At 41.0% G+C, this 262,112-nt stretch overlaps 1 protein-coding gene across 3 annotated transcripts; it reads right to left on the reverse strand.

Annotated features, from left to right (window-relative positions):
- Positions 1–55,217: 55,217 nt before the first annotated feature.
- MYO1B (myosin IB) lies at positions 55,218–205,565 on the reverse strand (the record flags this gene model as incomplete). Of its 3 annotated transcripts, XM_079710739.1 has the most annotated exons (30): positions 55,218–55,486; positions 60,413–60,540; positions 62,249–62,401; positions 63,058–63,190; positions 66,289–66,395; positions 68,265–68,399; positions 70,027–70,101; positions 73,292–73,378; positions 75,189–75,275; positions 75,543–75,629; positions 76,898–76,966; positions 80,352–80,501; positions 81,338–81,431; positions 83,085–83,285; positions 85,951–86,177; positions 87,387–87,587; positions 90,920–90,982; positions 93,071–93,175; positions 102,464–102,529; positions 103,186–103,272; positions 108,729–108,847; positions 109,121–109,268; positions 110,705–110,808; positions 112,281–112,379; positions 124,590–124,653; positions 129,952–129,998; positions 133,951–134,055; positions 150,352–150,446; positions 185,863–185,978; positions 205,431–205,565. In XM_079710739.1, 30 exons carry the CDS (start codon positions 205,563–205,565, stop codon positions 55,363–55,365), a joined length of 3,411 nt encoding a protein of 1,136 aa, XP_079566865.1. In that variant the 3' UTR covers positions 55,218–55,362. The 3 variants fall into 3 exon arrangements, with proteins under 3 accessions (XP_079566865.1, XP_079566866.1, XP_079566867.1); XM_079710740.1 differs by lacking the exon at positions 75,189–75,275; XM_079710741.1 differs by lacking the exons at positions 73,292–73,378; positions 75,189–75,275.
- Between the last annotated feature and the right edge of the window lie 56,547 nt (positions 205,566–262,112).

Consider the following 262,112-nt stretch of genomic DNA (forward strand, 5'->3'; position numbering starts at 1 on the left):
TCCCTGGGGCTCCAGCTTGCAGATTGCAGATGATAGAACTTCTTAGCCTGCATAATTGCATTAGCCAATTCTTCATAATAAACAATTATATGTATTTTGTATATAATATAAATACATATAACATTAATATAAAGATATATACATATCTTATTGGTTTTGTGTCTCTGAGGAACCCTAATACAGTAATTTAGTTGAGAAAGAATAGTGTTTTCAACAAATTGTGGTGGACTATTGGACATTTATATGAAAAAAAAACAAACTTTGACCCATATTTTGCACTATATACAAAAATGAATCTAAACCTAAATGTTAAATCTAAAACTATAAATTTCTTAGAAGAAGATATAAGAGAAAATTTTTGTGACTTTGAGTTAGCCAAAACATTTTTATATACCACACTAAAAGCATGATCCATAAAAGAAAAAAATTTGATAAATTGGAATTAATCAAAATTTAAAACTTCTGCTCTTTGAGAGACACAATTAAGGAAGTTAACAGACACAAACCACTGACTGGGAGAAATATTTGTAAAACATGTTTGATGAAGTACTTATAAATTTATAAAGAAACTTAAAAATGCAATATTAAGAAAACAAACTATCCAATTTTAAAAAGTGGGCAGAAGATTTGAACGGACACTTCACCAAAAAAGATATACGGGTGGCACACAAGGACATGAAAAGATGTGCAACATTATTAGTCATTAGGCAAATTAAAACTGCAATGAGATATCACTATACACTTATTAGAATTGCTGGAAGGAAACAATACCAAGTGCTGATGAAGATGCAGAACCACTGGACATTTATTCATTGCTGGTGGGAATGCAATATGACATACAGCCACTTTTGAAAGCTGTCAGTTTCTTATAAAGTTAAACATATACTTACCCCATGATTCACTTATCTCGTTTCCCAAGAGAAATGAAGACTTATAGTCACATGAAAACCTGTAAGCATATGTTTAGAGTGGTTTTACTAATAAACACCAAAAATGGGAAACAACTCAAACATCTTTCAACTGACAAATTGATTTTAAAAAAATGTACACCCATACAATGGAGTACTACTCACCAGTAAGGATGAACAAACCAATGATTCATGGAAAAAATGTGAATAAATCTCAAATGCATTATGCTAAGTAAATAAAGCTATATACAGTGTGACTCCTTTTTGACTCCTTTTTTATGACATTCTTGAAAAGGCAAAGATATAGACAGAAAACAGATCAGTGGTGGCCGAGGGCTGGTGGTAAGGTGAGGGGTGACTAGAAGGAGCACAAGGGAATTTTGGGGGGGTAATGAAGATGTTCTATATCTTGATTATGGTGGTGGTCCTACAACTGTAGCATTTGTCTGAAGTCATAAAACTGCTGTACACTAAACAGGGTGAATTTTATATATTATATAAATTATACCTCCATATACTCGACTTTTAAAAGAATGAGAAAGGGGGTGGGGAGGAGAGAAGGAGAGAGAAAAGAAGATACAGGCAATCCAGGGCATTGAGGAGGTTAGAAATTCACCATGATAAAATGGCTAAGGGATTTTAAGAGAGTTATATCTAAATTTCATTTCTATCCTCAGCTACTTTTACTTAAAAAAATAAACCTTTTACCACCAACAGCATAGTGGGAAGTTCAGGAACAGAATGATGTAGGCAAATGTGTTTGCAGCCTTGCTCGGCTGAGACCAACAGCATGAATCACAGCAGCATGATATCAAGGGGGGACAACAGAGTCCACGAGGACCAGGATTCAGGTAAATGGAGGTCTAAGTGGGAGCTGCAGCCAGAGCATAACACAGAAGTGGGCTGGTTTGGACTGACCCTGGAGCAGAAATGAAACAAGCTTCCCTTTTCTCCAGAGGCACCAAAGAAGATAATCCTTGAATGGACACAGGCAGACACTTGGGTTATAATTCAAAAAACAATCCAGACTCAAATTTTTTCTTCTACTACATATCATCAAGTTGTATTGAATTAATCTTTTACAGCAGAAGTATAAACACAGCCCTACATGAAGAATTTGCTTGGTTTTCTGCTTTGTGAATTATCACCACTATAATAGATATATTAAATATTTGTCCCACTTAAAGCTATATAAAAACATCAAAATTGGGCTTCCCTGGTGGCGCAGTGGTTGAGAGTCCACCTGCCGATGCAGGGGACATGGGTTCGTGCCCCGGTCCGGGAGGATCCCACATGCCGCGGAGCGGCTGAGCCCGTGAGCCATGGCCGCTGAGCCTGCGCGTCCGGAGTCTGTGCTCCGCAACGGGAGAGGCCACAACCGTGAGAGGCCCACACACCGCAAAAAAAAAAAAAAAAAATCAAAATCCATCTTTGCATTGCTAACAATATGATGTCAAGACTCAGTTCATTTTACGAAGGATGAATAGCATCTTTTAATTTTATTTTTTTAAATGATGCAGGGTTCAACTTGGACAAGACTTCAGTGCTGCTCCTTAGAAATACTCTTTCTACAAATTAGTTAGGTTCAGGATTTTATTTGATTTAGGTCAGCTATTCACAAACAAATATCCTAAGGAAAAGTAATTCTCCTCTGTAAGCTTTACAAAAGAGAAAGGAAGAGGAAGAAATGCAGTCAAATCAGTTGGGAAAATGTGGCACAGCATTTCCCCTTAGTATTCACAATGCACATTGGTCCTAAAGAATCTTCCAGGAAGCAAGCTTGTTTAACTGTGCTCCACCGGGTGTGTTTTGCCCAGTGTCCAGCACAGCTCCTGAGACAAGGAGGCACTTTGTCTCTTTTTTTGAATGAAGCCAGTACTTCCCATGCTTTAACCAGAAGCATGGTTATAACATCTTTCTTTTATAACATCTGTTCAACAACCTGCGTATCAGTGTTTTCAGGAACTTCTGAGTTAGCTATTTTTAAAAATCAATGAAGAAATTTAAAAGGAAAATTTGCATTGCTCAATAAAGGAGAACAGAGGAAAAATTTTTATTAAAAAATCACTTGATGCCCTACTGTCAGATATAGTCATGTCCTTCCTTTGCTGTTTCGAGTTTAGCTAAAATGTGGTGAGTTCAGCAGTTTTCTAATTTGGGGGCTTTTTTTCTTAGGCCTCAGGAAGTTCATTCAAATGATATTCTGACTTTTTACCACTATCATGTCATGTTTTTAAATGACAGGGTGAAAAACAATAATGTGAGAAGCTACAAATTATGTATTTTGTAGGGGTTGGAAAAGTTCAGTTAATCATAATCCTTTTAAGATTGATTTTCACAACTTATCTCGTCCCAGAAGGGTCGGGAAATAGGAATTGTCAAAATAGATTAAGAAAGCCAGGCTTCAGCTCTGTAGATCCATTAGACAACCAAAAATCTCATAATACAGCTCAGTTCTTTGCGGGGAGGAGAGGAGTGGGAGAGGTTGGAAGGTTGCTAAGGCTTAGGAAAGGCTTTTGCCTGATGGAAGCAGTGTCCCCATGGGAGGCCCACTAGGATGTGTGGCTTTCAGCTTCCTCTATCGTCCTCGACAGTCCTTTGCTGACAGAGTCAGGGACCTTCTTTCTTCACCTGAGGAGTCTTACAGGGAGGTGCTGACAACATATACTTGCCTGCACACAGTAAGAGCACTTCCTGCTTCCTCCTTTGCCACCTGGGTTTCCGTGGTGGATTACCAAATGCAGGGAGAGGCAGGAGCCCTGGATGCCCCAGGCTTATCTTTCCTGGAGATCCAGCATGAATCAATCAGGGCACAGTCAGAGGGGCAGAGTCCCTCTGTGTGTTACAGGATAAAGGACTTCTTACAGGAATTAGACCTTACACAAGTGTGGGAGTTTCTCTCTCTATAACTTGAGAAGATGGAGGAGATAATCCCTAAGGAACTTTCTAGTTCTAAAATTCTACATCTATGGAAACTTTATATCTGGAGAGGTGAGTCTGCCATTTCATGCAGAGGATGGAAATCTGCCAGAGAAAACCTCCAACTTATGGAAAAGAAAAAGCAGTAGTCATCACTTCTCATTAGCAGCACCAGGTTCCGCTACCTCAGTTGGATGCTGGTTAGTCACCTCCAGGAATAACCTCCACTCCCAGCTCCACGCTGCTGCCCAGGCTCAGGCTGAAGTCTGTGATTATGAGTCACAAACTCTTAGATCCAGGAATCGGAAGGAGACCACGAAAGGCAATTTGCCTTCCATAACTGGTTTCCTAAGAACTGGTTTCTTCCCAAAAGGAAAAAATAGTATTTGTGGCTTATGAAATATCATGTCCTATTTCCTCCTAGACACATAGCTCCAGATATGAATTTTAATCTCCAATTGGAAAAACCGAGATTTTGGTTTTACTTATCATTGTCGGTTGTTGGATCCAGAGCTGCTTCATGGGACATTAGATCACAGCAAATGCAGTGCTTAACTGAACACAATCATTGACACAATCTGCTCCTATCTGGGAAGTCTGATGAGCCTACTTGTTCTTTTGGCATTTTCGCTTTACTTAATTTTAGGGCATGGGTTCAAAGCATGGCTTTGTGATAGCAGTGTCCTTCTAAGGCCATCCTGCCCACCCTTCTCCCCACAGGTATGCTCTCCTGAGCTCCTTGCTGGGCTTCTACTAGGTATCTAATAAATACTCACTGTCAGTCCTCTTCCTGCTGCTACCTTATGAGAAATAAGAAGGAGGTAGTGCCAGTCCTACTTTTAGAGTACCACATGCAGGGCAGCCTTCACTGCCTAATTTCAAAGTTTGAGAGGAAACAGGAAATGCAATTTGTGGACTATAAAAAGAGTCTTGGAGAGGATCAAAGGTTGGATAGAAATGGAAACCCAAGTGTCTTCTGCAGAGCTAGCACACTGGTCCCCAGGGACTGGCAGGGAGTGGCTGCGTGGACAGTGTTACTGCCAGAATTTGGCCAAGGGAGATAAAGGGCAAGGCTGAGGGTGGGAGTGTGATCCTGGGAATCCAAAATGAGTACATGAGAGGATAGAAGCACAGAATACAAGGGAAGAGGCCGAGGAGAAGCGAGGAAGACCACAAAGAAGCAGTGCAGAATTTAAAGATCAAGCAAGATCATACATGATTGGTGATCTTGCTCAAAACCCAAGACCTGCTATTTCTTCTAAGACCTCCCATGGGAAGGGGAGAGGAGCGGGAAAGTTTTCACAGAAGATCCATTTCCCTTCCCACTTCCAGGGGAGGTGACATCTGTGCTGGTCTTAAAGACTGGGTTGGAATGAGTTAGTGATACTGCACAGACTAGGAACCCAGACAGCTGGGCTCCAGCCCGGCCCTACTGCATGCTAGTTGTGTCATCTTAGCCTTAGCTGTGCCTCAGTTTTCTCATCTGTAAAGTTCATTCATTCAACAAGTCTCTGTTGAGCCCTACAGTGTACTAGGCAGCATTCTGGTGAATAAAACAGACAGAAATCCTTGCTCCCTACAGCTTACCTTTGAATGGATGAGAATAATGATAGTAATAATAATAATACCCAAGTCAAGGGGTTGTCATGAAAGATTAAGGAGCAAACACATATCAAGCACACAAAACAGTGACAGCATATGTAACAGATGCTCAACAATGTTATTATTATTTTAATTGTTAGGTGGGCAGGATGTGGTGAATATGGAAACAGCTAGAAGTTAATTATGGCCACCTTGGTGGGTACCAGGGGTAGAGATAAAGTTGGAGAGTTGATTTAGGACTCCAGCTCCCTGAGCCCTCAGCACTTCCTACACATCTTCAGAGGCAGCAGTGTTCAGGCTCTAGAGTTCGAATCTCAGCTCAGGTGTTCACTAACTTGCTTACTATGTGACCTTGGATAAGTAACTGGAGTTCTCTGTTCCTCTGTTTCCTCACTTTAAATTGCAATAATGAGATCTATTTCACAAAGTCGTGGAGGATTAACGAGCCCTAATACTTGTTAGCTCTTAAAACCTTGTGATCGCAACTCAGGGAGCATCTAATAAATCTAAGCTGTAATTAGTCATTCTCATTATTATTATTTCTGTCATCTTCCTCAACTCTCTAGTTTACCCATAGGTGCTACAGTCATGTTTTGTTCTTCTCATTGTTTTTCTTTCCTTCTATCTCCAACATAACTTGCCAGGAAGATCTTCCTTTTCCTTTCGTTGGGTCTCTGGGATGCTTCCTTTTTCTCCTAGAGTTTCTTTTCTAGTCTAGGCCCTCACTGCTTTGTTCCAACAACAGAGCAGCAGTTTTCTAGTTGGCTTCTTTTTCTGAAGCTGTCCTTTATCCCAGTCCGTTTTCCACAGAGCTGCCAGAAAAACCTTAAAGAGCATCGTCTACGTGTTTGAGAATCTATATTGTCTGTTGTACATGTTAGCCTTATCCTGGCATTCAGAATAATTTCATAAGCCCTGCCACCTCAACCATCACCACTACTATCTTACACCTCCCCTACCCCTCCAGGATGGCTAGCTCAGGTGCAAGGTAGAAAAAGGTACCCTGTCCTCAAGATATTTGACTGCCACCTGCAGCGAAATGCTTGTTATAAGCCAGGGTCTCATCAGGAAACAGATGGTACATTGGAACTGGATAATTTAGGTACAGTTAATAAAAGGACTATTTACAAAGCTTTGGGTAGGATTTAGGGAAACAAATAATGGAGAATGTAGTACCCCAGGGCTTGCAACAGTCAGGAGCTATTATCACTAGGCCTGGAGGGCAGGGTGTGGTTATCACAACCCAGAGAAAGGTAGCTGTATGGAAAGGGCTGTTTGACAAGAATTGTGACCTTCAGTATAGGGATGTGGGCAACCTATGTTGACCCGGCAAAGAGAATCAGGGGAAGACATACTCCCACCCCACATTCCTCTTACCCTCTGATTTTCTCTGAATCCAACCAGAAGCCATTGAGATAGCTCATACAGGTCAATTTCTTGGACACAGAGCAAGGTGAAGAAGTGCAAAGAGTGGAACGGGAGGAACAGATGGGAGATGCTCAGCAGAATTATAATAACAAACATAAATCTATGATGACCGTACAGTTGCACAGTAAATACTCTGCACAGCCAAATGCAGCAGTCCTGACACCACACTATGACCAGAACTACCTCCACCTCCAACCACACTCCCACCCCTTATCCTTCCCCACCAAGGCAGAGGCTTGGCCCGAGGGAGCCTCTGTACAAATTAGAAGAAGGTACCCCTTCCCCAAGACATTTGACTTTTATTTGATGGAAAGGTTTTGGAACATACTGAGCTGGTTAGAATAAGATGTCGTACAGTCATCTGTCAGAAAGTGTTTATTATTATAAAGATACAAGTCTGCAATGCGAATGAGGTCTATGACTTCGGGATGGCAGCTCGAGGAGGCCCACAGACCCACTCCCCAGAGAAACAAGCAAAACTGGTGAAAACCACATTTAAAGTCTCGGAAATTGTCCTGAGGGAATAAGGCAAATGAAGAAACGTTTTTTTCAAGAAAATCTACCAAAGTCAGAGAGATCCTGTGGCATTTGAACCACAACCCATTTCCTCCCTTCCCCCTGCTTCCTCTGCAGCTCAGCGGCATGGAAATTCCACTCTAGGCAGGGGTAGCCACAAAACTGGGGCTTCCTTCCCCCCTTGGCTCCCTATCAAGAGTTAATATACCTCATCAGGGGAGGGCGCAACCAGCATTCCTTACCCCTACAACTCTGAGTTAAAGAGGCTAAAGTCCTTGTGAGTGTGGCTGAGAGGTTGGGGATCTCTTCTGCAACTCAGCTACCACTCATAAGAGGGGGCTCTGCCCCAGGCATGGAACAAGAATCCTGGAATGTGATCACTTTCACCTCAACTCACTGATAGGGTATAGGTTCTACCCTAGACAAGACAGGCTGAGAAGACGAGAGACTCTTGCCCTACGGAGCACCCAGAATAGTGGCTTAGAGATTTTGTCCAGGGGGAGACAAAGTCCACAAGAAAAGGGAGCTCCAACGCTCTTCCTAAAGAGATTGACTTATTTATTTATTTATTTATTTAATTTATTTATCTTTGGCTGTGTTGGGTCTTCGTTGCTGTGCGTGGGCTTTTCTCTAGTTGCGGTGAGCGGGGGCTACTGTTCGCCACGGTGCGGTGGCTTCTCTTGTTGTGGAGCATGGGCTCTAGGCGTGCAGGCTTCAGTAGTTGTGGCACACGAGCTCAGTAGTTGTGGCTCGCAGGCTGTAGAGCACAGGCTCAGTAGTTGTGGCACACGGGCTTAGTTGCTCCACGGCCTGTGGGATCTTCCCGGACCAGGGCTCGAACCCGTGTCCCCTGGATTGGCAGGCGGATTCTTAACCACTGCACCACCAGGGAAGTCCCAAAATTGACTTTGTTTAAAACAAAGTGTGAAATGGAGCAGAACCCTGTGGGGCCCTCCTGGGTACAAGTCCCTTCTGTGTCCCCCATTTCTTGTTTGCAGGAAATAGGCTTCATTCATCCCGCTAAAATCATTGTCATTCCAGGGTGGTGCTGTACACACCCAAGTTTCCACCCTCTGAGAAGCAACACTCCCAGAGGGTGAGACAGCGAGGGAAACAGCCTTCACTAAAATAGTCTAACCTAGTCACTAAATAAATAAGCAAGCAAACAACACAAACTCCAGAGACAAGGGAGGGAAATTGGAATCCAGAGTTGCTACAATATGTTAACTAAAATACACAATTTTCAACAAAAATATTACAAGACAGGCATAGAAAGAGGAAAGTGGGACCCATACATAGGGGGGAAAAAAAGAGCAGGTAACAAGAACTGCCTTGACAGGGCCCAGATGTTGGATTTAACAGACAAAGACTTCAAAGCAATCATTACAAAGATGTTCAAAGAACTAAAGGAAACCATACCTTAACAAGAAAAGGAAGATATGATGATAATGTCTCATCAAGTAGAAAATATTAATAAAGGGATAGAAATTATTTTTCTTAAAAAAGAACTAAATGGAAATTCTCAAGTTGAAAATATAATAACTGAAATGAAAAATTCACTAGAGGGCTCAACAGTAAATGGGAACTAGCAGAATAATGAATCAGCAAACCTGAAGATAGATGGATAGAGACTGTTCAATCTGAAGAAGAGAAAAAATGCAAAAAAATTGACAGAGCCTTAGAGAAATGTGACACACCTTTAAGTACAGCAACATATGCATAACTGGAGTATCAGGAAGAGAGGAGAGAAAAAGGAGCAGAAGAAATAATGGCTGAAACCTTCCCACTGTGAATGACACCACTTTAGATGTGATGCTTTTTGTGTGACACACAACTTGTGCAGCTGTACACGGCAGTCTGAATTTACCACCACAGTCATCACTACCATCACATCGCTTCATCCCTTTTTCTTCTTCAAAAGAGCAATTCTGCTCTAGTCAGATCAGTCTAAGCTGTTATCTGAACTTGTCTTAAGTCATTCTAGCACATGTCTTTTCCCTTGACATCTCTTATTCTTGGCTTACCCTTCTGGTTTCTTTTTATTAGTTATGAACCCATCATTTCTCCTAAGTTCGCAAGCCCATGTATTTTTTATCTAATTATATATATTGCTGACATGCTTTTTGTTTGTTTTTCTAATATTTCATTTAGATATCTGACAAATATTTATTGAATGCCTATTATGTTTCAGGCATCTTACTTAGCACTAGCAAACGATAAGACAAAGACCTTGCCTTCATTAGCCTACACACAAGTAAGCAAATAAATAGCATAATTTTAGATAGCAATAGGTGCTATGTGAATCTAAAGCAGGGTGACAGAGTTTACCTGAGGGAGGAGAGCTGTTTTAGATAGTGTCCAGAGAGGGCCTGGCTGATATTGAAGACAGGGAGCCAGCCAGGTAAGAGCAAGGAGTGAGAGAGTGGCATGGACATATATACATTACCAAATGTAAAATAGCTAGCTAGTGGGAAGCAGCCACATAGCACAGGGAGATCAACTTGGTGTTTTGTGACCACCTAGAGGGGTGGGATAGGGAGGGTGGGAGGGAGACACAAGAGGGAGGGGATATGGGGATATATGTATACATATAGCTGATTCACTTTGTTATACAGCAGAAACTAACACAACATTGTAAAGCAATTATACTCCAATAAAGATGTTTAAAAAAAAAAAAAGGTAGGGGAAACAGCAGGGGTGAAAGCCTTGAGGCATTCATGGTGGGTCTAGAGAAGAGCAAAAAGGACAGAGTGATAGGAGTCCAGTAAACCAGTAGGAAAAGAGTAGGAGGTGGGCTTGGAGGAGAGGGGGAGGGAGCTCCGTTGTGTAGGGCCATATTGGTGTGCCCGGTCTCTCCTTGGATGTCTGTCTGGGAACACTTCTTGAAACACCCAAGTCCTCCCTCATCCTCTACCCAGGCCCAATCTGTCCAGTGAAAGAAGGGCAAGTTTTATATGCAGGCCTCAGAGTCCCTGTTCTTGAAACTGAGAACTGTTACAGTCAAGAGTGAGGGCCAGATCGACTGGGGAACAGGAGGCAGGGAGCCGAGGGTTAGAGATCAGTGATGGTCACTGACAGTGGTAGGGCCCCAGCAAGTTGACAGACAGATGTATTGGAATATTACTTACTGTACACTTAATCTATGTCAAAGCCTTTATATACACAGTGCCATTTAAACTTGACCACAACCCTGTGACACAGGCATTATTATCCTATTTTACACAGAAGGAAACTGAGACACAAAAAGGTTAAGTAAGTTGTCCACTGTCACCCTGTTGGTGGTAAAGCTAGGATTTTAATCTACATCTGTTTGGTCCCAAAGCCCAGACTTTTAACTAACCACTACACCACCCCATAGAAGCTCAAAGATTTAACATAGAAGCTCAAAGATTTAACATAGAAGCTCAAAGATTTAACAGGAGGCCCACCAGAAAAACAGGAGGAAAAGAAGTTTTAAAACTTATGTTTTAAAAACATAAGTAAATATTACTGCTTATGGCCAATCTGTTCTTCTTATTTCACATAAGTAGGCAATCGAATGAGAATTGACTTGAGAGTACAGAGATGAAATCCTAGAGTTTTTAGTGTAAAACCAGCAGCAAGCCTTTTGTTTTCCTCTTACAAAAACGTTGTGTGTTTTTTTGTTTGTTTAATTTAGAAAACACAGAGAAGAAAATAGAAAAAATCAAAAATCACCTAGAGAATACTCATTCAGCTTAAGTGCTGACATACCTGTCTAGAATCTTCTGGGTCCTCATTGTAAATTCTTAGGAGAATCTGATTGGTTCAGCTTGGATCATACATGTTCCTCAATCCAGTCACCTGTAGCCAGGAGGGTTAGGATTATACAGTGATATTGGAGTTTCAGAGACCCACCCCTTTTGATTTTTAGAGAAGGAGATCATCAAGGACCCCAGAGGCTATGAAATCTGGTTGTGGAAGGCTCTCTCTGAAGGCAGTGTGGGCCGGGGGCAGGGTTGGGGTGCAGCAGGACCAGAGACAGAGAGATGAATTGGGGGCTGTTGCAGTGATCTAGGTGAGAAAAAAAGGGCTCCTGAACTAAGTAGTGGCTATGGGATGGAGAGCTGAAGAAGGAACTCAGAGAAAATTAGGAGGGAGAACCAATTGCTTTTGGTGACTGATCTGATATGGAAGATGAGAGTGGGTTTAGGTAAGAGGATAAGAACATTCGTTAACAAGATCATGATTTTGAGGTGCCTGTGGAATATCTAAGCAGATGTGTCGCATAGGCAGCTGTGAGCAGTCAGAGCTTAGGAGAGTGATCTGGGTTGCAGTGAGGTGGCGGTTCCAGCGGGGGGTGAGGATAAGATAATCAGGGAGAATGTGTAGAGTGAGAAGAAGGCTGAGGCCAGAACCCAGAGAAGGCTGCTAATGGATACGGGACAGGTCAATTAGGAGGCTGAGAAGGAGTGGCAGAAGGGTGGGAGTACCAGCATGGAGAGCTGTCATGGAAATCAGCAGAGAGTTTGTCAGGAAAGCTGACAGGAAATGCTGCAGGCAGATCCAACGACACAGAGCCTAGAGAGAGCCTGTTCAACCCGGCAGCGAGGTGGATTCAGTGTAGGGAGGGGTAGAGGGTGAAGTCAGGCTGCAGGGATGATCACATGGTGAGAACAGAGACGACGTGTGAGGCCTTTCAGGAAGCTTGGCCATTAAGGGAAGAAGAGAGGGTAAGGGCAGAAGCCAGAGTAAAAGAATATGGACAGATGACAGTGTGTGTGTGTGTGTGCGTGTGTGTGTGTGTGTGTGTGTGTGTGTGTGTAAGACAAAGAGAGAGGAAGAGGGAAAGGGAGAGAAGAATGTGGCTAAGTGCATTTAGGAAGTTTAATAAAGAGTAAGATGCAGGAGACAGAAGGGACCCTGAGGACAAGAGAAAAAGATGTAACAGTGCCTTAGACACAGAAGAGTGAGGGGTGAGTCTGGGTAGCGGGCAGTGTGTAGATAGAGAAGAGATCTCTTCCTGGTGGCCTCCTTTTTCTCAGTAACCAGACAGAACAGGTCATCTGCTGAGAAGGTGGGAGGAGGTGGGATAGGGCTTGAGGAGCATGAATTTTTTTTTTTTTTTTTTTTGCGGTACGCGGGCCTCTCACTGTTGTGGCCTCTCCTGTTGCGGAGCACAGGCTCCGGACGTGCAGGCTCAGCGGCCATGGCTCACGGGCCCAGCCGCTCCGCGGCATGTGGGATCCTCCCGGACCGGGGCACGAACCCATGTCCCCTGCATTGGCAGGCGGACTCTCAACCACTGCGCCACCAGGGAAGCCCGAACATGAACTTTTTGCCGCGTGAATTGGAAATATAATACAGACATTTCCCGCTGATATCAGAATCCATGATGCTGTGGTGACCTTAGTCTGAGCAGTGGGGACTTCTCTGTAAAACTCGGCAGCAGGGGCTGAAGAGAAAGAATGCTCATGGTTAGGCTGATCTGGTTTGGGGTTTTGGCTGAAAGTGGGGGACAGAATGGCAAAAGGGAAGGGCTGGTGGACATAGAGAAGGTGGAGTAGGAAGTGGGCAAGGAGGAGTGGCCAGGGCCAAGGTGTGACAGCAGCAGCACTGCACGATGTGATGGAAAATGAAATGAAAATCCACCCAGGTGGGATTGTATGGCCACTGCTGACCAATTCTTGAGTCTTTTGTGCTTTAATGTTGTCACTCTGTGTTAGGCTTAGACAGTCTGGCCCTTAGTCAAGGGCTTTCCTACCCACAGTGGTAATAACAAACTAATAATAAGCATGTCTGAGCCCTTCGGAACATTTGTGCTAGTGGCTTCTCATGTTTTACGTCATCTAATTCCCATGACAATTTTGTCCTTATGTCTGGTAGTACCCTCATTTACAGAGGACATTTGGATTCAGGGTCTAATCAACTCCAACAACCTGTGAGCTTGGTTGATTTTTAAAAATAACCCCTTCCCCCAAATCAAATCCAAATGGGTTGTTAGCTTTATCTATTGAACATTCTACCAGAGTTCCTGACAGCCTCATATATATCCAGATAACCCAAAGTAGATCAAGAAATATCAAAGAATACTTATTTTAATTTCCATAAACTGTAAGAATTGGAAGAGAAGTGGTCCTTAAGCCCATGGGGAAAGGGCAGGGGAAGCAGGGGAAGGGGGAGGATGATGGGGAGTACCCTGAACGTGCTGAGAATCCCCCAGAACTGCAGATTCTTAACTGAGGTGTATCTGGCAGGAAGCCCCAAAACACCTAAATCTTGAGCCCTTTGATCAGTGGTTTTACTGAAAACTGTTTCTCCCTCGGCCTGCCCGACACGTGCACTGAGAAATCTTATTAAAGGCCTTTCAAAAAAGCTCCATGTCGTGGAGCATCTGCTTCTGGTGTGCGGGAGATTATACATGCGTGATCTCTGCCAGAGGGACCCAGCCAGCTCTAGGCTCCGTCAGGGAGACAGGACTTCAAAAGAGACGCGCTCAATTAAGGAAACAGCCTTTCCTGGTCTTGGCTCTGAATCTCATTTCCAGCACAGGCTCATCTGGTTAATGATAAGAAGCCCAGGATAAGAGCCTGCTTGTCGCCTCAATGGCTTCCTTCCTGAGGGAGGAGAAGAAAAGGAGAGAAAACGATTAGCACAGCATCGGGCTCCTGATTTAGCTTTCTTTCTGAAAAAAAAAAAAATTTACAAAGAGCCCTTTACCATCTGAGGCTGTTTGGATTTCTCTTGTCGCACTGCCCCATTCAGGTTGTGCCTTATTTTTTATGGTTGACCCTGTGCATTGTGGGGTATTGTGTCCTTTTTCTATGGAAGGCACTTAATGCATTAAATCTGAAAAGAATCAATGGTAACCAGACATCCATTAGAGAGGACTATTTACATGCAGTCACTCCTGCAGTTTTTGAAAAGCACAGAATTAAAAGAAAAAATTGCTGGAAAATACAATCATTAGAGTCCTTTGTCCCTCTTGGATCCTCCTCGTCATACCCCTCCACCTGCTATGGGGGGAGGGGAAGGCACCGAGTCACTTCCACGGGATTGAATTTGGGAGGGTGGGCGTGGCTTCTGGGGTGAAAAGGACAGTGAGGACCAATGAAGACTGCGAGACTCCTGTTTCTTACCGTTTTCCATTCTGCTGCTGCTGGATCTGAGGGTCTTTTCCTCCGGCGCTCATAGAAACTCTCTTGAACAATCTGATTCAGAACAACATGTAAAATTCTTTACAAAAAAAAGCGAGATGGCCTGATTTGAAATTTCAGATTCAACCTTGTGCTTGTACTTTAAATCAATAGAGTCCCGGGCCAGAGAGGTACCGACAGGGAGCTTTGAGAATTTTACATCTCCAGCTCCATTAGAGGATTTGCACCTTTGAGTCCTTCATTTAAAGGACTATGTAATTATTTTGTTTTGTTGTAACAATCTACACATTGAAGACCTCATTTTTGCTTTTCTTGTGCTTTGTGATCTTCACAGGGCTAGCACAGTTGTTAGCCGGGCACATCTTAACTCATTAATGGAGAAGGCTGGTAGCAAACACCAGATTTATGTCTTTTCCAGGTCACATTCATTATGGATGCAGAAATGGGATCTTTGCCTGATTTAGAGAAAGTACCCAGACGAGAGGAAATGCAGAATCAACACACTCATCTGTTAAAAGATAAACTGAGGCATATAAACAATTTTAAGAGTTTGAGCAAAAATCAGTTCAAATCAGGTAGCATCCAATTTAGCAGAAAGAAAGGAGCTCCAAGGAACTGTACAAAAGGAGAGACTGTTAGAGCCAGAAGGGAGCAGGAACAAGGAAGTTATACTAGGCAAAAAAGTAGTTGGTTATTGCAAGGTCACGTTCCTTTAGGGGATGGCAGGGGTCTATCAGGCAGATGACCTCACTAGTGCTGATTAGGTGATTCCTGATTGACTGGCTTAAGATTCCATTTCTGGGAAAGCTGACACTGTAATTAAGACTCAGTTTGGGCTTGTTGTCTTGGTTTTTTTTTTAACAGATCTCAAATCACTCTTTAAAGTAGAAAGGCTTAGGGGTTATAAAATTAATAAAAGTTCAAAAATCTTTTGTTAAGTTGTGTTGACAGCCTAAAGCAAAATGAAAATCAATTCAGCAAATATTTATTGACTATGCTAGGTGCTTCTGGGAGTCAACGATAAATTTAACGTGAATGAACGTCAAGTCCAACATTTAGGTTCAATCAATTACATAAACTCACAATACATGGTACATGGATGAATCAATTAGGAGTTTCATGTGAAAAAGGCCTTGAACCTCTGATATGAATGGAAATAGATGGTGAAGCCTTGGGCTGCTCCAATTGAGGTACAACACCTTTTTTTTTTTTAATTGAAGTATAGTTGGTGTATAATATTATACGTTACAGGTGTATAATACAGTGATTCACAATTTTTAAAGGTTATACTCCATTTACACTTATTATAAAATATTGGCTCTATTCCCCGTGTTGTGAGTTACAATACCTTTTACAATAGGTCAAAGTGGGCGTTGCCTCAGAGCCTCCTCTCTGGTGGGACCATGTCTGGAATATTACATTTATTCTGGGCATTACATACACTACACTACATTTTAAAGTAAACATTGATAGAGCAGAATCCACGCAAAGGGAGGCACACGTGTGGTTTTCCAGCTTGGAAAACATATCATCTGAGGAGCAGTTGACAGAATGGAGACTGTTGAACCTTGAGAAGATCCAATTTAGGAAAGAACTAGAATCACAGAACTGAGAATGACCTCATCTACATCTTTTACGCTAATCGCTGTCTCTTACAGATGCAAAAACAGGCCCAGAAAAGGGAACGCCTTACTCATCTCCATCTATATAGTCTTGCCTAAACCTGGCAGTTTTATTCCTGTATCATCAGGTTACCTAATCCCAGTACTCACTATATAGCTCAGTTTATGCGTCCGGTCATTTGGTTGATTCCAGTTGTCAGAAGGATGGACCTTCCCTGCCCTCAAAGTAGTAGAAAGAAGAGGAGACCAGGAGTCTAATTCCTCTTCCATCCTTTGCCTCGCAAATTCCTACTCATCCTTCAAGACAGGTCAGATGTCACCACTTGGCTGAGTCCCCAAGGTCCTCCACTGAAAATTTGTTACTCTCTCCTCTTAGGTGCCATGGCTCTCTGTGAATATCTCACTGTAGCATCTTTCACATTGAATTGTAATTATGTACTGCAATTATGTGTATGTTCATCTTTCCACTAGATTCTGAGCATCTGGTCTACCATGATTCAAAGACTCAGCCTGGCTGACACTGTTGCCCAGCACCACATGTGACCTCTCCCTTTGACCAGGACTTCCCCACAGCGCGACTGCCTCACGGTAGTCGGGCTCCAAGAGCAAGTGTTCCAGTGAACAAGGCAGAAGCTGCATAACCTTTTATGACCTTGCTTCAGAAGTCACTTGGTGTGATTCCCACCATGCTTGCCAAGATTCAAGGGGAAGGGCACAGACCCTACCTCTCTGTGAGAGAAATGTCAAAGAATTTGCAGTCATGTTTTAAAACTACCACAGGTTGACAGAAAATAAACTAATAAATACATAAAATACTAGATAATATGTCTAGTGGTGATAAATGTTACAAAGAAGAATAAAATTTTAAAGGGGGGATAGAAAGTACACTGACTTGAGGAATTGGGGGTAAAGCTCTAGATAGGATGGTCAGAGAAGGCCTCACTGATAAGATGGCATTTGAGCAAATACTTTTCCCTACTTAATCTTTAATCCATATGTTCAACTATGTTTCCATTCCTTCTGAGTGTTTAGGCCTTATTATTGATTTCACAGCACTCAAAGTTGTTCCAACCATGGACTTTTAAACTTTTATTTTTATGGCATTGTCTGTCAGAGTCTGCAATGTGGATTCCCTCTGCCTATTGCTCAGGAGATATCACATATAAGCAATCCTTGTTTGCATGACACTGTGTAAATGGAAACCCCTGCATTTCAAAACTGTCCTTGGGACTTCCCTGGCAGTCCAGTGGTTAAGACTCTGCACTTTCATTGCAGGGGGCGCAGGTTCGTTCCCTGGTTGGAGAACTAAGATCCTGCATGCCTCGCGGTGTGGCCAAAAAAAAAAAAGGAAGAAGAAACTGTGTCCTTGCTAAGAGGTGAGAAGTGTCAGTTACTACAGAACCAGGAAAGGGAGCACACAGTCCCTTCCTATTTGCATGAGTTTCAGTTAACATGGTGCTGTGCAAAGCAAAGACTGCCTGTATTCTCTCATTTAAAAGAAAACCCACATTATTATTTCAAGCCCCTCCTCAGTACTTAAATACCTCTCCTTTGCATGCACTGCTTGGCATGTTTGATCCAGGACACTTAAATGTTTGGGATGTTGAATGAGTGTTTTCTAGTAGAGAAAAGTTCACAGAGGTGGAAGAATAGTCAAACACAACCTCGTGGGATAACACACAATTATCCCTCGTGGGATAACCAGAACTGAGGTAGCTGGTAGATATTGTGTGAGTGTCTGCATTTTGTGTGTTCCTGTGGGCTCACCTGCGTGCCCCTTTCTGCATTCACCTAGTGTTTCTCACAAACAAAATGGCACATAAGCAAAGGCAAAATTAGTGTTACGCTCAAATTACACCCTAAGGCATTGATCATGTTAGAACAAATTCACAATTTCAAAATAAGTGTTATAGCAGAACTGACTATATTGTATTGAGCTTGAGATGCCTGTTGTCAGGCAAGTGGAGCTGTTGAACAGGCATTTATCTAGAATTCAAGGAAGAGACCACAGCAGGATATATACATCAAGGAACCATGAGTTTATACATATATCTAAATCCACAAGATCATCTAGGGATTGAGTATAGATGGAGAAGGGAGTCAGACTGAGGTATTCCAACATTTAGGGGTTAGAGAGATGAGGAGCAACTAGCAAGAGAGCCGAAGAAAGAGCAGCCTGGGACGTAGGAGCAAAACTAACGATTGTTCTAGAAACAAAGGGAAGAATGTATTCCAAGGAGAAGAGAACGATCAGCTTTATTCAGTTCTGCTGACAAATCAAACAAGATGACGACTGGAAGTTAATCACTGATGGAATGGTAGGAGCCAAAGCTTCACTGCAGAGGGTTCAGGAGAGAAAGGCAGGAGAGAAATTGGAAACCGTAAGTATAGGTACCTCCACCAAGAGTTGTGCTCCATCAAGGAGAGCAGAGAATTTGTCCATAACTAGTATGAGATATGAGGTCAAAAGAGATTTTAGAGATTTTTTTCCCCCAAAGATGGGAGGAATGGCAGTCTTGTATACTGATAGAAATGGGGAGGGGAAAAGGAAAAATTACTGATGCCCTGGGGGAAGAAATAATTAAAGGAGAGAAGACATTCTGTATATGAGAGGGGATGGATGGGATTCAGTGCCCAAGTGGAGGGGTTGGCGGCAGATGGGGTGTGGACAGTTGACCTGTGGTAACAAGAGGGAAGGCAGAGAACATGGTACACATATAGGTAGGTATGTACATGAGGTGGTGGGAGTTCTTGTCATAGCTTCTTTTTCCTCAGTGAAATAAGAAGCAAGATTAGGGTTCATGAGATGATTAAGTAATAATCATATAAAGTGTTTGGAACAGTGCCCAGCACATCATCATAATGAACTCATTGGTAGCCATTTGGTATCATCATCATCATCATCTCACACGCTTTACTCATAAGAAACTTTAAGCAATCTTAAAAAGAGGGAAGAGGGATTTAATATTGAACATTTAATGTAGCCTCCTTACAAGAATTTTCCATTACCATTGCCCACCACAAGACCTTGCTTTTAACTAGATCAGAGTTTGTCTACCAATTTAGTCACATACTCTAGGCTGCTGTGACAATTATACAGGCAACTCTGGGAGTGTCATTCACTCCCAAATGTGACCCAAATTGAGCTATCATAGAACCCTATGTCTCTGGTAACAGTAGTCCATTGCATGGTAGGCACATGACCCAGTCAGATTCTTTCCCTATATTGCCATATAGAGTTGAAAGAGAAAGAGAGAATTTTCTTTCTCTTGGGTTGCCTAAACTGGGAGATGCTCCATACTGTTGTCCAGTTGATGCTTTCAACTGATTGCTGGTGTATCTCCATTCCTTCTTTAGAACACACTGAATGATGCACTTTGAATACTCACTCACTGCTTCTAGGGGACGCTCGTGTTTTCTCATTTCTGCTCCTATTGGTTGAGTTATATACTTACCGAGAGTTGGTTGCATTTGTTCCAAACCTATTTATAACACCTGTTCTTGACTATAAATGTATAATGTAATGTATACTGTATAAATCAATGATATCTATGTGTGTAAAGAGAGCTGTGCCTATGAAAACAAAGTCAAAGTCTTTGGAAAGACTTGATAAAAGCAAAGCACTACACAGAATAAAGTTGCTATCAATTTAAGTGTAGGCAAGAAAACTTTAAAAGATTGAAAGAATCATAAAAATTGAGATTTAAAAGCATCTTTAAGTTCTCCCTCCACAATAAAGAAAGCAAAAATAGAAATGATAAATAATACACAACAGAATGGCTTATGCAAGAAAGGCCACTTAGAACTGTAATCAGAGAGAACTTGGCCCTTCATCAAAAAAATTGATGAATAAATGCTCCTTAAAATGTTTTAGGTTAAAATAGAATGTTTAAGATAAATGAGTATCATTCTTTAAATTTTATACTGTAATCAAATTTTAAAAATTTACCTACCAACTCCCAGACCTGATCCCATAAGATAAGAATAATTCTATAGAAGCTTTTGAAAACTCTATGTTCCAAATTTACTAGGAGGCAAAATATAGACAGTGGAGGGTTCCATTAAATAAGTGGCAGGCACTGAATGGGGAAGGGGGGCTTGGGTCAAGGTCTGATCAGGAGTCCAGCTTAAACTGGTTTTGGGGGTGTTCCTTGATGCCCCCACAGATCTAAATGGAAAAGAAAACAGTTTATGGGAATTTAACTAGAGCAGGAGGATAGTATTTCCAGGCACGTATGGGGGGTGATGAGAGAGGCAATCAGTCTAGAGGCAGGGTTCACAAGTCATGCAAGCAAAGAGCAGGAGTGGAGGTGAGCACTGACCCTAAGGGAGAGGCTTTGGGCTGTCTGTACCACTTTATGCTGCTAACAGGGCCTGGTAATCCTGGGCCTCAAACTGCTATCCAGAGCCAGAAGGATGTCAAAGAGCCTCAAGGTGAATCTCAACCCAATTTGAAAAAGAGCTAGAGATGCTGAGATTAATTCACATTATGAAAGATTTTGACATTAATTTTTAGTGTGTAGGCTAGTCTTATTGAACAAAGTTATTTGAAGTAGGAAGGCAAAATACTTTCTATTTTGAAAAGATTATTCCAGGCATTACTCATGACTGAGATTTTTTTGTTCTTAAAGACAAGGTCATATATCCTCAATGCCAGCAGGCCTAGGAAAGAATTTTAATTCCTCTTCAAATCTCATATCAAAAGAGCAAACCTCACGCACCCACCCTGCACTTAATCAATTTCCACAGATAAATCAAATACAGTCACAGGCTTTAAGTCTTCATCACTTTTACTGAAAAGCCAAAGGCCCCTTTATGTATTTTGAGAACCATACTGTAGAGCTGGATTGATTACTGATACAACAGAAAGTCTAACTTGAATTTTTTGCTATATTCAAGATTAATTCTCCAGAGTTTTATGAGGCTTTCTCAGAAGACAAGACGAAGACATCTTGCTGTGCATCAGAATTAAACAGTGACTGTACGATCTGAATTTCTTTTACTTCAAACAACTCATCAATCACATATGTTTCATTTGCTTGGACAGATGGTAACCTGCTGAGTCTCCTATGTTATCAATGCCTGTTTAGTACCCTGGCTAAAATTTATTTTAAAGCTCTGTAAAGTCAATTTCTCCATCTACAGAAGAAAGTATTCATAATAAATATGTGGAAAGATCTGGAGATGTAACAGACTAAGTCCCCCCAATGTATTTGGATTCAATTCTCAGTGGAAATCTGGCCACATAGGTCTGAGGTCAAGTGACAAATTCAATCCAAGGAAGCTTCGTAATGATCTTAAAATGGCAATTGAATGTTTTTGGAGCAGTCAAGTTGTAATCTTTCATTTGTTCATTGGTCTTCTTCCTTCACATTAAACATATCTGAAGGTTTTATGTGGAAAATGTAAAGATGAGATAGGACATGGTTATATGGAAACTTAAATGTTATTAACAGGTGCTCAATAACATAAAAACCAAGTAGCAACAAGATAGTCCATTTCTAATTGCTAGTGAAGTGGTGTTGGACAATGCATGTTGTGAATTAAAAGGAGGAAGAAATCCTCATGAGTTAATGTGCAGGATGACATCCAGAACAAGCTAAGACTTGAGCAGGGTCCTGAAGGATACACTGGAAACAAGGAAATGAAATGCACAGGATGAACTAGGGAAAGGGGCGGATGAGGCACGGGCATGGAAATGACCGTGCTCGTTTAGCAGGATGGACTAGTCTACCTGCGGTAGCTGCCAAAATATTTTTGTTGAGTTTAATTGATGGCACATTGGAGGAGAGTTTTCAGTGCTGGCCTACAGGTAAAGGAAAGCCTTTGAAGTCTCTTGAGCAGGGGCCTGGAAGGATAAAATTACAAAAGAAATTCCTGCTGTGGTTTAGGTATAATAAAACAAGGGCCTGGATTGGGTGCAAGGGCCACAGTGATTGGTTCAGGAAAGTGAAAATTTGTATCAAATTTATCCATTTAAAGTGAATCCTAACATTTTTGTGTGACGTCTGGAAGACAAATAGGCCTCTGTTGTAATATAGTTCTGGACAATGAGATGTAAGTTGAAGTTTTGGAGAGGGGCTTCCAGGAAAACTCTTTCAAAGGTCAGATTCAATAAACATGCACTATTTTGCCTTTTTTTGCTTTTCCTTAATTCCTGAAAAGTGGAAGTGCTGACTAGAGCCACGAAAAAAAAAAGGGCAAGAGGGGAATTCCCTGGCAGTCCAGCGGTTAGGACTCTGTGCTTCCACTGCATGGGGCATGGGTTCTATCCCTGGTTGGGGACTAAGATCCCACATGCCTCGCGGTCGGCCAGAAAAAAAAATTTAAAAAGGCAAGAGCCGGGGCTTCCCTGGTGGCGCAGTGGTTGAGAGTCCACCTGCCGATGCAGGGGACACGGGTTCGTGCCCCGGTGCAGGAAGATCCCACATGCCGCGGAGCAGCTGGGCCCGTGAGCCATGGCCACCGAGCCTGTGCGTCCGGAGCCTGTGCTCCGCAACGGGAGAGGCCACAACAGTGAGAGGCCCGCGTACCGCAAAAAAACAAAACAAACAAACAAAAAAAACGAAAAAAAACCCATAGGCAGGCTCAGCCTATCCTTTTTCACTGGTAATTTAATACCTAGCTCGCTTTACCATGCTATGATGTAAAAGATCCAACAGAGTCTGGCCTCCGTTTTACCATGGTTCCATCCTTTATAGCAGTTTATTTTCCATTAAAAAGAATAGTAATTGTGGGTGGATAATTTTCTCCACCTGTATTCTTTCCTTTTTCCTTCCTTCTATTCAAGGAGGTCAGGAAGTCAGTCCTGTTCTCATGGTCTCTGGGTAGGTTTGTCACAGGGATGGATCAGAAGTAGTTTAGAGAAAGATCTGGCTTTGTCTTACAAAAACCTTCTCTCCTGTTTCTCTCCCCAGACTCGAAGAAGATCTCTTGGCCTGCTTGTGGAGAGGAAGAGGAGAAAGTGAGAGAGAGAAAACAAATGAGAATGAGAGATGGAGACAGGTGAGTTCTGAGAGAGAAAGCCACAAGTAGAGGGCATAAGTGTTGCTCTCTCCAGAAGCTCTGAGGGGAAATGACTGCATGGTGCATCTGGGGAAGGGACCACAGGCTTCTGAGCAAGCATCCCCATGCTCCAAAGATGTAATGGAAACAGTAGAGAGCCACCAGCCCTGCAGGCGATGTACAGATAAGAACGATGGATATCACAGTGGCAACGTGTGTGGACAACCAGAAGTTGCCTCCCTGCTCTCCCACCTCCCCACCTGAGGTCTTGGAAATTCAGAGTATCCAAGAACTCTGGCACCTACCCAGATGGGATGGGGGAGAAGCCCAGGAAAGACAGACGACAAAGGTTGTCAGGACTACTGCACATGCATGTGTTGGTGGCCAACACAAAAGTACCTGGCTGAGGGGTGGGGGTACAGGCTGGGTGAAGCCTATGTGTTTCCTGTGCCCCAAGCTCTGTACCTACAGGAAGAGGCTTTTTGTGACTTGCTCACCTAAGGTGTGTTTTGTGATTCTACTACCTGGAAGAGGTGCGTTTTGGAAACTGAGTGTTAGTGGAGCCCTGAAAGCTGACTTCCACCAACACAGAGTCAGAAATGAATTAATTCTAGAGAGTTCTATTCTTCCACACCTGAACTGTGGATGGGATCCATAGCCACTACATGTGTGCCAGGCCTACCTGATGGATGGCTGAGCAAATCAAATGAGGTAATATACGTGAAGAAAGTGTTTGAAAACCAGTGACATGCACACATGCTTGAGGCATTATTATCAGCAGCTTTGTGCTTTGGGGCCAGAACACTTCTTTGTGTGTATGATCCATATAAAACATTAAATGTCTCTTGGATGCACTTTACTTGGCAGTGAGAAGGGCTAAGCCTACAAAACTGCATGTTCACTTTACTCATGTCATTGCATTTGGCTTGTGAAATGGTCGTTCTAGGTCCTTAGATCATTTGTTTGTTTAGCAAAGGCAATACATGTTCTGTGTACTATTAAAAAAATTGCTGATTGTGACACTAAAATTAAAACTATAAAGGACCATGAAACTCAATTAAATTGTTCTCAAAGGACTCTGAAAAGCAAACTTTCACAGTGCCAAAATAATTTCTTCTGTTGGAATATCAGACCAGGTTTAAAATGAAAACATTGTGTGAACATAAAATTAAATTGTTTTGACCTATATTGTCACAGTAAGAGTTGAACCTAGGGACTCTGTTTTGGAAACTGATTCCAATAAGACTTCTATTTTGGCTTCGTAAAGGCCTTCCTCTCTTTCCTATTCCTGTCTCATTTTATTTTTTAAGCTATAACTAAAATTACTTAGTAAAAAAATGTTTTGAGACATATGAATTCATTTACAAAGTAGTTCTGCTGTAAAATATCTTTTTGGCATCCATTTCAATGAGCTCACTCTCCCCATTATTCTTATGTTTAAAAATGATAGAAACTGGTAGGAGGAAAAACTTGGGGGGTGGGGGAATGGCTGGAGCCCTCAGGACTGCCTGTGATAGGAAGTCCCAAAGGAACAACCCACGGTTACAGGAAGTGAGGGGCCTCTCTTCCCAGAGTCTTCTGCAGCTGTGTCCACTGAGAAGGCCACATTCCTACACCGACCTCCACTCAATTACTCTGACCAACAAAGCCCCAGACTTTGTCCTCAAAGTGGTGAGAGTATGTCCTGATTTTAAAAGTAGCTTTGACTCCTCACCTCTCCTAGGCCAGCCCCTGCTGGGGCTCCACCCCCCGGAAGTGCCTCGGGGCCTCCTCTTCTCCTGGGACTATTCCCAGGCACAAGGTACAAGAGCTGGGTGAAACCAAACAGCCTTGAAAGGAAGAATAGCAGACTGACAGTCTGTTGGATTTTACACATCCTCCATTTTCTCTTAGTAAAAGTGTAATATCTCAGGGGATTCCAACCAGATCTGAAGAAAATTTGTATTCATAATAAAAAAGTAGTAACTGGCTAGAGGAAACAGAAGTTACAACCTTCAGAGGAGGAATGTGATTTCAAGCCTTTTCAGTAGTTGAAATACCTTTAAGCAAAAAGAAATATGCTAAGTTGAGAGAGCAGAATTTTTTTCAGTGGTGGGAATGGGATGCTCTTAAAACTCTTGCCTTTGTTTCCTATTAGGGTCTTTGGGGAAGCCATAAGAACTCATCATTTAAAGGCACATTAGTTCTTCTAGGTCGCTGGGTGTCGTTCAGTAAATTACTGGCCCAAAACATTTTAAGGTGCCTTTGGGACCTGAAAGAATATGTGCTTTTCTCAAAGAAGGACTAGATCACTGATGGTTGGCCTGCCTGCCCTTCTTCCCAGGAAAATCAGTACCAATCCATCTTAAACTCATGTTTAATTCTAGGAGGTTGCTATATATCAATGCCAGGAACCAGCTTCTGCTGAATTGCAACTCTGTGCTTTGTATAAAGGCTTGATACACTGATTCTTCACCCTGAAATGTTCCCAACATTAGGCTAGTGTTTCTCAATGCTTTTTCCATTATTGTTCTCATAAGGGTCCTTTTAAAACATTATTATTAAGTGCTACCCCTCTTCTTGGAAAATTAAATATTAAGTAACTAAGGAATAAGATTTTGCCAGGTAGGGTTGAGCCATTGTAACATGTAATTTACTGTCCTTGTTGAGAATATATGCATTAGACCAGGGCTTCTCAGCTTTGGCACTATTGACACATAAGGCGAGATAATTCTTTGTTGTGGAGGCTCACCACACAGAGTAGAATGTTTATAGTAGGATGTTTAGAGCATCTCTGGCTCCACCCACTAGATGCCAGTGGTACCCCACTCCCCTGCCCCAGTGTGACCACTAAAAATATCTCCAGACATTGCCCAATGTCCCCCGGGGGACAAAATTGTCCCCATTTGAGAACCACTGCTTTAGACATATAAACAAGTAGGAGGTATGTCAACGTGTAGCAAAAGTCAGAACAACATTTTTGACAAAATGCAGGAAAGACAACTTTTAAAGAAAGAACTCAAGGAAATCTAGGAACTAGAAGGTCTAATGCAGAAGACAATAGTGAGAAAACTGAAGTGCAAAAGGCAATGCTATGTGGGGGCATGGGAAAGGGAATGGTTGGGAAATCAGACCTATTTATTATTTGTCCTGGAGGGCGGCTCACTGATCTCACTCTCCTCACCCGTTCTGCCCCCTCTGCCCTCGGGCTCCCAACACATTGAGGGCCTGATGGCAGCCTGTATGCTTATCTTTTATTTATAACTCTGTGGATCAGTTTTTTGATGTTTTAAATCATTAGTTCTGCTTCTTTTTGTGAAGTCTAGGGGAAGAGTTGGCAGGGCTTGTCCTGGATTGGGTTGAGTTGCTAGGCAACCAGGCATTGGTTTATAGCTAGAGTTACCAAAGTGAACAAGAATTTTGACTTCCTTGGGGCTTCCCTGGTGGCGCAGTGGTTGCGAGTCTGCCTGCTAATGCGGGGGACACGGGTTCATGCCCTGGTCCGGGAGGATCCCACGTGCCACGGAGCAGCTGGGCCCATGGGCCATGGCCGCTGGGCCTGCACATCCAGAGTCTGTGCTCCACAACAGGAGAGGCCACAGTAGTGAGAGGCCCGCATACCCCAAAAAAAAAAAAAAAAAAAAAGAATCTGCCTGCCAATGCAGGGGACACGGGTTCGAGTTCTGGTCCAGGAAGATCCCACATGCCGCGGAGCAACTACGCCCATGAGCCACAACTACTGAGCCTGTGCTCTAGAGCCTGCGAGCCACAACTACTGAGCCCACGTACCACAACTACCAAAACCTGCATACCTAGAGCCCGTGCTCCACAACAAGAGAAGCCACCACAATGAGAAGCCCGTGCACCGCAACGAAGAGTAGCCCCCGCTGCCTGCAACCAGAGAAAAGCCAGCACACAGCAACGAAGACCCAACGCAGCCAAAAATTAAATAAATAAATTTATGGAAAAAAAAGAATCTTGACTTCCTTGACAAACCCCTTTTCATAATCAGTAGCACTCATCCTCTACTAATTGATTCTAAACGAGTTAAGAGATGATCTAGACCAGTAATTTGCCTATGGCCCCACCCTTGCTTCAATCCATACAATTGTGCTTCAGTCTGTTTGGAGTGTATTCATAAGATCTTATTTGAAAAAAGAATTCTTCCACTTAAAAACACTGATCATTTAGAGGTGGTGAGTGACATCCTAGAACTTCATTTTACACAGAGTGCTGAGAAAAGAGCTAAAGGTATCAGAACAAACACAAATTAAATACTGTACCTCTGCCTTATTATATCTGATTCCAAGGAATTCTGAGGATCTGAGGGACACCCCTTGAAAACCAGCAATTGATATAGTTTTGTTGTTAAGGAACCCCTATAGTGATGACAGGTCCAACCAAGGATGGGCAACAATGGCTTAACATGACCTGGAATAGCCCTATTTAGATTGGTATGATTAGATTTCATCTCTACCTGTGAGAATTGGAGAAGACTGAGAAGGCTTAGGGAAGTACAGTAGAAATGTGTAAGAAATCGTACACCTGAAATTAATATAATATTGTAAATCAACTATACTTCAATTAAAAATAAATGAATAAAGTAACTACTGATAAAGCAAAAAGAAAAAGAAAAAGAAGTATGTAAGAAATAAGAACCAGAAGGAAAGGATTAAAGAATGTTCATTTTCTTGAAAGGGAGAGGCCAAGAGATGATTTAGTGCAGAAAAAGGAGAAGGTAGTTTCTAGATATCATGAATCTTAGAGTTATTTAATCTTTACAATAAGCTAGAGTGTGATGCTACCATTTGCCCTGTAACATTCATTCTTTCCTTTTGCCATGGTAATAACATTTTCAAGTGGGCTGATAGCCTCCAAAATAAACACTACAGTATATGCCACAGAAGCTGGAACAGGAGCAACCACCTTGGGACTTCAGGTCAACTTGGTAATGTAGGCTGCTATGGACAGAGCCAGAAGATGAAATGAGTCCCTAACAGCATGGCATGCCATACCCACTCTGGACCAACCTCCAGATTTATATATGAGAGATAAATAAACTTCTATCTTGTTTGATCCTTGGTTATTTCAGATTTTTCTGTCACTCAAACTTATCCAATCTCAACTAATAAACCAAGGTAAAGGCCATTAACCTCCTTTCCAGATGAGGAAATTGAGGCTCAGAGGTGTTAAGTAGCCCAAAGTGCGAAGTGCCCTTTGTCCAATGCCAAAGCCTATGTGCTTTGTATTATACTGCAGCTAAACTACCATATAAAGTTAGACAGGTCTAGGTAGAATGAATCTTATTACTGCTGCTCTTCATATCTGGGACAGAAAGAATATAGGTTTATCTTACAGTAAGTGTTTGGTAGACCTATTGTATTGCCTGATCCCTAATTAGGAGAAGTCAGACTTCATCATTGAATTTGTATCTACGGTTTAAGTACAGACCTGCCTGACAAAGGGGACGATCCGAATTTATTCAGTCTTCTGTGAACAAATGTCTAACGAGCATCTCTTAACGGCCAGGCACTGTTCTGACACTGAGGAGATGGCAATGAACAAAGAGACAAAAGCTCTTGCCTTCATGGAGCTCATTTTTTCTAGTAGAAGTAGAAAATAAACAAAAGAGTAAAATGATAATATTTTAGATGGCAGTAAGTATTATAAAGAAAACTATATTAAGGAAAGGAATAAGAAATGGGGAGGGGGAGGAGGGGAGGTTGCCTTTTTAATAGAATGGTCAGGGAAGGCCTCACTGAGAAGGCGACATTTGAGCCAGACCTGAAGTAAGTGAAGGAGTGAGCAAGGTGGATGCCTGAAGGAAGAGCATTTTAGGCAGGGGGAACAGCCAGAACTAATGCCCTGAGATAGGAGTACATCTACTGTGTGTTAGCACAGCAAGGAGGCAAGTATTCCTGGAGCAGAACATGAGATGTAGTTAGAGAGAGAATGAGAGGCCAGGTGGCAGAGGGCCTTGGAACTCATTGCAAAGAATTTGGCTTTTACTCTAAATGAGGTGAGAAATAGAGGGTTCTGACCAGAAAAGTGAAACGATATGACTTTAATGCTAAAAGGATACTTTAGACTGCTGGGTAGAAAACTGAAAGGGCAAGAGTGGGAGCAAGGAGACCCATTAGGTGGCCACTGCTGCACTCTAGGTAAGAAATGATGGTGGGTTCTGGTTCCGAGAATGGTAGAGTAACATGTATCAATTAAACCTCTCACAAATAACAGTTATACACTCTGAACAAAATGTTTTTTAAGAATTTTAAGGCACTGTCAAGTGATCAGAAGCAGGTAAAAACTGGAGAGGATTCAACCCTTGAAAGAAAGGAATCATGTTAAGTGAGATTGTGGGTTTTCAATGGATAGCAGGCTCCAGTCCATGTAACATGGGGCAGCTAGAACTCACTCAGAAAGCAGTCTTACCAGTTTGAAGAGACAGAAGGAATTTAGAGGCTGTAAGAGCAGCTGGACATTGAGCAAAGAAGTCTCAGAAAAAAAGATTCCACAGAGTGGGGACCCCAAAATTCTGCATGTAAATTCCATTCAACTCCTTGGTGGACCCCTGAACTGCAAACACCTGGGGTAACAAAAGTTCAGAAGAAAACAATAGAAAGAAGACTATAAGAACTGACCAGAAATTTTAACTGCTGCTCACAGAAGGGGAGGCAGAGTTTGGAGTTTAAGTTCAGCCAAGTAAATTGTTTGCTAGAACAACTGGATAACAAAATCCAAGACTCTCTACAATATACCATCCACAATGCCCAGTTTGACATCCAAATTACTAGACATGTGAAGAAAGAGAAAAATGTGACTCATGGTCAAGAGAAAAAGCAATCAATAGAAGCTAACCCCAAGATGACCAGATAGTGGAATTAACAAGCAAGACCTTTAAAGCAAGTATTATAAATGTGTTCAGTGACTTAAAGGAAAAGGTAGCCATAATTATTGATGAATCTCAACAGAAAAAATGGAAACTATGAAAAAGGTTAAAGTTCTAGAACTGAAAAGTATAATACCACAAATGAAAAATTCACTAGATGGGCTTAACAATAGACTGGAAATAGCAGAAGGAGGAGTCTGTGACCTTCAAGATAGATCAATAGAAATGATCTAATCCACAGAATAGAAAGAAAAAATAGTTTTTAAAAAATGAATAGAGGGCTTCCCTGGTGGCGCAGTGGTTGTGAGTCTGCCTGCCGATGCAGGGGACACGGGTTCGTGCCCTGGTCCGGGAGGATCCCACATGCCGCGGAGCAGCTGAGCCCGTGAGCCATGGCCGCTGAGCCTGCGCGTCTGGAGCCTGTGCTCCACGACAGGAGAGGCCACAGCAGTGAGAGGCCCGCGTACCGCAAAAAAAAAAAAAAAAAAAAAAATAGAATAGAGTTAAGTGACCTGTGGAACAATATCAAGTAATGTATTATCTGTGTACTTGGAGTTCCAGCAGGGGAACAGAGAGAATATAGAATAGCAGACCTGCACTACTAAAATGAAAGGAGAACTGTTTTCAAAATGAAGACAAAGGACACCAGATGGAAATACAGATTTACAGGAACAAATGAAGAACACCAAAATGGCAAAAATTAAAGATCACATTTTTCCTCTCTTTATTTTAAAGATTGCTCACTTTTTAAAGCAAAGAATATAATATTATATTATTGTATTATGAGATTTATAACATATGTAGATATAAAATACAGAAGAAGGATAATCCAATTGAATATCAAAATATATAATAAAAGTAATAGAATATAATGCATTCAATAAAATATATCCCTGAGTTCATACTGATATAAACAAATACATAATACATAAATAAATGGGAGATGGAAAATCTCTTTTTTTACAGAATAATGACAACTAATAAATTTAGAAAGAATGTTGGAATTTGAAAAGTATCAGTGGAAACTAAAACTAATGGTTGAAAATTTGATGAGGAATAGCATCTTTACATAGTCTTAAAGTTAATTATAAGTTAACACTGAAAAACCAGGTAGATACCACTTTAATCAAGTGACCAAAGTTCAGAATAAAATATATGTATGTTTATTTGTGTGTGTGTATCTGTTTGTGTGTGTTACGTTTGTGTGTTTGAGAGAAGGAAGAAAAGAGAGATGAGTGAATGACAAAGAAATTGAAGAAAAATGTAAAACATTGGAAAATCTGGATAATGGGCATATGGGAGCTCTTTATACTATTTTGGCAACTTTTTTACATGTTGGAAATTGTATTGAAATAAAAGGAAATCATGGCAGCTTGAACCAGATTGGTAGTGGTGCATGTCATAAGAAACAGATTTCTGTTTGAAAGTAGAGTTGGAAGGATTTGATGATGGGTTGGCTGTAGGGTGTGAAAGACAGAGTTACAAAGGATGACCCCAAGATTTGGGACTAAGGCAAGTGGAAGGAAGAAGTAGACATTTACTGAGATAGGAAAAATGTGGGTAGAGAAAGTCTGGGGAGGTGGAAATCAGGAATTTGGTCGGGCACATAATAAGTTTGAGATGCCTATTAGTCAGCCAAGTGGAGCTGTCCAGTAGGGTATTAGAATATATATCCGGAGTTCACGGGAGGGGTCTGGGCTGCAGATGTACATTTGGGAGTCATCAGTTTACTTAAAGCCACAAGAGGATGGAGGAAATTAACATATCAATAGAAGGCAGAATTCTGGGATACTCCTGATGAAGACCTTCCTGCTTTAATCTATAAACAGCATATAAGTCTACAGTCTAGATTTAACTATTTGCATACTCATGGTACAATTTAATATGTTCTTCTGTCTAATTTATTCATTGAAATTTTATAAAACATTTATTGAGTATCTTCAGTATGTAAGGCACTGTCTTGATGTGCCTATAGCATAAGCATCAACATGTCTAAAAGATTCCACCTAATAATAGGACTTAGTAGACAGCATAAGTAAACAATCCAGAGTCATGTATCTTGTCACGCTGCCTAACTGATTCATAGAAATTTATTGCCCTGATAAATTACAAACATGTTTTAGGTAATATCAAGCATGCTTTTGCAAGAGAAAACACATAACTCTATTTTCTCACCACTTCTGAGAGAGCAAGGGACAAAGCTTATCACTGTTTTGTTTACTTATTTTTTAAAAATAAACCTGTTCATGAAAGATTACAGTAAATTGGATGAAACTTAACCCAAACTCCTCTAGAAGTAAGTTTGCTATGTCAAACCAACCCATGACCTCTGTGAGACATTGCCTTCCCAAACTAACAGTTGTGGAAAAATTCACTCAATTTTTTGGTGGTTTTATCTTCTTTCTTTTTCTTCATATCCTCTTTAATTTTACTGTAAAATAAAACACTAATATAGAAAACTACATGAATTAAATGTATGGCTTACTGAATTACTATAAGGCAAATGTCTCCAAGGTCCTGAAATAGAACTTCACCAGTCACACCAGAAGCCCTTCAATGTGTCCCAACCCAACCACAAACCCTCCCTTCCCCATAAGTAACCACTATCCTGACTTAGTCTTCTGTTCTCTGTATTTCCTGCAAACTAGAAGATGAATCCAGAGACAAGGTCAGACTCTGGTTCATCCCCTTGACAAATCTGTAGGTGGTATTATGAAGACTTTGGAGGCACATAACATCTGATTGTCATTCATTTTGTGTTTTTAGAAACTGCTGACACTTAATACCTACCACAAATTGTGATATTCTAGTTCTATAAAATTTTTTAATTTATTCATTAGAATACTTTCATAAAGAAACACTCCCCCTCATCCATTATTTGGTTGAACTGTGATACAGTTCATATAGGAAAGGAGGGATAAATATTTGGTTATTCAGCTCTACTTGCCAGTTTTCAAGATAATTATTTGATTTTCTATCATCTGCCAAAATAATAATTACTTTCCATATTTTTGTGAAATCATGGATTTAAAGATATTTGATGAATTTCAATCCATTGCAATTATCATTATTAACTCAAAGTTTTCCATCTTTGGCTAGCGAGAGCCTCCTCAGGTTGACTCCAGGGTCCTTTAGACACAACCGGAGCAGTGTTTGATAGCTTCTTTGCCATCTGGTGTGATGGTTCCAGGGTCATCTTGTTCATTTCCTGCCTTATACCTAGAATCAGACACTTCTCTAAAGAGACCTGGTCCCTTGTAATGACAAATGGTATTGTAAGACCACAATCTGGGTGCTAGAGATGCTCATTGCTATTGTGTAGCTTATTGTTTCTAGGTCTTTTCAGTGGCCATATCCAGGGATAAATTTAGATCAAGTACCTCATGGGTTTATATTGATAGTTCCAATTCAGTTATGAAATTACAGAGTTTTTACTTAACCTCTTCTCTACTACTTTAGTATCTCTTTTCTTCCATATCAAGAATCCTGGTTCTCAAGGAACCAGAGATGACAGAATTGTTCTCAGGGACAAAGGAGATGATAGACTTGAATATCTCATTATTATTTATTTGTTTTATATTATACACCTAATAGTCTCAGGATAGCAATTATAAGATGAACATCAATATGATTACTGAAAATATTCCCTCCTCCATTTTTAAACAGTTGTACAATATCTACACTATCAGATGATATAGTTCGAAGCATTCTCTCTGACTATTCAGTTGTCTTAGTTCTAGGGGACCTCTGTACTTAATGTTCACCAACTGTCCTTAGGTCAGTCAATATCTGTCTAGTTATTTTGTTGTCTGAAGCTCATTTTCTAGAAGATTTCACAGGAAGGAATCATGGGAGCAATATTTTCTGAGATCTGTGCCCATTACACTTGAAAGCTATGCTGGATTAAAAAAAAAAGAAATCTTTGATTCACACTTGTTTCCTTGAAGATCTTAGATTTGTTACTTCATGTTTTTCTCATATAGAGCATTAGCATCAAAAAGTATAATAATCTAATTTTCTTTTCCTTATAAATCACGTACTCTTTTTTTCTGGATACTCAAGTGGTATCTTCTTTTTCTTTAGAGTTGAGTGACTTTGCTAGAATATGTCTTGGTGCTGATCATCATGGGTCAGTATTCTCAGGGTAGATGGTATGTTCTTTAAATATTTAAGTTTCAAATCTTTAATTTCAGAAAGGTTCTCATAATATCCATATGTTCTATTTTCTTTGCCTGTCTTCAGTGTTTGTTGTGTTCTCTCAAATCCTTTTATGTCTGTCTCCATTTCCTTTTTCTCTTTTATTTTTAAGCATTTTTTATGTAAAAATTTTTTCATTTTGAAATTTTAGACTGTCAATAAAAATATGTAAAAATAGTACAAAGAATTCCTGTCTACTGTTCACCTAGTTTCCCTAAATGTTAACATCTTACATATCCAAAGCATGAGGATCAAAATCAGGAAATTAACACCAATATAACTCTATTATCTATCTACAGACCTTACTTAAATTTCTTCAGTTGTTTCACCCATGTCTTTTTTCTCATTCGCAATTCAGTCCAGCATTACACATTGACCTTAGATGTCTGTCTCTTTAGTCTCCTTTAACTTTGAACAGTTCTTCCATCTCTCCTTATCTTTCATATTTTTGAAGAGTATTGGTCAGTTATTCTGTAGACTGTCCCCCAATGAGGGCTTATCTGATGTTTCCTCACAATTAAACTTAGGTCAGGGTTTCTCAATTTTGGCACCATGGCCACTTTGGGCCTGATAATTCTTTGTTGTAGGAGGCTCTCCTCTGCATTGCTTTTATTGTATATTTAACAGCACCCTCAGCCTTGACCCACTTCATGCCAGTAGCACTCCTGACAATCAAAAATGTCTCCAGACATTTTTAAAGTCCCTTAAGTGTGAGAGGGAATCAATTCTAGCTGAGAACCAACTAATGTAGGCTATGTATTTTTAGCAAGGATACCACACAGCAACGTGTCCTTCTTATGGCATCATACCAGGGGGGCACAATTTGTTCCATTACTGGTAATGTTAATTTTTGATCATTTCATTAAGGTGGTTCTGCCAGAACTCTCCACTCTAAATTTAATATTTTTTCCCTTTATAATAATATGTGTCATGTAAGGCCGTACAACTATAGTGTCTCTCATCATACTTTAACCTACTGATTTTGGCACTCATTGATGATTTTTGCCTGAAGCAATTATTACTGTAATTTTTGTCAACATTTCCTTCTTCATTGATTACTTATACTTCTATTTTAAGAAAGAGCTTTCCCTTTTGCTCCGTTTACTTCTTCATTCAATTATTTATATCAGTATGGACTCGCATTCTTTTTTTATTATGTAAGTTTCAGGTGTACAGCATTATAGTTCAACATATGTATACGCTACAGAGTGATCACCACCACAACTATAGTTGCCATCCACCACCATACAATTGACCCCCTTTACCCATTTCACCCACCCTCCTACTCCCTTCCCCTCTGATAATCACTAATCTGTTCTCTGTAGCTAAGAATTTATTTTGTTTGCTCATTTTTTGTTTTATTTTTAGATTCCACATATGAGTGAAATCGTATGGTATTTGTCTTTCTCCATCTGACTTATTCCACTTAACATAATACCCTCAAGGTCCATCCATGTTATCATGAATGGCAGGATTTCATTATTTTTTATGGGTAAGTAGTATTCCACTTATCCATTCATCCACTGATGGACAAGGACTCATATATTCCTATTTTATAGGTTATAATCCATTACTATCATTATTCATTTTGTTGCTCAAATTGTCCCAGATATGGTCATTGGGAGTGCCTTGAAGTTGGCTTTTAAAAAAACTTTGCTAATTTTATTGATGTATAAAAAGCAATCTGGGGACTTCCCTGGTGGTCCAATGGTTAAGAATCCATCTTGCAATGCAGGGGATGCCAGTTCGATCCCTGGTAGGGGAACTAAGATCCCACATGCCGCGGGGCAACTAAGCCCACATGCCACAACTACAGAGCCCATGCACTGTGGAGCCTGCATGCTGCAACTACAGAGCCCACGTGCTCTGAAGCCCACGTGCCACAACTAGAGAGAAGCCTGCACGCCACAAGGAAAGATCCCGCGTGCCGCAACTAAGACCCAATGCAGCCAAAAAATAATTAATTAAATATTTTTTAAAAAAGCAATCTAAGTAAAAAAATAAGATAATTTTTCAATCTCCTTCATCATATTGCTGACCCCAAGTCTCTCCCATTTGGGCATTCCAGAGGTGTCCTGCTTCCAGGCTATGAAATTTGGATTTTATTCAGTAGGTGATAATGATGCATCATTTGAAAGAAAGAAAAAAAAAAGCCAGGAGGCAGCTGATCAGGACTGCAAATAAGAAAACATGGTTCTGATACAGCCTGAAGTTTGGAGGCTGGAGGCAGGTAAGGCAACAACACTCTAGCAGGACCAGTGAAGACAAGGAGGGCGGGTTATTTTAAGAGAATGGAGGTGCTACTGCTCTGGTGCAAGGAAGAAAGATCTGTGATATCACGTAATACACAGAGGAAATGTGCATGGAGGGCTGACTATATGCCAGGTGCTCTGCTGAGCATCATCTCACCCTCTCTTCCTAAGAAACCTGTGAGGTCAGTACTATCAGCATCCTCACCAAGCATGGCCGCCTCTGATGTTTGGCCTGGCACCCTGGACTTTAGAGCAGCAGATTCAAATAATCTCTAATGGACCTTGAGCCCTGCATCACTCCCCAAAGACCCAAAATTCCACAAGTGTCTGAGTCAGTGTGAAGGTCCCATGACCCAGGGAGGAAAAATATCTGCTGCTTTTAACTTCTGTGGTGGGCTCTGCCTCACTGCCATTCTTGTATTCCCTTCTAAATAGAAAAGGTATTAGAGGCTGGGCAGCCAAAACAATGGGTGTATAATCCAAAATTATAGATAATGATGAAAGGAATATCTTAATGCTTCAGTTATAGAATGCTTGGAATTGTTATGGCTTATAGTGTATATATTTATATAATCCCTTCCAAAGGTTTGTACCAATTTCCACTTAGTCTTTGACACTGTGGATTGGTTGATCCAATAGTAAATTTCAATCTCTTCCTTTCTTGCTATTTTCTACTATAGAGGCTGGAAAAACAAAGCACCTGGTTTTCCTGCCACCTTTGCGCTAGTAGTGACTTTGTGATACAATGTGATACAATAGAAGATTACAGGGGAGGATTCTGAAAGTTTTGTTTTTTTAACATCATCCCAGTTTTTTCTTTCTTTTTTTTCTTTCCTTTCTTCCTTCCTCCCTCCCTTCCCCCTCCCTCCCTCCCTCCCTCCCTCCTTCCCTTCCTCCCTCCCTCCCTTCCTTGGATGCAGATGTGGTGTCTGGAGATGCAGCATCCATTTTCCAAAAATGTGGCAGTAAGCCTGAGGGAAATGCCAAGAAAATCAGAGACACTGCCATGACATCAACAGGCTGCTGAACCAAAGTCAGCACCTATTTGTCTCCAGATATCTTCTTCTGTGACAAAATAAACCCTTCTTGGTTTAATTCACTATACAGAGGAACAGAACTAATAAGATGTGTCTATATATAGAAAGAGATTTATTTTAAGGAATTGGTTCACATGATTTATAGGGTTGGCAAGTCCAAAACTGCAGGGTGGGCCAGTGACTGAAGACCCAAGGAAAAGTTGATGCTGCAGTTCAAGTCCAAAGGCCATTTGCTGATAGATGCTTGGGGGAGGTCAGTCTTTGTTCTATTAAAGCCTTCAACTGATTGGATGAAGCCCACCCACATTATGAAGGGCAATCTGCTTTACTCAAAGTCCACCTGTTTAAATGTTAACCTCATCCAAAAACACCCTCACAGAAACATCCAGAATAATATTTGACCAAATGTCCAAGTACTATGGCCCAGCCAAGTTGACACATAAAATTAACCATCACAGTCACTGTAATTCAGTTTGTGTTACTTGCAGCCAAAAGCATTTCTGATACATAGTGCTATTTGAAATCTATGGATTGGCCAAAAAGTCCGTTCGTGTTTTCCCATAAGATATAACGAAAACCCAGACAAACTTTTTGGCAAACCCAGTATGAAACTACTTAGATAGTCCAAACATTTCTCATTCTAGTTCACCTCAGGCATACCACACAAAGTATTTCCCTACTCTGTCTTTATGTATTCTTCATCTCCTACATTCTCAACCAAGATCTATGCACCCATTGTACATGAAAGGCCCTAGGAAACACTGGTAAATATCTACATATTTTTAGATAGATAATTATTTTTTTCAAAATTTATTCAAATGTTTGTTATGGTATAGACCTGTGACCTTTAATACGGTAGCCACTAGCTACATGTGGTAACTGAGTATTTGAAATGTGGGTGGTTTGAATTGAGCTGTGTGGTAAGTATAAAATATACATTGAATTTTGAAAATTTAATCCAATAAAAAGATATGAAATATCTCAATAACTTTTTTACATTGATTGCATGTTGAAACAATAAGATTTTTGGATATATGGGGTCAAATAAAATATACTAAATACATCATTAAAATTAATTTTATTTGATTGTTTTTACTTTTTTTGTGTGTGTGTGGTACGCAGGCCTCTCACTGTCGTGGCTTCTCCCATTGCGGAGCACAGGCTCTGGACGCGCAGGCTCAGCGGCCATGGCTCACGGGCCCAGCCGCTCCGCGGCATGTGGGATCCTCCCACACCGGGGCACGAACCCGTGTCCCCTGCATCGGCAGGCAGACTCTCAACCACTGCGCCACCAGGGAAGCCCCGGTTTTTACTTTTTTAATGTGACTACTAGAAAATTTTAAATTACATATGTGAACTGCATCTGTGGCTCACATTATATTTCTAATGGGCAGGGCTGGTATATGCATAGAATTTTCTGAAAAATTTACTGTCCTTTTGTAATTTATCAATATTGCATGTACATTTTACTTGGATTTAAAATTTTTATTCAACTATATAAGTTGACTTATTTGTTTTATTATTTTTAAAAAAGGCTAGCTGAAACAGTTCAGAAAAACAAAAATTATAATGAAAAAATCCTATCTGTAATGAAAGGGTTATAAGAGCAGAGAATCAGCACTTTGTGTCCAAAAAGTTTAGTAATTTTCCCAGCTCACTGAATTGTGGGAACTCAGCTTTTCCAGGGAATAAATATGTTATTTTTAACATTTTTATTATACAATTTGTCACAGGCTGTCTCATGAGAGTATCAACAATCAGTTTCAAACAGAATCCAACCACAAATACTTCTCCACATGTGACTTGGAACATCTGTCCTGCTCAAGTACCGTCCATATCAGGAGAGAGCTGGTCTGCCTTTGATTCTTACTCTCCTAAAATCCTTTGTCCTACTTCCCACACTGGACATGAGATAGGGTGAAAGCATCTTCTCAAGAGCCAGCCTTAAGCAAATCCTTCGCTTCCCCTCACTGAAGACTGCAGACCCTTTCTGATGGAGGCAAGTGCTGCACTCCAGAGATATCACTGACTCAGTGATTTATGTGGCATTTTCCCTAATGAATCAAGATGAAAGCTTTGATCTAGAAAAAAATCCACCCAGCGCCTCTTAGCTGAGGAGTTCATCATAGCTGCCCTGAGCAGAATGCTTTAAGCAGGAGGTGCACATTCTTAGGAGACTACACCCTCAGGTAATGAAGAAAAGGCTCATGACTGGAAAAATGAAAAAAGAAAATGTGCTCATTCAGTTAGGGGTGCTGAAGCCAAAAGAGGGTGATCTAGTGGGATGCGGAGAATTATGTAAAGGGAACCCAGGAGTCTTACCTCCCCTTTAAACAATATCAGTCTTTTTGAAGTTAGACACTCAGTATTAAAAACTCACTGATGTTGTTGGCTATCTAAATAAGTTCCATGGTGAGTGCTTTCCTAAAAGAAAAAAATCTTTGGTGAAGCAAAACTATCCCCAAATTATGGTTTCCAAGTACAGATCTCTATACCAGTTTTTCTTTAAATGAGGGCACACGTAGAAAATTCTAGTTCATAGGAGAGGTAGAGTCTTCGGGATAGCACGTATTTACAAGTAAATGCTTGTTTGACACTTCAGCTCACCCCTATGCAATAGGTAGACACACTACACCTCTCACTACTCTATGATGCACATGAGAAAATACACACTTAGTTGTTCTCAGCAATGATAACAAGACTCACAAGAAAGCATTTGCCTCAGCAGGAAACAGATTTCATTTTTAAGAAGATTATTATCAAAGTAGCTGAAAATATTTAAGCAGACTTGATATGAATAAAAATTTTACTGTAAGATGAAATATATTAGAATGAATATATGCCATTCCTTTTTTAATGTTACTAATATTAAATATTAGTATGCTTGTTCCTTTTTGCCATGCTCATAATTGTATGAAATAAATGACAGAGAAGACAGAAAGAGATTCAACTTGGTTAGACTCAAATTAAAGTCACTGCTACAATCACTTTTAAATTCAGTCTTTTAACTGCAATGACAATGTTACATGTAGCATATGTGTATATTTTGTACATAGGGCACAATTGTTATTTCCAGACTTTTACAGGGAGTATTATATACTTTTTATGTCATTACATAGTCATCATAGTATTCATCTTTGTATTTAATGGATGAATGAATAAATGAATGAAAGGGAAGCAATAATGCAAGAAAATAAAAGAAATTCTGCAAAATCAATATCGTATTTTCAGGCTTCCCTGGTGGCGCAGTGGTTGAGAGTCTGCCTGCTGATGCAGGGGACATGGGTTCCTGCCCCGGTCCAGGAAGGTCCCACATGCTGCAGAGCGGTTAGGCACGTGAGCCATGGCTGCTAAGCCTGTGCGTCCAGAGCCTGTGCTCCACAACAGGAGAGGCCACAACAGTGAGAGGCCTGCGTACCGCAAAAAAAAAAAAAAAAAAAAAAAAAAAAAAAAAATATATATATATATATAGTATTTTCATTGGGAGGATGTTCGCACAATATGCCTTTTAATTTTAATGTCTAATGAGAATTCATGCAACTTGTGGAAAAGGTTTACCACCTTATCTAGTTGGTGAATGGTCTTCCACATCAACAGTGCAACAGCCTCTCTTGTTTGATTTTTCCCTTTGGAAGAAGAAAAGTTTGAGTGACGGATAGATAGACCACAATCGGGGAAGGAGAACAAGCACTAACACCTACATTGCAGGGCCATGATCAAGTTCTTCCTCTTAATAATGATGATGTTGGAGCAATGAGTAGATAAAATATTTAAAACTATTTTTAAAAAGCCAGGTTATTAACACTGTAATGCTTCCTCCAACATTTCATTGGGTTTTGCCCATGCTGAAATCCCCTCTAACCACACAGATAGGCTGTATTCCAAGAGTTAATTAAGTTCATTGTTAGACACATGAATATCTTTTCCTTTAAAAGTTGTTCTAAAAGATAGTTGGGATCCTATGCTCATATCCAAAGCTTATTCATATTATAATGTGGCTGGAACATTATGTTTGCAATGACATATAGTTGAAAATAATACTATATAATATTAGTCATCAGAGAGAAAAATAACGAGGTAAAATAAAAAATATTCTCACTGGAAAGCAGCACTTAAGGAAAAGTTTTAACTAGAAAAAGATAAGGAGATAGAATCTTATGTTTACTTTCAAGGATTTTAGAGCTTGATCATACTGGTTTTTTTTATAATGTCTACTTTCAGTTGCTTTTTCTTTTATTTAAATGAGGATAATTTGATGCATTTATTAATTGAACGTAAGCTCCAGGAGTCTAGGGACTTGTCAATTTTATTTGTCATTATATCCCAGTACCTAGGATAGTATCTGATATATAGTAGGTGCTCAATAAATACTGCATTCATTCATTCAATAATTCAGCAAATATTTATTGAATGTCTGCCTTGTGCCTGCCACTATACAGAAGCTGGGAATATAATGAAAGAAGTGAGAAAAACCAAAGTCACCACCTTCATGGAGCTATTCTCCTGCAGGGGAGAGAGAAATTCCCAAAAGAATCTCACTAATGAATGTAAACCTTCAAAGTTAGCCAAGTGCTCTAAAGGAAAATATTACTTTGCCATGAGTAGCACACATTTTTTGGTTCAAAAATGCCACAAAGATAAAGACGAAATATAATTCTCCTGAGAAAACTGAGAGGCTAAAGGGCAAGAAGGAAGGAGAATATAAAGAGTATGTGTAAGCAGAAAAGGACAAACTTTCCAGAGATGCAGTGAACCAAGCTGAGAGAACAGAAAGACAGAGATGAAGCACAGCACCCTAGGAGAAGGCAGGGTAGCAGGAAGGAAGTGTGGGGAGGCGATGTCCTCCGCGGGCAAGAAGCGACACTGTCCAGAGCAGGTCGATGGGAGTGGAGTCGTGGGGAGATGAGGGAGCTAACATGCTGCGTCATTCAAACACAAAAGATGTTTCGTCCTTAGAAAGTTCCTACGTTGTCTTTCTGAAAAGTTAATTTTATGATTTAGATAAATAACTTGATTTAATGAGATTATCTTTATAACTGAGCTCCGGCAGACTATTGGCAGAAGTGTTAAGGGTATAATAGACACTTTATTAGTTGGTAAGCCATCTAACTCGAATGGCCTCTACACACAGCCATGTTTCCTCCCACTTATCATCCAGCCCAAACCTCCATTCTTAGCCCTGGTGGCTGTGCCTTGCCTGCTGCTCTGTTCACACTGCCTGGCCACATCCCCGTCTCCATGACGTCATCATCAGTCCTCCTATCTCTCTCACCCTTTTCCCCCATCAGTCTGTCAGAATGGCCTAGAGCCAACACACTAGTCCACTCTGCAGAGAGAGATGGAGCATCTTCCTGATGGCATGAAGGGAAGGAGTTAACAGTGGTGTTTAGGGGTCTGGCGTCTGGGACTTTGCATGGTGGAGTGTGGTAGATACAGAGCACGGAATTCTATTTTGTTAGTTTGCTTTTTCAAAATTTTAACCCAAGCGTTATGGTCGTTGAGGGACAGGACATATTGTTTTCAAGGGAGGCAGAAAGATGCAGGATTATGTTGCAAAATAGTTACAAAAATATCTCCAGTACTTCCTGATGAGATGCATCACAGATAAGGAAATCTGCCTATTTGCAAGATGAGGTTAAAGTTCAAAGAAGCAAGTGCATAATGAGGTATTTTTCCTTTTTCTTTTTTTTCTTTTTTTTTTTTTTTGATGTCGACACATATGCACATGTGCACGCACACACACCACCTTCAGAGCGGAGGATTCTGAACACCTTCTGTTTTGGAGAAAAATTTAGCCACAAGAGAGACTGAATTATATGGTTTCAAAGAATAACATATGTTTGATTATTTTAAATATCCATCTGTCAGTCACAAGCACATGGAAATCTTATGACTGTTAGGTCAAGAGAGGCCCCTTATCTAAAATTTAAATGCAAATAAGGCTCCCCATGTTGAATAAGTGACCAGAAAGAGAAGGAGGAAGAGTCTATATGTTAGCTTCTTAGCATATAATCCCCAAGGTTTTCAAGGGGAAAAGTAGTAAGCTATTCCCTACAAAACTTAAATGAAGCATAAATTAAACTATGCAGATATAATTATTTCTCTTTACAGTCCAAAGCACCAGCTGTGTAGATTCAACAGCCACTTGGTGCTCAGGCAGCAGTTTGCCAGGCTGTCTCTACTCTATTAGCTGCCACTCACACCAAGTGCTGAAGGACATGCTTAAGATGCTGAAACCACCACCCTACTCCGCACTTCAGTAGTTGAAAAAGTACTTTCAAAACTGTAGCCATTTTTGCTTGTAACATACCTGATCATATTATTCTAATTTTCTTCAGTAACAGAATTATTCTATTTGGGGGCCTAGAAAATAAGAGAGGCAACAGAAAAAGTAATAGCTTACTTTTTGTTTTTTTTAAAGAAACATGTGCTATACAGAATATACCCATGAACAACAAAATCTATCCCCAGTGGAATAATACAAATATGTCTTTCTTAGGCATATTCTGAAAAGTTTAGCATTTTTGTAAATTCTGTCTCTCATCATTTTACTTTTTACATTTCTTTCTGATAACTTGTTTTTGATTTTTCTCTGACTGGAAGTGGCTTCCAACATATCAGCTCCTCAGAAGTGGAGAAGTGCCAGGCTGCCACACTGAAGCAGCGTATGTAGCTCTGGGGCTGTGTCTTTGGAGGGCTGCTGACTACCCTGCGTGCAGGGCTCCTAGGGCCGGGATAAGTACCATATGCAGGTGAAGAAAAGGAGGGTGTCAAACCTCTACTTTTTAAGGGAGGACCTGATGCTGCTGTCATTTTGAAAAGAGTAGACTTCTCCAGATCTGCTTCAGAGGAGAACCAAGGTGGAGATCACAGTCACAGACTTTATACAGGTGTTCTCTAATCATATCTTCATCTGGAACACAATTTACTGTGGGCCATTTTAATCTTCATCAATTTAATATCAATTTATCAAAAGCACTGATCTTGAGTTACTAATTTGTTAAGAGAAACTTGTGAGCAATCCTCTCCAGATACCTTCAGGGCCACACTCCAATGCCAATAATTTGGGCTCCTGCTTTGCACTTGTCCTGAGGAGGTTTCGAGATGGAGGGATTTGAGAGATTGAGATAAGCAAGGAGAATAACAGGGCGAAGTGAGCATTAGTGAAAGGTTTGTCCTTAAAAAAAATAAACATGAGCCCAGTGTGTGCTACAGAAGCCCTGGGCTGTGTGTGTTTGTAAACCAGGATTAAGAACCAATGGAGCGGGACTTCCCTGGTGGCACAGTGGTTAAGAATCCGCCTGCCAATGCAGGGAACACGGGTTTGATCCCTGGTCCGGGAAGATCCCACATGCCGTGGAGCAACTAAGGCTGTGCGCCACAACTACTGAGTCTGTGCTCTAGAGCTCATGTGCCACAACTACTGAGCTCATGTGCCACAACTACTGAGCCCATGTGCCACAACTACTGAAGCTGGTGTGCCTAGAGCCTGTGCTCCTCAACAAGAGAAGCCACTGCACCACAACGAAGAGTAGCCCCTGCTCGCTGCAACTAGACAAAACCCACGAGCAGCAACAAAGACCCAATGCCACCAAAAACAAAACAAACAAAAACAAAACAAACAAATGGAGCTGACCGACTGTAGAAGGAGCTTCCAATCTGCTCTAAAAGGCTCTTCCTAAAATATGTCAGGGCCCCCAAAGTCTAAGCAGTGCAAATCTGTACGAACACCCATCATTACTTTGTTTATCTGAGGTTGCAGGCATTGGCTTACTGCAGCCTCATGGAATTCAATCTGTTTCCCTGATCCTTCCTATTAAATAAATGGTGTGTTGCAAGCAGCCACATTGTTCTAAAAAAAAAAAAAAATGAAGTGCCGAGTCTCATACACACTTAATATTATTACTTTACACATGGTCACTATCAAATAAACTTAAAGTAACAATTTCCCCTAAGAGATAAAATACCTAACTGCTCTATGTCTTCTCAGACAGCTGAGGGTATCTGTTCTCTCCTCTTTCCTTTGGGGAAATCAGAAGAGTCTACTATCGACTTGTCTGAAAGAGCCCTGAACCCAGGAAAGGATCATTTGAGTTAACGTCTGACTCTGCCTGGCGTGAAGCACTCTTCCTTGGACAGCTCTATCAGCTCTTCTACAAAAAGCTAAGTCTAGTAGGATTCAAGTAAATTTCATGGACTTGGGAAGATGCAAATATATTTCTGAAATGGGTGTCCCTGCTGCAGGATAGTTGATATTTATATTAAATATAAGATTTGTTTTTGGAATATACACCATCTTAATTTGCTTAGAGATAGCTTCTCTAATACCAGAAAGAATGAATGAAGACCAGGGGAAGACTTATTTAATTATTCATATAAATGTTACTTTCCAGGATCGCAAGAGAGAAAATTTCTTTCTGAAATATTTGCCTGGGAATTTAGAACAATCCATCTGCTTGTGCCACTTCCTGCCAGTGGGATGGTCTCACAAAGTTATGATACAAAATTATTGGTGGTGGGGAGAGTGGACAGAGGTGGGAGTTGAAATTTTTTTTTTTTTTTTAAATTTTTGTGGTACACGGGCCTCTCACTGTTGTGGCTTCTCCCATTGCGGAGCACAGGCTCCGGACGCACAGGCTCAGCGGCCATGGCTCAAGGGCCCAGCCGCTCCGCGGCATCTGGGATCTTCCCAGACCGGGGCACGAACCCATGTCCCATGCATCGGTAGGTGGACTCTCAACCACTGCGCCACCAGAGAAGCCCGGGAGTTGAATTATTATAAATAAATATCTTTGGGGAAAGCAGGTTTGAACATTCAATTGTATAAATTGAATGAACAAGGACAAGTGAAATCTTCATGTTTAGGGGAACTGGAACACTAGGGCAGGGTGGAGGTGGAGGGACAGAGGGTTAGAAATGGAGAAGTTGTGCTTCCATCTGCTCTATCTACTGAACAATTACCATGTGCTGGGCACTGCCAGTTTGGGCTTCCACACTGGGGTTCCACCTTTCCTGCATGTTTTTTATATTGTGGCATCTCCTAATAATACCCAGCACTATAAATTCATAAATGAAAATTCAGGAGTTTGATCATCCTTTTCTAATCCAACTAAGGGAGGCTGTGGTGGGGAGTAGAAAAACCAGGAGACATGAACTGCAATCTAGTTCTGCCAGAGACCATAAAAACTTGGACCAATCACTGAATCTCTCTGGGCCCTGAGTTTTCTTATCTGTGACGTAAAGGAATTGGAAGATACAGATTGGCAATTCTCAAACTATGGAGTATTTGCAAGGGGTCCATGATTCCACATGAAGTTCTGTTGATTGTGCTGATGACTGCAAACGTACGTAGTTCCTTTTTGCAAATGTGCCGAGATGTTCTATGATTAAGCAAATGCAAATTTACTTAAGTAATCAACTTAGAAAAATTATGTACCTACCCAATCAGAAGATGCTAAAAGCATGACCACCATCACGCAGGCAGTCATGAATAAATTAAGAAGGGGTCTTCATACTAGAAAACATTGGGATCCACCCAACTAGATGACAGACGTTCTTGATATTGTTTCATGGCTATTCTTGAAACCCCAATGTGTAAAGGAGAGATTCTCTTTTTAGATAAGAGTTGAAAGTGCTTTTCCTTCACTAACACTTTTTTTTTTTTTTTCTGTACGTGGGCCTCTCACTGTTGTGGCCTCCCCCATTGCGGAGCACAGGCTCCAGACACGCAGGCTCAGCGGCCATGGCTCACGGGCCCAGCCGCTCCGTGGCATGTGGGATCTTCCTGGACCGGGGCACGAACCCGTGTCCCCTGCATCGGCAGGCGGACTCTCAACCACTGCACCACCAGGGAAGCCCTTCACTAACACTTTTAATCCTCAGCATCCACATTCTAAATCAAGGTGGCAACCTGTGAGACACTCTCAATGTACCTTCATTTGAACAGCAGTGTCAGGTTTCTACCAAGGAATCAGCTGGCATTTTTGTCTAGTGATACACATTTGGCAAGACTTGTTGAGGTGAAGTCTAAGATAAAGCAAAATGGCCCATTCAGGGATCTGATTTTGGTTTCAAGACATTTTATTAGCTTCATGAAAAGAACAAGTGGTAATGCAATTATTGAAAAATAAGTGACTCGATCACATCAAAATAGGACTCAACGTCAAAACTGGAAGAATTTAAATTTTTACACTCAACATAAAGCAGTTCCCATTATAGAATGTACCATGTCTCAGCAGAAAATATAATTGACCCTTGAACAATGCGGGGGTTAGGGGAACCAATCCTCTGCACAGTCGAAAATCCATGTATAATTTATAGTTGGCTCTCCACATACTTGGTTCCTCTGTACCTGTGGTTCAGCACCCAGGGATTCAACCAACTGTGGATCGTGTAGTACTACAGTATTTGCTGTTGAAAAAAAATCTACGTGTAAGTGGACCTGCGAAGTTCAAACCCATGTTGTTCAAGGGTCAATGGTATAATGAAATCCTGAAGTGGTTGCCCCAAAGTATTCAAAGATGGGTTTGTTTGGGAGGTAAGTGGCAACCATGTGACTAACGATGACTTCTAAGCAATCCAGAATGAGTAGAGCAGACCTGTACCAATTTTCCTAATTAGCTACAAGTGCCCATCAGAAATGGCATCCTTAGACAGGGATATGAATGGTGTCTGCATCTGTACATATCAAACCACACTTGTGAAATAAATTGTTTCAAACAGACTTTGTGTGTCTGGTGTGGGCAGTTCAAGACACCACATGACATCTTCATCTGTGGGGTTTCTTTTCTAGTGGAAGGAACGAACTGGGGGGTGGATTTCCTTCCCTTTTTATAATGTTTCAGCGACAGCTCCCAATTGCTTTTCCTTTAATGTTACCAGATCTCTTTTTTTTTTTTTTTTTTCAGATCCAAGTCCAGCTTGTGTAAGGAAGTAAAGAAAGCTGTTACCAAACAGCCTCCGAGATGATCAGAAAGACTAGGTTCCAACTACTGACATTTCCTGAATCTCTACCTTAATTTATGCCGAGTGAGTCCATAATACCCAGACACAAGAACTTTTTCCCCATTTATATTCAAAGCTATAGTAAAGTGACCATGTTTTCCAACAAAAAAGACATCTATGAACATCTTTCTTTTTATTTTTGTTTATAGTCACCCAAATTCTACAAAACAATGATAGAAATAAGTTGTCTCCCCTCCAGAGTAAATGTTATGCCTGGGCAGCATTAAACTTGTCAAGCCCTTTTTGAACTTGAATCTCAAAAATGCCAGCAGGGACATCTGAATAGAAACTTACTGATTTTCCCCCATCAAAAAGTATTCAGTAGTTTCAATTGAATAAAATGGTGCAGAGTCCTATCTAATAGATCCAGTTCTATCTTCCGTGAGCTTTATTCTAAAAGCGGTTTTCAAACTTCAGGAAATTCATTTCAGGTCATTTTTAGGGGCTATAACAAGGAGAATGAGTCATTATGATTACTCTGCTTAAATATAACACTATCCCCTTTCAGAAGATAGAATATATTCTAAGAGACAATAGAATGGCAATATTACCATATACATTATATTACTGAATAAACAATGAAGATGACCTTGTAGCTGAAGGACTACTTTCAGGTTTCTAAATGGAAGAACGTTTTATTTTCTTCTATGCAGTGCCTCAACAACTCCAACCCTCTCCCTTCTGTGTATGAGCTGAGACCCATACAAACTTCTTCCTTATTTGACTTACAGATATGCGTACCTTTCTGGGAAATTATTATTGTTGCATATAAAATCAATATTAAACATGTTTTTGTTTGCCTACAATTTGCCCCTCGTGGGGGAAAAAAAAAGGATCCATATGCCTTTACTGCTCCACTCTGTCAATTAAAATCTCGACCTCAGGAAAGCTGAGTTTGCAGTGATCATTTTAGAGAAGGCAATTCTGAATTTAACTGGCTCAGAACTGCACACAAGAGAATGGATTGGGTGATTACTAGGAAATGATTTAGAAAAATCATTTTTTTCTAATTAAGAAAAGTGTGGGAGTACCAGAGAAGCCAAAGATGCGGACTCCACCTGCAGCACCGCCTGGACTCATCTACAAACTATTATCACTGCACAATGTAAGCTGTTGTAAAAGACTGAAAAAATATTGTAGAAGATTGTTAAAGAACTAGAAAAACCCTCAGAGGTCTCTCATTATCTACCATCAAAGACCTTAATCGAAGAGGGAAACACCTAGAAACAAAACAAAATACTCACATGCACTTACATGATAATTTTATGAAGACTTTATGGAAAATTGTAAATGGGGATGATTAGTAATATGGATAGGAACCAATGAGTTAATGGAAAACCAAAATATCACATAAAATTAGAAGTTGTTAATTTACTTCAAGGAAACCTTGAATATTTTCCCCATATGATCCCATTAGGAACTCCCATGCCCAACCCCTGTGGCTAGTGAAGGGCTAATTTTAGAAGTCCAAAGTTTTAGAACTCTATCACTACTCAAAATACCTGAAAATGTGTATTTATTAGTTTTAATGCTTTTCCCCCTCCTATCACAAGAACGTAGGACCTCTAAGAGTTATGAATTTCCCTTCTAAGTGACTATGCCAACATGTCACAAAGCTATAATAACTGACACAGTTTACTATTGACACAAAGATACATAATCAATGTAATAGAACAGAGAATAAACAGTTCAGTGGGGCAAGGATGACCTTTTCAATGAAAGGTGCCGGGTCCACTGGGTATCCATATGGAAAAAAAATGAATCTTGACTCCCTAGCTCACACCATTCAAAGACAAAAACAAACAAAAATTCCAGTGAACTAAAGAGCTAAATGTGAATGGCAAAACAATAAAGTTTCTAAAAGAAATCATAGGCAAATCTATTCATAACCTTGGGTAAACAAATATTTTGTAAACTGGAAACTAAAAAGTACCTACCATAAAGGAAAGAATCGGCAAACTGGACTACACTAAAATGGAATGTCTATTCATCAAAAGACACTGGTAAGAGAGTAGAAAGGAAACCAGACTGTGAGAAGATGCTGACCACACACACATCCAATAAAGGTCTCATATCCAAAACACATGTGCAAATCAAAAAGACAGACAACCCCAACAGAAAAAATGGCAAAATACTTGAATAGGCACTTCACAAGAGATGATAAGCAAATGGCCAATATTGAAAAGGTACTTGAGCTCATTAGTCACCAGGAAAATGCAAATTAAAGAGCCATCAGAAGGATCAAAATGAAAACGACTGACAATACCAGGTGTGGCAACTGCGACCCCATACACTGCTGGGGCGAGTGTAAACTGGTACAGATTCTTTGGAAGTCAGTTGGATGGAATCTACTAAAGCTGAACATATCTTACCCTATGATCCAGCAGCTCTATCCCTAGGTGTATATCCAGCAGAAATGTGTACAGATATTCACCAAATGATGTGCACAAGAATGTTTGCAGAAGCACTATGCACAATAGCCCATCAACAGCAACGTGTATTACAAAAGTGCCATCTACCTACATGATGAAGTATTATGCAGCCAGGAGAACAAACTTTGGCTACATGCAATAATATGAATCAATTTCACAATTACAGATCTTCCTCAACTTACGATGGGGTTACATTCCTGATAAACCCATTGTAAGTTGAACATATCACAAGTAGAAATGCATTTAATACACCTAATCTATGGAACATCATAGGGTAGCTTGGACTACCTTAAACATGCTCAGAACACTTACATTAGCCTACAGTTGGGCAACATCACCTAACACAAAGCTTGTTTTATAATAAATGTTGAATATCTCATGTGATTTATTGAATGCTATACTGCAAGTGAAAACCAGGTTATATGGGTACAAAATGGTTTTAAGTGTATCAGCTGTTTCCCCTCGTGATCACAGAGCTGACTGGGAGCTGCCGCTGCAGCCACTGGCCACCGTCACGAGAGTATCATATTGCTAGTCCAGGAAAGGATCAAAATCTAAAATTTGAAGTAGTTTGAATGAAAGAGGCCAGAAGGAGGAGTATATACTGGATGATTCTATTTATAGGAAGTAAAAAAACTGGGCAAAATTAATATATAGTACTAGAAAACAAGAGAAAAGTTACTTTTATAAGGAATTATGTCTGGGATGGAGAAGGGGGCTCCTGGGTGCTATCTTTGGGGTGCTTCTTTTTTCGGTGCTAGTTACAAGGATGTGTTCACTCTGTAAAAATTCTTTGATAGGTCCATTTCTGGTTTGTGTACATTTCTGATGTGTATGTCGTTAAACAAAAATATTTTAAAAGAGAATATGCCAGATCCATTATTTGGTGAGAGAAAGAAAGAAAGGAAAAGAAAAAAGAAAAAAGGAAGTTGGGATGAGTATAAGTGAAATGACCTAAGAGAGTACTCTTAAAAGCCCTCATCACAAAAATTAACTATGAGAGGTGATGGATGTTAATTAAACTTACTGTGATAATCATTTCACAATAATACACTCATAGCAAATCATTACATTGTACACCTAAAACTAAATGTCAATTATGTCTCAAAACTGGATTAAAAAAAAACATTAAAAAACTAAGTGAAATGATAAGGTAAGTTGGCTGATCTACTGATATTTCTTTCTCTCAGTACTGCCAGGTCTTTTGGTGAACATGGAATTAAATTCTGTTCCCAGCTTCCTCCTTAAACGCTGAGAAGCTGAGACTATTTTCCTTACAAACTTAGATTTTTGTTGAATTTTATGTAACTGAGCAGAGGGATCTGGCCACCATGCCAGCAAAAAAAAAGTTAATGAGGAAGAGATTGTGGCTTACGCTGTACTGTGATTAACTCCAGATTTTGAAAATGATCTTCAAACCAAAGAGAACGAAGCAAATGATTCCAAGATTTGGAAGAAAACAACTGAAAACTTAATTTTCTACTGAGTGGCTATTGGAATAGAAGCTGATGAGACCAGAAAGCAAGTGCCAGCTGGTCAAGACCGCAGCTTCCTAGGGTTTAGCTGAGCAAACCCTGAGAATGAAAGCACACAGAACGGGAATTGTTAAAATGATATCCAAAGAAAGAGCACCTCAGCTCCTCAACGTTAAATGTTCAAACGGACAATGAAAACTCACAGCTGCTTTTCTTACCAGGAGGAAAGAAAAGCAGAACTACTGCCCTTTGTTCCACTGCACTTTTTTGTGAATCTGAGTACTGCAGTATTAATGGAAAAACAATGCCCAGCTTAAAAACAAAGGCTCTTACTACAACGCCTTTTGGCAAAAGCCTAATATAATAGACCATTACGGAATTTACCAGCAACATACACCATTTTAAAAAGTGCTTCTTATTTGAATATCTTAGGGCCTAAATTACCTTACCTAGTACATGAAAAATAGCATATAAAAACAAACAAACAAAAAAGCTGTTGTCTATTATATTTAGCCTCAAAGAATTTTAAACCATGCTGTAATTATCATAATTACACTCAGTTACATGAACTTGAGAGTTCTCACTTAGCATATTATTGAAATGACATGATAATAAAACTGTTTATTCTCTTAGATTTCAGCCAAATCTTCAATACTAAGGATGTCCCCGATTCTCAGAACCCTTGGCCCTGGTGCTTTGCCATTACAGACATATCTGTAAACCCTGGGGTATGAGCAAAGGTACTCAAACTACAGTGGAAGGTCTTACATCTAAGTACTGGGTCCAAGTTATTATTCCAAGAGTGTGAAATACAAAACTGTAGCCAGTCTTTAAGACAGTAACTTTCCCATGTTCGTTTCTTGCCTTGTGGTAGATGGATGTCAAAGTCAAGGGTAACGGCATCAACAGCACTGCAGACTTTAATTCTCCACTGCAGGACAGTGACAGAAATTCAAAGATACAGAAGTACTGGATGCTCACCCGCTGTAGTAGGCAACATTACAGCTTATCAGTAACCTCTAGTCAGGCACGGGGGTGGGTGGGCAGCACAGGCAGGTCTGGCCAACAATGCCGTGCCCCTGTGAACTTCCATTCAGGAAACAACCCAATGATGATCAGTAGGGGACTGGATAAATACATTATAGTGCACCCATACAACGGCAGACTATACGTACAAAGAATGAAGAGCGAAAAAGGCAAAGTAAAGGACAATATCTACAATAGCTTTTGTCTACTAAAGCAGGAGGAAGATAAGAATCTCTATTTTTATTTCTTCTTGTAAGCATATGCATAAAGTAAAACCAATTAAAAACAATGGTTAACTTTGCAGGGAGGCACAGGAACTGAGCAGATGGGTGACGGATGGGATGGAGAATTTGTATTGTATATCTTTTTACATTTATTTGTAGGTTGAACAACGTGAATGTATTACATATTTTTAAAAAACATTTTAATAAAACACCTCTCAATTCCAAATTTCTACTCACCTATTTCAGTAATCATCAATCTACCACTTTATATACATGTTGGAAAAGACTGAAAGGAAGTAATTATATCCTCTACCTGAGCCAAGAAACACAAAGGCTTCTGAGAATTTCTTTATGGGAGCAACTTTTTAGAGTACAAAAGTTAAAAGAAAATCCCCAGAAAATACTTTCAATGAATGTTTCTGGTTTATAAAAGGTAAGTGAAATTCAATTACACAGAGAACACATACCGTTTGGATTGTAAAGCCTTTCTGTGCGACAGTACATTGACATACAACGTAAGAAAATAGCTTGAAATACAAAAATACAGTTGTGATCCAGGAAATGGCACCAAATTAGAACAGTTTTATTATGTAACATACCAATGTATATACATTATCCTCCCAAATGAGAAACGATTTGATTCCGAAGTTTAAAATATAGTTTCCAAAATGAATCCTTATTGTGAATTTGGGGAGGGAAATCCTGCAAATTAACACACACCATTTTGATCCTTGACTAAAATATGTACCCTGTACTAATCATCTTTCTCATACAAAATGTATATTATAAATAAAACTTTCAAAAAAGATCTCGGATGTTTATTGCACATCATATAGAATGCTTGCCACCATCTGAAAGGCTTTCAGCCTTTCACTGTAATTTGGGTGAAAACAACACTCTGCAGATATTAGCATATCTAGGATCATATATGATGTTTACCAGAAACAGGAAAATATAACCGTACTGGACTGCTTCTGTCACTTTTTCTAAAATAAGAATGACTCTTTTCTACCGTTAAAAGCAATTACAAGAGATCCGAACACTTTAAAAGTCCTGTTCAAATGTCAGTTTTCTCTTTTCAAATAGAAACCACACATAGAGGCAATTTACCGAGTCATATATCAGTATATCTACTTCCTAGGACCAGCCCTTCTTGAAGTATATATTGTTAAAGATCATACTACAGGGTTCCTAACAAATGCTGTCCATCATCAACAGTTACTGTTTTGGTCTCAACACTTTCAAACTCTCTTAGCCCTGGGAAAGCCAGCACAAACCAGCCAGAATGCAATGGCCTTAAAAGAAAAAAAAAGGTTCCTAATAAGTTTTCGTATCACCTAGTACAGTGCCTAGCACAGGGTAGGCATTCAATAAATAGTTGATCCATGGATGTGTTAAGACCGTTTCCTACACTTAGATGTATTAATGATTTATGAGTAATATGTTGCTTTAGGGCACAAAGATCTAACATGATGACTAAACAAGGAACACGCACGACATGGCATAGATATTGTTAGTTTCTACAATCCTGTCCCAGGATAGAAGGTGTACTTTGAGGGTTAAAACTATTCCAATAGTAAAAACTGATTAGTCAAATAGTTTTATTTTGCCAAGGGGCTCTACCAGTATTAACCTTTGGCAATTCCCAAACATACAATGAACCCAAACAAAACCAAACCAAATTGCACTGTTACAGAGAAACGAGTCCATGGAAGCAGAGGGGAGGCGCCAGTTAAGGGACAGCAACTTCAAGAAGACGGTTGTTTTTTCGCTTGCATGTTGGGACACTCCCGTTTTTCTGGTTGCCCTGAATAAACTTCACACATACTTTGTCTTGTCTGAACTGCACCAGGAACCTAGGAGAAAAGAATAAGACAAACTGAAGAAAAGTACCCACTAAACAGCTGATGATTACAGTAATACCCGCTTTTGTTTTTTAATGGATATTTACCTTGACAAGTATTCCCCCTTCCATCAGCCCTTCTAGCCACAGGATCACACCAACAGGTATTACATTGCATTTGGCTTCCAGTGGCCATAATTTAGCCCTAAGTAAACGCAAGTTCATTAGCTCATCATATTCCTATACCATAAGAAGGGCTATGAATAGTTATTTACATGTTTCAGATGGAAAGATGAACGTGCTATTTTCCATGTTTCTCCATTTCTGCATAGCAAAAATATTAAATTATCAACAAATTGAGAAAATGCAATACAGAATTTCAGAAAAGGGGCCTAGGGCTTCCCTGGTGGTGCAGTGGTTGGGAATCCACCTGCCAATGCAGGGGACACGGGTTCGAGCCCTGGTCCGGGAAGATCCCACACGCCGCGGAGCAACTAAGCCCGTGCGCCACAACTACTGAGCCTGCGCTCTAGAGCCCGTGCTCCACAACAAGAGAAGCCACCGCGATGAGAAGACCGCGCACCGCAACGAAGAGTAGACCCCACTCTCCACAGCTAGAGAAAGCCCGCACACAGCAACGAAGACCCAGTGCAGCCAAAAATAAATAAATGTAATAAATAAATTTAAAAAAAGAAAAGAAAAGGGGTCTAGAGACACTCCAGACTATGGTTTCCAAATGTTGGATATTTACATATATCCTACACATCTTTTTTCATATCTACACACTAAACAAATGTTACAAAATAGCTGTGACCTACTGAATAAAAATGATGAAATCAAGAGTCTGCCAGTTATATTTTTAATATCCACACATACATAAAAACCTATCAGTGTACACCTAAAGCCACCTCTTATGCCACCAGTGGTATATGTGGTACACTGTGGGAAACCATATACTCTAGGTCAAATCTTTTCCTTTCATGGATCACCAGCAGTCAAGTGCCTGCCCACAAGATTATCTGTCACTCCTTCCTACAACAGACATATGACTGGCTTCCCCCTGGGCTGGGTGCTGTGAGGGACAGACATCCAGATGTATAAATTGAGGTCTCTGCCCTCCAGGACGGCATCACCAAGGAGGCATGAGGGCAGCATGGCTGGACCAGAACCCAGCCCTTCCCAGCTCAAGGGCTGTGCTCTTTTCTCTCCACCATCAGAATCAGTGTAATGTTACCATGCTTTCGGTTATGTTTCTCAGGGAACTGTTTTCTGAGTTACTGGCATACAATTAAGTGAGTCACTCTAAAAACCATGTGATGGGTCACATGCTCACTGGCACCCACGACAACAGCTCTGCTCTGTACATGTTAGTCTCTGTTTCAAGGTCTAAAGAGGCCACATTTTGCAAACATTAGCTACTGGAGTGAAACGTGACACATAAGTTTGTACTCATCGGTGGTACTTCTGAGCTTTCAAATGGGCTGTTTCTTTTCAACTTGAAAGCACTAAAAAAGCAGCTCTAGTTCCAAATTCGCCTGAGATCTCTCTCCAGCATGTATACTTATATCTATGTGCCTCAAAGGAAAAACAAAATCTTTCAAGTTTAACATAAATAATCAAATATTTTTACATTTTAATTTTTAAGGACCACTTGTAGTAATAAATGTACGGGGAGTTCTTTTCCCAGTAACTTTAGCATACACTGGCTGTCTCTGTGTTTGCAATTCATGACCGTGATTCACTCTAGAAATAACAGTAACTAAACCTTACTGAGTATTTATCACGGACCACACTGTTCTTACTAAGTTACACATATTAACTCAACTTTAAAACAATCCTATGAGGTAAGTACCATTCTTTATCTCTATTTCATAGAAGAGAAAACTGAAGCCTGGCCCACAGTAAGGACAGAGAATCAGAGAATCCTCCTACAGCAAATAATCATGTCAGATGCACGATTTCACAGCACCAATAAAGAACTTCACAGTAAAAGGAACATAGATTAGTTGTTTGGATTTGAAATATTCAGAAAAACAACTGTATAACTTAAATAATATATGTGTATGTGTGTATTACATGTATGTGTGTATACATGTATGCATATACACATGTATATTTAAAATACTGAATAGAAAAATTCACTTTAGTTTCTATTACTATAGATTCATTTTTAGAAATACTATAGATCTTATTTAAGGTTACCCTTAAAATGCAATCTATTTACAGATTGAATAGTTTGGGAGTTTAAGGACTGGGGATTATAAGGCAGTTGAGTCTCTCACTGAATTCAATTCTCCCTTCTACATGTGCAGGTTAAAACTGCTCTAAGGAAGTAACAGGCCTTTGACTTCCCTCCTGTAAACTGACATATAGGGATTGTGGAGACTGGGTTTGTTAGAATAACTACTTCTACTTCTGAAAAGGATCTACTGAGGAAGGTCCTGGTCACCGCACAGTATGCTGTTTACAACACTGGTCTGTATAGTCTGCAAAAATACGTCATGGGCACCCCTCCCCATGACTCTGTAAAATTTTGTTTAAAATGCTCTCCAAAAAGGAGTATAATCCCTGCTTGAGAGCTCCCAGAGGTTATGAATCAGAGGCTACATGGGAGCCTTGCTCTGCCACGTGGCTTCCTGCACTGCCCAGGAAGGGACCACGGTGCTAGGCAAGCTTCCATCAACTATTTTATTTTTATGAGACCAACCAATAATTAGGAATAGGGGAAGGAAAGGTGTTCCGGACTGGTTTATAATGCTACTAAACGTTTGTTTTCTTCACGTGGCCACACAGAATCTTCGTGTTTATTAAAAGCCTACACAGCTAGAACATCACACTCCTCTTCTGTGACAAGCAGGGTCCCTGCCGCCCTGAAGCAAACTATCCCCATCAGTGTTCCGAGATCATGTGCCTCGAACAGAAATTGTGAGAGCCACTGGAGGGGTCCTGTGGTTGATACAGCACATGGCACCCCCAGAGCCCCTCAGGAGAGTCACAATGTGCAACAGGACTGCAGAGGCTCTGGGAGGTGCTATAGTGAAAAAGGACTGCACATTCCTTCACAGCACATCACTACTAGCATCCTGCAAAGGCAGTGTTCTCAGAATGCCAGCTTGGGAAGTGCTTAAAAGTAGCAATCCTTTGTGGGCTGGATGTTGGCGCGATTTTCTCTGCAAAGATGGCCTTATTAATGTAGCAGACCAAATGCAAGGCTGCTTCATCCATATATCAAGGAGCTTCTCCATCTGAACACACAGAATCTTTCCACGATGAGTGGGAATGACCAGTCCAACCAAAACAAGAAGTATAGTTTCCTGAGTTATGAAAAATTTAAACTAAAGAGAGTTTAAAGATCTAACAGCCCTCACAGCTTAAAACCTTAATTGACTGGAACCCAACAAGCCCTTATCTTTTTTCCTAATTTCCTTGTTTTATGAGAAAGGACCCAATCATAAGGAAAGTTATTTTGTGTAAATTGCATTTTCCAATAAAGGCCAATATCCCCACAGCCCCGCGCCCCCATCTAAACACCATTCTTAGAACAATGAACCTAAGGTTCTGTCAATCCTAACACATCAAGGAGAGTTGGTTTGGTTTACAAGGGGACAGGAATGGGTATGAATTTATTTTAGAGAGACTTTTATAAAGACTTGAGATAGAATAATAGGCTGGCAAAATCGTCATTAGTAAATAAAATCATTTCCTGAGCGATATGGTGATGCAAATTTTTACTCTGCGGTCAAGGAAGTAGATACACAGATAGTAAACAATCTATTAAAAAGTAATCAAGTAAGTGTCAATCCACATAGTAACTAAAATTCATGTCAATGATCTCATACTGACAGATTGAATAAATGGAGGGATGCTCCAATCTGCATACAAATCACATGTCTCCATAATCAGAGCCCTAATGTGAAGCAAAAAAAGCAAATTTCAAATTCATAGCCGTCTTGACACTAGTGGACCGCTGTCAACATGGAACACTTACTCTATAACTCTTGTTTATATGTGAGAAAAGGTATCTCAAGTACCTAACAACATCCCCAACCGGCACTCCTGACTTCCCCTCCCCACACCTCAGCCACCCCCAAACCCCTCTTTCTTCAGTGTCAGCTACTGCAGTAAATGGTACCATGTAGGCTCAGGCCCCGAACCTAACACCCAGTCTGTTAATAAGTTCTCTTTTTCCTTCAAATCACACTCAGAACCCGACTACTTCTCACTACTTCCTACTCACACCCTAGCCTAAGCCTCAACGTCCTTACCCTCAACAGCTCACAGAGGCTCCCAACTGTTTTCTCTGCTTTCACTCTTGCCTCGCTAACAGTCATTCCCCATGCTGCAGCCAGAGAGTTCTTCAAAAACCATAAATGGGATCACGTCACATTCCTGCCCATAACCCACAGTGACTTTTCATCAGCAGCAAAATCTCAATTCCTGACCTCAGCTACCAGGCTCTATACAGCCGGGTCCCTCTGCCTCTTGCTCCAGGGTCTTTCCCCCCCATTTTAACTCTGCCACCACGTCCACTCCTGCTTCAGGGCCTTTGTACCTGCTGCCTCCCCTGGAAGGCATCTCCCTAGATTCCAGTTTCGATTCAAATGTCACCGCATCAAAGAGGCCTCCCTGATCTCCATATCAAAATTAACACCATCTGACCTTTAACCTGCCTTTTTTTCTCCACAAGCACTTGACACTAACCCAAGTCACACCTCCTATGTATTATTTCGTCTGTGCATACTTGTCTCCTCCACTAGGATGTCAGGTATGTGAAAGTGGGGACTTGGTCAGTGTCACTCGCTGCCCAGCCATCATCTAGAACACATGCCGGACACATACTCGGTACTTAATAAGTAGTAGTTGTAAAAATGAATGAGACCAGATCGCTCAGCTAAAAAAGTAAAGTGAAAAGGCATATTCACACAATTCATGAACATACTCATCAGAAATTTCAATATTGAGCTTCTGTTTGGTTTGGCTCAGAGTCGTCCGATAGAGCTTGGTGGCCATTTCAATCAGGTGATCACTGCTGAAGAGAAAGTCTCCTTTACTAGCTGCTTCCGAGCCCTGAAAGGACACACCAAGAGTCAGGTTATCATAATTAAAGACAGCTCAGGAGGTACATGTTTACAGGTTTGGCTGAAAACACATTTATAGTCTCTTTAAAACATCAGCTCCGGGCTTCCCTGGTAGCGCAGTGGTTGGGAATCCGCCTGCCAATGCAGGGGACGCGGGTTTGTGCCCCAGTCTGGGAAGATCCCACGTGCCGCGGAGCGGCTGGGCCCGTGAGCCATGGCCGCTGAGCCTGCGCGTCCGGAGCCTGTGCTCCGCAACGGGAGAGGCCACAGCAGTGAGAGGCCCGCGTACCGCAAAAAAAAAACAAACAACAACACATCAGCTCCTGAAGTCCATCCTCCCAAATAAACAATAAGGACAAACACAGTATTTCTTCCAAGTTGCTCCAAGCACTTTAGTAAGGTTACCTAACCCCTTGCCACCCCAAGTTGGTCGATGGACCAGAAGCACCATCCGCATCACCTGGGAGCTTGTTAGAAAAGCAGACGCTCAGGCCTGACCGCAGGCCCACTGCAAATGATTCCACAAGAAGACCCCTGGGTGATCTGTTTGCTCACTCAGGTTCGAGAAGCACTGACCTAACCTATAACTCATTCTGAAAGGGCTGTTCTAAAAGCTCCTCCATGATTTGGTTAAAAAAATAAGAACAACAACAACAACAAAAAAGACTTCCAACAAATACCCTCAGGCAGTGGCTTTCAACCTTAGCTGCACAAGGGACCCACCTGGGGAGCTTTCAAAATACAGGATGCTTTTGCCCCATTCCAAGAAACTCTGATTCGGTTGGACTGGGGAAATGGCCTGGGGACCAGCATATTTTAATATATAATTGAGGCTTGGAATCACTGATTTAATATGCTCCTTTAGGCTAAAATCCATAGTGGGGAAAACAGGTTGAACTAAGCTTATGGGATTTTCTTATGTTTAGAATCAGCTAGATAGGTTACTATCTATTAGCTAGGTATATGTACCTATAGATGATTAATATTTCCTGACATCTGTTTATTCAGTGACTATTTGTTATGTGACAGGCACTATGCTAAAAGCACGTTACATAGTTTCTTTTCACCCTTACAACAACACTATGAAGTAGGTACTAATATTGTCCCTATTTTAAGAAAAGGAAAATTAGGTAGGCATATTAAAGTTAAATGACTTGGCCAAGGTCACTGTAAAGTTAGTGACACCAATACCAGAGCCTACACTCTTAACCACTCAGTTCAAGCCAGTAGGTCTTAGTTAAGCTGACATTAAAAAATCTTTAGGTCAAAATTACTAGGCAGTTGTTTTATTACAGTTGCATCCTTTAATTAAAAACCACCAAATTAATGATGAACAAGAAGACATTTACTAATTTAATAGAAGAAACAACAGAAGGAAGTATAATTTTGAATATCTTGATATTTCTAGGAATTAGTCTCAAAATAAGGCACATCATGGTGGGTGTAAACAAAAAGCTACTCAGTGAAAAGAGAACTCAAGTGAACGAGTCAAAAAGAGTCATTAATCTTATTCAGTTACTAAAAAACCAAGCCTGAGATTTTACATGAGTGAATATAGACCAAATTTGCAGGTCGGTAAGAAGAATATATAAACTTCAAGTAATAGGATTATTCACATGTGGAAAATTTTAGATCAATGTCTGAGAGATTGGACCAATGCAGAAATCTTTCAGTCAAATCAATAGTTAAAGCTTTACCTCTTTGAGGTGGACGGCAAAGAAGCCATCATTTTGTGAGCTCATCGATACTTTGGTTACATCCACCAGGGGAACCTCTGACTTGATCTGTCCAGACTTTTGATCAGCAAGAAGGAGATTATTATTTGTTAAGAGGAAAATCCGGGATGTACTCTACAAGAAACCAAAACAAAAAAGGATGTAAAACCAATGATCAAAAATACCCCAAAAGAGTTCATGAGTTTAAAGCATTGTTATTTGTAGAAATGTAGAAAATATTATTCTAGTATTTTTCAGCATGCACACCTACGTAAACGAGAACACACTAAAGAACATAGACAATCTATTTTAACTCACAAAAATTTCAGAGAACAAGCAAATTTCCACCTAAGCTTAAAGGTAAGAGAAAACAGCTCCATTCACAGTAACTCTGTAGAGTATATGAAATGCAAATTTTTTTGAAGTATAGTTGATTTACAATGTTCTGTCAGTTTCAGCACACAGCAAAGTGATTCAGTTATACATACACACACACACACACATATATATATATTTTTAGATTCTTTTCTGTTATAGATTATTACAAGATACTGAATATAGTTCCCTGCACTATACAGTAGGACCTTATTGTTTATCTATTTTATATTTAGTAGTGTGTATCTGTTAACCCCAAATTCCTAATTTACCCCTCCCCACTCCTTTACCTTTTGGTAACAATAAATTTGTTTTCTATCTCTGTGAGTCTATTTCCGAAATGCAAATTTTAACATTCAGAAAACTGTCCCAACTGATAAACACTTCTTACAGGTCTTCAGGGTTAGCGTTTTTACCTTCCCATTAGCACGGTTAATTTTGTTCACCACTTCAGCAATGATAATCTTTTCTTCAATGGCATCTTTGAGTTTCTTATACTTGGGATTCTTGTTGATTTCCAGGTAAGGCCCTTGGAATGGCTGCCCAACACTAAAGGAAAAAAGTTCCTCACGTAAGAAATGGTTTCACATGGAAGTACTACTAACTAGAAAAAGGTAACAGGTCAGTTGATTTTGAAATTCAAATTTCGAATATATATATTTTTTTCTTTTCTTTTTTTAACATCTTTATTGGAGTATAATTGCTTTACAATGTTGTGTTAGTTTCTGCTGTATAACAAAGTGAATCAGCTATACACATATACGTATATCCCCATATCCCCTCCCTCTTGTGTCTCCCTCCCACCCTCCCTATCCCACCCCTCTAGGTGGTCACAGAGCACCGAGCTGATCTCCCCATGCGATGCAGCTGCTTCCCACTAGCTATCTATTTTACATTTGGTGGTGTGTATATGTCAATGTTACTCTCTCACTTCGTCCCAGTTTACCCTGCCCCCTCCCCATGTCCTCAAGACCGTTTTCTACGTCTCTGTCTTTATCCCTGCCCTGCCCCTAGGTTCATCAGAACCAATGTTTTTTTTATTTGGATTCCATATGTGTTAGCATACGGTATTTTTCTCTTTCTGACTTACTTCCCTCTGTATGACAGACTCTAGGTCCATCCACCTCACTACAAATAACTCAATTTCGTTCCTTTTTATGGCTGAGTAATATTCCATTGTATATATGTGCCACATCTTCTTTATCCATTCATCTGTCAATGGACACTTAGGTTGCTTCCATGTCTTGGCTATTGTAAACAGTGCTGCAATGAACATTGTGGTACATGACTCTTTTTGAATTATAGTTTTCTCAGGGTATATGCCCAGTAGTGGGATTGCTGGGTCATATGGTAGTTCTATTTTTAGTTTTTTAAGGGATCTCCATACTGTTCTCCAGAGTGGCTGTGTCCATTTACATCCCCACCAACAGTGCAAGAGGGTTCCCTTTTCTCCACACCCTCTCCAGCATCAACATTAGAGAAATGCAAATCAAAACTACAATGAGGAATCACCTCAAATATATTTTTGATGTGATCATGGCATTTGGTTGGTAAGACTTTGATAAAAATCTTATCACATGGAACAACCAAGAAAGAAATCACTCACAAGTAGGACAGCCAAGACCCGTGTGCATGGCCTCACAGGAAGGAATAGGTCATTCCTTTTCATCTGTTATTATAAGGTTAACAGCTGCCTACACAGGATTCATTAATATCTTTAAACAATACGTAGCAATGGTAAAAAGAGCACAAATCATTAGCATCACCTGCTCCAGAGAAAATTTTCATTTTCTCACAGAGAGTAAGGAAATCAGTAGGCCTTCTGGGGAAGAACAGATGCAGGGCAACCACTTGAGAAGAAAACGGCAGAGCACTTAATATTACCATGTAACTCTGGCTCTACGTAGGCCATATATGAAAGAAAAATCGGGCCTTTCCTCTTAGGATATGCCCCTAACTGGACAGAGGTGGCCAAGGTAAACATCCAGAATCAGAGCAGTTTTCTTCCAAACTACTTCTTGCAAGAGGCATGATCATGCACACGGCACCAAGGTGGCTTTCCCTAAAGACCTGTGGGGTGACCGGGAGGCTTCTTCAAAGACATCAAGGAAAAACCACGGCTTCATTTCGAGCTATAAAGTTCTGGCAATTTGCAAATACAACTGTAAATGCTTGTGTTGTGTGTGGAGGATCAGGGAGGAAAATCCACGTAGGTGGTCAGTGTTTCACGGCTCCCAGGACAGAAGAGGCTGGCACCCCTAAGGACGGCCGCTTCACACGGCGGTGGGAGGGTAAACGATTCGACCTCTCAGTGCTAGAGGGTGAGCATGCTACCATCCCCGAAAACTAATAAAACTACCCAAGAGGACTTGGCTTGATATTAACAGTTTTTGGTTGTTGTTCACATTCAAACACCTTTTTAATAATACAAAGTGCTAACAGTCTTTGAATTTGTTTCTTCAAAAGTGCATTTTTTTCTCCTTCCAGTTTCTAAAGAGTCATCCATAGGGAATGTTAATTAAGGTCACTGTATAATGTAAAGACATATAAAGAAAAAGTTGAATGAATTAAGTTGGTGGAGAAAGAATACAGACAATCTAACTGTTTGAATACGCTTTACAGAGCAGGTACTTTGAACAGTGTTGGATTTAGATGCTGTGTTTGATTGAGGAGAGTGTACACCCCCTCAAGCAGCCAAGTCAGCTGACCAAGGAAGCTGTGTCATTTAAAATATCTAAAGCAAATGAGTTTGGCAACTTATGTTCATTTAATCCTTTAAGAAGAAGAGCTTTCAAATATGTGTAGACGTAGAGAATACACACACACCACACGCAGTACGTGTGAATATACTTAGCATATAATGAATTTTTATTTCTAAGACATTCTTTGGGAAAAGCTAAAAGTTGTTACAGATTTGGCTTGAAACTGTACAATCTACTTTTTTAGAAACATCAGATGTAAAGGGGATAGGAATTCTAGGGGGAAAACGATGAGCTTGGGAGATGTAAGAATATTCTGATAAGCAGTTTTTACCAAGAACTTCACTTGGCAAACTTGCAGTTGGTGTTCCTTCTTTTACTGAGTACTTGGTATCTACAATAAAGGAACTGAACTTGCTGCAGAGGCCAGTGAACTCACAGCCAATAAGTTAGCCGACCAAAGGCCACCACAGGCCAGTGCCTAGGCAACACTCAGAAAGTGACAGACTGGCTCATTCTTCATTTATCTTACAAATGAGATTCTGACCCAGCTTGTTAAAGCAGGAAGATTGGAATGGTGATTACAGTGGACTGCCATAAGAAACCAGCTAGTGTCCAAAAACTACAGAAAACGAATGGGAATTTACAATGTAAATTTATCTTAACAGCCTAGACAATTTTTATTTTAAATGACAACTTCTAATTATTTAGGAAGTGTTCAGGTAATGCCAATAGAGTTAAACCAACAAATGTGATCTCATTTCTCAAAGTATACTATGGAAGCCCTTGCTCAAATGCGTTACATTCATATCCAGCTGATCATAAAATAATTCATGAAATTAAAAATCTGTGTATTACTAAAATCAAAACCCACTAGAAAATGCCTATGAATATATTTGAGAAACTTTTAAAATATTGACTTTTATGGGTAAAGCAAAGCCATAATACCTAGATGGGTATAAAGCCTTCTTGTCTTTGAAGAGTTCACTGGCTTCTAGTTTCTCTTCATAAATAAGTTTCTGTTGGTCTGTGAATTGGTCCCTGTATTTTTTACACTGTGAGATATGAAAAGAAGAAAAAAAAAAGGACATCACTTATATAAATAAATCATTACTCATCCTTAAATATGCTAAGTCAATTTACCAGCAGTAAGTATAATCGTAAATGTGTATGAAATATTCATTCAAAAGGCCAAGAGAATTTTTCCTTCCTCAGCTTTAAAAGGTTGGTCTTGGAAAATGTCATAAAAACTACTGTTTGTATGGCAGAACTTGCGATGCTATTTCAAAACATCTGGCCCGGGCCCCCCAGGAGTACCGTTTCCTCCCACTATGATGTCAGCCCTTGGACATCCACAGTCCTGAGCTATCATACTCTTTCAGAGGCTCACAGTAAGGAAAACATGGTACATCACAACCCAGTGCACATATTTATAGACACACATATAGACAACTTACACAAAAGCTTCACCAAACAATACTTATCCTTTCTACGATGTCGTATGTTCCGTTATTTTCTATTGTACTGTATTTCATTTTAAAATGCTGGTAGTAATCAACTAAACTGATTTCATGACCCACAAGTATGCTATCACCTATAGTTTGAAAAGCACTGTTCCGAATCCTCCATTACCATTTTATAACGTGGACATGGGACCTGAGAAATCTTCCCTTCACCCGATTCTGAGATTGCACTGAAAGGAGACGGGGGTGGTGGGAGGGGCAGGACCAGGTTCTTTAGATGAACTCTCTAAGAAATTGAGTTCAGGGGTGGTTGAGGACCACCCACATAATCATATAAAGGAACGTTAGCATTGCTGCCCACCCGTAGAATAAACTCATCCCTCTCATTCTCCACCCCCAGTTCAACGGAGGTAAAGGCAAGGCTCAGGGGCAGGGGAAATGACAGGCAGAGTGGATGCCCAGCATTAGAGGCTCCCCATCATTACTTCTGAAAATAGTTTCCATATCAGACTCAAAGGGGGAGATGAACATTGAAGACACTGGCGAATCTTGCCAAACTGACTCACTAAGTTAGGGAACAGAACTCAGAATCCAGTTCTATACGCTGTGCTGGTATCACTGCTCAGGGATAATGTCTCTCTATACATAATTGATTCAGTTAAGAAGAAGCCCATAGTACTGGGCAGGAAAGTTTCCCAGAAGACGTATCCATCAATCGTTCACTTACTAAAATACAAGGCCTTCAACCTAATGATTTCATTCTATCTGAATGACATATATTTAGCATTCCATATATCAACTAAGTTATTGAAATGAAGCCAACCTCTGTACAAGTACCTCATGTATTCCACACAGAGCACCACCTAAATTACATGTTATGCTCTCATATAAAATTAAGTGAGCCAAAATATAAGGCCAAATCAAGTAGATTTTCAGCTTCCCTTTCACTCAGGTAGGGAAATTTTAATCTCTTTAATGTCCTTTGAGTGACTTTAGAGCTTCTTCCCCCCTCAGTCCATTAAAATGTGTGTGTTCTCATGTGTGTCTACGTATGTCTTCGTAGAAAGTAAACTCATACAATTTTCGAGACTTTACTACTCACAAGAAGACGTTCAAATTTTATTACTTCTACCTCCAGCAAATATTTCTTCAACTAAAGATGAAAACAAAAGTGAAAACAAAAAACTCAACTACTTGAAAGCAACTGGAATCTGGACGGGAAAGACAATGCAGGCTTGCTCTTCCCTTCCCAACCACGGATGAGACAGGATGCCACAGGAGCACCTGGGGCTCTAGGAATTCTCACAGAAAGCCAAGCACGCTGCCAGCTTCAAAAACACCAACTTCCTCAACTAATTCTCCTTGAGGCTAGAGGAAAATTCTGCTTTTATGTAACACTCCTCAAACACTCAACATATATGATAAGAAGTCTCTGAAAAAACATAGCAAGACAATTTTTACCCTCCACAAGTGGAAAATCCTTTTTAGCTCCTTGTGAGTAGAATCCAAGAATAGGTAAGGTCTTGATGGCCAATTCTTATCTATCGGAGATAAGGAAGGCACCTTATTTTTCATTTCCAAGAAGTATTTTTGCACCTGTGTTGGGTTTGAGAGAAAATACCAGATGAGTAAAATACACCAGAAGAAAACACTGTTTGACATAAACCAGACTCAAAGAAACCAGTCTTTAGTGGAATTTACCAAGTTTTAGTCCATAAGACTTTGTAACTCTTCTGGAAAGTTTCTATTCCCCTCTTCACATTGGTTGGAGAAATCTAAGCTCCACCAAATGGTTAAGAGAAAAGAAGAATACTAATGCGCATACTAATTTTAATATTAACATTAATACTAATACCAGTCAACATTAGCGAGCTGCAGTGTTTGACAGGTAGCCACTAGGCCCAGGTGGCTATTTATACTTAAATTTTAAGTAATTAAAAAAATTAAAAATCCAGTTCGTCAGTCACATTAGTTACATTTCAAGTGCTCACTAGCCACGCGTGGCTAGTGGCTACTCTACTGAACAGCAAAGATACACAACATTTTTGTCACTGCAGAAAGTTCTACTGGACATCACTGCTCTAGAGCAGCGGTCCCCAACCTTCTTGGCACCAGGGACTGGTTTTGTGGAAGACTGTTTTTCCACGGAGGAGGGGGATGATTCAGGCAGTAATGCAAGCCATGGGGGGCGGCAGATGAAGCTTTGCTCGCTTGCCTGATGCTCACCTCCTGCTGTGCAGCTCGGTTCCTAACAGGCCTCAGACCAGTACCAGTCGGCGGCCTGGGTGTTGGGGACCCCTGCTCTAGAGCACTTAACATGGGCCAGGCACTGTGGGAGCTTTATAGTGTTACTTCACCTTAATCCTTACCATACCTCTACGAGTTTAATGCTATTATTATCCCCATTTTACAGATGACAAAATGAGGCTCACAAATCTGTGAGTGGTGGAGCCAGCTGTCTCCAGAGTTTGCACTCTTCACCACTACATCTACTCCTTGGAAAGATGGAAGGGAACTTTAGAATCCATCCCGGGAGAGGGGCATAGCCTTGCTCTCCCTCACCCCTCCACCCACTAGCTTGTTTGCCAACCTTACTTTGCAGCGGCTCATGGCAGTTTAGCAGGGCAAGCTCTTGGCATTCCCCTCAAATTCCTAGGCTGAAACCCTAACCCCCAAAGGGATAGTGTTAGGAGGTGGGGCCTTGGGGAGGTAATGAGGTTGAGAGGAGGTCATAAGGGCAGAGCTTCCTAGATGGGATTAGTGCCCTTAGAAGAAGAGACAGGAAAAGAGTTAGCTTCTCCTTCTCTTTCTCATGTGTGGAGACCAGGAAGAGGCCCTCACCAGAACCAGTCCATGCTGGCACCCTGATCTTGGGCTGTCCAGCCTCCAGTACTGTGAGAAATAAATGTTTATTGTTTAAGGCACACAGTCTATGGCATTTTTGTTATAGCAGCCTGAACTAAGACACCTGGCTTTCTTGGGTTCACTTTCCCCGAAGTATGTTCTCTCTGTCAAAGAAGAAGAATATTTGATTAATCACGTACAGGCCTCTTTCTGACACAATTCTACTTGAATTTTAGAACCGATGATAAAAAAGGTCACAAACTCTCAGTGGCACAGTTATGATTTAATTGTTACCAAATAAGTCACATATTACTGAGTTGGTGCTATTAACTAGTTAATGCAATAATGCTAATTAGCCATATGTAAAGTATAAACTTACAATTCTCTGAAGTGTAAATTCATAAATTTTCTTTCCAGCATTGGCTCTGAAGAATTTCCTGTACTCCCTGCGGACCTTTAAAAAGAAGCAGCAGAATACAGAGGTTAATACACGGCCAGCAGATGCCCATAAAGGTGATACACCACTATTAAAATCGAACATAGATGGAACAAGTAAATGTATGAGTGTCTTTCTGGATACAGTAAAATACTTGAAGCATACTGAGACAGTGGGTTTTAAATTGGAGAAAAAGAAATTCAGAGATGCAAGATAATACCAGAGTGTTTTGATGTTTTTAATCCTCTTAACTAGTTTTTAAAGAGCCTGACAATCTGATGAGAAACGCTTTATAGGCATAGCTGCAAACCCATGACAAATCAAAATACATTCCAGAAAAAAATTATATAAGGTAATTTTCACTTCAAATTGTTCTTAGAAGGCAAAAAAATGCCTGAAGAAACATATGGCAGTTTCCAAAAGCCTTGCATATGAAGACAGGACTTTAGTACTGCATACTGAGAAGTGAATGTGACTAAAAATAAAATTTAAAAGGAAGATACTGAATGATCATTATCTCCCATTTAGGTGCATTACTTTTTCTCTTACCTCTATTCCCATCAAACTGTCTACTAAAACTAATCACAGCACTTAAGACATCATATTACAGTTTTAGTTTACCATTTCTTCCTTGCTATATTGTCGTATTTACCTTGTATACTAGTGTCTAACAAATAAAATAACAGGTGTTTGCTAAATGAATGAATGATAGCTAAATTTGGAAACTGAGGGGGAAAACACTTAAAATGTTTATCATCATTCAGTTATAAATGGGAGAGTTAGAATTTAGCAAAATATGAGCCTACTTGAATAATTCAGACATTATGTATGTTTTTCTTATATCTTTAGCTTTCCGGGTTCAATTGCACATGTTCAAAATATTTCTACATTAGGGACTGTAAACTAGCAAACTAGTAACCAAATTGTTTGTCGAAAAATGTTTTATATGCACATTTTAAAATTAAGACGTTCACACAGGAATTCAGGCTGCAGGTTTCTCTTACAATTTTCTAAGATCTAGCAACAGTGAGTCCTATTCCCACGTGACAAAGACTGAGTGGACCAGAGCAGCCGTTGCTGCCTTTGGAAGAGAGCTGTACCCTCCAAACCGCAGGAGGCCCGCCGTTCCTACCCTACCTTCCATCTGCTACTTCCCTCGTCCATGTGACCTGCCTGGTCCCTCTGGGCATTTGAGCACCAGACCTATTCTCTACATCTGCGGATTATTAAGGGTTAAAAATTCTCCCATACACCACATAGGCAGTTCTTCCTTTAATTCATATCTTATGTTACTGATTATCATTTCTCTTTTAGCCATGGAGTTGCCTATAACTATTTCAAATCTCACTTAGAAGGTTAGAAGGAACAAGAAGAAAAATGATACCTATTAATTAGCCCCTGAAATTGTAAGAGTGTATAAAAGCAGAGAAGTTAAAGCGCATTTCATGAAAACATACCCTTAGAAATATACTAGAAGTCCTATATTTACTTGAATTTCATTGTAACTGAGCTCAATGCAACATTCTTTTTGATACAGGACAGGCCCTTTCTCCTGAAAAACAGCTACACACAGAAGAGGCCTGGTGACAACATGCTGGCATATAGAATGGGTTCCCTTCATGGGCCCTGGGGTCTTAAAAAGGGTCCACTGAACATTGTAATCAATTCCACAAGAATCAAATCATTTAAAAGGGCAAAATTGCTGTTCATATCAACATACTTGTTTTTTTAAAAAAATACAAAATTATTACATTCTTGGACTTCAAAGATGTTTAATCTTATAACAATAATGGTAACATATTAAATACTCCTGTTGTGTGGAAACTGGAAAAAAAAAGACAGTTATGTCTATAGAGTAAGCCCAGTTAACTTCAGCTAAAACAGTATTCACCTGTGAACTGAATTTGGTTTATAGGATGCTAGCATACACTCTAAGCTAAAAGTACTTTTTAAATCATATGCAATTAGTTAAATCCAGAAAACTGAAGATAAACATGATGTTGCTGGTAGAAATCATTATAGAGAGTAAAAATCCTGACTCAATTTTGTTTGTTCCTTCCTTTTATGAAAATTAGAATGCAAATCAGAATGTGAATAAAATGGGAAATAAAATCCTCCGTTTTAACTTTAAAAAAGTAGTAACAGAACTTGTTCAGAATTCTTGAAATAGAACATCTTAAATTCATATTTAAGTTACTTCTTAATTACCTCAACAATTACTTGATGAATATTCATTATAATAAAAAAGTTAATTTACTAAAAGTTTACAGGCTAAACTTTCAGGGAAAAACGCAGATTGTTCAAAGCAGAGTTTACAGATACTGCTAAAACAGTTCAGGTTCAGAGTCAATGGTTTCCTGGAGGATATTCAAATATTTTTAAAAAATGAATTATTATAGTATTATAGTAAAAATAACAAAGAGGAAATGTCCAAAAAAGGCCTAATTATCCCAAAATGACAATATGGATGGCTCCCTACAGTGAGGGGTTACTGAATATTAGGAAGACAAAATCCTTATATTGCCTAAAGGTCGTTCTCAAGGTTTTCCAGAGCTCAGAGTCATATTCACTAACATGCAAGCTTACATCAAGTAGGAAGTATTGCTTGAAAATAAACCCGGCCCTAAATTAGAGGGCATTTGAATCTAAAGTTCTCTTTAACCTGAAAGATCTACTGCTGGTCTTATTTGTCAAAATCTGTACATTTATGAAAAACCCTTTCGTTTCTATGCTGAACAATTAGAACGATGGGCGCTTTGAAGAAAGCTCTGTTCCAGGAGCCGTCAATGGGACAGAATCGATGGGTAAAGGGAAACAAAAGCCCAATATCCCCAGGCTGGTCACTGCAATGGTAGGTCAGCTTCTAAGCTCAACTGCTGTAACTCTGTCTCCTAAATGAAAAAAAATCTTCATCCTCATAAAGAGAACATTAAACAGAACTTGGATAACAAAGAATAAAATATGCTACATTACTATTTAAAGTAATATGCTATTACTTTAAACTTATTATTTAAAGAAAGACAATGCAATAAAATCAGAAAATTTGGGTGTACAGGTTTGTTCTCAAAAGGAAACCAAATTAGGCAAGATGACATTGTAAAAGACTGTGCAGACCATGAGCAAGCATAATCAATCGTTTGGTCAGAGTTAGTAGGTGCTAGGCTTCACTGAGTTCACCGTGGACAGAAAGAAGAGGTTGAGGAAGTACCTTCAGTCCAAGCCAGTAAGCCCAAATGACAGCAACTGCATGCTTACGCCTAGCCTCCTCCTTCAAGCGTTTCAATTCCCTTCGAGCCTAGAATGTTTTAGATGGTAAATAAAAGAGACAGCCCAATGCAGACAGCACAAATGACCAGAAAAAGACACCCCACCAAACAGAAGAGCCAATTTATGTATCAGGATTTCAGAATGAAAGAGAAATGGTGCACAATCATTTAAACCCAAAGCATCAGTGTCAGGCTAGCATAGTCCCTTGTATTTTCAGTGCATTGAGACTCTGTCCCAGAGGAGGGTACCTGAGGGAAGCACTCCCCTGCCCTCCCCCTTACTTCCATTCTGTTCCTTTTCTCTCCCCTGTTCTCTCTCCCTCTTCACTCCCTTCTCCACACTCTCTCACTCCCCTCCCTCATCAAAGCCTTAGATCTGTGAGTGGCACCTAATGATTTACTTAGACTTCCCTTTGCTGCCAGCCCACGGGGCTAAAGAGGCTGTGAATTCCTGAGTTCATTCATTTGGACGTATAAGAAGACAGCTCTTGTGAACAACCATTTAGAAAACTGGAAGGAATAAAGGCTGCGTCTCTGAAGTTTCCAACAAAAACAACAAAACCCCCAATGTTTTCCAGTTGGAAAATTAGAAGTAGCATGTATCAAAATTCAATATTAGGTAAGGCCCTAAACAGTGAAATATATGGAAGCAAGATAAAAAAGTGAAATAACTCTTAGGTTTAAAAATCAATCTTAGGGAAAAATTAATCTGAGGCATGCTATTTTAAAAGACAGGAACAGACAGGCACTAACGTTTCATTACATCCCAGTACTCAGACTGGGAAATGGATTTCTCTCATTCAGTGGGGAAATCCCAGAGTAATTGTCTAGGAGTCCCTCTGCCTCTGCTAAGACAGTTCCCTCAGTTTATAAAAGGGAACTAGTTTGTTCCACACAGGTTTTCAGGGGAGAACACAAATGAACAACTTTGGTTAGTTTGTGGCAAGTTAACATCCTTATGGCAAATGTTGACTTTTCTCATTTTTCTCACAAGACAGGTTTATAATGTTGACAAGGTAGACTTAAAAACATAGGACCGTAATGATATTTGAGTTTCTAACTGGGATACACATGTTTAGCAGAGATGATCTTTGATTTTCTAAGTGACAAAAACATCTAAAATGCTCCCTCCCTTGGGATATGTGAAACGGTCACAGAGCCCACGACTCTGCCTGGGGATTAGTGAGAGTATTTCAGGAGGCTTTTGTTTCTGAACACAAACAGCTGATGCCGAAATTCCTGGGATTCTTCAGGGGCAATTACAGCTAGCTTTGCATGAACATAGCTTTCTGCTAAATCACAGATGATATTTCTTTTCACATATAATATTTTGCTTATAATAATCAACAGCTGCCACAGTGAGCCTAAAAAACAATTCATTCATGGATTAATATTTTTGTCGAGCATGCGTTAACGGTGTTTCTATTATTAACAGGGTGCAGAAGACCAATCGAAACCCAAACTTTAACATTCCCATCATGCCCCCGTCGCGCACAAAAACACCTTCAGAAAACTGCCAGGATACATTAGGGGGGTAAAAAACAAACAAAAAACCCCCCAAAACTAAACATGCATGTTACTTGAGAGTTTAAAAAAAAGAGCAACTATGCTAGTACCTCATTAGTAAGCAATTAATTAGTCTTTTTTGCCTACGCATGCTTAAGCTTCCTAATGTGCTCTTGGCACAAATATCTCCAGGGTTATTTAAATCTGGCTACTAGGACATGCGCCAGTGTGAGCCACTGTTAACTATGGGTCTTCATCCCCTGAGATGCTAGAGATATGGACTGATTATTGCGGATTCCAGGATGGAAGTGACGGGATGTGCATTTCAAGTACCTTAGATCCAAGCCAGTAAGCCCAAATAACTGCAATAGCATGTTTATTCCTAGCCTCCGCCTTCAGCCGGCTCAGTTCCCTTCGCGCCTGTGATGCATTTGAAAAGGAGTTACAGAAAAGTTTAAAGGCAAGAAAGGTTACTGCTGATTCCCAATGGAGAAAGAGGAAGAGAGACACCGGTCACCATCAAACAGTAAACACAAAAGCGTGTGCCACCACCCCACACCGAAACGCTGGAAAGAGCAAGAGGCAAACACGTGCTCAGGAGCTTAAGCCAGTGAATCCCGAACGGGAGGGTCCGCTGCTCCACACCTCACTCCTGACCCGCTGCCTTCCCGGGCGTCTCTGGCCTACCTGGGTACCATGCCAATACGCTGCGATGGTGGTGGCTGCTTCCTCACAGCGCTTCTGATGCTTCAGCTCCCGCAGGATTTTTCGGGCCTAAAGCACAGAATGACCCAGAAAGATAGAAAATTAACACCAAAAAACTATATCCATAGTGACTTGAAAAAAACTACCTGAAGAGATCGTCATAATCCCCCTTCTCAAGGGAAAAATCAATAGCTTAAAGAAAGGAAAAGGGAAGGTTGCTTTATTAGCCCAAAATGGACCATGAGAAGGTGGTAAATGAAGCCATTAGCAAGCATGACAGTGTAGCCCCACTCAGATAGACAGCGGCCTCCCACGCCCTGACACGTGACAGGAAAACACCTGACCACAGCAATACAAACTGGACACGGCAGATGGAAGCAACAGTTCTCAGAAGGTGGTCAGTGGATCTCCAACGATCCACCAAAATCCACTTGATCACTTTTATTATTATTGTCTGGAAGGAACTGTAGCTGTACTTTTTTTTCAAAAGAGATGGCTGAAAACTTGCTATAAAATAAAATTATCTCACTGGTTCAGTACTAGTGGCTTCTTTCCAGGAGTTGCTTGAAACTGATTTAGTGGGGGCCAGGAGGACAGCCGGTTTGGAGGCGAACCCTGAGTTCTGCCTCTGAAGTCTCTAGACTGGACGCCTGGACCCAGGACTCGGTAGTAGGTCAAAGAAAAACCTGCAGGCAGCAATTTCACTTACTCTGAGCACACCAGACTTGTATTTGGCCATTGCTGTGGGACAACTACTAAGCACCTGGGCTGCCCACAGGCCTAGACAAAGGGCAATGGAAGCCGCAGGACTCCTGAACCAAGATTTGGCTTGTGGGCTATAGTGTGCTGACTCTGAATCACACTTTGGCAGAAAGGACCCAGAACCAGGTGGTGGGTGCGCTAGGACAGCCAGCGCTTAGGATCTTTCAATCATGATGGGGCAGCCTGCAAGATGGTCACAGGGAAGGTATGGAAGGCATTGTGCTGGGGTGCTGAGGTATGGCAGGGCTCACAGGTATGGAGGCAACAGTGTGAGACAGCCTTTTGCACTACAGCTTCCCTCGCAAACAGGGGGCAAGAGGATATTGAAATCATGTACGGTATTATTTCAAGGACTTCCTGCTCAGAGAACAAAGCTCTTGAAAAGAAAGCAGGAAGCAGCCAAGACATGGTGTAGGGCCGGAGCTTGGCCCATAATATTTATTTTTTCCATCTGACTGTTTACAGGGTAGGCAGGAGATGAGGAACCCTCCCCTGCAGGGTGAGCCCAGAGACATCATCCTTTGTAAAGAACATGAAAACCTCACATAAATAAGGATCACTTCTTTTAAACTCACCTTCCAACCCCGGATATAAGACTGAATTACCAAGGCAGAGCTCTTTATCTGTTGATACCTCTTTTGTTGCTGTAGGGTGAAAGGGGAAGATATCAGCAATTCCATTTACATATCCATAACATGCACACTGAGAAAGAGAATTTGCTCACTTAGTGCAATGAACTCTTGATCACCCATATTCTTTCTGGGAACCAATAAGTACAGAAATCAAAATATCCAACCATCCAAAATTATTATGATTAATCCAAAGTTTGCTTCAAGGATGGTACATATAATTCATTTCTAAATGACTCAGGACCCACCATTTTTAACATCTGTTCTTTGTGTCATGCTGTTATATACAACATCGAGCACATAGCGGATACCCAGTGAACACACATGAATGAATACACGCTGAGTTCTGCATCTGCTCCTAAGCCTTCTCTCTTCTTGGTGCCATTTCTCAGCGTGCTACTCACTGGGTCAGCCTCTAACGTCCCCAGTTCCTTTTAGGTTTGCTGCTTTTACTGCCTCAAGCTGGGAAATCAGCTAACAAATTTAAGTCAACTCCTATCAATCGACTAAACTTTATTTATTGAGCTCCTACTCGCCATAGAGCCCTTCAATAGAACCGTGAGGATGTTCAGCTGCAGCAGAGGTTATTTCCAGGTGGGGAAGGTTAAGGAAGACCCAGTGAGATCTTCCCAAGAGTGGGCTCGGCAAGCTCGACACCCAGAGGCCCTTACTTCCAGGGCCAATGCCTTGGAGAGTGGAGGCTGCTGGAACACTATCCCTAGAGAAGTGAGCGCTTACTGTATTTCGTGGGGAATATTCACTACAACGTGGGCATTTGTGATGAAATTTCACAGCTTTTCAAACAAAATACTGAAGTCAGGCTGTGACTCAGACCCTGGAAATGGCAGACTGCCAGCTCCCTTTCTCTGAGGGGGAACAGATGCTCTCAGGACTCTAGGCTATGTTCTGGAAGCTCAGAGAAAATGAGCAGCTGAACAAAAGAGGGTGCCAGAGAGAAAGGCAAAGAGAACCCTGGGACCCTGTACAAGTCACTACCTTCTTTGGGCCTCAGTTCTTCATCAGACAACTGAGGAGCTGGAAAATCTCTAAGATTCCACACGGAGTGAAAGTCCACGGCTGTAGGGTCTAAACTGTACCTACAATATCTGACCATCACTTCTGACATTCATTTGGTACCTCAATGTCTTCTTTTAAAATTCCTACATGGCTTGAAAATAACTGTCTTTAAAATTCACCTCAAGGAGCCATGAAATATCACAGAATATGGATTTTAAGATAAATAGTAACTGAAAATGGTCATTCGGAAAATCTTTGAGTTATGTAGTCAAGGGAAAATCACTGGCTTGGATAACTGTAGTTAACTGGTGGAGGTATTTACAAGCATACCTTGTTTTATTGTACTTTGCAGATATTGCGGGTTTTTTTTTTTTTTACAAATTGAAGGTTTGTGGCAACCTTGTGCTGTCAAATGGTGGCTAGCATTTTTTAGCAATGAAATATTTTTTAATTAAGGTATGTACATTTTTTTAAAGATATAATGCTATTGCACACCTAATGGATTACAGTATAGCATAAACATGACTTTCATGTGCACTGGGAAACCAAAAGATTTGTGTGACTCGCTTTATTGCAATGTTTGCTTTATTGGAGAGGTCTAGGACCAAACCCACAAAGTCTCTGAGGTTTGCCTGTAGTTCAAATTCTAAAACAGAAGTAACACCAGAGCAAAATTAATACTTCCTCTAAAGTTTGGGCTATTATTTGTTATCATTCTAACTCTCAGAATCACAAATTAATGATACATATGGTGACTTTTTTAAAATCTGGAGATAACAAAAGCTCTATATTGGGAGGGAGGGTGGAAATAGCACTTGCTATTTTTGGTTCCTTGCCTGTTTCTCCTCATCCTTCTGATGAAATGGCCCCTTCCAGAAGGTCCTCCTTGACCACCCTATCTAATCTCCAGTCTCCCCATTATTATTTATCTCAGTTCTCTATTTCCTTCCTAGCACTTACTACAATCTGTCATTGTTCTATTTATTTGCTTAAATGCATATTGTCCCTCACTAGACATGAACTGTATGTATGAGGTCAGGAATCAGGTTGTTTGGTTCACCTTGCTATCCCCTGAACCTGGCAGAACAGAATAAGGGTTTCAAAACTATTGGTAGAATTCAATATAGATGAATTCAAAACTTGGTGTTTCTTAATGATCTCAAAATAAATAATAAAATGGGTTCCTTGAGGACTGGCTATTTGTGGGTCCTCCCTTTCTCAGGCAAACAGAAAACAGAGCGTTATGAATCTGCCAAAGGGCCAAATACCACTGCTATGTGCACCCAGGTTGGTGACAATAGTCTTCTGGGCCTCTGCAGAATACATGTTAATGAACCTATCATTAACGTGGCTGGCTAGGGTCATACTTTAACACTTGTACTGTTGGTTATACTCTTTTAACTTGAGGAAGCAATTTTAAAGATATTCTTTTAAAGATCACATAATTTTTCCTTACTTTTCATTTAAGTAACTCATTAATTTCTAAAACTTGGAAATTATACACTAAAATGTATTACATGAGAACAGGCCAGCATAAATTATGTCCTGATTATACACACCCTTAAAGCGAAACTTCTCTACAGCTGAAAAAGAGGAAGAACACCCTAAAGGAGATTTGACTGAAATTTTAATTCAGTTTCCAACTCACTCTCTAGTGAAAAAGCAGAGAATGAAAATGTGTTTGGAAGCAGTGCTCTTATCATTAAAATTCATTTTGTGAGAACGCAATGCCAAGTTCAAGCTAGCCTAGAGGTAAACCTTCAGGCTTCCCTCAAACCTGTTACACCTCCAATGAAACATCTAAAATTGAGTAAGAAAGAAAATTCCCCAAAGAAATTCCATATCAATTAAATAAACATACTTTATTTTTGAGTCTTTTCCCAAAGGGCCAGATATCTGAGGACTAAAGGAGATCCAACCCTTTAACCCAAACCCAGAATTCTACTAAAATGTGGCATTAGCTTTCTGGAATTAAAGCCATTTTCAGTGTTCCTACAATAAATGGAAAACAGCCAATTATTTGGGAAAATTGACCCTACTATACTCAAAGGGTTAAATGACATTATCTCTTCCAATCTGATAACCAAATTCAAGATGTAGATCTCCCACTACATGTATCTCCATCAGTGGAAGACAGCGGGATAAACTAGAGCTTTGATGTTATCCTGGATTCAAACCCCATCTCTGCCCATAGTAGCTGTTACTTAACAGCTCAATGACTTAGTTTTCTCATCTTTAAAAAAGGGACCAGAAAAGCACCCATTTCACGAGGTCATTCGGAGGATGGAGTATGTAAAAAAAATACCTACACAGTTAAGTACGTAACAAATATTTGCAAAAAAAAGCATCATGATTACAGCTCAAAAATGTCAGGGGCTCTCACCGCGTATCTCCTGTACCAGGCAGCGATCACGATTTGGCTTTTTCTCATCAGCAGGAAGTGTGTGCGACATTTCCACCCCCGATAAATCTTCTGAATGAGAGTGGCCAGGTCCTCAAGACGCTGCTTCCTCAGGTCTTCTAACTTGAATAACTAATAAATAATAGATGGATTTATCAAAAATCCACCCAAAACTCGTGGCATCATTCTCAGGAAATAAAATGTCACAATGTTGGAGTGAACCACATTGAGGAAAAAAAAAAAAAAAACTTAATTACAGATATTATGAATAGTAGTCCAGAAGAAAACTACTGGGATGAATTCATGCAAGATACACAATTTAGAGTACAGTGTTTTAGAATTTATGACGAATCATGTAAGGGCTGAACTGAGCTCTAGATGTACCTTCACACTATCTGTAAGGATGAAATTACTGGAAGGGAGGTGACAGCAAGGTCTCTCTCAGACGATTTGTTCCTAATTCTCCAAATTTCCAATAAACTGCTATGTAAATTATACTTCATGCTAGTCTATTCAGTTATAAAAAGGCTCCAATGGAGTTCTTCACTAAGTAGAATTTTAAGTGTTCTTTTTAACTTAAAAAAAAATTTGAATTTGGGTGCCTTCGTGTACCTCTGAATAGCAGGGTTGCCTTTCCTAAAATTACCGTATAATTCAGATATTACAAATACAGACTGAAGTAACCTCCAATTTTTATGAGTTAGGGAGGTTTTATTGTAATACCAGTTTCTTTATGATTTCTTCAATGCTGTACAATCTATCAGCTCAAAAATTTTGGTGTTTCATAAAAAATACCAATGTTCTTCCATTATTCCTTATTAAGCCACCCCTTTGGACATTTGCAGAAAAACACAAAAATGTGACATTCTTGGTAGCATCTTGGGTAACATTATAAAGTTAAACATCCTTTAAGAATTTGCCCATATGATTATAACACAAATTCAGAGTGTAACGTTTCGATTACATACTGTTCTTGGGTTTCGAATGAATATCTTTGATCTACCAAAGGAGTACTCTTCCACAGGAATCTCCAATTCATTAAACAAAACCTCCACACCAGCTCTATAAAAATAAATAAAAACAACAAATTTTCTGAGTTACAAAAATAGGTTATCTTATCTTAAAACATGATATTAGGTTCTCAGCAGTATAAAAAAAATAGCTTCATTTCCAAGTATAAAGGATCTTTCAGTAAGCATCCTTCCATCAAAGAATTTCCAGAGTGAATTCCACAAATTTAACCAAATCTAGTAAATGCTCAAAAAGCATTTTGGGTTTAGAACTACGTATTCTAAGAAAATATGGTATTAAAGACAATTTCTTGATTTCATTAGCAGAGGTGATCAAATATACTTGTAACAATGGACCAACCAGGACCAGAAGGGTATGCAAGAAACTAACATCTATTTTGAACCCACTCAGTTACTTCTTGCAAACGTTTTAAACACTGCTCCTGCTACCCAGATTGTGGGCAGGTCCCAAGAGTGCTAAGTGCCAGCCCAATGGGATGCAAAAGAACATAGGGCGGGAGCAAGGCCTGGACTTGACTCTGACCTCTCCATCCTGGACCGTGGATTTAACGTCAGTCTTTAGTACTAAACTTGTCCCACCAACCTGTGGACTGGATGCCAGGCTGGGAGTGAATCCTTGTTCTGTGTATTATAGTAGATACTGACCATAATACCCTGGAAATTAGCAGTGGGAAATGAAATAGTACCCAGACCCTACATTATTTGGGTATTGAATTATGCATCAGGGACCACACCATATGTCTGGAGTTTATCTTCTTATCATACAGGGTGAGTGTCTAATCCTACTGCTGTTCCTGTGAAAGGCCAGGTCCAGTGACAATGTGGAGTCAACACCAGTATAGTGAAAGAAAAATCCCCATAAAACAGGCACGTCTGCCCTGCTGTAGTAGCTGGAAGAGCTTCTGTGGCCTGCAGAAAAGGGGCAACTTCCGGGACTGGTGACAGCAGAAGAAAGGTCACTGCACAGACAAGGCCTGGTTTATCTTCTGCAGCAGCCCCCCACCCACCCCTGCCAGCACACAAGTTCTCTCTGCATGTGAAGAGCTCACAGGGGCTGCTCCATGGGATGAGACTGCAGTGGTCCAGCACTCTGTCTGTGACTGGATGGATGAGTGCAATTTAGGGCAGATGAGCTGAATGCCACGTGGCCCCAAGTTCTGCCATATTTTCCAATCCAGCTTTACTCACAGTAACACTGACACTGTGAACCCTATCTGCTCCTGTATCTATTTCTCAGTTGGTACAGACTTGGTCAAAGAGTGGGACCCCCACCCTTCATTCACTCTCTCTGGGGTTAATTCCCCAGAAAAAAAAAACCCGAAGAGCTGAGAGCAGTGATCCAAGATGCCTCTAGCTCTACCCTTGTATGAGTCTACACAAATATACCTATCAATTACAAATTGTCCTCCTGCTAACTTGCCACGGCATAGTTTAGAAGTTTTATTGACACACAAGTTCCAAATGTGGATTTGATAAGCCGTGTTTAAACCTTAAAGAAAACCAAGACTTCTATAATTAATAAGAATTAGCACAAAGTGGTATCCTGCTGGAAGATGGTCCAAAACAGAGGTTACAGCCAACTTTTCATAGAATTCTGTTTTGCCTAAACAGCACGTGAAGAAAACAACATGGTATCTATATGCTTTAAAACTTCATAATTAAATATGATCAATGAACGTCTTACCTTGCTGGTCCTTTCCAATGAGGCCATGTTTGTTTACAAAGCATTTTGTATCTTTCTAGGCAAGGTTCATAGGCCTGCCTGAAGGCGTAGCCTGCTCTCCTCACGCGGACATTCTCCAAAAGACCCAGATACCTGACCTGATGACATACTAGACCCTCGTTGAAGATGTGTGCTGCCTTTTTATCATTCGGTTTGATACACCTAAAAGATTACACAAATTTTAGGTTTTAAACTCCTTCTCTTACGGATTTATCTGTCCATGTTTTACAAAGCATCATACCTAATTATTTCATGGTGAGATAATTATTTATTATTCTTGGAAAACCTAGTCATTTCTTTTGAAATTATTTCAAATCGTTTTACAAAAACCTTTTTTTTTTTTTTTTTTTTAAGCAGAAAATAATTTAGTTTATTCCCTTGCTGCTGTGATACATGGAGCTCTGCCCACAAAGGGAAAATTACAAAAACCTTAAGATAACTACACTGCAGATACAGCAATAAAAAAGAATAATACGTACGATAACATGGGTAAATATCACTGACATTCTGTTTAACGAAAGAAGCCTGATGTAAAAGAGTACATACTTTATGATTCCATTTATATGAAGTTCTAAAAAAACTAATTCCTAGTGAGAACTTAGTATTGCTTTACCTCTGGGGAGAGGTAGGGGTGGAGATCGACAGGGAAAGGGCACAAGGGAACCTTCTGGGCTGATAGACATGTTTTATATCTTGGCTTGGATGAGGCTATACAGGTGTATACATAGGTAAAAATTCAACAACCTGTACAATTAAGATTTATATACTCTATTGTATTGTACATACATTACATACCTCAATGAAAAGGTTAAAAACACTGCTGTCTCGCTAAATCCCTATTATCTCCCTCCTTTTCAATAGGGCACTTTGCCGCCCAAGGAAAGACTACATTTACCAGCTCCCTTTGCAAGTAGGTATGGCTATGTGACCAAAATTCTAGCCAGAGCATAAGTAATGTTAGCTACTTCCAGAGTGTCCTTAGAAGGAAGGGACTTGTTCTCCCTTTGCTCTTCTGCTAAATGCTGGCAGGAATGTTGACGTGGTGGAGAGCTATCTTTGACTATATAGATAAGAGGAAATACCCTGGCAACTGCAGAGCCACAACATAGAAGGCGTTGCTCTATTAGCCCTGGAGTCTATACACTTAGAAGTACATAAGAAATAAATGTCAATCTTGTTTAAGCCCCTATTATTTCCAGATCTTGTTGGAGCGATCTCTATATCCTAATTAATATATTGTTAAACATTTACAGTTATGTCTGCCTCACTTCAACTGTCAAATTCCACACAAAAATGTAATATATGGACAACTAAATCTTACCTAGTTTGACCTTGGTGTTTTTACGGTTTTCCTTTTACATTTAGAAAAGTAATGTCTACTTTTTGGCTTAAGGACAAACAGATCAATGGAACAAACTAGTGAGTTTGGATCTAGACTCCTACACATACATTCAATTGATTTTTGATAAAGGCATCAGGGCAAATGAATGAAAATAGAGATTTTTTTCTTTTCAATATGTAGTGCCAAAACAACAGGATAACTATATGGAAAAAATAGACCTTAAAATAAATCTGAAACTATAAAGACTCTAAAAATATATATATAATAATATAGTCACAACTTTGGAGTTTATTAATTAAGACTTCTTAGAGATACATTAAAACCACTGAAAGGGAAGGGGAATAAAGGAACTTTCTGGGGTGACGGGAATGTTCCATGTTTTGACCTGAGTGGTGGTTACCAAAGTGTATACAATAGCAAAAAAACAAGGGAGCCATTCACCTAGGATCTGTACATATCACTCCATGAAAATTATACCTCAGTAAAATAGAATCTTAAGGTTTAAAAAAAAAGTTTACTCAAATGAGAATAACAAAAGCAACTGATCACACAAAGTTTCTTGGTTAATTTTTTTTGAAACTAGGATCCTTAACCTAATATATGTTCTAACCTGTTTGCAATCAAACCAGGGGATTTTACCTATTTACATTTGTTATGAATATAAATATTAGGTCAACAAGTTAAACACAAAAATTTTCTTCACTCTAACTTCCTCATAACTGAATTTTCAAAGACAACTATAGAAGTTATGTGTGGGTGTGCACCTGCCACGTGAAATCTGACCCATCAGACACACACCTTCTATTACCTAGTTCACCAAATATACACATCACAAACTCTAATCCTAGTTGGTCTTTACTGAATTTTGAGAACTAAGATGCCCTAGAAGCAAAAAAAAAAGAAAAAAAAAAAGAGAGAGAGAGAGAGAGAGACCAGATGCTTTTTAAGGAGTTCTTTCTATTGTTTTGAAAAAATTATTTAGATTGGTTCAGAAATCATTACTTTCTCTGGGCCTATAACTCTCACAGGGAAGAAAGAGGCACATACTTCCTCACACCAGACCTGCAACTGAAGCCCCAGTTGCTTCAATGCTCCAAGTCAATATAACAAGAATCCAAAATGAATCCACCAAAAGTTTATGCAAAACCCTTACCAGAAAAAAATTTACATTTTGTTTCTTGTCATTAAAAAAAAAAACCCCAAAACCCAGAAAGTTGAGAACTCCTATGTGCCAACAACCCAATTTCATTAAGTATCTACTCCCATCCCCCGCCACAATTTTTTCTTTTCCCTTTTTAAAATTCCCTATTTTGGGGCCACTGGAGTATTTTCTAAGCAAACCCAAGACACCGTATTATTTGACCCCTAAGTACTTTAGTTATCCTCTCCTTGGGTTATGCTCAGATTTAAGCAAACAGGTAAATGATCTTCCTTGAGAGTGCCTTCATAATCGAATGGTCAAAGAATTTTATGTGCCAGAAATACCTAATGTAGTTTGGATTCTTGGTCTGTAGGTTTTTCATCAGAGTGGCCACCGATGCCTTGAACTGTGAGCCGGCTGTAGGAGGCCTTTTTAGGTTGATCTTGGCAGGGTTCCCTTCGGGGAACAAAGACTTGATGAGGGCATGGCCGGCCTTCCACATGGCTTGGGACAGGTCTCTATAGAGAAGGTCGTTGTTCTTATCCACAAATCCTTCCACTTGGTACAGCACCTATGAGCAGCAGCACATGGGACTTAGTGGCTGACACACTGCATGCTAGAACATCAAACAACTGTTAAAAATATCCCGAGACTATCTATACTGCAGCCTCTTCTTTCTCCATCAAAAAATCTCCAACAAGTTAGTCACACTCTAATACCAAATTAGCCTCCAAGTTTAAATTCCATCTGTCTAAATCACAGAAGAGTTCAAAATAAATTCTATTACCCTTCAGGATTTGCAAGAATAAACTCCAAAAATGTTATTATAACATTTTCAAAGGATTTTAGGTTTTTTTTTGGTGTTCAAGCATATTTTTGAGGTTTTACTTGTATTTTTTAGTTTACATGTGCCAATTCCAGTGTGTTTAAAAGGAGACGGGGAAATTGAGATAACACAGATATTTTCATAGACATCCTAAACCAGCAGAGAAATTGACCAGGAAAGTATCTTTTAATAACATGGGCTAGTGAAAAAAAATGAAGTACCAAGTTCCAGCATTTTGAAATTAAAGGAAAAGATACTATATACTTCATTTTTACTAAAGCCATAATCAGATTTTTTTCCCCTTTGAAGTTTGCAAGCTTATTTATAAGAAAGGAGGTATTAACTCCAATCAATAATCATTCAGGACCCCAAAAATCAATCTATTGCCCCAATTGTTTTTAATATTATCTTTATATAGTTGATGACATAAAATTAATTATCCCAAATACTAACCAAATTAATAAATGCTTTAAAAAAAAAGTAGATGTTTTCTCCAGTGTCATTTCAAAATTCAATCTAAGAATTCATTATTTTGCTAAATGGTTGGTGCTTTTAAAAGCTTACTGTAGGTCTTTTTTTTTTTTAACATCTTTATTGGAGTATAATTGCTTTACAGTGGTGTTACTGTAAGTCTTTAGTGAATGCTATTCTTTTACTGGCATATCTTTTATCAGTGTCGACAGATCTTTTTTATAGGCTAGCTTTCAGAGCTTGAAAATAATAAAATCGATTTTTAATATATACTTGAACTCTTTCATTAAGTCCCCTGGTTTTCCTTTCAGCTCTCAGTATTAGTAAGATTTTGCTCAACATGGTCCAGATTCTATTCCCACTGAACATTTACTGACTCTATGCTTTCAGCAGCTCCATTTATCCTCTGGAGCTGACGCTGGTCAGAATGCCATCTCTGAGGCTGAGGCTCGGGGTCCTCCAGGGGGGCCCGGGCTCCCGCACCTTGCCGGCGTAATGCTGGATCCTGAAGCAGCTGTGAGGCAGGGACGTGTCGTTGAGGAACCGGGAACACTTGCTCATCCTGCTCTCAAAGTGCTGGTGGGTGGCGCACACTTGGTTCAGCTTTTCCAAGAAGGTCTCGTCGGTGACCGTGCCTGGCCTCAGGCACTCCTCATCCAGCATGGCCAGGATTCCGTTTGTGTTCTGGGTGAAAGGAGATAAAAGGGTTTCCTTCCTTCCTCGCTGTATTAATAATTATTCCTAATTATGCCATTAAACACAATCGACTTAGTCACAAGAAAATTCCGTTCAGGCACAACAAAGAGCAGAGAATCAAAACAAGTAACAAAACGCCCCCCACAGAAATCAGCCCTTTTCCAGCGGGGTCCCAGGTGCGCTGGGGGGTGGGGAGGGAGGGAGTGTCTGCATGAGTCTCCCCCACCCCAGCCCACGATGCCTCCCCGATGGTGGAACAGGACTTAGGTGTCACCTCAGCCACCTTAGCGGGTTGATAACTGAAATTCATGTTGTTTAGCAAAAGGCAAGTCAGACCTCAAAGATTCAAAAACAAATCTAAAAGTCAGAAACGAATGTGACAATACCATCTCCTTATATAACGTGGTCATAAATCACAAAGCATAGTCTCTTAAGGCCATTATTTGATTCACAGCTTAAGAAGGAAATTGGTTTCAGATGTTTCCAAATTGTTCCTGTGTTCAAAATAAAGTTTATTTTCTCGGGGGAAAAAAAGTGGTGTGATTCGGGAGCCTGCTTTTAACGATCAATGCAATCAAGTTGCGTTTCAAGAATATCTGTTTAGAATAAAATTCTCCTTCCATATAAAAATTCGAAATGGATGTTAAACACGGGTGAGAATTCGTTTGTTGGGTATTCAGACCCTGTGATCATATTTACCCCAAGAGCAGTCAGCCCAGCTCAAGTGAATCAAAAATCAGGAATCTTCTACTTTGCTAAATAAAGGCTGTTGTTCCTTTGATTGCCCCTACAGGCCCACACAGCTCCACTCCACAGAGAACAATCCACTGACCATGAGCCCCACCCGCTTCCGCCAGGGCAAAGTCCCCCACGGCTCCTCTCCCCTTCTCCTTACAAGGCCATGACATCCTCTGACCAGCACTTATTCATTCCACACAAAACCTGGGGGAAGTGTGGATTCTCAGGAGTCAAGTGTGTTTATAACATCCCCGGAGTAAACATTATTGTTAGGCGATGCTGGAAGGAAACATTTCCTTTATGTATCCAGGCTCCTACGTGAACATGAGTTTCTTCAATCATATATGCAAGGGGGTTTTTGGCTGAGATAATCTAGTTAAATTAAGTGTATTACCACTGTTTTGTTTTTTTTCTCCCTTCTTAAAGGTAAATAATTAAGTGCAATGTTACATTTATGAAGAAAAATGTGATAGTCACGACTTGTGAAAGTTAAAACTCCCCCAGCAAACTACTTTGGTCACAAAATTTACCAGAAAAAATTTTCAGGAAATCCACTGATGTTCTAAATTTTAGACTAGAGTTTTAAATTGCTTAGGTGGCATATCAGTGTTCACAATCCAACATTGTTTACATTTTTCAAAACAAAGTTTATTTTTTAATTGAAAAATAGTAATGCTTCAGAATTTTTTTTTAAAGTTCAATTTAATCAAAGATGTGGCTTTCAAGAATATCTTGAATACTGAGGGATAAGATACTGGCTAATTAATAATATCCAAAACGTCTTGTTAAAGATGAAGAGAAAATGATTTGCTGGACATTTGGAGCCTGTGATTCTATTCCTGAAGCACAGCACTCACCTACACTGAAAGCTAAAAAGACTGTAGAAAATAAAGTTTATGCATTGTTTCAAATTACTTTGTTATTAAGGCCAGGAAGATTTAGTAAGCCTAAGCTTTTACACACAAATCAGTCTTCTTGCAATCAATTCGTTCATGATAAACTACATGATAAATATGATGTAAAAACAAAAATCTTAGATTCAGAAAGGTTACTAAAAATTATGCAGTAATTTTTCACACTTTAAGCCTTTTCACGTACATAATTTGTAACCTGAAAAATCCCACGGCCCTTGGAACCTGTCAAGTCACACACACACCATCTCTCACATCCCTGAAGCAATCTACGGTCCACACCAGCCACCCCTGGGATCCTACTTAATTTGGCTCCTGAGACGGTCCCTTTATCCTCCTTTATTTTTACTTGAACAGCATGGAGTTTTGTTGTCGTTGTTACTTTTTAAGAAAAACTTTCCAGCTTTACTGAAATATAATTGACATAAAATACTGTGCAAGCTTAAGGTATACAACATGTTGATTTGATACACTACCATAGTGTTAGTTACCTCTATCACATCACGTAATTACCATTTCCTTTTTGTGGTGAGAACATTTAAGACCTACTTCTTAACCACTTTCAAGTGTATAACACAGTATTGCTAACTATAATCTCCACACTGTACATTAAAGCCCAGAACTCATTCATCTTACAAGTGGAAGTTTGTACCCTTGGGCCTACATCTCCCCATTTCCCCCAAACTTTAGCCCCTGGCAACCACTATTCATTTTATTCTGTTTCTGAGTTCGTTTTTTTTTTTTAGATTCTACATATAAGTGATTATCATACAGTATTTGTCTTTCTCTGACATATTTCACCTAACATAATGCCCTCAAAGTCCATCTTTGTTGTTACAAATGGCAGGATTTCCTTCCTTCTCATGGCTGAACAATATTCCATTGTATATATACATCACACCTTCTTTATCCATTCATCTGTAGACGGACGCTTAGGTGGTTTCCCTATCTTGGTTATTGTGAATAAAGCTGCAGTGAATGTGGGAGTGAAGATATCTCTTTGAGATCCTGATTCTGTTTCTTTTGGATATATACCCAGGAGTGGGATTGTTGGGTCACATAATAGTTCTAATTTTAATTTTTTATAGGAACCTCTATACTCTTTTCTTTTTCTTTTCTATACCGATTTCTATAGCGATTGCACCAATTTACATTCCTACCATCAGTACACAAGGGTTACCATTTCCCCACATCCTCACAAACAATTATCTTTTTGATAGTAAGCACTGAATACTATGTTAAGAGGTCACTAGAATTTTAGAAATGAAATGGATATTTTGACTTGGCAAACACCTTCTTTTTTTTTAGTCTCCTCTGATCAGTGCTCATATTTCCAGGAGCTGTGGATTGGACCCGGGTTCCCAGCACACAAGAAAGAATGGTGCACCTAAGGGTATGGCATCTGAGCGTCATGAATGGGCTCTGTGATACAGCAACAGGATTAGCATGGGGGAACCTGGCTAAGTATCAAAAAGTCCAGCTGTCTATGTATGTGTTCAAGAACCATGTGTGAGTTCTTAAGGTTGTGATAAAGTTTCCAGAACTCTGTATTTCTCTGAAGTGTTGAAATAGTGAAAATACAAAAGCTTAACACTGAAGGCAGTGAGATCGTTCGTAAGTAGTGAATTACACTACGAAGAACTTCTTTGGGAAACTGTACCTAATACTCACATTTTCTATTAGGTCACAAATGATAGCATTATTGAAGTACTCAATGTGAGTCCATTCTATGTCCTGAAAAAGAAAACAGAACATAATCAAATCCCATAGATGATGCTACAACACTACCATCTCTAACATAAGACTTTCCCCATCTTACTATACTTCACTTCCTCTCTGAAAATTTCCTTTATAAAAATCAGTGCTGCAAATATCATCTTCCGGTTCCCAAAACTTTCATAATGCAGCAGTCTAGCACTGACATGATCCGACTGAAACAACCGCCCTTGACCTGTGCTGAGGCTGCCTCCCCTTCCACCCTCCCATCTGTGGCAATTTCCCATGCACTTCGCTGGCCCCGGGCCATTTATTCAACAGGCCCTTGGGTCAATATTACTTTTTGTATATTTACAATGTTTACAAGGAAATAAGTCAGAACTTGATCCCCAGAATGTAAGGCATAGATTTTTCTGTTCTTAATTTGTAATCACAAGGAAGAAATTAATTTTAGAGTCAACCCCATATTGTAAGGCCGTTAACTATTTCAAATGTAAAAATAGAACAGTGCTAAGATAAGTATTTTCAACATAAGGAAAGACATGAAAACCTATCCACTGGTTCTAACACTAGCTACAAAGCCAAATCTGGGAGGCCAAATGTAATCATTCTGTATCTGCTTACACTCTCCATAAGTGTAAACATTTATTTTTCTTCTAAGGGGAAGAAAGTTAATTCATACGGCAAGCTAAGGATCTTCCTATATACTCTTAGAAGTGTTTTAGACAATCTGTACAAACTGTTTTAAGTTACAGATCAAAGTCTGGGCATTCTCTTTATGATGAGAAGACAGGAAGAGAATGAATCTGGCTTTTAGGATGTTTACATTACAAAAGGTGCCATTCAAGTATAAAATGTTTCTGAAGCATGATAATCATTCCAAATGAAAGATGAAATATTCATGATTTAGTTTTTGAGTAGATGAGTTATTTTACTAAGTCACTGGGAATAATAATCACATTAGAAAAATCTATACTGAGAGGCCAAAAAAAGAGGATTCTGTGTCCTTAATGACTTAAAATGACACTATAGAAAATGAAGAAAAGGAAGTAATATTACTAAAATATTAAAGCAAATAAATGAAAGGGAAACAAAAATATAATACTAAATATACAATAAAATTTCTCCTTTTTGTCTGATATAAATAAATTTATACTTAGAAAAACACTGGCTATTTAAAAAATGAAAGGGTGAAAACCAAGTATGTGTTTTACAATTAAGGATGAAAGGACTCTGTAAATATTACTTCTGATTATTTTCCAACTACATTCAGTGAGATAATCCATCCACAGCACTAGTATAATACCTGGCATATAGTAAGCACTCAACAACAAATGTTACCTGTTTTTATTATAAAATTTTAAAAAATCAATGCTTTTCAAGACTGAACAAAATATTAAATATTAAAATATTGTTAAATACTGAAATAGTAAAGTATTTTCAAATTTATATACAGTGGTAATTGACTTCTTTGGTATACAGTTCTCTTAAGTTTTGGCAAATGCGTAGCATCAGGTAACCACCACCACAGCCAGCCTCCAAAATTCCCTTGTGCTGACCCTTTGCAATCACACTCCTATCCTCTGGCCACTATTGACTATTAGACACTTTGACTCTATAGCTTTGACTTTTGTAGAATGACATATAAATTGACTCATACATATGTAGCTTTTTGAGTCTGGCTTCTTTCATTTAGCAAAATGCATCTGAGATTCCTTCATGCTATTGTGTGTATCAGCTGTTTGTTCCTTCTTATTGCTGAGTACTAGAACCTTGTATGGATGTACCGCTATTTTTTTGTCCATTCATCTCAGACTAGTTTTTTAATAGGGTATTATTTTACTTCACTCTACTGGAATCCAGTGAGATTCAAGTCGGTCAGCTGATGTTCACTGAGCACCTACTATGTGCTGAGCACTGTCCTGGGCACTAGCAGCAAAGAAAATCCCAGTTAGCTTAGATGTCATACCAAACAAATTTTTAAAAGGTACAGTATGGCTAAACTTTGATAAATCTGATTTTAGGGTCATGTTTGTACAGTCTTCTGAATCCAGAATTTGTATTATGAGTAAAAAAGGAATACTTAAAAAATTTTTTCAACATTACCTCCCGTATATATTCCTCCTGCTCTTCTTTAAGAGTCAGCTCAATGAAGATTTGTTGCAGCTTTTCATTACAATAATTAATAATGAACTGCTCAAAGCTGTTGTCCTATATGGAGAAAAATGAAGACAGCCTTATAAAGCAAGCCATCAGCGCTCCCATGACAATGCCACTCTAACATCTCACTCCACAAGAAATGCCACACATGGTCTTGCAGACTTAACCGCGGTCCAGCACACAGCCAGAGGCTGGCACATCGCAGGCACCCAAGAAACGATTCATGAGTCAAGTGAATGAATGAAGGATACACAAGTTACACACTATTTGGAGAATGAAGAATTTTAGTTGACAAATAAGCAGCCCACAAACATGGTAGAAAAAATGAGAAAGAAATACATTTCCCCCTAGAGGATCAGCAAAGAAACAGTGAGATTCATCATCTCTGTCACCCAAGTTCTCAATCTTCCATTCTCAACTCTGGAGCTCAAGAAAGTCTTTCTGACCTGACCTCTTACACCCCTACTCAGGGTCAGATCCCTCATTCTGACACTTACATACCAGCACTTTTGAAAAATCATGCTATGTGTATACATGCGTGTACATGTGCATTCACATGTATTGATTAGTGTCATATTTATCTGTCTCTCTAGATTGTACATTTCTTAAGGGCAAGGGTTGACCATACATCTCTTGTTCACCAATGGAAGCCCATTCCTGCAGCACTTTGCACCTAGCAAGCACTCAGCGTGTACTGGCTGACTAAATGAATGAAGTGCCCACAAAATACAGACTCAAGGGAATCAACACATCAAAATCATCTCCTAGCTAGAAACTCTCTCCTCTCAGAGGGTCACACATTTATCACTCTTACGATTCTCAGCTGTGTCTTCTTCATATCAGAGTTATTGCCTGTGAAGATCCATGCCTACAACATTTCTGAATGATCTGCAGGGCTTAACGTATTGCTGTACATATTGAGGGCACAAATGCAGGTCTGTTGGATGAATATACTTCACCAAGAACCATACCATCCAAAAAGAGTTAGATCTAGCAATAAAACTTGTCATTTTCACCTCTATCCCCCTCTCTGCAGAGAGAGATGGTGGCATTGGGAGTGAGAGATGGTGACCCCACCACTGATAAACCAGACTCTTTTCCCACTGAGGTGGCCAGTCCTGGCCTAACTGGCTATGAGGGTTCACCTGTAACGGTAGAAGCTCGCCACTCCCTGTGAATACAGAGCAGCTGCCTTCAAATCTTTCCATAAATGATGAAATCAAAAGTCAAAGACTTTTTTGAAAGTTGATCTTTCAAAATCAAGTTTGGTGCAACCAGGACAAATTGTAAAATGATACCTAGGATGCAGCATCTCACCACATGCCTTCCTGGAAGGTGGCTAAGGATTTCTAATCATTAGTGAACTAATTAATCTGGGGAAATTTTAAACTCAAAACCATAAATGACACATAAAATACATTATCACTGACTAATCTTTTAATGTTAAATGTAGTCGAAGATAAAAGTTTCTTTCTTTGTTTTAAATCCTGAAGGTTCTTACTTAAAAGGCACACATGTATCACCAAAACGTTCAACAAATATAGTCCTGGACACAAAGGTCATTCCCCAGTCCTCATTTTCATGTTATGTTTTAAAAACCATGTGTTCCAATCCTCAGAGCTTAACAATTTTGACCAGAAGCTGAAGTCAGTCTGATATAGATGCCTTATAATCAGTATAAGGCCATTTCTTTATGAGAAAGTCTGGCTTTCTCAGTTTGGTAAAATATATCCCTATATAGTGCTACTACCCCAAATTAAAACTTATAAATAAAATTAAAATTTTAGTGACTTATAGGAGATCTTTGGGTTTTTAAGAAAACAAATTCATGGAGTAAATCCTTTCTGTTATTTAACAGGTCTGTGCCTATGGAGCTATTTAGACAAAATTATGCTAAATTTTCAAATGGCAGCTAATGAGGAGAAGGGAGGGGAGAACAACTGGTGTCTCTGACACAGTATATGGCTGTGAATAGCTGGAGGTACGCTTCCAGAACAGGTCTATGAAATACACACAAGCAGATTAGAAACCAGAGGCAAAGCTTCACAATTACAACACAACCTAAGGAGTAAGTCTGAGCTAAAGTAAATTTCCCCTCAATTTTTATAAGTTCTTGTATGAATTCTATATTTCATATCCACACACAGTTAATCAATGGTCATTTACTGCAAACTTCACACAGCTGGAGAAGCTATTAACACAGGAGCATGCAACAGACCGGCACTGCAAACAGTTCATACTTACTGCATTCTGGTGCACAAAGGGACAGATTACACAAAATGCAGTCAGTTCTCAATTTGCAATAAACTTCTAAAAGTAAACACTCATTGACAGTTATTCATCGGTGCAAATGACAGATTTTATCATCCAGGCTTTCTTTTTTTTTCTTTCTTTTTTTGGCTGCGCCCCACAGCTTGTGGGATCTTAGTTCCTCGACTAGAGACTGAACCCAGACCCTCGGCAGTGAAAGTGTGGAGTCCTAACCTCTGGACCACCAGGGAATTCCCCAGGCTATATTTCTGACTGGCACAAAACTTTAGATCAAGACACGTGTCCCATCATCTCAAAAGACAGGAACACGATACCTACGTGTGGTATCTGAGCTGGGGCTCTGCCAGGTGAGAGCTATTCAGGATAAAAACAGTCTGACTGAGATAATATACCATATAACTCGCTGGAAGTCCTAAGGCTTCAGAATCTAATACTTCTAATGCTAAATTATCAGGAAAAATAAAATGTGTCTGACACATCCACCCAAAGACTCAGGGACAAAGGCAGTTGGCAGGTCACCGAAAGAGTGAAGAGATTCAGCCAGATCCAGGGCATCCCCCCTTTCTCACCACAGCAACCCACCCCTGTGCTGCAGGGGCTGTATCCCCCCTTCAAACACAGACAAGAGGGAAATGAGAGTGTTCTGAAGACAGCCTAAGAACAAGAACTTGACTCTCTGACCTGATCCTGCTGCTTAAAGAACAAAACCCAAAATCAACAGCACAACCATTAAGGCCAAAACCAGCTGACTTCCCCACAGAAATACCTCCGCCTCTACTGCAAACCTACCTCACACCCCCTAAACATGTCATGAATCGTCAGAGCGATTCATTATTGCTGAAAATGAAGGTAACCACATTTCCTCTGATTAACGTTTAAGTTGTTGATAGTGTCCGAATGTTTGGGAAATGAGACTTCACAAATCATTAAAAATAAATTGCAAAAATTTATAATTTGCAGAAAATTAAGGAAATGTCTGGTAACAGTCCATAAGCTGCAACCTGCACAGGTCCAATTTCTTCACTTATACAGGCATTAAATATCACCCAGTTTTCCCACTCCCCTTTATAAAATAGCTAAACTGGGTCTAGGAACCATCCCTTGAATATGAAGGCACCAAAGCAACTTGATATTTGGATGCTGTTTTGGTTTGTCAAGAACTTTGTGGGTGGCTAGCAATCCCTGAGCCGGGCTCGCGCTTGCACACGGCAGTCCCATGAATCAAAGTCTCCAAAGGAGGAAATAGGCTGGAGCTGAGTGCTCCCATGAATGAACTCACCTCCTCTCCCTCCAGCCTGCTACCCATGCTCCATGCATGGAATTTTTCTCCATTGTCTAAAGCACATTTATCCCTCAAGACTGAGGGATAAACTCATACTCCCAATAAAGTTCATAACTAGTTTATACCCATAAGTGTCAACCATGAGCTTTCCACTTGGGAGTGATTTTGAAAGAGGGATCAAAAGTACTGGCCTGTTACCATATTTGTATATTCTCAGCAGAGAAGGCTAATGATGTCTTACGCTCTTTAAGAGAGATATTTAAACCTTATACTCTTTAAAAATAATGTATATTGAAAGGAAGATGTAAAATAAAGGAGGCAGCTCCATCACTGCCATCATTAGGATGGTGGATGGGAAGGAATTTGCAGGTGAATATCAGGTAGGAAACGGGTGGGGCAGGGTGTGGCAGTTCAAACACTAAGATCGTGACTTATTTCGGCAAAAAGTACTATTAATTACATATTTAACTGATGTTTCTCAGAGCTCAACACTTTGGTCTGAGGTCAAATTTTGGATACAACAAGTTGGGTGGGGGGGGGGTTCCATATTTTACATACAATGTAAAATACATAATATTTTATTTAATGTATTATGTCTCTTGCATAATAAATGAAATGGTACATTTATCCAAAAGTTATAAAATTTTGTAACAGCACTGTTTTAGAGGAGTTGGGCTATATTACTGCTTTAAAATGTGCTGTTGGTCTTACCAAAGATTTACTTGGTGGAAAGCCCTTGGGCAGTCCCCATTTATAATGCTGTTCCTACAGAAAAATACAGTGCAATTAACAATCTATTTTAAAAAATCGCAATTTCAAGAAATGGGCCCCAAAACAGGAACCACTTTTTTTTTTTAAGAAAGTAAACTTAAAAAAATAATCCTCAAAATCAGAGAAAAACATTTAATTTAATATTTTCCTTTAAAGACATTCACAAAATTGAATGACTGGCTGAAGTTACAGAAAACTTCCCTTTAAATATGTAACATTTTTCTTCTAGGTACATACTCAATTATGGTCAATTTTAGAAAAATATCAATAGCATTATAGTGCTCTTAAATATTTTTAAATAGGCTTTGATTTAAAAAGTTAAAGCAACAACACTGATGAACGAGCATATACATATTATGAACCATATTAATTCTCACCATTTTCGTTCTAAAATCTACTTTAAATTGTCTCCTTTCTCTTCAACTACAAGTTCTCTAGCACATAAAGGACAAAATTAAAGGCAAAAAACTGGAACAAAAAGTGTTGCCTGTAACTAGAATCAATTTTCTCTTAAAAAAATATTTTAGAAAACGAATCCTATAATCATGAGACGAACCTACCAGCTGGTCTTACACTGACGCTTCCCCAACTAATAGATTGTTTTATTTGAAACAATCATTGCACCTTGCCTATCACACCCTTACCGTACATGGCCACTTGCAACGAGGTTGTAAGGGAAAGATGAATAAGAGTGCCTGAATCCAAATAACTGGCATTTGGCCTGTACAAAACTAGCTCGATCATACGAAAAGTGAAATACTCAGCCACTGCTGTCCTGTTTTGGTCTACAGGACACTAATAGATTTCCCCAGTAAACCACCCATCTATTCTAAGACCTATCAGATAAGTACTTAGAAAAAAGTCGAATCAATTTAGGTTGCCCAACACCGTTTTGAATTTAATTTCACTTTTGAAAAGAATAGCACTTGTTATTTTATGGAGATGCTATAAATATTCCTCAGAGATCTAAGGCCATGTTTGCAGTTATAAGAATATCCAAACTGAATTGTGTAGAATTGGAGTATCTGGATTATAATTCTCTTCCTTTGCAAAACTGGATATGTTCTACCAGGATTCATAGCTAGATTTTTCTCCTCAATGAACTTTAATTCACTTCACCTTATTTTTGGTATCAATGATCCACTCTAATCTGTTTTCCAAACTGACATCAGATTACATGCGGCCAGCAAGGCAGAGCTATTCACCCAGCTGGCACTGGAATGTTTTGCAGTCAAATGTATGTGTCATCATCCCATGGTTTAATGCATCAGTTTCCCTCTTCCGTTTAGAGACAGACGAAAGTAAATGAAAGGTTTCCACCAGCTCAGCTGAAAAACGTTCCCATGGGAACTGTCAGTAGGGTCAAGAGGCAGAATTAGAAACATTCCAAAAAATTTCTTCTAGCGTCCTGTCCAATTTTTAAAGTGATGCCCAGGGCTCTCCAAAAGGCAGGATCTTAATTCCTGCAGTCAATTTTCACTGAAGAAGAAAGGCAGAATTTTCTCTATAATCTATCAGTTTGTTTTCACTTGAGTGGACAATATCATAGAAATTTTCATTTTTGCACTGATGTGGATTCTGAATACTTCCTCTTGAGTCATACTCTGAGCCCTTGTACTTCAGCTTATGGTACTTTTAAGTCCTTAATTATATGGGTTCCTAGTGTTCAACCCTATGAGCTTTGACATTTCCATGTGTTCCAATTTTGCTGAGAATCCAGGAAAATGTATGATAGCATCTGGGGTATTTATGTGAATAAATTAAAAGAAAAAAAACCTTTCTACTTCTGTATCAAAAAGCAGGTAAAAGTATCTTAAAAGTGCCCAACCAAATCTCTACTCTGCCTTCCCCCCAAATAAGTTTATTTATAAAATAAATAATACATAAATAGATTACTGAAAATCAAGATGTTTGGAAGATTAACTGAGAAGGTTTAGACAGGAAAATGGAGAGAACGATTAACTATCATGAAAAACAAATCCGAATTCTCGCAAGAAACTGGGGAAAAAAAAAAAAAAAAGTATTTATTGCATGGAGAAGGAAAACTAACTTCTAAAGATTTTATGGCCATCATAAGATTTGCTGTAGACATATGACTGGTTGGATTTGGCCTTGGCGGAAAGGTCTGCTTAAAAAGAGTAAAAATGTAACCTACTTGGTTTTAGGAATATTATATATACACAGATTAGGTTTAGGTTAAGATGAACTGTGGGTGATGTAGGATGTTGTACAAGGGCATCTCATGCAGAGGTCAAAGGGCAAGAACACCACATACGTTTGGAATTTACAGTTCACGCTGAAGATTCCCATTTACAAGAGCAGTTGGTCTCAACCTTGACGGCACACTGGAACTACCTGGGAGCTTTAAAATACTGCTGCTCAGGCTGCACACCCTGAGGTTCTGATTTATTAGTCTGGGGTGTGGCCCAGACAGCTGAATTTTCAAAAGTTCCCCAGGTGATTTCAACATGCGGCTAAGTTTGAGAAGTACTGAACTGGAGTGTATTCTTCTGAAGAAAGGAAGAAGACTATTTAGAAACATAATGCAAGCATTTTCATGAAGTCCATAACTGTAACAATGTTGAGAAAAATGATGATATAACTTGCAGAAGGAAAGGATGTTCAGAAAGACAGACTTGTAGAGAAACTTGAATTAACCATAAGTGAAAAATATTCTTGGATTGCTAAAGGGTGTTTCGCTCAGTGCCAGGTTACAGGATGTTTCCACTTGGAACATCTAAATTCTGTTCTGATTAGGTCTGTAGCAAACACTTTTAAAAAGTAATCTAGTTTCCTGATTAGAGCTTCCTACCAAATAGGATGTGTCCTCAGCTGGCAATAGAACCACCATCTTAGGGCCAAGACCATAAGCTCCATGCAGGCAAGGAACATCTTTGCCTTGCTTACCACTGGCATCTGGCTCATAGTAGGCACTGAATAAATACTGGGGAAATGACTCCCTCACTTATACATGGTCAAATTGCTCATGAGCTTTAACTCAGTTCCCTGAGGGCTGTGGGTGTCTCTTTTCCCATGGCTAATTAGATCTTACTGGAAGATGAGGCCAAGACAATGTCCCATCATGACCCCATTATCCGATTAAAAAACCCGTTTCCATGTATCGTGACATGATATTAAGCACCTGCCCATTGACAAGGATCAACACATTTTTTTCTGGCAAAATAAAAATAAAATCAGTTTCTTGGATTTTAGAAATATCATTGAATACATCTCCCCCCCCCCCACCAGCTTTCTAGTGAGATCTCTGCTTTTGCCCTATTCATGAAACACGTAAATAAAGATCAGCAATGTGCCAGGTAAGAAATCTCTTTCCCTGCCAACTGTAAAGAATGACGGTAGCATTTAGTGCCCATTTAGTGAGAGTAACCTGAGGTCTTGCTAGAAAGAAACTAATTTTAGCGCCATGACTTCTGAGTCCATTCCAGCAATCCTCCTAACTCACAAATCTCAAATTCTTCCTCTTACCAAGGGACTGGAAGCTTTCCTTTCCAGAGTCTGCTAAAGGGACGCCAATATAAGCAGACGTTGTGCTGAAGGGGAGTTTTCCAGGGCAGCACGAAGCACAAGTGCCCCGCACACTCTGCTACGAGCACACAGATGAACTCCGGGAAGGCTCCCCACGCTGCCCAGGAGCTTAGAATGATGCCAAAGGTGCAGAAATAGGGAGCATCAGAGACTTAAAGCATTTGTTTTTGTTCCTTATTTCCAGATACTGGGAACCATGTGAGTTTGGGGAGAAAAGTGAGGAAAAGCCCTGTAGAAAGTCTTTTATTATTTATCAAGGAGGCCTAAGATTTAGATCCTGAGTCTGACATTTAGTAGTCGTGTAACCTTGAGATAGTTACTTGACCTTCAAAGCCTCACTTCTTCTATAAAATAAAAATAATAATAGCAGCTAATTCATGAGACTGTGATGGCAATTAAATCAGACAACATACATAACACCACAATCCTTGCATACAGTCAGCCCTCAATAATTATTTACCACTAGCTATTAAATATGGGACATGATAAAGCAAGGCACAGGCGCTATCCCCAAAATAAATGTTATAAGAAAAAGGCATTTACTAGAAAGGCCTGGCTGAGCTGCAGGAAATGGGCTGATGTTTTTTCTATGACTCTGTGAACCTGATAACTTGAAACATGTCAATTCTTTGGGTGGTCATTCTGGGTAGGGCCTGGTTGTTTAAAGGAATTCACAAATTACTTATGGGGAGAGTTGAGAAAGGAGAGGCCTGATCTACTCGTTATTTTCCTGAACCAAACTGAAGTACCACTGCTAAAAGTGAGAATAAGAGTTTTAAAAGCTCCTTAAAACAGCTTCTAAATGTCAGAGTTAGCAAGGGGGTAAACAGGAAATTCTAATATAAGTCTATAATGTTTAAATATTTAACTTGAAATAAGCATGCAGTCTTTTTTAAAATTTCATTATGAACTTCAGCAGAAATTTTTTTTCAACTTTTGCAGCAGAACTCATAAGATCACAGTTGTATGACACCTAGATAAGACCCAACAAATCATCTAATACAGAACCTCTCTGCCTGAGTCCAACAGAGATGAAGTGACCAGCTCTGGCCAGGCCGTGAGCTCTGGCTCTCCCAACTCCTGGCTTTTTTCATGGCACCATCCTACTTCACTTTCAAGCAACCTACAAATGAACAAATGACTACAGACATAATGTCCGTATACCTTGTTGGAAATTTCACAGTAAGAATTTTGAATCTGCATTCCAAAAGTCAAGTACTAATACAAGGAAGTCTTTTTAAATAGCACTGTCTCCAAAATGCTGGATCTCAGCACTTAAAACACACACACACAGACACAGACACACACACACACACACACACACATACACACTTTGTTACATCTTTACAGAAGTTATTTGTAGATTCAAACATTTAATTATATTAAATGTTGTCTATAGAATGCATGATTTAATCTCCAAACTGTTCTACATTAACAAAGGTAATACAAAAAAAAAAAAAGGAGCTCACCTCAAAAATTTCGAAGCCATAAATGTCCAAAACACCCATGACCTTCTTTCTCACTTTTGTTTGTGCCTTAAAAATAGTTTCAAATTGAAGGGTTAACTTAAGCATGAAATATAACACTAAAAGCATACCAAGGAATATAGACATATATTACAAGTTAATTGTGTTTCAGACCTAGAAGAATATAATTTAGTTGTTTTTAAATGTATGAGAGAGGATGCTGGTATGGAATCTTCCAGAAATTTTAATAATAGATGACTTATTTAAAGCAGGCATGACTATGCCTTCTCTATTAGATACTTAATTATAAAAAAGAGATCACTGAATCTTACAACAGGTAGGGTCTTTCAAAATCCCCTAGTCCAATACCCTCATTTTACTGAAGAACATATTAGTAGCTAGAGAGGTCAAGCGACCTCTTCAGCCAAGTGTGTGCAACTAGTTAGTAGATCAGTCACAACCAGGACCTGGGATGCTGTCTCTCGCAGTTACTCTGCAAATACCATTAAACTATTCACCAGTGAGATTTCTTATAACACACATGGCAAAACAAAATAGGTAGAATCACTGACAAATTTCAATCCTAAACAAGGTAAATTCTTTTCAAGGAACAATCTCTGTAAGTGGTAATCAATTACCTGATTATAAAATTAAAGTGTCTTTAATGTGTATACTCTGAATACCATTTATTACAACTGAGTTATTTGTTTATAGAGATTCAGTACCTTAATGCTTTCATTGATTCGATTTACCAACCATGAAAACAACCTGCTGTAGAGGTTTTTAGCCAGAGCATCACGGGCATAATAAGCCTATTAAAAAGAGAAAGAAAAACACAATATCCACAATTACCACAATGCTTAATTTCAATAAAATAATGAAGTTTTTTGAAAGATATTGAAAGCTCTTTTATTTCAAATTTCTTTTCAAGAGCGTTTTTATTGTACTGTGGATGAACAGTCAAGCCATTAAGAAAATTGGGCAAATTGTTTATACCCAGTTATTATACTTTTTCACATCCCAGGAAATTAATTTGAAATATTGCAAAAGCTTTCACTACAAAGATATTAATCTCAATGTTATGGAACAGAGAAAAGTCACAGGCAATTTAGAAGTCCAACAACAGGGGCAGAGTAAAATAAATAAATAAGCACCTATTGGATGGGAAGTTACACAGTCACCACGGAATGATAGTTATAAAAATTAGATAATGAAATGAAAAATCCTTGTTATGTTTTGTGACGATAAAAAATTATATATTTATTATAATAACTATTTTCTTTAAGCTACTACATGTAGAAAACTCAAAAGGATATACATTAAAATGGTTTTGACTGATGGGATCTGTAAATATTTTTCGTCATTCAATCTTCTGAGCATTCAAAAAAAATCTTTTGTAATAAGCAGTAAAACAATACATGGTTGGATAATACTTTGTATAATAAAAATAATGCCCTTTTACTTGCTTATCTATTTGTTTGAAAGCTGTTCACAGCTACTTGACAAAGAAGAGGTAGAAGACATATATGTCTCTCTGACCTTGACTTAGAATGCAAAGGCTGGAGAAAAGCTGGGTTTGGTCAGGAGAACCTAATAGCCCTTAAACATATCGGGTGCCGAGGGTGTGCAGGAAGTACTAATTATATGTCTGAAACCAGTGCTCCGGGGGAGGCCTGGAGATGGGCGGCAGCAGCCCAAGAAGTAACAGGCCCCAGGGGAGGAAAGAAGAGGTTTTGCTGCTGTTTTCAACACTGGACATATGTGTGTTTTTCATTGCTTATAAGTAGAAAGTTGGGCATTACAGTTAAAGTAAACCATTATATTTTTATTTTATAAAGAACACAATTTATTGGATTATGTGGAAATTCTTTCTCTGCAATTCTTCCTAAATGAAGTGTAACAATTTTAAAAACAGACTCACTCCCCTGTTTCAGGCAATGTAGTGCAGCTGGAAAGAGAGTACCTTTTCCCTTCATCTGATACTTCCGTGCTAATGCCAAACCTTGCTCGCTAAGTCTCAGGCAGCTACTCCAATGAAGGTTAGAAAATCCACCCAGAAGTTGGTAAAAAATAGAGCCTGACTGTCCAATGCTAGACATGGACATGGAGGAGGGTGGGAGGGTGGGTAAATAATTCCACAGCAGAAAATGTATGTAAAAGGCTGCCACAAAGAAAGAAGCCTTAATTAAGATGGATACCCTTTCTCCAATACCCTTTCTTCTAGTTTTTATTTTCTTGAAATAGATAATTTAAGCGCCTAGAGCAGTGCCTGGCACACAGTAAGTCTACAGGTATGCTTATAATTATGATTTTTGAAGTATCCTCATTCTCTACTACTGCCTCATGAGCCTAAAGAATTCTTTCTTAATCCTTTCCCCTTTCTTTTTGTAAATTCAAGTTATCTCCAAACACTACTTATTTGTAAACAGACCCTATTTCATCATCATGTCATCCAGCCTTCCTACCTGTATGCTATCTGCTTCCAACAAACCACCATTTCAGTATGCAACTGAACTAATACTGACAACTTATTCTGGTAAACGGCTTTATAATTTTTAAAGTGTATCCACAGCCCATATTAATCTTCCTTGCTTCCTTCAAATACTTATTCCAGAAGTCTCAAACTCAGATGCTTTCAGGGACTGAACAACAGAAATGATTGGGAAACAGTGGGATCTTTGGGGGCTGGAGACTGCATTCCAGGTTAAAGGCACTCAAATTCAAAATTTAAAAAGCAAGCTAACAAAACAGAAAAAACTACCCTTTCCTCAAATATTCATCAAATAAAATATGCCTATTGAGCTACATGTGGCCGCAGGGGCTGTCACCTGGCTACCTGTAACTTCTTGAGTCTGATTCATGCCACCTCATCTCCACAATAATATCCTCCAAAGTAAGGGCAGGAAGGGTCACTCCCATTTAAGGATCACGAATAAGGTGTGAAGAAATGAGGGAAGACACCGAGGCTGCTGACTTGCCATCTAGATTCTAAGCACAAATGAAAAGACTGAGTTTCTGCAGCTGATGAAGCTCTTAGAGAAAGATCCCAGGTGGAATTGCTTCCGTGATGACCACCATCAGGCATGGCCCAGGTCAGTATGGTAACTGGAAACACGGAGATGCACAGATGTGGGGTCCGCCCTCCGGGAGCTTACAGCAGAATGCAGGAGGGCAAACCAAGCAGTCAAACAATCAAAGGGCAGGTTCCAAGGGAGTTTGCAGGAGAAAAAGTAGTTCAGAGAAGGAAGACTCTGGGGCCTATGTGATCAAGGAAGGCTTTCTGAATGAGGTGCAATTAAAGGACCATCTAGATAGCAGACGGAATTAGCAATGACATGAGCATGGGGGATAAGCAAAGGGTTAGGGCTAGGTAAAATAAGGTAAAAATAAGCATGGCATTTAGAGAACCAGCAGGGAATCAACTGAGAGAAGTCATTTTGGGTCAGATGACAGAGGACCTTGGAAGCCAAGGAGGGAGAGTATGTGGTAGAAGCTGAATAGTAACTCTGCCTTGAGTTTCTGTTATTTCAATATTAGTCATTCTATCTGGGGAAAGATCTAAATGCCTTGAGGAAAATGAGGCATGGGGCAATAAAGATGATAATGGGGCCCAAGAATTGAAGCTATGAGGAAAAAGTTAATAGAACAAATCACATCTCCTAAGAATCAAAAAATCTTCTAGGCAATAAGATCGGTAGAAACAAATACTCTGAACCCTACATTAAAAAAAAACAAAACTTGAAAAAGGAGCTGAATAATCAAAGATCTGAAGCCAAACTCTTTTATGCCAAAGGTTAAAAGAATGTGGAAAAGTTTTACCGAGTGATGCAAGGTGACTCAAGCTTATAAAAGTAAGAGGCATCTGGGCCTGGTTTCTGTAGAGGATGGTTAAAAAGCAAGAGTAAAGCACACAATAAAATCAGACAAAAATATATCCATATACATATCCCATATATATCCACAGATATTCCATTTATATATGAAATATTCCTAAAGGGCCTCTTAGATGTTTTCTCATCGTATCACTATGTACTTCACAATCCCCACTCTGGCTACTGAAATGTTCTCAAAATGTGACTTCTGAATGGACCACAGTGGCAGCAGCATCCCCTCTGAACTTGTTAGAAATGCAAATTCTTCGGTCCTACCACAAACCTACTGAACCAAACACTCTGGGGGTCTGGCCTGCAAACCGTGTTTAAGAAACCCTCCAGGTGATTCCGATGCGCCCTCAAGTTTGAGAACCCTGCTGCAGATGCGTCACTCGGACACCAAACATAACCTTTCCAGCCACGTTGCTCTGAATCCTCTTCACATATCTAAAGCCATAGCCAAGCCTGATCAACCCTTTTCCTGAAATGTACTCCAAACCTGTCTCCTCTCCCTGTTGTCTTTTTGAAATGCCATTTCACCCATTCTTTATACATCTAAATCCTTCAAAGTCTGGCTCAGAAACTATCTTCTCCGAAAGTCCTTTTTAATCCCTTATGTCCCTACTAACAGTCTACGTGGGGGCTTGTGCTGTGCAGGCTCTCAACAAACTTTTCTTGATGAGGTTGAGTGACTCACCATCTGACTTTGAATGTGTGAGGGGGACGGGGACAGACGTGACGGCAGTAGTAGTAACTTAGGAAGAAGGACACACACAGTTATAGCTAGAAACTTTACGTATACATCAAACTTACATATGCATAAAGGTACAGTATTCCCATAACCAAAATCCCTCACCTAAAATAAGAAATCAAAGTTGAAAGAAAGTTAAAGGCGTGTAGGCATTCTTGGGTTAGTAGGAAAGACTAGGCCAGAGCAGCGGAGAGAAAGATTAAACCCACTCTACTGACTTAAGTTTAAGGCTACTTGCAAGGAGGATGAGAATACAGTTGGACAAAATAGGCCTGAGTGGGAGAAGTCCTGAATTAGTCATTTAATTCTAGCCCAGATCAGTACTGACTGGTGGGGCAATGTCTAAGCCATAGAACAAAGGGTTTACACTGAAAGGGTCTCCACAAGCTCCTAGGTATACATGAATGCATGTATACATCTGTTCATCCATTTTGAACCAAAGGAGAGAAGACGTAAGCAACTCAGATTTGTGTCTTAGAAAGATTTCATTGGCCTAAGTGTGGAGGCTGGAGGGGGAACAGTCAGAAAGGCAGCGAGGCCAGTTTGGCCTCTTGACCACAGCCAGCTTCCCCCACTGCCTTCTGCAAATCAGTAAGTGGCAATTCCATTTTCCTAGTTGCTTGGGCCAAAGATGTTGAGGGTCATCCTTGACTCTTCCCTTTCTTTCATATCACACATATCAAGGTATCAGCAAGTCCTGTTGTCTCCACTTTCAAAACATATCCAGATGTGACCACTTCCTCTTCCACTGCCACCACCTGGTTCAAAAGCCACTATCATCTCTGGGTTAGCACACAACTGTGTGCTCCCCTGTGCTATGAATGTCTGTGTCCTCTCACCCCCAAACCCATATTGTTGAAGCCCTACTCCCTAATGCAGTGGTATTTGGAGGTGGGGCCTTTAGATTTAGATTAGATTAGATTTACATGTGGTCATGAGGGTGGAGTCCCCATGATGGGACTGGTACCCTTATAAGGGGATGAAGACATCAAAGCTCACTTGCTTGTTCTCTCTCTCTGCCCTGTGAGGACACAGTAAGAAGGTAGCTGTCTGTAAATCAAGAAAACGGCCCTTACCAAGAATTCCACCCTGTTGGCACCCTGAGCCCAGGCTTCTAGCCTCCAGGACTGAGAGAAATAAATGTTTTTTGCTTAAGCCACCCAGTCTATGGTACGCTGTTATGGCAGCCAAAGTGACTAAGACACCCGTCTGTCCCCTACACTCTGCTCTCTACCTTGCAGCCAGAATGACTCTTTAAAATACAAGGCAGATCATACCACCCATGCTCAAAGCTCTCCAGCCACTTCTCAGCTCACTCAACTTCTCTGCCCCCAACACTATGGATCTCCCTTGCTCCGCTCTACTTTTTTCTCTTTGTCTCCTGCACTTACCACCTGCTAGCCTGCTACATACATTTATTTATTAGGTCTACTGCTTTGTCTGGCTCCTTCTGCCAAAATTTTAAGCTCCACATGTGCAGGGATCTTTATCTGTTTAGGTTACCCTGTGTCCCTAGTGCCTAGAATGATGCCTAGAAAACAGCATGACAGTTAAGATAATAGCCTAAAAAATAAAATTTTTGTTTCCAGTTATATAAAAATACCACAGACTTTAAAAACTCCCTTCCAGACATTGTTTCACCCACCTGAGCCACGTTCAGTGTAGTTGAAACTTTCTCTTGCTTGGCCTCAACTGTTCGGAAACTGAAGGCTCGCTCTAGGACTGACTGGTCAATGCCGGTCAGCTCGCAAATTTCTTTTAACTCTGTTGTGCGGGAATGGACAAAGAGTGACTGCGTATCTGCTGCTCAGAATCACTTTCAAGGCTTACACTGTTCTTTCTAAATCGTTTTCAAACCCAACAGTGTAAAATATATAAATCAAAAGACTTCAGACTGAGCTGTAATTATGTTTCTGCTCGATTTCACTAGAAAGCTTTTTCAACGCAGTGAAAAGCAAGTTTTACTTTCTATATTAAAAACTGGGCAGAAGTTCAAAGCCAGTTTTGCTAAACAGGGTCTGTCCTCTGCTGACTTACCGTTTTTATCTTTGATCTTGCTTTCATCTAAGCCATTCACTCGTGATTCGGGCTTGAACTCGATGTTCCCCAGCTTCAACACCGCGGCCACCACCTCCAACACGGACTCAACTTCGTGGTCCATGAAACCCACAATCTGCATGGCATTCTGGGGAGGGGGGAAAGCACCTGTTTTCTTTCTGTAGCTCTTTATTATTTTTTAAAAATAAATCATATAACAGATTCGTCTCTGAAAAAAAACAAAAATAACAACAACAACAAAAAGACAAAGTGTCCTGGAATAAACTTTCCAAAAGACAAACCTAGTAAGAGACCTGAAATAGCACCAATGTGGAGCTCTATCTTGTTCAGTGGCTTCAAGCTCTGATTCAAGGAGCCCTGGGGTACTTCACGGGCTGTGGCAAAGGGGGCATGTAAAGAGGAAGATAGAGGGAGAGAAGGCTGAGAGCTGAGCCCTGGGTTCCTGCTCTGACTCCAAACAAACAGCTTTCATAACCCCCTACAAAAAAAACCTCTTCGTTTATTTTACATACGAGAAAAACTGGTTTGCAAAGATGAAGTGCCTGATTCCACGAACTATGGATAACACAGAACATTAGTCCAGTCATAAATTTTTATTGAGTGCCAATGATTTGCCAGGCAAAGCAGTTACGGAACTGGTCCTGAACTCAAGTCTTAAAATCATGTCCAGGAGTCAACAGGTTTCTGTAAGAGGACGTTGAGACAATTTTAAAAAATGATACTCTTAAGAAACGCTTTTTTGTTAAGAATAGCCCAGCTTGCTTGCTTCCTTATCTACTTTATCTCTCTCTCTCTCTCTACCTACCTATCTAACTATTTATAGTGACTAGGTTACATAGTAATGGGAGTGCTGTAAGATTTTTTGTTCTAGAAACTTTCAAACATATATGAAAGTCTAAAGAGCAGGAAAAGAACCCCATGTTATTTTCACTCACCCCCAAAGACGAACGGATTCCAGTCTTAGTTTACCTATAATCTAACCTATCCTCCCCATCACCACTATCACAGCTCTCTCATTTGGAAGTAAATAAGTTATCAGATCATGTCCTATAGAAGTAATTTTCCAAGTGTCTCATAAACATAGAATGTAGAATATATTTAACATAATTTCTTTTCTAATGAACACAAATGCTAATTATTCTGGTTTATGCATGATTTTTTGAAAACTGTATATAAACATGACTTTCTGTCTGAAAAACAGATTTGACTTAACGTGACTGTAGGACAGGTTTACATGTGGAATTTAACTACTGAGTTTGGCTATAAAGACATTTGGAATTTCAGTACTATATTAAAAGGTAAACCCCAAGATAATATAATAAGAAAGCGCCTTCTGACAAACAGTAAAACTTCCTGCTCCAGTAAAGCATGGCCTTCACGATACTGTAGGATTTTTGAGCTAATAAAAAATCAAACTAATAAAAATAAAACAAATTCTTCTATAATTCTAAAACCTTAGGGAGCATGAGTTATACATCAAAGAAAAGTCAGAATTATTACCAGTTCTGATTGAGCAATATAGTGTTACCCATTTTAAAGAGTAACAAGAGGGTTACATCTTACCCTAACGGTTCTGAAATTTGCTGCGTCGTCCACTCCGTTAACTTTGGCAGAGTCCAGACTCAGGTAATTATATCTGCTGAAATCCCGCTCAAGTTTAAGCTTATCTATTGAATGACACATACAAGTTTATAAGTTACTTCAACAAATCTAATCATCTTTAATATCTCATCCCCTTAATGCTTCAGATAAAAAGATTTCACACTATGCATTCAAACAATAGAACTAAAATTGATACCCAAAGATCAGTAATAGTATTTTTCTAAAATCACCTTTATCACCATTGTACATATTTCAAACTCTGATTTTTTTACATGTATTCTTATCAAGACAGGTTCTTTCCAAACTTTGATAATATAAAGTCGCTTCAACGTACTATTTCCTTATAACGTATGATGTCTGCCTAGTGATTCCCCCACTGTTGGACATTTGGATTTTCTCCAGTTTATAATAACAAATAAAGGACAGTGATAAATGTCTTCACACAAAATGTTTCTTTGGATTCTTCTGAATTATTTCATTGGGTATATTCCAAAAAGTGGTGCACCTGGGCGGTAGGCTCTGATCATTTTATGACTTATTCTGCTCTGCCAATTAGTCCCCCAGGAAGAAGTCCTCACTTTGAAGTGACACCCACAAGCTCTAAGCAGATCAGTGCCTGACAATTCTGCCAGCTTTATCCTCTTTAATAACTTTTGCTAATACATGTGTGGTGAACACTTCAGTGCTGTTTCAATTTACATTTGTCGATAATTAGTAAGGACGATTTTTCCCCCAAGTGTGTTGACTTTCCATGGCTCTTCTTGTTTGAACTACTTGCTCAAAACTTTTCATCACTTAGCTATTGCCTATCCTGATGGACTTATATTAATTCTCTAAAATATCCAAAGGTCAGACTTTGATCTCTTGTATCAGTTGCAAATGTCTTCCCACTATTTTTAAATCGTCACTGAGCAATTTGTTTTTATAGAATTGTATTCATCTACTGCTCCCTGCTAATTTTTTCTCCCCAACTGGACTAATTATATTCTTCCATTTTATTTTTTAAATTGATGATGAGCCCCTCCCTCAACTTTTAGCTCTTTTAGCAAACCATCTGAGACATGTCCCAGTACCTGGTGAGGTACTCCAGGGACAGATATCAAACAAAGACTGCAAGGCGGCAGAAGCCAACACATCGTGTTCTTCCCTTCAGCCAGAATCATGGGAAAATTTTAAGAAGGAAGAGGAAAAGCGTATGGAACGCTTCTGCTTTGGAAAATGTTGCAAGAGTAAAAACTAAAACATAGAAACAGGGACTGGGGCTTCCCCAGTGGCACAGTGGTTAAGAATCCACCTGCCAATGCAGGGGAGATGGGTTCGAGCCCTGGTCCGGGAAGATCCCACATGCTGCAGAGCAACTAAGCCCATGAGCCACAACTACTGAGCCCACGCACCTAGAGCCCATGCTCTGCAACAAGAGAAGCCACCAAAATGAGAAGACTGCACACCGCAACAAAGACCCAATGCAGCCAAAAATAAATAAAATAAAATAAAATAAAATTCTTAAAAAAAAAGAAAAAAAGAAACAGAGACTTACTGAGGAGCTCTTCAGAGGCACCAGAAAGCAGCTGATAGAACACGTGGAAGTTTCTTTCACCTCTTGGCTGCTTAACAACACGAGATTTCTCTAAAAGATCTAGAGAGAAAAAGAATCAAATTCATAGTACAGTATTAGTTTCACTTTCAAATATACCATGCTTCTTTCTTTTCCCCCTCACTTTCTTTTTCATTTTCTGTTTTGTATTAATAAAATAATAACAGAAGCTACATTTTCGGTTCTACTTTTAGGAAGAAGCACAGCTCTAACTAAAACCACCAAATTAAACAAACCAGGTTCTTTTTGAACCATAGTGAATATGCATAATAAGTTTAACAATACATTAGACAAGCTGATTAAAGACAATACAGCTTTTACAATAATATTCTCTTGATTTTATATAATATATGATGACACTAAATTCTTCAATATGTAGTATTACAAATCTAAGCAAGGAAATGCAGCCATTCAGTTAAGAATTCACTTAAGAGTCATAATGATACCAAGTTAACATTTTTGATATCTTATTTTATGCTAAGTGCTTTATAGACATTATTTCATTGAATCCTCCCCACCATTTTTGTAAGGTATGATTTTACAGATGAAAAAACTAACAGTCCAAGAGTTTAAGATGGATTAGAAATCAGGCTCTCTGACCCAAGTGCAGCCCCCACCATATCCACATGCCCTGCTACCTGGCATAAGTGAGCCAGACTTTCTTGATCTCTTGAAGTCTTAAAGAATGAAAGGTGGATCTCATTTAATGGAATGTAGAGTTATTTGACAGTCTACTTTCATTGATTCCAGATGATTTTTCATCCTGTAAATCTGATGCCTTATCAAGTTTTCAAGCTTTCAGGAAGGGGAGGAAGGAAGGAGAAAGGAAGGGATGAATCCATTAAGCAAGTGAACCAGAAAGGTGCCACTGTGGCCGTAACAGGGGGTGGCAAAGTACAACGGCAGAGAATATTCCTGCCTGGAGTCCTGTTTATCACTGACCAGTGATATAAAAGAGGGTCTGGATTCTGTGAGCAAAGGCCAGATTTAGCTATAAAATGATGAATCAGTGATCCTATTATTGAGCACTAATTCTACAGAACAGACACATTTGATTTCCCATCAGGCTGAAATCTAAACATAATTCAAAAAATGAGTAAGGGAGAGAATGATGTGCCATTTCACAGAGACTTGTCCTTGAACTTCTTAATTTGTATTTCTGGAATCTACACTAGCACGTGAGGAGGAGTCTAGGTAGAGTTAAAGAGTGTAGATTTGATGAATGAGAAGCCCTAGGGTGCTCCAAACACACAAGGCCATTTGTAAGAATGAAGAGATGGGTTGTAAGGACACATAAAATAAACTTGACAGAAAGAGAACAAAAATATGTAAACACAAAAATTATTAGGAATGGGATGCTGCAATTTTTCATTTTCATCTCCAGCTCTAACTTGACCTGGACGACTGCCAAGGCCCTCAAATCATAGATGGAGAATAATGAAGACTTCATATTTAGCCAAAAAAAGAAAAGGATTGTGTAATAGTCATCATCTCTAAGGACTGAACGTTTCAATCAACTTATAAATACTGACATCCAGGGCAGAAGACAGAATAAACAGGTAAGGATAAAAGTGCAGTATGATTGCACTTATAACATGGACCAAGCTCCTTTGGGGTCCTAAGAGTACCAGCACAGTTTTAGAAGGAAGACCTCCCAGTGCATGGGCAGAGTCTTCATTGAGAAGCTATTCCTTACAGGAAATTCCTCAAGCCTAGAAGAAGGTAACTCGACTACATGAAAAATATAAACAAATGCTCCAGTTTACTTTATCCATTCATGCACAAATTCCTTCAATCAACTCACTGCTCACCCACTATGTGCCAGCACTACCTGGGAATGAGCCCGGCAAACCTGAAGACCTTCTTCCTCTTGACCTACAATTGTCACACATACAGGCTCTTGATTACACCCACCACCCAAACCAAGAGCAGCAGCACTGTCCAAGGTGGGCTGGCAACACCTTTAAGAGAGAGCAGGAGGACTTCCCTGATGGCGCAGTGGTTGGGAGTCTGCCTGCCAACACAGGGGACACGGGTTCACGCCCTGGTCCGGGAAAATACCACATGCCGTGGAGCAACTAAGCCCGTGCGCCACAACTACTGAGCCTGCGCTCTAGAGCCCGTGAGCCACAACTACTGAAGCCTGCGCACCTAGAGCTCATGCACCGCGGCGGAGAGTGGCCCCTGCTCGCCGCAACTAGGGAGGGTCCATACACAGCAGCGAAGAACCGGCGCAGCCATACATTCATACATACATACATACATAAATAAATAGAGAGAGAGAGAGAGAGAGAGAGTGAGCGAGCGAGCAGGAGATGGGAGTGAGAAAAGACAAGTGTCTTTCACCTGTCAAAGCCCGCAAACCCCAGGCTCCCCCCATAGCACCCAGAATCCCACCATGCCTCACCAGCCTCACCTCACAGGGGCACCTTAATGATGACGACAAACAACTGTTCTCTGGCACTCACCCAGTCACACTCCACAAGCAAACTGTGGTATTTCAAGACATGAAATCACACCTTCAGAGCACCTGACAGGGCCACACTGTGCATCAGCAACATGGCCAGCCTCATGTTTGGCACTTGTTGAACAAATGCTCACACACAATGGAGAGTTTAGAAAGAGCAATGGCTGTAAGATTCAGCAGATAACAGTCACCAAGTTAAAGGATAATATTCACGGTCACCAAGTTAAAGAATAATATTCGCCTGTGCAGCGTGGGAGGGAATGTTGGCCAATGTACTCCTTGCACCACACATGCTGATATTATCAGTGATCACTATCATAGTCAAATCTGAAACATAATACAACGTGCGTTTAAAAGGAAAAGTGCAGGAGGGGAAGTGCAAGGGAACTTACACTGACCTTCCGCTCTGCATTCAGTACTTGTCATTTGTTATCATATTCAACCCTGAACACCTCCTCTGAGGTTGGTTTTATAATCCCCATTTTGTAGACGAGAAAACGAGGCTCACATCACATTGTTACTAAGCAACAAAGCCAGAATGCAAAGCTTTAGGAGACTAAGGTATCGTGCTTATGCTCTTTATAATTTTCCAGCAAAAAAAAATGTTAAATCCACAAACACTTGAAAAGGCTGAGGCTGTTCTTTACATAAAATATATGACTTCACCTAAGCAACTCAATCACAAAATGAGGAACGTTTTATTACAAAGCAGTTGAGGGTTTTACCATCTAAAATGCCTTGTTGATTACCCCAGAGCCTCCTATTTCTTTATGACTTTTCTTGTAAGTTACAAGCTTCTAGGCAGAACAGTAATAGGGAAAATGTTTGCTCCCAAATAATTTACTAGTGCTTAAAACCATTCCCTAGTCTATGTAAAAAAAAAAAAAAAAAAAAAAAAAAAAACCAACATAATCTAACAGCATGAAGCCATATCAAATAATTACTCAAGGTACAGAACATAAATTCAATTCACTATAAGGACTTGCCACCTGAACATTTTAATGTGCCCCTGAACTAAGCCAAAGCAAAACACTGGCACAGCCTTCTCTTCTGCTTTAGATGCTTCTGCTACCACTGATTGTGCCTCTACTAACAAGCCTTAATAAAAAGGAGTATAGGATATGCCAGATATTTAGTAGAGAAGAGAGTATAATAGCCTCCATATATTCCAATGCAGCTACATTCCTGAACCCTCAAGATATAAATTTAAGTTCATATCAAATTTTATATAAAGTTAAGTTTTAAGGGAGGAGATAAACCTATTAAGCCATTCTAAAGGGGAAAAGCAATGGGTAGGGACAGAGAAACTCTGGAATCAGAACTTTCCCACCAACTCCACCATGACACTGCCACCTGACTATTAACAGAATCAGACCATCACTGAGGGGTCTTCTTAGTTTTGACTAATTACCAACTAGTCCACAGCATATACATGTTCCTGGGCACTGGGACAACCTCCCTATGGCATAAGATATGACAGAAGTAAAATGTCCATGTTTGCACCTGCTGGAGATGGAAGTCTTTTTTTTTTTTTTTTTTGCGTGGTATGCGGGCCTTTCACCGTTGTGGCCTCTCCTGTTGCGGAGCACAGGCTCCGGACACGCAGGCTCAGCGGCCATGGCTCACTGGCCCAGCCGCTCCGCGGCATGTGGGACCTTCCCAGACTGGGGCACGAACCCGTGTCCCCTGCATCGGCAGGTGGACTCTCAACCACTGCGCCACCAGGGAAGCCCGATCAAAGTTTCTTTATTCTATGTATAATCTCCTTTCCTGAAAAAGAAGAAATGGTCCAAGTTCTTGATTAAGGCTTATGGAAGAATTTGCTTTGTCTCAGTTTTGCCAGTAGGGCCAGAACGACAATGGAAGCCCAAGATGCAGACACGACGGACCCTGCTGCTCTCCAATTGCTCAAAGATACACATGATGAAAAAAGTGTTTGAGTGGCACTGAAGGCTCTTCCAACGGATTTGTGTCCCTTTAATAAAGTGAAATGATACAGTTAGCAATAGTGAAGGGCCTGCAATCTAAGTAACAACAATTTATCTCCCTTTGGACTCCGCTGTCTTGAAGAAGAAAAAATGTCAAATAACCAGTGAGTTACTGGGCATAACTGATGGTAATTTCAGTGGAAAACTTGGATTATGAACTAGTGTTTGCTCTTATATTGGGGTATATATTCTAAAATCAACTCTATACTTTTTCTGGAAATACACAACATAACCCTCAAGATTGAGAATTAGGAAGTTTCACTAAAGACAAGCTTTAAAGTAAAAAAAGATGGGGCAAATGTCTTCTTACAAATCATTCACTGTGCACGTGTATTACAGAAAGCAGAGGTAGGTGTTCACCCCAGGGCTCTCTCTCAGCCCGGGTCTCACACAGACCTTTGTCTATCTGCAGGTTACAGGCTTTGAGAGACCTCAAACACCTGGCGTGCCGTGACAGGACAGTGTTTCCCCTACCTCCACCTCCATACAGCATTTTCATTTCTAAGAAAGCACCTTAAAATTTTAAATCAAGTCAGAGTCCTGGGGCTTCCCTGGTGGCACAGTGGTTGAGAATCTGCCTGCTAATGCAGGGGACACGGGTTCAAGCCCTGGTCTGGGAGGATCCCACATGCCGCGGAGCAACTGGGCCCGTGAGCCACAGCTGCTGAGCCTGCGCGTCTGGAGCCTGTGCTCCGCAACAGGAGAGGCTGCGATAGTGGGAGGCCCGTGCACTGCGATGAAGAGTGGCCCCCGCTTGCCACAACTAGAGAAAGCCCTCGCACAGAAACGAAGACCCAACACAGCAAAAATTAATTAATTATTTAATAAACTCCTACCCCCAACATCTTCTGAAAAAAAAAAAAGAAAAGAAAAGAAAAAAAGAGTCAGAGTCCTGAAGTTATAAATCAGCACCAGTGATAGCTGGACATGTTACATGAAAAGTTGTGAGAGGGTTCCCAGTGTCTGCACATGAAAAATCAACTTGGGCTTTAAAACGCTAAGAAAATTTGCCTTATTATCTACCTAATTAAATGCAATTTTTAAAATCAGGATCCAGTTGCCTACATATATGCATTTTCACAACAGACTTTTTTCTAATACAAATTTAAAGTTTATCTAATAATTGGAAAGTAACTTATGTATCTGAATCTACAATTTGATACCCAACCCTGAAATAAAATTAATGAAATATCTAGTCCATAATACCTTATTATTATACATACTATTCTAATAAACCTTGATTCATTTCTTAATCTGAGGTTAATTTAGACATACTTGAACCCCTGATTTCTTCTATAGTATTGGTATATAGTCTTCTTTCATGATAAACATGTAGTCTTTTTTCATGGTAAACATATTTTTGTATAAAAAAGAACACCAAAATAAAATTGAGACAAAGGAAAGCATCTATTTTTATATAAAGCCATCCATTACAGAGTAACAGAATTACTCTTTGAAATTTCAGTTTTATTGCTACAGATACTTCACAACCGATGGTTGATTATTTCTGTCTTCTTTAGGGGTATTAAATGTCAAAGTGCTAAAAAAGCCCAGCCTTGTATTACAAACTAGGCAAATTATCTCAGTTTTTGATGAATTTTGACCCTAAAGAAGACAGCTACTGTTTACTGATGAATAGTCACTAGCTGTTGAGAACTGACTCATGTAAGTCCCCAATTCCATATATATATATATATATATATATATATATATATATCACACATATACATAGTCCCAGAAAACAAAGCAGATCAGAGTTTCCTTTAGGAAGTGTTATAACATAGTTTTGCTCCCAGTCACCCACTCATCATCAATTAAACCCAAGGTATGATATAAAAGGAAGAACAAAGCTATAAATCTCAAACAGTTTAAAAGGGTAAACTTATATTCCATATGCTACAAAATGGCAGGAATGTGCCATACGTAAGGATTAAACAACATGCCCTGAGATAGTCAGCACATAAATTAATTGCATCGTAAATTCAAAAGAAATGTAAAAGAAAAAGAATTCAGAGCAATCTGTTCTACCCTCCACCTTCCCTGTGAGTAAGGCAGGCATTTCTTCCTGCTTTATGATTCCATGTGGGAGGATTTCATGATATGAACTCCCCAGCTTCTCAGCCCCTTACTCACTCCTCGCCTCAGTAGGAGGAAAGACTCCTCTGAGCAGCAAAGTTTGGAAGAAGAAATGGGCATGCGTGTACAGCTCAGCTCCCTCATTCCCCACACTGTGCACAAATTCAGCCCCACTCCCAGGCTGTAAGACAGATGGGGCAACGCGCACAGGGAGAGGCCAGGGGTTGCTCGGTGCTGTCAATGCCTGCCAACCTGCCAAAGGACCACTAGCACACCCTCTTGGGTGATAAACCAAAAGCTGCTTTCTTCAACCTTGCCTCTACAGTAACAAAGCTGCTCCCTCTCCAGCTTATTTCCTGTGCCTATTTCTCATGTGTTTCCAAACTGGGTGGGGAAAGGATATTACCTATTAGACCTCTGCCTCAAGTTATTTTCTGCTACATAACAAATGCCCCCAAAACTTACCAGCTTAGACCAATACCACTTATTAGCTCATGAGCCCGAGAGTCAGGTTTGTAGCTCCTCTGATCTAAGCCAGCTTGGCTGATCTCTGCTGGCAGGTTGGCTGGTAGCTGGCTGATCTAACGTGCCCTCACTCACACGTCTGCTGGTTCATTCCACGCGCCTCTCATCACCCAGCAGACTAGCCCAGGTTCACGCACATGGTGGTCATGAGCTCCCCAGGGAAGCAAGAGAGGATAAGTCCCAGTAGAGAACCAACTTTCGGGTCTCTCATTGTGCCACGTGTGCAAATTGTTCCATTGACCAAAACAAATCTCATGGCCAAGCCTTAAGTCATTGAGAGAGGGGACTACCGAAGCATGTGGACACAAGCTAAGAAACTATTGTGGTCATTTCTGAAAACAATCTATCAGCTTTAGGTTAGTTAAAATAAAATGGTCACAAATTCTTTTCCCACTGTTCCCAGTGAGAGGTGGAATCTACATTCCCCAGCACTGAAACTGAGCAAGCTTGTGCCCACATGGACTTATTAACAGAGTCACAGTGATGCTGTACAATTTCCCAGGCTACTCAGGCTTCTTCCTGGTTCTCTTGGAACACTTGCTGTCAGGATGTTCCCTCTTGGAACACTCCCTCTCAGAATCTAGCCTCCTTGCTGTGAGAAGCCCAAATCACACGAGGCCACACATAGATGGCTCTAGTTAACAGTCTAGCTGAGCTCACCCCTTGAATCATCCCAGCCCAGGAGCCTGACACATGAGTGACAAAGCCTCCAGAGGACTCCAACTCCCCCATTCATGCAAGTTGCCCCCAATCACTGGAGTCTTCTCAGCTGAGGTCCCATATGTCATGGAGATAAGCCAACCCTGCTGAGCTCCATCTGAATTCTTGACCCACAGAATCCAAGAGCATATAACAGGGCCGTTGTTTTACTCCACTAAGTCTGGGGTGGTGTATTGGGCAGTAATAATAAGTGGGCCACACACCAATGTCAACGTTTGCTTTCCTTCATAACCACAGGATTGGGTTACTTCTTTCAAGCTGAACAGAGGCATCAGTGATAGATGGTGCTTGATTACCAATAACGTTGTTTGCCTTTGTGGGATTTAGAAAAAGTATTTTTAAATGATTAACATAGGATATTCAGATAAACTTACCCAATAAAGAAGCAGCTTTATTTCTCAATAAATTTCTCTATGTCAAACTGTGCTTATTGTACATTAGGTACTTATGTGATTATTAATTAGTCAATTCAACAAATATATATTAGATGTTAGACACTATTTTAGTTGCTATCATTTAGCAATGATAAATGAGTCTCTGTCATTATAGGGTATATATTTGGCTAGGAGCTAGAGACAATCAACAAATAAATATACAATAATGAAAAGAAGCAAACATTTACTGAGTGCTTACTACGTGCCAGGCACTGTTACAAGTGCTTTAGATGTTAACAAATTATTTACAACTCATCATAACCCTATGAGATCAGTACTATTATCCTCATTTCAAAGAGAAAGAAATGGAGGCAGAGAGAATTAAGTAACTTGTTGTCTTTTTGTTTAGACATCGGCAACCACATGATAAATCACTGACAACTGCGTACGTAGGCTCATGGATACGTCCCAAATAATAAAGCAGGAAAATGTAGAGCCTGCCTGTATTTAACCAATTCCATCCGCATCTCCAGCATTTACTGAGCACCTGCTGTGTATCAGGTATCACCCCAGGCTCTTGATACACTACCGTGAACAGGACAGCCGTGTCTCCCATCCTTACAGTTTACGCAGGTATATGCACATTTGAAATCTTAAGGCTTCTTCTTAGTATATCCCTATGCTATTCTTCTTTTAGGAGATAAAATCCCTTGAGACTTGTACCACATTTTATCCAGTCTAAATTGCCATTTAGTGCCACAACTATAAGAAAGTATCTGTGACTATTAATAAAAGCAACAGGTTTCCAAACATTTCAAGTTCATAACACTAGATCCAAAATCCTCAAATGTAAATGTATAAATTTTATGAGACCCACACGCATTAACAAAGTAGGAGAAATAGTACCTCACATCAGCCAAACATCTGGATGTGTTTCCATATTTTCTCCTCTCTACTTAAGTAAATGTTTGACATTTTCTATTTTTGTAACACTTCTCTCCTAATGATACTCACCTCAGAGATACTGTAGCTTTCAAATGAGTTCAAGACTTAGGTTTTACAGCATACCTCTCTTAGAAAGAGAGGAAGAGGGAGTAAGCTATTGGGCTTTTTTTCCCCACTTCCTGGGTACACAACTGGCTCAAATGATCCTGTGACTTTTTCAAGGTAATAATTACAGCCAACAACGACCTATGCTTTTACTAGCCGGCTGCTGGAAAAGGAAACAAAACAGACGACCTACAAAATGGCAAATCTTGTCTCCTTTTCTGGGTACGAGAAGCTAACTTTTGGCAGCTTGCAGAGAACAAGAGTGGGTTTACCCATTGCTTTATACCCCCTGAAGCCAGCAGGCAGCAGCTCCCCGTGGCCACCTATGAGTCAGTCCTCTCTCTATTCGGGGTGAAATTTCCTGCTCTCACCACTAATGTATCCCTTTCCTTTCCAAAGCAAAGGATACTCTAAAATACCAGGGTGTTCCCACTACCACAAATTTCAATATAATTTCATTGTGGGAACAAATGGTAACAAAAACCATATGACGTTCATTCATGATGGTTTTTAATCTTCACTGGAAAGGAACTGGGTGTTTACTATTTATTCTCCATGGATACTGCAAGAATTAGAGACAGGAAGACATTTCTGTTTGAAACTTGAAACTTCAAAATGTAAAATCCAAGTTATTTTCTAATACTTAGAATAAAGGCATCCTTAAATACTTTCCTACAGTCCTCAAGAGTAATAGTGGTTCAATCCTTCTAGAATGTTCTATAATAAAAAGTTAATGTAGCTTCATTTTAAAAAGTGTATTACTCAATTAATAATTAAATTTAATTTGTCTTGTAAAATGCAAGTGTTATAAATATCTTTCAGAATAAAAGCTAATCTTTCCTTAAAATGGTGGTCTTGGGGCTTCCCTGGTGGCACAGTGGTTGAGAGTCCGCCTGCCGATGCAGGGGACGTGGGTTCGTGCCCCGGTCCGGGAAGATCCCACATGACGCACAGCGGCTGGGCCTGTGAGCCACGGCCGCTGAGCCTGCGCGTCCGGAGCCTGTGCTCTGCAACGGGAGAGGCCACAACCGTGAGAGGCCCGCGTACCGCAAAAAAAAAAAAAAAAAAAAAATGGTGGCATACCTTTTCCTATACAGCTCTCATCAGCTGCCACATACTGCGAAGGAAGCTTGCGTAGCAAACTTGGCAGGGTTATAATCACTTGCTTTTGGTGGTATTATATATGATTTGCATGAGTATTTCTGTTTCCTTATTTGACAGTTAAAACCATTTAACATAAGTAGTACCATCCTAGCCAATTTCACCTCAGATTAAAACTTCCTCTTCAAGACGTTTTTCCAATAATAATACATTTTTACAAATACGTATAATCCCAACAATGCATGGCACACAAACTAAAATAATAAATTAAACTACTTTGGGACTTCCCTAGTGGTGCAAAGGTTAAGAATCCGCCTGCCGTACTTCCCAGGTGGTGCAGTGGTTAAGAATCTGCCTGCCAATGCAGGGGACACGGGTTTGAGCCCTGGTCCGGGAAGATCCCACACGCCACAGAGCAAATAAGCCCGTGCGCCACAACTACTGAGCCTGCACTCTACAGCCCGCGAGCCACAACCAATGAGCCTGCACGCCCAGAGCCCGTGCTCTGCAACAAGAGAACCCACCGCAATGAGAAGCCTGTGCACCGCAACGAAGAGTAGACCCCGCTCGCCACAACTAGAGAAAGCCCGCGCGCAGCAACAAAGACCCAACGCAGCCAAAAAAATAAATAAATTAAACTATTTAAAAACCACAAATGGTAGAAATGGGAAGAACCATGGAATTCATCCAGTTCAATCCTATAGTTTCCAACATAAAGAAACTCTAGGCCTAGAAGTTTACTCTACAAACTATGATTTAAAAAATTTTTTTTTAAATTCAGCTGCATGGTTTGCCCAAATTCTAAAAACACTCACTTTCAAATGGCATCCCTCTGGTTCTAGAGTTTCTCTGGAAGACCACAGGGGCCACCTGGGGGTCTAGGGGTTCTGGCTGCTTATCTCCTCTTTAACCAGATCAGGCCTCATTTCATCTGTTTCATATTTGGAATAAAATTTCATTTGGAGAAAGAATGCCACCGCTATAGCAAAAAGCAGTGCTTTGGATACCTGAGCCAATTGTTATTTTTTAATCTAGTACAAACTTAGGTTTTTTTTCATTCCAACAATTCGAACAGCATCTTAGGGTGGTGAAAAGGCCAGGGGAAGCAGGGTCGGGGGGGGTCAGCAGTGTGGCCCTCAAAAAAACAAGCAGATAACCAGGCTGCAGCTTCCCCTGGAGGTGCACTAACCCTGAGTGGTCATCGTATCCTTGCCAAACTACAGCTACAGAATCAACAGGAGCAGAGACACCAGGGCGGTGCCACACGCACTGAAGCTCCAAAGCACGGAGGAAGGGGCCTTATCTACAACAGATACTGACCACTGTGCCCACTTGAGAAAACTCTGGACCTGGGGCTGTTAAGTAGACCTCACCTGATTTTGTTCATTTTTTCACCTTTGCCAGAGAACATTTCACTTCTACAATCACAAATCATGACTAAAGAAAGCTAATAAATCTGTCTCTACCTAACAGGTGTACCACATTTCAATTTTTTAAACACACTGAAGACAAAATTCTCACAGTAAAATTTGAAGTACAGGTTTTTCATTTTATCGGGTAACTGTTACCCCAAAAGTCATTAAATTAAAATCAATTATTATTTATATTTTGTTTTTAACCATAGAGTAATTTTGTTAAAGAAACTAACGGTTGGAGAATCTTTTTTATTACTGGATTGGCTTGAAGACCTATAGGATATAAAATACAGTTGGGCTAATATTTATTTCTTTAGCAGACTTCTAAAAAGTTTTGCAAAGGCAAAGACTTTAAGTGATCTTTTAAAAAGATTTAGAAATTAAATATTATAAAACAATCTGAAATGCATAGGCTAAAAATTTAAGTATAAGGAAAGGAAATATATTCTTAAACCTATCTCTTAAAGACCCAAGTATCTAAAATATTCTGTTATAAATATATGTTTTACTATTCTGAACTTCTTTAAAATACTCACAGTTACTTATCACTCCTCCCAGTGGATCGCCTTTAAAATCGAATTCAATATCCATATATTTGCCCTGCCAAAGAAAGACTTCATGAGTTTTCAAGTTCACCTCAAAATATTCAGTCAGTGTATCTTAAAGCACAGCATAATAAGCCCTTTATGCACTTGTTTAAATGTAATTAAGAAAGACACAGTTTATGTAACCATGATGCAAAACAATATGCCTCCAAAAATAATTCATACTAAATACCCCATTAGCTCAAAGTGAGCATATCTCATTGCTAATTTAAGAATAGATCTTCTCAGCCATAATAAGACTTTTGGATACTTTTCAAACTTCTCAAGGACGTGTGTATTCAATTCAAGAGTAAAAACTGGGAAAATTAGTATTCCTTGAATATGCACTAGCTGGCAATATAAATTATTTCATTTTTATAGGCAAAGTATGTCTTAAGCCATGGCTAGACATTCCAAACATACTGGACAGTGGATAAAATGGAAGACTTCAAGTTCTGTTTTTATATCTACTCAAATCAAATGCATGATTATGTGGTGTGACCAACTCAGAATCAAAGGCTGATCATTATTACTTTCTTTGGCTTTTAATCTAGATTATACAGAAATATATAACCCATGTTCATATTATACCTTATAGATGGTACCTTAAACACACAGAAACACACATGGAGTCTCACACTGTGATTTTTAGAGAATGGGTCTGGATTGTCTGGTTAAAGAGTAACAAGTATATCAGAATAACCCTGAGAGCTGTTTTTTGTTTGGAAAAGGGTGTGTTGATCTAATAAGTAAGTAGTCTTTGGTTTTGTTTCATGTTCTACCTTAGTCAGATCGATGGTTTGTAAATAATTCTCCAAGAGAATTACTTTAATTCTATTTTCAAAATACTGGTAAGGGAGGAGAAACATGATCACATGGCACACAATCAACAATGTAATTTGTGATTTTTTTATTAGCTCGTGCATGCTCCCCCGCCTCCTCCTTCTTCACTGTCATGGGTCATCTGGCCTTTGGAAGTCTTCACTTGCTCATTAAGCAAAAGTTTATCAAGCATTTCCTGGACACTAACGTAGGCACAAGGGAAAGCAAGGCATCACTCCTGCCCTCAAGGAATTTACAGTCTGGGGGGGAACTGAAACATAAATGGGACATAACCATGTACAGGGATACATCCTACAGTGGGATCATGGCGCTGTGCACAAAGAACAGGGGACAGAGGGGGAGGAGGAGATCTGCCCAAGCTTAAAGGCGAAGTAGCAGCAGAAGTCAGGCAGGCAAGGAGGCAAGGGATCAGGAAGGAGCAGGCATAAGCACTGGCATCCGTGAGGATGGTGAGGGAAGTCAGAGCACGTCATGACACCGACATTTTCTCCTGACAGCCAAGTTGTGTCCTTAAACGTTCCTCACCAAGGACACCATGATCAGACTTGCCTCTTTACAAAACCACTCTGGCTAGTGTGGAATGGACTGGAAAGGATCTATCAGATGTAGCTGACAGAGGTGGCAGCAATTAGGGGAGAAACACTGGTGGGCTTTACGCCAGAGTAGCCAAAGAGGAAAGTAAACAGAGTTGAAAGCTACCCAGAGAGTCACGATGACTGGTCATGGTTGGATGGAGAAGGTTAGAAAGGAGGGTGTTCAAGAATTTAAAAGTCCAGGAACGTGGCCCAGGCAACGGAGTGGAGAGCGACACTCTCTAGGATGCGAGGGGACCCTGGAGGCAAAGCAGACATAAAGGAGGGAGAAAGAGGAACTTCACAAGAGAGTCAGAGGATGACCGTATGCAAGGGCATGACTTTGATGGCAGGTGGTCCCTGGGCAAAGGAGGCGACAGATCTACAGTACAGGTGCAGAGAGATAAGTGTGAGGAAGGAGCATGTACACTGCTATGGAGACAGGGGAGGTGCCAAGGAGCGGGGCTAAATGTGGTTTGAGAGCTTGGAAGAGGATGATTTCTGTGAAGCAGGCATAATAGCATCAGCTGAGAGTAAAGGATAGAAGGTTTGAAGAGAGTAGAGCCAACACTGTGGAGAAAGGAAAAGGAAGCTGACCAGGGCTAAACTCCTGCACAACTCGGAGAACTCAGCTGATGCCCACACTGATGACTCCCCAAAGGCTTGGTTCTGGTCCTGTCACTAGACTACTCACAAATAACCAGCGGCTTCCCACCACCTACAAAATAAAGCCTGAGACCCTGACCCTGCTACTCCAGGCCCTCCAGGTGGGGCCCGGACCCACCTTCCCAGCCCTCCGGCCCACGGCTCCATTCACAGACTCCCTGGTCTGGCCATTAACTCTGGCAAATGAAGGTCCACACTGGTTTCTCTCCTCAGTTTCTCAGGCTGTACTGCCAGCTCCTGCTGCTTGCCACCTCATCTTGGCTTCTTTAAATCTTGTGGACCCACTCAGGACTGTCCCCTGCCCCGGACTCCTCCAGCTTCTCTATTTTGAGCTTCCATAACACTTCATCTATACTTTTCATGGGGAACTTACTAGTTTATGTGTTGTGTTATAATTATTTTCAGCCATGTCCATTTTTCCTGACTAGTTTATAAGCTTCTTAAAAATAGGTATTCAGGGCTTCCCTGGTGGTGCAGTGGTTGGGAGTCCCCCTGCTGATGCAGGGGACACGGGTTCGTGCCCCGGTCTGGGAAGATCCCACATGCCGTGGAGCGGCTGGGCCCGTGAGCCATGGCTGCTGAGCCTGCGCATTGGGAGCCTGTGCTCCGCAACGGGAGAGGCCACAATAGTGAGAGGCCCGCGTACCGCAAAAAAAAAAAAAAAAAAAAAGTATTCATTCATCAATAAATCAATGTTTTCTGAGTGTCCACTATGGCACCAGCCCTGCTGTAGCTCCTGGGGCCACATCAGTGAACAAGAGGCAGAGGTGCACAGTAACTCCAGAGACTGCTGAATGCCTAAAAAAAATGAAAATGGGATGAAGCCACAGAGTCTACAGATGGCATCATGGAAGTGACATCTGAGATAAGACCTAAATGATACAAGACGCCAGCCATACAAAGATCTGGGGACAGAATGCATGGTGTAGAAGGACTGGCAACAGCAAAGGCCCAAGTCCAGGAAGCACTCGGCACACCTGCCGGTCACAAAGGCCTGTGTGACTGAGGGCCGAGGAGCCGGGCAAGGCTGGGCCGGCCCACCTTGCGTGGGGAGGCTGGGGGGAGCCCGGGCTATATTCTAGGTGTAAGGGGACCGCAGAGGCTGTCAGCCGGCAGGGGATGGCAGCTTGTAAAGATCACTCCGGCTACTGGTGGGGAAAAGACTGCAGGCTGCAAGAGGATATGCAGGGAGACCTAAGTTTAACTATGTTTAAAAGAAAACCCAGAGGTTTCAAACAAATGAATGAATTGTGTGTGTGTTTCTATTCTTACTGAATGAGAGGAGTGGTGATGGGATTTTCCGGACCCCGGAACGCTCTCTCCCACACCCTGCAGTGCCCACTCAGCTCCCGGCACACCGCAGACGCTCAACAAAATCCCCCCCCAAACTCCTTAGTCGAGAACAGTGATTTTTGAAGCCTTAAACTGTTTTTTCTTTTTTCCCCAAAGCAATGAGTCTCTCTTACTAGAAGCTCAATATGCCAAGTTAAAGTGCTGGGGTGAGGGTCACCGTGAGGCACCTCCATGGCAACAGTGGTCCACACTGTCAGCTACAATGAGGTGCAGGGTCTCCCAGATTTCTCAGCAAAGAGATCAAAAATTTTTTTCAGAGTTAACCCGTCAAACACAGTTGAAGGAAATGTAATTTCCCTGGAGTCATAAACCTCTGTTATATATACAGTAGTAGTTTTAAATATAGTAGAGTCGTACTATAATATTATAACATAGACTTGAGTATACTACTGGTCAAAGTCACACCCACAAAGCAGAGAAATTACTAAAAACTGGGCATGAAATGATTTAGCCTATAATCAAGTATTAATCTCATATCCTAATACCTGTGTTATGATAGGATTTCTCTGAAGTTACTTAACAAGCCAAATCACCTGCCAAGCCTTTCGCTAGATTTTCCGATGTCTCTAAGTACTAGTGACTCCTTAAGCAATACGGTTTTCTGTATTTTTATGGCCTACAGACTAAATATATTTGCAAGTATTTTTTTTAAAGTGTGTGTATATGAGATTTGCCAATAGCAAAAATAAAATCTCTGTGTTATAAAGAAGCTTGATCTATTGGAATTACTTCTATCTGCCCACACTTTGCGTCTAATTCTATTTCTGTAATGAGATTAGTCATGTTACCACAACAGGAAAAGGCATGGCTCACATCAGTTTTAACAACTTAAGGGGCTAATCCAATGGGAAAAATTCACTGCCTTGGAATTAGGAACCTTAGCCTTTCACTTTCCAATGTATCAAAACTATCTCCACCTGAGGTCATTTGCATGCCTTAAGCACAGGATAGCGCCAATGAGAAAAAAGCAAAAAGGGGGCTAAAAGAAGCTGGGGAGTGGAGGTGTGGGGATGCCGGAAGGGTGTCTGGCAGCGAGGCACAGACGATCATCAATAATGGTCCCAAGTAATGTATATGAGAAGACAGCTTATAAAGTAAATGATCTTTTATTATGAAATTTATAAAATGGGCTCAACTATAGAAAAAAAGCCAGCGATTTCAAAATGCCACCATCACACTCACCATATTTCCCCCAGCTGCCTCCAGGCAGTGTGTGTCCCTGTAAAGACCAGAGGCAGGAAAGAAGGCAGCACAGCTGGGGAGACCCAGGGGCTGATGTGCCAAAGTGAACACTGCAGAGGTGGGAGATGAGGCTGGAAAGGTTTCTACTATGGGAATTAGCATTTTCCAACTCAGCCAGACTCAAAACATCAATTAGCTTCAGCTTTTCCTAGTCAGTCCTCCCCACACCCCCCATTAGCTGCCAAACTTATGGATTTTACGTCTATAAAGTTTTAGAAAATACACCTCCATCCTTTCTGGTCCCATTGAAGAACAGACAAGAGCTGTAGAGTATACAAACTTGACACCTAGTTTACCCTTCTTTCTATGGAATTTCTGAGTCTTAATTATGATTTCTAAATAGCAAAACTCACATGAGTAAAGAGTTACTCTAAACAGCCTCATTGAAACTGCTCATGGAATTTTCTGATAGATGACAAGAAAACATGAAAAAACGATAGCTTGTCACTCCAAGAAGAATTAAAAAGGAAAATTCCAGAAAGCAGAAAAATAGTCCTTATAGAACTTTTAGCCTATGTCTCAATATGGTTTCTTATTTTTTAAATGTGTGTATTAAGAAATATTAAACATCTACTGGTTGTTTAAACACACATGAGCTAAATATTAGTGTTAACACTTATGCTTATACAAATACTTACAAATCTAGAGGAGTTGTCATTCCTTACAGTCTTGGCATTTCCAAATGCTGGTAGGAGAGAAACAGATGTGTGGTCAAGTGACAGAAAAATAATTTCAAGCCAAAAAATAAAACAAATGTAATATCTGACATCCATAAATCCTAGAAATGCAACTTGTAGCAATGGCATTTCTGTCCAGAAAATTTCCATAGAAACTACTTAACACGAGTCTTAATAAGCTGCTAAAGCTTCCATGTCTTTTTATAAGTTCATAGAAAGAGTCATTCCTACGATTCACAGAATTTTTTTCAAGTACTACTGTAAACTTAATCCTGTCTAATTCAACACAGTTTAACTGTTTTGATAGTAGTCAGCTGAATGGCGAGCAAGCAGGGCTTCTGGGCTCTTCTCCCATTATTAACAATGAATAAGGTTATTTTGGAGATGACTACTTAACATTAACAAAGGTTTTATGAAACTCAACTGATGAGGTTTTCAGGTGGAAAAAGGCATGAGAAACTTTAAATTGTTTAATTAACTTCGAAATAAAAGGTATTTAAATGTGATTAAATATATAACTGAAATACAGAAAGAGTAAGAGACTTGGAAACTAACATCATTTCCAATAGGCTAAAAATACCACATAGTTTCATTAGTTTATGTCCATCAGACCTAAGTGAAACTTTCCAGAAAAAAAAAAAAATCAGCCCACAATGCAAAAATCCAAGTTTGTCCCAATCTTAGCTGCTTCGAGGAGCCAGAATCTCCCACAGGACGCCCTTTCAAATGAGAGCACATAAGAACCACAGGATGACACTGCCCCAGGCACAGAAGGCTCCTGTTGGGCAAAGGTATTTCAGTGTCATGAGGTAAAATGACTGCTTCATCAAGCTTGTGCCCAAGATAGGAGCAAATTAATCTGGGCCTTGGTAGTAGAGGATGTAAGTGGAATAAATGTAAGTCGTATAAGAAGAGGGGATCCCTGTTTGATGCTCTGAAGCCTAGCAGTGCACCTCAAACTTTAACGTGTAAACCAATCACCTGAGGATCTTGTTCAAGTGCACACTTTGGTTCAATGAGTCAAGGGATGGGCATGAAATTCTGCTTCTCTACCAATACCCTCCCACCCCATCCCGAGGCTGTTACTGGGATCCGTGGGCCACACGGCAGCCAGCAAGGACTGCAGAATGACGCACGATGATGCGGCAAACAGAAATGAATCTTTAAATTAAGAGGTCGGGCATCAAATCCCTGGAAGCCTCCACAACTTCATTAAATTAAGATTAGCGTAACAAGAGCTCACATGATTAACAATGGCTAAAAGCTGGTCCAAGTTTTGAAAGCAATCACCTGATCAAGATGTGTAACGCTCACTGTGGATATTCAGTAGTCAAACATGCTGTGTTATATTTCACGTTAGCTAGTATTTTTATGTTTTTGATTGTAAAAAAAAAAAGAAAATAGTTGGCTACTGCTAGTTAAGACAAAATTTAAAGTCAACACAGGGCAAGTTCTTTGATTCAGAGATTGGAATGGGTATGGTTTCGTAGGTCCCTGACACCAAATTCTCTCTTCAATAGAAAATAAGCTGAGATGTTATATTAAGTAAGGAAACCTGCACATGGGAAACACTCAAAAAAGGATGCTGAAGAGGTTCACATCCTTATCCTACATCCACCACCAGCTAAAGGATTTTAATAAATGCAACCTTGATAATGGTGAGTGTTGACCTAGTCATCATGAAGACCACGACATTTTTCGTGTTTTCATAGGCTAGATCTTTGTGGTGGGTGTCAACACGCAGGGATGCCAAATTAACTAATTTGCACAGCCCCAAAGTCCAGCACGAGACGCTGACACATAAAGGCGAGTTTGTTGTGGCTTGAAGGTCAAGGGCAAGTGAAGGAATTGCTTCAAAAAAACTTTATTCAGGGTGCCATTTGCAAGCCATAAACCATCTTTTCATCAAACAAATCTGAGTTGCACATTACTAAACACAGCTCTAAACACTAAAGTCTTTTACTGTGAGCCACAGAATCAAAAACAAGTGTTCCATTATAGAACACTTGAGACACATTCCTCAATTGTTTTTTTTAAGTTCATTGTTCTAAATGTTCATTTACAGTAGCAGCTCCAGTTAAAAAGTAAAGCATTCCCACAAAAGATAATATGTGCCCACAGTAGACATTTCTTCCAGTTCCTGCACTGGGGCCTAGTTTCAAATACCATTGAATAAAGGGCCAGATTCTAATCACAGATGCAAGCTATAGCATTCCACAGTGTTTCTCCTTTAGATCACAGCATTCTTAAAATAAGCATCTATAGAAATATAACACATGTATAGCATCCTAACTAAAAGCAAAAGACAGTAAGCAAAAAATAAAAGACTGGAATAATAAGATAAAGATAAAACACTTTCTACAATAGTTTATTTGTTAAGGTCCTGAAGGGGAAGAAAGATCAATAACAATGTAACAGGTGTTCTGGCCTTTGCTTCTCACAAGCAAAGTATTCTCATGAGTTTTATTTCACTGTCTGGAGGATAAAGATGCATGGTGCCTCCTTGTAATAAAGTGGAAGGAGGCACTAGGCCTGAGTAACAAAGACAATGGGCAGGGTTCTGTCCTCCATACTGGGGCGGGGAGGCGGGGGGTCTTCCCCCACAGAGCAGTTCTGCTTTAATCCATGTTAAATCTTGACCTTCCATGACTTCGAACAAAGGGCTGAACCAAACTACTCTTCTGGACCAGAGATTCTGATCCAGGTGGTCTTGATCCCCACAGGGGACATTTGGCATTGTCTGGAGACATTTTCAATGGTAACAACTAGAGGCAGGGGTGCTATTGGCACCCAGTGGTTAGAGGCCAGGGATAGTGCTAAACATCCTACATTTCACAGGACAGCATCCCACAGCAAAGACTTATCCAGTCCAAAATGTCAACAGCACCAAGGCTGAGAAACCTATTCTACCCCAACAACTGTGTTAAATGACAACACTGGCAATGCTTACAATATAAAGCAAGGCAAAGGGCTTTCCAGCAATAGGAAGAGGCTTTGAGTTACTATTTCCAACATAAGGATGGTTTATACTGATGGTTTATGCCAACCTCCATGGCAGAAGGGGACTTATCTCTGGCTTTGTTTTCGGATGGTATTATGAACTAAATGTTTGTGTCCCTACCCGACCCCACCCCCCAATTCATATCTTTAAGCTCTAACCCCCCAATGTAGTGGTATTTGGAGATGGGGCCTCTGGGAGGTAATTAGATGAGGCCAGGAGCCAGCACCCACCTGCCCATCATCCCCCCTCCCCCTCCCATATACACACACAAAGAAGAGGTCATGTGAGCACATGGCAAGATGGCAGCTGCCTACAAGCCCATGCTTCAGAAGAAAACCTACCTTGCCAGCAGCTGATCTTAGACTTCTGAGCCTCCAGAAGTGTGAGAAAATTGATTTCTGTTGTTTAAGTCACCCAATCTGTGGCACTTGGTTATGGCAGCCCAAGCTGACTAACAGACACAGATGGCCAGCCACAGAATTTGAGCTCTAAAGTCAGGTTTAGGCTTTTTGTAACCCTGAGAAAACTGGTCCTTAAATATTTCTCTGGCATAGCCTTGGTTTCCCTGACAACAGAAATCACCAGCCATGGGTGTTATCCTGAATGATAAAATAGCACTGCCCTCACATTGCTCTTTTCCACCAAGTTTCTCCCAGCTGTCAAGTCAAATGCAAATATCAGTTGATTATTATTAAGCAAAATGTAAGTAATTCAAATAAAAGTTAAAAGGGAGAAAAATGATAGCAAGTGGGAGAGCTCCTTTTACACGAGTAAAGTGTTCCCTCCTTCAAGTGCGTGAAGCCAGGAGTTCCTAGGATGCTGCTACCTTTTGCTCAGCAGGTCTGGATCTGACTCTCCCCCTCCCAGCCCACCTCCCAGCACACCAGGTGCCAGAAGTGCCCTGAAAACTGGATTTACCGTTCCAGTCACACTGACCCAATGTACACAGAAAATCCTACCTTCCAGGACTGGGTTGGACTGTAAAAGCTGTTCTTTGACTTGATTAACTTCTGCTCCTTTTCCACAAACAGCTGCTACGTAGGACATAACAAGCTTGCTGGCCTCTGTGGATGAAAACAAGCCATATTAATAAATTAAGCAGAAATTTTTTTTCAACTTTCAGGGGAAAAGATTTGGGAGGGAAGGCCCACTAACAGTGTTTTCAAATGACTTCACTCCTGGGAGCAAAGAATGTTTTGGAAACCTTTAAAAATATTCATGCTTTCTATTCAGACATGTCATTGATTCAGATATAATAGGAATTGTGCTTAAAGGCTATCACTGGGTTGCTAACAAATTGGCTGAGTAAACACAGCCAACAAAATCTGAGGAGGACTATCTTCTTAAAGCAATTGTTTCTTAGAAAACTAACAATAGAGCTACTATATAATCCAGCAATCCCACTCCTGGGCATATATCCAGAGAAGACCATAATTCGCAAAGATACATGTTCACTGCAGTACTATTTACAATAGCCAAGACATGGAAGTAACGTAAGTGTCCATCGACAGAAGAATGCACAAAGAAGATGTGGTATATACAAATAACAGAATACTACTCAGCTATAAAAGAATGAAATAATGCCGTCTGCAGCAACAGGGATGGACCTAGAGATTATCATACTAAGTGAAGTAAGTCAGACAAAGACAAATATCATATGATATCACTTATATGTGGAATCTTAAAAAATGACACAAATGAACTTATTTACAAAACAGAAACAGACTCACACACATAGAAAACAAACTATGGTTACCAAAGGGGAAAGGAGGGGAGGGATAAATTAGGAATTTGGGAGCAACAGATACACACTCCTACATATAAAATAAACACACACTCCTATATATAAAATAAACAACAAGGGCCTACTGTATAGCACAGGGAGCTCTACTCAGTATTCTGTAATAACCTGTATGGGAAAGAATCTGAAAAAGAATATATATATGTATGTGTGTATGTATGTATATATATATTTAATTGAATCACTTTGCTGTACACCTGAAACTAACATAACATTGTAAATTAAGCATACTTCAATAAAAAATAAAATTTTAAAAAAAGCAATCATTTATATACAATTACTATATTATACATAGGCGATTCAAGTCAAAATTAACTTGACAACCTGGGCGTCTTTATCAAATGTATTTTTTAAGTTTAAACGAACTGCCCTTCCTCAAAAATAGTTTCTAAATCAAATTGGTTTGCTTACAATCAGATTAAATTAATTACTCTTCAAACTGATTAAAAAACTAAGCAACTAATCTTAAGGATTTGAATACGAGAAATACAGACCTTCCAGGGCATCTTCTAGTTGTTTTCATAGGCTTCAATCGTAGAACAACTTCCCTGCTAAAAGAAGCAGGCCACCAGAGGCATATGAAGAATTCTTAGCTCACACCGGTAAGCTGGGCCAAATTTGGTTTTATCCTTCCCCTATTAGTACATGTCTCCTCTCAGCATGTTTCCCAGAACCTTTTAATACTGAGTTCCAAGGAATGATAATAGATATTCAGGGGAAATGAAGTCTAAATTCAAATGAATTTGGGGCCACAGTAAGTTAGATGAAGTGAAATAGGTTTCCTTTTTAAATGGCTTCTTTTTTTTTTTTTTTGCGGTACGCGGGCCTCTCACTGCTGTGGCCTCTCCCGCTGCGGAGCACAGGCTCCGGATGCGCAGGCTCAGCGGCCATGGCTCACGGGCCCAGCCGCTCCACGGCATGTGGGATCTTCCCGGACTGGGGCATGAACCCGTGTCCCCTGCATCGGCAGGCGGACTCTCAACCACTGCGCCACCAGGGAAGCCCCTTAAATGGCTTCTTAAAGGAGCATGTGCATTGTGGAACTCTGGAAAAAGATGGAGAATGCACCATCTCCCAAGCTTATTTGCCATAGAATCTGTTTCTCATTCAACAGTCCTAGTTCTAATGTTCCATAATCAGGATCTGGGAAATACTCAACTATTAAATGTCAGTAGAATAAAACATGGGCCCAGGTCCAGGCAGTCAAGGCAAGAAAAACCAATCTCCCCAAATCTTGCTTTCTTGCAAGTTCTTTGCTCTGCTGCCACTGTCTGAGGGCAGGAAAGCCTTCCCCAGGTGTGAGTGGCAGTACCCCTACCTGTGGGTGTAAGGGGACAAATCTCAATGCTGCTCTTTCTCACTGGGAGACCTGCAGGTGACTTCCAGCCCATTTCCCACCACTGAAGAAATAATAAATGAGCAGTCGGAATGCGGCCTTGGGCGCATGGCCCAACGGGTGCTTCAGGGCCTATATACAACCCCAAAGCATCAACTAACAACAGGAGCCACAGAGCACCAAGAATCTATGCAGGTCCCATAAAGTTCTCAAGGGAGTGCTAGCAAATATGGTGCAGAGGAATCTCATGGGGCTGAGGATTGTGGTGGGATGCTGGGTGCTTCTTCAATGGTTGGCGTTAAATCTCCCTCCAGTTTGCTTTCTGGGTACGAGAATGGGTCCAAGTAGATTCTCTGGTGGTCTGTGATGGTGGATTTCTGCAGTCTCCTTTTAAAGACTGTAACTGAGAAACATCAGTCTTTTCATCTTTGCAATGTCCTCCTTCCAAAGGGCACAGTCCCTTAACACATCCTCCATTGTGTAAAGTTCCTGAGCTATGTTTTCCAACGTTCTCAGGGTTTAACTATCTAAAGGCCGGTGAACTGTATGGACACACTTCTGCTGCTCCATCAGGCTGAACTGGCCTCAGTCATGAACAGAGTTTATATACCATTACATTTCATTTCACTTCTTGGTGCTAACATTCTCCTCTACCCACCAGTTCACGCTGGAACTCTTCTTCTGTCACTTTGGGATACTTTGTTTCTAGGCTCCCTGGCTTTCAAAGTCAGGTGAGGCTGCCCTCCCAGCAAATTCCTGACATCTTGTGCTACCTGGTCTCCAACTGTGGGCCAACCCTCCTGCATCGCCCACACATTCTAACCCTACAGTCTGGCCTCTGAAACGACTCACCTCCAGGCTTTCTCATCATCCTGCTTTCTCAGCAGCATTCTTTGCTCCCCATCCCCACCTACACTCTCACAAGTATTTTGTATATTCTTCCTTGACTTGAATTTCTAGCCTTCCTACCCATTACACTATTAGAAGAGTGGAAGCATTTATAGGCAAAAATAACTCCAGATAGAGGCAAACACACACACACAAATATATATGTACATATTTTACATGAAAAGCTAAGTTTTCTTTTAGGTAAACTGGCAAGAAATAGTAAAAGTCCAGGCCAGCCTATATTGCTTATTCCAGTGATTATGAACCTCAATGCAGCCGAAACTCAAACCTCAGATACATGGCTACACCCAGTTCTCTGGAAATCCTGTTCTGGTCCAGGATGGACACCATGGACAAACTGCTTAGTGTGTATGTGTGTGGGAGCAGACGGAGGGGGGGTGATCAACCAAGAATGAGAACTCTTTGGTGGCTGCTAGAATTGATTTGACCTCTCAGAGACCTTTTAACGGCCTGAACTAAATGGCATCAAATTTTCTCAGGGTCAAATCTATTTAAAAATGGCGCCAGGAGCAGATCTATTGGAATTTGGATCGGACCTACATCACATGGCTGTTAAATTGTACGTAAACCCACAATATCTACTGAGATGTAAAGATGGGTTAACTTAAATTGAAACTAGGAATCAGTTTTATTAACTTTAAAATCTATTTAAGTAATTCAAATGTCATTTTTAAATATACTTCGAAGATCCTTCTTTCTAAATTGTTAAAAAGATTTTATGCTCAGGTTCTTAACTATCTTCAGGAATTCTATTACTGCGCTCATTTTAATAATTCATTTTTGGAAGCTGGGATTAAGGGTAATTTTCTCCAAAGTCTCATTGTCTAAAAGAGACAACTCATTATTTTTTTCCTGACATAATACTTGATCTTTAACTCAAGTAGTTCATGAGATAGTCACTACTTCAGAAAAAATAAGTAAACCTGTATGGACAAGTTGCAAGGTCCAATGTAGTTTAGAGGACTGTTTTCATTATATTTCACCATGCTGCAAACAGGAAGTAACAGTTATCTCATGAGGTTTTCTGCTTCATTTCCTTTGGCTCTTCTGTGCTAAAGTTCAAATAAATTTGGATCTTTATCCAAATGTTTACATATTTATCCAAATCAAAACTCTATGTAATAACCTCTATGAATGAAAAATATTGTATTTCTGAGGAGAATCAAGAATTAAATTATCATCCTCCTCCATACTGCAAAGCCTAGTTCTTGAATCATGTTGACTATCATAGGAACCAACTAAACATGACCTTGGCAAGCACAGCATAAAATCTTAAGCATTTTCCAAGGCAATACTTTTGAGTAGACTGAATACATTAATCTAGTAATCATACTCTCAGTGACAACGTCTTGCATGTTTGCTGTAAAAATATAAAAGGATTCTATTAGGACAAAAAGGTGTATTCTTCACGTGTACTCAAAATACTGAAAAGCACTGCCATTCTAGATATAAGAACACTGGCATTTAAAATTGGCAAATCATAACAGCATTGCTTAGAACTCATTCTTAGTTCATCATTTTCTCTAACTCACAGATACTTTACATATGTAGATTTATGTGCATATATATGTTTGAATGTTGAATTTTAAAATGCATTGAGTTGGATAAACAAAATATGAAGTCTTGAAAGCCAAAATATCTTCTCACCAGAAAACAGTAGAACATCTAGGGTTATCAGATATCCTGCACTAATGAACGAATGGCCTATAACAAAACATTTCTAGACCAAAATATCTAGACCAGAATTCATTTCTATAAAGAATGGAAAGGGGTTATAGATGATCGTTTGTGATTCTGGGAATTTTAAATTCCTGTTAAGGTAAGAGTGGTAAGTAATTTAACTCTGTATACTCTGGTACCTTGCACTGGGTTGTGAATAGTATCTACTATATGTTATTATATAACTATGTAATCATATAATCATATAAATTCATATACTATAATATTCTTTATGTAAGAAAACATTGTGAAATAGCAATCAGTGAATGAGAAAGGGAAAACAATGAAAGACATCTGTAACCATGAGGACAAAAGGATGGGAATCTCATGGGCAAGTATGAAAACCTAGGCATGGAATCGAGCAGGCTCCACACAGATACTGTGTCAGGAAAAAAAGGTAGGAATACAAGCAAGGCTTATTCTGAGTTTTTTTTTCAGGGCTAATAAATTTATCCAGGAGTTAACAAATATCGATGCATGCATTCATAGATACAAGTAATATCATAGGTCACATACATATCATATAAACTATGTCATATATGTCGTATAGCATAGAGAAAGCCATACATTTATACACACACAAATACTGACATATTTATCTACTTCTATACTTCTCTATCTCCTTGGTTAAGACACCCAAGTTTTTCTAGGGACTATGCTTACAAAGGTCTGGTCGTCCAGTGACCTAAAGAGTATGACTGCCTAAATCAAGCAAGCCATGTTTGTATACAATGAAACAAGGACTCTGAAACATAGAAGAACACCCTTTTTTAGCAGTCCTGAGTCTGCAGTGCTGCAAAATCACCCAGCTGCAGCACATCCAAACTGACCCGACAGGCAGCTGGGAACTGCCCCAATCACTGTACCAAAAACATGGGTCTTGCAATGAGAAACACAGCCTCTGCCCCAAGAGGAATCATGAATGGCAATGTTTTTATTGAAATACAACTATATGTAAGTTGCTTTGCTTCTGAAAGTTGGCCACAAAATCTGATAATTCATGTAAAACACGTGAGTCAAGAGAGGCCTCTCTCACATGAGGAAGAAACAAAACAAAGCTCACGACATTTTGGCCTTGAGCTTGCTTAGCTATTCTGCTTCCATGCGGAGATATTCAGCATTGTAAAACGCTCATGGATGTTTAGGCTACAGTCAGACAGTCACATCTCTGTCGCTGACCGAGTCAGAAAACTATCACAGATGTAAAGCAGTACAAGGTCATATGGGGTTCAGAACCAAGGGTCTTAGTGAGCAAGGCAGGCTTCGTAACTCTTTTAGCAGATGGCTGCAGAGTTCCTAGAAACTGATGTAACTGTAAAATTAGAAATCAAATAATTTATAATGCTTTTTTATATCAGGATCATCTTCTCAGGCCCACAGTTTACTCTGATGTCCTTGGAAAAATGCAGTTATGATGGTTCCCTCATGTTCTGCCTCCCTGCCCCCATCAGTGCTTGAATGATTTTCCACAAACTATTTGTATTCATGATAGTGAATTGTGAGTTCACTGCCTAGAAATAGTTGGGCACTTTTATGAGGCATGATGAATTTTTTATTTAGCACAGCAGTAATGAATTAAATAGGACCCCAAAGGATTCAAAATGTTCACGCCTTTCCCTGAGTTCCCACATTATACAACCCCACGGTGTAAGAGTGTCTCCAGTGTTTAAGACCAATAACATCATCATCTGCCAAGGGGGGTTTACAGCCTCATTAACTTAATTACTTCTTATAAAATGAGCCCTCTGATACTACATGGTGGTTCTGTATATGCTATTAAGCAAAAACTCTCACTGAAAAGAGATACTATACATAAGTACATAGCATGGTCCAGGCCCTCAATAAATGTTAGTTCTCTTCTTCTTTCATTCATTCACTAACACAAAAATGCTAATAGCTACATGTATTCAAAAAAAATTTGGTGACTAAGATAATGTGACATTTCAAAAATGGCCTGGCATTCCTCTTCCCCACAGAATTGAGATTAAACCCCTTCTTGAAATTCCTCACACACTGTACTGCAATCTCTGTATTATTTGCCATCATTTCATTTTCCCGTAAGTAATCTCCATGAAACAGAGACATTAAACAACACAAAGTCTATGCTTTACTCAAAACTATAGTCTGATGACAATTAAAACCTTAATACAATTTGAAACAATTTCTGTACCCCTGCTTTCAAAAAGAAAGAAAAGTAGAAAAAGATGGGAATACCTAAGTAAAACACTAAATGTCTCTATGGAAATGGAGAGGTAGGAGATGCTATTGGGATCTATAAATGTAAAGAAAGGGCTGAGCAGCTACCAAAGAGTACAGCTGAGTAGATATTTAAAAACAGCAGCTCTCAGGAGTAGTGTCCACTGCCCAGCACCAGGATTTTAGTGATAATGGACAAGTGAAACATCACCAGATCTAAAAAGCACAGTAGCTCAAAAACAAGACAAATGCTTGGAGTGACTTCTGGACAGTGCTACTCAAAGTACAGTCTGAGGACCAGCACTACTCAAAAGCTGGTTGGCCCATGGACTGCTACTGGTCTATCTACACATGAGAGTGGGCATTGAGAAGTTTTTGTAGCAATTTGGTAGTTTATTTTGTCTGTGGAAACTAAAACCAGAAATTGGGGCCTGAATTTTCTATGTCTTCTTTTATTTTATTTTTCTGGTATTGGTCAGCAGCAGACTGCAAGAGAAGGGAACCCGGTGGAAGGTTTGAGACGTACTGCTCCAGGGTGTCTGTGGTACCCCCTCCAGCTTCTTACTGAAGCAGCACCTGTAAACAGAGTTTCCTACCAGAGGAGGAGGTGATGACCCTGTGAAGCAGCTGTCCATTCTTCAGCTTATGACGGAGGGCAAAGGGGTCCTAGAAAGGACTAAATCCAGGGAAAACGATAGGATTTCAAGTGGTGAATGGGACACTGAAACAAAGAGGACAAGTTATTGACTAGAAAAATAGAAAAGAGAAGAGAAAAATATAGAAAAGAAGAATGAACTCCATGTGCCACTAGATTTTCCACCAGAGGAATAAGGTGTTTTTGTTTTTCTCAGAAAGGAATGGATGCCCTCCCTATGAAACAGTAACAGCAACCTCCACTCAGTTTCTCAGTAAAGAAGGTACACGAGCCTCTGAGGAGATGGAATTTTGCTCCAGGAGGAAGCAGTATGGTTTACAACTCTCTGAGAAGGAGGAGGTCATATACTAACATGGTTCATGAGTGGATGTGCTGTCTTCTTGGAACACATGTTCCAGAGGAGATGAAGAACTGGCCAATACCAATCAAACCAGTGACTACAACCCACTTCTGACGACTCACTCAGGAACAAACTGAAACAATCAGATACTCAAAGAAATCTTCAGACATGATGAAGAATGAGTAAAAATCTAAAAAAGTTAATAGGCTCAGGAATATTTTCATCTCTTCCTCCCTTATGCTTTAAAAAAGGAAACACATGTGAAATGAATAGGCTTGTAGATACAGTCAAAGGGCTTGAGGTAGGGGTAGGTGGCATGAGATACGTCACCAATACAATTGACTTCTGTCAAGGGACACAGTTTTTAACTTGCCTTGCCATCATTTTCACTGGTTAACCTGGAAGCAAACAAGGAGCTGTATTGCTTCTAAGAATTAAATTCTGTTTCACAAGAAAAGAACTGGTTAGTGACTCGGAAGGAGCAAAAACTTTCCCCCAAGATACCAACGTCCTCTTAAAGTTCTTACTGGAAAGAAAGAGTCCTAAACAACCAAAGATATCACAAATTTCTGAGTAAACAGTGGTAAGAGCCTATACCCAGAGTTCAAATGAATGATCTAAAGAGGGGTGGGAAACTCTATATAATGACATTGGCTACATACAATAAACAGCAAGCCTTTTAGTGAAAAGTAACATGAGCTGCTATTAGAAGGGGGGAAAGCATGAGGGGAAGGTGAAGAACAAGGTCGAGGCTAGATCAAGCAGAACCTTGTGTAACAGGCACACGGGGTTTGGCTTATATTTTGGTGCAATGGAAACTATTAAATATTTTTATGCAAAAAAAATCTTGAGGCACACAAACATGGAAAAACAATATACCAAAACTGATGAGATGCAGCAACAGTGTTCCAAGAGGAAATTTTATAGCTATAAATGCATACATCAAGAATAAAAGAAAGATCTTAAAAAAAACCCCAAACATTATACCTCAGAAAACTAGAAAAACAAGAACTAAGCCCAATCTTAGCAGAAGATACAGCTTTTTTGAGGAAATAATGAAGATTAGAACAGAAATAAATGAAACAGAATAGGAAAGCAGTATAAAAGATTAACAAAATTAAAAGTTGGTTCTTTGAAAAAATAAACCAAACTGGCAAACTAACCAAGAAAAAAAGAAAAAAGGGCTCAAATAAATAAAATTATAAATGAAAAAGGAGACATTCAACAGATACCACAGAAATAAAGGAACATAAGAGACTACTATGAACAATTATATGCCAACAAATTAGACAACCTAGAAGAAATGGATAAGTTCCTAGAATCATGAAGAAATAGAAAATCTGAACAGACCGATTACTACTAAGAAGATTGAATCACTAATCAAAAACCTCCCAAAAAGAACAGCCCAGGACCAGAACTATCTCAAACTCTTGCAATACAAAGAAGAGGGAACTCTTCCAAACCCAGCATTACCCTTATACCAAAGCCAGATAAGGATACTACAAGAAAAGAAAACTATAGGTCAATATCCTTAATGAATATAAGGGCCAAAATTCACAACAAAATACTAGCAAACTGAATTCAACAGCACATTAAAAGGACCATATACCATGATCAAGTGGAATTCATCCTTGGGATGCAAGGATGGTCCAACACATGCAAATCAATAAATGTGATACCTCACATTCAACACATACATCACATTTTAATAGAATAAAAGAATAAAGTCATACGATCATCTCAATAGATCCAGAAAAAGCATGTGACAAAATTCAACATCCTCTCATGATAAAAACTCTCAACAAATTAGATAAAGAAGGAGTATACATCAACATAATAAAGGCCATACAGGACAAGCATGCAACTAACATCATACTCAATGGTGAAAGGCTGAAAGCTTTTCCTCTAAGATCAGGAACAAGACAACCCTCTCCACTCCTATTCAACATAGTACTAAGTCCCAGGCAGAGCAATTAGGCAAGAAAAAGAAATAAAAGGCATCAGAAACAGAAAGGAAGAAGTAAAATCGTCTCTGTTTACAGATGACAGGATCTTATGTACAGAAGATCCAAAAGACCCCACCAAAAAGACTGTAAGAAGTAATAAACTAATTTAGTAAAGTTGTAGGATACAAAATCAACATACAGAAATCAGTAGCATTTCTTTATACTAACAATAAATAATTTTAAAAAGCAATAAAGAAAACTATCCCATTTCCAATAGCAACAAAAACAATAAAATATTTAGGAATAAATTTAACCAAGAGGTGAAAGATCTGTATACTGAAAATGATAAGACATTGGTGAAAGAAATTTAAGTGACACAAGCAAATGGAAAGCAATTTCACATTCGTGAACAGAAAGAATTAATATTGTTAAAACATCCCGTACTATCCAAAGCTATCTATAGATTCAATACAATCCCTGTCAAAATTCCAATGGCATTTTTCACAGAAATAGAACAAACAATCCTAAAATTCATATGGAAGCACAAAAGACCCCAAATAGCCAAAGCAGCATTGAGAAAGAAGAACAAAGCTAGAGGCATCATACTCCCTGATTTCCAATTATACTACAAAGCTACAGTAATCAAAATAGTATGATACTGGCATAAAAACAGACACATAGATGAATGAAACAGAATCAAGAGACCAGAAATAAACCCATGCATAAGCAGTCAACTAATATTTGACAAAGGAACCAAGAATATTCAATGGAAAAAAGGCAGTCTTTTTAATAAATGGTGTTGGGAAAACTGGATATACACATGTAAGAGAATGGAACTGACAAAAATTAACTACCACCCACAAAAGTTAACTCAAAATGGATTAAAGACTTAAATATAAGACCTGAAACTGTGAAACTTCTAAAAGAAAACATAGGGGAAAACTCTTAAGACACTGGTCTTGGCAATGATTTTTTGGATATGACTACCAAAGCACAAACAACAAAAGCAAAAATAAACAAGTGGGATTACATCAGACTAAAAAGCTTCTGCACAGCAAAAGAAATGATTAACAAATGGAAAGGCAAAAGCTTCTGCACAGCAAAAGAAATGATTAACGAATGGAAAGGCAACCTACTGAATGGGAGAAAATATCTGCAAATAATATGACCAATAAGGGGTTAATATCCAAAATACATAAATAGCTCATACAACTCAACCAAAAAAACCCCAAACAATCCGATTAAAAAATGGGCAGAAGACCTGAATAGACATTTTTCCAAAGAAGACATACAGATGGTCAATAGGCACATGAAAAGATGCTCAACATCATTAATTATCAGAGAAATGCAAATCAAAACCACAATGAGATACCACCTCACACTTGTCAGAATGGCTAATATCAAAAAAACACAAGAAGTAAGTGTTGGAGAGGATGTGGAGAAAAGGGAATTCTTATGCACTCTTGGTGGGAATGTAAATTGGTGCAGCCACTATGGAAAACAGTATGGAAGTTCCTCAAAAAATTAAAAATAGAACTACCATATGATCCAGCAATACCACTCCTGGGTATATATTCAAAGTAAAAAAAATTACTATGTTGAAGCGATATCTGCACTCCCATGTTCATTGCAGCATTATTTACAATAGTCAAGAAATGGAAACAAGTAAGTGTCTGTCTATGGACGAATGAATAGAGAAAAATGTGGTGTGTGTGTGTGTGTGTGTGTCTGTGTGTGTGTGTGTGTGTGTATATATATATATACACACACACACAACTGACTATTGTTCAGCCAAAAAAAAAAAAAAAGAAGGAAATTCTGCCATTTGTGACAACACAGATGAACCGTGAAGGCATTATACTAACTGAAATAAGTCAGAGAAGGACAAATACTGTATGATCTCACTTATATATGGAATCTAAAAAAAAAAAAAAAAGGACAAATTCATAGAAACAAAGAGAAGAGTAGATTGTTGGTTTGGGAAGGAGAAGGGGGAAATAGAGATGGGTGAAAGGTGGTCAGAAGGTACAAACTTCCAGTTATAAGATGAAGTTCTAGGGATCTAATGTACATCATGGCAACTATAGTTAACACTGTATTGTATACTTAAAAGTTGCTCAGAGGAATTCCCTGACAGTCCAGTGGTTAGGAGTCTGTGCTTCCACTGCAGGGAGCATGGGTTCGATCCCTGGTGGGGGAACTAAGATCTTGCATGCCATGCGGTGAGGCTAAATAAAAAAGTTGCTAAGAGAGTAGATCTTAAAAGTTCTCACCACGCACACACACAAAAAGGTAACTCGAAACAAAATTTTTTTAACAGGCCAAGGGTTTGATCCAGTTTTCAGTTTTACAGATCATTTTGGTGTCTGTGAAAAAAAACTGTAGGCAAGCATAGGGGGAAAAGAAGAGACCTGTTAGATATTGCTACAAACAGTCCTCAAAGGAAGTAATGGTTGGTGGCTTAGTCTAACTAGAGTCGCCATATGGATACAAAGAAAAGGAAGAAAGAACTTGGCATGAGATATATTTTAGAGGTAGGGTGGACAGGATTAGAAAATGGGATTCATGTGGAAGATACAGGAAAGGAAAATATCAAGGATGACTGTTACATCTCTAGCTTGAGAAACTAGGCTGATGGGTGGTCCCATTTATTGAGACCAGGAAGTTTGGGTAGGAGGGTAAAATCAAAAGTTCGATTTAGGGCATGCTTAGTTTGAGATGCCTCTGAGAGACCCACATAGACTTGTCAAGCAGGTACTGGATGTGTAAGCTGGAAGACAAAGTAAGAGGTACTGAGTGGAGTGTACAGTTTAGGAGGCAAAAACATAATCTGAGACTAGCTGTGACCGCCCTAAAGAGAATATAGAAAGATAAAGAAAGATGATCCAGAACTAATCAACACAACAACTTTTTCTTTTCTTTTTGGCCGTGCCACGAGGCTTATGGGATTTTAGTTCCCCGACCAAGGATCGAACCCGGGCCCTCGGCAGCGAGAGCTCAGAGTCGTGACCACTGGACTGCCAGGGAATTCCCCCAAATTAACTTTTAATGAATTAACTATATTTCAATTTTCAGTTGTCAGGATCAGTCTTTGTCCTGGTCTGATTCAGTATTTTTGTCAATTTCTTAAATTAAGACACAGAAGGGGGCTCGGGTTGGAGGATGGCATTTATTCAATCATTCAAATATGTAGTGATTGCCTAATGAGTCCCAGGCATTAAGTCAGGCTATAGGGACACAGAGATGAAGAAAACATAATCCCTGCCTTAAAGAGACACTGGAGGCTAGTTTTAAAAAAAAATTACCAACAAGGGCAATGGGTTTAATGGCACTCAAAAAGAATCATGTTCAAAGTATGAAGATACAGCTTAGCATAGTGGATAAAAATGGTGCCATGGATTAAATGTTTGTGTCCCCCTGAAATTCATATGTTGAAACCTTAACCTCCAAGATGGGGCCTTCAGGAGGTAACTAGGTTTAGATGAGGACATGAGGGTAGGACCTCGGTGATGGGATTAATGTCCTTATAAGAGGAAGAAGACCAGAGCCTGCTCAGGCTCACTTTTAAACTCTCTCCTCCCATGTGAGGACACAGAGAGAAGGCCCTCACCAGGCACCTTGACTGGACTTCCCAGCTTCCAGAACTATGAGAAATAAATGTCTGTTGTTTAAATCACTCAGTCTCTGGTATTTCGTTACAGCAGCCTGAGCTAAGACAAGTGGGGTCTCTAGAGCTATATATCCACCTGCGTTCAAGATCCCAGCTCTGCCACTTACTCACTGTGTAAGTTTAAGCAAGTTGTTTAACCTTTCTGTGGCTCAATTTCCCCATCATAAAAATGGGGATAAGAAGAATACTTATCTCATACGTGCAATATGCTAACCACAATGCCCAACACATGGTAAGTGCTCATGGAAGTTAGCTACTATTATTATTTCCCAATGGCATGGCAGTGGTTCTATGGGAGGGAAGAGAATCATAAACAAAAGATTCTACACGTAGGCTTAAAATAATTTTGTTGAACAATACCCAACTGAGAAAATCTGACCAAACAGAAGTTAATATACAAGAAACCTATAACATCCTGCTCGATGAAAAGACCAATATGAGTCAATACATGTACCACATTAATAGAAGTCTATTTTTTTTAATTTTTATTTATTTTTTATTAGTTTCTGCTTTATAACAAAGTGAATCAGTCATACATATACATCTGTTCCCACATCCCTTCCCTCATGCATCTCCCTCCCTCCCACCCTCCCCATCCCACCCCTCCAGCGGTCACAAAGCACCGAGCTGATCTCCCTGTGCTCTGCGGCTGCTTCCCACTATCTATCTACCTTACGTTTGGTAGTGTATATATGTCCATACCTCTCTTTCGCTTTGTCACAGCTTACCCTTCCCCCTCCCCATATCCTCAAGTCCATTCTCAAGTAGGTCTGTGTCTTTATAATAGAAGTCTAGTATCCACATTAAGAGGGCAATAGTTTCACAATAACCAGGAGCAAATTTGAAGTATTCTGTTTACTTCTTGGGATGCAATTTTATAAAGCATATTGACAAACTGGGAAGATTCTGGAATAATATGACCATGACAGTGAGGAATTTGGGCACGAGATTCAATCCTCCTGGTACATGTTCGTATAAGCACCCTTACAAGTGTATACCTCACTTCACTACACTTAATGTTTTGTATATAAATTGTATGTATACATGTATACATTTAGACGTATGTACATGTAGAGCTATTGTTTATCTCCTGTACTACACTATAAACTTGACAAGGACAGGAATGGTGTCTGGCTCACCAATGTATCACTAGTACCTACTACAGTACCTTTCACCTAGTAGGTACTCAGGAATTATTTCCTAGATGAATGAATAAATGAATGTGTATCACATGAGAAATTTTTAAAGAAAAGGGATTTTTAGCCCTAGGAAGCTTTGATGGATGACTTCAAAGAATTAAAAGTGATTGTCCTGTAGGAGAGAAAGTAGACTCATTTGGTAAGGTCCCAGACTGCAGAGTTAAGACGAATACATAGAGGCAGAACTCACCTCTAGGTAAGGAAGAACTTTTGTTCCCAAACCTGTGTAACAAAGTCCATAGGCCGCCTTACAAAGCAGTGAGGCCTGCATCACTACAAAAGGAGTTTGGCTGTCCCTGGGGAGGACCCTACACTAAATGGTCTATAACTAATATCCCTTCCAATTATATGAGTCTGTGCTCTCTGTTACCTTAGATTCTTACATGCCACTCTTTTCCCCTCTTTTCTGCCCATCCAGAGCCTAGAACCTGCACAACCTTGCAAAGAAACAGTGCACTATGTCTCCAAAGGCTCTGGCAAGAGAGCTGGACACATCTTATCTAGCCATTCTTTCTCCAGCTACTTTGAGGGGTAGGGAAGAGGTACTCCTTAAGAAAGTGGAGGAAGAAATAGGTATAGAAAGAAAAGCCATTTCAGTGCAGATAGGGAGACTTTAAAGGCACAAATCTAACTAAGGGCTAATGAACAAAATGGATTCAGTCAGTTGACTGAAATATCCACGGGGGATTTTCTTATCTTGAGCATCAGGAAATCACGTTATTAATCTGATAATTAAATAGCCAAGTAAAGTTGAAGCATTTAAATCCCACTTTGGCAAACTAGCAGAAATTACCAATGATCAGAGTCTTATCTATAAAACAAGAACAACTTACAGATGAACCAGTTATGAAAATACTATCCTCCTCTTTCATGGACTCATCAGTTCCATCAAAGAAACCTACTGACAACAGCGGTTCTAACCTATCCAAGTTTGGACTCAGAGATCACAGCTCTTTTGAACGTTTTCCAGGTAGCTGGGCACCATGTGTAAAATCACTTTCTCACTCAAGACAATCACATAGATTGCTTTTATTAAAAGCACAAGAAAAAAAAAGCACACTCCCTCCCCATTTGAGGGGTTGTTTTATGGGGAGGTTGCCAGCCTGTCTAAAAATGTGTACAAAAATCTCAATTCTTCAGGCTTCAGAGGAAGACTTTTCTACAGTGAAATCCAGCATTTTCCTGGTGCCCTCCCTCACTTTTTAGCAGAGATAGTCTGTGGTTGTGGGATCTCCAAACCCAAACAGTCTGGCATTCCTTAGGGAAGTGGTGAGACCTCGCACTAGACCTTGGTGTCTTGGAGGGAAGGTAAAAGACCTTGAAGTACCAGGAACTGCAACAGGAAGGTCTAGAATCCAGAAAGAGACTCCCACGTTGGTTGGGACCCTTTTGATAGGTGCCTGCTTCTTCATGTGAGAGATGAGGCAAGTCCTTCCCGGAGAACATTCCAGGATCCTAATCACTAGCCTTCCCAGCATGAGTCCTGTGAGCTTCATGCTAATGAGGCTCCACCCATCCGCTCTGCCAACGTCATTCTGTGCAGCATTTACCCTTCTATAGGAGAAAGTAAGGTTGTCCAGTGGCCTTACCTGTTTTTCCTGCTCCGCTTTCCCCAGTAATCAGAATACACTGGTCTTTATCTTGATCTCTTAGGGATCTGTATGCTTCATCTGACAGGGCAAAGCTGCAGGGGATAATGGGAAAAAAGTCCTTAAAATTCAGCTCATTATTATGTGTTTATCAGATATAACTAACTACAGGCTCTTTAAAGGGTCACTGATACGCTTTAGATAGAAAGCTGAGATATCACATTTTATTTCCTTCAAATTCTTTTTTTTTTGCGGTACGCAGGCCTCTCACTGTTGTGGCCTCTGCCGTTGCGGAGCACAGGCTCCGGACACGCAGGCTCAGAGGCCATGGCTCATGGGCCCAGCCGCTCCGCGGCATGTGGGATCTTCCCGGACCGGGGCACGAACCCACGTCCCCTGCATCGGCAGGCGGACTCTCAACCACTGAGCCACCAGGGAAGCCCTCCTTCAAATTCTTAAAGTAAATAAATAAAGCTATCCATTCTTTGTGGCCCGTGTTACCTTCTCCTACGCATTCTCTCTTAACTGAAATGGTACTGATGTATTGTACTCTAAAGATATAGAGTACATGTCCACATGTCCACAACTGGATAATGTTGCTATTTCCAGGACAATACACTGGAGTTTCAAAACAATGAGAAAAAGAATTTTTCAAACATTAGAAAAATGTTATCAAATACCAAATAGCTGATATTACCATCACTAAGCTAAACATAGAACTACTGCCTTCACAAACAAGATGGCTGAAACTTAAGGTCCACCAGAGGCAGGTGGTACTATAGGTTTGCCATGGTTCTTGTCCAGTCCTGTGCGCTCTGTGATGACAAAGGGCCCCCTGTCAAGAAAGTCCTCCTGTTGACCTTCCCCTCCTCAAAATTTACTAACAAGCTAAATTTTGCTCCCTCTAACTAACTGAAAAATAATTGGGACAATATGATACTGTACTTAAAATAGGAAAGCTCCACTTCTAATTCATTTATTAGCAAGTACTTATTGAGTCTACCTTATGTGAAGAACACGCTAGCAATGCAGGGGAGAGAGATACAAAATAGAAAATAGGTTAAGTGCAAGGAAAAAGATATGTGCAAAACATTGCAGAACCAGACCTCAAGGGGGTAGGGGTGTGGAGTAGGAGTATCTTAAGAGGTAGAAAAACAGCCCTAAAGAATTCATTAGGGGGCTTCCCTGGTGGCGCAGTGGTTGAGAGTCCGCCTGCCGATGCAGGGGACGTGGGTTCGTTCCCCAGTCTGGGAAGATCCCACAGGCCGCGGAGCGGCTGGGCCCGTGAGCCATGGCCACTGAGCCTGCGCGTCCGGAGCCTGTGCTCCGCAACGGGAGAGGCCACAACTGTGAGAGGCCCGCGTACCGCAAAAAAAAAAAAAAAAAGAATTCATTAGCAAGACAAAGGGCTTTTAGGCAAAAACAAAGGCCAAATATCCTAGGAGGTGGGGTAAAGGGTATAAGCAGTTGCAAGCTGCTGAAAGGCAAAGCCTGAGGAGTGATGCGCTAGAGAGATGGGCAGACTCCAAATCAGGAGAATAGAGATGATCGGGAGCCACCCAGCGGGAATGTAAGCAAGAGACGGACAGGATCACATAGTAATCAGAGAGTAATTAGAGCTAAAAGTAGCCGCATTTACCCTGTACCAGCATGGTCCCCAGGCCCTTCATATTTAATCATTTTTTAAAATTTATTATTTTTTTATCTGTTATTTTTGGCTGCGATGGGTCTTCGTTGCTGAGCGCGGGCTTTCTCTAGTTACAGCGAGAGGGGGCCACTCTTCATTGCGGTGCGTGGACTTCTCACTGCGGTGGCTTCTCTTGTTGCAGAGCACGGGCTCTAGGCACATGGGTTTCAGTAGTTGTGGCATGCGGGCTCAGTAGTTGTGGCACGCGGGCTCTAGAGCACAGGCTCAGTGGTTGTGGCACATGGGCTTAGTTGCTCCACGGCATGTGGGATCTTCCCGGACCAGGGCTCAAACCCATGTCCCCTGCATTGGCAGGCAGATTCCCAACCACCATGCCACCAGGGAAGCCCCCATATTTAATCATTTTAAATCTCACAACAAAACTACAACGAATAAATTATTATTAATCCCATTTTCAGGTGATGAAATTGTGGCAAAAAGTGAAGACAGAACTTGCCAAGGTCACACTGGCAGTGTGCTCTTGACCACTGGGACACACCACCTCCGTGTTCTGGACAGAGATCACAGGGCCACAGGACAGCATGTAAGAGAGACCAATCGGGAGGCAAGGAGCCTGGGGAAGGGCTGGGACACAGAAGAGCGTCAATTCAGCCAACCAGACTTTGGCTTCTCTTCAGGAAATGTGTGGCGCCATTAATAATGACAATGTACTGAGCACCTTCAATGTGCCAGGAGCTGAATGAAGTGTTCTCCTATTCATAATCAGATTTCATCCTTACAGTAGCTCTGTGAAGTGAATGTTACTTGCATCCTTAAAGAAAAAGGATCCAATGAGACTGAGAGGTGACATGACATGTCCAAGATCAGGACAGTCATAACTTGAACCCAGAAATCCTGTGTATCACATTCTTCCCCTCTCCTCACATCCTCTTAAGATTATCTGTGACCTTATCCTCTGGCTGGACCAGTGTGAGCCCCCAAAGAGAGTCACCACAAGCCTTAATTGTAACCGTCACATCAATGACTCCAACCAAAGCCTTGCACATAAATATACTCATTTGTTGAATGAACATATAAAGAAAAGGCAAGAAAGGGACTTTTTCGAGTAACATGTTGCTTTAGCTTGCTTATGTGAACAATGTACACTGATTGCTTTCTATCCAGCATGTCTTCCTCACCCTCAGATCCCTTCAGCCATCCCCTAAATAACCAGTGCCTTGCTGTGTGCCAAGGTCGACCAGTGCCAAGGTCGCTCAGTGGCCTCATCCTTCTCTAGTGTTCTCTGAATCCCCGAGGAGGAAGCAAGCATCCCCCTCTGCACCACTGCACACTGGGACAACGGACAAAACAGTGAATCCCAGAGGCAGAGGCATCCTGGATGGACCGGGTTCCCTGGGCCCCAAACCCCCAACTTAACACCTACAGGACCCCGAGCAAGTCACTCACCCTGGCTGAGTTTTCTTCAGGTACAAAATTAAAAATGTAGCCACGGAGCTTCCCTGGTGGCGCAGTCGTTGAGAGTCTGCCTGCCAATGCAGGGGACACGGGTTCCAGCCCTGGTCTGGGAGGATCCCACATGCCACGGAGCGACTGGGCCCGTGAGCCACAACTACTGAGCCTGTGCGTCTGCAGCCTGTGCTCCGCAACAAGAGAGGCCGCGATAGTGAGAGGCCCGCGCACCTTGGTGAAGAGTGGTCCCCGCTCGCCGCAACTGCAGAAAGCCCTCGCACAGAAACGAAGACCCAACACAGCCAAAAATAAATATAAAAATAAATAAATAAAAGATTACTATTAAAAAAAATTGTAGCCACGTACTTCCACTTAGAGGATTAAGTATACCTGTTTGAAAGCGCTTTAAAAGTGATCAAGTCCTGAATAAATGTCCAATGTCCTTCTGTATCATGATTAGTTATGCAGACATCTTCTGATCCCTTACCAGAGTGTAAGCTCCTGGGGGCACAGCCTTTCTGTGTAATTAATCTTTGTGCATCCCACAGAGATATGAACGTAAGACATCCTCTATACCAAAATACGAATGAATGAATGAGTGGATCCTCTCAAGTACTGACAAAGTCCCTACTGGACTGCACTCCATAAAGGGTGGTAAACAGGAAAGCCACGTCTTCTGTGACCTTCACAAGGGGAAGGACAGCTTTACTCGGATTCCTAATTAGCCTTCCTCCCTCCCACTCCTCCCACCTCCAGACAAGAGCTCAGTGATGCCGCTGTCATTTTCATCATTGGCAAGAAACAGAGGAAAGCATGTTACGGCAAATGTACAAATGAACTTTTCCAACCACACACATTTGCCGACCTCTTCATGGGTTAACACAGGCCTTTTCCCATGTTCCTAAGACTGCAAGTTAGCTTTATATATTACACTATTACCAGATCCCAAAGGATGCAAAATGACTTCTAATGTGAATAACCACATATGATTGTGCATGCACATATATATATGTGTACACACACACACACACGAGGGTTCAGAAGATCACCAAATGACCCTGGCATGGGTTTATTTCAAGTCAAAAAAACACCTAGCTTGAACACTTACTTTCCACTTGTCTATCTAGACAGAATACTTAACTGCTGTTCCCCAAACTGGGCTTGATTCATCTAACGAGGAGTGTATTTTAATTTAAGATAAAGGCTAAAAGGGATAGTTATTTTGTCAGGACTCTGGAGAGTCCCTGATTTCAAACTGCCATGAAAATTTACCAATTAAAGTATTTAAGCACTGGGAAAACTGGCCTGGACTACTAGCACACGCATCTCAAGCAGAGCATACATGTCATCATACTTATTTCGTATAAACACGAAAGATCTTGACTTCACTTAAAAATGACAAAGGGGGGCTTCCCTGGTGGCGCAGTGGTTGAGAGTCCGCCTGCCGATGCAGGGAACATGGGTTCGTGCCCCGGTTCGGGAAGATCCCACATGCCACGGAGCGGCTGGGCCCGTGAGCCATGGCCGCTGAGCCTGCGCGTCCGGAGCCTGTGCTCCGCAACGGGAGAGGCCACGACAGTGAGAGGCCCGTGTACCGCAAAAAAAAAAAAAAAAAGACAAAGGGGCAAGCAGGTCCTGAAGGACACCAGCTCCCCTCCCAATCTTGTTCTCCTTGTCTCTGGGAACGTTAGCACATACCCATCACCACGGCCAACATTTATAACTAAACTGAAACCACATGCCAGCCTTCCCAACCACTCTATAATTAAGGAACTTAAATAAATCTTTAGAGAAGTTTCTGCTTAAAAACAGTTGTGTCCCATATGCTTCGCATTATTTTGTGAGCGTGTCATCATTGTGATTTACCACACACAAAAATGAATGGTTTATTGAACTATGATGACGAAAACAACAGGCAAACATGGTTTTCATCCCACCACATCAAGAGCGGGGTTTCATCCACTTTGTCTGTCCTCTAGTTGAGCTCTAAGAATAGTGAAAACCTGACGTTTGAGTGTAAGTCCCCCCTTCATTTCCAAATCAGCTAAACGGAACTTTCCCCAACACCAAGCATGTTTGCTGCACGTCTGCAAATAGCTGTATCCATCACTTATAGGTTTTGGAAGCTTGGTTTGGGGCTCATCTGTTATGTTCTGTCAGAGCAGAAGATTGGGTTTCATGGTCAAAATTATCTGGTCGGTGTTTATGTTCCTTCTCCACCTTATTTCTTTTTTTTTTTTTTTTTTGCAGTACGTGGGCCTCTCACTGTTGTGGCCTCTCCAGTTGCGGAGCACAGGCTCCGGACGTGCAGGCTCAGCGGCCATGGCTCATGGGCCCAGCCGCTCCGTGGCATGTGGGATCCTCCCGGACCGGGACACGAACCCATGTCCCCTGCATCGGCAGGCGGACTCTCAACCACTGTGCCACCAGGGAAGCCCTCTCCACCTTATTTCTGTTCAGAATGTTAATCTCCAATGTGGCCCTGCTTTCGTAGGCATCCAGGGTGATAGCAGGGCTTCTTCTCCCCAAACTCCAAGCGCTCCACCCTGCCACTTCCTTTCACCTACTGTACAAAGCAGAAAAGACGATGTGACACCCAACACATCACCCACCACCACCTAAAGCTTATGCTTATGTTCTCCCAAGCAGCCCCCTACTTTTCAGTCCCTCTGGCTGTCCTCTAATGAGGCGCTTGAGGAATCACTCTCCGAAACGGTCAAATCCGTTTGAGGACTTTTAGTTTGTCATCGCCATTAGCCAAAGTGCTTAACAGAACAAATTTTGTCTCAGGAAACTCTCCTGAACTTAGATAATTGTTTCTACCTTTCTGTTTCCGTCTTTTTCTTTAAGAGCCCTCTCAAAATGGTATTCCCTTTCATTCAATCCTGAATCCTGGAATACTTTCAAATCATACTAGGGAAATTCTGCTTCTGAATTTAACCCTCTTAAAATAGCTCTGTCTCAAAATTCTCATCTACATTGAGATCTACAAATCTCAACTATTTCTCTCCTTTCTAGCTCTGGTTTGGCCCTAAAAACTGTGTGCTTTTAAAATTAAGCAACAAGGGCTTCCCTGGTGGCGCAGTGGTTGAGTCCGCCTGCAGATGCAGGGGACATGGGTTCGTGCCCAGGTCCGGGAGGATCCCACATGCCGCGGAGCGGCTGGGGCCGTGAGCCATGGCCACTGAGCCTGCGCGTCCAGAGCCTGTGCTCCGCAACGGGAGAGGCCACAGCAGTGAGAGGCCCGCGTACCGCAAAAAAAAAAAAAAGAAAAAAAAAAAAATTAAGCAACAAAGTGTTTTTAAAAAAAATTCCTAACCTCTAAGTGTGCCACCAATTCCTAATTCCATACTAAACCCAATTAAGGGCTAAGGTAGTCCACAGCAAGGACGTGGAAGAGAAGGAAAAGGAGAAAGGGAATTGTGTGTGGTGTGTTTTGCACAATAACCTTGAGGTCTGTTTATTTGCTTGTTTGTTTTTAAAGGAGAGGCACAATGCTGGCCTTCCTTGTAAAATACTATTGCAGGTATCTGTACATCTATAACTGTCTCATATTCTCAATTCAGAAACATTCACTCACTTGAAAAATAGCACCCTGTTAAATTAGTGTTATGCCCTTCCGTGAAACATTCATCCTATCATATCTTAAGGGAAAACTTCAGGGAAAGTAAGTTTTTATACTTCTTTGTTCCAAGTAACTATAACTTTTTTTATCCTGGAAAGCTTTATTACATTCTTGTCCTATGCCAGGACAGGCGTACCTCATTTTAATGTGCTTCATTTTATTGCACTTCCCAGATACTGTGTTCTTTACAAATTGAAGGTTTGTGGCAACCCTGCATCAAGCAAGTCTATTGGCACCATTTTTCCAACAGCATTTGCTCACTTTCATGTCTGTTAGTTGGTCACATTTTGGCAATTCTCACAATTATTTCAAACTTTTTCATTATTTTTACATTTGTTACAGTGACCTGTGATCTGTGATCTTTGATGTTACTATTATAACTGTCTTGTTGTTTTGTATTTTTTATTTAATGTATGTACACTGTTTTTTTAAAGACATAATGCTGTTGCACACTTTATTGATAGACTACCATACAGTGTAAACATAACTTTTACGTGCACTGGGATACCAGATAATTCGTGTGACATGCCTTATTGAGATATTCACTTTATTGAGGTGGTCTGGAACTGAACCCACAATGCCTCTGAGGTGTGCCTGTGCAAGCATGGTAAATTAACATATTTACAACAGTACAGTTATTCCTACACAGCCACAACACTGGTAAGCATTCCTAACAATCCAAGCCTCAGAGCAAGAGAAGTCAGACAACAAAAGTAAGTCTCCCTTCAAGACAGACAGCAATAGGGACTTCCCTCATGGAGCAGTGGTTAAGAATCCGTCTGCCAATGCAGGGGACACGGTGTTCAAGCCCTAGTCCGGGATCTTCATAATGGAGTTCCTCAGGTCTACCCCGGCCAAGGCCAGCTGGCTAAGTGTCCCTCAAACACCTTCCTTCTCCTGGAGACGGATGTGAAGGTGGACTGGGCCAAGGGATGACTCCTTTTCAAAGGTGGATCGCAAAAGCCAGGTATTGAAGACATGCATTAGGAAGTAGATAAGAGGTTTAAAAAAGACTAAATTATGTCAGGAAGGAAAAGGACTGGACTTAAGATATGAAGGCAGTGAGGAGGAAACATCTGCCTTCAGGGCCTGGAAGCCGCTCTTTGGAATTTAGCGGTAATCCCTTTGCCGCTGAGGACTTCCTTCTGCAAATGGTGCCCTGAGCATAAGAGGCCACAGGGGAAAGCCCTCCACAGGGCCAGCATCCTGCTTGGGGCTTGGCAGGCAGTTAAAAGCACAGATTCCAGCTTATCAGTCTTTGCTGTTTCAGGCCTTATCTCACAAGTTAATGAAGTGTGGGTGGTTTCTACTGTCTTGAATCAGTCCCCTAATAACTAAAATGGAAGAGTATGCGGAGGCTAGCGAGAACATTCACAGGGGTGAGGTTCCCAGGCACCCATGAGCTGAGAGGCATTGTGCTCATTCACTGTGAGGGTTCTGGGAATGAAGATGAAGAGAATCTGTCCTCCACAAGCTTCTAGTCGAACAGGAAAGACACTAAGTCCCCCCAAAAAGAGGCGTGGGAGAATGTAAGAAACACATGAGCAATCTCCTAAAAACATTCAAATTGGGAAAAAATGACTTTTACTGACAAAGGCATGTCATGGAAAACTGTAAAATCTTAACCCCAAGGCATATGCAAGGACAGAGGCTGGGAGAATGCAGAGTTAAGGAGGAAATTATGTTATTTCCCCTGTCCAGAAATTAACAAAACACACCTGATCTGGGGAAAAGAACAAACAGACAACTGGGCTCTTAATTCAAATTCAAGAAGCCCTTATAAGTATTTTTAGCATCTCTTTTAACAAAGGAATACTAACAATCATCTTTTATTACCCAGCTCTCATAAAAGTAACTACACAGTTACTGTCTACAAGAATAGCCTTTCCTGAGCAAGGTAAATACAATTGAACAAATTCCCAACACAACTGTTTCTTAGCTTTTTGGCAAAATAGCTTATTTCAACCAATTTCATAGTTTTTATGACTGTATTACAGGCAACTCAATCCTGGGGGTGGGGGAGAAATCGATCCCAAGAGAAGTTATTCCAACGATCGTCCTAATTGTCCTTAGGACTTAATGTTTTATTCCTTAAAGTAAACAGAATGATTTCAAGTTCTCAAAATGCGAACTGATTTTTCAGATAGGTGCTCCCTACTGATTTGAAGCGTAAAAGTGTGCCACCTTGTATGCCAGTCTGTGTGTCTTTGTGTAACACTGAAACACACATTCTGATCTAAGGCACTTCACATCCACACACCAAACAGTTTCGACTGTTCAGTAAAATCAACCTTTCATGTTTACAATGTTCAAATGTCAAGCACTCTGCATCATCTAACTTTGATAGCCCCCGCCAGTGCCTGCCAGGTACACAGGATACAAAGACATGAGGTGGAGTCCCAGTTTCCCTCCAGTAAGAGAAAGAGAGAGACACAGGGACATTTGTCTGCAATAGACGATGCTGCACTGGGCACCTTGCATGGCACCACGTACTGAAGAAGTGCAGAGAAATCTGGCTTCGGTTATCATGGAAGGCATTGAGTGGAGATGGCATCTGAATGGGAACTCCAAGTACACACTGCTGTGGTTCATTTAAAAAAAAAAAAAAAAAAGCACAGAGGAGAGGGAGTGGGCAGTAGGGAAAGCTAATAACTTCTTCAAGCTTTGGTTTATGCATCCAGCCTTCCAGAGCTGTGCAGAAGATGCCCCTTGCACAGCGTCTGCAACAGAGCAGGAGCTGAATAAACGACTGAAAGGCCAGATGGGTCTAAGTTTGCATGTTATGGAATCAAGGTCATAAATATATTCACATCTGAAGAACGAGATCTACCACCATTTCACAGAGTGGATGCAAAATTCAATGAAATCAACAAATATTAATAAGATGCCTGATTATAAACAGGTACATGCACATACATACACACACACTAGACCACAGGGTATATACAATGGAATAACTGAGTTTGCATATATTATTGTGGAGAAAGGAAAGTGAATTGGCAAAATGATAATAATAATGAGACTTTCTGAAATTAGCTAAATTCATATCATGATATTGTAAGGGAAGAAATATCTTGGAAATAATTTTAAGAGAATTTAGTACTTATTAATTCAATAAACATTCTATGTGCCACAAAGAGTGTCAGGCAGAGGAATACAAATGATGTCATCCCTACCCTCAGGTGCTCAGTTTAGAGAAATCATGTATTATGTAACTAGATAATAACTCAGTCATCTGCAGACAAGTCATTTGGTCTACATGGCTCACTTAGAAAACAACAACAAAAACCTCTCTCTAAAGCACGAGGGACACCAGTACCAGAAAAAAATTTTTTTGAATTAAAATTTTACTTGACTCTTTCATCCAGGTACCCAATACCCTTCAAATCTTCCCCTTCCTCTCCTCTCCATCACTGGTTTTTTACTGCCTTAGACAAGTTCCTCATTTCTGGTCTGAGCGTCAGTAATTCTTAAAGGGATTTTCTATATCCAAGCAGGGCACTTTCACAAGCCACCATGATACAACGCTGTCCAAATATGACGTCATTTTTCATTAACAAGACTTTCTCCCCTGTCCTCACTGCGGCCAGATTTAACTTCTTGCTTTTATGTGTTTCTGTAACTAAGTTTTTTCCCCAAATTTGTTAAACTCAAAGCAAGGTTATATCATTCCTGTCCCCCCAAATTATGATTCTATGGAGTACTCTGATTTTAAGTACAATGCTTTTATTTTGCTTAGGCACCAGACAGAAGTACTGGACACTTGTTTGAGAATTTCACAGCCGTCTGAACTGAACTGGAGTGATCCTAAGAGGCTCTCCTCCCCAGCAGGGTTTAATATGTACCTATTCCAACAAGGTCAACAAATTCAAGACAAAGACAAAATGCAGAAATCTTTTCTCTGGGTTTCTAAACAGAAAAAAAACAGGAAAAAAAATATTACACAGCCAAATCCATGTCTCAATTTTAAAAAGCAACTCAGTGACTAAAGGGAGGAAATCAGAAGATTACGAATCAGACCATGAGACAGAAGCGCCCTCAGAGAATGAGCAGGCTCCGGGCTTGGGGTGACTGACAGCCCTCTCTGAGAGGTGGACCTAGGATGACCACTCCTCACTTGGGTGCGGCTCCCAGATGGTTCTCACTCCCACTCCCTCCTTACCCCAGTCCTGGTCCCCTTCATACGGAAGAGGCTTCAACAATAAGGTAAGGCAGGCTCAAGATGCCAGGAGGTCTGCTCTGTACAGTATTTGGTTAACTATTGTGTGTGTGTGTGTGTGCGTGTGTGAGAGAGAGAGAGAGAGAGAGAGAGAGAGAGAGAGAGAGAGTGAGAGAGAGAGAGAGAGAGAGAGAGAGAGAGAGATGCTAAAATGTCTGCCTTTTAAAAACGGCTTCAAAGTGGCCACGTAAGAATGAGTAAACCTGGAAAAATGGGAAAATACCATACGACACTCGCCACTTGCTCTGCAGGCTGGCTTCCCCACCACCCTCCTCCTTCTAAAATGCAAGCAGGTCACTCTCTCCTCCGCAAGCTTCTCTGGCTCTCCACCACTCTCTCGCAGAACCCGGCCCACACCTGAGGCGGGGGATGATGAAGCAACAATGCTTTGAGCTACCCCGGAGGAAGATTTAGTGCTGATACACGGAAAGTGCCCTGACACTGACAAAGGGGTCTGAAACAACGTATCACTCCAGCACACAGAAAGCACAGCTCCAAAATGGACTTAAATACAGAGCATGCAAGTTTTTTAAGCCAGGTCAGATGTCTGCAAAGTGGCCACAAGAAAATGACTGCCTTGAAATGTCACACACACAGATCACACATATATTTGAGAGAAAGACTCAGATCTGCCAGCAGGCAGTTAGTATTATTACCACACATCTGCAGGGGAAAAAGTCATCTGGCAAAGACTTTGTGCTCAAAGACCAAACTTTGAGAAACTAAGAATAAAGTCCTGGAAGCCAGCAAAAATCCTCCCTGATCAGCAGGGTAGGGGCAAGAGATCCCAGATGAGAACAGACCATGCCCTGAGGTGCTCTGGATACCAATATTAGGTCCCGGAAAGCTATGCACAGTGCCAGTGTATGTTTTCATTATAGAATATAAGCTCAAGACAAGTTTCTATCTTCAACACAAAATCTTAAACTTAAAAACTTCCTTCATGGATATCCTGACCAGTTTCTGGCCAGAGGGGTCAAAATCAGGCAGGCCACTCACCCAGAATCCAGTCTCTAAGCGCCTTATTTCTAACAGATTAATCTGTGCCACAGATTACAAACCAAGCAAGGCCCTTCCGAGAAGCAAGCCTAGCTCTCTCTCCTGGCTTATCTCCCTGTTGGTTCCTCCTCTGCCCCACTGTCCCCACCGAACACCCTCTTCTCTTGGAAGTCCTCAATGATTCCCCTTGTTCTAAGAGATCCTTGCCCATACACCTATAAAAAAAAAAATCCCATTTATACATCTACTGTATCTTTAACATGTGGTTTAAATTTCTGGAGACCATTTTGCTTAGTTTCCCTCCCTTGAGGGCAGACATTATTACTCATCATCTCAGTGGCTGACACACAGTGTATGGTCAGAATAAGTTTGTGAAATGAATCCTAAGATAGTCTTTTCTCCGAATCATGTAAGAAATTGACAAAATTAATGTATGGCATTTTCAAACTCTAAGTTTACCAACTAGTTGTAAATAGTTGGTATATATAAACCAAGTAAGGGAGAAATTAAAAGATATGTTATTCAAGTATGCCTATGTAAGTGCACGTTCATATCTTTACAAAAAAAGAGCCTTACAAATTTAACATACTCAAAGAAGAAAGTTGAAGAGAAATGGGACTCTATTTTTTCTTTGGCTGCATTGGGTCTTTGTTGCTGCACGCCGGCTTTCTCTAGTTGTGGCAAGTGGGGGCTACTCTTCGTTGCGGTGCGCGGGCTTCTCATTGGGGTGCCTTCTCCTGTTGCAGAGCACAGGCTCTAGGTGCGCGGGCTTCAGTAGTTGTGGCACATGAGCTCAGTAGTTGTGGCTCGTGGGCTCTAGAGCGTAGGCTCAGTAGCTGTGGCGCACGGGTTTAGTTGCTCCACTGCATGTGGGATATTCCCAGACCAGGGATCGAACCTGTGTCCCCTGCATTGGCAGGCGGATTCTTAACCACTGCGCTACCAGGGAAGTCCCTGGGACTCTATTTTACATTTTCTAGCTGAAATTCTTCATTTAGGTTATTTCTTATTATCTAGCAATTCTCCCTAATGCTAATCTATATAGATTCTGTTTAAAGACACAGGCAAATGGTCATCTATAATCTTCTGCTTTAGAAAGGCATGGTGTGATTATATTTGCACTGGTAACGCTCTAGGACCTTGCTAGTTCTTGAACTAAGTGGCAAAAGCAATTAGAGTCATTTCCAGAACTGGCTGATGAGAAGATTCTGCTTCTACTGCTTCTTAAAGCCCCCAGTTGGTAGTACTCTCCTCTCCAAAATATGTAGAGTCACTTCGCAAGGTCCCTCTAAGCAAATCGTCATGTTTATCCTAAGTTGCTTCTCGAGTTCTGCGGCCAATATCTATCGAGTGCCTACAATCCACCAGGAACTGTGCACCCAGCGTCAAAGGACATGAAGATAAAAAAGGGGCTTGTCCCTACCCTCCAGGCCATCAAGTTCAAGGCTCTTCCTCAACCACGGCCTGTTGAGAGTCACTCATAACAGTCCCATTCTGCTACCCCCAGCAAAAGACACCCCCCCCAAAAAAGGAATGGAGTTTCACTGTCTAGAACTTATGTTCTTCAGAGCAGAGATTCTACACCAAGAAAATCACTGGGACAGAGAGAGGTGGGGTACTCAAAATTTTTGTTACATGAATAAACCAATAAATCTTCAAAGACTCCACACATTAAATCTTTGTAACTTAAACTGGTTAAAAGACTGCTTAGACAAGCCATTGAGATCTGACATGCCGTGGAATCCAACCAATTTAGTGACATGTCCTAGAATGATACCAAATGACCCTCAATGGAGCTTTCTATATGCCAATAGCAGGCTTAGCAACAGAGGGAAATCTACAAAGATTTGGAACAAAGCCACATTTCTCAGGAGGTTTCAAAACTCTGACACGTATTGGAGGAAGACTTCTCCACAATTTTTATAAAGTCATTCAAATATGGAATCCCAATACCTAAAACTATTCTATAGGCCCTAACCTTATTGCTTAAGGTTAAAAAAAACAAGAAAACACACACACACTCGCAAACACATATAGACTGCTCTCTCCAGATATGTGTACTTCAAATACCTACTAATTGAGGAAATACCAACCTCTGCAATAACTCTCCAGACCCAAAGACTGGCACCATCCCTATACCCTACATGGTTGCCTAATCACCACCATAAACTAGTTCCAGTCTAGAGAATCTTCTATTTGTCATGTCTATGGTCCGTAACTCTACGGAGAGCAGGGGGCCATCTATTCAAATGAGTCTTGGTTTGCTTCCTCAATTTTCATAAAATGATGACAACTTTATTTTAAAATAAAGGCTCTATCTTTTTATTGACAACAGAGCATGTGGACTCTGGGCCCTTTCCAGAGAATACAACCTCTAACTGTCTGCAGACCACCATTAATTCAAAGCCCAGTTATAAAAAAAGAAAACAAATAAAGGAAGATACAAAACTGTCACAGTATCCCTTGAGGGAGAAAGTGCAATCTATCTGTTCCTTGTATTCCTGAATCAAACCAAACCATCAATAACGTAGGTACTTGTACTGGTGGTTCTCAACCTTGGATGCACATTGGAATCACCTGGGGAGCGGATGCCTCACCGCCCCTCTCCCACGCTCCACAGATTTGATGGAATTCTGTGGTGGTTCTGTTGAGCAGCCCAGGATGACAATGTGTCTTATAGACTTCCTTTTCCTAAACTGTGCTTTGGTGTTATGTCCTCTGTGGCATAAAAAGCAGCCACATAAAATTCACTACTTTATTTTCTGCAGGGAAATTTTGGGAGGTGTTGCTCAAAAGACATCCTTCATCTCGTAAGTCCCATAAGACGTTAAAATCACTTTTAAACCTAACTGGTAAGGAAAACTTTTCTTCTTTTGAGCAACTCAAGTGCTTTGATCTTATGTGCAAAAATAAGTTTGTAACTGATCATATTTCCCTTTTTGTTTTGACCACCAGGAAATGAAAAATCCAAGTTCAATAACCATAGAGGACGTCATGGGATTAACTTTTGCTTAGGTCTCATTTCTTCTTTTCCCTTTGCTCTGACTTTTCTTTTTTTTTTTTTTTTTTGGAACAGAGGAAAGTTTATTACAGGGCCAACCAAGCAAGGAGAACAGGTGGCTTCTGCTCAAAAAAGCCCCGACCTGCTCTGACTTTTTAGAAGCTATTTATTTTACAAAACTGACTGTAAAACAGTAGCTGCCTTCAGTCAATTTTCAATATGAGGAGATATGACAATGAGCTCCTATTCATATTCCTCACATATCTTTGAACTATAAATGATCAAATACTGAAATTGGTGTGACTAAAATCCATGGATACATGTACAATTCTACGTTGTTTTTTTTTGGGGGGGGCAGGGGGGTGAGGATAGATGGATGGATAGGTAGGTAGGTAGATAGACCTCCCCCAAAATATATGAGCCACCTTATAAGCATAGCTAAGAATTTAGCTATGCTTTCTGGCAATTTCCCAGAAAATTTTCATTTACTCACTTAAAACTGTTACATTCTAAATTCATAAATCTAGAGAAACCTTCAGTGTGCAAGCAGACAGACACAGGTTTACCAGAATAAAAAGACTACAGTTTAAAAATTACAGCAACACTGAGTCAAAAGAAACCTCAAAAGGCTATTGCCCCACCTCATGTTATGGAAATAGGAACTCTGAATGCATGACTGTTGGCATGGATTCTGTATCTATTCATTCCTAATTCTATGCTTTCTCCTGACCCATCACCCAATCACCTCAAAACTCCCCGCCTCTTCTGAAAAACTCCAATATTCTTCTCCTTCCTTGCCAATTCCAAAAGGACTCTTTCCTTACATGCTTTTTTGGAGGTACTGAAAAAAGGCATGTGCTTATGAAAATGTACAGTTCCATTCACTACGATCTCTGGAGTAAATTAACCAAATCTTTGTCACCAGCAACTCAAAAAGAGTTCATAAAACTTATTTCTTGAGAGTTACCTCTATAAAGAGAATTGGAAAATATCTGCCTTCTTTTCCATGCAAATAAGACTTTGCAGGTACATCTCCATGCTGATAAAGCAGAATTTCTGTCACGAGTGCCCAGCTGACAATAAGTTGGAAAAGGGCAAAACCAGGCTTTAAATCTAGATATGTTAACTAATCTTCAATTTCTCTAATTTAGACTGTGACCTCAGAAACTCTAAAGAATGAAATGGCCCCGACTATCTAGTTATTCTAGACAACTGAAGCAAACCGGTTATTCACTAACATTAAAAAAACATTTTTAATGAATTTTTTCCTAAAATACATCACACATTTCCTAAACAGGAGGATCATATACTCATAGGGTTTTAGAGTTGAAAGGAACCTTAGAATTAAATATTTTCCATTCACAAATTCTTTGCTGGCATTCACAACTCAAAACCACCACCAATAAATCTGTTGACAGCACAAGTTTACCTGTGAAAATTTAGCTGTAATATTATCATTATTACATTCACATCTCATACTTGAATAACTTTACTGTTTTCTATTCTCTACTATGAATAGTTAAAGAAGGTGGTTCCTGGGCTTCCCTGGTGGCGCACTGGTTGAGAGTCCACCTGCCGATGCAGGGGACACGGGTTCGTACCCTGGTCCGGGAGGATCCCACATGCTGTGGAGCGGCTGGGCCCGTGAGCCATGGCCACTGAGCCTGCGCGTCCGGAGCCTGTGCTCCGCAACGGGAGAGGCCACAGCAGTGAGGGGCCCGCGTACCGACCAAAAAAAAAAAAAAAAGAAGGTGGTTCCTAAATTTTAAAAATTATATCACACCATTTGAAAATCACCCCCCCCTTTTTTTTCAGAAGTCACTAAATATCAAGCTAAGATATCCAAGCAAAGTCCTTACAGTCTGGCTTCATCTTCTGATATTAATTCCTAGAACATCAGACATTTCTGAACATGTGATTAAAGGTTTATCTAATCTATTTAACTGATATTACAGACTGTTAAATATGTGCCAGCCACTGTTCTAGGCACTGGGAATACAGAAGTGAACGTGGACCTGACCTCCTGTGGGTGAGGTGGAGGGGAAGGCAGGCAATAAAGAAAATAAGTAAAGTATAATGTGCTGGAAGTTGGTAAAAGAGAGAAATAAAGCGAGGGAGGGCAGAAAAGGGGAGCAGGATGAAATTGTTAGAAAGGATAACAATGGAAGGACCTGCTAAGAAGGTGGCATGTGAGCAAAAACTTGAAAGAGGTGAGGAAGGAGAACTTGTGGAGACAGACAGACAGACACACACACACACACACACACACACACAGATTGTGGAGGCTGAGGCATTCCAAGCAGAGAGAAGAGTAGAAAACCCCCAATATGCAAGTGTGCATCTAGTTTAACGGTTAAGCAGAATCCTATTTTAACTATATGATAGTTTAATGTTCTATTTAATTCATCAAAGAGTTGATTGACAATGATTGTGTGTGTGTGTGTGTGTGTGTCAGTTTCTGCTTTATAACAAAGTGAATCAGTTATACATATACATATGTTCCCATCTCTCTTCCCTCTTGCGTCTCCCTCCCCCCACCCTCCCTATCCCACCCCTCTAGGTGGTCACAAAGCACCAAGCTGATCTCCCTGTGCTATGCGGCTGCTTCCCACTTTCTATCTACCTTACGTTTGGTAGTGTATATATGTCCATGCCTCTCTCTCACTTCGTCCCAGCTTACCCTTCCCCCTCCCCATATCCTCAAGTCCATGCTCTAGTAGGTCTGTGTCTTTATTCCTGTCTCACCCCTAGGTTCTTCATGACATTTTTTTCCCTTAAATTCCATATATATGTGTTAGCATACAGTATTTGTCTTTCTCTTTCTGACTTACTAACAATGATTTTTATTCATACCTTTGGGTACATCAACCTACAAATATTACCAGTGACAATGAGCAAGACACTTGATTTGGTACTCTTACACCATTCAAAGAAAATAGAAAACTTAGTGTATTCCCAAAAGGAGATACAGTGCTGTATGAGAAAAAAGATAAATACACATATGAAGATAATTAGCTATTTAATAAATGCATGGATATGTATAAACTGGAACTTGCTTTTTATATCCAATGAAACTGTTTACCAAAAAACAAGTACATTTTTCCAGATTAAGAGGATGCAAGAAAAGTATGTAAAGGATGTACTGTAAGCATTTCTGCAAAGTACTTGATCATGGCCAAAATTAACAAGAGAATGACTGGTATAAGTTGGAAGTAAAATTAAAAAGTAATATATCATCTACATTATATAAGATGAAAATACAGAGTGACATTATTTATTGGGAGTGAAGGGTTGTTTTTGGTTTTCCCACCATGAAAATGAGTGTTACAGCTTTAAAATGAAAATGTATCGGTCAGAAGTAATATTAATATTCTTCTGCAGTCATCTCTAAAATTTTAATATTTCTTCACCTTCCCTCTTTGACTGAATTCATATTTGGAAAAAGAATTTAACTAACATTGTCCTTAAACACAACTTAAACTTCTCAGTGTAAGGGAAACTGATTCTTATTCATTCATTCTCAGAAGAGTTGAATCCAAAAAAATTAACATTGCACTGGTTTAAGTTTCAAAGCTGGTTAAAACCATTTTGCCACAATTCCCAGTAGATGAATATGTGAATTAATTTAGATGAGATCAGCATCTAATTTTCTAAAACTCTCAATAAACATATTGGTTCCAAGAAAATTGGTAATATAGGAATTGGACCAAAGACAGATCTACTGACATAAACTATTAAAGCATTTAGATAATATTCACATATTAACTACTTCTGGGAACAACTGCAATGAAATGTGACACTATTAAAAACTTTTTTTCATAATAAACCAATAAGCCACTAGTCTCTGCCGATTAGCAGCATGAGAAAAAGAAAGGAATAACAACAGAAACATGAAAAATGAATGAACAGTTTTACTTTTGTAGTTTAAAATGTAGTCAAATGGAAATGTGAAAATGCACGGTGATTACAGTCATTACAAGGAAAAAATATTTGAAAGTGCTTTAAGAGGACTTATTTTCTTTCTAAATTATACTACTGAACTCATGTTTCAATTCATACAGAAGCTTGCTTTACATGGTAACCCATGAGTTGAATTATCAAACAGTAACAACCCTAATGAAATGAACAGATGATCCTAGTAAACAGGAGGCCACGCCACATGTTGACTAAATCCCATTCCATTTTCCCCTTCCTGGGTGCATTTCCCAGCTTCCTTTGCAGGAGGCTGGGCCCATGTGACTGCACACCGGCCAATGAGGAAGAGCTGACTATGCTCTCTCTTCACCTCCCACAGCAACCTTAAAAGCCATGTGTTCCAGCTGCTACAACTACAGCTTGAATATGAGTCACCACTTAGAGGACAGCCTCTGAGGAACACCATCTGACCCCCATCAGACTGCACAGTCAGTGACAAGCAAACCTTCAGTGTGTTGTGTCTTGAGCTGTGAAGCCTTGTTGTCCAAGCATAGCCTACCTTATTCTAATACATCCCTGATATTCCCTAACTAGATGTCAAGCATACTTAGACTATTGCCTTGAGTTTTATTTTGGACAGGTAGAAAATCTGTTAACAACCAGCAGAAAATAGCTGAAGGCTAAAAATAAATACTTCCTGAGTCCCTAACATGTCCCTAACACTAGGTCTCCAAAGTGAGGTGTGTGCATCTCACGCTATGCCCACGATGAGCCACTGGAATATGGACATAAAATATTATAACTTCTACTCACAGATCTTTATCATTTTTTAAAGTTCCTGTTCTTGTGGATGTTTTATAATGTACACAATACATTAGGATGGTACGACTTGAGGTTAACTATAGATAAACAAACATACTGGATGGATTTTAAGACCAATGATCTTGAGGCAAGAAAATAATTATAATTGCATAGTCCCTGCTCAAAAGATGCTTCCTCTTGTCCAACCCTTAAATAGGAAACAATTAATGAAATATATAAGGTAGTATGCAACAAAGTCCATACAACTGTGACATAATGCATGCTATGGAAAATACGTGTTAGGACTACCAAGTGGCATTTTTGGGAAGAGACTTCAAAATGCAGGTGTGCCCCGGATGCATCTTGAAAGATGAGTAGGATTTGAATGCGTGGAGAAGAGTGAAGTGAGTGTAACAATACAAGACCAGGGTGCCTGGAAGGAAGAAGAAATGAAAGCAACAGTGGGATAGGCAAGAAGAGGCCAAGAGAAGGAGAGCTTACAACTAACTCATCCCTAGCCACAAATTTATTCAAACTCACCTCTCTATTTTCACAGTCAAAATTTTCTCTTAGGACTGATTTTTTTTTTTTTTTTTTTTTTTTGCGGTACACGGGCCTCTCACTGTTGTGGCCTCTCCCATTGTGGAGCACAGGCTCCGGACGCACAGGCTCAGCAGCCATGGCTCACAGGCCCAACCACTCCGTGGCATGTGGGATCTTCCCGGACCGGGGCACGAACCCGTGTCCCCTGCATCGGCAGGCGGACTCTCAACCACTGCGCCACCAGGGAAGCCCTCTTAGGACTGATTTTAATTTTCTAAGTTCTGTTAAAGATCAATGCCAGATATATGCAAACATCAAAGAAAAATCTTTAAATATAGAAAATGACAAAGATTTTCAAGTTCTAAGACTAATTTATGCTACCTTATCTATGCCTGCAAGACAAAGTATGGCACATACAATCATAGATAGGATACTGTTATAATGACAATCGTATTACATTATGAAAAGGAAGCAAATGTTCAAAGCATTATACATCATTTTCTATTTGTTTTAGGAGCAATGTCCAAGAAACACCCATACACATTTCCACACTTCCTCCTTCCTTATACCCATGTTCCAGGTAATGAGTAACCAGACAGCAATGACTCACCCATATTGTGTAATCTTAAATAGCTACATGGGTGCATTTTATAATTTATGTCCTAACAACTTTACACTTCAGTAACATTGTCTTTAATACATTTCTCTGATCATGGATGGGATTCTGCCATTTTTAACATCCTTGTTTTTATCCATAATGCTATTCACACGACAAAATTATGTATAAGCTTTTGCCATTTAGCAATAGCCAAGGCAATTATAAATATAGAGAAAAGCAGCAGCGACACTGTAGGACGGAATGTGAGGTAGGGTATAGGAGGGTGAGAATATGTCTTTTGAAAGTAATCAAAGCAGTGGCTTAAAAACTAGCAAGTCCTAAAGAAACATTCAAGAGCCCTTAGCAACCCACGCTTCGTGAAAATATAGATGGTAAAGGTGGAAATGGACCCCTCCGGTGGCAGTCTAGGTCTTAAGTAGGCAATCCTAAGAGGATGCCTGCCTGTGTTTCCCAAAAATAAAGGTCCATGGTGCAAACCAGCCCAATCTTCCCTCCGTCCAGGTGCTTTCTAACGTTGTGCTGTTGAGGTGGACTAAAGGACAAAGATTAGTAGAAAATGTACGCATTCTAGCTTATTCCTCTACTGCTAACTTCTTGTGAAATTAGACTAAACCATCTATTACATTATGTTTCTAACGTAATCGGGCATATTCTTTTCAGACCTCAAGCTGACGGCCCACGCATTCAGACAATGAACACAAATATCCCAAGGGGAGGGTTCCGTATCCAAAGGGGGGCACATCCTCCGCGTAAGTCAATGACGAGTGAGAATCAGGACTGCTGTGTATCAACTATTCTTCCTCCTGAACATTATGATTCATCACCAATAGCAACTAGAGGTTTGGTCATAAAACATAATGAACTAACATCTGTTTATACTTACAAAATTCATTTCAACATTCAGTCATCTACCACTCATTCATTAAAACACTGCATTTATACACGTACACACTTAGGCCTATTTAACAAGTCTGAATTTTTTTTTCCAGTTGGTGACTGAAAATGCAAGATGGCAATTTTTCCCAACACATAAGCTTGTAATTTTAAGTAATGTCCTCATCCCAAACTCTCCTCCTATTACTTTAGAATAAACATAATCCTTCAATCCTCCCAATGATTAAAGTAGACTGGTATTTGAAAGTTTTATTTAAAAAAAAAAAAAGTTCTACATGTAGCTACCATCTCAACTCAAATAACTTTTACTTTCCTCAAATACCTTCCTATCATCCTGGTTCACTGGGCCTTAGCCAAACTGGTCCATCCTTTGCTTTCTCTTCTATGTAGATCATTATTACACTCTACAGTGGCCACCTATTTCTAGAATTCCTTCTTGAAGACTCAACATAGGTGGCACCTTCAGAATCTCTGAACCCACCAATTTTTTTTTCTTTTTTTTTTTTTTTGCGGTACGCGGGCCTCTCACTGTTGTGGCCTCTCCCGTTGCGGAGCACAGGCTCCGGACGTGCAGGCTCAGCGGCCATGGCTCATGGGCCCAGCTGCCCTGCGGCATGTGGGATCTTCCCGGACCGGGGCACGAACCCATGTCCCCTGCATCGGCAGGCGGACTCTCAACCACTGTGCCACCAGGGAAGCCCTACCCACCAATGTTTTGTGCTTCCACCTTATTCCCTGTCATTGCAAGAACACTATTATATTAAAATGACCTGCTTATGTAGCCATTCCCTTCTCCTCCCAACTAGCCTGAGATTTGTGAAGACACAGACCACGTGTATCTTCTATACACAGTTTCTAACGAAGAGCAGGCTCCCCATATTCATTAATTCAGTCACTCACTCAACAAATACTTATGGAGTAGCTGCTACAGGACAGACATTATTCTAATTGCCATGGATTCTAATTGCTATGTGAAATAACAAAGCCCCTGTTCTCCTAAAGATGACATTCAAATATAGGAGACAAATAATAAAGACACAACAAACACCTAGTGAAATGTCAGATGATAAACGAATAAAAGTCAAGTAGTCTAAGGGGACAGTGAACGGCTGGGGCAGGGGTTGCTATTTTAGGTATTTTAGGTAATCAGTGACGATTAAGGCGTTCCCTAACTGAAGTGGGAGAACAAACAAGTTGGTCCCTTGAAGGGGAGAGAGTGACGCAGAGCGGGTGGCGTGTGAGAGGAGCAGTGAGGAACCAGCGTGGCTGCAGCAAGGGGACGGGAAGTTCACAAGTGCAGTCAGGTGGCCAGTGCCCACATCGAGTGAGCTCTGCAGGTCACGCACGAGCCACTGCAGGCTTCCAAAGCAAAGAAAAACAATCCAATGGGCATCTTTACGAAAGAGGACTTTAGCCCGCAGCCACCACATTTTGGGAGAAAAGATGGCTGGGGGATCAAGGTGTGGGAGAAGGTGACAACGGGAGAGTTGAAACAGAAAGATCCGTTAGGAGGCCACCACAATAATCTAAGTGAAAAAGGACGGCAGCTCAGACGAGCACGGTGGCAGTGGTGGCGAGACTGGGATATGTACAGGCAGCACCAACAAGACCCGATAGTGGATTGAATGTCGGGTGGGAGAGAAAAGGAAGAAAAGGCTTGTGGTGTGAGTAGCCGAAGGATGGTACTGCCGCTGCCCGAGAAGAGAGAAAGGATGGGGACGGGGTGCCCTCCAGTCTGAAGCATGCGAAGTTCCAGGTGCCTCTTGGACACCCCAGGAGATACCGAAGGGTTGAATGTAGCTGAGTCACCAGGAGCTCAGGGGTGAGGTCCAGCTGGAGACCTAAATCTGGGGGCATCAGGACATATTTAAAGCCCAAATGGGCTCATCTAAGTGCCTACAGAGGAGAAGGAAAAGGCCCCAAAGCCAAACCCTTGGACATACCAGCATTCAGAGGTAGAGAGGAAGAGGCACATCCAGGCTTCCACCCAGGAGATGGAACAGCCAGTGTGCTGGAGGAAAACAGGAAAACGTGGAGGCCAGAAAGTCAAATTTTAAAAAGGGTTTCAGGAAGGAATTGGTCACACTGTCAAATATTACTGATAATTAAAGAAAGAAGAAGATTCAAAATTGACTATTGGAGTTGACAACATGGAGGTCATAGATGATCCTGAAAAGAACAGTTTTCATGGAGAAGAGAGATAAAAGTCTGACTAGAGTGAATTTAATAAAGAAAAGAAGATAAACTGGAGACAACAAGTATATGCAACTTTTTCAAAAAGTAATAAAGGGAATCGAACAGTGTGATAGCTAGGTGACATGGAATCAAGAGAAATATTATAGCATGTACATTGGTGGAAACGGAAGAGGGTGAAGAAAAAGTTGATAATACAGTGGAGAGAGGAAATAATCACAGAGTAATGTCCTCAAGGGTATAAGAGGGGCTGGATGGGGTCAGGGCCCACGTAGACGGGGTGCCTGAGAGGGGACTGGACAGCTGAGTCTTTATAACATTCAATGTTTACGGAACTGAACTACCCTTAGGTTGAACTACCCTTAAGATATTTCTTATAAAAAGAAGGCCCAGGGGCTTCCCTGGTGGTGCAGTGGTTGAGAGTCTGCCTGCTGATGCAGGGGACAAGGGTTCGTGCCCTGGTGCAGGAGGATCCCACATGCTGCGGAGCTGCTGGGCCCATGAGCCATGGCCACTGAGCCTGCACGTCTGGAGCCTGTGCTCCGCAACGGGAGAGGCCACAGCAGTGAGAGGCCCACGTACCACAAAAAAAAAAAAAAAAAGAAGGCCCACTAATTCAGGTTTCTAGAACACCATACAGAAACTCCGACATTAACCTGGCTTCAGGAAGCTAACACTCAAGTATTTCAGGACAAGCTTACTGTGCTTCTTAAGAAGGATGTATCCATTCGTGCATGCATATCTGTGGTACAATAAGAAATATATTTCGTCTGTGTCTCTGGTTCCCGGCACAGAGCTCCTAAAACCCTTGGAATTTCCTGAGTAACAGGACTGTCTTTTGTTATTCATAACAAGCCCCTTCTGCCCACACCTGAGTTTACACTAATGAAGTGACTCATGGTGGGACCCCTAAGTAGCTTCAGGCTGGGGACTGGTCACCAGAAAGACCAAACACATGATGAGACGGGGGGTACTTTCAGCTCCACATCCCCAGCTCCAGGAAGGGGATGGGGGCTGCAGATTGGGTTATAAAGACTCTTCAACAAGGAGATTCCGGAGCTTCTGGGTTGAAGGCACTGATGTGCTGGGAAGCTGGCCTGCCCAGAGAGGGCAAGGAAACTCTGCACCCCTCTTCCCCTATACCCTGCCCTATGTATCTCTTCCATTTGGCTGTTCCTGAGTTGCATCCTTTACAATAAACCAGTAAATATAAATGTTTTCCTGAGTTCTGTGAGTCATTCCAGAGAAGTACTGAACCTGAGGGGGTAGTGGAAACCCCCCAATTTGTAGTCAGCTGGGTAGAAGTGTGGGTGGCCTGGGCACTTCATTTTTCACTGGCATCTGAAATGGGGGCTGTCTTGTGGGGCTGAGCCGTTGACCTCTGGGACCTGCAATAACTCTGGGTAGTTAGCACCAGAATTGAATTGTATCGTTAGACACCCAGCTGGCGTCGGAGAATTGGTATTGGAAATAACCGTACCTTTGGTATCAGAAAACACACAACATCTGCTCTTGGGCCACAGGGGAATAAAACAAACAGGTGATAAGGGACCATGGGAATTGATGAGAGCAGTGAATGTCTCCATGCTGAAATTTCAAGCCATCACGTTTAAGGAGTAAGAAAATAAGACTACAAAACTGCACTCTCTTGAAAATATACACAGCTAACCACAGACCCAAAATGCAGAAAACATGGAAGAGGGGAGTTCACACACAGCAAAAGCGGGTCTATTTGCTTCCCAAATCATAAGCACCTGAGGAGAAAGATCAAAGCAACGTAGAGCCAAGGAGTTAGGAGGCATAAACAACTGAACACAGAACAAATAATTACCTTAAAAATAAAACAGCTACATGGTAAATTCATATACTAATGAGGATTATTCAAATTTTACTTAAAACCGTTCAGAAGCACATTTATAAAAGAGAAATGCTCAGTGACTGAGCAGGAGTGCAAAGGAGCCAATACTGGAAATGTAGGTCTACACACGTTCTCCTCCCTAAGTTCAGACAAGCCACTCTGTCCCCATGCTTGGGTCAGGGAACACGAAGGCGCCAGGGAGGAAGCCCCCTACTCCATGTTCACGCCAACCCCCAGTGCCCACCGCTGCTTTACAAGGCCGTCTCCAGACTAGTTCAGCTTTTCGGGAACTGCTTGGCATCTACACCCCCAGCTCAGCCGGGAGTCACGACTGGCCTCTGAGCCTCCCTCCCGCCCCCCTCACTCTTCAGTCGCTCCCACTGGGTCCTATGGGTTTGCCTCTGAAATGTCCCCCCATTTCCAGATGAGACTCTGCCCTCTTCCCTTCTAGTCTAGATTATTGCCAAAGCCAACCAGATCCCTGAGCTTTACTGTCCTTGAGTTCCTCTTCCCCTGGGGCTCCAGAACAGTTCAAATCTCAAGGCTGATCTTATCTCTCCTTCTGCCTGCTTAAAATTGCAAATCCTTAGCACACAAGCCATTTGTGACCCAGAACTGCTCTTCCTCTTCTGCCATATAGCCCCCTTCCCAGCTTGCATCCTGCATTCCAGCCTCTGGGAATCACAGGAATTGAGATCACGGACGGGCCATGTCGTATCTCGGGGTCTCCCCTTCAGTTCTTGGCACGTGCTGTCCCCTTGGCCCAGAACACTCCTCCCTCCGCACTTCACACGGCTCGCCCCCCACCCCCCAGGACACGACTGCAGTATCACCATCTCAGTGAGGCATCCCTGGACACCCTATTTCAAATGGTACACCGTGGAACCCTCACCTCACACAGTCCTTCTGTGCACTTGTCACCATCTACAACACCATTTAGTTTATTTCCTTCTCTGGTTTATGGTCTCTCCCCCTGCTAGGATGTAAGCTCAAAAGGGCCAAGATATTTGCCCAGTACCTGCACTCATGCCCGGCACTTGACAGGCACTCAAATAACAACTGCTGAATCACTGGATCAACACTATTCCCCCTGCTGGGAAAATTATCTCCTGGGCCTAAATCCTATTCCTTATCTATGTGGCAAATTCATCCTTCAAGACGCCCACTGTCCCACCCCCCAGCTCCTCAGGCAGGGCTGAACACCCTCTCCCTGGCACACCCACAGCACCCTATCCATGGGGGCCACACTCAGACACCTGTGAGGACAGGGGGCACTACTGAGAATTATGCTGATACAACAGGAGTGACGGACTGTCCAGGGCAGGCCTGAACACATGGTCACTCTGATCTCCCACCTTTTTCACGGCAGTTCTCTCTCTCCTCTAGTTACTTGCTCACTGGTCTGTTTCCCACACTAGGCTATGAATCTTTAGGGATGAATAATTTTTGTATCCCCAACACCTCACACATACTGTAGATGCTTAATAATGTTGATCGAATGAAATGAACAATCACTTCTGCTCGGGGGTTTGGATCCCTGAGACAGGCTGGAGCGGGTGGAAAGTACACCTAGACAGTGGGGACAGCAGCAAGCCCCCTTCCTGGGGCTGGTCCTCCAGGGCCTGCTTCCCTTGCATGGATTTCTGTCCCATGACAGCCCCAGTGCCCACTCTTGGTTCCCCAGTCTCCCAAGGATGGGCCCCCTAAGTGCCTTACTGCACTCTGTTTCTATTACTCCTGGCTTTGCTGATTTCCCCAGACTGGATCAGGACCAGTATTTGCCGGCCCCTGTTTAGACAAACTCCCACACGGTTCCCTTCGACCCACCCATCCGGTCCTACTGCCACACAAGTCCCAGCACCAGACCACAGCAGTGAGTCTTATTTCAACAACAAAGGGGGCACCCCTCCCCTGAACACACCCCCTCTAGACAGCACTCCTCACGTGGGTTCCAAGTGCAGATGAAGTGTTAGGCTAACGCTTTTCAGGGCTGAGGTCTCAGTGCCACTCCTTTGGATGAAATGGATCTCTTCCAGGAGGTTGCAGCATTTCTCAGGGCCTGTGAAAGTCCTGTAACATTCTGGCAGGAAGCAACCTATTTTGTCAAGAATCCATTTTTTCCCTTTAATATTATACACCAATGAAATAATCATGTATTCTGGTATGAACGTGTGCTCGGCTTTATGAATTGCCTTTTCAAAATAAACTTTCAAGTCTGAGACGTGCATTTTCTGAGAAGTGATAAAAATTCTAATTAGGGATCTAGAAATTAGGATTCTGAGACTTCTCAGACATACAAAAACACTTTTCATTAATAAATGTATTCTTCTATCACAATGATTTTCATGGTAAAAACATTATGGTAGTATAGAACCAAACTTCCAACTTTAAAAGTTCACAACCTGAAAGAGAAATTAGCTGAGGTCCCTTTCTGCCAAGAGTATATATTCTGAAAGACACTGTTTTGAAAATAACTCCCATAAAGCAACAGACTGAGAATAAACGTTTGAGATTTAAAGGCAGGAAGTTCAGTTCATGGAGCTTCGTAAAATCTGATTCAGCGCGAAGCCCAGACGTGTCTCTCAGCATGGACCCAGCCTCAGGAAGCTTCAATTTAACACCTATTCTTCACTACCACATTGCATCGCACTGCTAACAGGAATCAATCTCTCTACATCAAGAAGTCTTCTCATCCACATTTGTCCAGAATCCAACAAGTATCTGCCAAGACAGCAAATATGGTGACTGCTTTCTGCTTATCCTGACCCATGACAGTCATGCAGAAACGGAAAGGGGCAATTTGAACTCTTTTTGAGATGGTGGCATTCCACATGAGATGTTAACTTAAGGTATCCCAGCTAAAGAGTAAGACGGAGCTCAGATTCCCCCCTGCACAAGTTACTCATGTGGATTAGAGACGTACACAGATGCAGACCCTTCCAGATCACAACCTATGGGCTACTGACTTAAACTACCTGAGAGAACGTGGCTTAGAGGTACTTTATAAGAATACTATTTAAATTCATTTTGTTTTTCACAAAAGCTTCCCTCCCTTTGCTCTACCCTTTTCCCCCCTAACCAATGGTTTGAACAATCTTGGTTTCTGTATACTTAAGTTTGAGGATTGTCTCCCTCACGAAGACAGGAATTTTATCTGCTTTGTTCAACTGCTGTATGTCAGTGCCCAAAAGAGAGTCTGGCATATGGTAAGCTGTCAATAAACATTTGCTCAGTAAATGAGTAACCTTCCTAAAGCAAAAAGTAGAAAGAATGCTAGATGGGAAAGCATAAAACCCTTTTCTGCAAGTGGTTTTCTGGGAGGGACTGAATCAATGGGAGGCTCCACTATTCCAAAAAGGAAATGAGGGAAATAATACAAAAGTCTCAGTGACATCACATCAACACACAAACACACACACACACACACACACACACACACACACTCCTTCTCACTTTCCTTGAGAAAGTACTTTAACACCCAGTTGTACAAGCAACCTCTATGAGAATTCAGAATCTAGCTGTCATAAAAGTTCTCAAGACAAATAAAATTGTACTCACAGAATTTCAACTCCGCTATAGAGGAAAATACTGATAACAAGAAAAGGGACAACACCTGGGGCTTCTGCCCTAAACCCTTATCCTAGGCTCTGGACACCCAACCACAGCACTGGCACATTTTGAGATATAGTCAGAAATGTTTTTTATAACATGTATCTGGTTCACCCTGAATGGAGTAAAATAACACGATTAACAAGGACTCAAAACACACAAGCTTTCTAGCAATGTCATTCTCTGGGCACTAGTATCTGGTCCTGCAAAATCAACTGTCATAAAATTAGGGGTCGGAGGTTCCCTAGAGACAGGGGGCTCACATCTGGACAACTGACAGGAACATATTCCAAATCCTCCCATTAATCACTTGTCCATTTTTAGGTGAGAGTAGCCAGACATTTTTCAAGGCCTTAAGACATTTTTCTCAGTTTTTAGAATTTGTTGCAAGGCTTTTCATTTACTGAAATGGAAAGACAGCTTGCTTCAAATAGTGCTTGTAATGCCTACGTAATAGGGCCACCACACCATGGCTCAATCTGGGAAGGACACATTTCAGCTCACTCCTGGGTCGTGACTACCGGGAAGCATTGGTGGTGGGGCCCTTTTCCTTTGGGCGGCGCGATCCCTTCGCTAGACGCTGCATATAATTAGGTGGTAAGTGCACTGCATCAGGAATAAATTGAACTGAACACTCAGTGTTGAAGAGCACTATAATACTTGAGTCTACTTTTTTATAAAAATGAAAAAAAAATCTCATTACACTGCATGAAGTTTTGAATAAACCCGGCAAAGAGCATGCCAAGAATACTTTGATTTCCTTGAACTGTCAGAGATGAGATAGTACAAGTAAAATGTAATGAAAGATTATTTAAAACCTCTTTTGTTCTCTTGTTATTAAGCTCTTAAGAGAAAAGCACTGAAAGCACCCCAGAGATGCACAGGATAAAGTTCCTGGTCTAGAGAAGCTTCTATCTCATTAAAGAAGATGACACTAGAACACATCCACAGTAAGAAAGGTTGTGTGCCTGATGACACGAGTGGCTCTGAGAACTCAGAGGCAGGACAAGTCACTGGTGGGTTAGTCTGGAGCTGATCGAGCCTTTAAGACAGAACCTAGGAGACAGGCAGGATGCTAAGAGTAGAGTTGGGGTATCAGGTGGGAGAGGCAGAGAGGAAAAGACACGGAAAGCGGCGACTCAAAAGGCGGTTCCATGAGGGCATGAAGTGGTGTCTGGGCTGGCGAGGAGGGCGAAGGCTGGACTGCCCAGAGCCTGAACAGTAAGCCAGGGAACGTGGACTTCACTCAAATAGTAACGGAGAGCCCAGGAGGGTTTCCGGGAATAGCACGATCTGGTTTTAGGAAGATCCATCTGAGGGTGATAAACTCTATCTAGTGCTGCAAGGTGAAAAGGCCATCACCCAAGGGAAGGCCAGTGGATGTGGTAACTAAAATATCAGAAGGTGTTTGTCACCGTGCTACTCTGAGTGGAGGGAGAGTGAACAGTTCAGTCACCTCCCTTATCTCTCTCCCCTATCATTCTTTCCCATCCCTAACGTTTGGCCTCTGAGGCAGGTCTCCATTGAATGCAGTTACTGAGTGGTCTGAAATGTACTAAGTCCTCAATGGGATATTTAAGAAAAATTCCTTATGTGCAAAATATTTTAAAATCATGCTGGAAAGACACAGCTGACACAATTAGAAAGGTAAACAGTATCATCTATGCTGCCCAGCAGGGCCCTCATTTCTCTGGGCAAGCCACCCAGCGTTATCACGCTCAAGGTGTAGCTCCAAACATACACGGGATAGGAATCCAGAGAAGGGAAGAGAAGAGGCATGACAACAGAAAACCATTTTTGAAAAGGAACATAGATAAGAAGCCACTGTTTATCTTCATTTGATTCATTTATACATTTCTGCTCTCTGAGTCACGTACTTAAGTAGAATGTAAATATGTTTCAATTGCCTGAAATTTAAAGAGAGAGAATTTCTGGACACCTTCAAAAACACATGAGTTATGAGAGAAATATCTGGATGGTTTTGCAGACTAACAGTGAACAACAGGTCAAATGAAATTCCAAGTGTAATCTGGGGCAAATTAATCGGCAATTTTCAAGGTACTTGGTTTGAGCAGCTGCTTAAGTTCTTTTTTTTTTTTTTAACATCTTTATTGGAGTATAATTGCTTTACAATGGTGTGTTAGTGTCTGCTTTATAACAAAGTGATACATATACATATGTTCCCATAACTCTTCCCTCTTGTGTCTCCCTCCCTCCCACCCTCCCTATCCCACCCCTCTAGGTGGTCACAAAGCACCGAGCTGATCTCCCTGTGCCATGCAGCTGCTTCCCATTAGCTATCTATTTTACATTTGGTAGTGTATATATGTCCATGCCACTCTCTCACTTTGTCACAGCTTACCCTTCCCCCTCCCCATATCCTCAAGTCCATTCTCTAGTAGGTCTGTGTCTTTATTCCCATCTTACCCCTAGGTTCTTCATTACCTTTTTTTTTTCTTAGATTCCATACATATGCGTTAGCATATGGTATTTGTTTTTCTCTTTCTGACTTACTTCACTCTGTATGACAGACTCTAGGTCCATCCACCTCACTACAAATAACTCAATTTCATTCCTTTTTATGGCTGAGTAATATTCCATTGTATGTATGTGCCACATCTTCTTTATCCATTCATCCGATGATGGACACTTAGGTTGCTTCCATCTCCTGGCTATTGTAAATAGAGCTGCAATGAACATTTTGGTACATGACTCTTTTTGAATTATGGTTTTCTCAGGGTATATGCCCAGTAGTGGGATTGCTGGGTCATATGGTAGTTCTATTTTTACTTTTTTAAGGAACCTCTATACTCTTCTCCATAGTGGCTGTATCAATTTACATTCCCACCAGCAGTGCAAGAGGGTTCCCTTTTCTCCACACCCTCTCCAGCATTTATTGTTTCTAGATTTTTTGATGATGGCCATTCTGACTGGTGTGAGATGATATCTCATTGTAGTTTTGATTTGCATTTCTCTAATGATTAATGATGTTGAGCATTCTTTCATGTGTTTGTTGGCAATCTGTATATCTTCTTTGGAGAAATGTCTGTTTAGGTCTTCTACCCATTTTTGGATTGGGTTGTTTGTTTTTTTGTTATTGAGCTGCATGAGCTGCTTGTAAATTTTGGAGATTAATCCTTTGTCAGTTGCTTTTAAGTTCTTTTTTATTCAAATTGGAACCAAATTCTTCAAGAGTTATGATTAGAATGAATCAAAAGCTTGAAGTCATCTTATCCTATTATATCACAAAGATCCTATGAGAGAAGGTCAGGTTGGGTTTTAGTAGGGAACCTAGCTAGCACTGACCCTGTTTCAGATGCTGTCAAAGATGGACACTCACAAAGAATAATGCAGGAAAATGCATTAAAGGAAGTGGAAATGTCCCACCGTGGAGGACAAAGTGGTAAGGAAGAGCCTGTTAAGATGTCGGAAATGTGTCCCACATATCTCATTATTACATTAATTATTATATTTATCACTGTTAATAGCAGCAGTTGTCCATAACGACAGATTCCCTGCTAAGCACTTTACTTATATCAGATAATTATATTTTCTAAATATCTACTAGACAGTTTTCCCTCACAAAAATCCTATGAGTTAATAATTATTTTCCCATTGTACACAACAAATTACTTAATTTCTGAGTTGAAGTTTTTTCAAGTAATTTGCTCAAGATGACATGGTTTGTAAATGGAAAAGCTGGGACTCAAACCAAGTCCTGTTCAATATATTTTGAACACTTACTCTCAGGTGCTAAGAATATTATGGTGAGCAAAAGCTGGCATGGCAGGTGAAGCTGACATGAATCAAATAATCCCATCAAGAAATGTTTAACTGTAACTGTGACAAGAGCAATAGATCTGACCTTGGCAAGGAGGGGGTGACGGATGGACATTTCTTCCTTGAGGTCTAATGCAATCTAAGATCTAAAGGAAGAACAGGAGTTGCCTTGGGGAAAAGGGAGGGAAAAGCATTCCAGGCAGAAGGCACAGAATGTGCAAAGATGACATGGTGGGAAGGAGTGTGCTGAGGACTGAAAGAACAAAGTGAGGTGGGGAGGGAGCTGTGATATGAATCTAGGGAATTCAGATTTATTAGATGAGACTGTACCTTTCACCCCATGCACAATGTTTTATAGATCATGGTAAAAAGATTCTGTTTTTATCTTAAGCACACTGGAAATTTATTTTATTGTGGGTGTGGTTTTTTTCCCTTGGGGGGTAAGGGGTGAACTTGGGTAGCAGTGCTATGCAGCCTCTTACAGGAATCTTTCAGGAACAGGGATAAAAGTGGGTATTCCACAGCATGAATTTCTATGTTCTAGAATGGACATCTATTATATATCTAAACAACCCCAAAGTGGAGATTTAAGCTGCAAATGGAAGAATGGCATGTGGTCTCTGGAAGCAAACTGAGGCACAGCTAAGTTATCCTGGAGGGTCCAGGATGCAGGAACACAGGCAACCCAAAGGTAGCAGAATAAAACTGCACAGTAAGAGGCCATAAGAAGAAAACGGTGGAACTCATTTCCAGCTGAGAGGCACAGCAGATGACTGTTTTCACACCTCTGCTCCCGACCCATGAGCTTTGATAAATGACTTATTTCTCTGAGACAATTTCCCCATTTGTAATGGTACCTTCCTCACAGGACTATTTTGAGAATGAAGTGAGTTATAATACATGGAAAGTATGTAGAGAAGTACCTGCACATAGTAAGTATTCAATAAATACAAGCCATTACTGTTACTATTATCATTAATGCTATTATTGTAAAAGATCATAATTTGCAGTAAGCAGTTAAGGAAGGGAAAACATTTGTAAATGTATCTCTGAGACAACATGTTCTCAAACTTGCACATACATATGAATCACCTGGAAAGCTTGTGAAAAATGTAGATTTCTGGCTTGTTAGAGGTAAGGTCTAGGAAACTAGGTTTTTCATAAGCTCCTGGGGGATTCTGACATAGCTGATCTAAGCATTTGAGAGGCATGGCTTCAAGGCCTAGAATTTAAAATAAATATTAAGGCATCAAATAAGGTATTTCATTGCAGGGACTTTAACTATAGGGATAACTTTATCAAACAAATTTCAGATTTTTTTTTGAATTTTAGAATTTTATTTTTTTATACAGCAGATTCTTATTAGTTATCCATTTTATACATATTAGTGCATATATGTCAATCCCAATAGATTTTATTTTTGTTAAGGCAAAATGAAACAAGTTCACTTGCAAAACCTACTTCTAGGAGAAAACTGAATAATCAGAATCCGCTTGATTGGTAAAATACTGTGTTTAATTTTTAATAACCATTTTTACAAATTATTTAAATCTTTAGTTCCAAACAGTCCAAAAATGTCACTGTATGCTCCACTATCAAAAGAAACTAAAATAAACATCTGGACAGTGGTATGTATATTCTTTAATTATTAGATTTATTTTCTAGCAAAAATAATAGAGCCCATCTTCAATCATACACAGAAAACTCTTTTCTGCTAGGACACAACTAAAACTCTGCAGATTCTTTCACTTTAGTTCAGGGTTTCTCAACCTCAGCACTGTGTAATTATTGTAGGTTATTATTTACAGGAATTATTTACAATAACAAGTGACCTCAGAAAAATCAAACAAGTGACTAACTTCAGGGAGGGTGAAATCATTGGCTTAATGTACACATCTGGTGAACAATGTCCATGAAGATTATAAACTGAAGGGATTACTTATTCCTTTTCCTCAAAAACTATTACACAACCCAACACTTGGGCTCTTTCTTGACCCAACAAGAGCATGAAAATGCTGCTTGCGCTCTTTATAATAACAAACAATGCACATTCCTGTTTTATCTGAAAAAAATAATTAACAGCAGCTGCTACTTACACAGAATTTTTAACAGAAGATACTTTACATACTGAACCCAAATATTTCAGAACTTAAAGAGCCTGAGGCCAAATGAAATATTCTGCCCTTTTTTTTTTTTAGTTTAAAATAAGGCATAACAATTAACTTCCACATTCCTTCATCTAATTTTTAAAAATGACTAAAACATTTTCCTGAGACTCAAAGGAAACAGCTGGACACATCTGTCAACTAGACAGCTCTGGAGTGAAAGAGAAACTTAATGCTTTAATAGCATACTTACATGTGTGGGCTCAGTTCATAAAAATTTCTGTTCCTGTAATCTTCCACTTTCTCTGGTGAATAAATGGGCAATGACCGGTATGGGTTAACAGATATAACCACACTTCCAATGTATGTCTGCAAAAGAAATAATAAAATATACCCATTTTAACATCTTAAGTTTTAATGTTGCATGGTTTCGTCCTTTTAAAAACACTAGTTCTACTGCCTGACCATTCATTTTATACTTTTCAAGAATATTTCTAAAGACAGATGGTCAATAATGTTTATTCATTTTGCTGATAAATGGAGAGCACAGATTTATACATTGAAAATACCTTTCAAAATAAATCTCTAGATTAATTCATGACCCTGGATAAGAGTCCTCCAAAGCCCTGTCATACTTGCCAAAAATTCTGTCACCAACCACGGCTAATTGTGAGCAAAAGCTATGCCTTCCCCGATTCCGACTAGAACTGGTGTTTCCCTCTCTCATCTTTATCCTCCTATTTCAGTCTACAGTAACCCAGCATTCCGCTCCCCATACCTATCCAATGGGGCCTTGACTTTGGCCCTGTCCTTACACAGCCTGTCCATCTCTACAATGGGCTCCAACCACATACAATTCAATATTAGAGTCACAGTTATCCCTTGGGTATTCAAACAAAATCATTTCATGTTATATCTAGGGGACTTTAATATCAGAATTTAAATGTACTTGCTGAAAGACAGTACATTTCATGTTGAATTTAAATTTAATGTAGAATTTAAATGTGCTCTCAGAGGGATTAACGCTCCTATTTTAACAGACGGTAACGCTCTCACACTGCAAACCAGAACACCAGTTATCTTCCTTTCCATTTCGATCTTAAATTCCCGGCAGCAGGAGCAGTTGGTTTAGGTCATTTTGTACAAAGACTAGCGCAATGCCACAAGCAAAAGTCACTTAACTGTAACTCAGCTCAGCTCCATTTTTCCTTTCAGTTTCAACATTATAAACATGGCTGGTGGGGGCGGGGGGAAGGGGGATGCTAACAAACATATGTCAGTGATAAAAAGTCTTTTTAATAAAAAGGTGAAAAAAAGAAAGGAAAGAAGAAAGAAAAAAGTCACTTCCCACTTCCCCGCCTTTCCAGGGTCATGCAACAAAAGGTGACATTTTTAGAGCAACACGTTTTTCCAGTATTGTCACCACTGGATTCAAGCAGATTGTCAGATCAAACAGAAGAGAAAAGAGAACAGTAGAAATGTTCTGATTTTTTTTTTCAAAACATGGGTCACAATTATTTTAATTATAAAAGACTTTTTTCCCCCAACCTGGAAAACTGAACAGGTCATTTTTATACCTATTTTCATCCTATAAGAATACAATCTTAGCAAGAGTACATAAGACTGCTGCTGTAAAGAAAAACTCTCAGCTCCCATGCAATTAGGGTTACCTATTTCTGACACCCTAGCACTAAGGACCCCACTAATCTGGCCTGACAAGCAACAGAGTCCAAGTGTCTTAACTTATTCCACTTAGATAAGACTCTTCCAAAAAGGTTTCTTCACAGTCCAACCCACCTGGGCAAGTAGATGGGAGATGCTAGAGACTGAATAACTGTCTGAACAGCTTATAACTAATAGACTAGAATTACTTAGATTGGTAGATATGAGAATACAATAATTGATTTATTCCTTTAATATCTGTTGATTGAAAGATCAGCCTTCTTTAGTAGAAAAGTACGTGAATCTCCCTTTTTAAGGTAGTTTCTTGAATACAGTAATTAAAATACATATTTGCTGTTAGCAGAGAAACCAGTTACCAAGTTGCTCTTTAAAACCAAATTTCACGGCGGCTAAATTCTTGATAAAAATCTGCCTGTGTGGCATTCTTGCATGAAGAACAAACTCAGCTGCCTCAAACCCAAAATCAAAAGCCACACCACTAAGTTTTAAATTTCTCTTTGTTACTCGTGACTTTTTTTTTTTTTTTTTTGCAGTACACGGGCCTCTCACTGTTGTGGCCTCTCCCATTGCGTAGCACAGGCTCCGGACGCGCAGGCTCAGCGGCCATGGCTCACGGGCCCATCCGCTCCGCGGCATGTGGGATCTTCCCGGACCAGGGCACGAACCCGTGTCCCCTGCATTGGCAGGTGGACTCTCAACCACTGTGCCACCAGGGAAGCCCACTTGTGACTTTTATACATATTGAATTGTGTGTGCTTTTCCCCCCAGCTGTTTTCCTATCACCTAGAACAGGGCTGGCCCATGAATAATGTCCCATAAATATTTAACTAAATGACTAATATGCACAGAATCCATTCATCACTAAGAACATGGATGGTACAAACCACTTTCACACAACTATTCTTCTGTTGAAATATAATACCGAGTACACTGCCATACAGTGCCTAATATTTTATTAAACCTATATGCCATGTGTAACCACCGAACAAACCCTTCAACTATATCCCTCCCGCCTCGGGTTCCCTGTCCGACTGTGGTAGACTGTTTGCAAAGATGGCTGGAACGATTCCTACCACCCCTTTATGCAAAACCTTTGAAATGTGACTCTGCCACTCCTTCCATCAAGAGACAGAGTTTATCCTCCACCCCGTCAATCTGGACTTGTCTATGTGACTGATTTGACCAAAGGGACATTATCAGATGAGATACAGCAGAGGCTTGAGAATTCGTGTATTAGGATGTTGCCCCTCCCCCACCCTTATGACTGACGCTAGAAGCCATGATGCAAATGAACTTGAGCTAGACTGTTGGAGAGGTCACACAGAAAGACAAGGGCCTGAACTACACAGCCTGACCACCATCAGACACATGAGTGAGGCCATTCTAAACCATCCAGCCCCTGTTAGGCCACCAAATGCCTAAAGCCACATTCACGATCCCAGGTGAGACCAGCAGAAGTCATACCAAGCTGAACTCAGCCTATAGTGCTATCCCAGAGAATTGTGTGCAAATAGATGGTCGCTGTTTTATGCAATTAACTGGGGGTGGGGGTTACACAGCGACAATTACCTTACTGATACACCAACACGGCTCAACAAGTAAGAAAAAGGGCCAAGCAGGACAAGCTTTATCAATCTGAATAAGCCAACAGTAAAGGACCGTGCTCTCCCTCTCCGTTCCACTTTGTGTGTCAGATATGCATCCTCTAATCTTGAACTCCTAGTAGGTTTGTCCTGTACTGTGATACATGCCCTTGCTGTTTATGGGTTTCTTCCTTGAAGGTTCTATGTGCATTAGTCAAAGATTTAAATAGTCCCACATCTGCCAGCAGAATAACTCAAATGTTCATAGTCACAAGCCTCCTTTCTCTGAGACACAGAAGATACTCCTGGGGCTTCCCTGGTGGCACAGTGGTTGAGAATCTGCCTGCTAATGCAGGCGACACGGGTTCGAGCCCTGGTCTGGGAGGATCCCACATGCTGCGGAGCAACTAGGCCCATGAGCCACAACTACTGAGCCTGCACATCTGGAGCCTGTGCTCCGCAACAAGAGAGGCCGCGATAGTGAGAGGCCCGCGCACCGCGATGAAGAGTGGCCCCCGCTCGCCGCAACTAGAGAAAGCCCTTGCACGGAAACAAAGACCCAACACAGCAAAAATAAATTAATTAATTAATAAACTCCTACCCCCAACATCTTCTTTAAAAAAAAAAAGATACTCCTGGAAGCAGCTGATAGGCTGGGTGGAGTTTACAATCCTATTCCAGTTTTAGGCAGCTATCTACTCTACATTCAAGTAACTGCAATAACAAATTAAGCCTCCTTTCCAGGGAGCAGAACAATAGTGACCAGACAGTTCATTTTTACATCAATTAACATTTGGGCTTATAAATGATATACATTTGTCCCTCAGTATCCCTGGGGGATTGGTTCCAAGAGCACCTGCAGAGACGGACCAAAGTCCAAGGATGCTCAACCAAGGATGCCTTCTATAAAACAGCATAGTATTTGCATGTAATCTACACACATCCTCCCTCCCGTGTACTCTAAATCATCTCTAGACTACTTATAATACCTTATACAATGTAAATGCTATGGAAATAATTGTTGGCTCATGGCAAATTCAAGTTTTGCTTTCTGGAACTCTCTGGAATATTTACCAGGAATATTTTTGATTTGTGGTTGATTGGATCTGTGGGTGAGGAACCCATAGACCAAGGGCTGACCGTACTTCATTATTTTTTTAACAAGAAACTGTATACAATTTAAAGTCAGTATTTTCTTATTGCATCATGCTCTAAAAAAGATCCTCAACTAAATCATTAAGTAACCACTGGAATAAAGAAGTTGGAGGTAAGACACAGTTTCTTAAACTTAAGTATGTGCATAAAAGAGCTGAGCATCATGTGTCCTTCTTATTCTGAGTATGCCAAGGAGAAAAAACCCCAAAAAACAAAAGAAAGCAAAGCACTGTAAACCTTTACAAAAGGGAGCAGCAAAGAGGATCCGCCACTGGCCCTCTAGAATTCCAGCCACTCACTCGACTGGAAATAAGAGGTAGGTATGTACTGGGTCCAGCACCAACGAGCTACTGCGGACTCGGATGGTGCCAGTGAGAGAGCCCACAAAAGGCCTCCAGCAGCTTAGCTCATTCCCACCAGACCACTTCTGGGCTGAGCTCACATTCCACCCGGTCCCTATGTCCCAAATGGCTCACAGAGCAACTCCTACTGGAATCCGGAGCCTGCTCTTCTATTAGGCTGATCACAACAGAAAGGACTCCTTTCTCATAACGGCAAAGACTACTTACCAATTAGGTTCTATCTACCTTCTCCAACAGAGACAAGTCTGGCTCTCATGACCCTCGGTGGATGGATGGATGGATGAGATCAATGTACTTATTTCCTCAGTGGAAACAACCTCCTAGCCATCCCGGCCATCCTAGTTCACAACCTCCATGCTCCGGGCCCCCAGCACCCCAAGTCCTGAAGCGTGCACACCACCCTGACAACAGAAGGCCGTCTCCACTCTCACCACCCTGAGGAACCAGCCTCTGACATCTAGGAGGGGAGGGGAGGGAGGGGAGGGGAGGGGAGGGAGGGGACAAGAAGAAGAGAAAAGGAAAAGGGAAGAGGGAAAGCAAAGGCTCCACCTTTCTACAAATGTCATAGTCAATTAACAAGTTTATCTTTCACTTCTCAAGCGCAGACATTAAACCAAGAACGTACAAACACTCCTAAGTCAAAACAATCCCTGTCTTCATATTTCAGATATCTCTAGAACTCCAGAACAGATGCCTTGTGAATAACCAAATAATACTCGAGTGCTCCTACTGTGATTACAGTGAAAACTGAAGTCTTTTTTGGAGGATGGTCATCCAGCAACCGCCACTCTCCAGACCACAATCCAGAAGCCAGAGGAAAGGTCCCTTTCCTCTGATATATAACCCAAGGATTATATATATATATATATATATATATAACCCAAGGATCACGCATTTCATTCTATAAGAAAGTTCGTCCAGAACCCCATCCTCAGAGATTCTATTTCAATGGTTGGGAGAAGGGCCAGGCATCTGCATCTCGTACAGTCTCCCCAGAAAAAGAAACGTGTAACCAGAGTTAAAAACCACTGCTTGTGGCCTTCACCCTCAGGGCTCACAGGACCAGGTTTTATTTTCAAATGCAGCAACCATACTAGTGTCGCTGTTGGCCTATCTTCTATTTTACCTTCCCCTTTAAATTGTCCTATGTAATTAATTCTGTGAACATTTCAAAAACAAAAGACAATTCTTCTAGCTACCCTTTCATTTCAGCCACATTTATAATAAACTTGGCATATGGCATCTCAGCACACTACAGAGAAACAGCGGCACATCTGTAAATTGGGGCCTTCTCATGGCAGTATGTTTCAAATGTTTGACTATGACTCACTGTAAAAAATAAAATTTGCATCACAACCAAGTATGTGTGTTTGAGTGTATATTTACATACACATATGGGTACACATATGTATGAAATAAGTTTCACAAAATCATAAATATCCTTATCATGTGCAATGTACTGATATCCTTTGTTCAATTCTATTCATTACAAAATGTTTTAAAACTGCTGGTCCTAACCCACTCAATGGTTTTCATCACTTAATGCTGAAGCTTGCATTTTAAAAAATACTGCCACAGAGCACTTCTTAATCTTTTTCTAGTTGTTGATGGCTTTGAGAGGCCAATGAAAGCTACGAACCTTCTCCCCGCAAAAAACACACATATAATATGCACATAAAAGTTTCCATACAGTTGATATACCAGGTTAAAAGCTCCCACCCTAAGCAAAGAAACAACGACCACTAATGGAAAAAGAGACAGAAAAAGGATAAAAAAGAGAGACAGAGAAGGAAAGAAAGGAGTAAGAAGTGATCAAAATAATTCTAAAAGTATAAAAATGAAGAGTTGTTCAGAATAAAAGCCAACAGCTCAGCTCAGTGGGCCCTGAGTGCCTTATTACAGCACTGAGTCAGAACACAGCCTAACAATCAAGGGCCAAAATGAGAGAGACAGTATTCTGTTTTTGATGACAAGGACATATGCAGTAAATACATTTTGGAAAGATATCCAACCAGAAACACTTTTTTCAAGTTAAATAGTGAAGCACAGTTTTAATATTTTGTGCATCTCCATTATGCAGTACTGTACACACATTCCTCCACAATGCCAGGTAAACGAAACGTTAGTACACAACAGAAAAGTCACAAGATTTTCACATCTTTCATATCATAGTTCTTCCTAGGGCAACATTAAGATCTTAAGAAGCCCTAACCTTGAAAGTTTATATTTCAACGAAATTGAAAATAAAATTACAACTAAACCATAAAATACACATGAGGAAATCCTATAATGACTTCTTTTCACCATGATGAGTACTTGGAGGCTTCTCTCCAAATATCAGATTCTTCCAAAATATTTTTAAAGCCCCTGCTCTGTTGAGACTCTAACTAGGCATCCCACCTGCCCATCTACCAGCTTCTTATTTTCTTCAGAATGTCTTTTGGAGATTTGTTTACAAATAGTCACTGCAGTTTCTTAAAAACTCATCCCCAGAGTTATTAAAGTTCTGATATATAATATACACTGAAGCACCTTTTTACTAAACTCTTCCTAAATCCCCATGAGACAGAAATGAAGTCTCCATTTCAATGTCCATAAGAATGGAGCACAAAGGAGTTAAGTGGTATGACCACATTATCTAACAGAAGTGGAATCAGGACGAGAAGCCAAGAATCTGTTCTCTTTTCATTAGAGCCACAAGCCATGCTGTCAGGCCTGGAAAGCTTTGGCAAAAAGTGGCCAAGAACACCCCATCACAGCAACTTGTGTTGTACAACGCCTTACACGGGCGTCTTCGCCTTTGTATACTAGAGAGCTACTCTGTTGGGCAGAAGCCTCCCTTTTGACTATCTGCAGAATGCTGAAATCCTTACACCACCAGGAATAAACAAAAAAGAAAGGGGGAGAAAAGATCTTCTAGTTACAGGGAAATTTTTTTTATCTCAACGGAAAAGAATTTTTTTTTCAATGTTTATCCCAGTCCATAAAGTTGGGCTTACCTCTTGAAGAAATGCAAGACGTTGTGTCACAATCATCCTTTAACTTCAGAGAAATGAATCAGGAAGGTAGGTGGCAATGCAACAGGTAATGTTTATTTAAATACCTTACTTAACGCTAAGTATTTAGTCTAAAATGTCATCAAAAAATATTCAAGAATATGTTGGAGTTCTCTAAGTCCCAGTCTCCAAGCCATGTTTCTTTCACCTCTAAAGTAGTAATAGTTCAAATCCAGGATGGATCAGGACTCGGGTAAAAATAACCCTTCACGTGGCTGCACAACCGCATTGATTTCCTTGACTGAATTCAGGCTACAACCATTTAACAAGCAAGCAACAAATTTATCAAGAGCCTTCTTTATGCAAAACATCATCTTAGGCAGAGTGAAAATACAGGACACTCCTGTGGCCTGTGCCCCTGGGAGATTATAATAGAGCTTAGGAGGTGAGACTTTTATATCATAAAACATAAAATGTAAGGGTTAACCACTGTAGGCACAAAAACAGATGCAACAGGATTTAAGTGATTCTTAGCTAAATGAGTGCATTAGTCTTTCTTTTCTTACTGCCTAAAGGAGTGCTTTGGGTTTAAACGAAGGAAAGGTCACTGTCAACTGCAGAGGTCCAAGAATGCTCCAGAGAAGTCACAGGATTTGGGCAGGTCTAAAAGGATGGGCAAGATTCGGATAAAGGAACATTCCACCGAAGAGCAGCATATGAGATTCTGGGTTTTAGGTCATAGTTGAACCCTACCCTTTTTAAAAAAATTTTGCTAGGATAGTTGTATTCTTCAAAATGTATTATTTTTAAGAAATGTATTCTTCAAAATGTATATCTGTACACCCAGGTTCAACCGTAGCATTGTTCACAACTGCCAAAAGGTAGAAGTAACCCAAGTGCCCACTGACGGATGAATGGGTAAACATAGTATGGTGTACAGATACAATGGAATATTATTCAGCCTTAAAAAAAAAAAAGGAAATTCTACACCGGCTATAACATGGATTAAAACATGGATAGCAGCCTAAAGGCCCACCCAACCACATTTCAGACACAGGGGATGAAACAGCTTGCCTCAGGCAAAGACCTCCTGTGAGTAACAGCTTAGAAAGTAAGACTGGAATCAAATTTCAGACAGCCTCAAATGTCAGAGTGAGGAGTCTGAGCCTCAGTCTGAGAGCAGTTTTGAAGTAAAAGTCAGGTGTGGGGTGACGGGGTTAGATGATGAAACTGACTGAATTTGAACCCAAGTCATCCTGACTTAAGTGTTTTTGAGCTCTTTGCTCAGATTCTATGTCATACAGTATGACAAGGCTTCAAATGTATTTGAAATATTGTGTAAACCTTAGCTCCAAGTTATCTGGCAAAGTTTTTCAGTTTTGTGTGAACCTGGGCACATTACTGAACCTCTTCAAATCCCAGTTTCATCATCTGGACAAGGAGGACGATACTGGTTCCTCCTGTCTACTCTGAGGATTAAATGAGATTGTGTGTTAAAGCACGAACCACCTGACACATACAGCGAGCATCTCATAAATATTACCCACTGCGAGTTTTGCTCTACTGGAATTTTTGGCCACAGTAAATAGCCAAATCGGGACTCAAAAGCCTACAATACACATTAGTATCTCAACTAAATTCATGGAGGAGTCCTATGATGCTGAAATCTTACCAAATGCTTTTTGTATACAGGGAATGGATGAGTTATCAGAGGGGCACATGAGGTACGTATGGTCTTAATGAAGCTAGTAGGAAAAGCCTGGGATACTGAGAAAACGGCTATACAAGACAAGCTGGTGGAATCTTCAGAAATGACAACATGCTATTCACTTCACACAGAGGAATTTACCCTCTTCTTGGGTCTCGGATCCTGGGAATCTGATCACAAGACATCAAGACATTATGTGTCACAGCATTTTTAATTTAGACATCTGTAAGATTTCCCAAATTTCCCTGAAGAGGGCTTTTGTCTTAATTGGTTTTTTAAAGACACAGTTTGGTCTATCATACGCTCTGGTTGGTTTTTCAGACACAGTTCAAAATTGCGAAAAACTGCCTAAGTGAAAAATTACAAACATAAGGTCAATAACTGATTTAAGCTTCTATCCGGGTCTTAAATCTAAAACACTGGAACTCAGACATACACGTCACACCCCCATCTAAGAACAGATTTGTGATACATATAACCAATAATGACAGCCTAACTTTCACAGAGGAAGAAATTAAAGGCATTAGAAGGTTTTAAAGACTTGCCCAAGGTCTCACAAGTAGTGGCAGGGGCAGTTTCATGCCAAAGCTCTACACCAAGGTCTGTGGTGCAAGAATAGAGAAGTATGATTTGTCAGGCTCTGTCAGCTGCTGGGCACAGAGATGCCCTCAAGTTACATCAAGTACTGAAGGTTTTACTGTGATAATCACATACCCAGGAACCCCCCGACACACACCGAGGAACCCATTACCGAGCTACAAGAAAAGCTGGGACCCAAAAGTGAGTATGGATGGCTGTGAGGCCACATTATGGAACAAAGCAACACAAGTTTGTGAAGACTTCCTTTCCAGTCCCACTATCAATGTGCTCATCCCCTGCTCACATTTCTGCTTCCTCTGGGCCTGCTACTGACTGGTCTTCTCACTTTCTACTCCAAAGCTGGCCTGTTGCAAAGATTCTTATTCACAGTCTCTGCCTACACATGGTCCATCATGGCCTCACCACATCATGACTGCTGGCATCTGCTTCTGTTGATATTTTATTTTTTTCAGTATTTCTCAGCTCAAAGTTTGAGGAGAGATTCAAGCCCTATTCATCTTTTTATCTATGCTGTGCTGAATCACTGGCCTTAGATCAGGCAAGCTTGTCAGGCATGGTCCCTGTCAGTCTAGTCTGAGACATGCCTTAACTACCATCATATTATAATCCTTTGTTCCTGTGCTGCTAGTCATTTCAGACTATGAATTAAAGAACTATATATGATTTCTATGCCACGCCGAAATACCGGCTAAAAATATCACTCCGGACAGCCTTTATTTCAGAGCAGGATAACACAATACTACCTTATCTTCGTTGCTCTGTAAGGAACAAGTATTTTCCAAATATGTATCATTCTCTAGACCTCATAAGAGTCTCTTAACTACGGGTACAGAGTGGTCCTGTGTTACAGGTATGCTACCAGCTACAAGTCTTGAAAATAATATTATGTGGCTGATTGAAAGTAGTAATCCAACAAAAATGAAATCTGTGTAATGAATACCAAAGTAGGAGGGGGTAGGGGAAAAGGGAGGGAGGGGAGAGGCAATGAGAGAGTCAGGGAAGGGGAGAGAGAGAAAATTCTAGTTATAAGAAAAGCTCAGGGGGCTTCCCTGGTGGCACAGTGGTTGAGAATCTGCCTGCTAATGCAGGGGACACGGGTTCGAGCCCTGGTCTGGGAGGATCCCACATGCCGCGGAGCAACTGGACCCGTGAGCCACAACTACTGAGCCTGCGCGTCTGGAGCCTGTGCTCCACAACAAGACAGGCCGCGACAGTGAGAGGCCCGCGCACCGCGATGAAGAGTGGCCCCTGCTTGCCGCAACTAGAGAAAGCCCTCGCATAGAAATGAAGACCCAACACAGCAAAAATAAATTAATTAATTAAGAGTTAGGACTTCAACATATTCATTATAAAAAAAAGAAAGAAAGAAAAGCTCAGGGTCTGAAATCTTGAAGAAAAGTCATGCTGGGTTTCCATGTTTTTCAGATAGTCATGTGGTCAGGTACTCCATTCCAACTATATGTCAAGCACCGGGCTAAAATGCCCCTTAATCTCCAAAACAACTCAACAAGATAAGCATCATGATGCCTATTTTACAGATGAGGGAACTGACCCTCAATTACTTCAATGGTCACAGTTGTTGTGAGTGACCAAGATACAACCTTGGTCTGTCTGCCAAAGGCCCAGGCCTTGCCCAATATGCCACAAGAGAGCTGGATGCACAAAACAGCCTCTCTTCAGAAATTGGGATTATCATTAATACTTATCTGTACTATAGATGTAAGAGCAGAAAGAGATGTGTGTGTAGAGAGGAGGGGTGAATCCGCCGCATGAATTAGCCACGTGGCTCTAGTGGTGAATTGCTTCTTCCTCCTCTACTCTGTGCTTTTTTTTTTTTCTCCTGGCTGTGCCCTGCGGCATGCAGGTTTTTAGTTCCCCAACTACGGATCAAACCTGTGCCCCCTGCAGTGGAAGCGCGGAATCGTAACCACTGGACCACCAGGGAGGAAGTCCCTCTACTATGTGCTCTTAAAGGTAAAGGACCTTGTGCAGTTATCAATCGCCTGCCATCCAGTGAACAGCATGAAAATCCATCTCCTCCCAAGATCGTCTCCCACCTTCCAGAGAGGAACACACCAACCTAACGGTTGCTATCACTTTTCTTTGACTAGAGAGCACCTAGGACTTTGGAACTGAATGCACTTGTTCCCTGTCACACTAGTTCACGTCGCTGCACTGTTGAATGCTAACTCAACACATGGCGTGGCAGGAATACGGATTATCACTTCAATTATTTGTCTGGGTTGTTGAGGCTGCCTTGCTCCAAAACCTATACACTCAATATCATACTCAGTTATGCTGAACAGCACTTTGTAGGCTGAGAATGCTCCCCTATTAGTGGTATCACTGATGCACATGGTAACTGTGTAAACTTAGCAGGACCATTATTAAGAGCATGAGCTACAGAGCCAGACTTCCTGGATATGAATCCCAGCTCCATCACCTACTCGCTGTGTGACCTCAGACAGGTTACTTAGCCTTTCTGAGCCTCAGTTTCCTCATATGTAAAATGAAGATAATTTGAAAACCTTCAGTGCATTGGACTCTAGTAAAACTTAAATAAACAAGTATATGTAAAGTGCTTAGAATAGCATATTGTACCAATAAGGACTTAATACGTGTTAACTGTCATTGTTTATCATTTTACCAATAAAAAAACACTCTCCTAGGAGTTAAAGTACTTGTTCCAGGTCTCACAGATGGTAAGTAACGGAGCCAGGACTGGAGCTCAGGTCTTTCCTTCCTAGTACCCACCACACTGCCACCAAAAGATGACACCTCTGCAGACCTGAAGTTGGGCCTTAATTTCCTCCAAATCGAACTTCAAGTATGGCTTCAATCAGAACATTTAAATTAATATATTACAAATATTATTCAAATATATCAAGTACTATATAGTGCCTGCATGAACTCCCTAAGCTTGGCAGATAACAGATAAACTCATGCCATTTTGCAAGTTCTAAGAGGAAGAATTTTTCCAATCACCAAAGGTTTTAAGGGAGCTTGGACAGGTTGAAACTGGCAAGCTTTTACCAAAAATGATTGTTTTGAAAAGTATTACAAAACTGTCCAAGAGACAGACTGTGCTCCGAAACTAGACACAACAGCCTCATGATCTGCTATTGTTCCCCAGCTCTATCTAGCCCCCTAATGCTGTGACTCCATTCCAAAAACCAAAGCTACACTCTTGAAAACACACACAATTTGTTCTCCATGTTTCCTTAATTGTCTACCTTTTCAACGAGCTGCACAGGCTGAGTCTGCATTTGGTGAACCCCTCATACACAGTCAAGTCTAGGCATTTCATTTCACCAGCTCAGAAGTCCGTCTTCCTTCCCCTACTTGGTCAAGGTGGGAGGGGAGGTGGCATTAAAGAAGGTTCTTGTTTCACTCAAATTTGCTGGGCCTGGGTTCTCTGAGTAAAGGCCCATCCACCTAGATGAAGGAGAACCTTCTACTTCCAACTATAAAACCAAAAAAATTTTAATTTTTAATCAGACTTACATAATCTGGAAGATGACCCACCCAACTACCATTACTTCTGGAAATGGGACTGGGGTACTGAGATAAGAAAATTACATTTTTATGTTATGTTTTTTTCCCAAAAGCATTTGTTACTTGTGTAATTTTTTTAAGGCTGAGATAAGAAAATTACATTTTTATGTTATGTATCCCTATGCTATCTCATTTTTTTCCTCCAAAAGCATTTGTTACTTGTGTAATTTTTTTAAGACTGTTTAAAGGAAATTTTAAAAAGAAAAAAATTTAGAGAACATCTGGGTAGGAATAACACTAAGCTGGACATATGAACCCCAGCCCTGCTCTCTGCCAACAGCCCTGTGAGCTTAGAAAAGGGCCGAGCCCCTAACAAGACTGCAGTCCTGGCTGACACCTTGATGACAGCCTGGTGAGACCCGAAACAGAGGACCCAGCTAAGCCATGCCCGAATGCCTGCCCCACAGAAAGAGTCAGATAATACATGTAGGTTATTTTAAGTCACTAAGTTTGGGGCAATCTATTCTGTGGCAAGAGAAAACTAATACACCATTTACACTAAATTATCAGGAATAACGTTATCCCCAAAAGGTAGGAATTTTCATGTATACAAATGAAAAGTGGTTTTGACACTTCAAATAAATATATAAATGTTAACTAGTATTTTTTTTTATGTTTACCCCATTTATGGTGCTCAGCCAGCACCGTTAAATATAATCTTGTGGCTGACTTGGGTGCATAAAAAATTTACATATTTTACTTATAATCTCATTGGCTGTTTCAAACAGTATCCAAATTATTTTTTCCTGTGTTTCCACAATATAACTAAGGGTTTATTCTAAAAGAACCTCTAAAGGGTCACAAAACTTACTGAATCTTCAGCTCAGAAGGGCTATTCCTAGCAGTACTAGTTGTCCTCTGAGCGTTTCATATAAAATTCTAAGTAGGAAAAGACAGAGAGCCTGAAGACCACCTCCAGCCCTGACCAAGGAACTCTTTCCTGCCTGTCCCTGAGTTAAGGCAGATAAGAGAAACAAAGCAGGGACCCTTGGTCTACTCTCTACCTTTTATCCGAGGATATCAATATAAGCACCTTCCTTTTCTATTATTAGTCAAATAAATGTTAACTAGTATTATTTCCATTTACTTTCCAATATTTTAAACCAAATATATTGTACTTACATTTGAATATTTTTCATAAGAGTATTGGATCCCATCCTTACGGAGACCCTAATTCTACTACCAACTTCTAAAAACTAAGACAATTTTTACTAGACTTTCAAAGCAGTCACTCTTACATCTACAAGTAGTTTAACTTAAGATCCTAAAATTGGACTAATTCAGACCTCTATATCTGGATGATCCCCACCTGACAATTCAGATAGAAAACAAACTAAATCTACTTGTTAGTACCAAAAATACTTCCTGTCAGAGAATGGACACCTTGGTTCTTTAGTTTCCAAATTTGCCCTGGGCCTTGTTCTTGCTTAAATTGCAGCTTTCCTGTTCCTGAACGGAACCACAGTTCTGACCAGTCACCCTAAAAACAGAATCACGTCTGGCTGGGTCTCCTGCATACCAAGTTCACAAGAAATCCTGCCACCATCCCATCTGGCTGTGGACGGGGGAGGGGAGGCCAGAAGAAGCTCTGACAAAGGACAGAAAGAATACAGAAGCGCGGCGCTTAGGAATGTCACAACCAGCATTTCCCACCACTGACCCCACAGAGACTGCTGGAGCACGTCCTGCAGCTGGGCCCAGCCTGCACTGCACTTGGCCAAGAGTGAGGAATCAAAGCAAACAGTCTCTGACCCTGCGTGTTACCCCACTGGGCCAACATTCCCTCTCTATCTATTCTTACCTGATCCTCCTCCATCTCCAATGGAACAGCCTTCCCGCAAGGACCACGTCAACATCTGGAACTGTCTCAGATTTAGAGACTCTGTCCGGCTACAGACAGGGTGTTGAACCAACTCTGGGCTTTTTAAACAAGTGTGTGAACCCAACTCAAAGCAAAGAAGACATAATCCTGAAGCATGCACTTTACTATCTTTCGTAAAAGTACTGGATCCTATTTTTATGGGGATCCTAATTCTAGTACCAACTTCTAAAAATCAAGACAATTTTTACTAGACTTTCAAAGCAGTCCTCTTACAACTACAAGTAGTCTAACATAAGATCCTAAAATTGGACTAATTCAGACCTCTTATATCTAGATGATCCCCAACCTGACAATTCAGATAGAAAACAAACTACAACTACTTGTCAGCACCAAAAATACTTCTTATTCAAAGAAGGGTTGCAAAGAGTGGAGTAGATTAAAACAAAACCATATGATATGCATTACAGAATAGAATAAAACTTTGAATGACTTTGGAAGCAAAGATTTCAACAGTATTTCCCTAAAGTGGACAGACTTCAACTACCCACCCCAGGGCCCTGTTTACTCTTCTCCTTTATTTATTTATTTATTTATTTGGCCACACCATGTGGCATACGGGATCTTAGCTCCTTGACCAAGGATTGAACCTGTGCCCCCTGCAATGGAAGAGTGGTGTCTTAACCACTGGACCTCCAGGGAAGTCCCTACTCTTCTCTACCATAAGGAGTTCTCCAGGAGAAAAGTCCTGAGAAGCATGCCTTTGGGTGCACCTGAAGCTTAGAATTCCGATCATAAATGCTTCTCATGGAACACATCCTTCAGCATGGTAGCAACACCAATAAAACCACTTCACTACAGAATTCCCTACCAAGCCTGTGACGGGGTTACAGCAGAGGGCCTCATCAGCATCCACTGCCCTTCCCTCTTCCTAACACGCGGATAGAGCTATTTAGTAGAGTATTCAACCTACTTACACACAACCCATCTACTTTGGAAAAAACTGACCCTCCCCCAATCCTAGGAGTAGATATCATTTTCTTAAGCCATTCAGCTCATTCTGGTCACCTGGCCACAGTCAGTAGTTTGAGGAGTAAGTGTGACTCATTGGCCTACCCAGAGCTTCAGGTTTAGTATGACAGGATCACCGGGGATTCCACTTCCAGATTCAGCTGGCTGGAGATCCAGAGGATCACCAGGGGTTATAAATACTCTAGAGAGTTGATAACTCTTACCTTGTGAGAACTCTGTGAAGGCAGGGACTATTTCTTACCTCTAGATATGGTGGTGAAAGCGGGGGTGCGGGGGGCAGGTTGGAAGAACGGGGTCCAGTGACCTAGAGCTGGCTCACACAAGAGGCTGCAAAAGCTCTGGGTACAGCCAGAGTTCTAAAGTCTGAGCGTCACTCTGTTCACAGGCCCCCTTATCAACCATGGCTTCCAAACATACAAATCACTATGTTTGCATGACGGATCACTCGAGACCATCACACAATTTTATAGGATAAAGTAAAGCTATGAGACTACAACAGAGACTAAATAATTTAAAAAACTTAAAAACTGTACCTTCTCTTCCTGGGAAAGAATTAAAAAACAAAGTGAAATACAAGATAGTAAAATATTGTATGTCATTAACTTGGCCTTTGGCATCAGCTGAACAATTTTCAGCAACCCAAGAAGCAAAGCAAAGCAGGAAGATTATCAGAATAAGGGCCAGAAACAGATTTCCCAAGGGTAGTATATACATCATGTGGGGTTACAAAGGTGGGGTAATCAAATTTATTGTTCAGTATTTTTTACAAATTACAAAACCAATACATACTTGACTTAACAAGCCCTATAATACTGAGGCCTAAAAGAGTAATAACTCTTCCCCGTCCCCATATCCCAACCCACCCCACTGAAGTTATTTAGCATGCCTAAATCCACCCATGCTAAAGTTAGCATGGTACTAAAGTTAGCGTGGCTTTCTCTATGTTCATACAAATATACAAACATATGCACGCATCCATAAACCCCCATTAAAAAAAATAAGATCATACTACACACGTTACCCTATAAACTGTTTTTTTTTCTTTTTTTCTTAAAATAGAGAATGCCCAATCCTCCAATATGATGTGTGTTTAAAGATACAAAATGAAGGCACACATCTCATGGAAATAATAGTCCCAAAGTATCATGGAAAACATTAATTATATAAATATCTGGAAGCAGAAAACAATTTTCTGCTTTTGTTTCATACCAGAAAGAACATTCCTAAAATAGGCAGAAAATAAAATCACGTAAGGCTGAAACCCAGAGAGTTCGTCTGCTAAAGACTCATGAATGTTAACACTTGACATTTTGTTAAAAAGGAGATTCTTTTATTTTTAGTGGGCAAAACAAATCAGGTATTTGAATGCATGCAATGTTCTACTCTCCATCCTATTCTCAATTCAGCTGAAAGTGAATTGTGCCTCTTAGAGCCAGAAAGAAAAACGATCAGCCAGCGTCGGTTAGGATATATCTGATGCCTCCTATCTCCATCTCAAAGACCAGTGTTTAAAGTCTGTCTTTTATTTGCTATCAGACCACATTTTCAATTAAAGCTGCAGAACCATGATGTTTTCCCACCTGAAAACTGAACTGCTACACTTTGAGGAAAGGTGACACGGGGCCTCACTGCCAAACCAAATAACACCTCTCATCTGCTCGACAGCAATGGCGTTTTACACCTCTTCCATCTGAATCAGCAGTTTACATAACTATACCTCTTAGTTAGTTTAGCAGCCAGTTACCAAATTAATATTCCAAAGCAGTATCCATATATCTCAGGTTACTGTCAACCTCCCCCTACCTCCAACAATCAAATCAAGAAAGACTGAAAGTTCAGTTCCCAGATGGTGACTCCTGTTTCATTAAGAAATTAATTATCCGGGCTTCCCTGGTGGAGCAGTGGTTAAGAATCCGCCTGCCAATGCAGGGGACACGGGTTCGAGCCCTGGTCTGGGAAGATCCCACATGACACGGAACAACTAAGCCTGTGCGCCACAACTACTGAGCCTGTGCTCTAGAGCCCGTGGGCCACAACTACTGAGCCCACGCATCTAGAGCCCGTGCTCTGCAACAAGAGAAGCCACCACAATGAGAAGCCCATGCAACGCAATGAAGAATAGGCCCCGCTCGCCTCAACTAGAGAAAAGCCCGCACGCAGCAACAGAGACCCAGTGCAGCCAAAAATAAAATAAATTAATTAAAAAAAGAATTAATTATCCAAAATTATCCTTGAAACATGATCGCCTATCTGGAAAGGAAAGCTATAGGCAACATAAAATATAGCTTCGCATATAATTTTTAAAAATATGTTAGTTCTACAAAGTTATAATCAGTTACGTTCTCTCGTTTTATTTACTTATATTTCCTCCTCCTGTCCCCACACTGATAGACAGAAAAACATGAAGCATGGCCCCAATAATCCAATTCATATCTAGACACAGATACACTACAAAATGGGGGGAAATAACTCAGAAGCGAGTCAGAAGCTATTAAAACTACTTCCACCCAATCCATCCGCTTCCTTCTCAGCTGCTGGTACAGGGAATCAATGCTTCATCTCCTTGGTTTAGTTAACATGTCTCTACCTGAACAGATGCAAATTTCTGTGCTTTATGCAAATTCCTGAAAAGCTATATATAAAAGCATTTTTTACTCATGTTTTAAATATATTTAACAAACTTGGTAAAGTAACACCATGAAATCCTTTATAAAGAATTTTTACAACATAAAATTTCTATTAGTGTATATATTTATATGTTTTCATTTTTGTGTCTGGCATGATACTTCTGTATAGCAGGACACGACTATTCCCAAATCTGTGTTTTCCCAGGGACCAAACACATATTTGTATCAGGTAATTTGCTCCTGTCTCTACTAATTACAAATGTTAGGAAGGTTTATGTCTTTTTTGACGGTTCACTGCCTTGCATCTTAATGAGTAGCTTCTCAAAGGTCAGGCTGCTAATCTTGTGAAGGTACCCAAGAAGACGCCTGTGGATTTCAAACTTCCTCCTGAATACATGTTCCTCCGAGGGCAGAACTAAGTCTTCCACTTGTTCTAGAACACCCCCGACATCCAGGGCAACACTCTGCACAGTCAGCCCTCTACAAACACCGTGTGGAAAGCAGACTCACTGGACTCTAATGCGATATTACTCACATGCCAAATGAGCAAACCCAGAACTCTTTCTGAGGGTATAAGCAAATACCTCTGGACTCCAAAAAACGAACGGAAAAAAGAGAGAAGAGTCTAAGGAAGAAAAGCCAGCTCTGTGCCACAAAATGCAAAGTCTAAACCCCCCAGATGACCTCCCGTGCACACTCACATATATCTCATTGTGGTCAAACCGTTTCTTGAGGTTGTTGATGACGGTCTCCTCACTGAGAGGTTCTAAAAGAACCATATCTCCAACTCCAATCATATTGTCCAGAAGTGACGTTTTCACCTCCATTTTGGCCATAGTCTCTTGCTGTAAGAGAGAGGGAAAAGGGGACAATGTAAATAAGCAAGATCATTTCAGATGGGTTCTTAGCACCAATGGAGAAATGAAACACTGCTAGTTCCAAATGGCCCTCACCTGCCTCATCAATGTCGTAACCCGCCCCCGACCCCGACCCCGCCCCCAAAACCTACGTCAGAAGCCTCTGCGGGAGCTGCAGTCACTGCCAAGCTGCTAGAAGCCCCACCTGCCAACCTGCTGCCACAAACAAAACTCCCTCCCAGTCATCAACCCAAGCAAAGTCCATCTACAGAAAGAGCCACTAGGAAGCCAGGGTCACCGCTTCCTTCTTTAGACCATCTCCTCTCCCCAACCAGAAGTTGCAAAGCTCCAGCAAGAGAACCCAACCCACCCCTTTCCACTAGCCCTTGCCTACCAATGTCAGACTTGAACCCACAGGAACCTGCTGCCCGAAGACGGCATCCCCCAGTATTCCATGATGAAACGCAGAATGCCATTTCCCAGGAAATAATGTTTAAAAAATGATGCTAACATTTACTGAGTACTTTTGCCACATATCAGATGCTGTAACAAGAACTTTCCATGTGTTAATTAATTTAAACCTCACAACTCTATGAGGTAGGTTGTTATCATTATCCCCATTTTAAGATAAGGAAGCTCAGAGAGATTAAGAAATCCTGCTTATGGCTAATTAGGAGTGTGTTACATTTTGTGCTAAAAGAACTTAAATCACCACTTATAACACTACATCTATGGGGAGAAATTTCATTCCAGGAGTCAACACTGACTTATAAAGAAAATAATACACCCCCCTTGAAAATCAGAGGTTGCTTATATGATATAACCTGCCAAGAGTGACCTCAATATTCTCAATGCTCATTCCAACAGACACACCGCTAGAACAGCAAAATCGAATTAACATGCAAAGAACAGACCAGAAATACTAGTTTCCTTTTAGCTCAATGTGAAAGCCTACCAAGTGGAAAACACAGGCACACTGCAAAGGCAGCACTGGACTCCCACTCTAAAGTGCATGGTGCCGCCCAAGAACAGAATGCTAAATGTCCAAGACTTCAAATCTGATCACTGTCAAGAGAACTAAAATTCTTTCAACCATCTGAATTTAGGAGAGTGGGTGTGGTGTGGTGTGGTGTGGTGTGGCGATGTGTGTGTGTGTGTGTGTGTGTTGTGCTGCTTTCTCTAATATCATCAGGATGTAGAACTAAATTCATCTGGGCCATTCCCTCTAAATGCTTCCAATGCAGAAGTCAATTCTGTTTAACTTCAGTATACTAATACTAAATAATATTTCAGGATACTAATAAATACTCACATATATTCATGCCCCTAATACAGAGAGAGGAGTACATTTAATTCTTTCCATGAAGGAGTCACTCAAGTATCCTATATCTTATAAAGGTCAGTCTTCTTGCTTAAGGCTTAGCAATTTAAATAAATGTACTCTATTCTAGTCTAGAACATCTAGTAGGTCTCTTAGAGGCAAAAGAAACTACATTTAGTTGGGCTATTTTAAAGAGAACTGGGAAAGACCGGGAATTACATAATTCTTTATTATTAATTATTAATGATTTCTATGAATCCAAACACATTCTTTATTTCTGACCCATTAAAAAAAATTTTTTTTCAAGTGTGCACTGAAAAGCCAAAAAAAGAAACCAAGAAGAAGCAGCAAGATTCTCTCATAAACGAAAGCAACCAATAAAGAAGTATTTAATATTCAAAAGAAGAAAAACAGGGTTAACTTTTTGTTAATATGTCTTTTTAAATTTCATACCAAGTACACCTGGAATAAATAGCCCCAGGTATCGCTAAAACCCAACAATAGTCTACCAAGAATGGTTTCACGCACTTTGAGCTAGGCCAGATCTTTCAAAATAAACCAGGTGGAGGTAGGGGGTACTTGCCACCCTCTAGATATGCAGCAGAAGCCAGGGAGACAGCTGGTCCCATGCCAAGTCCGTGGAAAGACTTGTACAGGAATAGGAACATGAGTACCCAACCTTTGTCACAATAAATTAACATTTAAATCAAATTTCAAGTTCTCAGACTCGAGAAATGCCAAAAGCACTCTAGCTGCGATGCATTACATATAATTTGGCAGATGAGGGAAGAAGGCTTAGGGATTAAGGGGGAAGTCAACCTGAGAAGAGTTTCAAAAATAACCACCTCAAACCAGCAATTTAAATTAAGCAAGGAGGCAGAATGGGAACTCTTTGCCCTGGGGTAGATTCCTGTATATAATAAGTCTATTTATGGAAACAGCTGCAGAGAGACAACAGCTTTGCTGCAGGTAACAGTAATTAAGCAGACAATCTTTCTCTGTAATTAAACCTGCTTCACCATTTTTTCAAATACAAGTTTCAAGCCAGAGTATGGGTTCTAATGTTTACACTTCTATCCCAACATTATAATCTGAAGGGCGGAAGTGAGCAAAACAAATGCTGAGTTACAGGCAGTGGGTAAAAGTGAAAAACTCTGAAAATACAACTTTTGCAAATCAAAATACAGCAATAAAGTAAACCAAGTGAAAAGGTGACAGCAACCTCCACTTAGTCATGCCAGCACAGTTTTGTTTCGTATCATTTTACTTTTTTAGCATCTAGGCACTTAGTGGGGAGGAAACAGTGACATCCTGCCCCTCATTTTCATTCTCGTGGTGAAACTGGGACACTGAGAAAATAACACAGATACTTCCTATCTTCGCACAAATGGACTGATTTCCCTTACCATGACTACTATCTCCAGGCCTGGTTGGTTCACTTCGACATCTCAACGAAATTAGTCGGAATATTTTGTTCAGCCAAAAGAAACTGATTTGTTTTTTCTCTGAAAGAGCAACGCTGACTACAGGAACAAATTTCAGAATCACTTGCTAACTCAAGGTTTCCATAAACTATCAGAAGAATTCATATGGGAACGTACACAGAGCACTAAGGATACTTTTTCTTTGACACGTAGATGTCCACCTGCACCCTTCCCAAGACCCACAGGGGAATCCACATTGTTCCAGGCAAGCCAATTTTATCCCATGCTCCGGGAATGGAGCGTGTGATCTACACTAAGGCGATCAACACATTTCCACCTCCCAGCCACTGTAATTGATTCAGGGCTGGTCATATAACTGAGCCTGAGGCTTTGGCTTGGAATACGAGGACAAAGGTTCCATCTACCTCTGGGTGGCATGATTTACAGATGTGATACTTGGAGCTTCTGTGACCATGTCTGCTTTCATGAGGGGCCTAGTCTGAGGAGGAAAACAATACATGGAAGAGGGCAGGGAAAGAAAATAACCTGATAACATCACAAACCTCTGGATCAAATTACACCTGAAGCCCATCCCACAGCTCTCAAGTTTTCAGTCCCAGAAGCCAATTAATTCTCTTTATTATTTAAGCTGTTTGAGTTGGATTTTCTATGATTTGCCACAGACAGCATCTTACCCAATAAAAGAAGCTGGCATGAGGAAATGGAATGCTGTCAGTAACACACTAAAGAGCATGGACGGGCTGAGCCAAGGACACAGAGTGGAGGCATGAGGACCTACCTACTACCTTAGACTGGCAAGATCACCTTTGATGCTTAATAGAGACACAGCTGATTAAACCATGGCCTGTTGTGCCTTACGACATGGACCTGTGCCTGCAACTTTCAAGAATTCGAGGGAAAAAAACAGATGCCAGAGGATGTGTTGGCTACTTCTTAAGGATCTACAAGAAAAAGACATGCTTGCTGTGAAACCGGTCTGTCTGAAAGCCAGAGAGAACATACGACGCTACTAAGTTGAGTCATTCTGCCTGGGGGCAGGGGACACAGAGGAGAAGTCCTCTCTCCCAAGCACCAACTGTTTCATCTCTACAGCCTGAAAAAGGGATAGCACTCCCACCATGAAGATGCAGCACAGGGGAGGTATCACCTGCTCTACTGCTTCTTAAGCTTCTTAACTGTTCCCAGGTGGATTCCATTCACCAAGAGCTAAGGCACTCGGCAGAGGCCAGGTCCAATCGCCCAGAGACAAGTTCTCAGGCCAAGTTCTAGGTTCAAAACCTGAGGGGTTGGGAGTATATCTGGTTTTAGTTATTAGTCCATGGAAGCAGATAAACCTTGAAAGCCAACAACATTTAGAAGGGATTTACACTGCCAAAGAAGTATGGCTGACAGTGACTTACAAGTGGCTTGACTCTTAAGACAACCAACCCCAAGACCTCCAACTCGTAAAACAAAAAACAACTGCTAAAGCATGACAAAGCCACCATCCCCAGTGCTCCACTTAGATGGGGCCACAGAAGACAATGGACAGAGGAGGTTTTCTTGAGAACCTCTGGGGAGGGGGTGGCTCTGTTTTCAGCCATACAGGGAAGAGGTGCATTATGTTGGCTGGGGCATTTTATTTTCGTAAGCCTAAGTATGGAAAGAAAGCCTTAAGTGAATGTTGGACAGCCAAAGGGGGAGCATAGTAAACATTTTTCTTTTATTTTAAAGGGGACACCGTCCAGTATACAATCCTATTCCTATTTGCACCTAATCTCCCTTTCAGGGGGCCCAGTTACCTTGCAACAAGTAATCTAGTGAGAAGCAATACCCAGTTCCCATTACAGAATTCAAAGGAGACAGATCTGCTCTCTCTCTACCCCAAGGAACATGTCTTATACACAGCCAATGACATCCTCCTGTGACTTGGAGTCCCGGGTCACGATGACAGCTGGTGGTTACACTCATTATTCGCTGCAGCAACAGCAGCATCGTGAAGACCAGGTGGTTCCTGTGCCATGGTTTCTGCTATGGATCCTGCTGCCCAGCCCTCCAGTCTCTCTTAAGTTCCTGCCTAGCTTCTAAGCCCATAGCCTTCCTGGTTCTCCAACCTCTCTGCAGTTCTGTGAGTCTCTACATCGTTTCTGCATTGCATGCAACCAAGATCCCTAATGGACATGAACACGAAGTACTGTGCCCAACATATAGTATTAAACCACGGTTACATCTTCAATATTACAGGTACCTAATCTTTTTCTTCCAACCTTGGTGAAAGTCATCTACAAAATACAATGACTGGCGGAGCCCTCCAAGGAACCACGGAGGAGCCTGGAAGTAGGGCCTCTACCTAAGAGTGCTGATTTGGCCCAACCACCAAGCACACCAACTGATACCCGGTGACTCCACGGCAGCCCCAGCTCCTTCCAGCTGTTTGTCCATCCAAGAAAAACAAAATATATGATCACAACCATTCCTTCCCCCACCTACTCTCTCATCTCAAAAACTTCCAAAATTACTACCTATATTTCAGTGTACACCAATTCACTTACTTACAGCTTTTGCAGTATAAAAATACCACTTAAAGTATTGAAAGCATCATTTCAAAAATTCCTCAAAATCCGAAAGAGAATGAAACATAAACACCCTAGAGCATCTTAAAATGCCATCTGTAACCAAACATTTAAATATGAGTAGTCTATTCAGTCCCAACCTTAAATGACCAGCCACCTACCATGTTAACGTCATCTATGCTCAGAACGTCAAGACCAGCATTCCCCAAGCCAACAGCCCTACACAGACATGGCCAAACTTCATGGCACATCCTTACGAAGGCCATGGCCATTCTACTATTGATATCAAAGCAGCAACACTGAAAAGCTGTTGCAAAGTAACTGATAATTTAATAATGACTAAGAAGAGATGCAGTTTAAGTTGAAATATAGCATCTGGTGGTCTCCCATGTTATTCGAAGGTCTCAGAGTGCCACAGATGAGAACTGATGTGTATTTTTAAGTTGAAAGAGTTTTACTATAGAATTTGAAAGAACACTCACAAATCAGAGCTTAGGGTGCAATGGTTAACAGGGATTAATATTAAGTCATGAACACGATTTTAAATTTGAAGAAACTTTGGGCTACAAACTACTATTACATAAAAAAGATAAACAAGGGCTTCCCTGGTGGCGCAGTGGTTGAGAGTCTGCCTGCTAATGCAGGGGACAAGGGTTTGAGCCCTGGTCTGGGAGGATCCCACATGCCGCGGAGCGGCTGGGCCTGTGAGCCACAACTACTGAGCCTGCACGTCTGGAGCCTGTGCTCCGCAGCAAGAGAGGCCACGACAGTGAGAGGCCCGCGCACAGTGGTGAAGAAGGGCCCCCACTTGCCACAACTGGAGAAAGCCCTTGAACAGAAACGAAGACCCAACACAGCCAAAAATAAAATTAAATAAATTTAAAAAAGAAGGCTCAACATTAAAAAAAAAAGATAAACAACAAGGTCTTACTGTATAGCACAGGAAACTATATTCAATATCCTGTAATAAACCGTAATGGAAAAGAATATGAAAAAGAATATATATATATAAAAAACTGAATCACTTTGTTGTAGACCAGAAACTAACACAACATTGTAAATCAACTATACTTCAATTTTAAAAAAATAATAAATAATGGGAATTCCCTGGAGGTCCAGTGGTTAGGACTCGGTGCTTTCACTGCCGTGGGTCTGGGTTCAATCCCTGGTCAGGGAACTAAGATCCCACAAGCCTCACAGTGCCACCAAAAAAATAAATTAAATAAATAAATAAATAATAATAAATTAAATAAATAAATTTGAAGGAAATTTTAAAGCAAAGCCATAAAAGGCACTTGCAGGAAAACTTAATGAAAGCAGATTATCTACTGCTTTGGTAATTGTAAATGGGGATGGTTGAACCACGTCCATTATAATGTCATTAATAATACACATCAGAGGCAGCACCTTCAGGGCGTCTTCTTAGCATAGTAACAATTGTTCTTATTTGACTCGAGTTCCCCTCATAACCTGCTTGTAGGGTGGTCATGTATGCATCCCAGACCCTTTTCTGGAGAATCAGCTTCTTGGTGTCAAGAGTCACCCTTATTCATCTTTCTCTCCCCAAAGGCACAGTGCACAGCCTCTGGCATATGGCAGGCATTCACAGAAACACAAAAGGAGAACAAGTATGCAAATTTACAGTTGACAACTGATTCATTCAATAAGGCACATTCTCACAGCTGCCATCCTTGGTTGCTTGGTTCTGTCAAAGCAGACCAGAAGGCAAAATAATGACTGCGGCTTCAAGCCACTTTGATCCATTCCTCTAAAAACATATTACTATCAACAAAGGACAGGAAACAGAATTGAGCTATTTGGCTCCCAAAGACATTGCTAATGCTTTTAAGAATAACATGAGAAACACATGTAAGTAAGAAAACAAGGCCAATGTGGCAAGACTTCGTGAACAAAATAAGACTCAGCAAATCCTGATGGCAAAACAAAGGCAAAAGAGGGACCAAGTCTATAGGACGTGGTTCCGTACCTAATGTAATGGGCTAAGTGACTGAGAAACACTGGAATTTCCAGATCTTTCAGAATAGCATGGAATCTCATCTCTGAGAAAAGTTTGATTAAATTTCCATTCAATTCAGTTCAACCACCATTTACAGTATTGAGCCCTGTTGGTCCCTGGCATTGTGTTAAGTGCTAGGGACACACTGTGAATAATCATGGTACTTCCTCCTCTTATACACCCCCAGGAGCTCACAGTCCAGTAAGAGGGTCAAGACAAGAAAATAGTCCACTTCTGAAATTTCAAATGAGCCTTTTAATGATTAAGAGCAGGGCTTCCCTGGTGGCGCAGTGGCTGAGAGTCCGCCTGCCAATGCAGGGGACACGGGTTCGAGCCCTGGTCTGGGAGGATCCCACATGCCGCAGAGCAACTAGGCCTGTGAGCCACAACTACGGAGCCTGCGCGTCTGGAACTTGTGCTCCACAACAAGAGAGGCCGCGAGAGTGAGAGGCCCGTGCACCGCGAAGAAGAGTGGCCCCCACTCACCGCAACTAGAGAAAGCCCACGCACAGAAATGAAGGCCCAACACAGCCAAAAATAAATAAATAAATAAAATTTAAAAAAAAAAAAAGAGCAATACATGTTCACTATAGAAAAAAAAATCAGAAAATGTAGATGAGCAAAAAGAATATAAGGCAAATCCAACACTCTCATGCTTTAGTTTAAATTCTTTTGGATTCATTAGAATCCTTACAAAACCAGATTTTTTTTTAATTTATTTATTTATTTTTGGCTGTGTTGGGTCTTCGTTGCTGCACACGGGCTTTCTCTAGTCGCGGCGAGCAGAGGCTACTCTTCATTGCGGTGCGCGAGCTTCTCATTGCGGTGGCTTCTCTTGTTGCGGAGCACAGGCTCTAGGTGTGCGAGCTTCAGTAGTTGTGGCACATGGGCTCAGTAGTTGTGGCTCACAGGCTCTAGAGCGCAGGCTCAGTAGTTGTGGTGCATGGGCTTAGTTGTTCCGCAGGCACATGGGATCTTCCGGTACCAGGGATCGAACCTGTGTCCCCTGGATTGGCAGGCGGATTCTTAACCACTGTGCCACCAGTGAAGTCCCAAAACCTGATTTTTATAACCAATGAATTGGCCATCATTTCTGGTGTTACAAATTTTGATATATATAAGTATTTCTGCCTCAGGTAGGAATGTGAAATAGATCCATAGGAGCTATGAAACTGTGGAGCTACACCTATAATATCCCCAACAATTTTAAATTCAGCCAAATTGCATGGCCATCTGCCCCTTTGTTCTTTACCTTCTCCCCCTCCCCCAAATTAGCAACCCATATTATCAACAGCCTGCCCACCAATCATCTCTACCACTTGGCTGTGTCTAACATCTCAGTACACAAAGATGTACACAATACATCCAAAATTTGTCTCTTCTATCATCACACACCAAAATACAAGAAAACAAAAGCAAAACAAAACCCTTCCACTCCCCCTAAATTCCACAGTCACAACTGATTCAGTTTCTCATCCTTGGCCTCTCCCTGTCTCTTCCTTCCCTCACAGCCAACCTATCTCCTTGATTCTATCAGCTTAATCACTCCCACTCCATCCCTTCCCCGCCCTTCCCCACTGTGACTGCCCCAGCTCAGCCTTCATCATTTCTCACGCTGAAGGCAACAGCCTCCTAAGGGGTCTCCCCGACAGCCTCTGCCAGCCCTCTCCTTCCCCCATCCATGGGCCACGCCACCAAAGTTGCCTTTCTAAGTCACAGTCTGATCAGGTAAGTCCTGCTTTAAACCCTTCAATAACTCTCCAGTGTCTTTAAGCTAATATTCAAAGGCCTTAGCAGATGCTTAAAAAAGATGAAACAGAGAACTGCCATACGACCCAGCAATTCTACTGTAGGGTATGAAAGGAGAGACTCAAACGCCCACATTCAAAGCAGCATTATTCGCAAAACAAAGTGTGACATATATATATACAACAGAATATTATTCAGCCTTAAGAAAAGAAGCAAATTCTGACGCATGCTACAGCACAGATGAAACTTAGGGACATAATGCTAACTGAAGCCAGTCACAAAAGGACAAGTACTGTATGACTCCACTTATATGAGGTCCTAGAGCAGTCACATTCACGAAGACAGAAACTAGGATGGTGGTTACCAGGGGCTGAGGGAGGAGGGAACGGGAGGTTGCTGTTTAACAGGTACGTGGTTGCACAATAATGTGAATGGACTTAATGCCACTGAACTGCACGCTTAAAAAGGTTAAAACGGTCAATGTTACATTATATATGTTTTACCTCAATAAAAAAAATTCCTCATCAGAGATGACATGACTCCACAGCCGGACTCCAGCCGTCCTCCTCCATCTCATCTCTCCCCAACCAAGTTCCCCCACCCCCTAAGGCAAACCTCACAAGGAGGACCACCTGGGACAGACAGAAAAGCTGCTTTAGATCCTGACAGTGGTTCAGCTGAGCTGCTTGTCTTAAATAAATCCCCAGACTTCAACCAGTGTCAGCAACACTGCCCCATAGGCAGCATGCTCTGCGCAAGCCCTACTCCTCCAGCACAGCTGTTAGCTTGCTGGTCTCCCCCGGCCCCTGGAGAAGGCCTGAGCTCCCCACGTGCGAAGACCCCAGACCCCACAGGGCACTGGGGTGCGGAGCAGGTAGATGATGCGTGTGAGAGGGACACCGCACGCTCTTCCTTCCAGGGCTGTTTCCATCATCTCTCCCCTTCCCGTCAGACAGCCTCGCATGGTTCACCAAGAACAGGAAAGATGGGGGCTTCCCTGGTGGCGCAGTGGTTGAGAGTCCGCCTGCCGATGCAGGGGACACGGGTTCGTGCCCCGGGCCGGGAAGATCCCATATGCCGCGGAGCGGCTGGGCCTGTGAGCCATGGCCGCTGAGCCTGCACGTCCGGAGCCCGTGCTCCGCAACGGGAGAGGCCACAACAGTGAGAGGCCCGCGTACAGCAAAAAAAAAAAAAGAACAGGAAAGATCATGAGAGACTCGGGTTAGAAACCGGACGGCAAGACACTTTCTCAGTATTTACGAAGCTAAGGGCAAGCGGGATGAAAATTGCATTCTTTAGGACAGTTTACTCAAGCAGCATGGTTCTCAAAGGAGAAGGGGTTAGGGGGCCACACAGAACCACTCAGGGTGCTTTGCAGGGCTCCCCAGAGATTGAGAAAGTGGGCCGTGACATGCTTTTGCGAAAAGGCATAGGGGATGCCAATTCTCACTCCTATCAACACACTTCCTCAGAGAACATTAGATAGGGTATATCGATTCATGGCATTTACTTCACATAGTTATCTGATTTTCCAATCCTGTATTCCACTGTTAAAACCACGACATACTGAGGTTTTACCCACTTTTCTCTAAAGCTTTTTGTTATGAATATATAATAGACTGCTAGTAGGAGGGCTTTTGTTACAATCTTGGATTTAGGGAAAAACAGGCCCAACTACTGGGCAGTTTCCATATACTAACTATTGTCTTAAGTTCAAACTATGGGTAACACAAAGGACATTAAATTATCAGGTAATGATAAAATGGAATAGATTTGAACTGGGAATGAAAATAAACAGCTAAAAGCATATGGAAGCCCATAAGCCATAAAGCCAGACTCAAATCTTAAAAAGTTCTGTGAATGGGAAAGGCGATTAATGCAACATTCTGGGTACCTAAGAGTTCACACCCCAGAGGGTTCCTCTGAATAGGCAGAGACGGGCCAGGACCACTCAGTGTCAGGGTCAAGGTTTGTTTCTGTCTGGGTAGAGAAAGGCTAGCCATATCAACCAAAGCCATCAACCAGGAGCTGGGCTACCCTCAACCCCGGGCACAGTCCAGTTATTAAGGATTTGAAAGATAGCATCTAGATAGAACTTTACAGTTCATAAAGTGACAGGTTAAAAAGAAGTTTTTTTCTAACAGTGGAAATGAAAAATGTATTATCTAGACTAATTGGAAAGATTTTTGAGTCAAAAATAACTGGCTGCCATGACAACACTGAAGGTTTTGGATTACTACAAACTATCTCTTCTGATGTATGAGCAAAATTTCTTAGGATCCCAGGCAAAACCTTCTTTTAAGAGACAGAAATGGACCCAGCAGATGTTGCACATCTGGTTTCTGGAAGAGCCAGGGTGAGGAAGCTTTCCTATCCTGAGAGCAGGCTTCCACACTTATTATATTAATATTACACACACCCTTCAATCTAATTCCTAAGTCACCAAAGGTCAGAATATTCCAGTTTTTAAATAGGAGCTTTACTTGGGACAGAGTAACTTTCTACAAGTTTAGTAGCAAGAGTTTTCCAGGACTGAGAATTCCCTTTTGATCCACACCAACATGGAACAGCACAGACTTTGAATCACTGACCCAAGCTCGAATCCAAGGGAATTCATCTATGGAATTCAAGTTTCTGATCTAAAAATTCAGGGATGACAACATCCAGTCCACTTTCTCTCTTTTTTTTTTTTTTTTTCCCCTCGGTACGCGGGCCTCTCACTGCTGTGGCCTCTCCCGTTGCAGAGCACAGGCTCCGGACGCGCAGGCTCAGCGGCCATGGCTCACGGGTCCAGACGCTCCGCGGCATGTGGGATCTTCCAGGACCGGGGCACGAACCCGTGTCCCCTGCATCGGCAGGCGGCCTCTCAACCACTGCGCCACCAGGGAAGCCCCACTTTCTCTTTTGAGAAAGCAAAGCCTGACTCCCGAGAGGCTCTCACCAGATGCTAGTTCCCTCCCTTCGCAATGCCCATTTCTCCTGATCCTGAAGAGCTCCCCTACACTTCCCTGCTGTCTTCTGGCAGGTGTGCCCATGCAAATGACCTCAAGCACTGCCTCATTTGAAATAGACACCCCAATGGAGTTCAGTACCCTGAGGAGGAACGCGGCCAACATCACTGTCCCCACCGTCACTTCCTGGAGGAAGCTCTGCAGAGTCATGGCAGGAACAACCGCTGAAGGGCAAGGCGACTTCAGAGAATGACACCCACCCCCAAGGCTGGGTCTGAAAGCCACCCCCAGCCCTCCCTCTCCACCCCCTCCCCCAGCATGGTACCCTCACCAGCCGAAATCCTAGAAGGTCAAGAATGTAGGGCAAGCCGTCCTGGCTTTAGGGGGAACCTATGGTCATGCTGTCCTATACTGGATGTTACGAGAGCTCATGAGCTAACGTCTGAAAAGGCCTATGAGTTCCTGTGGGACAAAGTAGCCAAAAACTATACACCACTGTTATAGCCAGAAACACAAACTCAGCTGCCCTGGGATGTGCTAATTATAACCCATAGTCCTCTCAATTTGTTCCCTCATGCGGATTAAAAAATATTCCAAGAAGTCCAACGTGTTTAGTTTGGCAAACCTGACACCCTGGAGCCCCTAGGTGAACGTAAAACAGCTCACATGTAACTGGCACACCTGACAGCTGACTGGTTCCTGGCCGGTGTGCGGATCCCAAATACGACCAGTGGTCGTTAAATAGAATACAGTCACCTGGGGAAAACCAAGTTTCCTTCCAAATGAACTGGTTTGTTAATCAGAGGGTCCCAGTCTAGTCCCACATGCTAATACGCTCACCCAAGTCCTCCTGTCCTCGCCCCCTCCCCCTGCTTACATCGCTTGTAGAGTGATTCTTTCTGCTCTCTTCATACTTGATCAGACCATCCAAGCACTCAACACGTTCCCTTATAATTCAAAGTATGGTGAATTGCACCTAGGAGCCACCCAAGTAGCCATCAGTTTGGGGGTCCCTATAAATCAATTTTTGAAGACATTTGGCTGAACAGAGACTCTCACATAAAATAGCCTGGGGTACACCAGAGCAAAACTACCTTCTTTTAAAAAGGCACCTTTCAGTCATTCAGGCTCTTTTCAGTGACAATGGAGGGAAAGGTATTGAATTTAGTGTACTCTTTGGGGTAAGGAAGCAAGTTATCTCTCCGGGAAATGTCAGCTGTTGCATTTTGCAACAGACCAGAGGTTGGAATGACCACCACAGTGGCTCCAGAAAAAACCCCACAAGTTCCATGTTGCAGACTCAGCTCTGCAGCTAGCGCACAGTGTGATCCTAGGCACACCGTCAACTCTGAGCCTCAGTTTCCCCAAAAAGGGGTCGAATACATCATCTCCTAAGATCCTGTCCCAGCTTCCATCATTACTGATTCAACCAAAAAACCTCAACTCTGGAAAGACTGACTTCCTTCATTTTGGGGTGCGCAAGCATCCTGGGTCTGGTTACAAAGAATGTTAAAAACCAAAAATGCCAGTCCACAAGAAACTTTCCCAGTGACATCTACACAGAGGTAAAGGAAAGCAGCTCTCTTTATTCTGACCTCACCAGCAAAAAAAATGTATTAAGGGTCTAACCATACACAGCACAGAAGGAAATGCACAAAATCAACAGCATCACCATCAGCAAAGGCATCAAGGTACACGTGAATGTGTTCTCTCTATGTTTACAACTACATGGTTAGCTGCAAAATAGCACTGGCTTTTTTAACAAATACATCTAGTTAAGAAAGCAAAAAGGGATCTAAAATTACAAATTTAAAAACCTATATAAAATCAACTATACTCCAATAAAAATTTTAAAAAAGAAACCTATATAGTAAAAGAAAAATGTGCATCACTCAACAGTACATCTTCAGTAATGCCTCTGTGCTTGTGGGTAAGAAAAAGTATTTTGGGAATAATAAAAATTCAGAAGCTTCCTCAAGCAGTTATCCACTAAAATAAAGTCTAATACACTACGTAATCAAAGAGAGAGATGTTTATATATTTACGTTAGGGCTTCATGAATGCTTATTAGTTCAGAATCGATCAAACAAAAATAGCTCAGATGTTACCAAAATGACACTGATAATGTAAATTGAGAAAGCAAAACAACTTTGTCACTGAAAAAGAATTTTTAGAAAAAATAGCTAAATTGCAGTGGGTTACTTCACCTAAGTTGATTAAAATCAGCAATCAGATTCGAATTTGGAAGTATTTTCTCGGTTAATTTTTTTCTAGTTTTTCTCATTTGGAATTTAAAGCACCATAATTTTTCCATATCTCTAAACACATTCTAAAGTACTTATGAAGAACTAAAAAAATACTCAATTCAGCAAAGCAACTTACAAGACATGCCATAACTAAATAACCCTTTTTAAGTCACAAATTAAAATGTTTAACAAAATCTATGTTTACTAAATTTAAATTGATAAATGTTAACTGAATTTTAATAATAGTTCTGTTAATTTCCGAAAGTTCTGTAGGATGCAGCAATTATTTCATATATTTACATAAGGATACATACATACAAATGCCCCCCAACACATACACACATATTTTTTCCTGGAATAGAGCATGCACTTAACCTGTAAAGCTATACAAAAATCAACTGTTAACCAGATTGACCAAGTATAGAACCATACAATAAATTTTTCCCAACGGAAGTTTAGGTAAGAAATAAATATTTAATAGTGAACTACATTGTATATGGCTGATTAAGAAAAGTTCATTTCCTTCTACAAGTAATTTATGAAAAAAAGATTTTCAAAATACCACATTGTTATATTGTAAAGCATCAAATCAAAAGGCCTAAAAACTTAAAATTTACACTCTACCCTTAATCACGTCTCTCAATAGGTAGGTAGGTAGATAGATAATAAAAACTACAGAGCATTCTCTTTAAATGACATAATTATAAGGTTTAGAAATTAAAACTACTTACCAACTTTTCTTCTCCATTGTTTTTTTCCACTGATTTAACTAGCACTTTAGCATTTAGTACATATGAAAGGGAGAGACAAACATTCGTTGTGACCGGGAGAACACACCACGTTCAACAAATATTTTGCAAACAGATAAGGAGGGAAAAATAGGTCAATATCCTGTGGCTAGGAAGAAGCAGCGTCAGCTTCCATCCAGAGCTGAATTATATGATTAACCAGGCACAGCCTACTGCTCTGACCTATGCACCTAGGATGCATAGGCACTGGGAGAAGAAAGAATTAGAGACACATCAACTGCTCCCCAGTCATTAGCAAGCTAGTTGGGGAAAAAAATTCTTAAGAGCAATATAACTAATAAAACAAGTGCTCACATAGGGCAGATGATTCACCACAAAAAGAAGAAGATAGAGCCTACCATCTATGTTTAGAGGTGAACTATTATCATGGTCTTGGAGGATTAGAGAAGGATGGCTGAAGAGGTGAAACTTGACCTTGAGGGTCCTTTTTGAGGATGAGTAGGATGTGATTAAGCGGAAAAGGACTTGAAAGCAAGAGGTACAAGACATATTCAGAAGATGGTGTCTAGACAGAATGGCAGCAGAAGACAGCTGGTGTCGTGCCCTGCTGGGCCATGAAGCTGGAAGGAAAGGTAAGCTGAGGCAAGTCTGAGAGTGCGGGCTGAGGGGGTGGGAATGGGTGGGAGAGGAGAGGGAAGCATCACACAGCCTGCCTCATATGTCTACACTGCTGTCATTACTGACATCAGTGCATCCAGAACGCAACAAGTATGATCCAGTCACTGGTGATGGTCTGATGGAAAATAAAGTTGAGGACAGCCATTATAGATGATTGGGAGTCATCAAAAATTTTTGAGCTGGCATAGGGACAACAAAAATTTTAAGGAGATTTGATCAGGGAATAGTCTGAATTAGTTGGGAGAGTGACTAGAAGCAGGGAGTAGGATTGCTCTGCACAGTTGTTCAGTTTGTGCACTGCATAAAAATGGACCAGCCAAGAGGGAATATGGGGACTGACATCAAGTCAAGCTCCCGAGGGACTGTGTTTGCCCTAAAGGACACCTTTTTCTATTTGCATAAATGCACTGTACAAGCTAGCAGTAGGGAATTCAGTCGGGGCACGGATCTAGAAGTTCAGGAATAAGAACGAGGGTAGAACTAATAGAAATGAAATGAGGATTAGTGCAAGAGAACTAACAGACAAATCTATCACAAAAGGTGGGAAACGAATTTGATGGAGGGCGCAAGAGAGAGAGGAGGATTTAAGACTCATGTAGAGCCTCTCTCATCCAAATGCCTAATGACTGACAGTTTGGCTGCTTGTTTTTTTTTAAAGGTCAGTTAACGTTGGAAGTCATAAGTAAATGATACATACCTAAACCTATTATTTTAAATAAATCCTATAAAAATATATATTTATTTTCCAATCTTTTTCTGTAGCGCTGAGGCCTTTTGAGTGTATGTCCACTGACTGTAGTACCCAGTGGTCTCTTGTAAAACATCCTCATGGCCTCATCCTCCAAGTCTAATTTCTTTAAAGAAGAGTGAGGCTGTAAAGACACCTGGGACGCAGTGTGGGGTGGACTGCACTACTCCTGACAAATGCTCGATAATCCCTCTGTGGGAAGACCATCTATCCCTGAATTGCTGAATTCAGGTGTATGGCCATAAAGGTCCACCCTTCCCTCTGCCACAGGGATCAGCAATGTTCCAGAGGGCACAGCTCCATCAGACTATGTGCTGGAGTGAGGACGAGGGCAACATGGGGCAGACCCCCACCTGACCTACAATGGCCACCCAGTGTGAGTGTGCATTATCGTTTGAGTCACTAAGATTCCCAGGTTTTACATAATCACAAATTAATCTACCTATCCTGAATGACTAACAATATTAGTGGGAATACTTTTATTTTATGATCCTCCAAATCCTTTAGTTATTTCAGTTACTCCTAAATCAGCTGTCATCATTTTTAGAAACTTATTAGGTGGTTTACAAAACACTCAAATGAATTTTCATAGAAACAATTCTTTTTGCACGTATATTTTAAATCATTATATTAAATCTAATAGTAAGTACAATTGGCATAAACAAGGCTTGGGAATAAACACAGTTGAGTCCACATAAGCATAGACTGGTAGGAACAAAAACTCAAGAGCACACTACAGGGTGACCCTCTGACTTTGGGCATTTACTGTGTCATGGGCATCAGTCGATATATTTGACAAAGGAAAAGAACACCCACTAATCCAGCAAATCTGGAGGTCCCTAAGAGCTCACAGAGTTTTCTAAAGCCATGAGCCTCTAGACAATTATAAGAATGAATAGTACTATCATATTACCAGGTTAAAAATCTGGTTGGTTTTTCAAAACCATATCCAACTACCATATTTATTCTGTCCCAAATGTACAGTCAGAAGTGCCTAAGTCATTTAAGAAAGCACAAAAATAACACTTCAAACCCACAACCAGACATAGAGTCAAGAGTACAAGGTCACATCTCATTCCAATAACCTGCCTCTTAAAGATAGAAAGAATCAACACATAAGTTACTATTAAAAACTAAATTTGAGTTTCATACTTTAAAATTATATACTTCTTTTAAAACTGTCGACAGAGATAAATCTTCCTCTCAAGGTTGCCCAGCAAAATCTGGGTGCTATTTTAGGTGGCCGAACAGTAAATCTATCCGTAATTTATATGCTTTTTAGAAATCTGATAGTCAGCCTTTTCAATAAAAATATGAACTTTTATGTAGAAATCATACTGATATATTTCAATAGACTATTGAGAGAAACACCATGTAAACACACGTACACCAGAAACCCCAGTGCAACCAACCACAGTTTAAATAACATATACCCACAATTTGACCCCAACTCCCTCATCAACACCATGCATGTAAAGCCTCCCTCCTCAGCATCAAATAGGATAATCTTAACTTCTATATAGTTTTAATTCCCAAAAAAAGAAAAAAAGAAAAGCCACATCTGAAGGAAAAAAGGCAGTAATACCATACCTACCCAAATAATTCTGCCCCCAGGCACTACTGGGATAGCTACCTACTCAGTCTTATTTTAACCAAGATAGGCTCTTGGGAAAAAAAGGAATCCAAAACCAAACTCAAGGGGATAAAACAACAACAACAATATTAATTTGTAAAACATGAGATAAACTCAAATATAAATTTTGACTGAACCTTGACCTAAATCAATGTTCCCACTGTTTTGTTTTGTCTTTTTTGAACTGTGAAATAAGCAGCCACGAGGACAAGATTACAAAATGGTTTAGTCTTATCATCAAATAAAATTTACTACAGGGTTAACCTGACACAACTTTTGTACTTGAGAGAATTAATACTTTGCTACCTGAGACTGAGTTATAGTTGAGAAGGAGTTGAAGACAAGTCAATGAACTTGATTCTAGCAGGAGAGGAAAGCCAAGGCCCAAACCCTACAGAACCTGGACACCAAGGGACCAGGGGGAGATGAGACCACAGCACGGGTCACCAAAGCCAAGAGACAAGAGTATGATGAGGAGCAGCAGAGGGTCAACAGTGTGTGTGTGTGTGTGTGTGTGTGTGTGTGTGTGTGTGTGTGTTTGGGGGGGGGGCAGGGGGTGTTGGCGGGAGGAACGGAGGAAGGAGAAAGGATAAGCGTGTCATCAGGCCTAGAATCCATCTGTTAGGAGCTGAACTGTGTCACCCCCTCCCCAAATTCATATGTTGAAGTCCTAACCCCCAGTACCTCAGAATGGGGCTGTACTTGGAAATAGGGCCTTTAAAGAGGTGATTAAGGTGGGCTTCCCTGGTGGCACAGTGGTTGAGAGTCCACCTGCCGATGCAGGGGACGCGGGTTCGTGCCCCGGTCTGGGAGGATCCCACATGCCATGGAGCGGCTGGGCCCGTGAGCCATGGCCGCTGAGCCTGCGTGTCCGGGGCCTGTGCTCCGCAACGGGAGAGGCAACAGCAGTGAGAGGCCCGTGTACCACAAAAAAAAAAAAAAAGAGGTGATTAAGTTAAAATGTGGCCATAAGGGTGGGCCCTAATTCAACATGACTGGTGTCCTTATAAAAAGAGAAGACAGGGACACAGCCAACACAGACTGAGGGATGTGCATACGAGACCCAGTGAGAAGGTGGCCATCTGCAAGCCAAGGAGAGAGGCCTCAAAGAAACCAAACCTGCTGACACCTTGATCTTGGACTTCCAGACTCCAGAATGGTGAGCAAATGTATTTCTGTTGCTTACGATACCCAGTCTTGGCATTTTGTCATGGCAGCCCACGCAGACTAATACACCGTCCTATAAGCCCTGGTAAGACTGGCTACTTCTCTCTTCCTCCACCACTAGGCTTTTGACACAGCCTACCTTTTTTGACAGTTGCCACCCTTCCTAAGCACCCACAGCTCACTCGGCATGTGCCACTGAAACATCTTCTAGTAGAATGTCACCACCTGTTTGTTGCCCGCGCACTCCTTCCTTAAAACTCTCTCCTGCCCTGGCTTCCCTCTGGCCACTTCTCCCTGGCTCTTCACTTCCCACCCCACCACTCCTTATTCTCCTTAGTGGCTTCTCCTTCCTCCACTACAAAATAATGTCTCCCAGACTTCTATCACCCACCTTCCCCGCTTCTCCCTCCACCCTCTAAGTGATCCTCACAACATCCACAGCTTCGACCACACCAAGATGCTGGTAGTCCCTCCATCCAGACCTCAGGCCCTGGCTTGTCCCTGAGCCCCAGCGTCTGCTGATCCTCCCTCTCTGCCTGGAGGCCCCACATCCCAGATGGAACCCACCCTCTTCAGCCTGTCTGTGACGACCATACCCAACATCACACAGACCAGAAACTTGGGAGTCATCCCAGACCACCACTTCCCCTGCCCCCTCCAATCCAGTCACTACATCCACCCCACTGCTTAAAGAGGGGTACATCACAACAGTCACCACAATCATGGACTCAATCAGCTCATTCTCAACAGCTACTGTCAGAAAATAACCCAAAATAGAGAAAAGGTTATATGCACAAAAATATTGTTCATCACAGTATTATTATTTACAGCAGCAAAGTGGTGGAAGCAACCCAAATGCCCAATAAAAAAGAGGTGTTTCAGGAAATTACGGTACTCAGTGGAATAACACAACTATAAAATGTATCTCGAAACTCGCAGCAGTACAGAAAATATATGAACTCTATGATTACAATCATTCTAAAATATACACATAGAAAACTTGGAAGGGAATACTCAGAAATGACCATAGTTGATATTTTAAGAGTTAGTTAACTCAAGGAGAGTCTTTTTTAGTTCCACTTTCCAAACTTCCTGTAATGTTTGTTCTTAAGATGATTTTTCAGTACAAAATATCCAAAAGTGAGTGTTAGTAATCTTGGACTTTCTGAGTTGCCTGGTTTCAGGATAAATGGGAATTTTACTACAGGATTCCCTTCAGCTGCCATACTACCTTCATGTTACATCTGTTGCAACATCCAAAACTAACTCCCACAAAATAACGTTCCCCCCTAAATCCTATTATACGTGTAGCCCTCAGCGTGAGATCCTAAAAATTAATTCTTTCAAGAAGTCCAACTGGACACATAAACAGCTGCCACACTGCAGAAGTGGGCTCCCAGCATCTGCCATGGTCATTAACTGTTCTCATAAGAAAAGATCACCACACACGAGCTGCTGCCAAGAGGGCAAGTGCAAAGCTGGAAGCGGGATCACAGGCGGGGAAGCCCCCGCTGCACCCAGGGTCTGACAGGCTCGCTGACTGCCAGGTAAGGAAGGGGCACTTTCCCATCCAAGGAGAGAACTTGTCAACTCTTCCATCCCAGAGTCCATGAGACACGATACAGGTCACCCCGAAGGATGTAAAATGGCACATGTTTCCTGTAGCAGTTTACCTATACTTTTCTGTTTTTTTTTTCAATTGCAACAAACAGCAAGTATTAAGGTTGGGCTGACAGTTTTACCATTATTTCTCAACACCTGTGGCACGCACGTGTCAGCTAAACCCAACAGATTTCTCTTCCTCCGTGTACTGGGTGGGGTATATGAAGTGAAACAGACAAGATGCAAGATCACGTCTGTACCTAGTGGGCCTGTGATAATACAGACCTTTTACAACTGCTGCCTTACTCAATAGTGGTATACATGCTGCTTCTAATTTAAAGTACTCCGCTGATGAATCCTTTTGAATAGTGAATACTAAATCCTAGTTATACCCATCCTATAAATCCAGATTTTACCCTAACTAAACTAGACTTCCTTACAGCAGAGAAAGAATGCGCATAAATATTTATGTTCAAATTAGGCATTTGTGGTTGGAGATGAAGAACACTACAAACTATGGAATAAGGTATAGGAAGGTATCCCTTAATTTAAATCCCCTCTACTAGATTTTACATTCAACTGGGAAATCTCACTGAAATTAGCAACATTTCTCAAGTAAATAGCTATTCCCTTGAGTAGCAACATGCTGTCATACTTTCTTTGAAATCCACGTTGGTATAATTTTGAGATACTTACAGAAAGCCACTGATTAAAAATAAATTCCTGTAGATAAAACAAACTTAGCAGGAAAGCCCATTTCTCCACTCACAATTATTCAAGAAGAGGCACATGAAAGGAAAACTGGAAAGCTCACTGAACTTTATAAAAAGTAATTGAAATCAATGGGCTTTTAAGGAAATATGTCAAATTTGGCAAAGTTCTCTTTCTAAAAAATGTATTTTGGTAATTTTCCAGAATTCGGTTCTTTCAGTTTGGAAAACTTTAAAAATTCTGAGACATAACTAAATGGTAGCCACACAGATGACCCTCAGCAAAATAAGAGAAAAAATTCAACTTCAGCATCCCCTCAATCTCCCCTTCCTTTTAGTCTCCCAAGTCCCCCAAGATTCTTGGTGCTTTTAGGAAATCACAGACTCCCCCAGACTTCAGTGAGTTAGTAAGTTAATTAATTAATTCCAGGTATGAGTAAACAAAAGGCAACTTAATGTAGATTTTTGAGGGTGAAAAGTTACATTTATTTTTACGACTAAAAATAAGAAATAAAATCTAGTCTTTACTTGGAATTGTAGAAATGTGTGCATCATTTCCATGTGACAAGCAAGTAAAGGAGAAAGATGGGGTACTGAAAGGAGTGGTTTTCAAGGGGAGGGGAGTAAGAGCGGACCAAACAGAGTGACAGATGGCCAGAGGCACTCTCAGGGAGCAGAGCAGGAGACAAAAAAGGGAAAATAATGACAGAAAACGTAACATTCAAAGAAAGAAGAGTTTCACAAGGATCCACATCCCCATCTTCTAACTTCCTGGGATACTTCTGCTGAAGACATTTAAATACTGTTGCGTTCCTGCAACTGTAAGCATAAATGGGAAACTACTCCACCTGCAAATACAATCAGAGCAGGCAGATCCCAGGCGTGCCACCCTCTTCGGCTCCACTTTAGTGAACCGCTGTAGGCAACTGCAGCCTGAGCTTTTTCATAAGATTTGTTTGTATTGTTATTAGTTCAGAGGTAACATAACCAGATTACAGAAAATGCAGAAAATAACGAGGGTTGTAAAAGTAAGTCATCCCTATCTACTACACTAACACAATCACTGTTAACATTTTGGTTTCTTTGCCATCTTTCTTCCTATATATTTTTCAGAGGAGAAACTAGAGCCCCGTATCAAATCACAAATTATATGCACTGCTTGGAATCAAACAGATCTGAATATCTGGTGGGGGAAGAGGAGGAAGAACTCCAGGAATCCATTTTCAGAAAAGACTGAGGAGTAGCAACTAACATTTATACTGCGCGCTTGCTCTGTGCCTGACACTATTTATTCTATGGACATACGTGTGTTTACCCATTTAATCCTTATTACAATCCAAGGAAGAAGGCTCTACTATTACCCAAATACTGCAGGTGAGAAAACGGAGGCAGAGACAGATTAAGCTATGTGGCCAAGGACACAGGCTGCTAAACGGAGTCAGGTTTCAAACCCAATACTCTCCCCAGAGCGCAGCCCATCACCATTGCACCACACTGCTCCCCACCAAGCGAGGACTCACTGCCACGTAAGAGAACCAGGCTCTGATGAGCTTGCCCCAGGTGCAAAGCCTCTATGACCGATGCGCAGTGATTCTAGGTGGAATGAGGTGTGCATAACTCAGACCAGACCCCTCCTCCCACCCCACCCTTTTCACATCAGAGCCCTCAGTGTGTCTCTAGAGAAGGTGCCAGAGGGAAAGGGGAGAGAGACGGCTGAGACACTGAAAGGGCCAAAGGTGGCCCTGCTCAAGAGTCCTCCCAGGAGGAGAGAAAGGGCTTCTCCAGACCTCAGAGCAAGACCCAGTCCAACAGTACAGAACCCAGGACGTTGGTGTGCCCGGCAGCCACCAGTACTCAGGGCAATGGCAGCTCTCAAGGGGTAGAGGGAGGGTTGGGGGATGGGCAGTAGCCCCACTCAAGCCCCGTCACAGAGGCAGCACACTCTTTACTTGGGCAGTTTCATTTGAGGAGGAAGGGGAACATACTGGCCAAAAATAAACATTTTCATGTCACCATACTTAAACACTACTAAATACCACTATTATGATGATTTACTAAGAAGCACCACTTTTTAAGTCATTAGTTACTAAAATTTCCATCAGTCTATCATTAAGAGCAGAACTGCACCCCAGGGCTTCTGGGCCCGTTCTTCAGTGCCTGGAAAGCTCTACCATCCTTCCCTTCCTGCAGCAGTACCAACTCACCCTTCAGGCAGCTGCATGAATGCCTGTTTCCTCAGACAGGCTCTCCCTCTACCCCCAATCCAAAGTCTCCCCTCCCCATCTTTCTTATTCTCACAGTATCCTGTCCTTTCCCTTCATAGCAAATATCACAATTCATAAATATGTCATAAATATCTATGTTCACTTCCGCAATGTCTCTCTCCCCTCACATTCCATGAAGACAGAAACACAATTGCTCTGCTCACCATTAAAGACTCAGTGCCTAGTACAGTGCCTGGCACACACTAGGCACCCCAACAACATAATGAATGCATTAAAGAAACAAAAAACACCCCCTCCCCTTACTTCTAAAAGTAGCATATATAATTTTTAAATTACGGTGAGTTATAACATTTCCATTACAGGTTTGTTATTTCATGCTCTATTAGAAATGCCACCCGACTCCAGGCTCCTATAGCAAACACAAGTTGAAATGTGATCAATCAAGAACCCATCGGGGCTTCCCTGGTGGCGCAGTGATTGAGAGTCCGCCTGCTGATGCAGGGGACACGGGTTTGTGCCCCGGTCCGGGAAGATCCCACATGTCGCGGAGCGGCTGGGCCCGTGAGCCATGGCCGCTGAGCCTGCGCGTCCGGGGCCTGTGCTCTGCAGCGGGAGAGGCCACAACGGTGAAAGGCCCGCGTACCGCAAAAGAAAAAAAAAAAAAAAAGAACCCATCAATAAACAAATACAAAATCAATCCCATTCTTGTATACCAGCAACACCAATCAGAAATGTGTTAAACAATTCCGCTCACAATGACCATAAAAACCATAAAGCACCATGGCACAAGTCTAACAGAAGATGTGAAAGAGTTTTTACACATAAAATTATAAAATTTCATTGAAGGACATAAAAGACCTAAATCAACAGAGAGGTATATCAGGTTGCAGACCGGAAGCCATGAGACCATAAAGATCTCAATTCTCTCTAAATTTTTATATGAACTGAATGCAATTCCAATAACACAAAATTTTTGAAAAATAAACAAGCCACATGCTTGGAGAATATATGTGCAAGTTAACCTGTGTGGAGGGAGCGAGAAGAATGTGATGTGCGTTGGACTCATCAACTGACACAAATATGGAAAACGGCATTTTGTGTGAATTCCAGTAAGTTAACTATTATGGGCATGCAATGTTACTTTCAATGTTTTGACTCTTTCAAATATTTTCTCCATTTTAAGTGGTGAAACAGTAAATGCTACAAGTTCAGAAAAGCTGGGTTGTGAGAGATGTGTAGGGGTAACAGGTAGAGAGGGGCTTCCAGGACAAAGGAAAGATCCAGGAAAAAAATAAGGTAAAAAAGCAGAAGACATGTTTGAGAGAGAACCAAGCATGGCTCACAGAGAACACATATTCCCATAGAAAGCCAGACAGTGATGGATCTACAAACGGTACAATGAAGTGACTACAGCAGTGTTATCTACACAATGATCCTGCCAAAAAGTGGGACACCGATCACATAAGTTGGGACATGTGCATACCCTATCTCCCTCTTGGAGATCCACAGTGCACGGTCACAAATAAAAGTCCGTGATAAGGCCTTCTGTAAAGAAGAAACTTATTTTTTTAAGTTTATTTAAAGAAACTTGTTTAAAGTGTTGTTTAACCAACACCTACTTGCCCAAGGAACGCTTTTTTACAGTAACATTTACAAACTTTTCATGGAACAACCCACTTTGGGAAATGCTGTATTCTAGTAAAACCTGCCTTTTAAAGGTCTGAACCAGAATAGAGGTTTAAGGATTTGAAAATAAAAGGCAACAATCAACCAAACACTGTAACTGATTAGATGGATGTAAGAGTCACAGAAAATACAGAAGTTGGTGATGCTTCTGAAATCCAAAGTCAAGATGATGATAAGAATGCTATTAGCACAGTCACGTCAAAGACGATCAACTATCAGGTAATGGGCACTAAGAGAGGATTTTGATGGGTTTGGAGACACAGTGAGATATTCCCCTAGAAAGAAAACTGAGCAAGAAGTTAAAAGCCTTGGAGTCCAGTGCCAGATCTGACCCTGGTTAACCTTTTGAGCCTGAGCAGTTCTCAGATACAAGTAAGTGGTTATGGTGGTGGCCTAAAGGCCCTTTCAACTTCATCACTCTACCTTTCCAAAAATTAAACATTTGAAGTCAAAATACCAATACAGTCAAGTTCTACCTTTAAAGGAGGTGTGAAATGTTTAAATATAGGATACAAGTAAACAATTCAAGAATCTGAATATATGAGTTTAAATATATGGATGAGAGGTTTTTAAGAGATTATGCAATTATAGATGTTGAAGAGAGAGCCCCCAAACCTAAAGCTATAAAGCCCCCTCCTCCAATGTCACAGAATACTTAGTATTCTGCTTCTGCCGAAAGCAGATTCCTGAATCTGACCCAATGTGGCAGTTCATATATTTTTATGAATACCTCTCAACACCCTGAAGAGTTCAAGCAAGTGAGAACTCTTTGCTAGACAGCTCACCACATCAGGGGTAAATCAAAACTATAGTCAAGGGCTTCCCTGGTGGCGCAGTGGTTGAGAGTCCGCCTGCCGATGCAGGGGACACGGGTTCGTGCTCCCGTCCGGGAAGATCCCACGTGCCGCGGAGCGGCTGGGCCCGTGAGCCATGGCCGCTGAGCCTGAGCGTCCGGAGCCTGTGCTCCGCAACGGGAGAGGCCACAACAGTGAGAGGCCCGCATACCACCAAAAAAAAAAAAAAAAAAAAAAAAAAACTATAGTCAACTTATTACAACTGTAAGCAGACTGCATGAGGACTGCAAAAAAAATGAGCCATGCAAATTGGCCTAGGCCCAATGTTTATAAAAATTAAACTTTTCCTAAAAGCATTTAGGCAGGGACTCTAAAATGAATAAAATAGTGATGATCCCTTTGAAGCCCTTTCAAAGGAAAGAAGGAGCAGCTAGGAACTGGGCCTATTTGCAATCTGAACATTGCAAATAGCGCTTCAGAGTCTAATAATATAGAATGTAAAAGGAAGCAGCACTGAGGGAAAGAGAAGGTACACAGCGGCAACAGTAAGTGGGGCCAGCAGGAGTTTTTCAATCAAGGTTTTTGGTTTGTTTTTAATTTTTTGGTTGAAGTGTGCAGAAAATGCTTCCACGAAACCAGTGAAAATGAGCAGGCAAATAATATGCACACACATGATAATGAAACCGACAACGAAGAACCTGGTCCGTTCCACTGTCCTTTCAATGTAATTTTCTAATGTGTCTTCAAGGATGCTAAATTCTTTTTTTTTTTTTACGAGTTTAAAAACGTGTACAATTTTGAATTGTATTTTCATTTTAACACAGCAAAATGAAGCCATCTGTGTAACTTCAAAGCATCTTGAGTCCACGCAGGATTGATCAGAAAGGCCCTGGAAAGCAGAGACCTGGTCTCCCCCTGCCTCTCCAAGCTATCTAGGAAAGCCAGGCACCTGGTATTTTTAGAAGCTCAGCGTTGCTGTTTATCTGATAAGCAAAGGAAGAATGTCAATTTTCACTTATCTCCAGACCTCAATTTCAAAAACTGCCTATCTTGGACGAGTATAAATTCTATACCAATTCTTTTCTTCCTTGCCTTGTCCAAAGTCTTATCCCCTAAGTTCCAGCTCTGCAATGCATCCACATGCATCAGACCCTGAGCTCTGACTGGATGCCCAGCAGCATACTGTGCTTGAAAAGACTGGAGACCAGAGATCAGACAAACCCCCTGAAAATCCCCAGAAGGCGAGCAGATTCCCACAGAGAAGGCAGTGACCAGGAGAGGGTGAGAAAGACCACCAGGCAGGGCTGGCTCCTTGGTCTCTCACCAGCAGGTTGAATCTTGTTTCACCAAGTCCCCCTCACCTGGGGGAGGAGAATAATGCAGGGTTGCCAAGCACAAGACCCAGAAAAAAAAAGAGCAACTCAGAAGCATTTGAACCAGATCCTCAGCCCTGGTCCAACCAAGGACACACGCAGGAACCCTGACCCCATGGGACAAAGGAAGAGAGAGACTGTCAGGGTGGGCTCACTCTCTAACTTTGTAAAACTCACTCCTTACAGTGGCCCTGAGCTTCCAAGAACACTGTCCCACGAGGCAGCACGTTGTTCTGTAAAGCACACAGTCTTGGGCTTGATCTCTACTAGCCCTGGGCACGTTACCCAACTCTCCCAACTACAGACATCTACTGAAGGAGACCAATGAGGATTAAATGAAACAGGCTATGGAGGGTACCCAGGACGCAGCCTGACACAGTGCAGCACCCACTACTTAATGACAGCAGCATGAATGTCATGTAACAAAATATAATTCTTTGGGGACTTGGCATTTCTTGTCCACTATGCAAATATGCCTGAAGTCTATGAACAGCCTTAGTGGGGTTGAATCAACAGCCATGCTGAACCAGGATGAGGAAGGTTGGGACGCTGGCAGGTGGGGAGGGAAGAAAGCAGGAGGACACCAAGGATTTGCTGTACACCAGGGCCGACCATGTAATTCAACACCTTCTCCCATGGAATGGTACTTTATACACCCTCAGGGTCCAAAAAAGGATCCTCTCCTCTCCTCGGGCAACGAATTCACCAGAAAGAGGCTTCCTAACATCCCAACCAATCCAGCCTTCAGAGGCAGGTGTTCAGAGACCCGACCCCTTTGGCACCATCAGAGGCTGGGGGAAATAAAACCAAGGACAAAGAAGGAACAGGCACTGTTTGGGTTCCTCCCACTCTCATGCTTTTGTCTCAGTAGCATGTGTTGGCGTGGCCTTGGTCACCACGGCTGTCACAGTCATCTCACCAACATCCACTCTCTGGGCACACTGTGCTGCCCTGCTACATCCTTTGATACACAATGGATTTCCTTTGCTGCTTTTTAATGCATAGCCTTGCATCAACTGTGTGCTTAATACAATACAAATTGATGAAGACACTGGCAACTGAAAGGAAACCTACGACAGGTTATAAGAGCATCCTTCATCCTTTTCAGCTGGTAAGTTGGAAAGTGCTCCCTGTTAGAACTCAGCAGACCACGTGTGTGCATCCCCTCTAAATATCCAATGGATGAGAATCTAATGGCCTCAGGAGACAAAAGTTACTGCACCTATACTACGGTCTCTGAAGACCCCAAATGATGTCTTAGCTTGAAATAATTAAAAAGTAAAGGTAGAACTTTCAGTCTTCATAGTCTTATCTTAGGAACAAAAAAAACCAATATTGACTTTTCCATTTGCCCGGGAGCATTCTGAGAAATCCATAAATAATCGATGACGCCAAGTGTCCGAATCCACTCTGCTCCTGCACTCGGAGGTCACCCCTGGGTCAAGGTCAGGAGACTCCTGCCTGGCACAATACTCCATTCCACCCCAAGGACGGATACCACTTCCATTCCACTTTCACGTGGATGCCTAAGCTTGTTCACTTCCCCTGTGGGGAAAAGATGAACACAGAAATCCTGTGGAATGTGTGTTCCCACAGAGCTCAGAAATGTGATGATCTCAGAGGATATTGTAAAGAAAGACCCTTGACACTTCCCTAAGGAAGAATGTCTTCTGTAAAAGGCGACTGCCAGGACAAAAAGCATGTGCTGGGAAAATCTACGGCCTGCTGCTGTGTATGACTCCAATTCTGATGTCCCACTTCCTCTTTATAATCACATTCCTTCCCTCCTTATTCCTCTTCTAAAAAGACACTCTGGCATTGGGTCTCAGTAAAGAAGCAAAGTGCAGTGTTCTATAAAGGCTGGGAGATAAAAAGGGCTAAAATAGGTTTCAATAAATACCAAATGACTATAAGTCTACTCCATTCCACCACTTTTAAATGCCCCTTCCCCCCCACAGAAAAACTTATTTTTAAACATTGGCAGCCTAACTTTTTAAAGTTTCATTCACTTAAAGTTTATTCACACAGGCCATCAAACAGCAAAGCTTTTGAACAATACAGTTCGAAAAGTTGCGATGTCACTAATCTAGCCTTCCAAACCTATCTCACAGTAATTTTTGAAAGGATCAATTATGATAATATGTGAAAGTGATTTGCAATCTGCAAAGGGCTAATCACATAATCAAACTGCTGTCATTCCTATTATTAAAAGATATCATACCATACAGTGTGGACCTTGGAATCAGAGATTGGAATTCAAATCTCACCTCTACCCCTTACTAGTTACCTACACAACTAGGCAAGTTACCAAGCTCCCTAGGCCTCAGTTTCAACTGTAAAATGGAGATAATACCCACTTTACCAAGTTGTTGTGAGGATTAATAAAATAATGTGTGTAAAATCCTTTTCACACAGTAAATACTAATGACAGTTTTAACTACTATTAGGCTGTTTAATTAGAATCCAAAGGTCCAGCTATTGAAAATAGCGGAAGGGAGGGGGACGAGAGAAGAATCTGCCCAAAAGGAGGACAAATGTTAAAAACCTTTAACATCCTACGTTCTGAGGATTCCCCTCTTGGCCCACCCCACTCCTTCCCCACTGTTGTCGGAAGCTCCTCGTTGCTTTGCATAACCGAGAAGCAACCAGGGAGAGTCAGTCTTTAACTCCAGGCTTGACAAAGTGATGATTCATCCCATCCCGTGAAGAGGGTGCAGCTTGCAGCCAGCCTCATCACACATGGGGAATCCATCGGACGGCCTGCAGCCAGAGACCAACTATGTAAGAGGCTTCCCCATCCGTGTCTTTGGTAGCAGTAATCTTATGCTTTGTATTTTGTTAATGTATATTCCAATGAGTACCTGGGAGGAATCCAATTGTGCTATATTTTACAAAACAATTCACAACATAAACGAAAAATCCAAAATGGCAAGACGATAACGAAGGAAGTCTCCCTCTGTTCGCTGCCCATGGCACAATGTTTTGCCAGGCAGTGTGTTAGTTATAATGACAAACAGCTTGACGGTTGGACAACATCCCACCTCAACTGCACATCATAATGGCTCTGGAGGACAAATCCCACTGCTTTCCAGCCTGGCCTGAAAATCTGACCACATCCTCCAAGAAAAAGACAAACCCTCACGGTAACTGGTACAGCTCTTTTCCATTACCACTTAGTGGGCAAGAAACATTTTTTTTCCCCAGGAGTAAGCTCTTCATTCACCTTCTAAGGTTAAGAGACTTTCAAACTTGGTTGTCTTAAAATGAATAGCCAATGCGGTGGTTTACCGGTGGGCCCTCAGACTTGTCAAAGAAGCAGCTCTAGGTCATTTCCCAGCCCTGCCTCAGCCAGACTACTATAGCTAAATGTCTCCTCAACTATCACCAGAGTAATTCTAACCTTCAGCCCAGCTTTGGGATCCTTCCACCAGTGTCCCATAGGCACAAACCATGAATGCCTGGAAATGTCAGCCTCCTCCCAAAACGGTTTTGCTTGGAATACTCCATTCAAAAAACACTCATCATTCAATCCACCCTGGCTCCCTCCCGAGGTCAACCAATCCTCCTGGGCTTCTTGATTCCAATCTAGGAAAGGGTCACTTAACATATGCCCAACACATTACATTCAATTCTACCTCCCCTTAAAAATAATTCCCATTCACCATAGTGGCAACTGTTCTCTTTCCTAGTCCAGATGACCCACATTAGGGGAGTGAAAGCACAGAAGTCATGACTCCTCAACTGAAAACCCAAAGGGTGGTGTGTATGATGTGTTTTCTGGGAAAGACTGTAAAGGGTTTTTCAATTCAGTGTTACCTAATCTGATTCATTTATTTAGCAATGTCTAATTTTCTAGTGGTTTCCCCCCAAACATTCCTGGAAAATTGTTTTACTATATTACAACGGAGAAAATTATTCTATGTCAAAATCAATGCTATAAAATCTGCTTCCTACCCATTCAAGCCAATATCTACTAGCTACAAACACGGATCCACAGGCACATACATACACACAAATCCCCTGATTCATAGCCAAAAAAAAAAAAAAAAGTCTTCTTCCATTGTAATTAAGAAGATTTGATTTCAGCAAACTTACACTGGGAGCGCCTAGAAGTCAGGGAAGTACACAACTTGAAGCAATAAACGCTCAGCCGCAGCCTGAACAAAGCATTACAAATAAGCTCCAGAAACCCACACAGCAAGCCCTTGGACAAAATGCTGTGTGTTTGTAATCAACTCTCCAGGGCACTCACATCACCCACTCCCCAACCCTCTGCCCCGGCCCAGCAAGAACCCTCCAGGACTCCCGTTCCTAATCTGGTTTCCATTCCAGCCCCGCCCCCTCCCCTTCCCTCTCTAGGACCGTGAATCAATCCCATCCCGGGCAGGAAACGAGACACAAGGCAGCCCCCTCCGCTGCGGCGGAACAAAGGAGCATAGCTCAGCTGCATGCGCAGGATGCCCCGTCGGGTCCTGGGCCCCTTCTCCCCCCGCCTCCGGGGCACGCCGCACCTGAACCCCACTCCCCAGGACGCCCCATTGTTCTCCCTCCACTTTCCTTCCCGGAGGAGGCCACCCCGTGTCCTTCCATAGAACCAGGGGGCCAGGAAACAGCTGTGGGCCAGAGAGATGGAGGGGTATGGGTGAACACCAGGAAGACCTGGATTCCGCTTTGCCCACAGGTACGAAGGGGATGGGGCAAAGTAAGAAGAACTTAGTTTAGCGCCCTCTACTCTCCCACCCGCCCCCGAAGCAACTGCGGAGTCGCGACCACCCTGCCCGACCTCCAGCGTGCGCGGTTCTCGCCGCAGCGCCGCCTGGCCCCGAGGAGAGACCGCAGACCCCGCTGACCCGTGTCCCGCGGGCTGCGGCGGGGCCACGGGGACCCCGGGCACAAAGGACCGAGCGGGCAGGGCAGGGGAGAGAGGGAAAGCGCTCGCGCTACCTCGCCGGGCGCCACTCCGCCTCCTTGTCGTCCTCCCTCTCCGGCGCGCTCTGGGACGCGGGCCCTCCGCGAGGCTGCGGGGCTCCCGCGCAGTTGCTCGGCAGACGCTGCTGGCGGACGCTGCTGGCGGACGCTGCCGGCGGACGCTTCCCAGCGGCTGCCGGCCCCTCGCGCCCGCGCTCCCACACCACCAAGACGCGCGGCGGCCGGGTCTCCAGTGCGCGCCCGGCTGCAGAGTGCGCTGCCGCTGCAGAGTGCTGCGCTGCGGCTGGAGGCGCCCGGCCACTCCCCTCTACCCCGAGGGCGGAGGGGCCGGCCGAGGGGCGGGGGCGGCGACCTCGCTGCCTGGGATTCGCCCCTCTGAGCGCCGGCAGGACCGGGAGCTGCCGCCTCCCAGCCGACTCACCTCCGGCCGCCCGGTGCCGGCGGCACAGCGCCCCCCGGTGAGCGCGGGTGCAGCCTCCGCCCCCAGGGCCAGCCCGGATGGGGCAAGGAGTAGAAAAGAGGAGGAAGGAGAGGCGTCCCTCCCAGCCCCACGGAAGGCACGGCCCTTCTACCTTTCTCACTCCCGGATTTATTAACATCAAACGACAAATACAATAACTGGAGAGGCAAGCCAGGAGGAGCGGGCCGGGGCGGCGGGGGTGAGGAGGGGGGCCGCGGGGAATGACAACTGGAAGCCAACCTGTGAGCAGATGTAGGCAGAGAGTGGGAGTGTTCTCAGCTGTTCCTTCTCCCTTAGACAAAAAAAAGTTTGGATACCCAAGAATATCGGAAAATATTAATTTGACCGAAAGGGAAAAGAGTGTACTGAGTGGCAAAGTGTGCTTTTATTTACAAGATGTTTTAATATCTATTAACTCACTTAATTTCACATGATGCTAAGTAGACACTGGCCAATTCTCTGTTACAGAAATTAAAAGATAATTTAAAAAGAAATTTCAACTATATGTGTATATATATATATGAAAATATATAAATGAATATTGCATATTAACTGGCACTGGCTAATGATCAATGATAGGGTGTTAATCTGCATATGATTTAGGCATGCTGGCGGGAGCCAGAGAATCAGGCCCTCCAGCTTCTCACTCCAGCTGGCTTCTTGCCTCTTTGTACAGTAGAATTTAGAGCAAGCCACTTGACCCTTGTCCTGGTTTCCTCATCCCGGAGGAGGGAAGAGTGCTCATCCAACCTTACTCACTGGGTGAGGTGAGGATTACTTGGCTAAGGTGTTAAAAGAAATGTAGGCACAGTAATTATTACTCATGGTTCTAACTACTTTGTCCAATAATGAAATAAATTGCCATAAATGGAGCCAGGTTTAAATGGACTGACCTATATCTGGAAACTGTCGCTAAAATGAGGTGAACCAAGAATTCAGACCATATATAGTCATTCTTTTCCTACAGGCATAAGAACCACAGGCACTGGTATTTGTCAAATGCTACCAGTAGAGTTTGAAAGGTAACAGTTTCCCAGACTGTATCTGCTTTGGACCTACACCATCACAGATGGCACCATCAGCATCACTTCTGATCCACATAAGACATAGTGACGTGCTAAGCTTAAACGTATTGAGTACCAGGTACCATTCTTTTCCTGTTTAATCTTCACAAAAACCTGGGAGGAAAGTTACTGTCTTTGTCCTTGTTTTACAAACCAGAAAAGCCAAGAACAGAGAGTTCTTCCAGCTAATAAGTGGCTATACTAGTTTGAAGACATGTCCACAAATTCTTTTACACTCCTCCCATTAAAGAATGGAGTCTAATTGTCTTCCTCTCGCATATAGGCTAGACTTAGAGATGTGATCCTAACGAATAGAATACAGCAGAAATGATGTAGGTAACTTCTGATTCTAGGTTGTAAAAGGAGCTACAGCTTTCACCTGGCCTTCTCCTGGGCCAATCACCCTTGGAACTCAGCAGCCATGCTATGAGGAAGCTCTAGCCACGTGGCAGGTCATGTATAGGTGGTGTTTCTGCTGATGATGCCAGCTGAGGACCCAGCCTACAGCCAGCTGAACTGCCAGGCATGTGAGTTGGTAAGCCTTTGAGATGACTCCAGCCCCATTCACTGACTGAGAGATCTAGAAAGAAACCCTAACTGAGCCTAGTCAGTGCCCAGAAACAGAAGGTAGCAATAATACGAGATGGACTTCAGGGTGGTCATTGTATAGCAGTAGGCACCTGGAACAGTGGCAGAGCTGGGATTTGAGCCCAAGCCTTCTGACTCCACAGTCTCCGCCACAATCCAGTACACTACCTCAGACCTTGATAACCTAGCCTAATGAACACCCTGAAGATCCCTGTCTTTGCAACAGACAACATATGGACCTGCTACCTGATGACAAGTGTAGCCTCCCTTCTCCATTTTGCCCATCTGACTTTAGATTCCAAAGTGACTGCTTATAGCAGTTGGGCAGTAAGGGAGCCTCTGACCTCTGCTGTCCAGTCCAGCTTTTCAAAAATCACAGAAATTCAAACGGCAGCTTCACAAGTACAAAATGTAAACAGATGGTTTGAAAGAGTGGGGAAAATTCTGTAATCTTTTGATCTTGGAAAAAGGCCAAGTTTTAGTAAAAAGTAGGTTTAAGACAAGTATTTGCTGCGTAGGACAATTAAGAGAACTTCTCTTAGGAAGGTTTTGGAGCTCCTGCCCCAAGAAAGAAATTGGGAACATAGTTATGTAGGAACAATTTTGCCTTCTAGAAGGACCTAGCAGAGTGGGGACACTTGAGTCTTTCTCCCTGTTTTTTAGCAGGTTCGGGAAAGAAAATAGTAGAAGCTGTTGAACTCATTCTAATAACATTGAGAAAATGAACCCAAGAAGCTATTAGAAAGCCAAAAATGTTTCTAGAGCAAAGCTATGCTTCTCTTTTAAAAATACCATTAACCTAGTTTTCATAAATCTCAAAATCCAAACTTCTGAAGACATACCATGAGGTTTTTAAATACTTTTACCTTCCTGGCCATTCTTTTCAAAAGTCAATCAATCAGCAACTTTTGAATTTAAAAGAAGCAGGTTACAGTTGTTCTAATAACTGTCAAGAATAGATAATAAATCCACCAAGTACAAAAGCATTTTTTACTTTCCCCTCAGTCTATTTGGAAGAAGCAGAAGCTATGAAGAAGCAGAAAGACTATTATTAAGATTTTAGGGTCATAAACATAAATTATCAAATTATAGGAGTAAAAGAATGTAAGAAGTGTGCTTTACCTAATGAAAACATGCAATGATTTAATTCAAAACAAGGGAAATCCTGCCGTCTTTGTGGAAAAACTTAGAAATAAAAGCACATTTGTGTGTGTCCCAGGAAGAGAATTACTACTAAAAGTATAGAGTTGTTGTTGTTGTTGTTTTTCCTTAGTTGTTTTTACTTGAGCCCCTTAAAAAAAATTTTTTTTTTCAAGAATTCAACATTGGAAAATTGACCAACGAAAGGACCACATAACCTGATTCTGCCTCATATTGGTGTAGCAAATGAAATGGTGGGCTGGAAGTCATAGTTTTAGATTTTCTCACTGGTTCTGTCTGCAACTAGCTTTAGAATTTTAGCCAGAAAGCTCATGCTCTCTGTCCTTAGTTATTTTACATCATCTTGAATGTGTTAAGAACCTCTGGTTCTAAAAAGAATCTGAGAGTCTTTATATTTGCCATATTTTCTCTCCTTGCCTACCTGTCCAAACACTTAGTTTTCACACACTCTGCTTATCCTTTGAGACCACACTCAGTTCTTACCTCTTCCTGACCATCTTCTTGAATTGGATCTTGCTTCCTTTGCTGTGGTAACATCTTGATGCCACATCTTCTCCATACTTATTAATTGGTTCCAGGTTGTGAAACCTTTCAAGTTGCTCTCTTATAAATGTTTGGCCTTTCCAACTAGATGGTAAATCTCTAGATTAAAGGAGTAATTCAATTTGAAAACACCAGGCCCATGACAGAACTATCTTAGAGAGCTTACTGTGTTCTAGAAAGTAATCTAAATGCTCTGTATTGTGTGTTAATTCATTTAACCCTCATAACAGCCCAATAAGGTAGGTTATTATTATTATCCCATTTTACAGATGATGAAACTGAGGCAGAGAAAAGTTAATTACTGGCCTGAGGTTACACAGTAATAATGTTAGAGCCAGGATGTGAATCTGGGCAGTCTAGCTTCAGGGCTTAATCTCTTACCTCTAGGCTATATAAATACTTCCTCTCACATCTGTGAGCATTTAATCTGTGAGCTCTTTTTCCTTTTGTCTCTGAAAACAAGTAGTGTCTCATCTCTTTAATTTATATATCTCTTAGTTTAGAATAGTGCTCTAAATGCAGTAAGCACTGCATTAGTATTTCTTAGTTCCATGCAAAAAAAAAAATCTTTTTTATGTATTTAAAGAATGCTTTGAAAATAAATGCATAATGCTTAAAGTATTATTTGAAATTCAGATTAGGTATTATAAAAAATATTTCTATAGCATTTTCAGCCTCTGAAACTCAGCAGGAAAAACACAACTCTTACTCTAAGTATTAAAAAAGCTGTAGATAGAAAGTAGCTAGGAGAGTAGATCTTGAAAGTTCTCATAAGAAAAAAATTAAAAATTTTGTAACTATGTATGATGATGGATGTTAACTGGTCTTATTGTGGTGATTATTTTGCAATATATACAAATATCAAATCATTACACTGTATACCTGAAATTAATATTCTTATGTTGATTATACCTCAATAAAAAGAAAATTAATTTTAAAAAATTTAAAACTGCAGATAAATGACAACAAAAATATTAGAGGATAAAAAGATTGATGAAATTTCCCCTAGGCAGGAAAATTTGCTAAAGCTTTTCGAAGATGAAAAGAGAAGAATTCAAAACTCAGGAATAGGATTCCTTATAGGTACTATATGTGATGATCAAGAGCAACTATTCTCTAAAACAACGGTACTGATGAACCTAGTGGCAGGGCAGGAATAAAGACGCAGATGTAGAGAATGGACTTGAGGACACGGGGAGGGGGAAGGGTAAGCTGGGATGTAGTGAGAGAGTGACATGGACATATATACACTACCAAATGTAAAATAGATAGCTAGTGGGAAGCTGCTGCATAGCACAGGGAGATCAGTTCAATGCTTTGTGACGACCTAGAGGGGTGGGTTAGGGAGGGTGGGAGAGAGGCTCAAGAGGGAGGGGATATGGAGATATATGTATACCTATAGCTGATTCACTTTGTTATACAGCAGAAACTAACACAACATTTGTAAAGCAATTATACTCCAATAAAGATGTTTTAAAGAAGTACATCTGCACAAACTTGAAATATGTGTACAAGGTTAGTCACTGTGGCATTATAAAAAAAATAAACTATTCTTTACAAAATATAACAGTGTAATTGACCACTAAAATTGGGTAATGAAACTCGAAGTGTAATTTTTTTTCTCCACAAAATACATTTGTCTATACCTTAGAATACTGTGATCCCTCAAATAAATTATAGATCCATTGCCAGGAAATTTAAATTGCCTGAATTTTCCCCCCAACGTTTTATAATTTAGCATTTTGTCTCTTCAACTAGTAGAATAATTGTCTTTTTTATTTCCTCGCAAACTGTAACAAGTTAGTACCATTATGGCAAAACCTTGCTGTTAAACAATAAATCAATCTGAAAAATGACTAGACTTTTTTCCCAATCTTTTTTAAAAAGCATTTTCATCTTTCTAATGATGACTGGGGAGCTTGTCATCTCGTTGCTGCGGAGACCTGAGGAGGACTATGAGGAAAAGCAAATATTATGGCAAAGGAAAAAAAATTAGCTGTCTATACCAAATGAAATGCAATTTGGCAAACATATGAAGTAATATTCTGTTTCTGCTTCAGTCTCTAAAACTAAATGCCCATTTATTTGAGTCTGGTGTATACTTTCATCACAGGTGTTAGCATATGTAAATACCAATAAAGATAATTGTGTAACCAAAAAATATTTTAATTTATTAACAACCAAGACAACATATAATACAGGTGTAGGGACTGTTGACTAAATAAACCAAAATTTAACTGGAACTAAAAACCAAGGCTTAGTAATAGATTTCTCATTAGTTTCAGCAGTGTTCTCAATCTTGACATCTTTTGTACAAGATGACAAGCTCTGTGAGGGCAGGATTTTTGTCTCTTTGGCTCATTGTTGTGTCCCCAGAACCTAGGAACATACAAGATACTCAAATATTGTTGAACTGATGAATGAATTTTTTTTTTTTTTTTTGGCCAGGCAGCTTGCGGGATCTTAGTTCACCAGCCAGGGGTTGAACCCGCGTCCTTGTCAGTGAAAGCACAGAGTCCTAACCACTGGACTGCCAGGGAATTCCTGAATTTTATAAATTATTTTAGGTAAGTTGAACTGGCCCATAATCTCAGTCAATATTTCCAGATGGATCTTAGACCAATTTTAAGGCTTTCTACAGCAAGGTTAAACAAAAGCAGGTCCTCGTGGATGGGTTCACACTGGTGATCTACTTCAACTCTGAATAAAGCTGGAAAACTTTAGGGCTTCCCTGGTGGCTCAGTGGTTGAGAGTCCGCCTGCCGATGCAGGGGACACAGGTTCGTGCCCCGGTCCAGGAGGATCCCACATGCTGCGGAGCGGCTGGGCCCACGAGCCACGGCCGCTGAGCCTGCACGTCCGGAGCCTGTGCTCCGCAACGGGAGAGGCCACAACAGTGAGAGGCCCGCGTACCACAAAAAAAAAAAAGAAAAAAAGCTGGAAAACTTTAAAGAGGGTAGCACCAAAGCACTGCCCATGTCCTGCAGAGGAAGCAGCAGACCATGTGAGCCTGGGCATTGAAAAGCAACCCAGCTGCCAAAGCAATCAAGAGCTCCACTGAAAAGATACCTAACCTCCTTTCCCACTAGACATGCTGAAATCCACTCACATTACCAAGAAAGGGAGCAGACACTATGTCCTAGACTCTGGACCGCTCTTGCCAGGCCTCACCTGCCCCAATCCCCTCTCGGCCAGTGGGTGTTTTACAGGTTCTCCCCAAATCTTGCGTCTGGACCTGAGGAAATCTTGATCCAGAGACCTCAAACGTTTTCTTCTCTAGAGCACTAGGTCTGCAAATTGCTTCAAAAATTCCTGAAGTCTCCTCAGAACTTATCACTCCCTGAGGTATCCTGCAGGGTCCTGCATGCTTCTACAAGTCCACAGAGTCCTTAAACTGGAAAGCATGCTAAAGCTTCTGATTTTTCTTTATGAATCTTTATCAGCCTAAAGCAACTAGCCCCATCCAGATGTAACCTGGGCATGGGGAAAAGGATTTCATTATTTCCAGACACATGGGCTTTTCTGTGCTTTGGGTCCCACTGGGTGATTTTGATTGGCACTATAATTGCTCCAGATTAGCAGCCATAAAAGAGCCTCAACCTTAGAGACTCCTTCCATTCCAGTGCCTGTGGTCCTGCACCACTACCCCAGGGCCAAATAGTGAAGTAGCTAAAACCTGTCCTACATCAAGAGATATTACTTGAGGGACTTCCCTGGTGGCGCAGTGGATGAGAGTCCGCCTGCCAGTGCAGGGGACATGGGTTCGATCTCTGGTCTGGGAAGATCCCACATGCCGCGGAACAACTAAGCCTGTGTGCCACGACTACTGAGCCTGCGCTCTAGAGCCCGCGAGCCACAACTACTGAAGCCCGCATGCCCAGAGCCCATGCTTTGCAGCAAGAGAAGCCACCGCAATGAGAAGCACACGCACCATAACGAGGAGTGGCCCCCGCTCGCCGCAACTGGAGAGAGCCTCTGCGCAGCAATGAAAACACAAAGCAGCCAAAAATAAATAAATTAAATAAATAAATTTATAAAACAAACCAAAAAAGAGGTATTACTTGAGTGTCTATTCAGTCCCATACTGGCCCTGTTGCTAGGATGGGACAGTGAACTTGATGATCTCTGACTTTACAGTATAGTATGTAAGTCTAGCTTCAGGTCTTTGGCTCCTTCTTCTGGTGGCTGAAACTCCCTTTTCCCTTATAACATCCTCCCAGACCCTCAGGCAGTGAGAGTCCTGATGCCTGTCTCCCAGGCCTCACCATTCCACCTGGTCCTTCAGATGCTGCCCTGAGCATTTTAGATCAGTTGTTCGCAACCTGGGGTCGAAGGGCTACAACGCGGTCCAGGATTTCAATTCTGAGTAAAAGATTAGAAAGCTGCCTTTTGTTTCTTCATTTCAAATATTTAATTATCAAATTTCAAGTATTCAAAACTTTAGTGGCTAAAAAACACCCATTGACATTTTTCTAGTCAAGAAAGTCAAATACTAAAGAAACTACTTGAGTTGTTTTTTAAACTGTTGGCCTCCTGTGGGCTTTGGGATTTCATGCTATATTTACTTCTTTTTCATACAAACAATGTTCCAGTTTCTGTAATAATAAACATGCATTATTTTTATAATCAGGAAAAATAATAAAGCTATTTTCATCTTGGACAAAATATGTGGTCTGTAAATTTTGAGAGGATGTTTTTCTGAATTGGCCCTACTGAAAAAATAATAAATTGCTTGCACACTTTTTCTAATACCTTTCCATCAGAACATTTCAGTACTTGGTGATTCTTTCCATCAAATAGATCAGAAACTAGCAGATCTGATAACTACCTCCGCTGAGTGAGGGTTTGTGCTAAGGAGAACATTTTCTTAGAATGCAGCGTCCTTGGATTTCTTTATTGAGTGCTCTTTAATTGGAGAGGACCTTCCTTCCATTTCATGAAGTCTTGTGCCCACAGGTAGAGGGTGGGAGGCAATGAGCGGTTAGAGGGAGTGCTGGGGGAAATCTCTCCATTAACAACCTGGTGGTTGACCATGATGCCTGCCTCAAAGGAAAATTACGGCTGTGAAGACATCTGCCAAGGGCAATGCATCCAAGATCCCTGGGCCAGTGGGCTCTGTTAGAACCCTCAGAAGTGGCTGGAACACTACATATATGTGAGAACTTAAATATGAAATCTTTAAATTCCCAACTAGCTATTTCCTGGGCTAGTTGCTATTGCATACAGTACCATAGTTCTACCTGGTTTCTATTCAATAGTAACTCATCCATGACTCCTCACTTTTGAAATTAACCCTGCAACTTAATGACTGCAACCCCCGTCCCTATCACTGTGGTGAGGTGTCCTGGTGAATTCTACATTGGTAACTTCAGTGGGTGGTAGGGCATATCTAAGTCTTGAGGAGTGGATGATGTTTTATCCTATACTATAAATTCCTTTTTGGAAAAAATATTTCTTTTATAATATAAATTACTGTAAGTAAAGTTAGAATAAAAGGTGCTTGGTGGGTAGAAATATTCAAAAGATTGAGCCATGATCCTCAGGGAGAAGGGAGTTCTATATGATCAAAATTTTGAGGTAATAAAGTTGCAGTCTTATGTTTATTGAAAAAGGAACCTGGGTCTTAAAAGCTCTGTCTCCCATCAATCAAGTTTTAGAAAGCTCAGTAGGTTTGTGTCTTCTTTCTCACCCCCTTTTATACCCAACCCTTTGCTCCTGTGACTGCATTAGAACTGAGCTTGCCAGTATCCTCAATGAACATTCAGTTGTCGCATCTTAAAGGCAGTTTTAAGTCCTCATATCACTTGACCCCTTACCACATAACACCTTGCTGCCTTCTTGAGCCACTCTTCTTTTTTGGCTTCTGTTTGCCACCCTCTCTTATTTTCCCCTTAATGCTCTTGCAGCCTTTTCTCAATATTACATAGCATTCCTTTGTCTCTGCCTTTCCCCCTTAAATGTTGATGTTACCTTAGGGTTTGTCTTCAACCCTCTCTTCTCTCTAATTTCACACTCACCCAAGGCTTCAACTACTGATGACTCCCAAATTTGTGTCTCTTAAGATCAAGTTCCCTATATTCAAGTGTCTACTGAATGTCTACCTCACACTCAGTATATTCAGAACAGAAACTCACAAGTACCTCAGACACAACATGAAAAAAGAAACCATCATCTCTGCCCATTCCCAGCCCTATTCCTTGTCCATTATTCTTGATTATGGTGAATGCCATCATTACCAATATAGTCACCCAAGTCGGAAGCAAATGTCATTCTAGACTCCTCTTTCTCTGTCATCTTCTGAATCCTATCAGTCCTGGAGCTCTTGTTATTATACATGCCAGCTGACTCAAAGATCCATGCTCTTTTCTCCATACTCACTGCCCCTGCCTTCTTATCCTAAAGCCTTTGACTTCAGATTACTCCACTGTTAGCAGGGCATACATGTGACTTGTCCTCCCTCTCCAGCCCATCTCCCATCACACCCCCCACCCAGGCCTGCTGCACCAAGTCATTCCAGTGCCTGATCTCTCAGGATTCTTACTTTCACCTTTACATACGGTGTCTCTGCTGCCTGGGGTACCTCTCTCTCCTTTTTCCCCTAGCCAATAACTTCTCATTCTGGAAAACATCACCTTCTCGGAGAAGGTCTTCTGATCTCTCAAAACAAGAAAAGAACACTTCTTCAGTGCTCCAATAATACTCTGCACCTCTGTCATAGAATATACCACACCATGATTAAATTACCTGTTTATCAGTCTCTCTTACTACACTGAGACAATATAATGTCTTATTCATTTTCTTATTGTTATGTTTAACAGAGGTCCTGGAATATAGTAGGCACTAAGTAATGCTTGTTGAATGAATGAATGAATACCAAGCATTTCCAGTATCTTCTTTCATGGGTCCTGCATAACTCTTGTCACTCAGTTTGAAAGATTACCCCTTTCCTATTATAGAAAGCCTCAAGGATTTTAGTGTAATATCCTCTTCTAATAAACCCAAACACAAAAAACAGCTACAGATGTTTAAAAGAAAGCCAATCTTTCATTTTTAATCAATCTTGGAACTGACATCTCCTATATTTCTGTACACAAACTCATACCTTAATGCTAAAAGATTCTCATTTCTGTAGAAACAGATACACTAGGCTGACCCCACTGAGCTTGTCACTAATACACAATAATGGTTTCTATCTCTACTTCAGAGCCAGTACATAGTTTTTCCTGGTCTTTCTGCCCAAGTCAGTCCATAAATATTTTAAATGTATGAACTTTTAAACTCAGAAAGATTTATTGGGCCACTGAAAATACTTATTTCTTGCTTACATGGGATTGAAAGATCACAGTGGCTCAGAATCAATTGCATTTCGTCTTTTCAGTACTTATTTCACAGCTGACCACGTCTCAGAGTTATGAACATGAGTCCAGTCCCTGACAAGCCATAGCAAAGGCCAAAAGAATGAGCAAAATTATCCACCCTAGAACCCACATGGGATAGCAGAGATTGAATAAGCAGCATCCTCTGTGACTTATTATAGCATATATGTTGCACTAGGCCCCAGATCAATCCCCAGACAGAAGTCTTGTGTCATGGGTCTTTCAGCTTAGGAAAGCAGCATACATATACATTCAACAATAACGCTACATAAATCTCTGTCCCAATTACAGAACTTTATCTCATGTGGTGCCAATAAGAAAAAGAGCTATCTCAAAACAGCAGGAGAAAATGATTGTTTCATGGACAGAAGCATTTAATATCACTATAGAGAAATCTTTTAACACAAGTAAGACATGGAAATATCTGCCTAAGGATTAGTCCAAAAGAAGGAAGAATCTCTCCAAATAATGTCTGACAGATTTTGTATTTTGAACTTAAATCCATCATTTAAAAGGACATAAATGGAAAGAAAATAAGTTATTTGCAAAACTACAGTTTTACAAATAAAAAATACATGTATGTTTACATACATAGGCAAAAGCCAGGGCATCCTGGATATTAACAGAAGAATAATATTTGACCAAGGACCACGTGGTTGGGCAGGGGGATGGGGCATTCTTAATCTGGAATCAACAAGCCTGATAAGATGTATGTCAGAGTGTGTGTGTGCGCATGTGTGTGCGCATATGCATGCGTGTGCATGTGTGTGCACCTGAGAGGTGCACCAGAGAGGATTCTGACCAGTCCCAGTATTCTTCCAAAAGGCCTTTGACTCATAAAGTGTTGCCAACCACTGCTCTATAGCAAATATTTCCGAGATTCACAAACAAAGAGGTGTTGCTGTCAGGTGAGAGTCAAGATCATTGAACCTAGTGATGATCAAAACCACATTACTGGAGTCCTGAGGCTGTGGTGCAAAGTGGATGGGACCTGTCTACTCAGATGGAAATGAGAAAGTCACTCCCAACTCTCATACGACATTTTGTGTAAAGTCCATATTAGTAAAGTAAGAGCAGAAAATCCTCCTCTCCATGTTTAGGAGAGTGAAAACAATAGGATGTCCTCAACAGGTGCAGATAGGAAAAGATACTCCGTTTACATAGTGCACCACTCATGTGCACCCCAAACTTACCCTTGACTCTGGGTTTTGAGAGCTATTGGTTTTGTAAGGTGTGCCATGTGTATAAAATCCCAAAAGGAGAGAAGAATAAGGTCATGCCTAGCAGCACTCCACTCTGAGGAATTGTTGATCTGAGATGTTGCTATGTGGTGGTTTATCATGGCTGCTGTTGTTGTTTAATTGTTTTTAATTGCTCTTTTTATTTTTATTGTTTTACTACATCAAAATTATGATTAACCCTCTGTCTCTGGGAATTTTGTGTCTCTTTCAACATTGGCAGACATACTAAAGCATTAGTCTAAACATGTTTACAGGGTTGATTCAGTTATACACAAGAAAGATTCCATTACCATGTGTAAATTTGATCATCTCATCAGTCCAAAAATCAACTAAAATTTGTATATTTATTGTAGTATTATTTATGTAATTACTCTTTTAAGATTTAAGCTATTACTTGAGTGTCATCTCCTCTCTACCTATAACTTCTAAAGTTGTATGAATTGCTGTAACAAATAACGATCCAAATATATAATGGCACAAATGCAATGATAGTTTCTTTCTTGTGCATGTGCCCGTTTGAAGATGGTGATCCTGTTCCGTAGGCTGCTTTCCTCCATGTGGTGATTAGAGACCTAGGCTCATTCCATCTTACGGCTCTGCCATTCTCTGAGGACTTGTTGTAATCCAGATTCAGCTTATGAAGACATCATATAAGACGAGTTTTGAGAGGTTCAGAGGAGGTTATCATTTTTTTAATTGATTTTAGATTACCAATTTGTTATAAAAGGATATAACTCAGGAGCAGCCAGATGGAAGAGATGCACAGGGCCAGGTATGTGGAAAGGGCAAGGAGCTCCCATGCCCTCCCTGAGCCTGCCACTCTCCTAACACCTCCACGTGTTCATGACCTGGGAGCTCCGGTTTGTTGTTGTTAGCATCATGGGTCCCCGACTTCAATCAGGGCCCAAATGAGAAAACAGAAACCACTGTAGGTGTTCGAAACAGAGGGAATTTAATACAGGAACTCATTATACATGTGATGGAGGCACTGGAAGAACCAGAACCAAGGAGTGAAGTAGGATGGTGAGGGTAACCCGAACATTAACAATAGTCAGAAGCCATTAACCTCCACGCTTCCCCCCCTCCCCAGGGCTGGAGAGCCTCAGGAAGAAGGCAGTGTTATCAGAGCCTAGAAGGTAGGATCATCAGAGAGAAGTCAGGAGCACAGAGGGAGGATTCCTGGCAGAGGCTGAGACCAGGAGGGAAGGGACTATCTGACAGCAACTGAAATCATGGAATAGAAGCAGCTGCTGCCAGAGAAACCACTCAAAACAGAAAAGAGAGGGGGAGAAACTCCCTGGCTTCTCCACTCCTCCCACTCTCCCGTCTTCTGCCTATGCCTCCCATTGACTCAGCTTGTGTGGAAGCCAGAGGGCAATGAAGCTGGAAAATGCAGTCCCCCATGATAGAAAGCAGAGCAGGGGAAAGGCCAGAGCAACCAGGGAAATGGTCAGCACATTCCTTTCTATGAAGATGGTTTTGAGGATGAATCTGAAGAAGAAAGCCACATGGCTATGAAATTATTTGTTGATATGGGGAGGGGAAGGGAGGCAAAGGAAAAAGGTAGGAAAGGAAGAAAGGGTAGCAAAGATTGCAAGTCAGGGAGAGATAGAAGTGGGGGGATCTCTCTCCAGGTCTGCTAGAGCCGCTGCTGAGATCAGCAGTTCCATTTATACTCACTGTCCAGTGGTAGCTAGAACAGGCCAACAGAAGAATTGAAGAGCTACAAGCAACCTTAGATACCAGTAGAGTACTCAAACCCATACTTAGATGTTATTGAAGTTTGTATTTAATACGTAATTGATTGAAACTAATGTGAATTTAATTCTCTCTTGTCAAAATGGAATTTAAATATCGTTCAGGAGATGAATGAAGGGATTTCAGAAAGCCAAGCCACTGCAGGTCCTTGTATTGAGCACAAAGGCAAAAAGAACTGAGAACAAACAAAGCAGCAAAAACTATCTGTGTGAGGGGAGAGGGTGTGGGAGAAGAGAGCCCAAGGGATTTCTTTAGCAATGTTTGTTTATGGCTGTTTCAAATTAAGGAACTAATTTTAGATTGGGGAATAAATAAAGAAGTTCTTGAGAAATAGACTACTGCTAAGAAAACAGCACTGCCTGTAGTCAAGTCAGGGTGGGGGGAGTCTATTCCCAATAATACCTGTCATATTTATTTTATAGTGTTAATGTGTTTGTGAAAAGACCCCAATTTGCACTATTTTTCTTAATATTTCCTATTTATCTGCTCATGCAAAGACCATGTTTTTAGAAGATGCAACAGAGGTACCCCTGGAACCTTCATCAGCTCATTCAGACACTATTCAGCAGTGATTAAAAGCCTGGTATGCTGTTCCTGGGTTCTGTGGACTCCACTGCCTGGACTGGTCCACGTGCTTTTTGTCAAATGAGTGAAGATGTCTTGGGCCAACAGTAGACTTTGGTTAAGAGCTTAGTAGAAGTGGGTCTATGTGGAAACAGTTGATGGTTTTTGAAGAAGACCAGTCCATGGCTGACAACTTCACTGGGCCAGGCTCAGCTGAAGAAAGGAAGCAGAAAAAACCTGCTTGAAGTTCTAAAGTGTCTTATAAAATCATTTTGCCAGTATTAAGACTTCATCCAGGGATAGTTTTAGTTTTTGCTTCTGTTTTTTGAGCCACTAAGAAAGAATATTGCTAGGGAAAGTTCCCATTTAATATTCACTTTCATCAACTGAGTTATTCATAGAAAGCAGTTCATGGCAACTATATCTAAGGTGCCAATAAATGCCTAGTATTGCAACAGCCAATGAAATGTTGATCTTAAATGGATTTTCCTAAAATTGTAGCTTTGGTTCTACCTTCTAGAATGTTGAAAACATACCATTTCTGAAACACATCTTCTTAGCCATTCTTATTGTGGCTTGCAGGCCACATTTTTCAAACTCATGTACCTGTGGGTCCATGCTTGGTAAAACAGACGCTGGTACTGCAGAGGGTATGAGATACTATTCCTACTTTAAGGAGTTTATGATCATCAGCTGAATAATCAATCTGAGTTACCAGCTCAGTGGTTCTTTTCTCTTCTAAAGCTCCCTAAAAAGGTAATCATTATATCTACAAGTTTTCAAGTGCCTATTATGAGCCAGGCACTGTATTTACTTCATTTAATGCTACAGAAATCCCAAGTAGCAGGTAAATTAATCATACCCATTTTAGAGAAATGGAAGTTGAGGTTTAGAGATATTAAGTAGCTTTTCCAAGAGTCACACAATTATAAAGCAGAAGGGCTGGGATTCAAACTCTTGATTTCAATGCCCATGCTCTTAACCACTCTACTCAGGACTGCCTTTCCTGGGTGTGTCACCTGGGCAGTAGCACAGGGCCTGGCTCCTAGAAGGGGCCCACACTTGGTTTAATGTTCTGCTGTCACTGTCTTGAAATTCTTAATAATTCTTAAACAAGTGGTTCTGCATTTTTATTTTGCACTGGGTCCCACAAATCTTATAGCCGGTCCTGAGCATACTACATTTCCTGATATCCTAAATGAATACTATTGGGTGGGCCAAAAAGTGCCTTGAGTTTTTTAAGTAAAAATAAAAGACACATTTTTCTTTTTCACCAAGAACTTTATTGAACAACGTATTCACCCTTTTTTTCCACTACCTTCTGCCATTTTTCAGGCAACTTCATAATTCCATCTTCCCAAAACTTTTTATCTTTCTGAGCAAGGAACTCTTGCAGGTGTCTTTTACAGTCTTCCAGGGAACTGAACTTTTTTCCATTAAGAGACTTTTGTAAAGAATGAAATAAATGGAAATCCGAAGGTGCAATGTCTGGTGAATACAGTGGATGAATCAGAGCTTCCCAGCCAAGCTGTAAGAGTTTTCGCCTGGTCATCAAAGAAACATGTGGTCTCGCGTTATCCTGATGGAAGATTGTGTGTTTTCTGTTGACTAATTCTGGACGCTTTTCATCGAGTGCTGCTTTCAGTTGGTCTAATTGGGAGCAGTACTTGTTGGAATTAACCGTTTGGTTTTCCGGAAGGGGCTTATAACAAAGGACTCCCTTCCAATCCCACCATAGACACAACATCACCTTCTTTGGATGAAGACCGGCCTTTGGTGTGGTTGGTGGTGGTTCATTTCGCTTGCCCCACGATCTCTTCTGTTCCACATTATTGTACAGTATCCACTTTTCATTGCCTGTCGCAATTTGTTTTAAAAACAGAACATTTTCATTACGTTTCAGTAGAGAATTGCATGCGGAAATACGGTCAAGAAGGTTTTTTTCGCTTAACTTATGCGGAACCCAAACATCAAAGCGATTCACATAACCAAGTGGGTGCAAATGACTTTCAAAGCTTGATTTGGATATTTTGAGTATGTCGGCTATCTCCTGCGTGGTATAACGTTGATTGTTCTCAATTAATGTCTCGATTTGATCACTATCAACTTCAACTGGTCTACCCGACCGTGGAGCATCGTCCAGCGAGAAATCTCCAGCGCGAAACTTCGTTTTTGACACGTTTGATCAGTCACAGTACCTTCTCCATACACTGCACAAATCTTTTTGTGTGTTTCAGTTGCGTTTTTACCTTTCTTGAAATAATAAAGCATAATGTGCCGAAAATGGTCCTTTTTTCCTTCCATCTTCAATATTAAAATGGCTACACAAAAATTCATCAATTTTGATAAGTCTTTTTTTAAATGCACGCTGATATGACAGCTGTCACATACAACCTAACAAAATTGTTTCAGATGAAGTTAAAGACAACTAAGTGCTACTAGAGCAATCTTACAGAAAAAAAATGAATGAAACTTTTGGCCCACCTAATATATGTAAGAGTTTAAAATTCTTCAACAGTTCGTCCTCTAAAAGGTAGAACCAAAATCCCACTCCCCACTTGACTGCAGGCTGGACTTAATGATTCTTTTATTTATTTATTTATTTAGTTAGTTAGTTAGTTTGTTTGTTTGTTTTTAGCTACGTTGGGTCTTCATTGCTGTGCAAGGGGTTTTTCTCTATTTGCGGCGAGCGGGGCTACACTTCATTGTGGTGCACGGGATTATTTTGGTGACTTCTCTTGTTGCGGAGCACGGGCTCTAGGTGCTCAGGCTTCAGTAGTTGTGGCATGCAGGCTCAGTAGTTATGCCTCATGGGCTCTAGAGTGCAGGCTCAGTAGTTGTGGCTCACGGGCTTAGCTGCTCCACGGCATGAGGGATCTTCCCAGACCAGGGATCGAACCAGTGTCCCCTGCATTGGCAGGTGGATTCTTAACCACTGAACCACCAGGGAAGTCCCCAAATGGTTCATTTCTAATGAATGGAACGTGGCAGAAGTGATAGTGTGTGTCTTCGTGATCAATAATAAAAGGCATTGTGGCTTCTGCCTTGTTCTTGGGTCACTTGTTCTGGGAGAAGGCAACTGCCATGTTGTGAGGACGTTTAAGCAGCCCTTGGAGAGGCCCTTGTGGTGAGGAACTGAGGCCTCCTGCCAGCAGCCATGTGAGTGAGCCGTCTCGGAAGCATTCAGACAAGCATGGAGATGACTGGGCCCCTTCACCCTCACCCCGCCCCCCTCTGGCCCAGAACTCAACTGCAGCCTCATGAGAGAGACCCTGAGACAGAACCATCCAGATAAGCCTCCTTCATTCCTGACCCTCAGAGACTGTATAAGTTTGTGGTTTTAAGCTGGGATAACTTTTTATGCAGCTATAGATAACAAATACTTTATTGCAACCCTGCAACTCAAGAAATGAGAGGAACCTTTGATTAAAAGATGAATACAGGGCTTCCCTGGTGGCGCAGTGGTTGAGAGTCCACCTGCCAATGCAGGGGACGTGGGTTCGTGCCCTGGTCTGGGAGGATCCCACATGCCGCGGAGCGGCTGGGCCCGTGAGCCATGGCCCCTGAGCCTGTGCGTCCGGAGCCTGTGCTCCGCAACGGGAGAGGCCACAACAGTGAGAGGCCCACGTACCGCAAAAAAAAAAAAAAAAAAAAAAAAAAAAGATGAATACATTCACCAGTATTTGGTGCAACATTAAACATAATTTAGTTGTCTCTTCAGAGCATATAGGTGTTTTATTCTAGGGGACATAATAGCAGTGCCCTTCAGTGAGCATCAGAGGGCTTCTTTCCACATGGCCATTGTGTAAAGGCTTTCCTTTAATTTGGGGGCAGAGCTTTTGATGGTAACACTTGACATTCTATCCTGATTGCTAATCCACAGACTACCAAGCACCTTTCTTGCATGACAGCCACCTCTCTTCTGATTGAGAAGGTCTCTTGTTCTTGGTATTCCCAGTTCTGCCACACCTGTGCCATGTGGCCTGGGGCTGTACTTCAAGGGGCTTTCACAGCATTTCTTCCACCTGCCTGGCATGGAGTTGGGCCCTCTGGGCTTGCTCCCCAACAGCTGCCAGGCTTTGCTGCTGTCATCCAACTCTGCCTGGTCCTGCCTACGGGATACGTAGTCCCTAAGTGCTGCCAGACTGGCTCCATTCCATGCCCTTGTTCTTCAGGATCCAGTCACATTGGTTCATAGGAAAAGTAACAATGGTTCATACACAACAACAACAGACAAACTTGGAAACAGATTCAACACTGGCTGTGCATGACATCCACGCATCAGAGTGCTAAGTGTGAATTCTATTTCAATCAACCAGACATTTAAAATTTGATGCTGGAAGTCAAACCATCTCTTGGGGTGGGAGGGAGACACAAGAGGGAGGAGATATGGGGATATATGTATATGTATAGCTGATTCACTTTGTTATAAAGCAGAAACTAACACATCATTGTAAAGCAATTATACTCTAATAAAGATATTAAAAAAAAAAATGTCTTGGCTAGGGCCCCAAGTATGTGAAACCTAAGGGCTTGCCTGAACCAGGACAGATGAAACAAGACTTCAGCTACATCTTGCTGTGTAGTAGAGGAATCTTACACATAAAAAGCAAATTATGACTACTTTAACATGGAAAGTTAGAGAGTTATAGCACCCTCTTTCAGGGCCACAAATGAAGTGAAAATTGTCTGGTATCAGAGGATCATGTGGGCTAGGCTTGTTGAAAATGTCAACTCCAGATCCTGCTTTTTACTCAATTATATAAGACAAACAAAGGAAGATGGTAGTGATAAAGATGGGGACGAGGGACAGTGAGGGAAGACAGGGAATTGTGTGATAATCTCTGTTCTATAGAACCAATCGTATATCCATTCTTCTCAAGGAAATCTATTCACTTTAAATTCTGATTATTCTGATGGCAGATGCAGCTAATTAAAGACTTATATGCCTAAATGATCAGTTTTAAAGTAAAGGCATATGAGATTTGTTTATTACCCTGACAAGTCCCCCCTCCCCCAGTGCAATGGCCCTCTTCTGCTCCCCATTTTGTTTTGTTTTGTTTTTTTGTTGGGTTTTTTTGGCGGTACACGGGCCTCTCACTGTTGTGGCCTCTCCCATTGCGGAGCACAGGCTCCGGACGCACAGGCTCAGCGGCCATGGCTCACAGGCCCAGCCGCTCTGCAGCATGTGGGATCTTCCCGGACTGGGGCACGAACCCGTGTCCTCTGCATCGGCAGGCGGACTCTCAACCACTGCACCACCAGGGAAGCCCTGCTCCCCATTTTTTAACTGAGGACTTCAAAAGATGAAGGTTGAGCCAGTCAGGCCCCTAGGGCAGGGGACGGGGGCAGGAGCTCCCAAGAGAGGCCCTCTTTGCTGTTTCTCATACCAGGCATGTCCTAACCTCGATGCGGACAGGACCTGAGCCATGAAGACTGGTGCTACCCAAAGTTACTGACTGGTCTGCAGGGATTTTGTTCTCTTGTTTGTTTTGCTCTCCATCTTTTAGGATGTCAGCTCTATAAGAGCACTGTCTGTGATGCTCATAGTTGTATTTTCAGTCTCGTGACACATGGCAAGCATCAGCAGATAAATGAAGGAAGGAAGGAAGAAATAAACTCACACCTAATGGAAGTAAACAAGACTCATTGATTCTGGAGTGTCCTAAATGACAACCCTTAAGACCCCTAACAACCAGTAGCTTTCTCCATCATTAATTCATCAAACATTTAACCAGTACCTACTCTGTACCTTGAGTGAAGGCATCACCTGCCACTCTTAGTACCTACACTTTTCATTTCATCCCTTCAGAATATTCTCTCCTAGAGTTGGAGCCTGAAGCAATCCCATCCTCAATTCCAGGACAAAGTTCCACAAGGATAGTAATTTTTTAAAGTATTTTTCCAAGGAAGGACTGACTACCTGCTTCACTACAGAAAGGACCACTGAGCAGCCAGCAGCTACCTTTATGATTACATTGGTTTAAAAATTCACTACGTATTTCACTTGAGAATTCTATTAGTACGTCAGGCAATAGTTTCCCCAGATGGAATTAATTTTCCTACTTAACATGTTTTAGGTTATTTTTATCATGGGAATGTTAGCAAAAGTAAGACAAAATTCATGTTTGAGGGACCTGGTTGATTTTTCCCCTTCCTTATAATTTATTTTCTTAGAGAAGAATAACAGTTGATCTGTACCTGATGTAGTGGCCTCTGCTGTTTATCTGTCCAATTATGGAAGTAAACTGAAACAAACTTTTTAAAGAGTGAATAAGCTAGGCACCATGCTGTTGTAATCTCAAAAGTGAATTTTTTTTTGCATCTTTTATGATGCATGTGAAAGAAAAATAATATAATGCTCCCTAGAATCCCATTTTCTCTATCATATGGCAGATGATACTATGAATGAAGAAAGTATGCATAGAATGTTTGAAAAAGTTATTCTGAGGCATCTGCATCCTCTTCTTGAGCGGCTTCTCTCAATACTTGTTTCAACTATCTCTTTCAGGCAAATGGAGGATTCCTTTGGGACTCAGAAAATGTTTCCCATCCTAATGCAGGTCTTTGTAGGACATTTAGAAAAGGGGGAGGGAAATAAAAATATTTTCCCAAGTCAGAAGACTTTTGGTCAATAGGAACAAATGTGGAATCTGGAGAGATTCCAATCAGAATCATCCCAAGGTTTTTCTTATTTTAAAAACATATCTTTCACTCATGTAGGCAACATGAACAAATAACTGATAAATTTCATGAACATAAAACATGGATCATATGGGATAAAATACCTTCCTTGAGAACAAGTTGCTTTTTTAAAAAGTCTTAGTGCCCTCCACTCTCAATTTTTTCAGCATATTGATATTTCATGGTTTCACAGGTGATTTAATTGTTTTTATACACACAGATGGGATATGAATTATTGTTTTATTTGAATGTACTGAAAGTCTATTTCAAACCCCTCTTTTTAAAAAAAGCTACTGCTTGGGACACTCAGTGGAGTCTTGTAACCAACCTTCATTTTCATCCTTGAACAGGACTCTGCAGGGGAGAAATCTTGCCCTGGACCTCAGCAGGGGTAAAATCATGAGTGAAGCAAGAATTTCTTTTGTTTGTTTTTCCAGAAGAGAAAAGAGACTGAAAAATAAATAAAATGTTTTTCCTAAAGAGAAAGAAAAATATATGGTTGCTTCTTTTCCTCACCTCCTGCCTCCATACTTAAATGGAAGAACAGAGAGCCAGGAACCCCCCTGGGGCCCCTAGCAAAATCTCAGAAGTCATAGAGCTCACAGCACTCGCTCTGGGCCTCAGTTTCCTCATCCATGAAAGAAGATATAATATCCCCCTCATAGAGTGGTTTAAATACAATGTAAGGCACTAGGACAAAACCTGTCACATAATAAGTGCTCAGTAAATGTTAGCTTGCATTAAAGTAGAAATGGCCCTGTATAATATTGATTATAAGAGTCAATGATTTGCAGTTAAGAGTTTGTTCAAAAAATCTGAGTAAGGATATAGGTAGGACTCTTAGGGAAAAAGCATTCGATCTGGCACTTTCCATAACTATCTTATCCTCCAGCAAACGCATATGGATTGTTTACTGTTTATGGGCTACACTGCTAGGAGGGAGAGAGGTTGGATGAGAGGTCAGGACCCAGGGCTTGCTGTCTAGGTGCTCACAGTCTGGTGAGGAAAGCATTCCTAAACCAGTAATTGCAATGCAACTCGGCAAGTTCTGTAATAAAAATAATTACACCTATTAGTTATTGACTGTGTTTTGGGGCAGATCAGCATGTTGCAAATATTGTCCTACTTGTTTGTCACAACAACTCTATGAGGTAAGTATTATTATTCCCATTTTACAGATGAGAACTCAGATTCAGAGAGGGCTAAACAGCTTGTCCAAGGTCACACAGCTAGCAAATGGTAAGTCTGGAATTTGAACTTGGGATGTTTAAATCCAAAGTCTATTTTTTTTAACCAAACACTATATTGCCTCCCTAAAATATATTATAGAAATAATAGTGTATATTATTTTATTAAAATAATGAATATATTATTAAATAAAAATAGTAAAAATATTTGAGAGCCAGGAGGGACTAGCTGGCTAACACTGCTGGAGCAAAAAGAGGAGAGCTTCAGTGAGGAGGTGACATTTGAGTTACTCAACAGAACTATTTTCATGGATCCATTATGGATTAGATTCAAATGTATGTTTTATTTGGTTTCCCATCCCACTTCGCTACCAGAAACCTAATATTCATCTTCTAATTTGCAATACATTTTCAAATTTCTTTCATCAACGTACTGTAATTGGTCACTGAATACATATAGTCACTGAAACTCTCAAATACCACTATCTCCTTTTTAGGAGAAAGCAAAAATCACACACACACACACACACACACACACACACACACACACATACACACACACTAGTATATCAGGGTTTTCTTTAAGCAACAAACTCCAATAGATCATGATACATTTTTACAATGCATAAGTAGTGATATACATCAAAATGTCAGCATTGACTACTTCTAATTTTACAGATACTGAGTTTGTCGGTGCAATTTGTTTACTTCTAAATTTTGCAAGTTTTCTCGAATAAATATTTGTCACTTTGGCAATTAGATTATCTGTGTATTTAAAATAACAGGCAACGAAACCTCCTAGCTGTTGTCCTAAAGTCAGTGCATGGTCAACTCCCTCAGCTACATCCCGTCTACATCTCCAATAACAAGTTCCTTAATGACAAGGGCTGCATCCCCAGGAAGAGGTCCAAGTAGGCTTTGCACATAGTGGGCGCTTGGCAAATATTTGTTATCTCTTGACGTGAAAAATGAATACCTGGGAGAACTTTTACAACTTACAAATGAAGTAAGAGCTGAGAGACTCTTGAAATGATACTTTGGCAAATAACATGCAAACAAAACCACCATGCACATCCTGTCCCATAGGTTTTCTCTCAGAAATGGAGCCTGTTATGTATACAAGGTGCTGAGTAGAAAGAAGAGGGCAGGAAGGGGCTACTCTCTAGCCTTGAAAATCTTGCAGTTCAGCTGTGGAGACCAGACATTAATGCAGGAAAATATCGCTAGCAAAACGTGTGTAGAATATGCATCTCTGTTCACAAACTCAAGTGTGCAAGAAAGGTAAGTTTTATTTCTCAATAATAAAAAAGATACATTCCTTTAATA

The sequence above is a fragment of the Hyperoodon ampullatus genome, assembly GCF_949752795.1.
Source record: "Hyperoodon ampullatus genome assembly, chromosome: 8".
Taxonomy (NCBI): Eukaryota; Metazoa; Chordata; class Mammalia; order Artiodactyla; family Ziphiidae; genus Hyperoodon; species Hyperoodon ampullatus.